The 288358-nt window shown below is 48.1% G+C and overlaps 1 protein-coding gene across 3 annotated transcripts; it reads right to left on the bottom strand.

The window, feature by feature from the left end:
• Positions 1 to 103059: 103059 nt before the first annotated feature.
• On the bottom strand, positions 103060 to 254653 carry Esrrb (estrogen related receptor beta). 3 transcript variants are annotated; one of them, XM_051196387.1, is made up of 7 exons: positions 254634 to 254653; positions 147147 to 147550; positions 130710 to 130826; positions 115894 to 116004; positions 115305 to 115466; positions 107760 to 108029; positions 103060 to 103671 (listed from the first exon to the last, which is right to left on the bottom strand). In XM_051196387.1, the coding sequence occupies exons 2-7, from the start codon at positions 147535 to 147537 to the stop codon at positions 103427 to 103429; spliced, it is 1296 nt and encodes a 431-aa protein (XP_051052344.1). In that variant the 5' UTR covers positions 147538 to 147550; positions 254634 to 254653; the 3' UTR covers positions 103060 to 103426. The 3 variants fall into 3 exon arrangements, with proteins under 3 accessions (XP_051052344.1, XP_051052343.1, XP_051052342.1); XM_051196386.1 differs by lacking the exon at positions 254634 to 254653 and adding an exon at positions 225593 to 225647; XM_051196385.1 differs by lacking the exon at positions 254634 to 254653 and adding an exon at positions 195870 to 196169.
• Positions 254654 to 288358: the final 33705 nt, after the last annotated feature.

The raw sequence follows: 288358 nt of genomic DNA, 5'->3' as shown, positions 1-288358 counted from the left end.
GATTGTGGACATCATTCTAGCCACCTAGGATCTCAAAACAAGTAAGGCAGGGTGGGGTGGGGGCTGGGACATTCCTGGTGTATGGAGCTTTATTCCAGATGGGGACACAGACAAGATGAATGCTGAAGGTGGCAGCTTGGTCATGTGGGACCCTCCCTATAACCCTGACTTTGCCTTTGTGATGAGTAATCTTGACTGTTAACTTGATGGAATTTAGAATCAACATGGAAACATGGGAACAAGAAAGGTTATTTAGATGAGCTTAGTTGAGGTGGGGAGATCCACCCTAAATGCGGTCCAGGACTACCTAAAAGAGAGAAATGTATGAGTACCAACGTTTTCCCTTCTCTGCTTCCTGGCTGCGGTTGTGGTGTGCCTGCCAGTCACTGTCTTCTCCACCATGCTTTCCATGCCAAGTTGGACAGAACATTCTAGAACTGTGAACTAAAGTAAACTGTCCCTCCCCCAGTCACTTTTGTCAGGTGTGTTTTGTCCCAGCAAGAAGACAAGATCATCAAGCCTCCACATGCTTTATTCACTAAGAGCCGGACAGGTTGTCTCCAGTGATGGTCAGAATTCTCTCCAGATGGCTGTATTCTCCGGCTCCCCCCTCCCCACTCCAGTGGGATCATTTCAAATTTGTTTACAGAGATTCTGGTGAAGGGGATACGGGTAACTATAGCAACGACAGCATAACCCAGCTTTCCCAAGGACTCCTTATAGAGCGAGGACTTTCAACAGGGGGCCTTTCAAGGCTGAAGAATTTGTTTCCCAATTGGGAGTTTGGGATATGTTTAGTGTAACTGAAGCTGCCAGAAAAGGCATTTAGAAAGAGGGATGCGGGTTTTGTGTTTCTAAGAACCGATCTGAAAAATGAGAAAGTATGTTGTCAGGGAAGGATGCTCAGTGTTAGGGCCCAGACACGGAAGAAGTGAGGGAGTGGGAAGAGAGGGTCCAGGTCAATGGGAGAATGAAGTTCCTGGCTGTCAAAAACCACTGACAGAGCTTTGGGGGGAAATACTAGAGCCAAATGACTCCTAAGAGTCTCTTGTCATCCTTAGAGTCTATGATTCCACTATTCACCCCAAGACTGAGAATGTATTTCTTAGGCTGAATGCAACATACTTGGGTGTCAAACAGTATACTGATGGGAGATGTCATTCTGTAAATATGTTTCTCATACTGGTTAATGAATAAAGCACTGTTGGCCAATAGGAAAGCAAGACTAGGAGACAAGGAGGATTCGAGGAAGTAGTAGGGAGGAGTGAGCATGGAGAGACTGGAGAGAACAGAACCGCCAGTCCCCTCTCTCCCGTAAGATAAGACCACGTGGAAATACTTAGATTAATAGAAATGGGTTAATAATTAAGACAGAGCTAGCCGATAAAAAACTAGTACCTGGCTAACAGCATTATATCAAATACAGCGTGTCTGTATGTTAAGTGGGGCTGGCACCACGGTGGGTCCAGGCCGGCAGGAAAAACCTTACTCGTTACAGTATAGTATTAAAATAGAGTCAGAATTGCTCAGAAAAGGTGGTAATAGAAAACTTGAGTACCTATAGCTTCTATAAAACTCATTGAGAACAAAACCACAAGTGTGGAAATCTCTAAATTTCTGCCTCAGGGAGGCAGAAACAAAATGAACCACATTTCTGTCCATCATGCATTAAGCCAAGAGATGATTGACATCCAAAAAAATCAAACAGTAGTGAGTAATGATTGTGCATTCAGAATCCCTGCTCATTCTACTCCCCTCATTCACTTCTGCGTTTGGATCCCCAGAAACTACTTAGTAAGAAGTAGCTTGATGTCTCTGGCCTTGCTTGACTGCTTTGGACCCTTGAGTTCCCAGGATCTTCCGTGAGAGTCTGTGGGCCTGTAATATATGAAGGTGGGAGTTTTCAGTGATGTCACCTGCCGTCAGCATTGAAGACAGAGGGGACTCGCTGGGGGGAAGGGGAGGAGAAAAAGAAAGGAAGAAAGATTGAGATGGGTGCAGAGAAGAGCTCGGGAACTGGAGGCAGAGAGTTCTCCGTGACCTTCCATTTGCTGACTCCGTCCCTTTAACAGCCTAACCCACATCCACGCCCTTGTGTGGGTCCTTACGCCTCATAGAACGGATCTCCCTCCTTATTTGCCTTGAAATCAGAGAATTCTAACCCATAAGTAAACAAAACCTCAAAGGATTTGAAAGAGTGGAGATTCCTCCTTAGAGAACTAATTTAGAATTAGTGAAATCTTAAAACATTTATATAATTACAATCAAATAAACACAAACTGCAAACTGTAGGTACAGATAAAGCTACTCTGAGAGGAAATTCTAAGAGGGGATGGTAAGCAAAAAAAAAAAAAACTGCTTGTTGTGCAAGCCTGACAAACCCGGGTTGGAGCCCCAGAAGCCAGGTGTGACTTAGGGTTTCTATTGCTGTGAGGAAACACCATGACCAAACGAAGTGGGGAGGAAAGGCTTTATTTGGCTTACACTTCAACATTGTAGCTTATTACTGAAGAAAGTCAGGGCAGGAACTCAAGCAGGGCAGGAACCTGGAGGCAGGAGCTGATGCAGAGGCATGGAGGGGTGGTGCTTACTGGCTTGTTTCCCATGGCTTGCTCAGCCTGCTTTCTTATAGCACCCAGGACCACCAGCCCAGGGATGGCACCACCCACAATGGACTGTCCCTCCCCCATCAGTCACTAATACAGAAAATGCCCTGCAGGGTTGCCTACAGCTTGATTTCATGGAGACATTTTCTTAATTGAGGTTCCCCTCTCTCAGATGACTTTGGCTTGTGTCTCGTTGACATAAAAACTATCCAGCTCACCAGGTGAAGGGGAGGGAACAAATTCCACAAAGTTTTCTAATCTAAACACACACACACACACACCCCTCATATACATACATGATAATAAATAAAATTTAACACAATAGTAACAAAACAAAAACCCCACTAAGAACATGGAACTGTGGGAACACATGGACTGGGTTAAAATTCCTTTTTATTTTGTGTTTATTTGTATGGAGATGTTTTGTCTTCATGTATGTCTGTGCTGGTGACAGAGTGAATGATGACCAGCAGCCTCCCGGAAAAGACTGCAAGCGTGCCTTGATGCAGCTTGAGCTTTCCTATGCTCTGCCCTGTGTTCCTGCCAGTTGGTCTCACATCTAGGGAATTGGAAAGGGCAGAGGGGCATGTGACAGAACAGTGTTCCAGGTCTTACAGATTGTACGAGGCTAAGAATCTGTTTACTCTCAAGACTGCCTTGCCATATCAAAGACCAAGTTGCCGAATTTCTTCCTGAGTCTCAGGGCATTCTCCTGGGTCGCCTGTCACCTGGTATATTTTGTTCCTGACAACTGTCAATTGTTTCAGAATATTTGTTTCACTATGCAAAGACGACATGTTGCTGTTTTACCTTTCCTGCCTAAGACACCTGATTGGTCTCTGGCTGGCCAGTAGCTAGGGAGGAGGTATATGCAGGACTTCTGGGCAGGGAGAGTAAGTAGGAGGAGGAATTTAGGATGGGGGAAGAAAGAAAAGAAATACCACAGAGATGCCAGAGGCCAGCCAGTCAGACACTTAAGAAACAGGAGAGTAGGACATGCAGAATGAAAGAAAGGTAAAAAGCCCTAAGGCAAAATGTAGATGACTAGAAACAGGCTAAATTAAAAGAGCTAGTGGGACAAACCTAACCTAAGGATGAGCATTCATAATTAATAATGAGTCTCTGTGTCTTTATTTGGGAGCTGGTTGTTGGCCCAAATAAAATTCCAACTACAGTCTATCAGTGGTGTATTAATAGCAAACACTCGAGTAATTCGTTCATCACCCACCAAGTAACAGACACCAGGGATACAGCGTTGAACAAGGCAAAGCCATGACCTCTGTGCAGGAACAAGCTGATGACATTTCTACAAGGGCTTTATGCAGTTGGGTGAGGATGTAGAACGTGATAGGAGAAGGAACAGTTTTGGTTAAGTTGGGGACACTTGAGCAGAGACCACATCTGGTGCCAGGGGTCAAGAGGCACAGAGGCCACAGCTCAGAACTGGCTTTGCACAGTGGGAAGACATGTGAAGGTCAGAGGGGCATGTGACAGAACAACGGCGAAAGGCCAGGGAACGGGCTTTTATGCCTCACTGACCTACTTTGTCCTCACTAAACCTGAAGCATCCTGGGATGCCTGTGGGATGGAGAGTCAAAGAGCTGAGTTGGTAAAGCTCAGCCACGCATTTGCTGTGGGCCCTAGGCAAGTCCCTTCACTTCTCTGGGCCTCTGTCCCTCATCATCTACAGTGTTAGAGAAGCAGTTCTCCATCTGTGGAGAATACAGCCAGGTGGCCATATTTAAATTGCAGAAAAGGGGGCTGTTACTGAGAGAGAAATAGAAGAGAAAGGAAGAGGGGTAAGAAAGAAAGGCGGGGAAGGCAGTGGCTTTGCCAGACTCTAACTTCCTCGCCTCTGTGGACACTCATTTGCCAGGACACTGACGGGATTGTCACAAGGAAGAGATGAGCTTGTGCTCTGTTGTGGATCATGGGGCCATACAGCTGTGCCAACAAACCATTGGGATAATGAGGGGTTTGTAGCCCACTTCATCCAGACAACAGACAGGGATACACAGGGAATGATCCCCAAACCAACCTGAAGCTTTTGAGCATGCCCAGGAAGGACACTCTTGAAATGACATGTCTTCTTGGGCGCGATGAAAGAGGGACAGAGTCAATGACAACATTGTCTCCATGCTCACTGGGCTGTGCTGGGGAAACTCACTTTGCAGGCCCTGGGGCCCAGGGCAAGCCTCTATAAGACTGAAAGAATACTCTCCTGCTGGAAGCTGGCACAGTGGCTCTCCAGTGAGGCCTACGGGACAGGACAGGGTTGAGTCTTTTTTGTGGGGGTAGAAAACACGTACAACCTTATTCTTAACTCCCCTGTGTGACCATGGGTCAGTCGTTTAATCTACAATAAAAGTAAATGGATAATATAAGTCACGTCTAGAGATGGGGTTACCAATTGTTCTAAGGTCATATAGGGGTGGGAAGAAAATAGCTCTTCTTCCTTAACTGGTTCCTGAAGAAGATGAGAGAGTCAGCCTATGACCCCAAATCATTTTCCTTACTGAAGGCCAGTCAGTCATGTGGGGCTTTATCTCCAGGCCAGAGGATTTTCTGACAGTTTCCTGGAGTTGACATTTCTATCTGTGCCCTCAAATCCATGACTTCACAACCCAGGCAAAGCTCCTCTGCCCCACAAGCCAGGCCCATGGAGGTGCTTGCCCCAAAGGAAGGGCAGAATGAAGGGAAGAGGCTGCACCATGTAGGTCCCATTTCTCCTAGCTCACCAGTTAGGTGAGCCCCTCCCAGAAGGAGGGAGGTGGTGGAGGCCGATCCACATCTCAGCAGATAGAAGGAACCCCCAGAAGTAGGAAATAGTCTAAACAGACGAAAGAAGAACCTGTCTGGTAAGGGCTCCTTGAATAGCAGCTGAGCGCTTCCAGCTTGCCTCGGCCTACACACTCATCATACAAATGTTCAGGGTTCATGGTCCAGAGGTGACCTGAGAGCACTGGTCTGTTCTGCTGCTAGTGTTTACTCCAGGTTGACATATATTAAGTGGATAAATAGATACCACGCACAAGGAGCTCGTGTCTCCTTCTGCTGGGAGATATCTCACCTAAGCCACAAAACCATGATGGGGAGGCATTATTGCTACAACTTTGCACATGCTCATGGTCTCTGACTTAAAAAGTTGAAGCTCCTGCTTGCAGGCAAGTGGAAGGTAAGAGCTAAGCCAGTCACTGAGGGCTGAGGTAGGAAAACACATAACTTCGAGTGTTGGGGACTTTGTCTATGAAGGTATACAGAAGCGTTCATCCCACCCTGACAGGATATCAACAGACCAAAGAAATGATTCTATCCACTTCTGGCCTGGTGAGCTAATGAGTTTATTGAAATTGCTTAGAAGAGTGTGAATGAGGAGTTACAGGAGTATGGGTGACTCTGGGACAGCTGCAGCATGGGTGACAACTCATGAAAGCTACATCACTAGGTGGCATCCTCAGTTAACCTTCCACCCCTACATTCTCTAGCACCCCTTCCAAAACCACATGCAGCTAGTGAGAGATGGGCAGGAGCCAGGGACCTGGAATCTTAGGTCAATGCCTCCCTCTCTGTCCTGCCACAAGGGTGTGACAATTGCCACTGATCTTGTGAGGGTCTCTTGTAATTGTAGCTATTCTGATTCCCAGACAGGGACAGCTGTGCCCTGCCCAGAGGACAGACTTCATTACAGTGAGATGAGCAGAACTTGTGCCTCAGGCATTACCTTAAGTGGTTTGTTGCAAGTTGCAGGCATCAAGGACCAAGGAGTCTTCAGAGCTGTGTCTGCTCTTGTAGCCTTTCTCTGAGCAGGAAGACCATGCAGGGGAGGTGGCAAACATGAAGCTCTCTGGGACATTTTCCAAGCCATTTGGATGTGACTTCAGTTCCTCCATAAAGGACGTAGAGTAGGAAGAAATAGGTCAGCTCCCATTGTGGGAATGAGTTGGATGCAGATAGCCAGCTCAATAAGTAGCTGCTTTAGCCATCTTCTGCTTGACGGTCTGAGCTCCCGGAACTGGTGGCTTGGGGACTGTACTGCTGCATGCTCGTCCCTTCAGCCAGGAGCTTGCTTCTATTTCATCTTGCCCCATAATCTGCTTCTGGGGTTCAGGAGGAGCTGTTAGGCCGACAGTGTTCCACTGTTACTCTGATAGCAGACGGTTCTCTCCAAAGAGCACCTTTTAATGTTGTCCTTCAAGGATCCCCACGTTCCCCTGCAAGCAGAGGGCAGAGGGCAGAGAGCAGAGGTGGGGACTGTCATTCCCAAAGCAGAAAGAGTAGTACTCATGATGCCTGGGAAAGAACTATTGCTTTTTTTGTGAGGTTTCATGGGCCACCCTCCCTACGCAATTTTCAGTGGTATTGCTGATGACCTAGAGAGAGGAACGAACATCGTTCACTTCCTATAGTTACAGGTAGTGAGCTACAGCTACATGAAGACACTCATCCCTTCCAGTCAGGGGCATTCACAAGAGTGCTGGAGTGGAGATGAACATGTGACAGTGTACTGTGTCTTGTTTGGGGTTTCCCAAGAAACAAACTGGAGACGGCATTTGAGAGTCATTGGGTTAGCTAGAAGGTGGTCCCAGAAAGTGCTGGAAGGTGCATGGGGGGCAATGAGACAGGAAGGAAAGGCAACTGGCCCTCACTGCAGGGGAAGGGACTTTAGTCCTCCTGGTGACCGAGCGGAGGGCAGATAAGAGTCCGGGTGTATTCCTTCAAGAGAGGCAGCTGCTCCTCTGGTTGCTGGCTGAGGACCTCACACACCCCGGGCTTGCCTGTGTGTGAATGAGACCAGTGCGATTCATGACTGGAAGAAGCTGTTGGAAGAGCCAGTGAGTGGAGATGAGTCTGGCTGCTGGTGAATAGCAGCAGGGTGCAGCTGGCGGCACCTTGACTGCTGTATGTTGTGGGATCCTGGCCTTCCAGATGGTGTTCTGTTTAATCCCCATTCCTTGTTAGTGTAGGTGACATTCATATTGTACAGGTAAGGCACTGTGCCCCAAGCTCCAATGACATTCACCCGGGGTCGTGTTTAGTATCCTCGGTCCCGATCTTCTGGCCATTGTGACTTTAGCCATCACCAAATCCCATGGGTGGGGAGGTGTCCCCCACTCATGCACATGTACTGGGTGGGAAGGATCTCTTGCAATGAAAGTATTCTTTTAATCCCCTTCACACTCTACCCTAGGGTCATATGCATCACTCAGGCTGGGAATGGGTTGGTCTGAAGTACCGCAATTCCTGGGGCATCTTCTCTCTTTCTGTAAATTGGGGTTCTCAAGCCAAGCTCTTAGGGGGTGAGGTGATTAGCATGGTCCAGGTGAAGGCATTCTCAGAAAACATGAGCCGGTGTTAATTGTAGAGGAAGCTCTCTACTTTCCCGGAGATGTTCCTTACTTCTTCCTTAGTCTACTTTCCCCTGGCCATTCTGTGGCACTCTGCCCCACCCAACTGTCCTGAGGGCACAGGACAAAGTGGATGTTTGGCTGTCTCCCTCATATTTGTCCAGTCACAGTCATCTCTAAACTGAGGCACGGGACAATCACCATCCTGGTCTGGGATTCTGCTCAGGTGTCACAGAGGTGTTATGTGAGTGCAATGCACACACACACACACACACACACACACACACACACACACCAGGTTATCCTCTGCAGTTCATTGACAGCCTCCCCTATGTGAATACAGCATTCATGAGCCTTGCTCAGACTTCAGATTCTCTGCTGCAGAAGTGAATCTTTTTCCCAACATTTATCAGTGTTTGGCATCTCCTGTAATCCCTGCTGTGCCCCTGCCAGATGCTGCTGTGTGAGCAGCCTCCAGCTCTGATTCTCCTCTCCCTCACTGATGAGTTTGGATCAAAAGGAAGAGGACACCTAGGGGCACATGGAGGGAGAGCTTCATGCTGGGACACAGTGTCTAGAGTGGCAGAAGGCCATCAAGGATAGTGACTTGACTTTATCTTCCTTCTTATAATCCCGATGGTTCCCCTGCCCCATAACATATTGTTAGTGACTGCATGATCTGTGGTTGTTGGGACACTCGGTCTGGCTAATGTGTGCTTGGGTCAGGCCTGGAGTACATGGCAAGGACGGTGTCTGAACGGATGAGCTGATGGTAAATAGAGGAGTTTCAGCTTTAATGTGAGTGACAGGCTAAGGGTCACCCCCTTCTGTGTCCTTGACATAGATGAAGGAGGTGGGAGACCTGTATTGACAGTTCGGCTTTTGTGTGTGGGACTGGGGAGCCGGAGTGAGTGGCTTTGGCTTCTTCAAAGGGGCACGAATCAAGCTTCATAAACACGATTTGCTCTCGGTGATTATCTCCAAAGATGAGGCTTTATTTGGGTTATGTGCTGTCAAGTGAAGGTAATGACTAATGAGAAATGTAGGATGAGCATGGGCCACAGCTGCAATCAAGCATTCCAAGACTCGAGAACCATGAATCAAAATAAAATTCTTTTCTAAACTACCCAGTCTCTGGTGTTTTGTTCTAGCAACAGAAAATGGCCCAGGACAGTATCGTAAGAACTAATATTTTGAATATCCACCAGATGGCAGTGTTTTCTCCAGGAAGGAATATATTCCAAAGCCAGCCAACCTGAGTGCATCTGAGTGGCTGGGTTGGATGTGACTAAAGCTTTCGAGTTGGAAATGGTTTTTAGTCTCTCTCTCTCTCTCTCTCTCTCTCTCTCACTCACACACACACACAAACACACCTCATATTCAGAATCTTACTGAGCCTTTCAGACATTATGGGAATTGTTGTTACCAGGCATTATAATGCATAAACAATATTTGTCTTCTAATTCTGACCTCTGCCATCACCCAGAGTCACTTGGAATCAGGATCTGTTTCCATGAATGTCCAGGTGAATCTAGTGTGCTCCGCCCACCGGACAGTATCAGGAAATCACTTGCTTTGAGCATTCCTCTCCCTTAACCCCATCCTGAGTATAAAAGACACTATATGGTTCCTAAGGCTGCTGAAAAGAATGTAACCTTGAACTTTCTGGCTTCAAACAGCAGAAATTTACTTCCCTGTTTGATGGTACAGAGGCCCCTAAGCAAGGTGTTGGAAGGTTGGCTCTTCTGGGCACACTGAGGGACATCCATCCATGCCTCATTTGTAGCTTCTGGAATGATTCAAATTGCTGTTTAGTGTGGTCTTCCTGTGTGGTCTCACTTTTGTCTATTCTAAGGGCAGTTGTCATTGGGCTTAAGACTTGCCCAGGTAATCCACAATGATCTCATCTTAAGATTCTTGATCTAATTACATCTTCAAACAACTTTTTTTTTCCTCCCCCAAATAAGAGCATGTTAGAGCCTGTTACCATTCACTTCAGGGCTCTGTGTTTACTAACACTCAGCTGAATTTTCTGCCTAATGTCACTGGACAGCCACAAGCAGTCTTTGAGAGCCAGAGACCACAAGGGGTCAGCCAAGCCTCACTTTTCTGGTGCTCTATCCCTTTGGCTTCTAAGAACCCATTTGAGGTTGGGAAATCTGGTTTCACTGTCCTGGGTCAACCAACCAAGGCAACTCCTGGGCTGGAATCCTGGACAATAGAGCCAATTCCCTTCTGGTTATTCTACAAAAATTAGAGGGCTGGTTTGTGAAGACAACGTGTTCTTCCAGCTGTACATCTAGCTCTGTCAAACCAGGGAGGGGTCTTGCTGGTGTTCTGACAGCCTCAGCTGCATCCGGGGTTCATATGTGGATGGCATTCCCCACTGTAGATGTCGGGCTTCATGTCTGAAATGCCCAGGGTTGAAGGATCCCGGAAAGATGTCTGTATGTAATCTAATGGAAATAGGTGGGGTCACTTAGGCCATCTCATGAGTGCTTATTTTCATAACCTTTGTAACAATAGATAGTTCATTAAACAGGACACCTCACTGCTAATGGACACATCTTGAATGGTAAGGATGTCCCCTCAACAATTACTTTTCACTTAAGTTACTCCTTTACTTTCCAAATAATACTCCAGCGTCTTCAGTGAGATGTTATATTGGTCTTGCTTTGTTTGGGGACCATGGAAAAAGACATACTATTTTCTCTGTGTGATTTACTGCCCAGGACCAGAGTTGTTCCTGTTCCCTGACACCCCTGAAGCCATACCATGGAAAACCAGCAGTTTCTTTATGGTGTGACTACAGAGGGGTCCATGGAAGGACATCTGCGTGACAAGACTTTGTCTTGGGAAAACTCACAGCAGGGGGCAGGATTGCAGAGCAGAGTGGGCATGTCTAACCGTGGCCATCAAGGCCTCGGTGGTCAGCTGTGTAGTTACCATATCCCATGCAGTCAACCTCTACCTCCCGTTCATGGCATTTAGTGTGACTTCAGTTCACGGCTGACCGGAGGTTACAGTATTTAACAGGACATTTTCCCTCCTGATTGCAGGCTCCCTGAGGGTGGGAACCTTGCTTGGTGTCCCCTCTGCTGGCCCCCTGGTGCCTGGCATATGGCTACCTTGAGCTGATCTCTGACCAATAAGCACTCTCAGAATGCAGTCTTGGTTGTGAGTGGAGCTTCAGAGAGGTGTGTTTTCCGGGCTGCAGTCTCGTACAGAATCTATTCCCCCCTGGCAGAGGGGCCGTTCTGCTAAAGCTGCCTTTTGATTGGTGATACCCCATCTTCTTGCGCCTCTTTTCCACTTCTTTTTCATTGTGTTTTTAACTTTATTACGTTATTTATTTATGTGCTTTTTATGGTGTGTGTGTGTGCGCGTGTGCGTGCGTGTTTGCAGCAACGAGGCGCATATGTGGAAGTCAGGGGACAACTTGCATCAGCAGGCTTGAAGATGCAAGCTGTGTAGAGGACACCAGACTCCTACCCTGTCTAACCCAGTGCTTGCACCTGTGTAATTTACAGAGAACAGCGATTTATGTTTTACAGCTCTGGAGGCCAAAATGTCCAAGGAAGGACCCAGGAGAGACTTACATCTTGCGAGGGCTTCCTGCTGCCGTGGGCCGGGAGGCAGAATGACAGGACAAGGTGTGTGTGTGTCGGAGGGAGAGACAGGGCACTGGCACCTTTCATCAGCTGTCACTAATCTTCCCTGTGATAGCAGCGTGCATCTACTCATGAAGACAAAGCCCTCATGACCATGTCACCTTGTAAAGGACCCCCCCTCAATCTTGCACTGGAGATTAAGTTTAAAAACAGGAACTTTGGGGGAACAGCCAATCCCCAGCAGAGGAATCACCAAGGGCATTTAAGAGCCCACAACAGGAGAATTTGACCTTGTAAAGTGGAGACATGTCACAAAGGCCATCTCAGAGGTAAGTGGGGCAGAGGAGGAAGAAAAGTGCAGCCCCAGCCCAGGACCCAAGGGAGGTTCAGGTGGTCAAAGCCATTGTGGTAGAGGGGGCGGAGCTTACGGAAGATGGTTGGAACAGAGGGTGAGGAGAAGTGCATGCCAAGCCGGTGCAGAGGATGTGAGCAGACCCTGCAGGAGCTGTGTGTGTGTGTGTGTGAGAGAGAGAGAGAGAGTGTGTGTGTGTGATGTGTGTGTATTGTGGTATGTGGGGAGTGGGGGGGGGGAGGTGTTGGGGAGATAGCAACTTACTCTGAGCTCTTTGGGAGGCCATTGATGTGACTGAAGTGTGTGAGTGCTGGTGTGAGTAATACCAAGCAGACACGCCAAACAGAAAGCACAGGAATGCATGGAAACTAGACCCAAGTGGACAGCTATGGGCAGATAGGAGGCCACCGTAATCAGAGAGGGCATCCATCAGTCTTGGAGACCCAGTCCAGGAATGTTTGCTGAGTATCTACTATGTGCAGGGCACTTTGAGCTCGCAAGGCAAGCCGAAAACACTAATCTTGCAGAGCTTAACGTTTGGTGAGAAGGTAGATACAGTAAGTGCCTCAGGAAGACCAGTGTTCAGCAAAGCCTTCCAGGAATGAGTTGCATTCAGCAATTGAGAGTGGAGTAGATCTCCCCAGGAGATAAAATGACGGAGGGCCAAGTTGAGGGCATGGTGTGGTCAAGGTCAACTCCTGGGGTTCAGAGTTGTACAGCCAAGCAGTGCCGTTTCTTTTGTTTGTTTTTGTTCTTTTGAGACACGGCTTCTCTGTGTCACAGCCCTGGCTGTCCTGCAGCTCACTCTGTAGACAAGGCTGGCCTTGAATGAATGTCAAGTGGTTTTAAAGTAAAACTGCAGTGGATCAAACATGACTCCCTTTCGAATCTGTCACCTTAGCTGCTGGGGGTGGGGTTTGTAATCTGGTCCCCACAATCACAGAGGACTTCTGCTTGAGAAAAACCCCATCCTGAGTAACCGCACATGAATGTGCCACATGTCCCTGTGCAGGACAGGCCCAGGCTGTGGCAGTCGCTGCTCCTCTGCAGTTCAACCAAGCTTTTCTGCTAAAGTGTGAGAGAGCATGCGTAGTGATCTGTGAGCTTGCTGCTTCTGGCTGCTCCTCCCAGGGCCCAGCCCTTTGCCATATCCTCCATTGTTGACTCCTTGTCCACACCTTCCTTTCTGGAGACTGGGAAACAGGCGCTTGGGGTTAGTGTCCTAATTTGGGCTATGAGTTGGGGGTTACCCCACTTTAGGAGCCAAATTCCTGCATCTCAGTGGGTGGGTCCAGGCCTTTTGTTTCCAGGTTACTGCTAGGATCCCAGCATCAAAAGCAAAGGAGTTGGCTGACCTTAGTGTTTGAGTGTGAATTGTCCCTGCCCCTGCCTCAGTTCAGAAGGACCAAGGCCTTCCTTCCTGTCAGGCTCCTTTTGGGCAAAAGCCTGGCATATGGACAGAGGCAGCAGAGGACACTAGAGCTGAAATTAACATGTATCAAATGCTTCCTTAGTGCCCAGGACTTCCGGGGCTCATCCCATTTAAGCCTGAGGACAGCTCTGTTGAGGTCAGTGCTATGGGATCAGATTTCTCATTTTAGAGATGATGTCATGAGGCTTGGAAAGCTTGGGTGTAGCATACAAGGTCATGGAGCCAGCCAAGTACAGGGCTGGATTCTCACCCAGGCCAGCCTCTGCCTGAAGCACCGTGGCTGTGACAGTTACTTGAAGGGGAACCCTGGGATTTGCGCTCAGCCTTGACTTCATGCTGCAGTTTGGACTACGTCCACGCATTCTCTCATCGATTCCCTGACTAAGTATCTCCTCAAACATCCTGTGAATGCTGGGACTGTAGCACAGACCAGTGATGTCATCTCCGAAGAGCTCATGGTCTGGCTCTTCCTTCCATTAGCCATGCTTTAAAAAAAAAAAAAAAAAAAAAAAAGAAACAAAACACACACAACTCACTCTACGTTCAAGGACAACCTTGAACTTTAGGTCCTCTTGCCTCCACCTCCCAAGTGCTGCAAGTTCATGTGTGTGCCACCCACCCCCTTTCCTGGTGCCGGGGTGGACTCCAGGGCTGCATGTGTGCTAGCAAACACTCTACCAGCTGAGCCTCGCCTCTAGCCTTTTCTGCTTTTGAGACAGTCTCACCATGTAGCACAGGCTAGCCTCTCATTTGTGACCCTTCCAGCCTCTACATCCCCATTGCTGGAATTGCTGATGTCCTGACACACTGGGCTTCTTCTGTTTGATTTTAAAGCCACCCCTGTTCCACTTTCCATAAAAGAATACTGACTGGAAACACACGAGACCGTTGCTCACCTTTCCTCTCTCTCAGGTGCCGCCTCTGGGAAATGAGGGGACTGAAATACATAGTTGAGTATCCAGCGTGTTTGCCAGGAGGTTCTGCTCGGTCCAGAAGGATGTTAGGTCCCGCCATTCCCCCTCTGGAACTCTATAGTGTAAAGCTCGCCACAGTCATCATGAGACATGCTCATGATTGATACCGACATAGCTCCTGGGATTGAAGAGGACAGGCTAGACTTGGCCTTAAGGAAGAATTCACTGGTGACATTGAGCCTGTTCTTGAAAAGTGTGTGGGGCTTTTCCCTCACAGGGAAAGCAAGGGAGGACAACATGAACAAAGACCCACGTTAAGAAAGTCCAGGCTGTACCTGGGAGAGAGAGGCCATTACACTCCAAGCTCCATATGTGAGGGTGAGTGGGCTTCAAACCAGAGAGTGGGCGAGTCCTTATTATCATGGCCTTGGGGGGTTGCTCTGGGGTTTTCCCTCTGTCTCTTCCAGGAACTGTGATGATCACACTCACATTGAGAAAGCTCACACTCCTCAGCAGGAAGATAGATTGTCAGAGTGTCAGGCTGAAGGCAGAGGGACCTGCTGGGAAGTCACTGCCCTTGTTGCATTGAAAATTGGCAAGCATGTATTCAAGAGTGATCTGTAAAGCATGATGCAAAGGAGATATTGAATGATGGGTGCTCAAGTCCTACCTGTGGGGTGAACGTCTGGGAGGAGTTGCAGCACACTAAGGGGAGGGTAGACTGTTCATCTGAAGGTATAAAAATGCTGATGGGGGGAGGGGAGGGCTCAAGAAAGGGCTTGATGGAGGTAGCACAGCCTGAAGAGTCCAGATTAGGGTGGCAATGGCATCCAAAAGAGCAATGGTGGTTGAGTGGCAGTGTTGGAGTCTATTGCACTTAGTGATACAGGCAGCCAATACAATGGCTTCTTGAAGAGGCTTGGAGCTAAGCAAAGGAGAGGGCAGTGGCTAGAAGGAGGTGGAATGACAGACCTACTCGTTGTCTCTCAAGACTCTGTTCCCTCACTTCTTATCTCTAAAAGAACCCCAGTTTTGTGGGGATAGGATATGCACACATATGGAGCAATGAATCTGTATCGGGTGTCTTCCTCAACCACTTTCCACCTTATCATTTGAGACAAGCTCTACAATCATTATTTGTCTTACTGCTATGACAAACACTTGACAAAAAGCAAGCCTACAAGAGGAAGGATTCATTTTGGCTCGCACTTGGAAGGCTTAGTCCATCATGGTGGGGAAGGCATGGTGGCAGGAGCTTGAGGCAGCCAGTCACCTTGCAGCCACAGTCAGAAAGCAGAGGGCCCTGGAGAGGGCCCACTCTCCAGTTTCTTGTTAGTGTGGGCTAATCATTCGAGGCTTCATCTTGGTTGGGCTTGTGTTAAATGCAGCTGGAGGCATCACTGATGGACATCAATGAACTTATCTTACTCTAGGGATAAAGGGTGCCCAGGATTAAGGGGATAAAGTTGAAAGGAGAAAAGGATTAACAATGTAAGATGAAGAAAGGAGAGAGCCAGTGGACAGAGCAGCCTAACTTGAAATGATTATACTCAGGGCCATCGCTGGAGGGTGTGGCTTAGGAACAAGAGAAGTAGAACATCCCCTTATGCAGCAGGTGGAGGGAGACTTCCCTAGTGATCTCCAGGCCCCCAGAACTCTCCTGCTGCAACCCTTTCCTCTGGTCAAGGTGAATGACACCAGGTAGCAAAGTCACACACAGCAGGTGACAAATGCAGAAAAGGATCCTTCCCCAAGGAACCAAAGGCATCTTCATGGGACAGCACACAGCCCAGCCAAGGCAGCAAAGGATCAGTAGGGTCAGGTGGAAGACTATGGTGTCAGGCACCTTATTTCCTTACCTGGTATCTCACTGAAATGCTACATATCTATGACATGTTTTGGAGGGACAAGGAGCTCTATTTGGCTACAGCAGAAAGTGCAACACAGGGGAAAAAGTCAGATTGGGATGGGCTCCTGGAGGGTCACATGTATCAGCCTAGGTTTTTTAACTTTATCAAGTTTGGGTCAGTGGATTAGTAGGCTTACTGCTGCTGTAACAAAATATCAGCGGCTAAGTGATGCTCAAAGAAAAGATGCTTATTTGGCTCATGTGTTTGGAGGTTCGGGGTATGGCTCCTGTTCTGTTTGGGTTTTGATGGTAGATACATCACTTTGGTAGATATTCAGGTAGGAGGAAATGGCACAGGAAACCAGAGACTAGAGAGGGACCAGCCTTCGCTTTTGCAGTGATCCATTGTTGAGGGGCCTATTTAGGATTTCAGAGAACTACCTTAATTCCTTCCAACATTATCCCCATCATCAAAAGACTTCCCAGAAGACTTCACATTTTAAAGGGCCCACATATCTTAGTATTATACACAGGAAGGAAGCTTCAGACCCATGAACTCTTAGGGGTATACTCAAGCCATGTCCAGACCACAGCAACCAACATTTCTCAAATGTGAACAAATAAATAGAAAAGCCAAAACAGCCCCTTTCTCTTCATAAATTGACCATCCCAAGCATTTGCTACACTGACAGGCAGTGACTAGCACAGGAAACGTGAGTTCTTTTGACCCTTGAACAGAGACGTCTGCTATCTCGGACATGGGAGCTTCTGGCTCCTGGGCCTGGGTGTCTGACCAGTGCCCCACTTACTCTGCTTCTCGGGCTTCATTCCGATATGACTTACATCATCTGCTCCCCGTTGTCCAGGTCAGAGAGAGCTGACTGGGAAACTCTGAACCTCTATAATCACCCTAACCAATTCCCATGATTAGTCTCTCTGCAGATGTCTGTCTCCCGTTGGTTCTGCTTCTCTAGGGAATCCTAGAGAACAGACATTCCTTTTGCTGAAATCTTGTATGTGGATCATTCAACTAAACCCAATTTGCAAAGTAAACACACAAAAAAGCATCAAAGCAATAGAAGTCAGCATTAAGTTAATGGACTAACAGACGGCATTACGCTGAAAGCAAGTCCCCACACACGAAACAATCACGGCTGATAATGGGAAGAATATGCTGGCAACTTCGCTCTCCAGAAGAAACACGGAGTAGAGAGCCCCACTTCGCAGCCCTTGCTGGTGTCTGTGTGCGTGCACCCTCACCTCGGACCCACCGTACTGTTTGTGTTAAAAAGCCGAGTCTCAGAAAGCCTGAAATATTAATGACAGGCTCCTCCCACACATGGCTGCTTTACTGTTGAATCTGGGTACTCCTGAACTTGTCTAGTGCATTTTACAATGCGTGACACATTGGTGACTAAGTTGTCCAATCACTTTCCTTTTCCAGCTCCTATGAAATTTGTGATTGCAAGGGTCACAGGGATGAAATATGTATTATATCCTTCCCTGTTCCTTCGTCATCCTGAGACAAAGGACACTCATTAACCAAAGCCATTTGATTCTAAGATCCCCACCAGAAGCTTTAGTTTTTCTGTGATCTTTCTCAGAGCTCAACCACCTCAACCACAAAACCTGACCACATAGCCACCTCCAATTACTAGCAAGACTGAGACATAATGTGTGTGGTCTTCCAGCCTCTATTGTAGAAGGAGCAAGGGGACAGGAGAGGAGCGGTGGAACCTCAGGCTCTGTAGGACCTCTGTGCACTCTGTATGAAGGACCCCATGTCCGGAGACCAAGCTTGAGAATATAGACCAAACAGTAACGTACAGTTCCAATTTCTGATGAATGTGCCTTTCTGGTAATGTGTGCGGAGTGTGTGTGTGTGTGTGTGTGTGTGTGTGTGTGTGTGTGTATGTGTGTGTGTGTGTGTGTGTGTGTGTGTGTGTGTGTGTGTGATCCCAGGGCCTGTGAAACTGTAGGGACTGTTTCCCTATTCTTATGAGGCAGGTAGCAGGTCTGAGTTGTGAGGCCTAAGGCAGGATAGCTTACTTCTAAGAGCTTCAGGTGGGAGGGGACAGACTTCAGAGATAAATAACACTCCATATGACTCCAAGGACTCAGAAACTGGAGGGTCAAGGAGGCTGGCAGCCCCGGAAAAATATGGGAGTCAGGTATTAGCTAGCTGAGCTAAGCTAATGTCCTTGAAGGCGATCCCTCCATGCCTCCACGCACATCTCTCCACTGTCCCCAGCCCAAGCCGGACAGGCTTGTAATGCTGGCTCCCAGCCCTCCTCACCTCTGGCCTCACCACCCACCTGGCCTCTTGCTGTCACCGCTCCTGCTCAGTTCTGTCATCTGAGCCCCTAATTTAATAGGTTTGTCTCATTATTTTGATTAATCATATTAACTCATGTTAATTAAGAGAGAGATTTGAGCAATGACAGAGGTTAATGGAATCGGCCCGTGTTCTTCTCTGGCTTTTGTTGGGGGCCCTGACAGGCATGGGTGGGGGGTGGAAATAGGAAATGGAATCTCAGCATGAAAAGGCCAGGGAAACCCGGAGAGTCTGCAAAGAATGAGGGGAAAGGTATCAATGAAAAGATCTGCTACCAGTCGGAGTTTCCTTCTAATTGAACGTCTGATTTTATTAATGATGGGTTTATAAAGTCCTTAAGAAAAGAATTTAGTCAGCTCAGCATTAGCTGTGAAAATTAATGCAGAAGATATCACTTACATGATCACTTTATTTGTCATCTCTAAAGTTTGTCCCATTCCCGGACTCCCCAGATTTGAGGCGGAGAAGGACCCAGCACCTCAGCAGGCTGACTTGAAGAGCCTGCCCACTCCTCCTACACTCTTCAATTTTCAACTTCAATTCACCTGCCCATTTACTCTTGATGACAGCGTTGTGAAGCCCCTGGATGGGGGAGGAAGCTCAGAGATTGTTGGTCACTTATTCAAGATCTCGTGGTCTGCAAGCCACGAATCCAGGAGCCATCCAGGACCTGGCATCCACAGCAGCAATGCTGATAGCCGTGCGCCATGCACCCCTCCATTTGTTTCTACAGTGGAGGTCATGTCTGCCCGATCACAGGACCTATAGGAAAGGGCCTTCCACTGGGGAGGAAGGGGGCAGATGACCACTGCCCTTGCTAAATTAGGGTTTCTAGAACAGATTTGGCCCTAGCTGACAAGTTCTTTGCTTGTCTAAGTCCATTTTTTTTTCATTTTTATAACAAAATATCTGAGGTACTATGCCTACCTGAGGTACGCTTATTTTATAAAGAAAATTAGTTTGTTTAATTCACAATATTGGAGGCTGAAAGTCCAAATAGCATGGTTCAGGCTCTGGTGAAGACCCCATGGGCAAATGACAGGAACACAGGCCGGAGGGAAATTATATCTAGAAGTAGGAAGCAGGAGGAGTGGAGGTTGCATTTGGTTGAGACTGGGGGAGGGGTTCTCAGTCTCCCACAGGAGCTACTTCATTCCCTCCCAAGTACATACCTCCAGTGGTCTAAGGGCCTCCTGCTGGACCCCTTAGAGGTCCCACCACCCCCTGAGCCACCACCCTGAAGACTACACTTTTAACGCAGGAACTTCCGGGGGACACAGCCCCTGTCCCACTCCCCATCTTGGAAATGGCGTCATCCTGGAACTGGTGTTACCAGCTGAAGCCCTAACCCTGAGGACCTGTGAGGGTGATTTCACTTGGGAACGGAGACAGTCATACTGGACCGGTGATCCCTAATCTAAGGAGACTGTGGAGGCAGAGGTGTAGCCATAGAGAGATGACAGTGACATGAAGGGACAAGGGAAGGCGCGAGCTGTGCTGTTGTAAGCCAAGGGGCAACTGATGTTGCAAGAAACTGAAAGAGGCAAGGAAGGAGCCACCACCAGAGATTTCAGAGGGATGGCGGCCCGGCAGAGACCCCAGTCTCAGACTCCAGTCTTCTAGAACAGAAAGGGCAAAGCTTTATCGTTTTTAAGCTACTGCCATGGTTAGTGTCAACTGTCAATTTAGTGAGACTTAGAATCACCTGGGAGGCAGGCCTCCCAGAAGCTGGGAAGTCTAAGTTGCAATGGAAACCCCAAGATACTGGAATGTCAGAACTGCAGGATGCCCGCCAGGGAAAGCTGCCGGCCTGGAGTAGGGCTGGCCTATCTGAGAGGATTTCTGTGCTGCAGGCAGCAGCGCTAGGGGGCGCTGTCACCGCAGCCTTTTGGAGCCCCAAAGGCCAGACGTGGAGTTGCAGGATTTGGTGTTTTCCCTGCTGGGGTTGGGTCTTGTTTTGGTCTGATTCTTCCTTGCTAAGCCCAATTCTTCCATTTGGGAATGGAAATGTCTATTCTGTGCCACTGTATGTTGGATGTACGTAATTTGGGTTTGATTTTATGAGAACTCACTCTTAAGATGGGACATAGACTTTGGACTTTTAAACGGTTGAACTTATCAAGGACGATGGGGATGTTTGAAGTTGGTTTATATTCGTTGTATGAGATGAAGATGTGACTTTGAGCACAAAGGGTGGAAGGTCACATATAAAGTGATATGTTTGGGGTATCGTGGTGAAACTTCTATGGCTTATCTGGGTTGTGAACTTGATGAAATCTAGAATCACATTGGAGACGGGTCTCTGGGTGTGTGTGTGTGTGTGTGTGTGTGTGTGTGTGTGTGTGTGTGTGTGTGATCTTGATTGGTTAATTGAGATGGGAAGACTCAACCACTGTGGGTGGCGCCCCTGGACTAGGATCCATGCCTGTGTAAAAGGGAGGAAATGAGCTGACCTAAAGCATTGGTTGTTGCCCTCTGCTTCTTGACTGTGGATACAACATGATCACACTTCTGTCACTGTGATTTTTGTCACCGTCAAACTGGGAGCAAATAAGCTCCTCCTTCCTTGAAGTTTTAATTTTATGTTAATTGATGTTTTGCCTGCATGTGTGTCTGTGTGAGGTGTCAGTAGCCCCGGAACTGGAGTTACAGAAAGTTGTGAGCTGCCATGTGGGTGCTGGGAATTGAACCTGGATCCTTTGGAAGAGTAGCCAGTTCTCTTGACCACTGAGCCATCCCTTCAGTCTCTCTTGAGTTGTTTTTGCTGGAGTACTTTTATCACAACAACTGAAGTAACTAAGGCATATGCTTTCATGGTTCTCTGTCACGGCTGCCCTAGCACGCTACTACCCTTGTGTGTGTGTGAGTGTGTGTGTGTGAGTGTGTGAGTTTGTGTGTGTGTGAGTGTGTGAGTATGTGTGTGTGTGAGTGTGTGTGAGTGTGTGTGTGTGTGTGTGTGTGTGTGTGTGTGTGTGTGTGTGTGTGTGTAGGCCAGAGGTCAATCTTGGGTGTTGTTCCTCAGGAGCTGTCCATTTTTTTTTTTTTTTTTTTTTTTTTTTTTTTTGAGACACTGTCTCTTACTTTTACTTCGAACTGTCTGATGAGGCTAGGCTGGCTGACTTGTAGCCCCAGGAATCCCTGTAGCACCAGAATTATAAGAAGCATGCACCACCCCACCCCCAGCTCTTTTACATGGGCTTTAGGAACTGAATTCAGTCTTGTGCTTGCATAGCAAGAACTTTACCAGCTGAGCTATTTATTCCCTGAGCCCTGATAATACCTTTGAGACTGTTGTCTGTCCTTTAAAAATAATCACACAGGGGGGCTGAGTTGGCAGAAAGTTCCGAGGGGTCATACAAGGCAAAGGCAACCAATGCTTCAAGTACCAGCCTCCACCCAAGCTTGCATGTTGGAGCCCTCACCATGGGCTAGTGAGGTTTCTTCCTGTAATTCTAGGATGTTTTTCAGACCTTTGAGCCGTAAGGGGGCTCTGCAGCGGGCAAGCCCATTCTCATAAGGGCTTCGGTGGCTCTTAGGGTTTTCCATTTTCCATAGCTGCCCAGTATGGAATAAGCAGTATGCTGCTCCTATGGTATGTCACTAGTGGGTTTATCTACTTTCCTGCTGAGCCTGGGGTGGCCTCAGAATCTGCCAGTCTTACTGATCAGAGTTGATAATTTGAGGTTCATTTCTTCTTCAGTAAATGTTTCTGGTGTGCCTACTGGTGCCAGGTGCTTGATATACAGTACTGAACTCTTGCACTGTTGTTTACTATTTTAAAATTATTTATTTATGTACTGATTTTCACTAAATATGTGTATGTGGTATGTGTGAATGTGTATATGCATGTGCAAATGGGTATTGGCATACCTGTATGCATAGGTGTGTGTACATATATGTATTATGCATGTGTAGACTTGAAGTTGACATCAGAAAATTTCCTTCATCATTCTCTACTTTATTTATTGAACAAGGGTCTCTCATTGGAACCTAGACCTTGCTAATATAGCAGCTAGTCTTGCTAGCTAGCTTGCTCCAGGGGATCACCTGTCTCTGCTTCTCTGTGCTATAATTACAGGTGGTTGCCATATCTGCCCAACTTTTACACGGTTGCTGGAGATCCGAACTCTGGTCCATGTCTACTCAACAATCACTTTATCTACTGAGCCATCTCCCCAGCCCATAGACACAGTTCCATAAACTGTAATAAAGTTTTGGGACCATCCTTGACTGAGTGAGAACACCAGTTCCCTAGAATCACATGCTGATCAGACACTTGACTGGTGTAGCATCCTCATCTGCAAAAGAAAAAGGACTAGGAGACTTCTGCATTCTTTTTAGATTTAAGACTCTATACCTGAGGTTGGTGAATATCTTTTCCCATTCTGTGGGCTGCTGTTCTGTCTTGTTGATGGTGTCCTTTGCCTTGCAGAAGTTTTTCAATTTCAGGAGGGCTCATTGTTGATCTGTGCCTGTGCTATTGGTGTTATGTTCAGGAATCGGTCTCCTGTACCAATTCATTCAAGGGTACCTCCCACTTTCTCTTCTAACAGGTTCAGTGTGGCTAGATTTATGTTGAGGTCTTTGGTCCATTTGGACTTAAGTTTTGTGCATGGTAATAGATATGGAACTATCTGCAGTCTTCTACAAGTCAGCATCAAGTTATGCCAGCACCATTTGTCAAAGATGCTTTCTTTTTTCCATTGGGTTGCTGGGGCTCATTCCTGTAATTCTTTAGACAAACATATTATTATTAATATTTTGCATCATCACCTTACACATTCTGATATAATCCAAAGGCTAACCGATGGTCTGGGTTCTGTAATCTAAAGAAAATGTACTTAGCAACTAATATTTCATTCATTTGGATACAGTTTTTCTTTAGACTCTAGAATGTTGGGTAAAAGGGAGGGAATAACTGTGCAGGGCAGACTGCACAAAAGTAGCCACAGCTACAGAACCATATGGAAAGGGAGAGGTTGCATGGGGACAGGAAGCAGGCAGTAGAGAGGCTAGCCTTTTTCATATTTGTTTACCTGTTTACTTGTTTTCCTGTCCATTGTGGGGCAAGGTCTTGCATCTCTCAAGTTGGCCTCAAACTTGATTTGTGGCCAAACTCCTGATTCTCCTGCCTCCATCTCCCAAGTGACATGTGCACACCACCATGACTCTTTATGCAGTTCTGGGAGGTGGGTGTTGAATCCAGGGTTTTTCAAATGCTAGGTAAGCATCCTATCAAATGAGCTACCTCCCTAGCCCAAATCTTGTTCTTTTAAAGTAACTCTTCTCAGGGGAATCTAACTGGAGTCCCTCCAGAATTACTTTATGGCTTCCGAGGACAGTGTCCCAGTGACCTAATGATCTACCCATATCCTAAAGATTCTACCACCAGAGCATCACCTGACGGGACGGGGGCCAAAGCCCAGCCTATGAACCCCCATATGTTTGGGGATTGACTCAACCAGTGGTTCTAGCTTTGATTCTATAATAAATTCACCTGGATGATGTGTATAAAATACCGATGCCCCAGACATTCTGATCCAACTTGAAGCCTCAGCATCTATATTTTAAAAAGTACCCCAGGGGATTAGAAGTGGAGCCATTGTTGGGAGCTGGTGCACTCGAAAATAATGTGGTCTCTCTCATCACTGTGGGAAAATGTGGACTCATGGCGGCAGCAGAGAGATTTGCAGGTTAATAATGAGTGAAAGAAGGTGTCTTAATGGCCGGTCCACTTTAAGTCCCCATCAAATTCCTGGGTTTACATTTCAGCCTAAAAAGTAGTATTGGGGGAGGGGCTGGGCTAATGTTTCACCCTTTCCAGAGGCAGCTGTGCAGCCTGGACAAGTCACGAAGCCTCCCTGAGCTCCCCTTGCAGCATCAGAGCCGGTCTGAAGCAATAGCCTAGCTCAGGTGAGAGTCTAGGTCCTGCAGTGAGGCTCTGTGTCTTGGCAAGGCCATGTAACCTGGGCAGGCACTTTAATCTCCCAGAGAAGGCTTTCTCATTCAGAAAGTGGAGAGTTGAAGCCCTAAGGCTTGCTGTGAGGATTAAGTAGATTACTATAAGCAAAACACTTAGCCAGAACTGGCATTTACCCAGCATCTCCAGTCAGCCAAGACTCCTCTAATTCATGGAACTACCCCGGATACAACACCCTCCCTCCATGCCCCAGCACTCGGGTGGAGGGCATTTCCTGGCCGTGGATGCCAGCAATTTCTTTGCCAAACTGTTCAAATGGGAGACATGAAATATAAAGTAGTGACTATGAAAGGCCTGCTTCGGAATCTTGGTCTGTTTGCCTTGATAGCAGAGGTTTCAGACAACCTTTCTGAGCTGTGTGCTCCGGAATCCTGGGGCCTTTTGTAGGTGTCCCCTTAGGTCCAAATACAAGCTTTTCTCTGACTTCCCTTTTATGTATTTGAAGCTGGTGGGCAGTGGGTGTCAGGTGTAAAGGTCAGTGTGGAGGGTTATGCTCAGAGAACTGACCAATCCACTTTTAGAAAGGAGGAGCACTTAATCCCAGCACTCAGGAGGCAGAGGCAGGCAGACCTCTCTGAGTTTGAGGCCAGCCTGATCTACAGATTCAGTTCCAGGACAGCCAGGGCTACACAGAGAAACCCTGTCTCGACAAACAAAAAACAAAAAACGAAAAACAAACAAAAAAAAAAAAAAAAAAAAAAAAGGAAGGAAGGAAGGTAGAAAGGAAGGAAGAGGCAAGACAGAGGTGTGACCACAGGCTGGTAGCCTGTCCTCCCCTGCTGCTAACTTCTCCATTCTCCTAGTCAGTCCTCAGATTTTTCCATTCTCTGGTCCAGTCCCAGAGGAAAGAAGGAGCTGTGAGGGAGGTCATCTTTTTGTTGTTGTTGTTTGTTTGGTTGGTTGGTTTTTCGAGACAGGGTTTCTCTGTTTCTCTGTATTGCTTTGGAGCCTGTCCTGGAATATTCTCTGTAGACCAGGCTGTCCTCGAACTCACAGAGATCCGACAGCCTCTGCCTCCCAAGTGCTGGGATTAAAGGCGTGCGCCACTAATGCCCTGCTAGCAATCTTTTATAAAAGGCTTTTGGATTCTCCTTTGTCCCATTTGGAAGCTGAGCTCATCAAATACTTTAAAGTATTTTAGACAGAATGTTTAAGTGAAATATATTTTATTTCCTTCTTAAACATGGTATGCCAATATCTTGAATTAACACATAAAACCTTCCCAAATATGCAAACAATTCTCAAAAACCTATGTAGGGAAGTAACAATGTGAGCGTAAAGATTTCATCACCCTTCTATTTCTGCACAATGTAAAAACCTTGGGCTGAAATCAGTTCTTTCAGTTTCCATTTAAAGTTGGAATTGGGCTGGGTGGTGAGGTGTGGTAGTGAATGCCTTTAATTCCAGCACTCAGGAGGCAGAGGCAGGTGGATCTCTATAAGTTTGAGGCCAGTCTGGTCTACAGAGTGAGTTCCAGGACAGCCAGAATTGTTACACTGAGAAACCCTGTCTCAGAAAACAAAAGTTGGAGTTTGATGTTACTCTTTGCTTTTTGTTATTCCTTCTTTAGTGTTTTGAGACAGGGTTTCACTGTATAAATCTGGCAGCCTAGATTTCAATATTCAGACTAGGCTAGCCTTGAATTTGAAGCTATCTTCCTGCCTCAGGCTCTCAAATTCTGGGATTACAGGCATGCAAAACCACATCTAGTTGAAAATTCTTTCTCTCTCTCTCTCTCTCTCTCTCTCTCTCTCTCTCTCTCTCTCTCTCTGTGTGTGTGTGTGTGTGTGCATGCACACTTGTGCACACATGCACTTGGGTGGGAAGCTCTCATGCATGCATGTAGAGGCCAGAGGTCAAACTCAGGTGTCATCTTCAGGAGCCATCTGCCTTGTTTTATCTTTTTTTTTTTTTTTTTGTTTAATTTTATCTATTTATTTTGAGGCAAGGCCTCTCAGTGAAGCTTAGGGCTGAGTAATTAGGCTTAGGTATCTCATTTGGTTTTAATCGACCTCAAAGTTGTATTGTATGAGGTCCCTTTATAGACACAAGAAGGAAACTGAGGCGCAGAGAGTTTAAACATAGGGATCAAATCAGGACTTAATCAGCTAGCAGCAGCATCTTCTTTCTGTTTGTTGGAATTACTGAGGACTGAACCTAAGTCCTCACACTTGCCATTCGAGGGCTCCACCACTGAGCAATGGCCCTGTCCAACTGCTAGTGGTCTCTACGTCACATTTCAAATGACAGAAGGTAACTGTAGAGTTTCATGACTCTTTAAGTCACTGAAGCTTGTGCTGTGAATTAGGCTCTCACCATGGTGGTACCTACAGTCTGGGCAAATGATGTGGGCTGCTGCTCACGAGTAAGGGGAAGGCACTGTAGGGAGACAGAGAACTGGCCCTGTTAGGGAGTCATAAGGTTTCTTGAAATGATGGTTTGTGAGTTTTTGTTTTTCTTTTGTTTTTATGTATGAGTGTTTGTCGGAATGTATGCCTGTGTATTCCTCATGTGCTCACTGCTCTCAGAGGTCAGAGGTGGGCATCAGATCCCCTGACACTGGAGTTGCAGACAGTTGTGAGCCATCAAATGGGTGCTGGGAATAGAACCCAAATCATCTGGAAGGGCAGCCAGTGCTTTTAGCCAATTAGCTATCTCTCCAGCCCCATAAGAGTTAATTTTCAATTTGACAGTCTAGAATCACTTGAGATGAGCATCTCAACAAAGAATTGCCTACATCAGGTTGACTTGTGGGGATGTGTGTGTGGGATTGTCTAAACTGAGTTAACTGAAGTGGGAAGTTCCACTCTGAATGTGGGCAGCATCATTTCATAGGCTGCATGTCTTAGTTACTTCTCTATTGCTGTGAAGAAACACCATGACCAAGAACACGTATAGAAGAAAAGTTTATGGTGGGTTACAGCCTCAGAGGGTTAGAATCTGTGACCATCATGTCAGGGAGCATGCTAACAGATGGACAAGCCTGGCACTGGAACAGTAGCTGGGAGCCTACATTGGAAACCACAAGCATGAGGCAGAGAGAGCAAACTGACTTAGAATGGCCCGGGCTTTGGAAACTCAAATCCCACCCCAATGACACACCTCCTCCAAGAAGGCCACACCTCCTAATCCTTCCCAAACAGTTCCAGCAATTGGTGACCAAGAATTCAAATACATAAGCCAATGGGAGTCATTCTCATTCAGACCACCACACCAATTGAGGCCTGCTAAGCATGTGTACATGCATGCATGCATTGTTTCATGTTCCAGGTTATGGATATGATATGACCAACTCCCTCAAGCTCTTGCCACTGTTATTTTCCCACAATGATGGACTGTAACCTTGAACTGTTGATGAAACAAAGCCCTTTTTCCTAAGCCGATTTGTCGTAGTACTTTATCACAACAGAAGAGGAACTGGGACATCAAGGCTGGGCCTAAAGGAGGAAAACAGACTAGGATGAAGGGTGGGCCCTAACTCCTGTGGGAGTTCTGTTCTCAATAATACCACTACTCTGATGGAATATATGTGTCTTAATTAGGATTTCTATTGCTGTGAAGAGATACCACGACCACAGCAACTCTTACAAAGGAAAATATTTAATTGGAGGTGGCCTACAGTTGGGTGATTTAGTCCATTATCAGCATGACAGGAATCGTGGTGGCACACAGACACCTGGGGCTGGAAAGCCAGCCGAGAGTTCTACATCTGGATCAGCTGGCAGCGAGAAGAGTCCCACCAGGCCTGGGTTAAGCATTTTAGACCCCAAAGCCCATCTCCAGTTACAGACTTTCTCCAACAAGGCCACACCCACTCCGACAAGGCCGCACCTTCTAATAGTGCCATTCCTTCTGAGACTTGTAGGAGCCATTTTCATTCAAATCACCACATATTGGCACGATGAGGAAGCAAGAGAAGAAAGAGCTTGGAAACAGGGACAGAGAGCAGAGTCTAATAGCCAGGCATCAACATTGCAGCGCACCCCGGTGGTCACTCGTGTGGCCATGGGGCACAGTTGGTCTTTAGCCCCTCCCTTCTTCTCCTCTTCCCTTCTTCCTTCAGCTCATCACCCTTAGGCTTCCACATGCTCAACAATGAACTAGGTGTCACCCCAAATTTATCTCTGCTCACTAAGAGCCTAGGGCAAAACCTAGAGGGAATGGCCATAAAGGTGAGGGGCTGGCTGGTGAGACTCCTCAGTGGATATAAGAGCTTGCTGTCTTCAGTTCTGTACCCCATTTTTAAATAGGGTTGTTTGGTGTTTTGTTGACTAGTTTCTTGAGTTCTCTGTGTATTTTGGAGATCAGCCCTTTGTCGGCTATAGGATTGGTGAAAATCTTTTCCCAGTCTGTGGGCTGCCGTTTGGTCTTGTCCACTGTGTCCTTTGCCTTACAGAAGCTTCTAAGTTTGAGGAGGTCCCATTTATTAATTGTTGATCTCAGTGTCTGTGCCCCTGGAGTTATGTTCAGGAAGGGGTCTCCTATACCAATTTGTTCAAGGGTACCTCCTACTTTCTCTTCTAAGAGGTTTAGTGTGGCTGGATTGATGTTGAGGTCTTTGATCCATTTGGACTTGAGTTTTGAGCATGGCAACAGACATGGGTCTATCTAGAACTCTCAATAGAGGAAATCAAAAAGGCTGAAAGACACTTAAGAAAGTGCTCAACATCCTTAGCTATCAGGGAAATGCAAATCAAAACAACTTTGAGATACCATCTTACTCCTGCCAGAACAGCTATAATTAGAAACACCAATGACGACTCATGTTGGAGAGGATGTGGAGAGAGGGTAACACTCCTCCACTGCTGGTGGGAGTGCAAACTCATACAGCCATTTTGGAGATCAGTATGGTGGTTCCTCAGGAAAATGGGAATTAGTTTACCACAGGACCTGGCAATCCCTCTCTTAGGCATATACCCAAATGATCCACATCCATGCAACAAAGACATGTGCTCAACTATGTTCATAGCAGCATTATTTCTAATAGCAAGAATCTGGAAGCAACCTAGATGCCCCTCAATTGAAGAATGGTTAATGAAGATATGGCACATCTACACAATGGAATACTACTCTGCAGAAAAAAGTAATGGAATCTTGAAATTTGCAGGCAAGTGGATGGCACGTGAATAAACCACCCTGAATGAGGTAACCCAGTCACAAAAGAAGGAACATGGTATGTACTCGCTCATATATGGATTTTAGACCTAGAGCAAAGGATCGCCAGCCTATAATTTATACCACCAGAGGAACTAGGATACAAGGTGTATTCTAAGAGATTCATATAAAGTCCCTCACAAAATGGGGAAGGAACAAGTCCCCCAGAGCACATGGGAAGTGGCGGGGGGGGGGTGGGCAGTGAATGGAGAGAGAAGTAGGAGAAAGAGGAAATCACGTGCGACTAGGAAAATTGAGTCAGGGTAGGAATAGAAGACAGAAGAGAGAGAGAGAGAGAGAGAGAGAGAGAGAGAGAGAGAGAGAGAGGGAGAGAACATAAAAGAGGGAGCCCTTATTGGTTTGAAGAGAAAACTGAACCTAAAGAAAGGTCTAGTGACATACAAGACTGCCGCCAACTAACAATTTGAGCATCCATGGAAAGGCTACCATAAATGCCCTTCTCTGATAGTGAGATCAACAACTAACTTATCCACCATCATGAAGCCCTCATCTAGTACCTGTTGGAAACAGAAGCAAACACCCATACCTAAACACTGAGTCAAACTAGAATCCAGATGCAGAGGGAGAGGACAAGACCAGGTTGCAGAAACACATAGAGACAGCTGACCTGAATAAGGAGGAGCTAACAGCCCCCAGACTGATAGCTGGGAATCCAGCATGGCACTGACTCAGGCCCCCCTGAATATGGGTCTCAGCCAGAAGGACTGAGCAGTCTAAGGGACCTCAGACAGTGGAACCAGGATGTATTCCTGGTGCACAAAAGGACCTTGCTAACATCCCCCATTGAGGGATAACTGCCTTAAACTAGAGACAGGAGAGAAGTCCTAGTCCCTACTTCAAATGACTTGACAGATCTACATGACCCCACATGGATGGCATTGCCCTACATGTGGAATTGGGGTGGGGGAATGGGAGGGGAGGGTGGTCAGGGTGCATGTGAGGGGGCAGAGAGGATAAGAGGGAGGGAGGAAGGGAGAGGGAACTGGGTCGACATGTAAAATAAAAAAATCAATCAATCAAAAGAGCTTTCAAAAAAAAAAAAAAAGTGCTTGCTGTATGAGCCTGACACCTGAGTTTGATCCCTGGATCCTATGGTGGAAGGAGAGAATTGATTCCTAAAACTTGTCTCCTGACCTATACATGTTTATCATGGCATGCGCGCGCGCGCATGTGTGCGCGCACGCATACACACACACACATACACACACACACACCACTTAATTTTTTTAAAGGGGTGGGCGTAGTGGTATAAACCTTTAATCCCAACACTCAGGAGACAAGAGGCTGGTGGATCTCTGTGGGTTTGTGGCCAGCCTGGTCTATGTAGCCAAGGAGGGGAGAGGAAGGGTAGAGAAGAGGCTTAGCTCTTACAAGGATCCAGGTTCCCAGCAGCCATATGGTGGCTCACAACCATCTGTAACTCCAGTTCCAGGGATCCAGTACTCTGACCTTTGAGGGTGCTAAGCACACATGTGGTACACATCCATACATGCAGACAAACATTCATACACATAAAAAAACAAAATTAATATATTTTTTAATAAAAAGGATGAAGCATTGAAGAGGAGCGTTAAAAGGCCAAGGGATTTTGTTGTCTTATTGTTGTCTTTCCAGTAAACATGTGCATATAAAAAAACTTGTACCCCTTTGCTGCTTCTGAAGTGCCTCCTTGACCTAAAATACTCCTTAAGAAGTTTGTGCTTTTAAAGTTCTCGTGCATTATACCTTCTGGTTTTCAAGCCTCATTTGTCAGGCAGATAAACGCACACACAAGCATGACTGTATTCAAAAGGTTCCCACACGGAAAATAAACGAGGAAGAGATGTCAAGAGAGGCTTATCAACGGAGATCTCCCTATCTCTTGAGGGACCCAACCACTGACTGCAAAGAGATAAGCAAGGAGAGGAACGGTGATAAGAGAGAAAAGGGGACAATATTTTACTCTGTGTAAGGCTGGGGGGCATTAGGTGCCCAGGATCCTTTCTGTACACAATTCCTTTATTCCATTCTTAAGTCCCCTCCTCCCTGACTCAGGTGTGCCCATGTGTGCCAGATCTGTGTGTGGTGCCCTTGGACCTGGTACACACATGGCTGATCCTGTGGGCATGCAGCCTCGCATGGATGTGGGCAGCATCCATGATCCACCAAGCCCATCCATATGCATGTCTGTACCCTGGCCGATGTCGGCATCATTCATTTCCCAAACCAGCATGCATTCATTTTCATAACTTTTTGTTCCATTACAATATTAATGGGACTATCAATGGGAAAGGACAAGAGAAGCATTTTTAATGTTTATCTGACAGTTGCAAATTTCACTTGAGGTTGTTTACTGGGATCTGATTGTTGGCAGAGAGGAGCAGGAGAGGCTGCAAGATTAATGGGATCACAGGAAGAGGAGATGTATTTATGGGCCTTCTGAACACCATCTAAGAGTAATAAAAAGTCCTGCCGCACCCTTCCCCAAGTGAGACTTAAGAAGTTTGCAACACGAGCAATGAGGGATTGTTTTAATTAACTTCCATCCAATGGAGGTGGCCCACGCATAGTGAATCATGCTGCATTTCTGTCTCCGTCTATTGAAAATTAGATGCCTTCTCCCACCCCCCTCCTCTTAGACTACTCTCTTTCCCCTTACCCCCTTATTCTCTAGGCCTCTGTCATATTTTCCCCATCTTTCTTCAACTCCTATGTAGTCCTCAAGGAGTGAGAGGGTTGATGTGACCTTGGCCTGGAAGATAGAGCCCAGGAAAAGGGAACAAGAGGCTCCCAGAGGCCACTAATGTAGGAAAGGAAGGGGATGCTTGGTCTTGGATTAGAGAGAAGGGTTGGGCACCTCTCCTGAGGCCTTCACCTTGTTCATGGCTAATTAGACCTGAGCCGAGGGTCCTAGGATCCCAACAGCTCCACGCTGGAGTAAGAGGATTGAGGTATAAGAGAAGGGCCATCCATTAGCCTCCAGGAGGAGACTTTCCCAGGGCCAGAGCCCGAGACACTGGCCATGTTCAGGGTCTACAATTACCACCTGGGTCCCAATGCCCTCTTTTTTTCTGGAGTCCCCAAGAGGGTTGCCAGTCAAATGACAGGACCTAAGTTGAATCAGAGTTTCAGATGAGCAATGTATCACACTTCAGCGTAACTCCTAAGTAATAAACATGGCCTGCATTCGCCAGAGCTGATACTCATTGTCTGCCTGAACTTCAGATTTTACTGGATTGCTTCTAACTGCTAAATTTGACATCCTCCTGTGGAGCAAGAATCTCCACCAATCAGGATTCTGAGGATCCCCAGTGCTGCTGCTAAACTGCTGGCTTTTCCATCTGAGTCACTGTTTTCACACTCCCTGACCTCAGTTTCTGCACCCATTAAATGGGGATAATAGCATCACCTACTCCTAGAAATGTGCTTAATTACGTGAAAGGAATCACAGCAGGTGCCGCCACATTTCTCTGCAAAGGGCCCCGGTGGGTATTTTAAGGTCTGGGTGCCAGGTTTCTGTGTTGCAGCTATTTATCTCTGCCAGGCTACTCTGTAGGCAAATAGGCACGGTAGGGCTCCAGTAACACCACAGCCAGGTGCTCAACTTCCGGGGAATGTCGAGGAAACACTTCCCAGGGTAACTGGGAGTCCCCGGATCACAGCTCCGGGTTAGGTGATGCTTACTGAGCACACACAGAGGTCTTTTCTCATAAATTACTGCTTCTCTGTGTTTGCAAATGACAGCTGATGATCAGTCTTGTGTCCAAACAGCCCCGGAACAAGTCCCCGTGTCAGACCTCAGCCCTGAGTGCGAGGCAGCCATGTTTAGGGGCAGCTTCAGCTCTGATGGCCACGGGCAAGCAGAAGACCTTCTGAGCAACACTCGTCCTCACATCCAATGACCCAGGACACAGCCGGTGGTGACCATCAGTGTTTTACTCTTAAAGCTAGCAGGAGCTCCAGGGCTCAGTAGTCCAGTGGGGTGGGCAGAGCAGGGGGACTGTAAAGGACCAGAGAGATGAGGCCATGGGAAGAAAAGGGATCCTCTCAGACTCCAGAGAATTCCATCTTACTCCAGCTGCACCTTGCCTCACCCAGATTCCTTGAGTGGAGAAATGATTAGGACACTGCTCTCCACACTTACTTTCCCCCTTTCGGTGTTCCAGGAACCTGGGTCCATGCAGTGTCAGCTGCCAGGTTTCCTGGGGCCACAGAGCTAGTCCTGCCCCTCTAACTCACACCTGTCCACACAGGCTGCACATGGGAAATAGCAGGGCACGTCTGGAGTCCTGAGTCTTCGCCCGCTGCTGGCCACCTCATGCCCATGGTGCTCTTGAAATTACAAAAGACAGAGTCTGGTGCCACCTAGGACACAGCTCCAAAGGCAGACGGAGCTCCCAGAGCCTAAACCAGATGTTTGATTTTGGGTAGGCTGTTTCTTCACAGGTGAAATAGAATGAAGTTACATAATCCTAAGGTTTGGGAGGGCTCACCTACCTCCACCTCCACCCCGCTGAGTGCCTCAGTAGCCTTTTCTGTGAAATGGACATAAAAGCAGACCCAGGCTCTCAGAGGCATTATGAGGTGACTGATGTATACGACCCGATACAGATTCTAAGGGTAACCTAAACACGAATCAGCTGTTAACATTGGCTCATTCCCTATGTTGTAATTTGCGGAGCATTTAGCACCTGCCAACCCAGCCCATCAGCGGTGACGTCCAGCACTGAGGCTGCCTCTCCAGGAGAGGTCCCTCTGTGATGGCTGGTGACACCTCACTGCCAACATCACCCCAGCTTCCCTAGCTGGCCCTCCTTGTTCAAGTTCACCTCATACTCCATACCAGGAGATACCTTCTTTGGAACCAGCTCCCAGTCTCAAAAGATCCTTTTGGGGACAGTGAATTGAGGCCTCTGAAGTCAAGTCCCACTCAGGAGTCAGGAGGTCTCTGTTCACTGCTCCAGCATTGGTGCATTGGCCCCAGTAAACCTCTGGACCCCAACGTCATCCTCCCCCAGATACCTCCTCACTCTGTGTTGACCCTTAACACGTACCACAGAATGGCTCATCCAATGTGTTTGTACCATTTACGCACCCAGCGTCTCACAATGTGGCCAGATGCAGTCCAAAAATCAGTGGGTGTGCAATGTGTCTCCTTGCAATGGAGCCGCCTTCCACCCACAGCAACTGACCAGAAGATGTTTCTCATGCACTCGCGGCCTTTTCTGGTTCCCTTTAGTTTGTACATTTCTTTTTCGTGTCTTTTGCTCCTTTGATTGAGCTGTTTTTCTGTGATTCACAAACCTTCTTTCTATCCTCTGTATATTTGTTTTCTTTTAGCTACCTACGTTACAAACATCTTTTAGTTTGTGGCCTTTACCCCTACTCTGATACCTTTTCATGAACAAAAGAGCTCCATTTTCGTGTAGGGAAATGTATCCGTCATCGCCTTATGGTTTCTGTTCTCTGTGTATGGGAAAATCATTTCCTACCGTGCAAGTCACAGAGGGCTCCTTTCCCTGTCAGTTGTTCACTGAGACTGCTGTCTTCCTGGGGAGCCGTCCTCCAGGCCCTCAGCTACCCTTCCTCACCATCACTGAGTTCTAACTGCAGCTCCCACAGTGCCCGTATACAACACACCCCTTGCCTGGTGTACAACACTCCTCCCTCTCCCCTATGGCTTCCTCCCTTTTGGTCTTTTTATCCCTAGTTTCACGGCAATGCGTTCTCAAAGCCACCTGCACATCTTGTAGGGTGTTCTCTCTCATCTTACGCTTTCTGATTTAATCACCTTCCTGGAGCTCTGGCATGACTATTTTTTGTTTGTATGATTTTTAATTAATTAATTAGCTAATTAATTTGAGATATGGTCTCACTATATAGGCCTGGCTAGCTTGAGACTTTCAATGAAAACCAGGATGGCCTTGAACTTACAGAGATCCATCTGCCTCTGCCTTCTAAGTGCTGAGATTAAAGGCGTGCACTGCCCTGTGAGCCTACTACTGTTTTTAAAGATACATTTTAAATTAAGATATAATTACATCACTTCTCCGCCTTTCCTTTCCTCTCTGTAGCCCCTCCCATCTCCTTTCCATTCAGCCTCTCTCGTGCCTCTCTTGAATGGATAGCCTCTTTTTATTTGATTATTATTGTTACATATATAATAGGTATGTGCACAAAATATGTAAGTACAACCTTCTGAGCCTTTTTGCTGTTGTTTGTGTGTATATGGATTTTTAAAAGTTGCTCAGGTAACCTTGTTTGCCTCTGTGGACTGAGAACTCCCTGTCTGTAGTTTTGTGGCAAATGGCAGACTCCAGTGTGTTAGCCTTTGTGGGCTTACAGCTCAGCGTCCTATGGCCTCTTGCTTAAGATGGAAAGGCTGGAGTATAGAAGGGAAACCTCAGAAAATCCCCAGAAAGTGCCCTCCCCATCTTCATCACTGAGGGCGCCATATTGCTGCTCCTGAGAAGGGGAGGAGTAAGAGGTCATGAGGAGCTTCGGAAGGGACGAGGGGGGAGGGTGTGCGGCACCATCTGTGAGGAGGACAGAGGGATAGAGGGGACACTTTTTGGAAAGAGCCAAAGTTTTGACAGGAATCTGCCTCCTTCCCCCCTCCTTCTCCCATCTGTTTTGGAGGAATGTAAATGTATCGGTGTTCCCGGGTGACTGGCCTGCGGGGGCCTCTTTGGAATTCTATAAACTGGCCATCTGTCATCCTATAATAAATGATACCTATAAAAGAAAGTGATTATGGTGCTGATACGGGCAGAGGCATTTGTTTATATTCTTATAATATGTATCAGATTGAATAGAAAGTATCACTTACAATTGACAAATGGAGAGTGGAGTTCCTTGGGGAGGGCCTCGGGACACAATGGCAATGCTGGAGCCAGGTGCCTGAGACCAACTCAGCCTCATGGGTCTCAGCACCCCAGGCTCCTGAAGGTGGGCACCCCGCTTTTCACCTTTCCTGAAGGGCTTGGCTGTGCCTTGAGCCACTATGAAATGGCTCATATGTGAGAACAAGCACATGTCCCCCACAGCTAGGGTGTAAGTGGGGGGTGGCTCTGAGATCTGCACATAGGTGGACTGGCTCCACTATCCTGTGGTGGCTACTTGACCCCAAGGTGCCTATGTAGAGCCCCCACCACAGTCTAGTCTCCTTAGCTCTTAGTAGGGGTACATTTTCCAGGCCTCAGAACAATGGAACCTGGCATTTATAGAGTACTGGCCACTTTTGGAGTCACAGAACATCAGAAAGGAAAAGCTACACTTCAAGATCGCACGTTAGGGATCGAGAAGCCATATACTGTTCTTTCCCTGCCACACTCTTGGTTCATGCTCTCTGACCCTCAAGGGCACACTTAGCTTCTCCCTCCTGTTTTGGCCACTGACTGCATTCATACGTGCTTATATAAACACAGTATATTCATTTCTCAAACACATGTACAAACAGGCATGTCAGACATCCCTAATCCCAAACTCCCCACCTGACCGTGCATGACTTACACATGCCGCACTGAAGCGAGTGAAGTTACTTTTGGGCTGTGTGTAGAAGGCATATCTGCAATAGGTTTAGTGTATGAGGTGTGCACGAATGAGTTGTGTGTATAAGATGTTTGTGAAATGAAGATGAATTCCATGTCCAGACCCACCTGTAAAATATAGCATTGCATATCTACAAATATTCCAAAAACACTAAGATCAGAAATTCTAAATAACCATTCAGGCTAAAGAGTGCCCACTCTATAAATACAGGTACTTATTGCTTGGTGCTCAGTACAAGCCTTAGCATCGGTCACTCATCTCGATTGTTCAGTTCATCTCTGCTAGTTCCTCAGAGACCTCCTTGCATGATCAGGGGTTTTTCTGTAGCCCTCATGCCAGACTCAGTATGCCTGCACAAAATCCTCCATTCACTCTTTGCTCCCCAAATGACTTTAACTTATTGATTTTTAAGTTTTTGTTTGTGCATGAATATGATTCTTGAAAATTCTGGCAGCCACATCTTTCTCTTTCCCTCAGGTTGGTCATTCTGGGGGATTTGGCTGAAGCCCTTTTCCATGGTTCCTGCTCTAGTGACAGGTGAACTCTTGTCCTGGTGGCAGGGAACTATGGTCAGAGTGGCTTTCCTGGCTTTCTGTTCAAGACGTTGTCCATCTACAGTTTTCTTAATGGGATCAAAACTACCGCCTTTCTCTTTTAGAAATTGTGATTTGATTTTCCCCACCCCCCCTGTACTGTTACCTCTAGAATTGTCACATAAAACTTCACTGCCCTGCTGAACAGTCACCATACCTCAAAAGCCAGCTAGCCAAACCAGGCCCTATTAATGGTGCTAGAACAACCAAGGGCCCAAAATTTAAAGTGTAATTTTAGTGAATTAAAATTGATACTGGAGGGGAGTCTTGGGAGGTCTTCCCTGACACAGTTTTAAGGTTGTGTCTTGAACAAAGAATTAAGCAAAACATAGAAAAAGCAGCAGGAGAAGTATAGCTTTATGAAGGGAAAGTAAAAGCCAAGACGCCCTCAAGCAGGACTGGATGTAAGAAATGTGATTGACATTGCGGGTTATATAACATTATATTTGCTACATGTGCATCATCTCATGACACTGTTGGAATCGCATGCATGAGATGCCATTCAAATGCATCAGTCCTAGGTCACCTTGGGACAATCTTCTTCCTTAGTGCACATACATGTCTCTAGGGGAATCCTCTACTGGGTGTTTTTATTCCCTGATTGGGTTTTTGTCTTGCCCCTCCCTCCAAGAATGGAGGAGACAGACATCTGCAATACTGGCAGGTGGCAGCAGGAGGGTACCAACAGTGATTGAGCTCTACTGCGGCAGACAGAGCTGAAGGCTTTGGATGTAGAGGCAATCAGACCTTTACAGCCAAGCAAGCAAAAGCGTGAGTTGGAAAGTAGGAATTCTGAGACCTTTGGTGGCAGCAGGATGCCATCTGAGAGGTTGCGGCTCTGAGCTCTCTCAGCAGGCTTCTGGGTACCAGCTGAGCATCTCAGAATGACAACCAAGAGCAATCCATCCCAGAGCAAGGCTGCAGAGAGCAAGTCGCAGGAGAGAGAGCAGCAGAAGTGACGGGCCACTGGTCTCTGGCAGGTGTTAAAGGCTGGGGCAGGAAGGATGAATCTTGAGATGGAAGCAGTGGGGGAATTTGTAGGGAGAAATTTGTCCCTACAAAGCAAGTAGATGCAGCATCTCTTGGCATTCTGAAGGGAGCTCTGGGCAACTTTGGCTGCTGGTGGCTGGTCTCTGAGTGTCTCCTTCTGGCAGGTCTCAAGAGCAGTCTTCCTTTCTTGGAGCATCTAGGAGCTGGCTGACCTAAGGAGGGAGCTGGAGTCTGAAGTCCCTTTTCTCTTTTCCCTTAAAACATCTCAAGGTCCTGCTCATCCAGAGACTGCACATCCTGATATATAGAGATGGGTAGGCTTGATTGTGTATATGCAAATGAGGTGTAAAATGGAACCAATCAGGAGAGAGCTGTCAAATCCAGAAGGGAAAGAGAAAGCCTGTCAAAAGCCATGGGTATTCTCAATTAGCACCACTGCTCTGTTCCCTTTTCCACCTCCCCTCAGTGCTGCTGTGGAAGCAGGAGGAAAGTGGGGGCAACCTTGCTCCCCAGATCCACTGGGCTTATTGTGGTCTATAGTTTGGGCTTAGTTTTGGCTTCTGAGGTCTTCATACCAGGCTACTACAACAAAAGTTCCTGTCATCACCAACACAGGGGATCTGCTTCTGCAACTCCCTCCAGGGCTAATGCCATGAGAACACTGGTGCTGTTGGTACAAGTCCCCAAGTCCAAAGGCCAGAGAACCTAATTGTGATGATTTGAATAAGAAGGGCCCCTATATGCTCATATATCTGAATGCTTGATCACCAGGGAGTGCCACTGTTTGAAGGGATTAGAAGGATTAAGAGATATGGCCTTGTTGGAGGAAGTGTGTCACCAGGGATAAGCTTTGAGGTTTCAAATACCCATGCCAAGCCCAAAGTCTGTCTCTCCCTTCTTCTGTCTGTCTACAGATCAGGATGTAGCTCTCAGTTACTGCTCCAACACCATGCTCCCCACCATGATGATAATGGACTAATCCTCTGAAATTGCAAGGAAACCCTCAATTAAATGCTTTCTTTTATAAGAGTTGCCTTGGTCATGGCGTCTCTTCACAAAAATAGAACAGTGACTATAACACCAAGATGTCCAGAATCATAGGAAGAAGACCTTTTTGGCCCATTGGCCACATGTCCAACACTCCAAAGAAAAGGTCCACTTTTTGTTGTTATTTTTTTTTTTCTCGTAACGTTCCACAGCACCCATTGCACACATCAGTATTTATAGCATCTCCCATTGCGCGCTGTGTCGTTGGACAAGTTACTTAACCTCTCTACACCTCAAGCTATTTGTCTATAATAAGCAGAAAATAAATACCTCTCTCTGAGACTTATTACAAAGAATAGATGAGACAAGGGCCATTAAGCCTTTAGTACAGGAGCTGGCAGGCAGCACACACTAATAAAACTCAGCTCTGATTGGTGGTGGAGGCATCAGTCACCACAATAGGTGGGGACTGCAATCTAAGCACATGGAAAACAGAGGCAGAAGGACCACAAGTTCAAGGCCAGCCTGGTGCACATAGTAGAGCCCTGTTTAAAATATAAATATGGGCAGACAATGGCAGTACAGCCCCGGGGGAGCCCTGTTGAGAACCCATTGTTCATGGCACGACAGAGGAGAGAGGCCTTTCAACCAAACCCATTACTCATGGCAATGGACACTTGCAAGTGACGGTGAAGGGAATAAAGGGTGAGATGTGTGACTCCCGGCCACACCACAGCTTCCACACCAGATTCTTCTCCCTTCTTTTCTCTTTTCTTGCTTTGCTTTATTTTGCTTAGTTTGTTTGGTCTAGTTTTAGGTTTTTATTTTAAATTTTGTTTTGTTGTGGGGGGGGGAGTTTGCAAGGGCAGCAGGTAGATGTGGGGGTGGATAGAGAGACAGGTAGGATTTGAGATGCATGATGAGAAATCTGCAAAGAATCAATAAAAGTTAACTTTAAAAACATACACATGGGGGCATAAGAAAAAATGAACTACAACAGATACCTTGAAAGGGTGTGTTTCACTCACCATCTTGCCAGTGAGGAAGCTGATATTCAAAGAGTGATGGAGGCGGGTGATGTTAACCCAGCATGGGATGGTGCGGTGAACCTGGAACTACACCCACGCGGTGCATTCAAGGTGATGATTCATGAAGCACCTGGCCCAGCACAAGCTCTTACCAAGGGGAGTTGTCCGTCCTTGTTAAGTGTTAACCACCAGGGAGATGGGCCTTTGGGTGTGCTTGTTGGGATTATCTTGGTGGTATCAGTTGAGGAGGGGGAGACCTGCCCACTGTGGGTGTGTCCATTCCCTGGGCAGCGCTCCTGGACTATCTGGAGTAAAGAGAGGAGTCAAGCGCATGCACTCCTCGTTCTCTTCAGGCTCCTGCTGCCTTGACCTCCCCACCATGGATGAAGACTTGAAATGTGAGGCAAACAAAAACCCCTTCTTTTTTGTTTTTGTTTTTCAAGACAGGGTTTTTCTGTGTGGTCCTGATTGTTCTGGAACTCACTCTGTAGACCAATCTGACCTCAAACTCAGAGAGATCTGGAGATCTGCCTGTCTCTGCCTCCAGAGATTAAAGGCGGGGACCACCAGCACCCAACAAAAAACAAACAAACCAAAACCGCTTCTTACATTTTTTTCTTTTACTTTCGTAATATAATTAAATCTTTTCCCCCTTCCCTTTCCTCCCTCCAGCCCTTCCTTCCTTAAGTTGCTTTTGTGAGGCATTTCACCGCAAGAAAGTGAACGAAGACATCATTGTTTCTACTGCTGTAGCACATGTCTGCTTGTCCCATTAACTTTAACTGAATGCAGACAACATGTGGGTCAGGTCCTGTCAAGAGCCCAAAGAACACAAAGATGAAAGAGAGAGCCTGGGTCGAGGCCAGCCAGCTCCTGAGATTAGAATCTCTGAAAATTAATAATCACAGTGCAAAGAACCCACAGGTTAGGACTGGGGTGCAGTGGGGAGCAAGGACTCGTGTGATTCCTCCCTGGGGACTGCTGGTGCAGGCAGACTTTTCTGTCCTGCCAGCCCACTCCCAAATAACCATACAGAGACTTACTATTAATGTTGGTAACTTAGGCTTGTTACTAACTAGCTGTTACAACTTAAATTAAGCCATATTTCTTATCTGTGCCCTACCGTGTAGCGGTACCATTTTTTTTGCCCCCCAGCACAGCATGTTCATCTCTTGCTTCCTCTGAGGCTGGTTGGTGACTCCGCCCTCCTTCCTCCCTGCACTCTCTGGTTAGGCTCTCCCACCTAACCTCTTCCTGCCTAGCTATTGGCCAGTCAGCTCTCTATTAACAACACATATTCACAGTGTATAAAAAGGATTATTCCACAGCACACTGGGGCTACTTTTCATCTCATGCCCCCCCCCACAAGTCTTTCTCAAGGAGCCCAGGATTGCTATCCCTTTCCTAGAGTTTGTCCCTGCAAATCCCATCATCCTTCAGATCCACCCAGACCCAGATGCCACACCCTACCCGTTTTCCTCATGTGACTCAGTGGTCTTTCCAGGGTTACCATATGAGTCCTGGCTCATCAGTTTCATAGACCCTGACTTGTTAGGGGCTCCGCAGGGTTGGCTACCAGAACATGCCATAGACTCCAGATGTTGCTATCTTTTCTTTTTAATTGATTTATTTAATTTTATGTGCATTGGTGTGAAGGTGTCAGATTCCCTGGAACTCAGATGCAGACAAGTGTGAGCTGCCATTGTAGGTGCTGGGAATTAAACCTGGGTCCTCTAGAAGGACAGCCAGTGCTCTTAACCACTGAGCCATCTCTCCAGACCCTGTATGTTATCATCTTGCAGGTGGGCCTTGGTAAGTCTTCCATCATTTTGCTGGCTCTCTCTGTGTGACTACATTGGAAATTTCCTTGGGTTTCTCATAGCACCTGGCCTAGCCCTTGCATCATGAGTGCCTGTCAGGGATCCTCTCAGACAAAAACAACAGAATAATCAGCTGTCAGTGTTTCAGACCAACAGGGCTATTTTCCCTCAACACTAGGAGCTGATGTACAATGACTTCTGTGCTGAGGATTCAGCAGTACAGAACCAGTACTTCTGCGACTGTGGCTTTTCCCTCAGGCTCAAACACAGCAGCCCCAGCTCCACACTGAAGGAATGGAACAGTGTCACTCACTTCTATCCTGGACCCTGATCCCCCTACTTAATTGACCACTACTGTGTCCTGTGATATCCCTAGACTCTGGAGTTGGTGAGACGGATTAGCTATTCATGTTTCCTCAAGTCATGTGTCGATATTCTTACCAGCAAGGTGACAGTTGAGGAAGTTGGCCCTTGGGAGGTGATTGGATCCTGGGGACCAAGCCTTATGAAAGAGACCCTGGGGAGTCCCCTCGCCTCTTCTACCATGTGAAGTCACATGAAGAGACAATGGTCCAGGAAACTGGGTGCTACTGTCTTGCCTGCAGGCTGTCCAGCCTCTAGACCGTGAGGAAGACCTTCTGTTGTTTACAAGCTACCAAGAACGGGGCATTTTTGTCATAACAGCACAAATGAAATGGGGTATTTGTGGATTGAAAAATTCTCTCTTATGTTTCCAAGGTGAGGGCTGGCTTTAACTCAGCTGTTACTTCGACAGTGCAGACTGCTTGGCACCTACCATTCGTGGTTGTGTTCAAGCTCCACCATCAACTACTTACAAAGCATTTCCAAGGTGAAGGAGGCTGGGAATGGACATGGTGTTAGAGAGCCAGCTGACAGGGTCTATTGTACCAGAGCAGATCAATGCATCAATGCATCAATGTATCAATCAATCAATCAACCAATCAGAAGGAGGTGCAACCAAGACAGCACACAATAGAAAGGGCTCTAGGGGTCTGGTCAGAGCTAGCATGGCCCCTGGGTTAAGGCTTAATGAGAATTTGCCCCCAACTTTCCTCTGGCCCTTCTTCCCCTTCCTCATGCTCTTACGGGCTCCTTGAAAACGAGGTACAACACTTCATGACAGGAGCAAATGGGCAGGGGTCTGTCTCTTCCCGGTCCCTGCCCCCATCCTGTCCATATAAGATTGATAAATGAAACCGATACCTTTCAACAGCGTAATTTTCATATTTAATGAGCGTGACTCAAAAACTATTACATTAATTAGTCAAATCCCACAAACCGTTAATGGTGCACTCAGTAATTAATATTGTATTCAATTAAAAAATGACCTGTTTGGGGGTTGCTTCCAGGTTAGGGAGATAGGGGCATTGTGCCTTTACCTGGCCCGGTTCCCCTGCAGAGGATGGTCTTTCTTTTTTTTCTTGTGACTCATAATGGGAGAGATCCCCACGAGAGCCTGGTTCCCCCTCCCATCGTCCACCACCCTGGCCAGGGACCGGCATCCCTCTGTCTCAGGTTCTCCCCTCTGCCTTTCCCTCTCTGCAGTACCGACAGCTTACTCGCTGTGATTTATGGGAGGGCCAAGCACAAGGCTCACAGACTGGAAAATTTCCAGTTTACACAAGAATTCCCTGAAAAATGAGCTTGGTTAATTTATTTCTTTCATTAACGAGTTGGAACTATGAGATAATCTTCCTGTGTGCCCCTCCAGTACCCACCCCACATGTGCCCACCCCTCAGACAGCTGCCAAGCTTGACTTTTGCCTCTTCCTTGCCCACACAGCAAGCAAGCGCGGGGGGGGGGGAGGATGAGGGGCTGACCTCAATGGGTCTTTGCCTGGTGGCTCCTCTGTTGGGACTAGGAGCCTTTAGCCAATCAGGAAGGCCCATATCATCTACCCTAGGAGTGATCAGGTCTGGAACACAGATCCCAGCATGGTGTTGGTTCAACTTGTTTTCAGAGGGTGCACAGCTCTTTGTCAAGTGAGTGGCTACTGCCAATGGCCTTCTGTCTGCCTGATACCACGCTCTCCACCCTGTGGGCCCTGGGCAATCATGAGTCCCTTTGCAACCACGAGTCCCAAATTAAATGCCTTCTTTTATAGGTTGCCTTGGCAATGGTGTTTTATCACAGCAACAGAAAAGCAACCGAGGCAACTACTATAACATTAGAGTGGTCAGGACAGGTAAAGGAATGGTTCATCTCTGTTGTCATCATCTAGGAGACTCACCTAAGGGTGGGCCTGTGACGGTGTAAGCAGCGAGGCTTAGCTGAGACGGGGAAAACTCAAATGTGGACAGCACCATCCTACGGGCTGGCACCTTGAGCTGAAGAAAAAGGGGGAGAGGATGGAGTCAAGCAGACCCCAGAATTCATCTGTTTCCTGATTCACCAACATGTGAGCAAGCAGCCGCTCTCTCCTGTCAACACAGCCTCAAGCTGCTGTTGCCATGGCCATGACTTCACCAATATTATGGATTGGGCTGTCACAGTGAACCCTTCCACCTTTAAATTTTTGTTTTGTTTTGTTTCTTGTCATGTCACTAACAACGTCATGACAGTGATTTGGGGACACCCACACCACTCACGGTTGTAGACTCAGAAGACGGCTGGCTCTAAGGCTTACTTACTCAGGTTCTCAAGAGAGCCACACACTCTGTCTAATCTTAGGTGTTTCCACTTTCAAAGCAAAGATGGGAATAACCACCCTATAGCATGTTACTCACAGTTAAGGAACAAGGAACAAGGAGTCTACAGGCTGAGGCAAGTGCAGGACCTAAGAAGGGTCTGGGTTTTATGTGACATCTAGGATTTGGTTGGCACAGTCCTTGGCCCCCAAACAAATATCTCAGTGAACAATATTTTATAGTTCATTTGACAGTGAAATCCATAATCATATGGTATACTTGAATGAGCAGACACTGTTATATCCTAACTAAAGCATAAAGAAGAAACCGAGTGAACATAATACTGCTTTTTAAAAGCAAGATGTTAAGCATAATACATATTTTAAGAAGTAAAACCCAGGTCATTAATAATAAATAACCCATGTTTTAATCTGTGGATGATGGAGAGCTGGAGATGGTTGGTGACGTTGAGGAAAGTCTGCAGATACCTGAAGCTCTCTGTTTTGATCAGAGCTCCCATGTGAGATAGCTCCAGCAGGAAACCACACTGTGGGAACACAGCGCTTCTCTGTATTTTTTCCCCCAGCATCTTGTGAGGCTGAAATCACTTCAAAAGAAAAGTTTCAAGCTTGCAACTACTTGTTGATTCACTGTTTTTTTTTGTTTGTTTGTTTGTTTGTTTTTGTTTTTGTTTTTTTAATGAGAGAGTCTCATGTAGCCCAGGCTGGGCTCTAACTTAGCTATGTAGCCAAACTCTGCATCTTTCTGCCTCCACCTCCTGAGTGCTAAGACCACAGGAATGTACAACTACGCCCAGCTCACTGTTAATTTAACAGCTACAAATACAGGCAGACCCTGCCAAATAGACAAAATACCTTGGTGTTCCCATATGCAGCTTCATCATCTGAAACAATACTCAGTTCTTTTTTGTTGTTGTTGCTGTTTGTTTGTTTGTTTGTCTTTTGTTTTTGAGACAGTGTTTCTCTGTGTAATAGCTTTGGTGATCCTGAAACTTGCTTTGTAAACCAGGCTGGCCTCAAACTCACTGAGATCTGCCTGCCTCTGCCTCCCAAGTGCTGGAATTAAAGGCATGCACCACCATTGCCCTGCCAGTAACCAGTTCTTATCAATGTCCTCAACAACAAAATCCAGTTTCATCTTAATTTACAAGAGTTGAACTAATGGAAAATTTGGAAACATTAATATTAAAAACAAACAAACAAACAAAAAACCCCAAAAAACTCTTTGTAAACACAAAGTAATGTTTAAAACAGGAAGTTCTAGACTCTTTAGACTCTCCTAGATCGTTTTTCACCTATGTGACCAAAAGTCACAAGGTGGTCTTCCTTGTGCATCTTATGCTATATGTGTCCAAGAAGAGGTCTCCCTAGACAGACCAACTGATATCCACAGGTAGAGTGTCTACTATTCCTTCCCAGAAGGAAGAAACTTCCTCCAGAGCCACAGGCTCCTGCTAGACCTCTTTGCTCCCGACACTGTGGCCCCTTTCTTCACACTGATAGCCATGACTTTGGATCTGCAATGCCAGCCTCCCCGAGTCACCCCCTTGTTAGGAAGTAGCTCAATGTGCTCTTCTAAGATGTTTCTTTGGATCTGTATTCCATTAGTGTCTGAACACCAGTGTCCGTGGTGGTTAATTGACTGACCAGCTGACAGGATCCAGGATCACTAGAGACCAGCCTCTAGGCATGCCTACATAGGGCTGGTCTCGGGCACATGGGTGAGAGATTTTTCTTGGTTAGCTTAATTGAGATGGGAAGACCCATACTAAATAGGAGATCCAAGCAAAAGCCTGATGGGGGATGCCCTTCTGTATGCTATGAATATATGTTTCTCTTACTGGTTGATGAGTAAAGCTGTTTTGGCCAATGGACAGGCAGGATATAGCCAGGCAAAAAGTATATGAGGGACTACCAGACCAGGAGAATGCTGGGAAGAGAAATGCAGAGAGTCTTGAGGGAGAGGCCATGTAGCTGCTGAAGGAGTAACATTCTGGAGCATTACAGGTAAGCCACAGCCTCTTGGCAATGCCTAGTTTAATAGAAATGGGTTAATAATCAAGAGAGAGCTAGCCTTATTGAAGCCTGAGCCATCAGCCAAACAGTTTATAATTAATATAAGCCTCTCTGTGTTTATTTGGGACTAATCAGCTGTAGGACTGGGTGAGACAGAAACTCCATCTTCAAAAGCCTTTTACCTATTTGCCTTCATCTGCAGCTGAGAATGCTGCTGCCATCAGGATCCGGCTTCATCAACCTTCCAATGTGGAGTGAAGGCCACAGCAGCTGTACAGGAATCGTTTAGACCTTGGGTACCAGATTGGGACCACTAAGGCATCCAGCCTCATGGAGTGAGCAGGTACCTGGTTCTCAGCCTCTCTTGCATGCAGGCAGCCATGGTTTACATGATGTAAACCAATCATATATATATATCTCCAATGTCTCCTCGAAAGAACCCCGACTAACATAGCATCATTTTCAGGAATGAGCCATTCAAAGCCAGGCATCAGGACCTAATTTCCTGGATATAGCCATCATCTTCCAGGGAGAATTACTAAATTTGGAGAACATGAGACATGTGTGCTCTTCAAATCCAATCCAGTACCTAGATGAAGTTTGCAAATGATGGTTCACAACCTGTTGGAAAACTTGGCCAACAACCTGATTTGTCAATAGAGCTTTATGGAAACAGGGCTGAGCACATGTTTGAATACTATTTAGGTTTGCTGCTGACGGGAAATTTCTGTTCTCCTAAGCCTAAAGCTTTTATTTGATCCTTTCCAAAACAGTGTTTGCTAACTCCTGGTTCATACAGTCACAGAGGCTCTATATAAAGGAGGACACACTATGACATTTACCCTTCTGTGGTAGGATTTCACAGGGAGGCCAGCCAGGCCTGTCTTTTGTCCCTCTAATCTCCACCTTCTGCTCCAAACTTCCGGCTTTATCATTGGAAATCTCTTGATTCATCTCTCATTAGCACCTAAGGTTGCTTGGGCTGATGTGGCAGTTGAGCCCTGAACTCCTTTCCCAGCTCCCACTGGTCCTTTAAGTTACATCTCTGGAGCTCTCAACCTTTGTTCTGCAACAGGGACACTGGGTGGATGTCCACTGCCTCTTTGGGGGTGGGCATCACTCAGGAACTTGGCTCTGTGGTGAGTGAAGGCCAGCTACAAGCCTTCCAATCAGGAGGTAACAATAACCAAATCTCATTGTTGTTATTATCACCCCCTTTGGGTTCCATCAAGACCTAGAACACTCCAGGTTTTATAGAACCTTTGGACCTGTCATGAAGACCATAGAGAAGTCCCCTTCCTTCACTTTCTTCCTGTTCTCTATCCTGGAACACCGTGGTTAGCACTCTAGAGCAGGTGACACTGTAATTCTAAAGCTCTCTAATGAGTTCTTAGTTACACAGACACTTAATAGAATTTCCTGAGAAAGATGTTGAGTCTACATAACTCTAGACCTCCTACTGACTTGGACATACTTGCTGCCAATAGACAAAGATGTAATTGCGGTGTGGCCGGCCTTCCATCTGAAGCAAACAGCCATGCCACTGGAGAGCTGGGATGCTCTGTTGCTCACAGTTGTGCCTGGGCCTCTGTCCTCGAAAGGACCCTAAGGTGCCATCAGTCACATGTCTCTAGGTCTCTAACAGGAAAGGGGCATTGAGTAGTGGTTCTCAAAGCTGCCCATGCCCTTATCCTCTGAAGGGGATCGAAGGTCTCAGTGACATTTAGGTCACTCATCAACTGACCTTTACAGGAAGATCTGCTGGCTTGTCTGGTGGCCCCATAGAATCATGAGGGTCTTCAAAGATGGAAGAGGGAGGCAACAGAGGAGTCAGAAGGTTGTGACTTGGGAGGGACATCTGCCATTGCTGGCTTTGAAGCAGAGGGAGGAAATACGGAGCTGGGAATGTATTTCCTAGGTAGAGCATCTGCCTAGTGTGTGTGAAGCTCTGAGCTCCATGCTGGAAAAACAAAACATTGCAGAGTGATCTCTAGGAGCCAGAAAACAGCTAGGAGATGGCCCGAGGTGGAAGGGCTTGATGAACAAGCCTGGTACTCTGAGTCCAGGAACCACGTAAAGAACAGAGGTGCACATCCATAACCCCAGCACACCTATGGGACAGTGGGAGGCTGAAAAGGAAGAAATGGCTGGAAACCTATGGATCAGCTAGCCTGGAATGTGCTGCACAGCAAGAGAGAGCTTGTCTCCAAAGCCTAAGGCAAGAACTGACTCCCCAAAATTGTTCTCTGACCTCTACAGCCACACCAAAGCATCCATGTGTCCTACTCCCTCATGCAAGAACACATGCAAAGTTAAAATTCTATTTCTACAAACTAGAAAATGCAGGAGATGGGATCTTTCCAGAGCTATTAGGGAAAAAGAATCTTACAAATACGTTGGTTTTGATCCAGAGAAACCCATGCTGGGTGTTTATCTCCCAGAGCTATAAGGCAATAAATCTGTTTTTTGTTTTTCATGGCATTTTCCAAGTAGCAACTTGTTGCAGCAGCCAACTTGTTAGTCAGGCTACTCACCGGAGGAGCCCGATTCAGCAACCAAGGCTCCAGCTTAGGACCTGGCTGGTCCTGCACTGTAAGCATCATTATGGGAAAGGCTTCCAGGAGACAGAGCACAGCTGGTTTTCCCACAGCAGCCTCTGCATCAGCCAGTGCACCCCCCTGCACCTGGCAGAGGGTGAGGACCATAAACATTCTCTGGGGGAGGGGACAGTGAGCAGAGGGACCTCCTATGGACTCCATGAGGAACTGTGTGACCCCTATTATTTCTGCCCCACCCAGGCATCTCCTTTCTCCTCTGTCCCCCAGCAGCATCAGGTTTTCTCCTAAGAGCACAGCCTGGTCCCCTTTTGAAAGGACCAGCAGAGCACTGAATCTCTGCCCCACCTCTGGCCATAGACATTGATTCGGACACCTGCATATGGATCCCCTCTTCCAGTTCAGGCATCTGAATTTTGGACAAATCCCCTAGCATGTACCTAAGACTGTTCCAAGCTTGTTCCCATTTGGAGAAAATTCCTGGGGGTTGTTCATGCAGAACTCCACAAATGCCTTTCCTGGAGGCAGATTTTTAAACTCAGGAACTTATGAGAGCAAGAAAGGGATTGTTCCAGAACACAGGGACCTCTATGGTAATAGGCTATAGGTAGTTTGGGTAAACATATAAATATATTTGCTTAAACAACAACAACAACAACAACATTGGAGCAGGTTGGTGGTGGCACATACCTTTAATCCCAGCACTCAAGGGGGAGAGGCAGGCAGATCTCCATGAGTTCGAGGACAGCCTGGTCTACAGAGTGAGTTCCAGGACAGCCAACACTACACAGAAAACCCTGACTAGGAAAAACAGAAAACAAACAAACAACAACAAAACAGTAATGATAACAACATTATGGAGACAACCTACTTTATTTTTGGTCCGTTTCATGCAGGTACCAGTTCCTGAGAACCACAGGCCCAAGCCGCAGTACCGTCTGCTGTCCACTGCCAACCCTGAAGGCCAGAACACGTGAAGACTTCATTTTGCTTTGGAGGATCAGGGCCAAGAGGCTTTTGGGGCCCCCTGGGGACAGGTAGTCAGTGTCCCCAGTGGGAAAAGCTGAGTTGGAGCAGCTAGGCCTTTGCATGTTTGCTGGACTGTCCCTTGGAGAGAAGTCATTCTCTCTCCTGCTCCGGGGAGCACACGGGGAGCCACCTCCTCAGGCTGGAGCAGGCACTGTGATTGGCTCTTCTGGAGTCCAGTTGGGGAGCCAGCCATTCTCTCCCCTGCTCCAGGGAACTCACAGGGAGCTACCTCCTCAGGCTGGAGCAGGCACTGTGATTGGCTCTTCTGGAGTTGCTGGCAGGTGCAGCTGCAGTTGCTGATGCTGCCCATCCCCTCTGATAATGGAGCTCTCTGAAGTGAAAGAATGAGTGGGAGCAGAGGGGAGGAGGGGAGGGCAGTGAGAAAGAGGGGAGCCAGGTCTTTGCTTCCAGTTTCCTACCTGTAATCCACAGCATAATTAAGGCATGCCACACACAGAAACCAAGCCATGGAAACAGCCCCGAAGACACGAACACCTGTGGATAGATATTCAAAATGTGACAGACCCATGCAATGGAATACCGTGAGGCCATGAAAGGGGATGAAGGTCTCACACCGCCGCAACGTGGATAAACTTAAAGTGCCGATGGCCAGAAGGCAGCCTTCACCCTCCCCTTCTGCTCCTCAACTGGCCCGAACACCTCTGCTGGCCCTGCTGCCCAGCAGCCCTTCAGTCAGCAGCCAGACCTCAGCTGTCCCTTCCTTCTGTCTAAGCTGGTTTCTAGCCATCTAATTTGGCACAAACCCTGGGGGTTTGGGGACTGGTCCCTGTCCTGCTAGGGCCCTGGCAGGGTTGTCACCAGGATGGGGTTGAAGTCCTTAGTGTTCAGTTTTTCCTGACTGGCTGTCCATCATCCAATTCCACCTCAATGCCACTCCAGTCCACTAGGCTCTGAGTTGTTTCTTCTCTGAGGATTCAAAGTGATCTGAGGGGCTTCCTACTCCTGTCTCTGCAGCCTGCATCTCCAGGTCACTCTGAAGCAGGCCTCCATCTCTGCACGGTGGCCATTGTGAACTGCAGTTTCTCCCTCTCCATTCCCGCATGGCCTCCACCCTCTGAGGCTGCACACGTGTGTACAGAGGTAGACGGCCCGCACACGAAAGGCATAGGAGCTCATTGCAAAGCCTCCTGCTGCATGCAGCTGGACTCTAGACCCAACAGTGTCTCTGCTCCATGTCTAAAACATGAGCCCAGGGGGCAAGGGTATCTCTCTATATATATCCCAGCTGTCTCTAAAACTAGAGGTTAAGCACCAGCTTGTCTAACTTCAAAACCTATTTTGAAATAACTGCGCATCTGTGTTGTAGACTGAGTTTTATCTGACCATGGTCTTCCATCTGAAAACAAATCTTTGCAGATGCAGTCAAGCTAAGGTGAGGCCATGTTGGTGAAGTCTCAATGAGAGAGAAATTGGAGTACAGATACAGGGAGGTAGCCCCAGTCTGCCCACATGGCCAGAATCTGCAGCAGAACGAACAGTGTTCCTATCAAAATGACATGTCACACACAATAGCCATGGAAATATCCCAGATGTCATCATGGATGGATGGATAAACAAAATGAGGTAGTAATTAATTATAATCTCAAAAATAAAGTGAAATAAAACAAAAAAAGTGTAGTATAGTACTAATAGAATGTTATGAGACCATTAAAAAAAAAAAAACCCGAAGGTCTCATATATGCTACAATGAGGGTGGACTAGAAATGCTGTAAGACACAGAGGTTAAGCCACCAGGAGCCAAGCTGAAGCAGAGGAAACCAAGAGGGGCAAGGAAGGCCCCTGGTACAGGCCTTCTGTAGCCAGCAAGGCAGACTCTGGTTCCAACTTGTGGCCTCCAGGAGCCTGAGAGAATAAATATCTATCTTTGAGCCACCCGTTGGTGACACCTAGTTACAAAGACCCAAACACACCCTGTAGCACCACAGAGAAGCGTGTGTGAGCGTCTGGCTTTCAATGCTTCACGGAATTGCTGAGTATTGGAAAGGTAAAGCATGTGAGAGACGGGGTTTAGAATCAGCGAAGCACCAATCACACACGACTGGGAAATAATTCTACCACCACCACGGCAGGGCTGGTCAGCCATCAGGCAGCCCTGATTTGTACCTGATGAGGGTTCCTCCCATTCTCCTTTCTCTCCACCCCTCCTTTCATTCCCGGAGTGCTTCGCAGGAACCACGCCAAAGTCTAGTTAAGGGAAAGGGACTAGTTAACCTGGCTTCAAAGCCAGGCTAGCAATATAGAGTAAGCTTCACCCCCAGGAACCCAGAGACCCCAGTTTCCCTCCCAGGTGTGTGAGTGCACCCATGTGCACCCTAGGGCATAGGGAGAGAACCAGTGATATTTCACACAAATGAGAAATGTTATTCTGCAGATTAAAGCCTCGCCGAGCCTGGTTTTGTCCTTATTTATGCTTCTCCATTTCCCTCCACGCTGACATGGGTGCCCACGCCAGCGAGCACTGAAGGACGTAATTGGAGTGGTGAAGGATGGTGGAGGGGCCCAGAGGCTCCCTTCGAAGGCCTGCCCCTCTCTCTGCCCCCATCCGTCACCATCTAATGTGACAAAGTTTTTATCGGGCACTGAGGCACGAGAGATTAAAAGTAAATACTGCAATCAGCAAGCAGCTCAGTGGGGCAGGGCGGGGGCGGGGGGGGGGGGACACAGAGCTCTTCACAGTGAGCTGTGCCACCCACAGGGCAGCAGAGTGGAACCAGGCCAGCCAGATGGGGTTGGGGGCGGGGCTCCAGGCTGACAGGGCGTGAGGACACTGGCCCAAACAGAAGCACCTTTAATGACCCTAAGAGAAACAAGAGAGCATTTTACCGTGTACCAGGCTTACACATACAAATTTTCTAATTTAATCTTCAGGATAATAAAAGGAAACTGGAATAAACTCCTTCCTTAACGAGTGAACAATCTAGAGTCGGTGAAGTGGTTCAAGGAGTAAGGGCACTTGCTGCCCAGCCTGACAACCTGGGTTTGACCCCAGGGACCCGCAAGGGTAGAAGGAGAGATCAGGCTCCTGCTAGTTGTCCTCTGACCTTCACATGCACGTGCAAACGTGCAAACACACACACACACACACACACACACAGAGAGAGAGAGAGAGAGAGAGAGAGAGAGAGAGAGAGAGAGAGAGAGAACAAATGTAATTTTAAAAGGCTGGGATCTGGAGAGATGTCTCGGTGACGAAGAGCACTGACTACTCTTCCAGAGGACCTGGGTTCAGTTCCCAGCACCCACACGGCAGCTGCAACACCAGTTACAGGGAATCCTATGTCTCTCTTTTGGTCTCCATGAACACCAGGCACACACGCAGTGCACATACATATATTTGGGCACACACATGTGCATAACACAAAAATAAATAAACCTTAAAAAAAAAAAAACAACAGAAAAACAAACCTTGTGGGGCATTGGTGGCACACGCCTTTAATCCCAGCACTCGAGAGGCAGAGGCAGGCAGATCCTTGTGAGTTCGAGGTTAGCCTGGTCTACAGAGTGAGTGCCAGGACAGGCTCAAAAACAAAACAGAGAAATGCTGTCTCAAAAAACCAAAACCAAACCAAACCAAACAAAAAAAAAAAAAAAAAAAAAAAAAAAAACCTTTGTGGTCCACAGAAATCTAAAAATGTGGCTGTATCCACAGTGCTGGTCCACAGCCTACAGAGCCCTCTCTCCTCTCCTCCCTTTCTGTATTTTGGAGTTTGTAAGGTTCAGTTTTCCATAGAAGAAACTGTCCGTCCCATTTTCATATATTGTATGAAACCACAAACTTCTACCACATATTCATTCATTCATTCATTCATTCACTCACTCACTCATCAGCCAGTTTGTATATTTATTTAGCCATTGCGCTCCCAGTTGGTATCCCTATCATCTACAATACTACTTACTATACAGTATGTTCTCAGGAAATATTTGTCTTACTGGCTGAATGAAGTGTGTGTGTGAGTGAGTGTGTGTGTGTGTGTATGAGCACTTGCCCATGTGTGTGCATGTATTCCTGATCACTGTCCTCTTCTATTGCTCTCCATTTTTTAAGGTGGTTTTCTCAATGAATCTGGAGCTGGTAATTGGCTAGACAGGCTGTCCATTGAAACACAGGGATCCCCGCCCCCATCTCCCTCTGCCAGGGACCACCCCAGCCAGGTATGGGGGTCCCTGAGATGAGGGTTCTTGAAGACTAGGTAGGTAAGGATTCGGCACTGACAAATAGAAACAAACACAGAGGCAATTTGAATCTGAGTGTATTTTGCAGCTTTCAAGCAAGGCCTTTTACCCAGGATATAGAATCGCTTCTCAGAAATTGTGTTCATTGAAGCAAATCCTGATCGAACAAATGACATCATCATTGTTAGATACAGTAACCTACAACTTATTTAAAGCTAACAATAAATCAGAAAATCATTCAAGGCTAATCACAACTAACGCCTATTTTCTAAGATCAGGTTAATATTTTTTATGGTCAGTTATTGTTTAATATTTGTTGCCTAGCTCTTAAGAATCTTTAAAATATTGAGCTAATTTGACTTTTTCTTATCAAAAGCCTTTCTTTACAAAATGTTTAAACCTACTCTCACTTACACAAGTACAGCCATATGAAGTTTTATTGTTGGGAAAGTTTTCATCAATATTATTTGTACTTATGTGAATGATGTGAATGATTTGAAAAGTTCTGGTTTTCCTGGAGATGAGGTCATGGTCAGTGACCATGTCTCAGGGGGCAGTTTCTCATTTGTATCTTTTGTTTAAAATGTCAGCATAGACTCTCAGGAGCATGTTGATAATATGAGAGAAAGAATAGAGGAACAGAGATTGCCAAGAGAACTATGGCTCAATATTTTCCTCCGGCCAAGAGTTCCACAACCGTTTCCAGCAGACCTCCTTCCTTTGAAGTTATTGCTTCAGTCTGTGGAACTGGTCACACAGAATCAACTGGATTTTGTGTGGCACCCCTCCATTCCCCAGCACTAGAACTAAATGCCTGACTTTTTCCATGGGTGCTGGGGCTCTGAACTCAAGTCTTCACACTTGAGCAGTAAGCACTTTACACAGATGACATCTCCCTGAATGAGTGCTGGTCCAGTACCTGTCACGGAGTTGGTGCTAAAGTGTAATCCCTGGACCAACATCAGCATCAGCAGCACCTGAAGCTTAGTAGAGATGCAGGGTCTCAGGTGTTGCTGCAGACCCAGGGGCACTCAAAGGATGCAAATGTCAGGCCTATATATAAGGCTCTTTGTCCCTATGGCCCAGGATATCCTAGCTTATCACCACGGTTCAATGAGCCAGAACTGCACACCTGTTTCTGAGCAGTGTGTTTTGCCATCCATCAATTAGTCACTTTGTTAAATTTCCACCCAAGGACTGTGGATGACTGAATGCAGACTGGTCCCTTTGTGTGTCTCCTTCCCGCTCTCTTCCTTTCTGCTCTCCCTGTGGGGCTGACCTTGTTACCCCGGCTGATACTGAATTCTTGAAGTCTTCTGTGTGGGCTCTAGACCTGGTTGAAATGCCCTCTTGTGACTGCATAGGTCCCAGCTCCATTGCAGAGCACTCCCCTGTGTGGCCCTGAATGGGTCCTTTTCTCCCTGTAGTTAATAGTAACTATATTGCCATCACTGTAGTTGATAGGCACACTGCATAACGACAGGGAGGGACCACAAGCTTTGTTCCTCCGTCCTCTGGAAGCAAGATGCCCTCAAAGCTCAGCCCAGTGAGTTCTGTGACCCCCACAGTCCAACCTTCAGTGTCCCCCACTACAGTACAAGTGAACACAACTGCCTGGAACTTCACCTGCCCAGGAAGGCTTCCTCCTTGAGACTTCAGCTCAAAGCGGAACCTAGGAGTCTGCTGTGTCTTGCTGTCTGCCTTGGTGAAATGTGTGCCCATAGGCACTTTGCCCTCAGCTGGTCTGGGGAGTCTGTGGAACATTCACCCTCGATGGAGGAAGTGGGTGTCGACGAGACTCAGGTCTGGAGTTACAGCCTGGCTTCCTCCTGTCAAGGCTCTTTGCTTTCTTGGCCCAGTGAGATAGAATACACTGGGCCCAGATTCCTGATGCCACAGTCTGTGCCCCAGACACCAAGGCCTCCCTTACCCCCACCTCTAGCCCCACCCCCAAACAGACTTACCACTTTAATCCCTGAGCTGGAAGAACCTTTTCCCCCTTAGTTGATTTTGTAGTGTGTTTTGTTATGCTATGAGGACTGCAGCTAACATACCGACACTCTGTAAGCAGTAACCCTTTCCAAGGAACTTGCTCCATGCGAGGGTGGCTTGTCATCCTACTTGTCATCCACCTCGAAGTGTCTGAACTCCTCCATTCTTCAAGCAGCAGAATCCCCCTGGTGACTGGTTATTAGTCACCCTGCCTCACACTCAAGGGGACCCAAAGATGTGGAAAACAAAGACCACTCCATTCTTTCAAACTTGGAATGGTGTCACCTTTTCCTACTGGTGGCTCTTACTAGCTGGGTGTAGTTAGCTTTCTTGGACAGCCAGCCCTCGAATCATGTCTTATTACTAATTATGAATGCTCAGTCTTAGCTTAAGCTTGTTTCTAGCTAACTTTTGAAAACTTAAATTAATCTATTTCTATTAATCTACGCGCTGCCCCGAGGCTTGTGAGGCTCGTTTACCTCATCTATGTACTGTTCATCCTGCCTTCCTGCTTCCTCTGTGTCTGACTGGCTGGACCCGGCCAGCCCTGCCTATCCCTCTCCTGCCTAGCTATTGGCTGTTCAGCTCTTTATCAACCAATCATGTGCCTTAGGCAGGCAAGATGAAACAGCAACACATCTTTACATAAACAAATGCAGCATAAGCACATGCAACACTCTTTTACATAGTTAAACAAATATTCTATTCTACAACAGCTGGGGAATTGAAGCCTCAGAAGTGAAGGCCCAGGCAGGCTGATAGCACCAAACCTGAGTAGTTTTGTTCAGTGTCCAGCTAAGAAGCCTGTGGTTTGTCCCTCCATTTCTTCAGCAGACTTGTGGGTTCCACTGCCTGGAGACATTCAAGAATCTGATGCAGATCTCACCCTGTAGCCCCTAAGGTATCTTGGTGCTAATGGCTGGCCTGGACAGAAGTTGCAGGATGCAGAATCATAAAACCTTATGTTGGCTACTGACAGCATCCAAAATTCTACTGCCACAAGTAATTTTATCAGGTACCATAAGCTCAAGTGGATTTTTTCTCACTTAAATACTTCAAAAAATCAACCCACAATATAGAGAAACATTTTCTAGGCTGACTTGAGTTTTAAAGAGTCTTAAATTTATGATGTATGTGAGTTGATAGCATCTCAAAATATGGTATAAGGCTCTAATATAGTGGTCCTCAACCTTCCTAATTTCTCCTCATGTTGTGGCAACCCTAACTACAAAATTATTTTCATTGATACTCCATAACTATAATTTTTTTACTATTATGAATGGTAATCCAAATATCTGATATGCAACCCCTGTGAAAGGGTCATTTGACCCCCAAAGGGGTCACAACCCACAGGTTGAGAACCACTGTTCTGGTAGGATAGGGAAAAAAATCACAAATGACAAGCATCTAGGAAATGTACAAATGATGGGAATTTAAAAATGGGACATGGGGAAGTCAAAAAATTAAATATTCCTAGATTCTGGGTGCCACTAGCTTTTGAGGGATACTCTAGCCCAGATCACCAAATGAGAGAAACTGGAAGATGCAAACTTGATCCAGGAGGAAATAGAGGAACCAGAGGCCTGGCTCTGCCCTTACTTGTATCACACACACACACACACACACACACACACACACACACACACACACGAGAGAGAGAGAGAGAGAGAGAGAGAGAGAGAGAGAGAGAGAGAGAGGTTGGCAGAGAACCCTGTGTGGATGCCACTATACATGGCTGGGGACTGTGGTAAATGACTTGTGGCCTTCCATCCAAGGTCCTAGTGGCTGTGGGCAAAGCTTCCTCCTTCTGGCATGTAGCAATGATAAGGACCTCTTTGTTGTCTATGGTCTTTGTCTTGGCCTCCATTCTCCCTTCTTTCCATTCTCCCTTCTTTGAGTAATCACCCCCAGACTCTATTTTGGGAACTTAATTCCCTAGTCATGACATTTTACCCCCACAATCCAACACAGCTTTTGAATTAATGCAATCAACTGTTTGTTATCTTGAAGGTTGGTTCTACACAGAGGTGGATGGCGTTGGCTTTCCTGGGAGTGCAAGCCATCTATAGCGTGTTTTGACTGTCAGGTATCTAGGTGCCTGGTATTCTGGCTTGGGAAGTAGCTTAATTTAGGACACAGAGTGGAGATCAATCCAATGTTGCTAGAAGGCAAAAATCAATAGAAGTCAATGTTGATCACCCAAGAATGATGTGGAAAGGTGACACCCAGGCTGCAATCTCCAAGATGGGAGCTTGGAAAAGAGAGAGGCTGCCTGCCAAGACGAGGAGCACAGGCTGGCAACGCTAGAGGAGGAGGGGGGGAGACTGTTTTTGAACATGTTGACTGTTAATGGATCTTTCCAGAATTTGGTGGGGTGTCAAGATGGGCACACAGATCAGAAGCCCAGGCTAGAGGTATCTGAGGGGGTAGCCTCCTCCTGGGGAGTGAAGCTGTGTATGCAGGAAAGTGACAGAAAGAGATGCGATAGGGTGTGACACAGAGGACTCTGACCACTGAGGAGCACCGGCATTCTAGAAGCACAACAGAAGGAGGACTCCTAGCAGAGCCATCCCCAATCTTCACCAGGTAGGTGCCAGAGCCTGGCCTGGAGTCATCCTATCCTGACTCATGAACTGAAGCTACTTAGGAGGAGGGATTGACTATATATATACTGCTGAAATCAGTTGAACACTGGGCTTCTGCTCTCGGTGTGGGCTTCCTATTCCCCCTGCTCTGCCCTCCCTTTGCACACTCTTCTCCCCCTACACCTACCTCCCCAGCACCCCTCCCCCTTCACTCACTTCCCTTAGCATTTCTCTTACCACTCATGCACTCCAGACTTCTCTGTATCCCTCTCTGAACTTCCCTCCCTGCACTCACTGGGGAACCCTGACTCTGACACTGGGCTGGTTGGGACGCATGCTCAGTCTGCATAAAGGTTAGAATTCTTAAGAGCTAAAGCTTTGGGAGTAACTCTTAACTGATGTCCAAAGGCAGCTAAAGATCAGCACCTTCTCCCCGCAACTCTGTCACTGCTTCTAGGCACTTAGAGACTCCAGGTGCCTGCCATGGTCGGCAGCGTCTTCCCGAGTTGCCTTCCTTCCTTTCCCTGGCATTTCCTACTTTACTCATGGGTCCATGTCTGCCATTGGTCAAGGAGAATGGTGTCAATCGAGGTCATCAGGAGCCAAGCAATAAGTGTGTTCATCTGTACCCTGACACTGATGGAGAATGCTCACCCTAGTCAAGCTGAGAACTGCAGCAATTATCCACTCCAGCCACTGCAGGAGTCCCTGTCCCCTTAGAGATGGAGGTGGTTCCCAGTCTGCCCTCATCTGCCAAGGGAAGTGACCTCTACAGACACTCATATAAACAACGCCACAGAAACATCTTTGGGCCCAGGTACAACAGCATGAGAGTAGAAGAGGACTTCAGTGCCCCCAACAGTGACCATGGGTGTGCTCCTAAGGGCTCCATCTTCTTCCAGAAAATCCTATAGAATCAGTAGAATGCATGTTACAAAGGGGGTTTTATTAGATCCTCTTACACTACGTGGACTGGATGATCCAGTAGTGGTTGTCTGTACATTGTAGGAGCTTGAGAGCCTGGTAGTTGCTTGGCCCATGAGGTTGGATGCCTCGGCGGTCCCAACCTGTCAATGCAGGTTTGGAACATTCCTGGAGAGTAACTAGTCTTTAGTTCACTTAGGAAGGCTGATGAAGCTGGGTACTAATGTTAATAAAGGACAATAGCAACAGCAGTAGTAACAGAATAGATGCACTCACCACTAGGGGATCAAGGCAGGTAGGCAAAAGCAGTCATTTTCCCTCTCAGACCTCTTTGTATTTGGCCAGATGCTAAGGGTGCCTGGCACTTCGAGAAAGGGGATTTTCCAGGAAAGAACCTCACAGCCCTACCCATAGGTGGGCCTGTTAGTTGATCCCCCAATCAAGTTGACAATGGAGATTGAACGTCACCTGGCCTCCCAACTCTCTCTGTGCTAACGCACACACGAGTTTGAGCACATCTGTGTTTTTCTGCCTGAGTCTTTCCAGGGGTGTGAGTATGTTTGCTTGGTGTCTGTGTGTGCCTGTCTTTTGTGCTTTGCTGTGTTTGTGTGCACAGTGGCTGTCTGCCATGCCACTAATGGAAATACAGCCACGGATCACAACTCTCAATTAGCTCCCAGGGTGACTAGGGTGATTGCTCTGACAGCTAGTTACTGAACAGCAAACCCTACAGGAATGGATTAATTTGTAGTACAGGCAGTTTTAGTGACAAGGTTAGCAAGCAATAGGGCCCAACAGCCAGAGACCTGGGAAGAAACATTTGAGGCCAGCAGAATCTGTAGGACCGCTGAGGTCCTGACCCAGGGTCCTGATCTAGTACAGTGAGACCAGGGACCTTAGCTGATCTCAGGACCAGGTATTCTATCAGCCACTGGACAGGAAGTGGGGATGGTAGTTAGGATGCTAGGTTCTTGGCTGGGACAAAGCCAGACAATGGTTTAGGTACCAGGAGCTGGTAGGGGGCAGTATTCTCTCTCTCTCTTTCTCTCTCTGTTTCTCTCTCTCTGTTTCTCTCTCTGTGTGTTTCTCTGTCTCTGTCTCTCTCTCTCTTTCTCCCTTCCTCCCTCCTTCATCTGTAGTAGTATTACAGACAGAAACCATGACCAATGACAATAGAGACTTCTCCATATTTGGACAATGAGAAGGCCTAAGGGTAAAACTACACTCATACAATTAAGTAGTGGCTCCCATTTTTGGGGCTCCTGGGCCAGAGTGAGCTAGAAATGGGGTTGGGGTAGAATTGATCTTAGAACGCTGACGTGCCTACTCTCCCAAAGACCTACTGTACCCATCTTCTTAACGGAGTCTTTCTTTGCCCATTTCTTCAGAATCTCACACTGTAGACTGGGCTGGCTTCATGCCTACAGTTTCCTGCCTCAGACTCTCAAGTGAGGTTATAGAGGTGTGTGCAGCACATCTAACTAACTCTTAAGGAAAGTGTGTGTGTGTGTGTGTGTGTGTGTAGATTGGTTCCCACTATGTAGTATTGGCTAGTCTGGAATTCAGTATGTTGACCAGGCTATTCTCAAACTAAAGGGCCATACTCAAACTATCTGCTTGCCTCTGACTCTGCTAGGATTAAAGGCAAACATCACCTCAGGAGGAGAGATTTTAGTATACAGCTTGTCTGCTAGCCCAAAGGAAGGAGGAAGGTGTGGGGATTTTCCATCCTCCACCATCTCTGGCATTGAAACACTGAGTCTAGGTCTTTGTTGTCATCCCCCTTGACCCAGGATGTCCTTCAGTAACCTTGCATTTCTTGACCTGCACATTCTTTTCCTAGGAGAGCTTGCCAGCCCAGGCTGACCCTCCATCGGTGTTCTCTCTGTGGTGTTTGAGGGTCAGATTCCATCTGTGTGATTGGACAGGAGTTTCCCGGAAGGACACCATTGTTCTCTGCCCCTGTGTGTGTCAGGGGCCTGAGCTGCTGCTTGGACCCAGTGGTTGTGGTGCTCACTTGCATAGTTCGGAAAAGTGTTTCAGCTTGACTTCTCCATGGAAAGGCTGCTGTGCTCGCTCTGTAATGAATAAATATGTGAGATGTGCAGATAAGCATGTGAATATGTACTGTGTGTGTGTGTGTGTGTGTATGTGTGTGTGTGTGTGTGTCTAGGACTGAGTGTTGTGAGAAGATTCACATCAGACTTTGATCCCTCCCATATGTTTTCTAACTCCCAGCATCCCCTCCAAATTTGCTACTTGGCACTCTACTGAAAAACCACCCCAGGGCTGGAGATGTAGCTCAGGTGGTGGATGGCTTCTCTGGCATGCATGAAACCCCTGATTGCATTCTGAGCACTGGATAAACCTGAGAATGGTGGCACATGCCTGCAAGGCCACCACTGCTAAGTCTGAAAGAAGGGTAGCCTACAAGAGACCACATCTCAAAGAGAAACACATGTCTATTGCATAGTTGCCTGTTTATATTAGTGTGAATTTAGAGATTCCCATTATCTTCAATGAGTTATAACTCAATTACTGTTATATATATTGTTGCTCAGTTGTCTCAGGCTTGACTAGATGTATTACTTTTACTCCTTGTATGTGTGGAATGCACTTGCTTGTGTGTGAGGGTACATGTACATATGTGTGCACATGTATGTGGAGACCAGAGGGTAACCTTGGATGTGGTTGCTCAGGAGCTGTCAACCTTACGTTTTAAGACAATGTCTTTACTGCAACCTGGGATTCATCCATCAGCGAGGCTGGTTACCCAGCAAACCCTAGCGACCCGCTTCTCTCCGTCTCCACAGATCTGGGATTACAAGCATGTGTCCCCACACACAGCACTTACATAAGTACAGGGGATAAAACTCAGGCCCTCGGCTTACATACAAGCACTTTATTGAGTGCACTGTCTCCTCAGACCTGCTATCATTTGTTCCTTGTCCCAGACCTAGAAGCAGAACCAAATAAATTTGATTTCTCTGAAGTAAAGCAAAGACCCCAAAATGATCACAGGTCCCATAGTCATGGGCCCTAGTCATCATGGGGCTCAAGTTCTTTTCTCCAAGTCCATGAGGCTTTATAAAGTTACAGGAATAATGAATGACCCAATACAATATATTAGCCACAGTGTCTTCCTTTTCATCTCCTTGTATTTACTTCTTTTTGAAGTGAAATGATGATCCAACAATATGCATATGCATGGCAATAATGTGAAGGGAAACCAGGTCAATATCTGGAAGACTACACACCATAGCTCAGCCAAGGCTTTCTCCACAGAACCAGTGGAGAAATGGTGTGGAGTCCTCAATCTACAGACCACTCCTGCTTTGGTAGATATTTTTCTTAAAACATAGTGACACACATTGGATGTCTATTGCCCATGACTCATTTTACCCTACAATGGTAGAGGTGAACAGCTGTAACAGAAATAGTTGGCTCTTGAAACTTAAAATACATACCATGGGACTTGTACAGAAGCTTGTCAACCTTCCAGACTTATCTGGAAAGTTCTCTTGTTGGTCCAAAGCAGCCAGCCTTACCTGTATCTAGGAATCTGTGCTGGGCGTTCTTATCTGCCCACATGATGAGCAGAGTCGGCCTGGCATGGTAGCACACACCTGCAATCCCAGTAGAGACAAGGTAATCATGACTGCTAGACCTTGATGCGGCTACAGAGCATGTCTGAGGCAAGCCTGGGCTACATGAGACCCTGTCCAACACCAACTTACCACAGAAGTTTCATAGAGCAGCCACAGGCAGCAACATCAGCCTGGAGAAACAGCAGGCTCAAATCTGCTGTGTAATCAACTGCAATTCTGTGCCCAAACCACATGTGGGCTAGCAATGTGCACAGGGTGTCCATGATTAAAACCCTAAAGTAGCGCTCCCCAGCAGCAATCCCATTTGGAAAATGGCAAAAGAAAATGGAACTTAGAAACGTTTTGTCAACATGAAAGCTAACACACACACACACACACACACACACAAACTTCTGGTGAGTATTTGAGGAGAAACATACACGAAGCCCTCAGTTTTGAAAAAAAAATGTTGTTTTGAGACAGGAAGGAAGAAAAGAAGGAAGGGAGGAAGGGAGGAAAAAGGGATAGGAGGGTGAAAGGGAAGATTTTTCTTCATAAATGAAACTATAAGGCGGCTTATTAGAGGCATTATTCGGGTTTACAGAATTGAAAGAAATGCTGATAAGAGGGCATAGTCTAAAAATAAAATAAAACACCCTTCAGTGGCCAGTGGCATAGCTTAGTAGGTAATGGTGCCTGCTACCAAGTCTGATGACCTGAGTCCGATTCCCAGGGCCCACATGGAGACTCTTTCAGGCAATTAGACGTCTGTCTGTCTTCAGTTCTGCAACATCCTGTGATCTGAGCAGGCAACAGAGAGGTGTGGAAGAGGAGAGGAAGAAGCAGAGACAGACAGACAGACAGAGACAGAGAGTGGGGCCTGGGCCAAGTGGAGAGAGAAGAGACCCATAGTGTGCCTTACAGAGATGTGGGGTCCCCAGGACAAGAACCAGGCTGTGAGCGGAAGAGTTGAGCTGAGGCTGACTGGAGTATGGGGCTTCTCCCCCCACACAGCAGAGCCCCCTCACTTCCTGTCCTCAGGGCCCCTGCTGGTGTCTTACTCTGGGCACCATTCCCTGCACAAGGGCCACACAGTGAGATCACAGGTGCTGTGGCTTCACGGAAAGGGCTGCCTATCTGCCGTGACCCCGCAGCCGCCAGGGGTCAATCTTACCCCCTCCTCCATGCTGCCTCTGGCCTTGAGCGTGTGTTGACCCTCCTGCCTCAGCCTCCCAAGCACCGAGACGCCAGGAGTGTGCCGTGATGCCCTGTTTAATTTAGTGGCAACTGAAGCTGAGGATGTGGCTTAGTTAGTAGAGTGCTAACCTGGCATGCACAGAGGAGCCCTGGGTTCCAATCCCAGTATGACACAAACTCTGTGTGAGGCAGGAGGGTCAAAAGTTAAGGGTATCTCTGGATACATGAAACTCTTAAGAGCAAAACAAAACAGGCAATTACATAGTACACTACAGTAGAAGGTAGTAAGTACATCTGTGGGAACTCAGGCACAGAGGGGACAGTGAGTGCTGGCAGGTGTGTGTGTGAGAGAGAGACAGAGAGAGACAGAGAGAGAGACAGAGAGAGAGACACACACACAGAGAGAGAGAGAGAGAGAGAGCTCATGCACACGTGCATGCCTGCACATACATGTGCTTATGTGGGCAATGTGACTTCTGTTTTCTTTGCACAGATCTGCCACAGCTGTCTCAAGTCACATTTACATGGCTACGCACAGAAGACTGAGAGACTGTGAGAAAGAAATGGATAAGCAAATAAAATGGGGGGAAAGAACAAACGTGGGCTGGAGGGATAGCTCAGCAGCTAAGAGTATTGCTGCTCTTGTAGAGGACTCCAGTTTGGTTCCCAGCAGCTGGAATGGCTGTTCACACCTGTAAGGCCAGTTCCAGAGTATCTGATGCCCTCTTCTGGCTGCTGTGGGAACTGCATGAGCATTGCACCAAGGCATTTATGTATAAAAGAAAATGTGTCTTTTAATTGAATGAATAAATAAAAAAGAGGGCAGTGCCCTGATTGTCTTGTCCAGCGCAGTCACTGTCTTAGCTCAGACAGCCAGGTCCTCCCTCTCAGGGAAGGGAGAAACAGAAGGGCTTTGGGACATAGAGAAGCTTATCACAGGGTAGGGAAGTGCAGTAGGTAGGGTGAATGGAAAGAAGGGAGGGGGGAAGCCTGAGAAACCAGGAAGGCAGGAAACAAAAGATCAATAAGAACAGCCGGGCAGCGACAGCAGCCAGCCAGGGAGTGTTCCTCCTTAGATTAGAATTCATGAACTCCCCTCTTACATTAAGTCTTTATATGACACCTGGCCTTTAATGCAAAGCTGGCTGAGAGCATTAAAAATTAAACGCCGAAGGTAGGCCACATCCATCTCTGATAGCGCAGCTCCCCTCCTATCTGAGGCCTGCACAAAGCTATTACACATTGATAAATTATTTTGGGTAATAGCCGAGATATTACATTGTTTCTGAGTGAAGGTAAAATCTCTCCCTGACATGGGCATTTATCAGGAGTGCCTTTCATCTTATTTATTATGGGCCAGAGGACCAGGGGCTGAGGCTGGCCTCTGGGGTGCTGGGCTGGCCCCCCCCTCTCCAACCCCTCCCTTTTCCTCTGGTGCTCTCTAGATGGGACACTGATGAGGCATATGACAAGTTAATTATTAACTAATGATATGCAGTTCACCTTTAAAGGGCGGGGCTCCAGGGAGGAGGGGACTTTGGGGGTTGGGCCTTCAGACCCCATAAAGAAGATCCTACCTGGCCACTGGGAGGAAACCATGCAGTTGAGTCCAAGTTCCATCCTGCCCTCTCCACCCCTCTGCAAACTGGCAACCAATCAGAATTGTTCAGTGTGTCTTTAGCTAAGGGGTGAAGGGTGGATGTGGAGGGCCACACTGCCTTCTCCCAGCAACACACACAACACCCCAAAGGTGTGTCTTGAGTTTCATCTGCATCCATTGACTGCTGCTGCGGAGCTCCAAAGCAGTACTTCCCACTTGTCCTGCATCTGCTATCTTCCCCATCAGACAAGTCTTTCTATGTAGCCCAGACTGCACTGGAACTCAATATGTAGACCAGGCTAGCCTGGAACTAACAGAGATCCGCCTGCCTCTGCCTCCTGAGTGCTGGGATTAAAGGCGAGCACCATCTTTCTCCTTTTCCACAGCCCCATTCTGAACGCCTTGGTAGCGTCTTTGGGCTGACCACTCCCTGGAAGATGGCTCTGGTGGCCGCAAGCATTGGTAAGTTACCCAATTATGGTGGCATCATAGGCAGATAATAGTCTGGAGGGCACCCTTTGAGACTTTCAGGTTCTTGTGTCCCCTGCACAAAGGTTTAGACAGACACACAAATAAAGGTAAAGGATATTTCAGAAAGAAAGAAAGGGTTTCCCAGGGTAGAATTAAAGCCAGAGCAGAAGATAGGACCAAGGCTCAGTGTCACTGGGCCACCAAGTATTGTGACCCTCATGGATACTTTAGCCATTTTTCTGTCGCTGGGACAGAATACCCTAATGAAAGGCAACATGGGGAGAAAGAATTAATTTTGGTGATATAGTCCAACATGGTGAAAAGGGCGTGGCAGAAGGAGCACGTGACCAGCCTCAAAGTCAAGAGGCCAAGAAAGAACTGGGTGGTGGTGGTGCACACCTTTATCCAAGCATTCGAGAGACAGAGGCAGGCGGATCTCTGTGAGTTCAAGGCCAGCCTGGTCTACAGATCGAGTTCCAGGACAGGCTCCAAAGAAACCCTGTCTGGGAACACCAAATTAATCAATCAATTAATTAATTAATAAAAAAAAAACAAGAAAGAAAGATCAGGAAGTAGGGGCGGCTATAAAGCCAACCCCAGGGATGTACTTCCTTCAGCTCTGCCTTCTAAACACTCCATGACCTCCCCAAGCAGCATCAGCAAATGGGGACTGAGCATTCAAACACTAAGCCTAGGATGACATGGTATTCTGTCCACAATGATGAGTCATTTACACAGTGCCCGCCTTCTGTATTTGCTTATTGTGGGCGTTTCTTTCCCTGTGTTCGGTTCCTTGGCCAGGGGCTTCCGCCTCTTTTCCTATTGTTGGTTCTTCTCGTCTGCTAGTCTTGGGGATCTCCCCACTCTCTCTCTATCTGACTGCCCTCCTGCCTGGGAGGGGTGTGTGGACATCCTAGAAGGTGCAAGAGAGGTGAGGGTTGATGGTGTGCCCTGAGAAATTGCTGTGGAGTAGGGCCGGTTGTCAATACTGGCCAATGTTAGTTTGGAATAGTCAGTTCACCAACCCTCAACCCCTTTCAGAAGTATTCATTCCTTCCGGGCACGGTGCTAAATGACCAGAGCACGGTATTAAGTGATGAGTATTCGGTGCTGAGTACATAACAAAGAACATAAGACATCCAGTCCAATGGAACCAACCTACCATTGCCAGAGGAAAGAGCCAGGTGCTATGGTATTTCTATCCACCCAGGGGAGTTAACTCTCTGGCTTTCCCAACCCTGGGAGGAGTCAGCTCCAGCCAAGGCCAGAATATAACAGGTGTCCAATTCACACTGTTGGAACGGAGGGTGACTAGATTGCAGAATTCAAAAACCTAGGTCAATAGAATAGTGCTGAGTCTCACTGAGGCCCCGGGAATGACAGCCTGCTTTCTAGAAAGCAAGGGCTACCAGCTTAGTTCAGAGGACATGTCCTTTCCAAGAGCCAGTCCTGAAAGGTGACAACCCAGAAAAAAAAACCAGCAGCTATTGTAGTGTGATGTAAGCCAGGTAATAAGGCCTTCATTACTGTGGGCTGAGCCAAAGTGACTGCACTATTTCTAGCGTGTCTGCCTCATGGTCAGACACCCACAGAACCCCAGCCAGCAGGAGGAGGGCTGCCACTCAGGCACCCACTACACTGCCTAGGAGCTATCCAGAGTGAGCAGTAGGTAGGAATGAGAAGGCCCATGGGTGGGGGCCCAGGCTCCTGTGCCCAGGCTCCTGTGCACGGAGCTACACTGCTGGTGGGTCCCCTCTCCTCCCAGCACCCACGCCCCTGCACTTAAATCAAATCAATGACTGCCTCTCACTTTGGCTTTCAGTCTCTTGATCATCCTGGCCCTGCCTACACGTTTCTCTAAAGCCCAAATGGGAATTCTGGCCCCTGCTAAGTGATGGGGTCTGGGTACTCTGTAAGTGTTGATTGCTCATTGGCTGTGCTGCGGCTCACTCAGCTCCTTCCCAAGCTCTGCCTTGTTATAGGAGGCCCTCATCAAAAGGCTGTCCATTCCAGACTACTGTTCTTCCCCAAAGATCCCGAGGGATGGACAGCCATCATCAGCCTCCATGTGCTGATAGAAGATCTCTCTTAGCCAGTGTGAGAGGGCAGAATAAGGGCTTCAGCCGGGTGCTGTACTTCTTTCTGTTTGTGTAAAGCAAAATTAAAAGCCAACCTGAAAAGCCTTCCAGAATGAACTCATGATAAATGAGAGCAAGGGCAGCTGGCACTTCTTGAGTGTTCGCCTCGTGCCAGGTGCTTGAAAAGCATTTTGCTTTCTTCTCTCCCTCAACACTCCCAAGAATCCAGGAATCTGGGTTTACAGAGGTCCAGAGAGACCAGCAGAAAGCCTGCCTAGATTTGATCCAGGGTCTCAGTGGCAAGTCTCAGTGGCAGGCTTTTTACTTTTCACATGAGAAAACCCAGTTGCAGACAGGGCAATAATCCCTTTTCTAGCAACAGTGGCAGGCTGAGGACAGGATCCTGAGAGTTAATGTAAAGTTTTCCCCTTCTGTACATAGAACTCAGCTCCTTTCCTCTCTTGTCCCAGGGTCAGGGAGACCTCAGCAGTGGAGAGGGGCTCAGAGCACTAACACGCATGGCCAAACAATGCCCAGGCTGAGGCAGGTAAGGATGGGTGGAGAAGCTGATTTTAAAGATAGAGTCAGGCAGAAATCAGAATATGCAGGTAGCTGGGCAGGGTGGGTCCAGGAAGTAAGAGAAGACAACATCCAGGAGACCTTGGTTGGGATAGGGTGGTAGGGTGTTCAGAAAGAGATGCCAGCAGAGGCTAGGATCTGCTGAGGCAGAAGAAATCCCAGGAGGGTGGAGACAGTCCCCGCTCCCCACAATCGAGGAAGTCAAGGGGAAGCACCACCAGCAAACTCGTGCTGAGAGGCAGAGGCGGGCCCAGTGAGGAGGGCGGAAGGGTCCTCATGACTGATACGAGGAGGGAACCTGCCCATGCGCAGGATGGCATGCTCATGACCTAGAGTCACTGCTGGGATTGCCAGGGCTGCGCGGGCTCGGAGTTGACCACTGGGAAGAACACAGATACCAAGAGTATCTTAGAAGTGTTTACTCAATACTAGATGAATATCGTTGTTTGTTACTTGGACAAGTAAGTGCTATAATATTGTTTTAACCACTGTTTATTGTTAATTTTAAAATCAAGGCCTTATACAAGCTAGCGTTCTACCACTGAGTTATGCCTCAAAGCCCTTTTTGTTTTGAGACAGGGGTTTTCTATGGCCCCAAGGCTGGCCTCAAACTCATGATGTAGCCCAGGCTAGCCTTGAACACTCTGCCCTCTAATCGCAAGCCTCTTGAGTACTGGGAAATAGACACACACTATCATTCAATACTTTAATCACATCTTTCCAAAGCAGACTTATTTTAGTAGAAAGCTGTGCCAAACTTGGGCCATGGGAGAGCCTGAATTTTCAGCCAGTAAAGAAAGGCTTTTATTAGGGTAAAGAAATGCACACAGCAAGGCACACAGAGAGAGACCCTGTGCAAGCAGAGGCGGCACTTGGAGAGCTGAAGCCTAGTGAGATCTTGCATGTTGGAAGGCTGCATTTTTAAATAAAAGAAAGCTTAAAATAATCAAATTATATAATGCTTGCATACTCACACTGAGCCCAGAGATGGCCCCTACCTATACAATTAAAAGCTGATTTTATTTAGTTGTTTAGCTAAATAATGAGACATGATCTCATTATGTTGCTGTCCTGCTTAGGCTTTCCATTACTATGATGAAATACCATGACCAAAAAGTCAAGTTGGGGAGGGCAGGGTTTATTAGGGTCACACTTCAGCATTGCTGTTTATCACTGAAGGAAGTCAGGACAGGAACCCGAAAGCAGGAGCTGATGCAGAGGAGCAAACCATGGTTTGCTCTGCCTGCTTTCTTATAGAACTCAGGACCAGCAGCCGGGGGATGGCACCATTCACCATGGGCTGGTCCCTCCCCCATTGACCACTAAATGAGAAAATGCCTAACAGCTGGTTCCCAAGGATGCACTTCCTCAGCTGAGGCTCCTTCCTCTCTAATGACTCTAGCTATGTCAAGTTGATGTAAGACTAACCAGTACAATTGCCCTACCTGGAATCAACTACTATGTGGGCAAAGCTGTCCTCACACCTTTAATCCCAGTACTTGGAAGGCAGAGGCAGGAGAATCTTTGTGAGTTCAAGGCCAGCCTGGTCTACAAAGTGAGATGCAGGGCTGTTACACACAGAGAGCCTGTCTTGAAAAACCAAAAGCAAATGAACAAACAAATAAATAAATAAAATGTCGGCAAGGAAAGGGGGTGACAGTCACCCAGACTTTACCTCTCATTTGGATTTCCAGGTCATTAGAGGCCCCTCTACTTCTAAAGGAATGGTGCACTCACGTAGGAAGAAAGGGGTGTGTTTTCTCTATTCCATCCTGTTGACAGCTTACAAGCAAGCATTTGCACATTAGACAGGCAAAGGAATTGCAATCAGCTGGGGCTCATAAATAGGCTGGCCTTAACATCCAAAGCCTCCGCTAATTCCACAGCCTTAATCTCCGCAATATCTCAAAGGGCTAGGTTTTAACCTGGCTATTTATGAGTTAATGTTGCCATGGGGATGGTAGGGTCTGGGGGAAGCTAAGGAGGAGGGGTGGGTCTCTATAAACCCAGATTTTCTGCACTCAGAACCTACTGAGGGGACAGTGGTCAGAGGGAAACAGAGAGAGAGAAAGATATCAAGTGTAGTAATCAGAATGAAAAATGGAGCCCCAGTTACTTTAAACAAGAGCTAATTCATCACCGAGCCAGTGGATAAGTAGCTGAGTTTCAGGCGTTCAGTAAGTTCCCCGTTCTGCTCCAAAAATTAGTCCACCCCTGTCTGCATGCTCGCATAAATCATCCCTTCTTCACATCAGCTCCGATTACCAATTACTCCAGCCTGAGCTTTCTTCGCCCAATGCAGTTGGAAGGGCTTTGCCTTTTTATTTTACAAATGCTTTAACACCCCCCCCCACACACACACTCATACACCTTTGTCTTTCTTTTTCTTCTGGTTCCTCCCCTCCCCCCAACTTTCTGTCTGTCCCTCCTCTCTCTTCTGTCTACTCAGTCTCTTACTTGCTCTCTGCTCCCAGGCTCTGGCCAGCCTGATTATAGACAGTTGAGAGCTAGCAGAGCTCACAACGATTGCCCAGATGTGACACCCTGTTCCTTTGGAGTTAGTACCAACAATCATCCAAGCCCAGCTTAGTCTTGGGCTACAGATTCACTTAGACAGAGCTTTAGTCTGGGGTTCTCCTGAGCCGAGAAGCTTGTGAAGAGCTAGAAGGGGCTGGCTCTCCCTGAGAAGAGGCTGCCCCCTCCCCTGGGTTTTACATGGTGACATTAGACAGAGACTGTGATCTGATTTGGAGGCAGTGCTGAAGCTGCTTGTGGAGCTGTGGAGAGCTCCTGCTCCCTGATAGAACCACACAGATCGCAGCCACTAGTGCTTCACTCAGGGAGTATACCAACATCTCAGCTCCACGTGCACCCTGTTTTCTTTTATACAAAACTCACGTATATTTCAATAATTTCATTTTATTTCAGAGGTCAGAAGAGGGCATGGGATCCCCTGGAACTGGAGTTATGGATGGTCATGAACCACCATTCAGGTGCTGGGAATCAAACCTGGTCTTTTGCAGGAGCAACGAGCACTCACAACTGCTAAACCGACTCCAGCTTTGTCTCCGAGTTTCTTAAAAGTTAACTTTATACCGCTTCACTTTCAGAAGCTTAGTCTTGTCCTTAGCAAAAATTCACATTTTAGCCAAGAGGTGGTGGTGAATGACCTTAGTCCCAGCCCTTGGGAGGCAGAAGCAGGAAGCTCTCTGTGAGTTTGAGGCTAGCCTGGTCTACATAGCGAGTTCCAGGATAGCCAGGACTGTTACACAGAGAAACCCTGTCTCAAAAACAAACCAACAAACAAATTACATGTTTGAAGTGAATTCCCCCCCCCAATAGCTGTGAAAGCAATTCCTTAGCTATTGTACCCATAAATTCAACTTGCTACTCACTAAAACTGCCCTGGTCACATAAATCCCCATTCTAGCTCCTGCCTACATACCTACGAATATGGCAGAAAGGACACAAGCCCAGACAATAGAAACTCTGTATGTGGGGTGGGGGTGGGGGAATGTGTACACCTGTATACATATGCAGGCCAGAGGTCAATGTCCAGGTGACTTCTTCAATCACTTCCTATCTTAGTTTCTGAGACAAGGTCTCTTGGTGAACCTGGAGCTCCCTGAGTTGGCTAGACTAGCTGACCAGCAAGTCTGGCTCTGTCCCAGAGCTGGCGAGACATACTAGAGTAGCCTATGCAATAGATCTGTTCTACCATGCAACCTTAGGAAAAGCACTTATGTCTCCATTTCCTACTTGTCTCAACTGGGAGAACCCTAAGTGTCCATCCTCCCCAATGGAGGTCAGAGAAGGTCAGGGCCCAAGAGCTATGAAGATGAGAGTTTTGAGGATGGTTGTGCAAGTGAGAGGGGAGGTGTGGCCTGTTCCCCTCTGCATCTTCCCAGGGCAGAGATGGAATCCCACCATGGGCTTCTGTACACTGACCTTGCATCCAGGTAGCCCAAGGTTGCAACTAGACCTGAGAACTACTACGGATTCCTGGAAGTTTGAGAATCTTAATGGAGAGTCCACACAAACATACAGCTGCCACCTCAAAGTGAATAAGGGATAGTTTATTCTGGAGCCAAATATAAGCGACCATGACCCAGGAACACAAATTTGGTTACCCTAAATACCACATTCTAACTTGCTAACAGTTTCATGAAGTGGTTTTGAAATATATTTATTTTTATGTGTATGTGTCTGTATGAGTGTATGCATATGCACATGTGTACATACAAGGTGTGAGTATCCGTGTGTTTGTGGCAGCTAAACGAGGGCATTGGATGTTATGGAGCTAGAGTTAAAGGTGTTTTTTTGGTATCCAGCTTGTTATGTGGGTGCTGAGATTTGAACTCTGGTCCTCAAGTGGTATTAACTAAAGTCATCTCTCTAGCCCCACAGAAAAACTTATGTTAACATAACTTTTCAACTTACATGGGGTGGGGAGCCATCAAGTAGGAGGGTTATAGCAAAGCTCAGGGAGTCTTGTTATAGGCCCAAATGCTGACATTCTTAGCCTTTTTGTTGTGAAAGCTAGGGGTCTGTACACTACAAAAGGGTATCAGTCAGACACAGAGGGGGACAATGAATGGCTATTAAGGGCCTGACTGTAGCCTGGGCTAGTTTTGGCTCTCAATCTGTAGCATTCCAACTCTCTATGATCAGCCAATCTGTTTGTCAGAAGGTTTGACATAGATGTGGCTCCCTCCCACCCCAGGAGCCAAAAGTTCACAGTAGACTCCAGGACAGCTTCAAGGTTATCATTTACTATGGTTTTTGTCCCCTCCAAAATTCAGTTGAAACAACTCCAATGCAGCAGTATTGGGAGGTGTGGCCACTGGAAGATAACATCCTAAAGGCACTGTCCCCAGGAATGAAGTGAGCCCCCCCCCATGAAAGGGATTTGTCTCCTGCCCTTCTTCCTTCTGCCAGAACAGGACACAGCATGGCTCCCCTGGGTAGCACAGAGCAACTGCAGATCCACCTTGAAAGCAGAGGCCAGAGGGCGCTTGGGTACATACAGAATGCACCTGCTGGTGCCTTGACCTTTAACTTCCCAACTATGAGAAATATTTCTTTTCTTTCTCTCCCGCCCCCTTTTTGCTTTCTCTGTGTATCCCTGGCTGTCCTGGAACTCTATGTAGGCCAGGCTGTCCTCAAACTCAAGAGATCTGCCTGCCTCTGCCTCCTTAGTCCTGGGACTAAAGTTATGTGCCATCACTGCCTGACTATTTCTATTTTTATAAGTTATCTAGTCCTAGGTATGTTGTTACAGCAGCACAATGGATTCTGACACCCATTAAAATAAGGTTGGGGGTATATAGAAGCTACCATGGAAGTTTGAGTATGGACTACAATGTTACAAACAAGATTATCAAGATTAAAGAGGTTCTTAATCTCAGGGAGCATTTTCACAGCCCTGAGGGTGAGTGCCTCCTTAAATGCTGTGCCTTGACCTGAACATCTTGCTTGCCTTCTCTTAGTCCTGGATCTACAGAAGCCCCAGTGTGGTGCAGTGGACCTAAATCCGTATCCTGTCAGGATGAAGTCAAGAGAAAGAGCTAACAGAAGGATGTCCCTAGACAAACAGCAACCACACTCACAGAGACTTCAAGGTCCCACCAGGGAAACACCAACAGAGTGATAGTATACTTGAGGACAGTATGGCTTAAAGAGTTAAGAAACTTCTGGTGGGTGTGGGCTGGGCTGAGTTCTTTACTTTCTCACCAAGTGTTAATTAAATTAAAATTGAAGCCGGGATGGACACCAGTGCATAACTTCCTAGCATGTATAAATGATACCACTGCAGTGTGTGTGTGTGTGTGTGTGTGTGTGTGTGTGTGTGTGTGTGTGTACATATATATGTTGTGGGGTATCCACCAGAGAAAACCATTCAGACACAGGTTTAAGACAACAGAGAGTCTTCCTTAGCTAGACAGCAACTACACTTGGTGTTCAGGGCCTGAGTACAGTTCCAAGCCCTTTTCAGGGTGAGTTTTTAGCACAAAAACCACATCCTGGGTTGACATATCTCAGTTAACAAGAGCAGTTAGCCTGAAGCAGAACTTCAGAACCCCAAAACAAGGCTAGTACATTTAGGGAGTTTTCCAGACCTACAGACTTTTAATGATTGAGTCTTTCTTTTTGTTTTGGCAAGTGTAAGTGCCTACGTGCTGGGTTCCAAGGCTTGAATGGTACTTCCATCATGGTGTCAACTGTGCTAAGGTCTCAATCATTTTTCTATACACTTAATATTAATTACTTTGAAATTGCTGTTTGCCAAAGAATATTGCATATCTCTTGTGTTCATGTAGATCTCAAATCTCTCCCTGCAACTGTAGTAGAGCAGGCCACAAGCCAGACACAGCCGAGACTCGTCTGACTTTGTTGAAATCTTGGAAACGAATGGAGGTTCACGTACTGAGAATGAGTACCCGAGGGGACAAATCATCGTGAATAAAACTGGACAAGTTAAGGAAGGATCAGTTCTTATATAAACAAAAGGTAGGGATTTGTGTGCCAGAAAATGGGCTGGGGAGGATTGTCGAAACTTCCCAGTCCCAGAACTTCCCCAGTAAACATGGCAGCAGCTTCCCAGTGAGTAGGAGAGTGTCCTGGTGGGACCCAGTGAGCGCTGAGCACTGCTGGGAAACTACGCCTGGATACCACATCCTCACAGGACAGGCACTGGTGGCCGCACAGCGGAGAAGAGGGCCACCATACAGTATGATCCCAGCTGCCTCACACAGTTGGGTCAGGGGGACACTGCAGCGTTAATCTGCCCTCAGTTCATCTTTTCACTTGATTATTCAGGGTGGAAAGCCGAGGCTTGGCCACGTTCCCACAGTGTCTCTTCTAAGACCAAAGCTGTCAGTCCTAAGGTGAAGAACACTCCCTGCTGAATGGAGAATTAAATAAGGGACACATTCAAGTTAATTAACTACTTTCCCCTGGCTCTCTCGATTTATAACCAACCCTGTTTGTTTGGGGACAATTTTCCTAATGTCTATTTTATTGGACCCATCTCTTTCTTCATGGAATCCCTAGAGTTCTAGGGGAGGAGTTTCCAACTGGGGGTGGCATATGGGAAGAGGATTATTGCATCGCACACCTGCATGAGAAGGTGAGGCTCCCAGTAGAACTGTCAGAACAGCGCTTTGCTGGGAGGGCTCCAGCAACAGCAGCTAGGAACTAGCTTCCAGGTCTCTGAATTCCTCTACTGACAAGGGACAGCCTTCCTCACATCCTCCGTCATTCACACTCAGGAATGTCATGAATGGTCGGTCCCTTCTGGTGTTTCATGCATTTCCTAGACTTTGGCCAGAAGGCAGCCAGAGCCTGGTTGCTGTCCTTGGTGCTTAAACAGCAGCCCTGGAAACCGACTTTAATCTCAACCTTTTACAGATGTAAAAACACCTGTCCCCAGTGTCTCTAGTCCTAATTCCCTGTCTGATATCACCTCCCAACTTTGGGTGCCATAATCCTGAGCCTTCCAGATCAGAGTTCCAGGAGCAGAATGACAGTTTGGGCACCCATCACTCAGGGAATGGAGCTGGGTGGAAGTCTAAAGACCTCCCACCATCCAATCCAGAGCTTCTCCACTTTGGAGACACTTTTGGGAGTGTGCATGGAATTGGGTTCAGTGCTGTGTTCCTGGATATTTTATCCATCATGCTTACCAGGGGATGCTTTTTTCTCAAAAGGTTCATTCTGGGACTAGAGAGATGGCTCAGTGGTTAAGAGCACTGGCTGCTCTTCCAAAAGACCAGTTCGATCCTCAGCACCCACATGGTGGTTCACAACCTTCTGTAATTCCAGTTCTAAGGGGTATGACTATGACACCCTCTTCTGGCCTTTGCAGGCATCAAGCACACATGTAATACACAGACATAGATGTAGGCAAGAATCACATAATATATAAAATAAAAATAAAATTTTTTTATTTTATAAAAAATTTTTATAAAAGCTCGTTTATACTCCTCTTACCATCCTTCTCATGCCTAGATTAGAAATGGGCATAAGGTTAAAGATCAAGCCCCCTCTCTTCTTTGACAGAATGGTTGTTTTGGGACCTCTATGACAACTAGCTGCAGCCCTGGCTGCCCCCTTCCCGATCTGTGATTGAGGTTATCCATGGACAGGGCCTCTATCAGGAACTCAGGGGCCAGCTGGGTGTTCTCTCCCTGGTCAAGGCCTCTGTTCTCAGAGCGTCCTTCCATGATATGCTGCCTCACCAGCCTCTAAAACACCCAATGACTTGTCCTGTGGCTCTCGGGCTCAAGCTGCATCCTATCTACAGGAGCTGTGATCCAGCTCCCGGGACCCAGTCACCCTGTCCCATGCACTTTCTCTCCTCTTCTTCTCTGGATGTCTCAGGCACACAGCATGCCTTCCTCCTCATCTACTTCTCCCATGTTCTTCTAATATGTTCCCTACTATTCTCCAGTCTGCTCAAATACCACTTCTGCAGGGGCATGTCCACCCGGGTGTTAGCCCATGTCCTTGGGCATCCCAACACCCCTGCACAGATAGGTCACAGCAAACTGCAAGTAAGACTGCACTTCGAGTTGGAGAAAACTCACATGAATGTGGCAGGCACAGCTGACCACTGGGGAAGAATGGAGGAGACTTTGGGGAACACTATTTTCCCCAGAGATGACAGGGCAAACTAGACTAGGCAGGAAAGCTACAAGGTTCTGCCACTTCTGGGGATACTCCTATTGTGTGTTCAGGAGGCTGAGGCCATCAAAAGGGCCTCTTCTGAAACCTCCGATGCGCGTGGCTCAAACGCTTGATGAGGAGAGACAATGAGACAAGCTTTGTTTGCACCTTGGCCTCTTTGCCACAGGCTTAACTAAACATTTCCTCTGCCTCTCAGAGCCAGACCCTCCAACTCTGGGATGAGGAAATGGTAATAAGGAAAGGTGATCCATTCCTGGATGACTGGCAGCCTTGCAGAATTAATCAGAGTCCTTAAGTGGCTGAGAAATGAACTAGCTATTAAAACCTGTCTTTAATAAGAAAAATAAAGTTAGGAAATGGGTGCAATTAGTAAGTCATAATAAAAAACAGGTAAAGGGTCACTTAGAAAAATTAAACGCTAGAGAGATACATAAATCAGAGGGTCCCACGGCACACAAATGGAAAGGTCTGGCCAGAATTAGCTGATGAACTTAGAGAGCCCTTGACATCTACTTCCAGGGAACAAGGGTGGACATGAGAGATGGCTGGAGAGGAAAAACACGGGACTTGAAAAACAGGAGGAAGACTGATTCCAACAATTCCCCTACCCCCATTCACCCAGGGAAGCTATAAGTTCTGTTTGTAGGCAGGCCATAGAAAAAAATTTTACGATTAAAAATTTACGATAAATTTTATGAGTAGAAAATCCAGTAAGCAGCTGGGGGGCAGCAGAAGCCGAAGCCATCAACTCCACTGGCAGGTTTGCACAGAAGTCATGCCGGGAAGCCATGATGCCTTTTTATCCTAACTAATTTGTAACACTAGTGGGAAGAGGGGCCCTTGAAAATTTAGTGCTTTTTGATTTTAGAAAAGCCTTTGATTCAGTGTCTCGTGAAATCTGACTGGCAAAATTAATTTCAATTGGCACGGGCAGAGATCATCCCCAAGATGGAGCTCAGCTGAAAGTCTATAAACCTAGGTGTGATAAATGAGGGGCACAGACACGGGGTAAGGGGGAGGCCTGGGCTCCGGCTGGCGGGGTGGGATGGGTGAAGCAGACTCTTGATCACATGGAGTCTCCACAGATATGAGGTCCACGAGCCTGGAACTGGAGGTGGGGGGGGGGAGGCAAAAGGGGTAAGAAAGTTGCCACCATGGAGCCCTTGGGAAGACATGGCTCTGCCGTTCCAGAACCGTGGGAGAATGAGAAGTTCCTGTCCTGATATATCCCATTTGTAGGACCTTAGTCTGAGAGTCCTGGGGAGATCACCCAAGGCCTGCTGGGAAGTCCTGTACCTTCTGCACAGGAGCAGCTTTGTGGAAAGCTCAGATTAGACTGAAGAGGTTCCCAGAGCCCCCTTTGACTTCTAATTGGCTGACAAGAGCCCAGCCTTGTCCTGAACAGTCTCGAGAAAGATGGAAGCTGCTTTGCATATGGAGCAATAACCATGGATGGAGCACTCTAAAAGAAGTGAGGGCCCCATAGTCTGTGCCTCCCTATGAGTTAGGTTTTAAAAAATGCTCTCAAAGTCTGAATGTGTCGAGCAGCACCAAGGACTCAGGCACCAGGAGTCAGTGAGTAGCAGAGCATGCTCTAGACTCATTTATTAAGGAAGTTAGACCTGCATTTATACTCCCTCCCAACATCCTACTGGCTCAAGCGGCTGTTTCCCTGTCCTTTCTTCGTTGGCATCTCTGGATCAGGTGTCTCTCCATCGGCAGTCTCACGGGTTTGGCAGCTTGGCTTAGGGAGGAAGTGCCTGCTGAGCATGCGCATGGGCAGGGCGGGGTGGGCAGGGTAATTGCAGCCTGGGTAGGCTGGCCACAGTTTCTCCTGCAGGTGTCAAGGTCCTATTGACCCTATTGAGAGGGGATTGGATGAGGAGGGTGCTAACCTCATCAATGAGTTAATTTCAGAATGGGGGGGGGGGGTACAAACCGAATGGCTGTTAGGAGGTAGGGGCTGCTGAGGAAGTGCATGACTTCGAAGGTGTGTCTTGCCACTGCCGCTTCCTGCTATCTGCTCCCTCCTCATCTCTCTATCTCCCCTCCCCTCTCCTCCCCCCTCTTATTTCTGGCTTCTGTTCAGTGAGTAGCTTCCCTCCCCCACGATGTTTTGCTTTTACCACAAGCCCAGAAGGAAAAGAGCCTTGTATAGGACCGACACCTTTGAAACCGGGAGCCAATACGACCCTGCTGCCTTCCTTGGCTTTTCTGGAGTATTTTGTCAGAGCAATGGGAAACCTGACTAACAAAGATGGAGTGGAGCCTCCCCCCCTTCCCGCCCCCGCCCCCGCACCCGCACCCGCAGGACCCAGCCTGTGCCACCCCATGGGATCGATGGTCAAGCTCCCCAGGGAGATTAGGACAGCTCCTGCTTAACCACCGTGAATGCTGTGGTGCAGTGCTGTTCTCTCTGACTCATTCAGAGATTGTGTGGTCACATAGGACGGAAGACTGGATTCCGACAGGGGAAGGTAGGAGAGCATTTCCCAGCAGGCAGAGCTGCAAGGGGAAGAAAGGGCCACGTGTTAGGGAGGAGGAGGTAGCTGCACACATGGAAATGAGTGTTCGAATGTAAGAACAGGGCCCAGGAAGGGAGGGATGGAAGCTCCTGGGGACAGACCTTGGGTTTGGAAAGGAAGGAATAGAGGGTAGGTGGATGCCAAAACCCAGACAAGGGTGATGTTGTTAAAGAAGGGCGTGGGAATGCCCTTGTGGGGTTTGTCACCGGTCAAAAGTAGTGCAAGTGAGGTTTCCATTTACTGATATTCGTTATGTGCCAAGGGGCTCGCTGAGTGCTTTATCTTCATGTCCTCGTGGAAGGAGGAGCTACAACTCACCCAGCTACAACCTGGCCTGGGCCCTGGTGTGGAATACCTCTGCTCTGCCCCCAAGTCTTCCGCTGTACCCACACGCACGCAGCCAGTGTGTTGCTGTGAGCACTGGTGTTCCTATTTACTGTACTCACTAGGCTGCTGGTCCACTATGGAGGAGATGGCCCAGGGTTTGAGCCACAGGCTCACAGTTCAGTGGGGACAGTTGCTGTGATGAGGAGGGTATGCCTGTCCTTCAAGAGGGATCTTGCGGCCTTGTGTGGCTTTGTGTACAAGGCTACCTTGGGAGCATCACACCCAGTGAGATATGAAAACTCCAGGCATCCTTCGGTGAGTGCCACTCCCCTGGAGAGGCAATGCCCCATTTTACAGATGAGAGAACTGAGGCTCAGTGAGCTTACACAGCACAGCAAGGCTCTATTAGCTCTATCTAAATTCCTTTATAAAACCCATCACAGTGTACAATGAACATATTCTAATTTTAATAAATTAGACCCATTTTATTGATTTTTCCCAGTGACTGATGGAGCATTTCCCCCATTTTGCCCTCTTATACATGCACAAGACAGTGTTTCCAAATGTCCTGGGACACAGGACCTCTCCCGGCAGTTAACATCTGCTCTTCAGGGCTTTCATAGCAGTGAATGGTGTTCTGCCCTAAACCTTATCACCTGAAGCCCCAGGGAGCTTCCTAGCACTGCTCTTCAGGGCATAATGGGTCCTGGTTTCAGAAAAAGGAACTGCGAAGGAGTCCAGTCTCTCGAGTGCCTTTGCAGAGGGCAGAGGCTCTATCAGTGTGTGACTCCAAATCCAGGTATGAGCCCTGGCTATGATGCCTCTAGGAGTGAGATCTTGGGCAACAGTTAGTGCAAGAGGTTTGTTGGGGGAAGGGGAAAGGCTGTCTTGGAGTAGGGACATGAGAGAGGCAGGGAGACACAGAGAGAGAGAAGAGGCAAGAGAGAGGACTGTGACTGGTGGATTCCTTTAAGGGGTGTGCATGGCGCATGGCTGATGGTGATGACATAATGCTGCTGCCAGGGCAGGAACTGACAATTTTATCTCAACTCTGGACTGAGAGAAACAGAGCCACCAAAGAGGTTAAGTGTCTCGCTTGAGGCTACACAGCTATTACGTAGTCAGGGTTCACACCAGCTCTTGGCATCCAATTCCAGAACCCAACTCTTTAAACTGTGAACTAGCAACCGCAGAAAAGCAAATATCTATGCCTCCATTGGCAGCTGGCCTTATATGACCTGCTCTTGAATAATCACAAATCGAGCTGCCTGATTAGATGTCCGCTCTTGGCTGCCCTGAATATGCCCCACCCCGACCCCAAGGGCTGCCGGCATGGACACATGCACAGGAAAGGGGGAGACAGTAAGTTTTCTCTGAAGTTCTCAGGTGGGTGATCTGGACATGGTGGGGAGATCCGTGAGAAGGAAGGCAAACTTCAGCAAATTCTCAGTGTGCCAAACGCTGATTTGGGCTGACACCTCCTTATGTACCACACCCTGGTCTGACCTAGCTGCAGGGGGATGATACCTGGGGTACCAGAGTGGGTGCAGACTAGGCTGAGCTCCCATCAGACACCTGCTGCTGCTTTGCTTCCTCAGTGCCTGGTCCTTGAACCTCTCAGCCCCACCCAGGTAGCCCTCCTTAGCCTCTCCCAGCCCCCAGCCTCTGATCAGGATGCAGCATCACAATGAACCATTTCTTAATCCTTTCGGGATCTCTTATTTTTTTCCCCTTTTGCTTTCTGGGCTGTAATTTTTCCCTCTGTGTCATCCATCACAGACACAGCATTGCTTGTGCAAATTAAAATGCACCTCAGAATAATAAAAAAGGGGCTTTCTCTCTCCCCACCTCCTTTCCCTTCCCAGCAGCAATTCAACACAAAACATTTGTCTCCAGCAAGAACAGAAGTTTTAACCCTGTGCATGCCGTCTCCAGTCCCATATAACCCAGTAGCCACATACAGCTGGCACAAACATCCAGCTAGGAGTTCTTTTGGTCTATCTGGGTAGAAATTAGATGGCCAAAGAACAACCCTTTAGTGTTGATGGACTTAGGTTCCCAAATCCCAGAGACGTATGGTTTTAAGTCTGGAGAACTAGAAGCTTATAGCTCCAAGCCATCAAAGCCACAGGTATACTGCTCTAAGTGCTCAAGGCAGAGGCACGCTACTTTGGAGTATAGCTCTGAGCTCGGAGTGTCAACACCCAGCAGCTAGAGCTGTAGCCCTTGAGTCTCCTCTGTTTATCCCTTTATCCCCTGAATTGTGTATCAGTTTCCACTGAGATTGAAACATTTATTCCTACCTGAAGCGAGCTCCTTAAGCAGGAAGGTAAACAAGTCAAAATAGCTTCAGGAAGTTCCTGAAACTGAGAAGATTCACTAGGCCCCTCCCTCCCTGACAGAGTAAGCCATAAAAGATGACAGTCTTCTCACCCCTCCCCCATTGAAGAAAGCTGAGCTGCAAAGAAGACTCACTCCCACCTGTCTGAAAGAAACAGAAGTCAGCTGAGTTGCCTGAAAGAGGTTTAGACCACAATTACCTGGAAAGGACTTCTCGAACCTGTTGAGCTGCCTTGGGGTTGTAGGTTTGTGAGCTGTCACCCATGCTGGGATGGAATTTAGTGATGCAGCTGTCTTTGAGTAATTTCTGCTCCTGCAAGTAACTCCTCACTCATATTCCTGTGAGTAACACTGTTAGGAGTAGGTTTTCCGCCAGCCTGGTCACACTGCCACGCCAGCCCCAAATAACACACACAGAGACTCTGTATTTGATATAATTCTGTTGGCCAGTTACTAGTTTCTTATCGGCTAGCTCTGTCTTAAATATTAACCCACTTCTATTAATCTAAGTACTTCCACGTGGTCTTATCTTACCGGAGAGAGGGGCTGGCGTTCTCTCTCCGTCCTCCATCTTGAATCTCCCCCTACTACTTCCTCTCTTCTCCTTGTCTCCTAGTCCCGCCTATCTTGCTTTCCTATTGGCCAGCAGTGCTTTACTCATTAACCAATAAGAAAAACATATTTACAGAATGACATCTCCCATCATAACCCCAATAAAACTCATGGTTCACCAAGTTGGACTTTGGTGTTATCTGTGCTTTACTTGTGTGTGCTCCCTATCTGGGGTGAGAAGACGTGTTGCATCTCCTCGGGAAAAGTTTTGTCACACAATGCCCTGGTTCCTCTTTCTCCCTCTAACCTTTCTAGTGACCCAGGCTGTGAGTCCCTATAGTCTGGGTTCCTTCTGCTCTTTACAGACCTTGCTGCTATGACTGCAGTGTCTCCCATCTCTCACCTGACAATACTGTCGATATTCACGCTCTTCATGTCTTAGCTTCTACCCTTGGCCACTGTCCTTTGTCTTTTCCAGTTGCCATGATACAATACTTTGATAAAAGCAACTTAAGGCAGAAGGTTTTATTTTAGCTCACGGTTCAAGGCACAATCCATCGTGGCAGGAAAGGCAGGGCAATGGGAATTGAAGTATCTGGTCGTATTATACACACAGTCAGGAGAGTAATAAATGACTTCCTCTCCCTCTTCTCCCTCTCCCTTTTCCTCTTATTCAGTCCAGGACTCAACCCATGATATGGTACCTCCCACAACTCAGATATCTTTTGGAAGCAATTAATATAGTCAAGATAACCCCCTTACACAAACAGGAATGCTCAGAGATCCACCTTCCAAGTGATTATTAACTTGAAGTGAATAATGAAGTTGACAACGAACACGGGCATCACAGCCACTTTCTAGAACTGTTCAGCCTCTCCTAGTGTTGCATCCCTGAAATCTGGGTACCCAAACTCTTCAGCTGCAACCTCACTGCTGCCATCACTGGTGGCCTGGGATTTATCTACTCTCTGTGCAACCAGCTCAGCCTGCTAGATCCATGATAAAGACCAAAGCAGCCAAAAGACCGCTCAGGAGAAGCTGTTACTGGACCTAATATTTCAACATTGAGTGTTAATATGTGGGAGAGAGGAGCTTCTATGATGACTAAGCCTACGAGACTGAGGCGTGGCCTTCTTGCACATGGAAAGGAGATGTGTCATACACCTGCTCAGATTGCAGTTCTTCCACTCACAACCCCACATGCAAATAGCTTCTGATTCTACCAGTCACAAGAGTTTGCTGACTCACTCAGCAGGGTTAGCAGAGTCATCTAAAGTTCACCAAAGGGTGTTTGCCAGGAGGGGAGTCTTCCAAAGCAAATGCAAGCTCCCTGGAGCTGCTGTGACTGGAGCAAGTCAGGACCTTGGCTGCAGCTGGGGTTGCAGTGAGCCCTGCAACTGCAGTAGAGTCCCCTTAGAAACTAGAGAGTGTTTGAAACTCAAGGAGGAACTTGCAGGCTGAACAGCTTTCTGCCTGGATCAGTCAGATGTAAGAGAAGGGCCTGCTAGCTGTCATCAAGAGGGTTTAATCAACCTGGCCACACAACTTAATAGATTGGAAGGAAAATTAAGAATGAAAGGGTGCTTATTGCAAAGACAACATTCTTAACTGCTCACCAGGGCTCAGCTCCCAGACATATAATATACCCTTTGGGAGAGTTGGGTCCTTCACCTGTCTTAGAGTCAGTGGCTGAGGAGCCAACCACAGGAGAGGGCTGGCCTCTCTTTAGACTTTACTTGGGCTTCTCAAATGTTCTGCTTCTTCATCCCTTGCTGGAGGAAGCAGCATTCTCATTACTGTCACCATGACGACACATGACCTGTGGGTGGCTGGCAACTTGTTCCATTATTTGTCTGGAGTACTGACTCCAAAGCCCATACCTTACTTTCCTATTCAGTATGTGGGTCACAGACAGGTCACCCTATGGGCATAAAATAAAGAACTTTAAGGTTAGCACAATGAAAGGAATTCATACCATTGTTTACAGAAGATCCCTAAAGGGATCTGATACGTGGAGTGGGGATGGGGGAAGAAACTTCATCTACAAAGACTCAGGAAAGAATAATTTCTTGAGAGGAATACATGGGAACTGGAGTGATGGCTCAGAGATTAAGAGTGCTGGCTGCTTTTCTAGAGGTCCTGAGTTCAATTCCCAGCAACCACATGGTAGCTCATAACCATCTATAGTGAGATCTGGTGCCCTCTTCTGGCCTGGAGGAAAACATTCAGGCAGAACACAGTATACACAATAAATGAGAGGAATAAATGAACAAATGAGAACTAAGGAAAAGTCCAAAACGTGTTCAGGTTCATAATCCAGAAAACTCCTAAACTGATAAAGGTAGAAACCAACCAACCAACTAACAAACTAACAAATGGTATTAGAACCAATCAGGAAAAGAATTTTTAAAAAATCACAGGAATCAGCAAGCACCTCTCAATAATAACCCCAAATTTAAAAGTCTTAACACTTAAGAATCAATTTAGCAGATTGGATTTAAAAACCAAGGGCTGGAGAGATGGTTCAGCTGTTTTTCCAGAGGACCCAGGTTTGATTCCCAGCACCCACATGACAGATCATGTTGTGGAATGTTACAAGTAGGTTTTTCACGCTGGTCGGTCCCACAGCCGCGCCAGCCCAAATAACACACACAGAGACACTGTATTAGATATAATTCTGTTGGCCAGTTAGTAGTTTCTTGTCGGCTAGCTCTGTCTTAATTATTAACCCATTTCTATTAATCTAAGTACTTCCACGTGGTCTCATCTTACCGAAGAGTGGCCCGGACCTGTTGTCTCCAGTCTCTACATCCTGACTCCTCCTTACTACTTCCTTGAATCCTCCTTGTCTCCTAGTCCTGCCCATCTTGCTTTCCTATTGGCCAACAGTGCTTTATTCATTAACCAGTAAGAGAAACATATTTACACAATGACATCTCCCATCAGTGGAATGTTAATTTAAGATGTGTTACATTCATTTATGCTGTGGAGTATCTGTTTAATGATGCTGATGGGAGATGCCATTATGTATATATGTTTCTCATACTGGTTAATAATAAAGCACTGTTGGCCAATAGGAAAGGAAGATAGGAGGGACTAGGAGACAAGGAGGAAATAGGAAGTAGTAAGGAGGAGTCAAGATGGAGAGTCTGAAGAAAGCAGTATGCCGCCGGCTCCCCGGTAAGAGAAATACATAGATCAGCAGAAATGGGTTAATAATTAAGGTAGAGCTAGCCGATAAGAAACAAGTAACCGGGCCAACAGTATTGTATCAAATACAGAGTCTCAGTGTGTTATTTGGGGCTGGCTTGGTGGCGGAACAAGAGCAGGCGGCGGGCAGAAAAACCGAACGCCTTACATGATGCAAAGATGTTGCCTTCTTTTAGGTTGCATTTGTTTAACTCTGTGAAGCTGTGTTGTTTTGCCTGCCTAAAACACCTGATTAGACCTGATTGGTCTAATTAAAGAGCTGAATGGCCAGTAGCAAGGCAGGAGAAAGGATAGGCTGGACTGACAGGCAGAAAGGATAAATAGGAGGAAAAAAATCTAGGCTCAAGAGGAACAAGGAGGAGAGGAGAATGACAGAGGTCAGCAACATAGCCAGACATGGAATAAGAAGGAAAGAAAAGATGTACAGAAACAGAAAAAAAGTAAAAGCCCAGAGGCAAAACGGTAGTAAAGCTGACTAGAAATAAGCCAAGCTAAGGCCAGACATTCATGAGCAAGAACAAGACACCATGTGATTATGTGGGAGCTTGGTGGCCAGCCCCCAAAGAGTAAAGAGTAAAAAGAAAAACCAAAAAGCAAAGCGACAACAAAACCCACAACCAACTACAAGATCACTTGGACTGTGATTCCAGTCACAAAGAAACCAACACCCTGTTCTGACCTCCACGGATACCAGACACATACGGTGCACACAAACATTCACGCAGGAAGAACACTCAAATTTATAAAAAATAAGTAGAACAACAATATAAATAAGATCCATTTGTTTGTTGCCTGCAATAAATATGCCTCATTAGCAAAAACATTCAGCAACTGAGGTGAAAAGATGGGAACTAAAATCTAAGCAAGTGGACAGTGGAAAGGAGAATGAGAGAAAACAGTCGCCTCTGACAAGCAGTCAAGACAAAGTAATAAATGGAACAATTCATTTAGAAGATACAATGATAACAAATATGTACGCAGGGAATTTTGGTGCATCCAGTTTCACGAAACAAACACTCCTGGGCATAAAGTAACAGATAGGTATAGACCCAAAAAGAATGGGTGATGTCAGTACTCCACTTGGCCATAAAGAGATCATGCAGGCAAGAAATCAACCAAGGAACTTCAGAGATAAACTTCACTGTGGATTGGACCAACTTAAAAGGCATCTGCATAATATTCCATCTAAGAGCCTCTTCCTAAAACAAATCACATTGTATATCACAAAGCTAGGTTTTGTTTGTTTGTTTGTTTTATTGGTTTTTTGGGTTTTTGTTTGTTTGTTTTTTGTTTTTTCGAGACAGGGTCCACAAAGCTAATTTTAACAAACACCTTTAAAAATGTTTCCTATGTTATGGAGTATAGTGGAATAAAACTAGAAACCAACAAAGGAAATTATAAATTCATGAAAATTAAATGAGGTAATTATGAATGCTCAGTGGTTTGTTGAAGAAATCAGGAGAAAAAAAAAAAACCCAAAATTTTAAAAGTCCCAGAGTCGAATGAAAATGAAAACACAACTTCAACTTCTGTGAAACAGAGTCAGTTCTAAGAGCAAGACCGTGGGTACGTGTTATGCATTCAAATATCAGAGAGATGCACTACAAGGTCTTAGAGAAATAATAACAAGACAAGCCCAGATTTAAACGAGGAAAAGAAAAAAGAGAGGGAAAGAAAGAATAAAGATAATATATAAATTAATAAAATAGATACTAGGGGAAAATAAAATAACCAGTGAAACAAAGTGTTTGAAAAGATAAACAAGATTATCAGATACTTAGCTGAACTAATCAAATAAAGAACCCAAATTCATAAAATTAGAGGTGAAAAAAAGAGGCATTATAACAGACAGCAATGAAACCCATGGGACATTTAGCAAATACTGTGAAAATTTATGTTCCAATAAGCCAGATAGCTATAGGACATGGATAAATTCCTATACCCATATGACCTACTAAAATTAAAACAGACACATATAAACTTTTGGGAGAGCAATGGAAGCAGAGAATGAATGAGAACAGAGTATAATGACGTACATGTGTAAAAAAGTCAAAATGAAACCCATACTTCAAATGATAACTAAAAGATTAGTTTGAAAAGAGTTTATGGGAGGCTGAAGCCATACACACACACACACACACACACACACACACATACACACATATACATACACACACATACATATACACATACACACACATACATATATACACACACATACACATACATACATACACACATATGCACATACACACATACATACACACATATACACATACACACATATATGCATACATATACACACACATACATATACACATACACACATACACACATACATACACACATATACACATACACACATATATGTATACATATACACACACACATACATATACACATACACACATACACATATGGTTAGGTAGCTAAGACCACTCACTGGCTGTTCTTCCAGAGGACCCAGGTTCAATTCCTAGCTCCCACAAAGTGGCTCTCAGCTATATGTAACTCCAGCTGCATGGGGTCCAATCCTTTTCTGGTCTCTGCAGACACTGCACCCATACGGTGCACATACATACATACGAGCAAAACAGTCATATACACAAAATAAAATTAACATATTTATAATAAGCCACGAGATTGAAGCATTATTACGAAAGCTCCGGGCTTGGAGAGATGGTTCAGTCAGTAAAGATCTTGCCATGAAAGAGTGAGTATTTATATCAGAATCCCCACTACCCACATAGAAGTCAGGCATGGTGGCATGTCAGCCCAGTGCTGTGAAGACAGAGACTGGATGAGCAAGCTGGCCACTGTTTGTTGGCTGGTCATCCCAGCAAAACTGGTGAGTTCAAGATTCAGTGAGAAACTCTGCTCAATAATAATAATAATAATAATAGTAATAAAAGAGAGGAAAATGAAATAATGGGGAGCTTTAATCCCAACACTCCAGAGGCAAAAAGCAGGCAAATTCCTGGTCTACAGAGAGAGTTCCAGGACACCCAAATCAAAATCAAACCCCCAAAAGTATGGAGAGGGATCAAAGTAGACACCAAACACCAACCTCAGGTCTACACACACACACACACACACACACACACAGAGAGAGAGAGAGAGAGACAGACAGAGACAGAGGGAAAGAGGGAGAGAAAGGGAGGGAGGGGTGGACAGACTGACAGGTAGGCAGGCAGACAGACAGACCCAGAACAAACACAGGGCCAGGCAAATTCACATTGGAATCCTTTTAGGCATTTAAAGCAGAATTAATGGTGGGGCTGATGATGTGGGGGTAAGGGCCCTGGCTGAGGAGCCTGACTAATGATCTGAGTTTGATCCCCAGGATCCACATGGTAGAAGGACTGAACTGACACCCATAAGTTGTCCTGACCTCTGCACACCAACCAAGGTGCACACGTGTCCATACACAAAGGTACACACAGTAAATCAATAAATGTAATAAAAATTATTGTAAAAAATGATAACACCAATGACTCTGAAGTTCTTCCAGAAACAACAGAGAAGGGTAGGGAGATGGATCAGCAGGTAACCTGCTTGCTGTGTAATATAAGCACCACAGTTCAGATCAGCAGCACCCACATAAGTGCTGTGTGGGTGTGGTGCCCCCTCCCCTAACATTTGTAAGGCAGGGAATCCATAGAGCAGGCTGGCAGGACTAGACAAATGATGATCTCCAGGGTTCATTGAAGTGTGATCACGGAAGATTGTCAATGTCAGACTCAGGCCTATACACACACACTCAACATGTAAACACACACACTCACACACACACATACATACACATACACTCTCAGCATGTAAACACACACACAAACATACATACACACTTTCTCAACATGTAAATACACACATACACATACACACTCAACATGTAAACACACACACACACACACACATACATACACATACACTCTCAGCATGTAAACACACACACCCACAGACACACATACATACATACACACACACTCAACATGTAAACACATACACACACACTTGCAACAAATAAAATAATTTAATTTGTATTTTAAGATTGAAAGGGAAGAACTGTTACCAAAATCATTCTATGAACCCAGTCTTAGCTTGGTAATGAAAACACATAAGGACACTCAGCAGCAAGAGTAAGCATGGGCCAGTTTTGTTGATGAACACAGGCATAAAGATTCTAAATAAGATATTTGCAAATCAAACATAAAAATATTTTTAAAGGTCATACATCATGATCAAGTTAGTTTCGTTCCAGGAATGTAACATGTGCAAATTACTAAATACAATACAGCATGTAAATAGACTCGGGGACAGAACTTATATGAACAACTCAATCATTGCAGATGAAACCTATAGAAAAGTTCAATATCCTGAATGCTGTCCAAACTCTTTTAATCCTAGGACTCAGGAGGCAGAGGCAGTCAGATCTCAGAGTTTGAGGTCAGCCTGGTCTACAGAATGAGTTCCAGAACAGCCAGGGTTACACAGAAACCCTGTCTCAATAAATAAATAAATAAATAAACAAACAAACAAATAAATAAATAAATAAATTGAGCATCCCTTTGTAAGAGTCCCAAAGTAACTAAGAACAGAAGGAACATACCTCAGTATAATCAAGGTTATAAACCCTTCTGATAGCCAACACAAAGGGGAAAGTTTCCTCTAAAATAAAGGGTGACATGGGTGACACTAATGTCCCCTCTCTCTACTCTCACTTAAAATACGGTGTGAATGCTTCTCAAAAAAAAAAAAAAAAAAAAATCAAAGTACCCTATTTGCACATGTGATCCAATACTTAAAAGATTCTGAAGACTCTACTAGAAAACTCTTAGCTTTAATACTTTCATCTAAGTAACACAAAGCAAAGTTAGCTCAGTCAGTAAAATGACTTCCACACAAAAGTGAGGACCACAGTTCAGATGCCTGGCACCCATGTAAAAAGCCAGGGTCAGTGCCCATTTAAAACCCTAGCTCTGGGTTGGGTGGAGAGGGGCTCTAATGGCATTCTTCACAGAGTTATAAAACAAAAAATAATCAACCCGAAAACCCAATTAGAAACACAATGAGGTATCACAATACCTGACCTCAAAGTGTACTACAGAGCCATAGTAACAAAAGCAGCACAAAAACAGACATGCACACTGGCAGAGAAGGACAGAGACCCAGAGACAAACCCACACAATTAACCCTGCAGCCTCTTCACAAAGGTGCCTGTCTTAGGGCTTCTGTTGCTGCAAAGAGACACCATGACCACAGCAACTCTTATAAGGGAAAGCATTTAACTGAGGCGGCAGATTGCAGCTCGGAAGTTCAGTCCATTATCATTATGGTGGGGACTATGGCGGATTCTTGTTCCCTGGGCAGGTGAACTCCATTGTGGTGCTTCTTGAAGATTCCTCCCTTTAATAGTTCAGTCTTCTCTGTAGGAGGTAGGACAAAACCCCTCAACACCAATGACCCTCAGTCCCACCTGGCTGACCCCAGGCACAGAAGTGACCAGACGAGTCACACAAGATCACTGTTGTCCCAGGGAAAAGACACTGAAGACAGCTGGCTGAGATGGACTCGCCTTCCTCAACAACCCTGGGGTAGCCTTCCACCACAAGGAAGATGAATTGTGCTGGTACTCCAAGCAGAAGGGAGCCAAGAGATTTTCTCCTCCAAACTCAAGATGCTGCCTGGTGCCCAGGCTGGCAGCATGATGCTGGTGTCAGCATGAGGGATGCTTGGTTTTGTTCCCAACACTGTTATCATTTATCATCCTCTTGTAATACAGTATTGGCACCTCCTGCCAGTTCCTTCTTCTAGCTCCCTACCCCCACCTTCCAGCCAACCTCCCCCAACTATCTTGGGGAGACCATGGCTGGGAAGGCAAAGAAAGAGATGAAGTCACAGGGGAAAGAGAAGCTTTGTGTTTGAGTAGGTCAGAGGGGAGGGAGGAGGAGATCTGTGGTGCAGACGAGGCTGAAGGAACAAAAGAGGATGCAAATACAGCAAAGAAGACGAGAGAGAGTGCAATTCCTGAACAACTAGTCCCAAGGGCGGCTGGCTCGCTTTTCAAACGAACTTAGTTTTTAAGTTTTCATGCAAGTGTATGTTGTGTGACTATTTACCGACAGGCCCCACCCCCATGCCACCCCTCCCATCAGTCCCCTTTGTTCTTCAGAGCCTATTGTGCTTCTGCCTCCGTCACGTCACACATACATACTTGATTTTATGTCCCTGTATAAAGTCAAGGACCCACAATCCAGAGAAATCACCTGATATTGGCCTTCCTGAGACTGGCTTAATCGCTAAATCTGATTATCTCCAGGCGCATTCATGACTTTTTTTTTTTTTTCAAATGACACAATTTCGTTCTTCTTTGTAGATGACAATTTCCCACTATACATACAATTTCCTCGGCCATCCCTTCTAGCTGGACACTAGGGTTGGTGCTACAGTTCGCTGCTATGGGTATTGCTACGAACGGCACTGATGTGCAGTTATCCCTGTGACTGGTCATCTTGGAGTCCAGGGGGTGAATGCCTGTGTTGATGTCCATAGCTGGTGGACTGCTTTCCATTCCCATCAGCACCAGGCTTCGCTTTTCTCCACATTGTTTCCAGCACTTGTTGTTACTCATTTTCTTCAGAGCTGTTGTTCTAACTAGGGCAAGGTGGGATCTCAGGATAGTTTCAGTTTTCATTTTTTGTGTTATTTATGTGTATGTTTTCCTGAATGCATGTCTGTGCACTGTGTGGGTAGTGTGTACTGTGACCGTGGAGGCTAGAGGGGGCACTGGATCCCCTGGGACTGGAGCAACAGATGGTTGTGAGCCGCCATGTGCATACTGGAAACTGAACACAGGTCCTCTGGAAGAGCAGCAGTGCTCTTAACCGCTGAGTCATGTCTCCAGCCCTCCTGTATGTCATCTTTTGAGAATTATCTGTTCATTAGCCCATTTGTCGACTGGATCATTTGATTTCTTGGTGAGTTTTGTTATTGTTTTGGTTCTATGCATGTTCTACCTATTAATCCTACAAAAGAGACAGCTGAGACGGACCATTCGGGAGAGGCCTGGCTGGCTGTGCTCTATGGCAGAACAGATACATGAAATTGGAAGAAGGAGAGGGAAATGAGAGCCTTCCATGACTGCTCAGTTACACATGTGCAAAATTGAATGAGTATACTCCAGAGTCAGCAGCTAACATTACAGGCTAGTGAAACTTCGCTTTCAGATAAACAAAACATAAGCCTATACAGCATTAGAATACACTGGGAAAAATATAGTCCTCACCTGAAATGCAAGGTTAACTAGCCTCATCAGGTGTGGTGGCTCACACCTGCAGTCCTAGTTCTTGGGATGCTGAAACAGAAGAACAGCAAGTTCAAGGCTAATTTGTTGTGAAACCAGCAAGATGGCCCAGGGGGTAAAGGTGCTTGCTGCCAAGCCTGATTACCTAAATTTAATCCCTGGGTCCCATATGGTGGAAAGAGGGAATATACTCCCATAAGTTGTTCCCTGACCTCCACATGTATACTACTGCATGCATGTGCGTGCACATGCAAATACATTCAATTAGTTAATTAATTAATTACAGTGAGTTGCGGGTATCGTGGCAACAGCAAGAACCTGTCTATAAATCAAAACAGGGCTGGAGAGATGGTCGAGAAGTTAGCAGCATGCACTAGACTTGCGAGGACCCCAGTTTGGTTCCCGGGACCCACACTGGAGTGAGTGGTCACAACTACAGTTCAGGGGAAGCCAGTGCTTTCTTCTGGCCTCTAAGGTCACTGTACTCACATGGGTGTACCCCACTCCCCACAAACACGATAATTAGAAATAAATTCTCTTTAAAACAAAGTTAACTAGTCTCGTGCATTTCAGCTGGAGAGACTCCCAGACTAGTATATTCTTGTCTCTGATGGCTGTGGCCCAGGGACTGCCTGAGCTATCAGACAGTAGACTTACGAGGAAGTGCCCATTCACCACAGCCAGGTCCTCGAGTTCACCATTTCCCCTGGGCATGTGGTCAGGGAAGGGTCATCACCTATATTCCCAGGGATGGATTCTGACTCACTGCCCCAGGCGACAACAGCTTGTTAGGCCCCAACCTTTCAGTTACCTACAACATCAGTACCATTCTGTATCCAAGATCTGGAGGGCCCAGGGTTCAAGTGACCACTGGGCATAGATATGGATCTGCAGACCTGTCCACCCAGGATAAGCTCTGGCCCTTTTTGGCTCCTTATCTAGTCCTGAGTGCGGTAAGATGTTGCCTGCCCTGTGCTGTTCCTCGGGCACACTGCCGTCACCCACACACACCTGATTAGGGGAAATCAGTGACTTACAGGGGCTTCTCTTCCCTAGGGTTGGAATTTGCATAGGGTGATGGATGCTGAGATGTCTTCTGAACACAGTTGTACTTTGCATATTAAACAAAGCAATTTCCAGGGGAAGCTGGGGGAGCTTGGTCTCCTTCCAGGAATGTTTCCTCTGAGTCAAAGTCCCTGCCTTCCAGCCAACACTTTGCCCACTGGCCCTGGGGCCCTGTCATCTATTAGCCTCCCCCTCCTCCCCCACTGCAGGGACCCCAGTTTGGCTGCACAGGCACAGGATGAAGAAGGACACAGGTCCCTGGCCATGGCCAGGCCAGGATTATTCAGCTCTCCTCTGTGCCTGATGCCGATATCCCCTTCCCATACCCCACCTCACAGGAGATGGGTAACTAGAATAGGAGTAGAGTCTTAGGCAGTAACAGTTCCCAAGAGACCTGACTCAAGGATCACAAAATCCCTGTCACCTCCACCCCCACGCTGCATGCCCAAGGTTGCTCTCTTGATCCTTCTGGGATGTCTGGAGATACACACTCCTTCTTTCTGACCTCTAAGCTTAGACATTGCATAGTTGAGATCATGTTTGCTTTGACTGAGTCTAAGCCTTCCACCCAAGGACCTTTAGGATGATGTGGGGTTGGGGGGAGGGCACAGTATCAACTACAAGGTTAGACTTTCCAAAGACGAACAGCAAAAAATAAGGTTGGGAGTCTTGACATCTTTGACCCCATGAATGTGCTCTGAAGACCACAAGTGTTTGAACTTAGTTCCTCCAGTGGGGCAAGGCTTAGGGTCACTTAACCATCAAACAGGGGCAGCAATGCTTTCCTCCAGTGGCCCCACTGGTACATAGTCAGTGTGTAGCACCTAGGAATCCTCCAAGAAATCATATTTAGGACCTTCCTGGACATACCAGTCCTTATGAACATGTCTATGAGCTAGCCCTGGCAGGGTGGGAGCCAACACCTTTGGCTAGAGATGGCTTATATGGTTCCATCATAACCGAGGAAGGTGTGAAGATGGGCGGATTTGTTGAGTGGCTACTATACGCTCAATCCTCTCAGTGACTAGCCAGATTCGGGATGTATGGATTCAAAAAAAAAGAGACTTCCTTTGGACTTACACAGTTCTGGGTGTGAAACTGACGTGCGCAACATTAAACCTTGCTGAAATCTCACCCCTATAAAGAAAAAGCTGTGGTCACTGCACCGATCACATGTGGGATTGAGTGAGACTCCTGCCAACATTGGCCATGGGCCAGCGTGAGCCTCCATTACACAGGAGTAAGGGGAGAAGCTGTGCTGGCTCTTGGGTTCCTGCCATCCTTGAGCCACAGGTCTTGTAGCTAGTGGGATCGGACCCATCACTCCCTGCTTGGGGACTTGCCAAGAGTTGCCATTGTTCTTCCACACAGCTGAACAGCCTTAAGGCTGACAAAGCCAGGACTCCTCTCTTTCCCATCTTATCCTCTGTCATCAGTCAGCTGGATGGTTCAATGGGTAAAGGCAGTTGCTGGCCGATGATGAAGGCCTCATGGTCCGAGTTCGATACCCACAACCCATGTAATGGTGGGAAGAGAGAAATAAGTCCATAAAGTTGTCTTCTGATCTCCATGTGCATATCATAGCATGCGCGCGCGCACACACACACTGAAATTTTTAAAATTCCATGGCCAGCCTGGTTTATACCAGTGAGTTCCAGGACAGCCAGGGCTCTTTAGCGAGACCCTGTCTCAAAAAAAAAAAAAAAAAAAAAAAAAAAAAAGGAAGGAAGGAAGAAAGAAAGAAAGAAAGAAAGAAAAGTCTATTATGAAAAATCAGTCAAGTCTAGTGAGCTTCCTGGCACTCACACTGTCCCTGAGACTCCTGTGAAGGGACTTTCTTGGGCAACGGCTCTGGCTTTCCCACAAAAGAGCTTTAATAGAAAATTCCTTTGGGACTATCTCTTTTGCTGGCTAATAATGATCTACAAAGTGGCCACTAAGACCTTCCTGCTTCACAAAGCAGGGTTCAGAAGAGGAATTACCTTTACCATAGTCCTCTTGTAGCCAATGCAGGCATGTTCCTCAATACTGTTTTTCCTACACACACACACACACACACACACACACACACACACACACACACACAAATACACCTATGATAAAGGTACAAGTAGTACTAATGAGTACAACAATCATAAAAACAGTGTAATAAAAGTTGTTTAAAGTCAGGTGCATGCCTTTAGTCCCTGCGGAGACAGGTGGATCTGAGTTGAGGCTAGCCTGGGAAACTCTGTCTCCAAAATACAAAAAACAAAAAGAAGGAAGGGGGGGGGGTGAAGGAAGGAAGGAAGGAAGGAAGGGGGAGGGTGGGAAGGAGGGAGAAGTTATTTAAAACTTGCAAGCCGCCTACTTTAGGAATATTCCATGTACTGTTTTCAGATTGGTAGCTGGTAACTAACCCTGCATTAGGTGGGGTTGGCAGAGAGGGCCTGCCTCTGCACAGTAGAGGCTTCGAGTTGGGGGTGAAGAGAAACTCACAGCTGGCAAAGGCTTCCATGCTGAATCAGTTACTGAGGAAGCTCGTGCCATTTCCTAGTTAGCTGGCACACCACTGTTTGCCCTGATGGTGTCTCCCTAGACAAACAATAACATCTTAAGCTTCTCATGGATTCTCCTATCCGGCCCAGAACGCCTGTCAAGTCCTCCCCACCCCAACAGATGCCGGCCAGGCCCACTTTTCCAGCTTGTACTGTGAATTGTGGCCGATTCATCTTCCTCTCCCCTCTGCACCCTCCACCCCCCAGAAGCAGCATGGATATCCGCTGTGCGCATTATTCCAGTGTGCTGACATTAGAAGATAGACTGCAACAGGGACCCTGTTGGTGGCTTTCATAGTTTGCTGAAAGCTGGCCAGGATCCGAGCTGTCCACGGATGTAGGGTTTGTGGTCTGCTTATCGGGTCTCCAATCTGTTCCTTTCCAGTTGCTTAGCAGCATGCTATTGAATGGGGACCACTCACCCCTAGATGATTAGTGATTCCTCAAGGAAGAGTCCTCAAAACACCAGGACTCAGGATGCAGCCCAGGCACTCTCCACATTTGCAACGAGACTCTCCCCACACCTCCCAGGGTGTGAAATAAAAACCACCAGCCTCTTGCTACCATGAAAGACATTGAAGATGGAGATAGAACAGGATTGAGGTAGAAAGGCTGAGCCACTCCCCAGGGATTCTCTGGGTCACACCAGGGTGCTACTGATGAGGAACTCAGACTGTGGTCTGCAGAGCTAGTGTTCTAGGCTTCTGGTGACAGCCACTCTATCATGTGAGCCAATCTAATACGCCTTTTATTCTATTATTATATATTCTTAATGTGCATTAGTTTTGCCATAGGAAGTTTCAGGTCCCCTGAAACTGGAGTTACAGACAATTGTGAGCTGCCATGTGGGTGCTCAGACTTGAACCCTGATCCTCTGGAAGAGTAGTCAGTACTCTTAACTGCTGAGCCACCTCTCCAGCCCCTTTATTGTATTTTAAAACGTCGAACCAGAATTATATTGACTTTACAACTCTGGAACAAACCCAGTCTGAAGCTCTGTCCCTCCTATTTTGCACCCACACGAGCGAGCACGCGCGTGCGTGTGCACGCACGCACACACACACACACACACACACACCCTCTCCCTCCCTCTAGAGGTATAATTCCCCATAAGCCAATTAAGATGGAATGTCTTTTACTTGAAACAAAAGGCATCCTGTTATAATCCTTCCAGGTTCTCCCAGTCTTGGCAGGCAAGCACTGAGTAGTGTGGGACTCTGCTTGGCTCGAGCTATCCATATTCCCCTCTTCCAACAATGTATCTTAGCATCAAGCTGCAGATATACCCCATTTCAAACAATAGAGTAAGTTGCTCCTTCCTTAGCAACCCCTTAACTCCTTTTTATGGTCAGTTTCTATTCAAACATGTCCCAGGATGTATTTGGAAACTAGAAACAGAGCACCAATATAGGCTGGATCGGCTGTGAGTGCATACATCCTATTTACCATGTTATGTCTATGTATAGGTTGGGCATGCATATTATTAAAACCAGATGCATCAAGGGCATTTAAGCAGTGAGGAGTCTGTCATTGAAAACAGAGAACCACACATCTCATGTCCCTTAGCAACCATCTCTTCCTGCCCATAAAAGGAGGTCCTGAGCAGTAACCAGGGGCCTTTGAGGACTTGAGGAGCCTGCTGCAAAGCTTTGCTTCTGGATAAAGTCCCTTGTGATTGTGCATCTTGGGGACACTTCAGTTCTTTGAACAGATCCCAAGGACCTGGAAACAAGCAGTCCAGACGGTGACTTGAAGAAGCACAGGCAACTGCTGTGCCTCTGTGTGTGGCTGATACCCCATCTTTCTGATACCCACGAAAAGGAGTACCTTGCAGAGAGCTGTAATGGAGCTCCTCTGACTGACATCAGATGTCTCAAATCATAGTCCTGACTGCTGCTATTTTGTGCATGCCTTGCAACAGTAAGGATTGAACCTGGGGCCTCTTGCACACTAGGCAAAGCTCTAATATCCATGTAACCTGGCCCTAGGCCTCCTGGGCACAGGTGCTTCTTTACTGGGCCTCTCCAGGGACCAGCATGGGTCCTTAGGGTGAGACTGTCCAGAGGGCGGTGTATACTCCAACAGACAATGCATGAAAAACTCAACACACCTTTCCCTATTTATTAGATTCCAGATACATGGGACTGGATGGGAGAACCCCAGGGCATGTGTTTTACATGGGGACTGCGGGAGAACACATACAAGAATTACATACAGGAAGGTGAGGCGGCACGAAGGACTGCCGGTTAAAAAATATATACATCTTAAGCCATTCCAGCCTCGATATCATTATCAGAAAATAAAGCAATCTCTCCACATAGTGCTTCTCTTTGGTGCTGTTCCATGGGCTTGAACTCTGGGCCCTCCAGTCTTGTCATCCTCTCCTGCATCCTGGCCCATGGGTAGTGAAGCCTGGAGGTAAGGACCAGGCACATAGCACAGGCTCTGACCCTGCTGACTCCAAATGAGCCTCTTAGTCCTCAAGTTGTGGCCCTGGGAAATCATCAGTTTGTGTAAGCCAGAGGCATGACAAGACCATCCAGAATCTCCAAGAAAGCATAGGGCACAAAGCAATGAAATAAACCCCAGCCAGTACAGTACCTCCTCCAGGATTGGTTGCGTTTTATTTCTTGGCTTGAAATAACCTGTATCTGAGTATACAACTGTGAAGGGTGATCTCCTCTCCAACCATTCCGGAAATGGAGATAGCAGGTAGCTGAGTGTCCTGGCCTCACAAATGTCTTCTCATCTGGCTAGTCTCTCAATGAATTTGCTGTCCAGGCTACCCAGCTTTCCCACAGGGCATTCTGCTGTCACTAGTACATTCTCTTTGCTTGCAGAAGCAGCTTCTAACTAGGGACAGCAGGTCAGCAGACCCCCCCCCCATGGGCGAAAAGGGTTCTATCTGGGGGGTAGTTGCAGTAGAAGACCACAGAGATAAAGCTGCTCATTTAACTGCTCCAAAGCAGTGCCCACTCAGCTGCAGGAACTTGTCCTACCTACCCTTGCTGGTGTGGGCAGAGGGCTGAGGACTAGGTGGGACCATTTTTTAGGTAACACCCTCTTTCCACAACACTGGGACACAGCAGTGTGGATGGGGGTGGCTTTCAGAGGCCAAGATCTCCAAGCCAAGCCTAAGGATCAACCCAGTTCAATACAAAAATGACATCTACCTTGGGTCAGGAACAAGGAGTGTTCGCTCAGGGAGAGGCATGGTCAGGGAGAGGCATGGATGCCTTGACATCCACCCATCTAGTGGCTCCGAGATACAATTCCTTGCTGGAAGGGGACAGAGAGAGGGAGGCTCTCCTAAAAAGTTAAGCATTAACTATGGGAAGTGGCCAGCCTCTAATCTGGAGTCCCTGCAGCTCCTACAGATGTCACCAAGGAGGCACAGCCAGTCGCAGTTGCAGGTACCAGAAAGTCTGAAAGAGGGGACCCCTGCATTCCAGGAAGAGGTCAGCATAGATGTGACCTGAGGGATTTCCCAGAAAAGTGGTCCAAGAGCGTTGGCATGTCCTTTTCCAGAATGAACACCTTCATCTCCAGGGTATCCCCATCAACCCATAAACACCAGTTTCATCTCCAGGGTATCCCCATCAACCCATAAACACCAGCTTCATCTCCAGGGTATCCCCTTCAACCCATGAACACCAGTTTCATCTCCAGGGTATCCCCATCAACCCATAAACACCAGCTTCATCTCCAGGGTATCCCCATCAACCCATAAACACCAGCTTCATCTCCAGGGTATCCCCTTCAACCCATGAACACCAGTGAGAACTCAGCCCTGCCCCTTGAGTGGGTGAATCAGAGGGAAACTGCCCGTGTGCCTGAGGGGTTTAAGACAGAGCTTCTCAGGAAGCATGGGATGGGCTGGTGGACCACCCTAGACAACAACCAGATGGCCAGGTCTTGCCAGGCATTGACCCAGGAGGGCTGCATTCAACAACCCTGGTGCAAATGTCAAGAGGCTGCCCTCCTGTGGCACAGAGCCTTGCCTTTTACAAGAGGTAAGGGAAGAGCCAAGAGGGACTCATAGATGTCATAACACCTCCTCCCCTCTCCTCCTGGGCCTCTCCCTATCCTACACCCCAACCAAGGCTGCTGACCTTGAGTAAGAGCCCCCATGCACCTCTGATAAGCTGGGTCCTGAATTCTCCACAGGTCTCTGGGCTGGCCAGGACCAAAAGGAGGAGGAAGAGGCTACAGGGACCCAACTCTTTTCTGAGCTAGTGAGTACAAGCCCTGAAGTTACCTCGGCTGGCTGAGGTAGGAGCAGGAAGCAGGGAAGGGCTTCTTGGGGTGTGTGGGCTGGCAGGACCAATTGGACCCTGGGTGTAGTAGGACAAGAGGGAAGGAAGAAGGGCAGGGGACCTGCTGGACTGAGGAGGTACAGCCACAGATCTCTGCACAGGCAGGGCCTTTGGAGACACTGACACCAACACCTCCAGAAGAACCCAATCTGAGTCTTTTAGGTCTTGGACACTAAGCTCTGCCCATCTGAATAGGGAGGGGTCCAGAAATGGATGCACTGCCTCTTGGTTGCGGGGAGGGTGCTTCCTCTGGTGGTCTCTAGCCCTAAGGGGAGCCAGCCCTGGCCCAAGCCTTAGCACTGCCCATGGAGAAGGAAAAAATACCAAAGAAAATGCGGGTGACAGATGAGCCCCCCGCCCCCCGCCCTCCCATCCCTGTCTCCCCGTCTGCTGTCCCCCCAGGAGTCTGCACATGGCCAGGAAGCAGGAAACCTCTTCCTCTGGGACAGCTCAGAGCCCCGATGCAGGTTTGGAAAGTCGAGGCTGGTGGCTGTGGAGGTCTCCACATGGATCGTGTCCATCCATCTGTGTGCTGGGACATCACACCTTGGCTTCCAGCATCTCCAGGAAGAGTTTGTGCATGGGCACCTTGCCTTGCAGTTTCACGCTATAAAAATGCTGCACTGCTTTGGCTGCCGTCTGCCGAAGGAGGGGCAGTGTCAGCAGCAGCTTGCCCGTCCTCCGTGGCTCCTCGTGGCGCTGGCTCAGCTCGTAGTCCTGAAGCGCCTCGTGCAGCAGGTCCTGCAGCTTCTGCACAGCCTCTAGGTCCTCAATGTACATGGAATCTGCAGACACAGTGCCAGAAAGGGTCAGTGCTAGCACGGGTTGGAGGTCCCAGGGTGGAAGGCATGTCTGGAGTGAGGACAGACCAGCAGGCGGCGTGTCTGCTTTCAACGACTGACTACTGAAGAATGAGCGCTGGCCCCAGGCAGAGACTGGTGATGGGACTGAGCTCAGGACCCCCCCCCCCCAGACTCCACTAGGAGAGTCCTGAAAGGGCCTGAACACAGGCAGACACGCTGGATATCCTGGAGGAATCGAGGGGACCCTGGAACCTGGCCCCCAGAGCTAAAATCCTTTGTCCCTCACCTGCAGGCTGTATGAGACTTTGGGCCAGTTACTTAACTTCTCCGTCCCTCATGTTCCCAGCGATACCTACCTCCTAGGGTTAAGAGGGCTAAGGATACAGAACAGGCAAGTGCCCGTGTCACAGGAGCCTCACCACTATCACTACTGGCACCGTCATGTCTTCATGATCTACTATGCCATGGGTACCACCCATCTGCACCACAGCCAACCTTATCACTCTGGCTGCAGAAAGGACATACAGAGGCAGAAATCAATGTCTAGCTGCTGAGGGGTGAGGGGGTGCAAGGGGCATGGCGACAGAGGGAGCTGGTGGGAGCTCAGTGATGGGTGCCTGCCTCGCATGCACAAGGCCCTGGGTCTAGTCCCCAGCACTGCCAACAACAGAATCACTGGCTTAAAACGCAGCCCCTGACCTCACCGTTTGAAAAACTGGGCTGAAGCTGCGTCTGAGCGGGACAAAGGGAATCCCCTAGAACCTGCCCTGGAGGGGCGGGGAGCTACCCAGCTCTTCCTGTTAACATCTTGTGTGGGACCCCATGACCTGCAGCCCCAAAGCTTGCTGGGTGGACACTGGGAGCTGAGCCAACCTTGTGGATTCCTCAAAAGAGCAGCCGGGTCCAGAGCATGCTGGGTGGTCTGACACCAGACTTCTGAGGCACCTGCACCAGCTGGCTGGTCCCCTATGATGCTCTGGACTCCCCTGGGTCTCTTTCCAGTCTGTACTCTCCGGAGTCCCTGCAGGGCTGGACCCCAGCTACCTCTGACCCCATTTCCCATCTTGTCACCCTCCCCAAGGAGCCACAATTGGCAGGTGCTTTCAACCAAAGATGAAATAAAATAACATTGCAGGATCAATTCTTTTGCAATCCATCAGTGAGTCCGTATCGATGGCATTGATAAACTGTTAATTACAAAATCAATGGCTATGAATTTTTTTCTGCTGTCAAAGAGCCCTAGAGATGGCTGGGATGCAGGTGAGTGACAGCTGTCACACTCTCAAGGGGCCAGGTCAGCCTCTGATGAGCTCTGCTCTTCTGCCAGGTACCTGAGTCGCCCCATTCACTTAGCTACAGGGGCCCCTGTACCGCTGCCAGGGGCCTCAGTGGTTTCCTGGGTGACTGTCCTGCCTTGATGCTATGACTGCAGAGCCCACGTCCACCAGCTCTTCCTCCCGGGACCATAAGGCACTAGCTCTTTGAAACCCAGGTGGCAAACAAGGGCCACCGCCATGGGAGGGTGGCATACACCTGTAATTCCAATAGTTGGAAGCCTGAGGCAGGAGAATTGCCATGAGTCTAAGGCCAGCCTGGGCTATACGATCAGTCCCAGACTAGCCTGGACTACAGAGTGAAACAGTCTCAAAACCCAGAGAGGTGCCAATCACTATTGGCTTACTAATTGCAGCCAAGTGCCTCAATGCAAGATACTAACAGTGGAAAGAGTATGCTTAGGGGTGAGGAGGAGCAGGGACGACCCACGGAATCCCATGCACTGTCTGTTTCTAGAGCTACACCAAACAAAACAAAACAAAAACTAAAAACGACCTGGGTTAGGTCAGGTTCCTGGGGAGCAGAGCCTTAGGCAGGGCTTGGGTTTAATGACTGATGGGAAGGGTGTTTTCACAGGAAGAGGTGAGAAGGCAAGAGGCACAGAAAGGACACCACTGCACAAAGGCCTGCACCCACACACAGTTCTAAGGCAAACCGCTGGACTACATGAAGCCCCCATTGGCTGCCATCACTAAAAGCACCAGAGGGTACATCTGGCGACCTAAGAGCAACAAAACCCTGAAGATGTGGCCGAGGACGCCACGGTGTAGAGTGGTGGGTAGAGTAACGGTGGGTCTGAGCCATCAATTGTCCCTGTACATGCTTCAAAGTCACAGAGCGGCCAATGGTCCCAGTTTGTCAGGAAAAGTCAGAGACTTTCAGGGAAAGCCTAGAAGTATGCACAGAGAAATGGCTGTCCACCTGTGTGTGCCTCCACCCGGGAGCCAGCTTTCCCTCATCCGTGTGCTGGGAACACTATTTCCTCTGACACTGTAATAGCAGTGACAATAGTCAATATTTGCTGAGCTTTCCTCAAGGCCAGGCACTGGGCTGCATTATCCTCGGCTGATCTTTAATACTCACACAGGTGCTTGAAGTACCCAGAAGGCCTCCCACTCAAGGACAGAGCCAACCAAGGTCATGCTGTTGGTGTCAGGGAGAGCGTGTGTGTCAGCACTCAGTGTCAGGGATTGTGTGTGAGTGTGGGAATGTGTGTGTGAGTATGCCAGCACTGTTAAGTGCCAGGGATAGTGTGTGTGCGTGCGTGCCCGCGCGCACATGTGTGAGAGTACGCAGGCACTGTTAGTGTCAGGGATAGTGCGTGTGTGTGTTCATGTGCGCTCATGAGTGTGCATGTGTGCGTGTACCACATGTGCACAGTACCAGTGGAGGCCAGAAGAGGACATAGGATCCTTTATAGCTGGAACTATAAGTTTGTGAGCTGCCATGTGGATTCTGGAAATTAAACCCAGGTTCTCTGCAAGAGCAGCCGACGCTCTTAATTACTAAGCTATCTCTTCAGTACCAGAGACAAAATTTGAACTCAGATCCATCTGGCCAGGCCAGAGCAAGGAACTCTACCACACACTGCCCCGCAGCAGGGTGGCGTACCAATGCTCTCGCTTAGACCCTGTATTTCTCTACCCCTAGTACCCAGCAGACTACCTCCAGTAGGACAGACGCTCTTGAGTGTGGACAGATCCACCCATTACCAAATGCCTCACCCCAGATAATCTAGTCCAAGCTGTAATAAGTTTAGGAAAGGAGATTTTCTCCATCTCTTTTGGTCCCACAGGTGCTTAAGAAATAACCACTCTTGAGACTTAATATCAGTTGCAATTGTTTAGCCAATGGCTTAGGCTTCTTGCTGGCTAGCTCTCTCTTAATTATTAACCCATTATTATTAATCTGTGTATCTTCATGTAGCCAGGACATACTACCTCCCCAGTGGCTACATGGCATCAGTCTGACTCGAGGCCCCTCCTCTTCCTTATAAGGGATCATGTCAGCACACCAACGCCACACCCTAAGGCCATCACCTCAAGTCTTTTGGTAGAATAAGATGCCACTGTAAATTATGTGTAAATATACTGTGGAGTAAGCGCTTTATGGTTGCACAGGCTCAGAGAGAAGCAACCTGCTCAAGTGGTAGATGCAGACACAGCCCTTAGCAATGGATTCAGTCTCTGCAACCTTCGGTTTCTGCAAGTAAAAAACCAGGAAACACAAAACCAACACTGGCTTCCATGACTACCCTTTCAACTCCAGGCCACCCTTACAGCCTGTGGTGGTTTAAGTGAGAAATGTCCCCACAGGCGCATGCATTTGAACCTTCTGTCTCCAGCTGGTGGTGTATTGGGGAAGTGATGGAACCTTCAGGAAGTGGAACCTTGCTGGACGGCCAGCTTTGAGGTTTACAGCCTCATTCCACTTCCTGTTCACTCCCTGTGTGTGGACCAAAGACCATCCCTCCGCTTCCTGCTGCCACAACAAGCCTCCCCTCCTCACTCCGGTGACGGACTCTATCCCTCTGGAACCCTAAACCAAAAATAAACCCTTTCTTCTGTGAGTTGCTTTTCATCACAGGAAGAGAAAAGGAACGAGCAGACAGTGTCCGCTGATAACAGCAGCGTCTGCCACCCCACACCCATCCAAGTCAGCCCCGCCCACAGCCTGAGCTATGCTTGCTCCCACAAAGCCCTGGAAGGCCTTTGAGGGTCACACACCACCCTTACCTGAGTTGGCTAGAGCCAGGGCCTTCAGCGTCACAAACTCCTCCTTCTCTACCTTGAGCTTCTTGTACCTGCGTACCAGCTGCAGGATGGCTCGGTAAAGCTCCAGCAGCCCCGCCAGACGCGAATGCTCCTCATCCATGATGTAGTCCTCCGCGTACACCAGCTTATCATCATAGGGCAGCGAGCGGTACACAATGCCCAGGATGAGGATCTCCATCCAGGCACTCTGCAGCAGGCTCATCTGGTCCCCAAGCGACAGATTTGAGAAGCCTACAAAAGGAGATGAGGACAATGATCAGAAGTGGGTCCCTGGGGCTTACTAGACGGCAGACTGGGAGGGGGGAGGGCTGTGGCAGACTGGGAGGGGGGAGGGCTGTGTCCTTGCACCTTCAGACCCTGGTCGGGGAACCCCTTGGTAAACGAGTCACACCAGAATTCATGGGAAAGACTTACATAATAAGAGCTGGGTCAATGTTGACAGTTATTATCACTATGCTTGTTGGTTCTAGGTCTTTCCCAGTATCTGGGGAGGCATGCTGATTAATTAGGTGCATCTGTTACTGAAGGAGCTGCTGAATTAATAGCAAGATTTGGGAGTGGCAAAATGAGGTGTCTAACACTCTGCTCACTCAAGGGAGGCTCTCTGCTTTAAAACAATACCAGATCCTAATGTAGTTTCCAGCCAGGAAGGAGGAGTCAGTCGGTCGTCCATGGCCTGGGCAGAAGCTCCTGTGATCAAAGGCAGAGACTACTCCATAGACAGCCTGTCACTTTCCCTTAAGACGCAGCAGACATGCTCTGGAAGCTAGCAGTCATGGTGTACACTAGCAGCTCCCTCCAGTGAGGAGAAATGGGAGTTAAGAGGGCTCCAGAATCATGACACTGCCTTGTCCAATGTGCTAAGGGAGATTACCTGGGCTTGACTCTGACTGCCCACAAACTAGCTGTGGGCTGACCTGAGGAGGCCACGCAACTTCTACAAACCTTGACCTCTTCAACCTCCTGGTCCAGAGCAGAGCTGAACACAGGAGCCCTTACTAATATTGAGGTGAAGGTCTGTGTCTGCCAGATGAGGGTGACATGCTGGGATTGAACTGTATGTGAACTTGACTTAGGCAAAGTCAATTAACAGCCTGATTTATGGGAATGCAACAGAAGAGTAAATTTGTAAATTTGCTAATTTCAAACATCACCATAACCAATAAATAAACAGGAGGCAGCAACTTGTGTGTGTGGGGGGGGTTTCATCCAGAAATAAGATTAGTCTAACTCTAAGCAAGCTAGATTTACTGACAGGAGGAAATAGCTGGGCAGGATGATGCATGCCTAGTACTTGAGAGGAGGATCTGGAGTTCAAGGCCAGCCTTGGCTCCACGAGACTTTGTCTCAAAACAAATGAACAAAACAGGACTGGGAATACAGTGCAATTGCGGAGTGTCTGCCCAGCAAGCATCCTCAACTCGCAGTGCTTGCGGGAGAGGGGGCAGATATCCCACAAAGCCATTCAAACAATGTGCAACTGAAATTAAGGAATCTGTTTTGAGGGGACTTTGCTAATGAAATAATCTGTTAACTTAGGACGAAACCCTGCCTACTCACTGCTTGTGATATGCGCGTGTCGTGAGGATGAAAGGTCATGTATGAAGACCCCACAGCACTTGTGACACACAGCAGGCTACCATCCTAGTCATCACTGCTTCCTTCTCTTTGAACCTGCCCAGTTCCTTGATGGCCCGTCTCTGGTACGTCTGTCCTGGTACCCACCCAGGACAAGTGCCTTCCTTCTTGGGGGTACCCCTGAAACTGAAGGCCAACTGCCTTGCCTTTATTTTCTAAGTAAGTCCCATCATTATGGACCCTGAACTTGTCCATACAACCCATGTCTTGCATCACCACCTAGCTGCCAGACTATCTATGGCTGACCAATCCCAGGAGTGTGCCCACCAACTAGGGGGAACTTTGGTGACTGTGCCTCCTGGAGGGGGGACATGGTGGGACACAGGGGTTAAGTTGTGTGTCAGTTGCTGTCCACATTCCCAGTACCACAGGAGGGTATGTACCAGCCTGTGGGGGCCCAGGAAGCCTGAGGTAATAAAAGATAGATGGAAATGGACATCCAATTTCCCTTATCAGGTCCATGAGTAGGAGAGAGGCTTTGGTGACATTAATTAGCAGATACCAATCAGCCAGCATAGGAGGATGTGGGTGGGGAGGAAGCGGACTGCACAGGCGGGGTAGTCTGAGGGGAGAAAGACTGGGAGGGTGGAGGAGGCACGCAGGGGTGAATTAGCAGACAAATGAACTGGTAGACAGCACAAAGGTGGGTAAGAGGCAAAGCCAGGAGGCTCTGGGGATAAAAACAGGCTGGAAAGACTCATCCTCAGGCATCTCTGCAAGAATATCACAAACAGGCTTCTGTCCCTCTCAGTGCCCCATGGGGACCGATGGTTTACTCAAACCATAACTCCCAGTCTCTGCGGCACAAGGCTGAGAAGATGTCACGGGTGGGTCTCGTAACTGTCACCAACCAACCTGGTGGCACACAGCACCACTTAGGAGGCAGAGGCAGGTGGAGCTCTGAGTTTAAGGCCAGCCTGGTCTACAGAGTTCCAGGACAGCCAGGGCTACACAGAGAAATCCTGTCTTGAAAAGCAGGAAGGGAGGGAAGGAGGGAGGGAGAGGAGGAAGAAGGGAGAGAGAGATAGGAGGAGGAAGGGAGGGAGGGAGGAAGGAAAGGGAGAGAGGGAGAGAGGGAGAGAGGAAGAGAGGGAGGAAAAACTGGAAGGGTGGACTTTAATAACTAGAAGGTTCTGCGGACATACAATGGTAGTGTTGCTAAAGGACTGTCCAGGGAGACCCTGCACAAGTGACCTGGGGGCTGTATTCTAAAGGGGCAGTCCCTGGGGATACAGACATGCTCCTCCTGAACTCTAAGCTCCAAGCCTGTGGAAAGGGTAGACACCAGACATGGTGGCTCTTGTCTTCCGGCCCACCCTGCCTGGTAAGTAATCACAAGAGAGGGCAGGCAGACAGATGCCATGGCCAGACCCTGGGATGGCAGGAAAAGAACCTAAAACACTTGCTTAGAGTTTATATCCCATGTAAGGGTCATATAAGAGGGTGGTCTGCTCTGGGGATTAGGGGGAGACAGCCACTTGGAAAATTCTTTGCTGCTGTGGGAGAGAGCACTTGGGCCAGCTAGCTGTTGTGCGGTTGAAGAGCAGACTCATCCTCAGGGGACAGAGTGCCTTCTCTCCAACAGCTGGGAAGTCCTGGCAGAGTTCTGAAAACCCCAGCCCACCTGCAGTGTCTGCTGTCACTATCTGAAACCATTTTAATGCCTTTTAATACTTGAGAAAAACACTAGCAGGGAAAACAGGAGGAGACACAGTTAGCTGCAGGAGAGGACAGGGGTGGCGGTGAGGAGGGGTGTTGCTAGAACACATTCAGAAAATTAGGGCAAGGCAATGTGTGATGCATGTAGTACTTACTATGTAAACACACCCTAACCCTAACCCACAACAGTTAATTAACGAACCACCACAAAGTGTGAGGGAGCACTATTTGTGTGGATGTGCAGACACATGCCCGAAGACCAGAATCCAGACCCAACTGGTCACAATAGCCACTCTGCAGATCACTAGAGGTGACCCTAGGCACCTCTGCGCACACACAGAACATTTCTTGGACTCAGCAAACGGGGTGTGCAAATGCAATTAACATTATGACATGATATTGTATACAGAAGGGTAATACAGTGGTAAAATGTGAGCCCCTGGGGGGAGGGGATACATGGTGGCTGGCTGTTCGGGCTGTACATACACAGGGAATTCCCAGAAGGCTCTTACATGGGGGCCTTGGAGGCTTTCGTATTCACTTCTGGCATTTGCACTTTTTATCAACATGTTTATACATGTGCATGCTCTCTCTCTCTCTCTCTCTCTCTCTCTCTCTCTCACACACACACACACACACACACACACACAAACACACATGTTCCCAATTGGGCTGAGCCGCCATGGATTCATCTGGGATTGGATTTGAGCCATCCAGGCCCCAGAAGCAGCAAGCTGACCAGCCCTCCCTGCAGCTCATCCTGGGAGCACTGCCCAACCCCGGACCCCTGGCTCACAAATCTCCCTCCATACACCCTACGGCTCCAGGAAAACTGTTATCTGCACCAGTGGATCTAATAACAGTGGGCCCCATCCCCCCACGACACTATGCACTCCTAGAATTTAAAAAAAGCACGTAATTTGTGGCAAGTGGAGTTCATAATCTGCTAATTTATGATGGTCTCTGCCGACCTGGAGAGCCATTAGAGAGGTAATAAAGGGAGATGTAATTATAGGATCTGGGGCCACTTCAGACACAGCTGCTGTCACTCGGCAGCTCATCCTTCATCCAGCCAGACAGCGGTTCCCTGGGAGCAGGCTGTCCAAAGAGCCTTCCTGAAGAGGCCTCTGGGGATCCCCTGCATACAGCAGCCTGGGCTGGGCACTAGTGATGACTCCCCTGAAGGCTCTCCAGGCCAGGATGGAGTCCCAGCTGCCTGGGGGAAGGCAGGCAACTCATTGAAGCATGGAGCAGCAAGCAGCCAGAGCAAAGGCTGCTGCCAGTTTATGCTCTAATCTCTGGCTCACTGGGAGTCCTGCTGTCGCTGTGCTCATGAGGAGGGCTTGCCCTCCAAGAAGCCCAAAACTTGGGAAATGCAACTCAGGCCAAAACTGCATTTCCAGTAGTGCAACTTCGCAGTAACTAAACAAATTCTATTAGGATCAGCCCATGATCTCAGCACTGGAGAGGCGAGGCAGAGGGACCACTACAACTTTGAAAAGCCAGTCAAGCAGCTACATAGTAGCACCTTGTCTCCAAAAAAGAAAATCACAAGCAATAAGTCCTCTCCTCAGGTTTTTTTAGTTATCCAAGGTCAACTGGCATGAAAATAGGAAGTGGGAAATTCCAGAAATAAACTTTTGTAAGTTTATCAGTGGTTTGGGTTAAGTTTATCTGTGGTCTGGGTCACCCAACTCTACTCTGTTCTACACAAGTCAGGCTGTTCCCTGGTGTGTCCATGATGCATATGCTGCCCACCCATTTGTCACATGAAGCCACCTCAGTCTGACTGTCAGCACAGGTATGCTCAGGTGCTCCTCATTTTACTCACTAATGACCCGAGATACAAAGGAGAACCCAGGACATGAGACACGGGAGGACAAATAAACTCTTGTGCAGTGAGATCATGAAATGCAATATATATGGGTTTCAGACACAGGAACCTATTGGAGGATTCGGACTTCGTGGGGTGAAATCTTAGGTCATCTCTGGTTAATGGACAGGCACCCCTTAAGTCTGTCTCGGCCACATATTGGGAGACCCTCTGTTCAGTGCTTAACATGCAGGAGTATCCTCTGTGTGTCTGGTTGTAGACCACAGGCTGAAGACTCTGCAAGGCAATCCCCTGTCTAAAGAGCACCGCAGAGCTCTGGTCCTGGGTAGTCTGAAATCCTCCCTTCCACATACCCCTGATCAGAATCAACAAGACTCAATATGATATCAGTGTGGGCTCTAACATGTGAGCTCCCTAATTAATCTTCAAGTGCTTTCTCTCTCTGTAAGCCTGTCTTCCAATGAATTTTCCATGAGGAGTAGGATTAAACCAATAGTTTAAAAATATCCAACACAGTGGTAGACAGATGGTTCAGCATTCACTTGCTGCTCCTAGAGAGAGGGTTCAAGGTACATTCCCAGTACCCACACGGACGATCAACTATCATTTGTAACTCCAGTTCCAGGGGATCTGATGCCCTCTCCTGGCTTCCTTGGGCATTGGTATGAGCATGGTGCACAGGCCTACATGCAGGCAAAACACCTACATATTTAAAAACACAAACAAACAACAGACCAGAGAGAGAGAGAGAGAGAGACTTGGTCTGTCCTTGCCCTTAATGTGAGGTTTACAAATAGTGTCAGGAGACTCTTAACAAAATTATTCCACATGCAAATTTATGCAAATAGGCAACTCAATGTATAAGACAAACAATGGAACCCTTGCTTACTTCACTTCTTATTTATAGTTCCAGTTTCTTGAGTCAGAGTCTCTTTTGCTAGGTAACCTTGTCGGCCAAGAATTCGCTATGCATAACAGATTGGCCTTAAATTGACAGCAAGCCCAGTCCCTCTGAGATTACAGGCATGAACCATCACACCCACTTTGTTTATTATAATCCACAGGAATTATTCTTTGGAGATGAAATGTTGGCGCAAAAGAGGCTTATGCCACTACGGGTAACTGGGACAACTGTGGTAGCTGTGGCAGTTTTGAGTGACATCCTCCTAAGGGTTCGAGTGGGGGCTTCTGGGATTCCCATTTTACTGATGGGAACACAGAAGCTCAGAGAAACCTTACACAAGGCCTATAAAGGCATATCTGGGTCAGGAGCCCCAGCTGGTCTGGCTCCAAAGCCCAATAAGCACCCTTCTTGCCTGCCCCAATGGAAAGAAGATGTACTGATCCAGGAGACCGCCAGGCGCCACTCCTGAGCCACCATCCCTCTGACACTGTACCTATCTGACCCGGAATACTAGTCTGAGGACTGGGCTGGGCGGGGCTGGGGTGGCTGTGCCCAATTTGGCTTGGGGTCAGTGGAGCAATCCAGGCTGAGGTGTCTTAAGCATGGGGCTGACGCCACATCTGTGCTGAGGCAGCACAGGGCAGATTTAAAAACTACTGAGTGTGTAATCCCAGGAGACTGAGCTCCTTACGAAGGACGCACTACCCAGGTGCCTGGCAAACCCACCCAAGGCTCAGAGTGCCAAGGGACCACTTCAGAATCCTCCAGGCCTGCCAAAGGTTAGTGTGGGAAACAACATCTCCCTCCTGTGTCCACAGGCTGGTGCCTGCCCGTGGGGCACACGTGAGCCTCTCACACACAGGAATTGAATGGCTTGATCACGCGCTGCCACTCACAGGCGGGCACACCTCTGCTATGTTGCCATATGTACCATGCTCATCTTTTAGGGCCACAGCTGACCTCTCCTGCACCCCCCCCCCAATCTACAGACAAAAAGATAATGTGTCCCATTTCACAGGGCAAGTGATGGGCTCAGGTCCCATAGCTTCTGGGCCTAGAATCTGAACCTGACCCAATTCCCAAGGCCCTGCTTGTTCCTTTTCTCTGCCTGCAGCTAGTGTGAAAAGGGAGCTGCTTCCCACTGTGATTCCAGTGAACTCTTCAGGGAAAGCCCACTGTTTTGTCTTGTGGGCTCAAGGAACTTGTTCTTCAAATATTATCAATTGTCTACCCCTACTGTAGGTGCTAAGAAAATGAGAAGTAGTTCTGATGAGCCCCTGGCAGCTCATAGACATTACTGAACCTTCCAAATACTACTTCCTCCCCTCAACCCCATAGAAGAGAGAAGAAAGAGCCTTACACGGGGTGGCAAAGGTCGTGTAGGCTTCAACGGGCTGGGCACCAAACATTAAAGGCATAGCTACGGGAGAGGTGAGCCTAGAGCCCCTTTCCCATTCTTGCCCCCACTCACCTGGGATGTGTTTGGCCCAGCCAATGATGACCACAAGTTCCCGATCTGCCAAGTCACAGAGAGTGGTCAGGGCCTTGATATCTCCTTCAGGCATACCAGGGGGAGGCATGGCATACAGCTTGTCTGGTTCAGCCACCAGTAGATAGGAGACGATCTTAGTCACTGCAATGACCAAAGAGAGCAAACAGTAAATGCCTGGGAAGAGGCGAAGGGTCAGGGTGAAGCCCTGGGGGACAAACGTGGCTGACATCTGTCTGTCCTGACATCGCAGCAATGAGGGCACTGAGACACATGTCCCCTGCAATGGGAGGCTGCTCAGAGGGTTCCGGCATAGCAGTTCTAGGAGGGTGGCCATGGAGACAAGGTCTGGGTGCTGGGGCCCTGATTTCACATGGAGGTGAGTTCTGTGCCATCCCATAGAGACTTATGGGACTTCTGATGAAGCCAGGCAGTACCAGGCACTGCTGGCCATCTTTAGAACCACACTGCTCACCACCTACCGCCCAGTGGAGGGAAGACAGATGGCCCCAGGAAGATGCCAGGTATTCCAGGAGAGGAGAGTAGGGGGAGGGTGCTGCAAGGTACGCACTTGGCTTTTTAGCAGGTGGGGAAATCTGTAAGCTCAGGTAGGGGCCATTCTCGGAGTCCAGCCGTCGCTTGTACTTCTGGCGGCCTCCACGCACTCGGTCAAGGCGCACACCTGTCAGATAAGAAAGACGTTGGTCCAAATCTCCAGGGAAGGAGACACTGCCTTTGAACTGCAGCGCTGGCTACAAATTTTGTGGCCATCCAGCCTCATGCCAGGATGTGAGATGTCATCTGAAGTAACAGTCCATCCACTCCTTCCTGCCTGCCAGCCTGCCTCTCTAGGTGCAGCATCCTCCTAAAATCTCCCTGAGAATTCTAGCATCTGAGCCTTCATCTCTAAAAGTGAAGCCCAACAAAGCCCTCTGCCAAGAGTCCCTGTCTTGGTTCTGCTCTGTTTCCGGGGAAAGACTGAGTTCAGGAAGTTGGGAAAGAAGGTCAGCTGGTACAGGGCATGCCTAGTATACACAAAGTCCTGGGTTGGATCCCCAAGACTTGCATAAGCAAAACAAAACTAAACAAACAAAAACCGGGTGTAGTAGCATGTACCTGTAATCCCAGCACTAGGGTGAAGACAGAAGGATCAGAAGTCCATGGTCAGCAACACGGAAATTACGGCCAGCCTGGGCTACAGGAGACTGCCTCAAAAGTAAAAAGGCGGATGAAGACAGATCATGGAAAAGGAAGCGGGCTACTGCCTCAGCTTCTAAGTTCTTCTACAGTTCAGCTCCTGTTCTTTGCCCTAAAGGTAAGAGTACCCCAGCTTCTAAGTTCTACAGTTCAGCTCCTGTTCTTTGCCCTAAAGGTAAGAGTACCCCAGCTTCTAAGTTCTACAGTTCAGCTCCTGTTCTTTCCCCTAAAGGCGAGAGTACCCCAGCTCGAGTCCTGCCCTTCCTTTCAGGAAGGCTTGCAGATCAGAAGAATGAGACAAGAAGCCTTTGTCAGCAGTCTTAACCTGCCCAGGACAGCCTGCAGAAGAGAAAGCCAAAATGGCCACCTGATAGAAGGGTGATTTACATCCCATTCATGCCTCGGGCTACTTCTTCAATAGTATACACAAGTAGCTATACACAAACAGTCCAAGGGAAGAGAGAAGTTGCCTGGAGAATGAGAGCAATTGAATGATTGAGGGGTGGGACAATGCCTTGGGGCTAATGAGTTGGGAAAACACCCACACACCCACACCCAGTTTCAATAAAAGGCTGCAGCCCACATCCTCTGGGGAGGGGGAGAAGAGGTTAAGGAGGTGCTGGAGCTATGGAGGCAGGAGCCTAGCCAAGCAAGAGGGAACTGTTTCTTATGGAGCCAGTTACTCCTCAGCCACGCCTAGTCTCTGATGACCTCCAAAACTAGCCTTGAACTTTGGACTCCAGCTTTAGCCTCCCAAGGTAGATACTATAGGCCACCACCTTGGACATACACACACCATACTAGGCAAGCACTGGATGACACAGCTACATGCTCAGCTCATTAACAATTCTTTTAATATCACACGGGAACTTCTGTATCGGGTGCTACACAAGGCTGTAGTGAACACCACAGCGGGCAAGGGGGACTCAGCATCCTTCCGGACTTCCGCTTAATGGTAATTTGCATTTGGAGGGTCATCTTGTTGGCTGGCGTGCAGCACTGCACTCCCACTGGTCTGGGTTATCACCCCCAGAGATGAGAAGATGAGTCTGTGACACAGGCCTATTCAATGGGAAGGAAGAAGGATACAGAACACATGGGCAGCCCCACGACACAACATCCTGTTACACATTCCATGTTCCTGAGCACCCTGGGACCTGTTAACTTTCTAAGCCTGGTCCGTGGACAGGTCGGACAACCCCTGACCTCTGTTTAGATGGCCAAATGGTTGCAACAGAACACATCTGTGCCAATTTCTCTAGGAGCAAAACCTGAGCAGAGGACATGCATGCAGGAAGCTGTGGGGTGAGAGTGGAGGAAGGCAGGGTTTAAATTGCTGTTGGCTGTGTTAGCTCAATCTGCTGGCACTCTTCGGGCACTGGAGGCTTGGTCTGGGTAATCTACTTCCCAGTCAGCAGCAGAATGCTATGATGCTTTTGCTAGCCTCTCGGGTAGGCCAGGGCTGAGGCCCCTGGTGGTCAAAGCTCTGGGGCAGAACTGAGGTCATAGGATGTGACCAGCATTCACAGGACAGCTAGTGTTCACTGAAATGAGACAGGTGGTCTTCTCAAACTGTGGTCCACAGATCAGTAACATCATCATCACCTGGGGACTGTTAGACGAGCAAATTTCTCGGGCCCCAGGCAGAAGAAACAAATAAGCTTCTCCCTCACCCCTCCATCCCCACCCCAGACAGTCTCATGTACCTCCTCCGGCTTGCCTCCAAATTGCTGAGTAACCAAGCAAGTTCCTAAAGGTCTGATTCTCCTGCCTCTCCTTCTCCAGTGCTGGGATTATAGGCATGTGACACCATGAGCAGTTTATGCAATACCTGGGTTTGAACCCAGAGCTTTGTGCATGCCAGACAAGAACTCTACTAACCAAGCTGTACTCCCAGTCCCCAAATAAACATCTTACCAAGATGAGCTGAGATGCAGAGCCTGTGGGCACTGCTCCAGAAGTACTCTGCTAGACCTGCTCCAGATTCTACCTCCATCATCATCCTGGCCCTTAGGGGACACAGGAAACAGCTCAGCCTCTCCCTCCAGCATAGACCCAACCCTACATGTCTCCCCACCCCAGCACAGACCCAGCCCTACAAGTCCCCCACCCCAGCACAGACCAAACGCTACAGGTGCTGACTGCAGCTCACTTGTGTCTCACTCTTGAAATCCCCTCTAACAGAGGTACAGACAGAACTAGACAGGAAACCCCTGCTTACTGTTCTCCCACCTGAACTAAGCTCAGGCTGCCCCTTGAAGCCAACACAACCTAGAGTGGAACCCTACTGCATTCATGGAGGACAGTGATTCGCTCTCTCATTCTTGAGTCCAAAAGGGGGAGGGTAACCCCCTTTCCCCACCTCTTTTCTCCAGAAGCCACTCCAAGGGACTCTCCTCTTCCCCCGACCCACCTAACCCTAAGGTCAGCTAGAGCTGACACCTCTGCTGTTCCTTCTGGAATGTTCCCAGACTTGGCTGAAGACCTTGGTAGGTTTTCAAAAAAGACCCGATGAATAAGAACACTACCCCGAAACATACACCAGGTGTTTCTTCACAGCACCAGGTCCTTCCCTGCTGGCTATGTGTCCCTTAAGGCCAGGGGCTGTGTGTGGCCCACTTTGGGTTCTGGCATGGAGCCTGGTAGGCAGCAGGTGCTTAGGAAAACATTTCCTGGTAAGTCACATCAACAATGTTATCAGCATGGTTCACAGAAGGCTTTCTATATATATTACAGCGTTTAACCCACAGCATGAGGACTGGCAGCTATTCCCTCATTTAACAAATAAGGAAAACAGGTTGAGGGACTGGCTGTTTGCCAGGTCAGAGTCGGTACCCAAGCTCCTTCGCCATCCAAGGACTGACCTTCCAGGACACATCTCAAGTACTCAAACTCTCCTTTGCACTTCCCCTCCAGCTGTTCCATAGCCAGGCAGTCAGTGGCTCCAGAGGGTATCAACTGTCGCGCCAGCTTCTCTGGTTGGAACCAATTAAGGACTGCACACCAAAGAGCAGTGCCAAATGGGTCTGTCCTCATTGTATGTAAACTGTCATCTAACCCCAAACCTTTGAAGCCTGTGACCTGTAGCCCAGGAAACCCAGTAGTCATGTTCATGTTGATCTACACTTGGAGGAAGTCTTTCTATCTCCAGTGTCATCCTTGGGCTTGGGAGGAGGCAGTGGTCATACCCACTCTGCTGGAGTCCGGCTTCCCTGAAATTGCAAAGACCTTGAGGTGGGGGTGTTGCAAAGCAGATCCAACAGGCCAGGAGATGCACTTCACATGCCACACGCAGAGCCACCACAGGCTTACTCCCATCATGCATCTGGCTCCTCAGGGCAGTGTGCTCTATACTCCCTCCAGCTCTGCCTCACACTGGTCAGGATTTGCTAATGATCATTTGGAGTGGAGGACATGGGACTGTGCTTCCTCTCCATGGACCACCTTGCTGCCAGCCATGAAGCAGCTACCCAGGCCACTGAAAACATACAGAGAAACCCCAAGAGAATACCTGAAGCAATAGTTATCCCAGGCTTCTTGCTAGGAAGAGAAAGCCAGCACTTGGGAAGCAGAGGCAGGAGGACTAACAACAGTTCAACGTCATCCTCAGCTACATAACCAAGCTTGAGGCTAGTCTGGGCTACATGGGACAGAAAAGATAGAAAGCAACTTCATTTGCTGATGCTTTAAGCTACTGGCTACCAGAGGGTCCGGCAGTAAAAGTCATCTCCAATGACTGATACGAGGGACAGACAATTGCTGCTGAATTGGGATGTGACTTCCAAACACCAACTGGGGAGAGAGAGAGAAGGGAGTCTTGAAACAAGAATGCCTATTGTTTGTATACTCACATTAACAAAATACCCAAAAAGCACATTCAGGAAGTGCAATTAAAACACTAATTAACTTATAATCACTGTCTTGAGATTATCAGATCCTATCATTGAGACTTTTTAATACAACAAGGTATTAATAAAGCTAGTATGGAAATCACTGCAGATCTCCAAATACTAAATAACAAACACATGGCCCCTGTTTGAACTACTGATGGATACTGTTTAACCCATTCAGATGTACAGAGAAATTTAATGCTTAGACAGTATCTCATGAATGTAAAAAAGATCCAAAGTCAATGAAATTCATAGCCCTGGGCAGACAGGCTCCTTGAGTTTTGGCCAGTGCTAGATGCCTGGGTAAGTGTGATAACTCCCTAGCATAAGCAGAGGGGATGAGCACTAGGCTAGAGCAGAGCTGGGTACACCAAACTACACCCAGCTACCAGAGTGGCACTGGGTAAGGATCTTCACCTCTCTGAACCTCCACTTCTTGGGACTCTAAGATGGGGTGACAGTGCCTACTTCACAAAGCTAACAGCTCATTTAATTCTCTGTCTACTCAGGAAAAACCTCTGGTGGAAAAGAGTATGTGTAAAATAAATGCTAACACTACCACTAAAAACACCTTATCCTAACGGGTGCTTTGTCAGCGTCTTGGTTGTGATGGGGAAACTGGGGTAAGCGTCCATGGAATCCTCCTGTATTTTCTCACAACTGTAATTTAATGACCTCAAAATGAAAAGTTTAGGAACTGCTAGGAAATTCTGAGGGAGGTGTAGAATGCTGTATGTGTCAGTAACTCAAAAAACTACCCAGAATCACCAGAAATCCTATACTCCTCGGTTTTCACCCCAACGGAGAGCTGAAGATGAAAATACAACAGTGCTCACTACAGCACAGCTCATGGGAGCAACCTCCGAGGCCATGGGTGAACATATGTGGCCTGTACACGCCGTATGTTACTCAGTTACTCAGACTGAAATAAGTCAGACACAAAAAGGCAGCTATGCTCCAGCTAGTATGCGCTGGGTCCCATTTGTAGCAGGCAGAGGACTTTCACGCTTGCAATCCCAGCACTTGAAGGTCTCAGGCAGAAGGGTCAACCTGAGTTTCAGGTTAGCTTAGGCTATAGACTGAGTTTCAGGTCGGCCTTATCTACAGTGTGGGGCCCCATCTCAAAATAAAATAAATTTCAAACTGCCAGGCATGGCAGCAACAGAGCCCAGTAGCTACCTCTGTCCAGCCCAAGGACAGAGCCTTTGGCCTTGGCTAATTCACACCTGCTCCATCCTTCACCAGCCTTATCACATTGGACTGGCAGGCAGGGGCCTGCGGAGACCCTGCTTAGGGTCCAGGAGAAGGTACAGAGGCTTCATGGAGAAGAGGGGAGCATCTCAAAGCCATGCCCCCACCTGCTGGCCTCTGCTATCCACTGCAGGCACCTCTGAGCGCCTGGTCAGGCACTGAGTGAATGGACACCAATGACGCCATCCATTGGACCTCTGAGTCTTTATTCATAGAAAAGCAATACTTCCCATGTCTCAACATCTCCCCCCTTGCCTCTCATTTGCAATCCCCACCCCCAAGGCTGGATGGGATCCCAGTCTTTCAAAGCAAAAATAGCTGACTGTACTGGGGTGACAGCCAGTTTAAGTTTCCTTCATTTGCACTAAAAATAACTAGCTGAAGCAAGGTCTGTCCTGGTGCCGCCCTCCACTATCATGTGTCCCTCTGCCCAAGAGGTTTACCAAGGGCAAGGGGGAGGAAGAGCCTTGAGGCCAGACTCTTTCCCCCACTCCCGTCCTAGGCTAAGGCCAGGAAAGATCCCTGTTGACCTTGCTAAGGTATTCAGGATTGAGACACATACGTTAAGACAGGGAGGGATTCTTTGTGTAGTCTTGGCTGTCTAGAACCAGCTCTGTAGTCCAGGCTGGCCTAGAACTCAGAGATCCACCTGCCTCTTCCTCCCAAGCGCTGGAATTAAAGATGCATACCACCACCTAGTAAGTGAGTATCTTTTCAAAGCTCTTCGGTGGCTGTATGCTGGGTCTGGGTCTTGATGATATAGTTCTTTGTTCTGAGCATTCTTCCCAGGGGGGAAGTATGGGTTGAAGGTCACCCTGGAATCAGCTTGCTTTCTACTGCTGTGATAAGCACTATAACTAATATAGCATCTTAGGGAGGAAAGGGTTTATTTGGCTCACAGATGATAGTCCATCAAAGGCGGAGGCCAGGGAATGAAGTCAAGGCAGGGACTTGAAGCAGAGACCATGGAGGAATGCTGCTTACCGTCTTGCTCCTCATAGACTGCAGCCTGTTTCTTAGAGCACCCAGACCAGGGATGGCACCCCTCACAGGGGCCTGGGTGCTTCTGCGTAAATAATGAAACAATACACCCATAGACTTGCCTACAGATCAGTATGATGGAGACATTTTTCTCAATTAAGATTCCCGCTTCCCAGATATGTCTAGGCTTGTGTCAAGTTGACAAAAACCAACCAGTATGCCTAGTGATAGAGAGGGAAAGGTTGGGGGTTGGGGGGAGGAGCCACCTCCTGGTGGAAAACACACACATCTCCCCTCTACCTTATAACCCAGGTTCCTGCCAACTGTGTGTTACACGAGCTCTGGGTGTCTGAACCGCTAAGGGGAACCCCGTTTTCTGGCTACCGAAGCAGTGTCTACTGTCACTCTTCTCCCCCCTCCAGCCCCTCCTGGCCCATGGCACCACACTACTAAGGACACTGGCCAATGTCTAAAGCTACCTACACCCAACAGGGAAAAGTCAGTCCAGCCAGGCCCTACTCTACTCCATTCTTGCTGGGGAGGGACTGCCGGCTTCCCCCGGGCAAGGAACACATACTGAGCATAGGGCCATCCTCCCACAAGGAGCCTAGACTCCACCCAGCTGTCATGTCCTAGCTGTGTGGCCCTAGGAAGTCACCGAAGCACAGCTGGGCCAGATCAAGCATGGCAGGTCCCATCACCTGTGCACTCCTTTCCATTTCCTTGTCTTCCAGAGACACTGCTAATCAATCACGCCACCACAGCCTGCTGGTCTCAGCGACTCCACCGGGGCCTCTCAATCATGCGCATTGCCACACTACCATCCTGGAGCTGACAGTCCGACGCAAAGGAAATTTGCCACCCTGCTTCTTGAATTAAAAACGAGGGTGTGAGGAGATGGCAGAGTAAACAAAATAAGCCATGTGCATAAAGAAATAAACAAGGTCATTTCTTGAGTGGGAGAAGTTCGACGACAAGGTCTTGGGGGAGGGGTATAGCAAGTGATGGAGGAATTGTCATCTACATGGAGACTGAAAGGAGGAGTAGCTGCTCAGGAACACACTCGGAGAGAGAGCACTGGCTGGAATCCCTACCATACTTGGAGACCAAAGGCAAGCTGATGATGCTGGAGCTGGATGGAGAGGAGCACAGGAAGGACAGGGTGGAGATGATGCTGGAGCAGGATGGAGAGGAGCACAGGCAGGACAGGGTGGAGATGATGCTGGAGCTGGATGGAGAGGAGCACAGACAGGACAGGGTGGAGATGATGCTGGAGCAGGATGGAGAGGAGCACAGACAGGACAGGGTGGAGATGATGCTGGAACAGGATGGAGAGGAGCACAGGCAGGACAGGGTGGAGACGATGCTGGAGCTGGATGGAGAAGAGCACAGGCAGGACAGGGTGGAGATGATGCTGGAGCTGGATGGAGAGGAGCACAGATAGGACAGGGTGGAGATGATGCTGGAGCAGGATGGAGAGGAGCACAGGCAGGACAGGGTGGAGATGATGCTGGATGGAGAGGAGCACAGACAGGACAGGGTGGAGATGATGTTGGGATCTTAGAGCAGACTTAAACCCTGTGGTCAGATGTTTCAGCATTTCTCTAAGTGCCATGGAGAACTTCAAGAAGATAGAAAACAAAATGACAAGACTCTCGTTGTGGCTTTTAAAAGACTTCTCAGCTGGGTGAGGTGGCACATACCAATAAACCCAACACTTAGAAGGCAGGGACAGGTGGATATCTGAGTTCCAGGCCCGCCTGGTCTACATATAGAGTTTGGGGGCAGACAGTACTATAGTGAGATCCTCTGGCTGCAGAGGGGTCGCTGTCATGGTCCATAAATGATGATGCGTCCTTGGACCAGTGTTGTCTGTGGAGAGGAATATGGAGCAATGCTCAACAGTGAGACCCTGCCTCAAGAAAACAAAGAAAAAGGATGCAGGTGTGGTGATAGATGCTTAAAATTCCCAACTCTCACCAAGGACATGGTGCATGCCTTTAATCCCAGCACTCACTCAGATCTCTGTGAGTTCTAGGCCAGCCTGGTCTACAGAGTGAGGGCCAGGACAGCCAGGGCAACACAGTGAAACCCTGTCTCAAAAAACCAAAACAAAATAAACAAACAAAAACAGAGCACTCAGGGCTAACGAAGTAGGGAAGCCTCAAGTTTGAGGTCAGCCATCACTACGCAGCAAGAATCTATCTCAAGAAAAACAAAACAAAACCAACAAAAATCTAAAAAGGAAAGGAGAGTTCAACATAACCTCCTCCCCCCAGGGATCAGGCTGGAGGGAGATGGCTCTGCTGTCATGAGTGCTGACTCTTCCAAAGGTCCCAGGTTCAGTTCCCGGTAGCCACGTCATAGTGGCTCCTCCTTTAATTCTAGCTCCAGGGGATCTAATGTCACCTTCTGACCTCCATGGGCGACTGTGCTCACATGAACATACCCTGCCCCTCCTACATACATATAATTAAAACTAAAATAAATACTTGTTTTAAAAACTAAATCATTGAAATCTGCACACGTGAAGTCCTGGGCTTAACCACGGGGCCATCCATATACATTTGGGTGCTGAGACCGGAGTGACGGCTCAGTGGTCAGGAGCACTTAGCTGGTCCGATATGAGGGCCTGGGCTCAAAGAAGCTGAATATTCAGCATTCATGTCAAAAGCTTCTAACCCAGCACTGTATGGGGTAGACTGAAGACTTGCCTAGCGTGATGGAGCAGGATAGCCAGTCTCCTCTTCTAGCTTGGGCACTGATACCTATACACACACACACTACACACACACACACACACACACACACACACACACACACACCCTGGAGCTGAGGACACAAGATCCTGACCCTTCTCCTGGGATGCTAATAACTCTCCCGAATGCACATCTGGGAAACAAGCATAAGCATGGTTCTCCTATGACAGCAAGAGCCCAATGCCCAAATGCCACCCGGCACTGGTAGAAAGGGATTTAGTAGTCTCTAGTTCAAATGCCAACTCTCAGCCTCTTTCACTGAGCGTGGTGTCCGTGTGTTTAGGCTCTACCGAAAGCCTGTGAATGAAAAGACCCCTTGTCCCGGCTAACTGTGAACTGGGGTCCTGGGTCTAGTAGGTCACAGGCTAAGATGGTAGAGCTGCCGCCCTGTTCTGAACAGCCAGACACCTTTGAACTACTACATTCTGAATAAAGAGAAATCAAGAAACCACCACAAGGGACTGTAGCTGAGTTAAAACAAACAAACAAACAAACAAAAACAAAAAACACTTCCACGTGGGCCAGCCTGGTGGCATCTCTGCTATTTGGGAAGCTGGGACAGAGAGATTCAGAGTTGAAAGCCTGCTCAAGAGTCTTAGTGAGACCAAAGGACAGAAGGCTAGGGCTGTAGCTCAGATAGGTAGAGCACTTGTCTATTATCTGTGTGGCCCTGAGTTTGATCCCAGATCTACAACTAATTACCTGAAACTTCTCACTGTTACTGTTTTCATTTTCAAGAGAGTACGCAGGCAAGATCAGTAACTAAGTATAGACAGACAGGCTATGGGGGACCCCAGATGGCTGCTTTCCAGATCACAGAAGGAAAATCACCTTTAGGGGTTCAGGAAAGGGGAGCCCCATGAGCTGGGAAAGCTTAGTCTCCCCACCGTACTGCCTGGGCCCCCAGGGAGCACAATGATGCACTGTGGACGTCCAGACTGCTAATACAGAATTTTAATGTTCTCACCGCAGACAAAACAAATAAACTGGTGATATGATAAGTGTGTCCGTTAACTTGATTGACTTCCATAATATATAAAGCAAAGCATCGCACCGTGCCCCATAAATGCAGTTACCTACCAGCTAAAAACAAAACAAAATCAATGCTATTACATGAAGACTATCTCTAATCAATAATCAACATCAGACATCATGGTAGAAGTCCCAGAGACATCCCTGGAGATGGGGAACACAAGATGACAGTGACCATTACTATGATTCTCATTTTCCAGGAGGGAAGTGAAGTTTATGAAGGTTTAAGTAGCTTTCCGAGGGAGCTGCTAAATGGTCAAGCAAGGGTCTGACCAGATGGGCTGAACCTGTGATCCAATGCTCTTGCTGTCAAATGCCTGGAGTGAACCATAAAAAGAAGTCAACACAGCTGGAAGCAGTTGTCTGTATTCAATCACCACTTGTCCAGCCACAGGTCATTGCATCTGAGTGTCCAGGAGGCTTTGGGAAAGATCTTGTGAGCTATCAAGATGGGAGGGTAGGGCACACATGTGTAGACTAGAAAGCAGATCAGTGCTATTCTCTGACATGCTGGAGAGTTGGTTTGTTTCAAAACATTAATGTATTTTGGAAAAGCAAAAGAATTTCTCTTCCTTCATTCATAAAACCAGGAAAGTGGTATTTCTGGCATGGGCTAGAGGCAGAGCATTCTATAAATACAAACCCATTAGATCCCATGCAGCAGGAACCTGATCAGGGCCCCCTTTTAATTTCCTAATGTGTGCTGGCCACTAACCCAATTACCCAGAATCCCCAGAGAAGCTTTTTGCTTTTCCAACATGCTCGAAGGGAGTGAAAGCATATTGCATGGCCATCAGCCCAGCTCTCACTGAAATCAAATATCTTTCAGAAAACACTTGGGAAGAGAGGCAGGCAGGGCTGAGCATGAAGGGGCCAGCAGGAGTGGCTGGAGCGAGGGTGAGTCATGAGAGGAGGAGGTGAAGTGAGTCGGGACAAGCTGGCCAGAGAGAAGTGTTCAGGTCCCAGAGCTGAACTGAAAGGGGGGGTATACAGATGCAGCAGGCAGGCTTTCTAGTCTGGAAACTGAATCAGCCAGTCCACACCTGAGATGCCGGGGACTGTCTTAACCCATTCTGATTCCAGAACTCGGAGAGGATCAACCTAAGGTAACGCCATCCCCTTGAAGCCCCACCAGTAAATCCAGGAAGGAGATCAATGGGCCCAGACTGCCTCACTGGACTCAGTGGGCAGCTGTAGGAAAGATGAGTGTGAACCTGAGCAACACTAGCTGAATACTGTCAGAAGGCTGCTGAACACCAAGGTAATGTCACACTTATCCCACTGGATCCTCACATTAGCTGATGGCGGACAGCAGGTCTCAAGGGAGATGAAGAAAGGAGGTCCAGGGAGCATTAAGTATGAGGACCCATGTCAGGTCTTACATTCAATTTTGCACATAGGAAAAAGACGACTAAAATGTGAATTGTCATACAGTAGACCTGCATAAATAAAGATGCTGAGATATTGCCTTCAGTCACTGGTGGCTCTAGTCATCCCAAGATAGACAGGACAGAGGCAAAGGAAGCCACATGGAAAACGGGATCCAACTCCATCCACTCTGACAGGCTTTGATCATGAGACAGAGGACACCACACATCTGACTTCATACCCGTAGTAATGGCTGGAGCTCCTAAATCTTGGATCAGTGGCATAGACTATTTTACTAAGAGAAGGTTACTTGAGCAGCTGGGTAGAGGGGGGGAAGTGAGGTACTGACATGCAGATAGATGGTGGAGAGGAAAGGAGTGGCATTCACACCCCTTTTCCGTGTAACACTCAGGAACCCCTGTCGCCCAGCTGACTGCGAGACCCTAACACAGGAAGCACACAAAGAAGTGTGGCGTTTGTTTTCAGGATCAAGTCAGAGGCTAGAGTGTGTGTGTGTGTGGGGGGGTGGCTCTAGGGACCAAACATTGCACACAGGGCAAAGAGGGACACCCAAACAAAAGCAGGAGCCAGGACAGCTGCCAAGAGCTCTACCTGGCAGGGACCCAGACTCTTGCAGAAGGCCTGCTCCTCCCCGGAGGCTGGTCCCCACAGAGCTTCTGATGCCAGTACACAGAGCTCTATGGGGACGCCCACTGAGCCAGGAGCCCGGCTTCACCCACACTCGGGAGGTTTCCTGTAGGTTTCTCCTTTTCAGATACAGGCCTGCCAGCACTGGGGATGAGGTAAGATGTGCCCTGGTGATGTGGGAGAACTCACTCCTGGAGGTGAGGCAACTTTGGGGATCATCATGCAGAAGCTCCCACTTGGATGGCCTCAATTAAGAAAATGTCTCCATTAAATAGGGCTGTAGGCAAGCCTGTAGGGCATTTTCTTAATTAGTGATTGATGGGTGGACGGCTCAGCCCCTAGTAGGTGGTGCCATCCCTGAGCTGGTGGTCCTACGTTCTATAAGAAAGCAGGCTGAGCAAGCCACAGTGAGCAAGCAAGCCGCACCTCTCCGTGGCCTCAGCTAAGCTCCTGCTTCCAGGTTCTTGTCCTGACTTCCCTCAGTGATGAACAGTGATGTGAAAGTGTAGACTGAATAAATCCTTTCGTCCCCACATTGCCTTTGGTCATGATGTTTCATCACAGCAACAACCCTGTAACTAAGACAAGACTTTAAGGCCCAGTGTGCTACAGACCCAAAAGGTCCCTGGAAGCCGCCCTGAGAGCTGCTTCATAGGTGTGAATGCTAACTGAGCCCAGGTGAGGAGAGGAATTTTCCATAACACCAGAAGCTCCGTCCAAGCTCTCTCACAGGCAAACATCTCAGAGACAGACACTTCTCCAGTGAATACACAGGAGGGGCGGGGAAAGCCCCTGGGTAATGGGGATGTCCTTCTGTATATGTGTTTCTCTTATTGGTTGATGAATAAAATACTGATTGGACAGGCAGAAAAACAGGCAGGGCTAGGACAAGAGAAGAAGGCTGGGGAGAGACACCATGAGCTGCAAAAGGAGCAACAGGCCTGGGCATTCTCTAGTAAGCCAAGACCATATGGAAATACATAGATTTAAAGAAATGGGTTGATAATGAAGACAGAGCTAGCCAGTAAGTAGCCCTAGCCATCAGCCAACAGTTTTATAAATTAATGTATGTCTCTGTGTGCTTATTCGGGGCTGAAGATAGGCAGAACCTGGTGGGAAAGAAACTACACCAACACCTGGGCCTGCTGAAGGCTGAGCTGGGCTTGGGAGACCAGCAACTCCATCGTGCCCTTCCCAGGAAAGACTGCACCTCCTCTTTGCTCATCCTGCTCCTCATCCTCATAAACTCTTCCTATTTCCTTCCATGTTGGGGAGGATCAAAGCTCAGAAGCTGATCTGTAGGAATTTGCACTGGCTCTGAGGCATCATACATGCACACGCAGTGGTGTGTGTATACACAATCACAACACAGTCACGCATGCAGGCATCCCATTCCCAGAATGTTACTGAGTGAGATGCAAACCAGGCAGATCCACACAGAAGGTGAGGAAGGGCCCTACAGCAGCCTTCCACACAACGAGCCCCATCCTCTTAAAGTGAAAAAGACACATAAGATGCCACAATCTTAACATCACTCTGCTTTAGTTAACTCAATCTAGGACCCAAGTTCAGTTTCTGCACCACCTACAACTGCTTCCAGGGGACCAAATTCCCTCTTCTGCAGCCAAGGGCACCAGGTATGCACATATAAACATGCAGGAACTTACACATACACACAAAAAGAAACATAAAAATTAAATGCTAAATGGCTAGCCAATTTTTTAAAAAAGGGCACACCTTTTGGTGAAACTAAATACAGCTCAGTTGGCACTTGTGACTTCTGACTATTGCTCCGAATGGAAACCTAACGTACCAAATGACTACAGAGGAAAAAGCAACAGGAAGGAAGCCAGAAGCGAAGATGGAAGAGAAACAGGTGTGGGGAAACACCATGCAAGAGACATGTCCTGAACTCCACTAGAAGCAAGAAGTGTGCCATTACCCACCCACTGGGAGTTCTAGTCCACCTGCCAAGATGGGGGAGTGGGTGGGGGTCCTAGTCCAAATGAGAACTTCCCAGGGTGACAAGCTAATAGCTGACGCTCCAAATAGGATCTGGAGTCCCAAAGGATCCCTGGGACCTCCTGATTAACACCTTACTAGTCCACATCTTTTCAAGAAGAGAAGCCCAGCAGGCTACAGTGTGGCAGCCATGATACAAGGGCGCACGCACATACAGGCCCTAGGCCTGTAGGTATCTTTACACAGGCCTGACACTCCCCACCAAGACAAACCCTGGCAGCTGGCTGTGGGCCTCTTACCTTCCTTCAGCATCCCCACTTTGAGGCATTTCATGAAGCGACAGGCCTGACAGGACTTGCGTCTCCGTTTGGTGATCTCACACTCATTGGTGGCCGGACAGCTGTACTCGATGTTTCCTGAAACAGAGAGAGGATAGCCAGGGGCCTGTTGTCCATCCCGGACCCCAACCCATCAGACTGACTGGGCATTAAGTGGCTAGTGCTGAATTGTCCCACCCTGGGCGGCACAGGGAACAGCTACTAGAAGCAGGAACTCAAAGTGGCCGTCCCTGACACCTCAAACTCTCTCCCATGCCATTTCCAGCTTGTGAGCCAAGCAGCCACCTGTGGAGGAAAAAAAAAAAAAAAAAAAAAAAAAAAAAACACAATTCTTTTGAGCATGGTCACTCAGGGTTCTGGAACAGTCAGGATGGGGTGGGGGAGGATGATATCCAAATATGCTGAGGCAGCATTTTACTCCAGAACAGCTGGCTCGAGAAGCTAAACATCAACACAAACCACCCCAGCTCCTCCAGCCTCCAGCCTGCACTGTAACTAGAAGAGCCCAGGAAAACTATGGCTGGGCTTGGACTCTACTCCCACTGGAGGTTAAGCCATCTAGCTCCCCTGCCTTGAGGACATCTCTTTCCTGTCACCCAGCCTTACTTTCCTCATCTGCAAAAGGTTGTTGGATCCTAAGGGAAGGGTCAAACAAAACCTTATGTGGACAATCACTTTAAAAACTGTAGCCTAAGCTGGGTGTGGTGGTGCAAGCTTTTAATCCCTACAGAGGCAGGCAGCTCTCTTTTGAGTTTGAGGCCAGCTTATTGCACATAACGAGTTCCAGGACAGCCACCGCTTCACAATGAGACCTTACCTCAAAATAGAGACAGACAGGTATAAATTTAAGGAAAAAAAAAAGACACGTTGTAGCCCAGGTTAGGCATGGCAGTGTGTGTTCCTGACATTGTATTTTTATTACGACTATTTATTTATTTGTGTGTACATGCATTATATTAGTGGGAGTGAGGGAATTAATGAGTGCCAGTGTGTATGGAGGTCAGAGGACAACTTTCTAGGCAGAAGGCAGTTTCTCCATGAGGCTCATGGGACTGAATTTAGGTCATCAGGCTTGCCAGCAAACTGCCTTTACCCACTGAGGCATCTCACGGGCTCTGCAATCTTAGCACCTGGGAGGTTAGCTGGAGGCAGGAAGATCGGGAGTTAAGGTCATTTTTTGTCTACAAATAAAGTTCAAGTACACGTCTTAGAAACAAAATGGGGCTGGAATGTAGCTCGGTTGATTAGTGTTTGCTCAGTGTGCACAAAGTCTTGGGTGCTACCTACCCCCAGCAGCACGTAAACCAGACCTGGTGGTACACACGTGGGATCCTAGCACCTGGAGGTAGAGGCAGGGGGATTAGAAATTCAAGGTCATCTTTCCTACAGAACAAGAAGTTGAGGGCAGCCTGGGCCACAGGTGCACAGTCTGTCTCACAGGTCAGCAGTGAACAAAAATAAAGGAACTACTGCGCAAGTACAGCGGCCCATTCAATTAGTCCCAGCACCGGAGATGCTGAAGCAAGATACTCAACAGTTTGAGGGTAATGTGGGCTACATGGCCAGATCATCTCCAACTATTAAAACCAAACAATAAACCACTTCAGCACCTGCAGTATTTATTTTATAAAGCCATCTGCATTGTGAAAGCCGGGCTGCCTTCCTGAATCAGGGACAGTGTCTACCCTGAGTCCCCTGTCTTTTCAACCCCTATTTAACAAATGTGGGCTGTGTGCCTACAAGCCTGGTACCAGAAAAAAAGCAACAAAAGGCACCAGGCCTTCATCGCTTCCCAGAGGGCCAGGGAAAAGCTGGGGCCCTGCCCTTGCTCTGCTGCTACCCACTCAGTAATAACAGCCAGGGTCTATTGTAACCTACTATGTGCCGCCTCTGAATCAGCTCTCTTGACCCTTACCCTAACTCTGAGCTGACCTATCAGTGCTCAATTCACAGACCAAGAAACGGAGAGTTGGGAAGCCAAAATGAGCTACCCCAGGCCCAGAACCCCTATACCTGCTCCCCTGTACCTCAGAAGGAACTTGAAGAAATTAGAAAGTGCCTCTCCCACCAAGACAAGCTTCTGTTTCTAACCCAGCAGCTGAGGTGGCCTGGTGGCCAGAAGGGGAGGTCAATGTCCCAGGGCATCCCATGCCCCAGCCTCCTGGTGTGGGACATGGAAACACTCAGTGCTCCCATGGGCCACCAATGACAAAGGGCTCGGAAACACTGTCACTTTTGGGCCCAAGTTCCCATAGTGCGCATTCCCCAGAGCTCAAGCCAAGGGACCCCAGAGACCGCTCCTGTCATTACACCCCTCATTTCTTCTGATCAGTGCTATTCCTTCCTTCCTTCCTTCCTTCCTTCCTTCCTTTCTTTCTTTCTTTCTTTCTTTCTTTCTTTCTTTCTTTCTTTGTGTATGTAAGTGTGCACTGCGCATGTGTGGGTCTGGAGTGCCCATAGTGTTCGTTTGGAGACCGGAGGACATCTTCTTGGGAGTTGGTTCGCTCTTCTAACATGTAGATCCTAAGGCTCAAGCTCAGCTCATCAGGCATAGCAGCATCTTTCCCCACTGAGCCTTCTCGCCAGTCCCTCCAATGTCATTTCTTAGAAAACTCACTGGTGTAACCTCATAGGAAGTCAATTGGGGTCTGGCAATAATTGCAACGGTTTTTGTTTTTCTGGTCATTTTTAATTTTTGAGACAGGATCTCACTAAGTAGCCCAGGCTGGCCTCAAACTCAGGAGTCCTCCCTTGGCCTCCTCAGTCTTGGACTGCAGATATTGAGTCACTACACCTGATATTACCAAAGATAATAAACGAGAGAGGAAAACACTGGCCCAGCAAATGCATCTGTCCTGTGTGTGTTGTCCAAGAGGCTCTGCAGCCTGTTCCCTACCCCACCCAACCATCTTCACACCATCCACAGCCTGAGCCCTCCCGCTGCCAGCACTGGGCTTAACGACCAGTTCCTAGCGCTGACAAACGAGGCAAGTCCAGGTGCCCTCTGGCCCAGGCCTTCAGCCGCCAATCCAGATCCCACTGGGGAGGTGCTGCTTCTCTGCCGACCACCCCATGCTCCACCATCCATGTCCTGTCTATTTCCTCCATGCAGGCCCGTTCCTCTTGCCCAAACACCTGGCTCAAACACAGTAGGTTCCTAAAGCACACTTAACCACTAAATGACCAAGAATTCAGCGATGAACCTCGGGAGGCTGAGACTTTAGGAAAATCACAAAGTCCAGAATGAGATACGCTAGACAGTGAGAGTCTGGTTTGTATGTTTGTTTGTTCTAAGTTTTTACAAGGGAGAAGGGAGAGCACAACTCCAGCAGAAGCAGCCTGGGAATTGTACCCAGGTGACCTGCTCATGAGAGCTGTACGGTGCAGACGTCTAAGCTTGGTTCTCAGCTGTATTGCAGCCAGCCACCCTTGAGAGAGGGTGAGCCACAGGTTATTGCTCAGAATGGGGGCGGGGGCGGGGGTGGGGGGGAGTCAATAGCACATGTGGTTTTGGCCCTGCTGTCTTCCTAAGACATGATGACAGGACTAGAGAGCTTCCTAAGGCAAGAGTGCTAACAGCAAGTGTGGGACATCACTCCTGACCTTTCGGGGTGTGCATGTGCACATGCATGCAAACACACACAAGTGCCTGTGTGGATTTCTAATTTCACTTATTTATTTTGTTCCTTTCAATTTGTTTTATGGGCCTGGCGGCCAGCTGCCAGCAAAGCCAGGCTGATGGCCTCGCCTTGTAATTTCTCTAAGTGCCTCCTTGATGAAGTGATGAGATTAATTCATCATTGTTCTCAAGGGGAGAGACCAGGAGATCTCAGCACAGGAAGGGGGCACCAGTGAGCGTGCACAGTTGTGGGCAAGCACACTCCAACTCAGGTGTGACCAAGTTAGTGAGTAAGACATTATTAGACGGCAGCTAGCACAAGCTCAGGTCCCAACCTGGAAGTCTGTCCCCTGCAGACACAGGCAGACTCCACTTCTGACAAATTGAGTCACCTAACTTTCCTGAGTCTCAGTTCCCTCATCTACAACAGTATAGTTTCCATCTCAAAGTTGGATGAATCCAGCACACCAGGACTGAGTGGAGCATCTGGCACTCAGTCTGGCATCCAGGCAGGCTGGCAAACTCCAGGCAGATCTGCTGGAGTACATGTAGAGGACACTAGCTAGCCTCTAGCTTGTCAGTACCACATTGAGGCTGTCCACCCAAAGGCTATAATCTGTGGACGGCTGGGCCTCAGCTCACTTTTGTGCCTGAGGGACAGGAAGGCACGGTCGGAGCTGAGCTAGAATTCGGTGTGACCCTGAGGCAGAGAGGTAGTCTCTTTGATCCTAGGCCACCCTGAGAAGGGAATCCCGGGGGAAGCCACACCAGCTGTCCCCACAGCTGCAGGCAAGCCAGCAGCCCCATCTAGGCTCAGGCACAGGAGCTGTTAAGCTCAAATTGTCCCGAGGCTCCAGCTGACGTCAGAGGCCGTGGTGAGCAGCTGCCCTGAAGGACTGAGCTCTCATTCGTCTCAGTCCTGGAGGACAGAGACCTGCCCTTTCACTCTCTGAGGTTCAGTGTCCTCAACCTCAGCCACCGCTAGATGACTTCACTCCTATGTGTCCACATTACTCCATCACATAACTTGCAATGCCCTATCCTGAGACAAATGGTCTGGCCTGGGCCTGTGTGCTGCTGCAGCTTCCACGCCGAGGGCCTCCGGACTTCTCATCCTCACACGGCATGCTCCTCTATACTCCTTGTCATGCCAAGGAGACTGGTTTTCCAACCTGACACTTCATTCAAAAACTGAGGGAGCACCACCCGCATTCTTACACAATCGGCTCCCATGGCACTTTCCAAAGCAGGAGCCAGAGGAGGAAGACACACTTGTCCAGAAGAACCTCAGGAGGCTGGGGACACAGAAGAATGAAGATAATGCAAGAGATAGATAGAGGCATGGGCTAAAAATAGCTTTCCTGGAAGAGTATGCTGAGGGAGTGTTTCCCGATTGAAACCTGCTCTGCAGTCACCTGGCCACCAAGAATCCCTCCCAGGTCTGCACCAAGAGGAACCTGGCTGTCTGAAGAATGCTAGCAAACGCTGGGCTGAACAACAGATGGACAACGGATGAATGGACAGTGAGGAAGGAATGATGGCTCTGAAGGGACAGTATCAGCACAGACCAAGATAAGCAAGTGAACACCCTTTCATGCACGTTTGCATCCCCACCCCGCCCTTCCCTGCCCCGCCCCACTCAGCCCCCACACCACTCAAACTGCAACCTGCAAACTCTACCTGTACCTATTTCCAGGCTGAGCAAGAATTTACATAGGTGAAGCTGGGTGAGAAACACGTCCAACCTCGCTTACAGCTTCATGTGATCTGTAATTATCTCAAAACAAAATGATCAAAAATAAATCTCACAACACAGATTAAATAAGTCAACTGAGCTGGTCACTGCAGGAGGATTGGGAAGGAGTTCGTGGCCAGCACAGGCTACATAGTAAGCCCCAAACACGAGTACCTGAAGCATGCTTCCTATCCTTCATTTTCTACTGAACTGCAAGTGGGGCGGGGGATGGTTGTCAACTAGAATTGCACATACCTATAATTCAGGGCTGAGGAACGAGGCAAGAGTTCAGAACCAGCCTGGACTACAGAAGAATCTTAAAAAAAAAAAAAAAGTCAAAATTGCTAAATCCAGGTATGAAGTCATTAATATTAGCAACCAAGAATGTGCTGGATGGTTTGGGTTTTTTTTTTTGGGGGGGTGTTGTTTTTGTGTGTGTGTTTATGTGTATCTGTGTGGTGTTAACTTTGGACAAGGAAAATGGGTAGGGTCAGCTCTTACTTTTCCTTAGACATTTTGTATTTCTAAGGCCAGCAAGATAGCTCAGTGTGTAAAGGTGTTTGTGTCCAAGCCTGAGAACTTAAGTAGGGCCCCAGGCAGGACCCATGGTATTTCTAACCTCTACATGTGTGCTATGGTATAAGGGCTCATACACAATATTCAAAATTTCATATAAATGTTTACAAAGAAAACACACGTTTCTATTATAGTCTTTAAAATTAGCTAGGCAGTGGTAGCAAATGTCTTTAATCCCAGCAGAGGCAGGTGGATCTGAGTTCAAGGCCTACAGAGCAAGTTCCAGGACAGCCAAAGGAAACCCTGTGGGTGGGGGCAAAGACAACAAAAATTACTGAGATGATACCTTACTCAAATTTAAGAATTTCTGTGGGCCAAGGTATAGCTCTGTGATAGAGGCCTCACCTTGCAGGCCCAAGGTCCTACGTTTGACCCTCTCAGCAAACTCTTAGAAGAGAGGACAGCACCCTACCTTAAGTATAAAGAAAAAAATCTCAACCTCCAGGGCAGAGCCCTTTAGGTCTGGGGACTCTGGCTAGTATAGGGTCTACTCTGCCCTGGAGGCTCCAGTAAACCTGAATCACCAATACTGAACTCATGAAACCCAGAACCCTCAGCTCCTTCCACCCCAAACTCCACCATATCTTTTCCCAATTCTGGGTCTGTCTGTGTGGTTTTCTAGGGGATGCCTTCCTGCCTTTCCATCAGCAGCAACTGACAGTCTCTCAGTCAGAACTCTGCTGTGTTGTTCTCCATCTGAACTGTGTCCTTACTGTCAATAGACACCTCTCCATTATTTTGAGACAGCGTCTCATTTATTACAAACAAGCTGGCCTTAAACTTGCTGTGTGCTGATGACCTTGAACTTTTCACCCTCCCACCTCCACCTTCCAGATGCTGAAGTTACAAGTTTCACCACCACACACGGTATATGTGAATACTAGGGTTCAAACTCAGGGCTTCATGCAAGCTAGGTTGGCACGATAATGACTGGACTACATCCTTAACCCATCTCCTCCTGCGTTATCTTTAGCCAAAGTAGCCTCAAAGTCACTCCATAGCCCAGGCTGGCCTGTAAGGCAATGCTACCATCCTGCCTCCCAAGTACTACACACTTTCAAGTGTCAGTCACCACATCTGGCACTTCCTTCATTTACAAGAATAGTGCCCAGCACCTAACTCTCTGCTGAGTTAAGGATGAATGTAAATGAACTCAAAAGCTTGAGGAGGCCACAGAGAATTCCCAAAGGACAACAGTACCCAGCCAGTTGCCACAGGAGCTGTGGTACCCTTCTGGTCCTCCTCTGGGATCTTCCTGGGGGACCACATATACCCATCACCACCACTGGTCCATCTTCTGGGTTTCACCTGTGGGACCACATATTCATCACCACCCTCTGAGCTAAGAAAGACGACTGCATTTCATCTCCTTTTTCTCTGCAGAGGCTGTCACTCACTTCTACCTGGTAGGAACACTTCATCTCTAAGATAATAATATGCACTTTTAATGTGCCACCAAGAAAGGAAGAGAGGAGAACACCCCCAATTAAACTGCTACTTCAGGCAGTGTGGTGGAGCTCTCCTTTAATCCCAGAACTTTGGAGGCAGAGACAGGTGGATCTCGGTGAGTCTGCAGGCAGCCTATACTATGTAGCAAGTTCCAGGACAGCCAGGACTATGTAGAGACCCTGTCCTAAAAATAAATAAATGCTGTTTTAGTATAACCAGCGTTTTCACATTTTTTATTTAACACCACTTTTAGATCTATCTAGTTATAGACTTGATCACACGGGATTCTGAGGTATGCAGTGTACGTGTGTGTGTGCGCGCGCGCGTGTGCGTGTGCGTGTGTGTGCGCGTGTGACTATATAGAGTGCATATACACATATACACACACATATGTGCATATATATGTATGAAAAGGATTGGCTAAGAGACTGAATTTTTTTCCCTAGCCCAGGACCTGTCACTCTGCTTTCTTACATAAGGAGCCACTGCCACCTCAGCCATCCTCCTGGGCCACCCACCCTGTTTCTTGAAGTCTTCATGATATGCACACGAGGCTCTTGACACTGTGCCGGCACCAGGACAGGGATATGTGCCACACTTTTAACCAAGGCAAGTGCACTTCGGAACTGATGGGTGTCCCTGCTTCCTTCACCCTCTCCCCTCCAGCACTTTTCCTAGCCCTGCCGTAATCAGTGAGGCGCCGAGCTGGGCGAGGGGGCTGGGCGTGGCAACCCAGAGGGCCGAGCAACTGTCGGTCTTGTGTCTCTCATGTGATGTTCAGTCCGGGGGCAGGCCCCTAAATTTGCATTTCTAAGGAAACCAAGTGGGCCAGGGCACACACTTGGAGATCCACAGCCCTGGATCTCATCGTACCTAAAACTCAGAGCCAGGTCCTGGACTCCAGCATCTCTGAAATGATTCATTCGGTGTGTTCAAAAGTTCATCTATTTCAAACATTTCCTCTCTTCCCCACCCTGCTCCCACCATTCGGCCTCCCATGTTTCTTGCACACCCTTTCACCTCTCTCCAGCACTTTTTAACCCTCTGCCATTCTCCTCCCTTCTAGCCTAGCTCTAAGGAGCTGGTACCCGTTACCTCAGCCCACCCCACCTCTTTCCTCAGAAACCCTTGGCTTCCAGGTCCTTCCTTCCTATCATGCCAGAATTCTTCTGCTAAGAGGAGACCTACTTCCCAGCCCAGAAATCTTCAATGGCTTCCTCTGGTCAAGAATAATAACAGAAGGATTAACTGTTTATTTCGAGGCGCTTATATACGGGGCACTAAATTACACACACTGTGTGCATGGCTCAGTGGAAGGAACTATGTATGTATTAGCCACATTTTACTAAATGACTCAAAAGATAGCTACACCTATGAAACTGTCCAGATACGGTTCTGAGTCAGTTTAAACAGGCGTCTTGGACTCTGTCACTGAATCAGACCAACCACATTCTGACTTCACCAAACTCTGAGAGAGGATTCATGAGCTGTTCTGCCCATTCTCCAGTGGCTCGACTTTAACAGGATCTGCTGACAGGGAAATTGAGGACGGGGACTTGAGTCTGTCCAAGGTCAGCCAGCTGGCTTGTCACTGGCCTGCAAGCTGCTTCAGATCCTGACTTCTTCCTACTCCTAGGCTCTGTCCTTATACCAGCCCTGGGTCCCCCAGGATTCAACAAGCAGCCTCATTCTCCAAGATAAAAGATCTGGAGGTGGTCCCAGACAGAACAACCCATCAGTTATGCCTCTGCCCTGCTCCGTGGGGACTTTCCCCTCCGAGCCTGCAGCAGGCCCTCTGGTGAGCAGGAACCCCATGCCAGGACTCCTCACTTGCTCCCTGTCAGATCCAGGGAGGTGCTGGCAGGCTATCTCACACTCGGTCTCCTCTTCTAGGCTGGGATGCCACACTGCCTTTCTTTTCTGTGCTGGGGACTGAACACAGACCAGACCCATGCTAAATGTTTATTCTACCAGCAGGCTACACTCCAGTTCCCCAACTAACACTCCTTTAAAAAGAGTACAGGGCCGGTAGTGAACACCTTTGATGCTACCAGAACTTGGAAGGCAGAAGCAGGAAGACCTCCAAGTTTGAAGCTAGCCTGGTCTACACATCAAGTCCCAGGTCAACCAAGGCTTTATGTGGAGAACTTGACTCCAAAGCATGCATAAATTAATTAATTAATGAGGTAGGAGCAGCTGGAGAGACAACTCAGTGGGTAAAAGCACATACTGTTCTTGTAGAGGACCCAAGTTCAATTCCTAGCACCCACAAAGAACCCCAGCTCCCGAGGCTCTGAGGCCCTGTTCTGGCCTCCATAAGCACCAGGCATGCATGTGCACAACCCCCCCTCTCCAAGTACATAAATACAGTTTTGAAAGTGGGGGAGGGGGCTATCCTTGGTTTATAGGACACTCAAACTCCAAGGCAGCCTTGAACTCCCAAGTTCAAGCAATCCTTCTGCTTCCGCCTCTGGAGCAGCTGAGACTGTGTTTGGTGCCACACTTGGCATGGTTGCTTTCACTGGCTTGCAAAGCGACAGTTTTTTTTCCTAAAACACTTCATGTTTCCTCTGCATGGAATGCCGGTTCCCCAGAGTTCTTACCTGGGCCCCAACTTACCTTGAAAGCCACTTCTTCGCACAGCCTTCCCAGAGCCCCTCACCCTCTGTCCCCATTAGAGATCCTACTGTCACTCTTTACAACTGTTTCACTATCTCAGTTTGCTCCTTGGCTTCTTTGTAATGTGCAAGATGCTAGAACAGGGGCCTTGGGTTGGTCCCCAGTTCCCAGTACAATGACTGTACTCAACACAAACTCCCTGAAGAACTTAATGACCGGTTCACAGGCTCAAATGTAAGGCAGGGAGCTTCAGTCCTTTAGAAAAAGGAGTTGGTTAATAGTCAAGTAACTATTGTTACTTGACTATTAGAGATGATATTATGCCAGTCCCCTCCCTTTTTTTTAAATTTTGAGGCAGAGTCTTGTTGTCCTCCAACTCCCTAGAGACCAGACTGGCCTTGAACTCAAGAGATCCACCTGCCTCTGCCTCCTGAGTTCTGGGATTAAAGGCTGTCAATCACTTAAGATTTAACTAGGAAAAAAAAAAGAGAGAGAGATTTAACTAGAAATCAATGGCATTGTCTGAAGACTGCAATCAAAGCTGGCCACCTGCACACATCAACAAGCAAGCCAAGAAATTTAACCCAACTTTAGTGAATTTAAATTGAAACTGTTGGGGAGTCAAAAGCAACATATTACCTAGATAAGTTGAATACCTGGGGGGGTGGGGCGGGAAACAATGGTTAGGAAGAGTGGTCCACACACTCAACCGGACTGAAAAGGTAGGGCAGACAGTGAACACCTATGAAGCACCATCTACCATCTGTGTGGCTAGAAGGCTGCCAAAGGTCCAAGGTTAAGATACTGAGGGTAAACTCAGGAATACCTCTCAAAATTTACATAGAAAAGCTTAAAAAAAAAAAAAAAAAACAACAGTATTTTTCAGGCCCATGCCCATAATCCCAGAATTTGGGAAGTGGAGGAAAACCAGGGATGTGTGAGACCCTACCTCAAAACAAAAATAAGTTGAATACAGTGACTCACACCTGTAATGGAAGATCCTGAGAGGCTGAGGCAGACAAGCTGCAGAAATCCTGAGGTTGGCCTTGGCTTACACACACACACACACACACACACACACACACACACACACACACACGGGCTGCAGATGTAAAAGGCACCTTGCTGCCATGCTTGAGAATTTGTGCTGGTCCCTCAGGACCTACGAAGAGGACTGACTCCTACAGGTTTGTCCTCTGACCTCTGCACACAAACCATGGTGGCACACACAACAATAAACAGATGTAATAAAAGTACTAACAACAACAAAGAAGTCCATACATGATGACTCATGCCAGTAATCGCAGCCCTCAGGAGGTGGAGGCAGGAGGACTTCCACAAGTTTGAGGTTCTGGCTAAAATACTTATTGTCTTACATCATGAGATTTAAAATATGCATATGAAACTAAAATTAGTATACTGTCAGTAAACTTTATAGACGTAAGCTGGCCAGACTTCTTTGGCTGGTCCTTACTGGGAAAACGGGGGAGCATTTTTGTTTGGTGCCTGTCCCATGTTCAGATTCTCTGAACTTTCTGCATGCCAGGAGCTATGCAGGGTCTTGGGTCCAGGGAAAGAATGCTGGTCCCTTCCAAGCTCGCTGTCTTCCCAGGGAATGAGAGCTGTGCTTACAGTGTTGCTGATGTCAGAGGGGCTGGTATGGGGTGAAGACTTAGAGAGTCCACAAGAGGCAGCACTGATAACTGCACCACTACATCAGGATGAAAAACAAACTGAGTGGAGGGAGGCAAGCAGGGCCAGAGGCTGAGGGTTGAGGGGTTTTTGTTTGATGGAAGGGCCCACACCCAGTGGAAAGGTCCGTAGTCACAGTGGACAAGACCTGGAGTTTCTCCTCAGGAAACCTCATTCCTACGGCTTTGATTAGGGTGGAATCAGTATCACAGACTGTAAACTGACACTGGTCCCTAAGACCCCCTAAAAGCCAGATGTCGCTGGCCACCGAAAGATGCTGTCTTTGAGAGGGTAGACACCCTTTGTCCAAGTTTGATGCCGAAGCCCCAGAGAAATTAATGTGGACAGAAAGCCTGAAACCTAAGAAATTGATCTGTCTACCTAGCAAGTTCATAACTTAGCTGAGAGGTTATAATCAGAAAGATATTAATCAGATAGGCTGAATGTTTAATCACACCACACTGTCCTTAGCCTCAGGCTCTGTTTCCCTGGCCAGGTAGGCACCTTTGCCAGTATCTTGGCTGCCAAGGCATGCTAATCCTCCTGCATAGTCCTTTAAATATGCTAATAAATTCAATCAGACTGCTGCCTTCCCTTTGCCAGAGCCACCATGTCCGTCAATGAGATGCCTCTGTCTATCTCTGAGCTCATCTATTCTGGGGAATGCTGACCAGCCCCCAGCCCTGCAGACAATCTCCACTGATGATAGAGTCTGTCCTTGGTGCAGACATTCCACTTACACCACTGCAGTTGATTTTAAACTACAGAAGCTGGGAGACTGACTGTGTTTTGCTTTCTATGGGGCCAATATCAAGTCTGGGACTTTGTGGGCCTGGCTCAGTAGCATGTTGGGAGCTGCCACAGACAACAAGTAAATTTGTCTAGGTCCCAGTCCCAGTGTCGGTCGTGATGCCCTGGTATCTGCAAACTTCCTTCCGCATGGGATGGAGCAGACAGACTTTTTGTCAGGAAGGGACGAAAGAGTTGTAACAGCTATGGCGCTCAAAGCCTATGAAAGTTTACTTAGGAACTAAACATTTTCTGTGTAGTTCAGGCTGACCTTCTATGCACACCAGGCTGGCCTCCCCAGTTCTTCAATCAAAGGCTTGCACAACTCAGTGCAGTCACAAAACCAGACTTTTAAAGATGGCCTGGGGCTAAGGTATAGCTCAGTGGAACCCTAGCCTTGCATTTAAGAAAACCTTCCATTCCAGTCTGGCACAGTCGTTTCATCTCAGCTTTAATCCCAAGACACAGGAGGCAGAGGCCAGTGATGGGTGAATTTGAGGCCAGCCTGGACTATATCACAAAGTCCGGGCTAACCAGATCTCAAAATTTACACTGAAGGAGCCCACACAGTGCCTCAGTACTGGAAACACCCTCCCTGACTGTACACCCAAAGGAAAATGGCTCAATCTCCCTGGTTAGGAGAAACCTGCTCTGTCTGGTCTGGAGCCTGCTGCCTCGCCTGCAGACCCTGCACACAGTCAGGCACTCAGCACTGAATCCAGTTATTTTGGAGGCATGATCTATAACCCCACCTCTCCTGTATCCACTCTGCACCTTACACAGAGCAGGGACTGAAATGATCACACCATTCTTTTGCTGTTTGACAGCACTCAGAAACAACGAAAACCATGATGGAAAATTCCTGTCATCTCAGTACTTGAGGGGTAAAGACAGGACCTGCGAGCCTGCTAGGGCTACTCAGCGATTGCAATCTTTGTTAGACTGAAACCAAGGAGTTAATAAGGAGTGCATCCGGCCACCTTCAGGCCTCCAGCTAGCTTTGCCCTGCTCTGGAGACAAGACTCTCCCACCAGGTAATGAGCTCAGACCTGGGCTGGAGATAAGAGCCACAGCATTCAGCTCACTTCTAGGAAGAGATCTGTATCCTTTTCATGGTAGCACATAATTAATACCGTTTACAGATCTTCCCTAAGAGCGCTCCTAGCCACCTGGTGAGGGGGTGGCAGGGGCTCTGGGTCTGCACACACCAGACTCTAGAAAATCTGATCTAGAACAGTCCTGCTTCATTTAAAGACACCATCAAAAAGGAAAAAAAAAAAATATGCTGTCTTTTAAAATCCCATTTTCTTTCTTTCTTCTTTTTTGGGTTTATTTTTCGAGACAGAGTTTTTCTCTGTGTAACAGTTCTGGCTTTCCTGGAACTCAACTTTGTAGACCAGGCTGGCCTCAAACTCGCTGAGATCTGGCTGCCTGTGCCTCCCAAGTGTTGGGATTAAAGGTGTGCGCCACCACCACCCATCTTAAAATTCCAAGCAATGTCTAAAATGACAAGCCTGCAAGCCACTTCCCAATTTAGGAAGAAACCCTGGGGTTTCAGGAACACACGCGGATTTAAACATCTCACACATGGCAAGCATCCCCTGATATGTAAGACTTCACTGAGCTGCAAGTTCTCTGCCCTGTCTGCCACACAACAGATTTCATAGAGAGTTCGGGATCCTTCCACCCTGAGGAGGGATATAAAGCTGCTGTGCCCAGGATGCACCAGGCCCTGGGTTCCACACCCAGCACAAGGGGGAATACAGACAGGCAGGCCCAGAGGCATTCATCTGTCTCAGAGTCTGGTATACAAAACGTTCAATACACATCTGCAGGCTGGGGTCCCAAGAATATTCCAAGGGAGGTCAGGGAAGCAGGGGGGGGGGTAGGGCTTACAAAACTGGCTTTGACACTTTGAACATTCTAATTTTAACATTTGTTAAGGGTTTGCTTAAAGTTATTATTCACAGCCCGGTATATCAGTGTATGCTTTTATTTCTGGTGCTCCAGAGATAGAGGCAGGTGGATTTCTCAAGTTTTGGGCGAGTCAGGGATACACAGTAAGACCCTGCCACAAAATACCAATTACATATTATTCATAACTTCAACAGGCTGATTACAGTATATCTATTTTGTGTGTGTGAGTATGAGCATGAATGCCACAGTGCCCATATGGAGGTCAGAAGTCATCTACCATGTGGGTTACGGTGACTGAAAGGTCATTTGGCTTATTGGCAGGCTCTTTACCCTGCACAATCTCAGAGGCCCTAAAAGAGCTCTGTAATCTAAATTTTATGAGATCAAAGTAAGTATACCAGCTTATTTAAATATGTACTGGTTAAAAACCTTTTCCTATACGATCAAACACATGACTCTTGTCACTGTAGAAGTGTATAGTGAGTAATATTGCTAAAGTGAAAATAGCAACGGACACTAAGCTAGGGGGCAGCAAGATGACTCAGTGGCTAAACACACTTATTGCCAAGGCTAATGATCTGAGTTCCATCCCAGGGACCCACATGGTAGGTGAGAACCTACTCCAGCAAGTGTCTTGGCAAGCACACACCTACACAATCAGTTTCTAGGTTCAATTTCCAATCGTGTCTCAGAAAAAAAGAAAAGAAGGGAGGGAGACTAGGTGTGGTAGGGATAGAGCGTGCCTATAATCCCTGCATGTGGACATTTGGAAGGAAGAGGCAGGAGGATCTGGAGGTGAAGACCAGCTCTGGTTGCAGTGAATTGAGACTCCCGGGGGCTCTGTCAAACCCTAAAAAGAAAACTCGCTTTATAAATCACATAAGGAAACCGAGGCAGCACACCCAAGCTTGACCTCAAAAGAAAGGAAACAGTTCAAGTGTCTGAGCCAGGAGCTGGGTGAGCTAGGCTAGACTCTCAATGGACTAAAGTAGAATCGTAAACAAATCCAACACTGAATGCCCTCAATTGGCCTACTGGTCTGTTATCTGATGAGATTAACAAATAAAAATCTGTTGAATAAACAGAATCATCCCAGGGAAACTTGGCCAACTTCTTCCGAAGTGTTCGTGGGAGAACACTGGGACAGGGCCGGAAGGCAGGACACTAGGGGAGGAGCCAGCCTGGGAGACACAGGCAACACCCTTGGGTTCCCTCCAGATGAGGGGCAGTGTGTCCAGGAGGGACCTTACAGTTTCCTGTATAGATGGTGCTTCATAGGTGCTCGGGAGATAGCCGGACCGACTGAATGCAAATTAAGTGTTCTACACTGAATCTGAAGCATGATGCAGTTAGAACCACTCCTGGCCCCTCGGGGCTGTAAGTGGAACTGCCCAAGGAGGGCAGATCCACCATTATCTGCCACTTACCTACACAGAGGGAAGCAGCAGGACTCCTGAACACTTTAATCTAGATGAAAGAGGTGACTTCCCCAGGGCTACCAGCATGTGACCCAAGTGATATGCAAATGCACTGAGAAATAGCCTAAGGTCAACAAGTTTCTGGTCAGTTCCGGTCCACGTGGGGACAGACCTACTTTTCTACAATTAAGGTAAAAACAAAAGAGAGACCCCCTTATGTTTCACTAAGTCTGGAACAGTGGGAGGTAGATGATGCTAACACCTTGCCCCCCCAAAAAAATAAGCTTTTGGAGGGTGGGGTGGGTCATCTGACAGAATGCATGGTGATAGCTGTCCAGGACTAGGTATTGGCATGGTGTTTAAGGGAGGAGCACGGTGTATCTACAGCCTTGCAGTTAGAATCCTTGTCTAGAATCCCTGAGAGACACAAGACAGGAGCCCTCCGTTGAGCCTCTGCTCCCAGGGAACCCAGATTTGAATTTAAGAAAATAAACCATGCTAGACCTGCAGCCCAGGCTCCAGACCTGTAGCCCAGAGTCCCAACCCACAGCCTGAATCCAGGCCCTGCACTGCCCACCACGCACCTTGGATGGTTCTCTTGAAGAAAGCCTTGCAGGCCTCGCAGGAGGCCACACCATAGTGGTAGCCAGAGGCAATGTCCCCGCACACGAGGCACAGACGCTTGGGGATGGCATTAATCATGTACTCGCACTTGATGTCGTCCACGATACCACTAGCACAGTCCTCGTAGCTCTTGCGACACGGAGTGCCTCCCAGCCCCGCACCTGTGAACATAGGCGGCGAATCTAGACCGTTGGTGTGGGTGCCCAGGGCCATGCCAAAGCCACCGCTGGCGTCCGAGGAGCCGCTGGGACTGTGGTGGCTGAGGGCATCAATGCCCGAGGATGGGCTGGAGGGCTCTGTCTTGATGAAGGAGCCGCAGCTGGAGCTCAGGTGCCGATCTTCGGAGGACATTCGGTTCAGCAGCCTGCAGACACAAAACACGGGAGTCAGTAATAAGCAAGGTGACAGGGCGACTGGGGCTCTGGCGTAGTGGGCGGGCCACGTGGGCGTGTCTGCAGTTTAGGCTCTGGTGAGATGCGATGGTGGCCAGGCAGACCAGTAGCAGCCGCCCAGAACCAGTTTCTGTGACTTCAGAGTGCTCAGAAACTTTGGAATTAGTAAACCTGAAATCAGCCACCTGTGCTTTGCAAACTGCAGGCCTAAGAGTGACAAGATGCTAGCTGTCCTTCCTAACTATCTGGCCAACCTTCCTACCTTGACAGTAAGGGGAAGCTGTCTGTCGATAGACTTGTCCCAAGCATGGACCCTCACCTCAGGCACTCATAGGAAAGGGGCCTTCCAGCCCCTTTCACTTCCTCCAACCCCAATGAGTTGTGAAGTCCAAGCTTGGGACTTCCCTCCAGTTTCTCACCCTTACCAAGACTGCCAAGTCAGAGGGACAGTTTAACCAGAGTGACTGTTGTTGATTTTTACCTGTGCTCCAGGCTTGGTAAGGGAGGTCCTATCTAAAATTTGATTTTTTTGACCCTCTCTATTTTTCCTCTTTTTTTTTTTTTCTTTTTTATTTGGTTTGGATTTTAGAGACAGGGTTTCTCTATATAGCTCTGGCAGTCCTAGAACTCGCTTTGTAGACCACGCTGGCCTCGAACTCAAAAACTTGCTGAAGTCATGCACCATCACAGTCCATTTTCTGTTATCCATTTTCCCTTCTTAACCCCTAGGTAATCCAGCTTGCACCCAGACCCCCCTCCCCAGTCTCCCAAAGACAGTCAGTCTCCATTGGAACTCATGAAGGAATCAGTCAAACCCGATTCTACACGGCTCTCTCTTGCCTCCTACTCCCTCCCTCTCTTTTTGAGATGGAAGCTGTGAAAGTAGCCCAGGCTGGCCTAGAATTCATTAGGTAGTTAAGTCTGACCTGTAGCTCTACCCTACTGCCTCATCCAAGGAAGTACCGGCATCACAAGCCTACAGCCATGCAACTTTTCAGGGCCATAGCCGGGACTAGCCTAGAACTATGTAGACCAGGCTAGGCTCAAACTCACAGAAATCTGCTTGCCCCTCCCTCCTGTGTTCTGGGGATCAAAGGTATGTGCCAGTAAGCCTGGTATGCCACCGTGTAACTCTTAACCAGGGTTGTTTTTTTCTTTTAGAGATGCAACTCCAGCCTCAAGTAAGCTAGGCAAGCACTTTGTTTACCACCTACACTCCTTTCTCCCGAAGTTCTTTTTAGTCTGGAACCTCCTTGCCGGTATGGCAGACAGTTTGGTATCCCTGGCAACTGTGATAATACTGTATTTCTGCTTACTGGGAGCCCTGTCTCTCCAGCCAAGTTCAGGTGAAGGGAACTGGACTGAAAGAGTGTTCCAGGGAACCTACTTGTTCACCAGGTTGGGTTAGGATTTGGGTCTGAGGCTGGAGGCATAAGTGGATTGCCTCAAAAACTGTCTAGGGGTGACAGGCATGGTGGCACATGCCTTTAACCTCAGCAACTTCAGAGGCAGAGACAGGAAGATCTGTGAGTTTGAGGCTGACCTGGTCTATATAAAAGGTTCCAGGACAGCTAAGACTACAGAGAAACCTTGTCTCAAACGAACAAACAAACAAACAAAACCTGTCCAGAGGCATGATTCCCCAAAGTGGCCTCGCTCTCACACCTGCAGGGACAGAGTAGGAACCTTCTTGTGCACCCAGAACAAGTGAGAAAAGGCAAAGGGGGAAATCTTGGGAAAACAAGAGGAGCCGAGAGAGACTCCTGGGCAGGAAGGAAGATCTCAGAGCTGCAGGGCGCACTCCTCCATGATCCCTTGAAAGTAACTTGTTTGTCAACTCTTTCCCGTAAAGAGGGGTGGGGGCGCTGTCAGTACACCTATACCCACATAACAATCCCTGGCGCACACCGAGGCCACAGAGTTGTTAATGTGAACTACTGAAGGGGCTTTTGATCCCACTAGAGCATACTCACATTCCGGACACCTCCTGGGGTTGGCACTCATCTGCAGTCTAGAGACGGGGGGGGGGGGGGGGGGGGCTGGATGAAAGACCCATGCGGTGGTCTCAACCTTCCTGGCGCTGCAACCCTCCAATACAGTTCCTCATGCTGCAGTGACCCCCCCCCATATTTTACTGCTACTTCATAACTGCGATTTTGTTACTGAGGGGTGTCTCAGTTCCTAACACCATCAGAAATGTCTATTTTTTCTATGGCTGAGAACCTCTGCTAAAAGCTCTTGTTTTCCAGCTTCCTGGAATGTAGTCTGAAAAGCCTGGGCCTCCTGGCTCCACTATATTCCTTCAACCTGGAGATCCTCTCCTACAGGAGAGGGTCCCTGGTTAAAGGTCTCCTGCAGACCCTTTCTACATTCCTGGCTGGTGCCTTGTCATCTTCCTGTGCACTGCTACCCAACACCCCTCCTAACACCAGTGAGGCAGTCTGAGGAAATAGCTGGACATCAACTGGAGGGAGCCGGACCCAGCACATGGCCTCAGGCACTATGGGACTCCTCCCCCAAGTCCTTCCACACAGGGGCAGGGAAGGCAACTTCCGATTCTCTCCAGCTCTTGGGACCCATGTGAAGCCCAGAACTCCCAAATTCCCAGTCTCTGAGAGCACCAAAGCTTTCCCAAGAGACCCTTGACAGGGGCAGTGCTGACAGCTACTTCTGTTGAGCCTGTACTGTAGGCTGGCTCCCCGCCCCCCCCCCCAGTCTCTGGAAGCACAAGAAGCATTTACCCAGAGGGAGACAGAGGGAGGTAGAGGGAGGCAGGGGGAGGCAGAGGGAGGCAGAGGGAGACAGAGAGGCAGGGGGAGGCAGAGGGAGGCAGGGGAGGCAGAGGGAGGCAGAGGGAGGCAGAGAGGCAGGGAGAGGCAGGGGGAGGCAGAAGGAGACAGAGAGGCAGGGGGAGGCAGAGAGGCAGAGGGAGGCAGAAGGAGACAGAGAGGCAGGGGGAGGCAGAGAGGCAGGGGGAGGCAGGGGGAGGCAGAGGGGGGCAGGGGGAGGCAGGGGGAAGCAGGGGGAGGCTCCTGGGCGGGTATGGGCCCCAGTCTTGAAGCTCAGCCTACCCTGAAAGACACTGGAAGTGTCTGCTTGTAATCCTAAATCCTGGCTTCCTCTCCAGTCCTGAGTCTTGATTCAGAAGCCCCAAGGCATCCTTCAGTGTCTGGGACCCCCAAGGCTAAAAAACTGGATTCTGGTCTCAGTCAGAGATGGTGTAGAAGCAGCTAGTAATTTAGTATCTGAATCCCAACCCAGGGGCATTTTGGTTTAACGTGTTATTTCTTTATCTCCCCTTCCCTTCCTCCTCCTCCTCTTCCCTTCCTACCTCTCTTGCTCTTCTTTCCATTTCTCTTGCTTTTTTTTCTTTTATGAAGTCTTTTTTTTTTTTTTTTTTGAGAGAGAGAGAAAGGGGGATCTATTTAGTCATAGTCTTATCTGTAGACCAGGTTGGCCACAAACTCACAGAGATCCTGTTGCTACTGCTTCCTGAGTGCTGGCATTAAAGGGGGATACCACCCTAGCTGGCTGTCTTTGAGAGACAGAGACAGAGAGAGAGAGAGGGAGAGAGGGAGGGAGAGAGAAAGCGCTCATTCACACATGAGCACAGGTGCCCTTGGAGGCAGGGGTATGGGATCCCCTGGACCTGGAGTCACAGGCAGTGGTGAGCAACTGGACATGGGTTCTGGAATGAACTGAAATCCAAAGAAAGAGCAGTGAGTGCTCTTGACCTCTGAGCCCTCTGCAGGCTGGACACTAGCACACCATTCTCCTGCCTTTGCCTCCCACGCGCTGGGATTATAGGGCCATAGTGTTTACCCTTCACCACATCTGACTTCTCTTTCTCATCTCTGTGGTTATTCTAGCCCCACCAGGATGCTTTCCCATGGACAGCCAGCATGCTTGGGTCCCCACTTCCCACCGGCTGCTGGCACAACCCAGTCTCCAGGCCAGACCCCCTCATGAAAGAGGCTACGGACACCCCTGCTTCTGGTCTTCTTTGGCTGTAAAGATCCCTAAGAGGCCTTGCTTTGTTTCTTTTTCTTTTTTGCTCTCAGGCCCCAGCTGCCTGCCCCTACACTCCAAGGCTTCTTGACCCCAGCTGCCAGCCACCGCGATCCACCTGTCCTCTGGATCTTTGATTTTGTGTGTGTGTGTTGGTTTGACTTTTGGTATTTAGATGGGATCTTACTAGGTAACAGGGGGGCTTGGTACTCACTATAGAGTTCAAGCTAGCCTCGGACTGACACCAGCCCTCTCTCAGCCTTTGAGAGCTGAGATTATAGGCATAAACCACCACACCCGGCTTGGGAGCTTCTCCAGTACTGTTGCATTTAATCATCATAATCTAACTGCTAGAGACTGTTTCCCCTACGTTACAGAAGAGACAGCAAAGCTTATTCAATTTACCAGAGCAGCAGGAGAAGCCAGGAGCCCAGCTATCAATGTCTGCAGATCTGTGTCAAACCCCATCCATCCTCCTGATCCCAGGCCTGAGGAAACCCACTCCGTACAAAAACTTTGTCTTTACAGTCTCCCAAAACACAGATGGTGTCTTACTGTCCTTGTTGTCATTTCTTGACCCCTAGAGTAATGAGCAGAAAACTATTGGCAGGGCTACACTGTGAAACTGTCTCAAGCCCAGGAGGACAAAAAGAATGGAGAACTCTGAGGCAGGGAGAGCTGTCTTTTCTGATCAACCTGCTTTCATGTACCTTGTGGGACAAAGAAAGTCACTGAAGATGCCAGACTCCCTGGGGCACCTGGCCACAGTCTGTCTGTCCCTGACTTCAGGCGCTTATTCATAGCAAAATGTAATGGAAGGACAGTGGGAAAGGGGACAGCAGTGCATACCTGTAAACTTAGCAAATGGGAGGCAGAGGCAAGTTCAAGGTCTGCCTACACTATACAGTGAGACCCAAAAAAAAAGAAAGAGAAGGGAGGAAGGAAGGAGCGAGCTTCACTGACTGAGTGGCTCAGTCAGTAAACTGCTTGTCAGCAAGTGTGAAGACCTGAGTTCAGATCCCCAGAACCCATGTAAAAAGCCGGACATGGTAGCATCCTTGCAATTGGCAGCACTGGAAAGGCCTACAGACTGAAGGGTCCCAGGGATTCCTTTGCCAGGTAGTCTTGTTAAGCAGTGAACTTCAGATTCACTGAGACACCCTGTCAAAAACAAAACAAAACAAAATGTGGTATAGCACGGCAGTGCACAGGAGTGTCAAGAAAAATAAGGTTAGGGTATGGCCTATGGATACCTTTAGTTCCAACACTGGGAGGCACAGACGGGTTGGCTTCTATGAACTTCAGGCAAGCCTGGTATATGTACAGAATTCCAGGCTGGACAGTCTTGCACAGTGAAACAGTGAGACAGTCAGACAGACAGACAGACAAACACACACACTCACACACTCTCTCCTCTCCTCCCCTCCCAGTCCCCTCTCTCTCCTCTTCCCTCCACCCCTGCCCCCTTGAGGCAGACAGAGTTTCTTTGTGTATAGCCCTGGCTGTCCTGGAACTTTCTATGTAAACCAGGCTGGCCTCGAAATTCAAGAGATTTGCCTGCTTCTGTTTCTCAAGTGCTGGGATTAAAGGCGTACACCCAGCTGAGACCCTGCCCCCAGCCATATACATGCAGACACCCCTCATACACGTGAATATGTACATACACAAACACATGCACACTTAATTAATTGAGGAGGAAACTGAAGTGAGTTGAGGAATTTGGGGAGGGAATAAAAAGAGGCTGTCACAAATGTGATGATGAGAGCCATCACAAGGGAGGTGGACGGCAGACTCAACGCAGCCACAAAGTCACATGAAGCAAGAAGAGGCCAGTGTGGGCTGGCTGTGCTCAGTCCCAGAACAGGACCACGTTTACGGTGGGAATGGATGCGATGCTGCAATGCCTGCCGGGGAGGTGAAGTGGGGAAGTTTAGTTGCCTGAGGAAGAGGTGGGGAAGAAGGTGTCTCGCCCACCACCTGCTGTGAGTCAGCACCTTCTACTACGGCAGGCTGGCTCCCCTGGACTCAAGGATGCAGGTATGGGGAAGGGACACACTTTCCGCTGTTGGTGGTCACATTAGAATATCTTTGATGAGACAGAATCATTGAGAATGGAAGGAATGTAAGGTATTTAAAAGCAACCATCCAAACTTTCCAATTTGCTCAGCAACTCAGTCGCACCTGGACCTATCCTCACCACCAACAGCTCTCTCCCCTTCTCTCCCCAACACGAGAATTGCAAATTACAGATTGTGTAGCCTTCAATTGTAATGCCACAGACCAAAGGCAGTTTGGATTTGAATATTTTTTCCAGATTTTGGAATATTTTTGTCTACACATAATAAGATCATGGAGATGGGACCCAACTCTAAACATGAAATGCATTTGTTTTTCCCAAATGTTGCTGCTCTACGAACCAAAAGGTAATTTTACACACACACACACACACACACACACACACACGTTTATGCATTTTTTTTTTTCCAGTGCTGAGGATCAAACCCAGGATCAGCCCCCAAACCCAGAACTTTTGGAAAACCACTCTGCCACTACAAATTTGATGGTTTAATAAATTCTTAAATTATTAGAGATATTTGCCTAGTAGTGGCAGGTGAAAAGCATACATGATACCTTGGATTCGATCCCAGCACCGAACCAAACCAAACCAAAAGCTCAGATTTTGGAGCGAATTCTGGATCTCAGATGTTCAGAGTAGAGCACTGCACTTTATGTCAGTCTCTCGTGGCGGTTTTGTATGGAGGGGAATTGTAGCATAGGCTGGCAATCCCCGCTATTTAGAATTCGGAGCGCGGAGAACCACAAATTCCACTCTATGCTCCGGGCTACACAGTGGAACTCTGTTTCAAAAACCAGCAAACACATCACAAAGTGTAATGATGAAAAGAGAAGGACTGTGGTTCAAACTTGTACAGGCCCTGGGTTCAAGCCCCATGATCGCCAGACACTAAAATCCCAAAGAACAAAGTCAGGCCGGGAAGGCAGGGCCGGTATGATGACTCAGCAGGCAAAAGCTTGAGGATGTGCTTCCAATCCTAGAACCCAGGTGAACTTCAGAAAGCTGTCCTCTGATGTCTACATACTCCTTAACCCTTCAAATACAAGAAAGGAAGGCAGACGTGGGGGGGGGGCATACCTCAGTTAGAAGAATGCTTGCCCAGCTTGTACAAGGCCCTGGGTTTGATTCCCCCATACTACATAAACACATTCCTGGTTGTGCATGCAAATACCTCCAGTACTCAGGAGGTGGAGACAGGAGGATTCAGAGCTCAAGACTAGCCTCAGGTACACAGTACAACAGTTGAGTTGGAGGCTAGCTAGGGTCAGGTGCAACTCTGCCACAAAAAGGTAGGGCACACCTTTAATTCTAGCACTTGGGAGACAGAGGCAGGTGGATCTCTGAGAGTTAAAGGCCAGCCTAGTCTACAAGTGAGTACCAGACCAGCAAAGGCTACACAGTGAAATCCTTTCTCAAAAATAAAATAAAATAAAATAAATAAAACAAAGAAAAATTAAAAGTGGAAAGATTTTGGAGAAGGCCACAGATAGGGTACCAAGTAGAGTCCAGGAAGGATACAGTCTCAGGATGAGAGTAGCCAACACATGCTCTGGAAGGGGGCTCAGGCCAGCCATCACTGGGGCTGGCTGAATCGATAACTATTGACTCTTTGTGGGAAGGGAACAGACATTCCATCCCAGGGCCTTTGCAAGAGTAATCATCGGTGGTCGAAGCCCCTTGGGGCATCATTTCTCTTTGATCTGTCTGGTAACTGGAGCTCAACAAACCACCTTGGCCTCAATGTCAGCACCATCTGATTAAATGTGGCCTCAGACTTGCTTCCACACAGCCCTTCCTGCCCCAGCTGGACATCACTCCACTGGGCTGAAGACTCTTCAAATACGGAGACTGGGAGAAACTCAAAAGTTCTGAATGAAGCCCAGTTTTTCCCCAAACTCTAGGGGGAAAGAATTCCTTGTGTTTCATAAATTCAATAGGTACAGGTCCCCTTGAGGTGAACTGTTAGCAGGTGGGGAGGTGAAAGGAGGTGTAGAACTGGCCCCGCCTACTTTATAAGGTGCAGTGGGGTCTTCTCACCACCGAAAAGGACGTGGGTCACACACACACACACACAAAAAAAAAAAAAAAAAAAAAAACAAAAAAAAAAAAAAAAAAAAAAAAACAACTGTTTCTCTAGCTACAGCCATCTGGCTTTCTGTGCAGGCCATGCACCTGAGGGCGGGGACAAAAATCTATGCTGAACATGCCAGTTCTGCCTCACGATATGGTAGGTTCTGAGTAGCCAGGTCATGCCTGCTCTAGAGCTTATCAGTGGAGTGGGCTCAACCATAGCTTCTGCTTCCCTAGGCTGTCTAGGTGATGGTGCTGAGGAGGGGACCAGCTCCAAACAGTGCTGGTCCCGAGTCATCTCTTCGTGGGTGCTATTTTCATAATTCCCACGGACAGCTTCTGGAAATCCAATTGCTACATGCCCTGGGGTTAACTGACAAACACCAGCCTCATCCAAAATTGAGGATACAATGCAAGGAATTTGCCAAACACTGGGAGGGGAAGGGGTTGATAAATACAGGAAGAGGACAGGCATGTCTGAACTGGGAACCCACTAAAGGGGGAAAAGCATGGAATATGGACTCAGATTTCTACAGTCAGTGAGCTAACTGGAAACTAGGGACCGCTAGGTATGGCAGACAGAGAGATGGGTCCTTAGACCCTCAGGCACCTGAGAGGAACACACCTAAACTTCCAGGCAACCAACACACTTGGGACATACTAAACATGGAGTACTTGACCAGCCTCTACAACATGAGACCCCTCCTTAAGAAACAAAACAAAGAAGTTTGGACTTGGTGGTGTGTGCCTAAAATGCCAGCACTAGGAAGATGGATGAATCAAAAATGCAGGGGCAGCCTCGGCAACCAAGAAAATTCAAGACCATGAGACCCTGTCCAAAAAAAAAAAAAGCACAATTTACCACTGCACAAGACAGGGGTAAGCCTGTGGCTAGACTCTCCAAGCTTTCCTGGTGCCTACCATGGTAGAGAAAGGGGAGGAGGGAGCAGAAGGAGAAGAAGAAGAGAGGTGTGGGCCAATGACGAGACATGTTAGGATTATGATAAATCAGGCTCCGTGGACTGAGGTCCATGAATTATAGATGCATTTATTTTGCTTAAACTCAGAAGTTTCATTAATTCAAACCTATCCCCTAGTATTGCCCATTTTAATAGGAAACATCTTATCATTCCTGTGGGATTGACATCTTGCATACTTCTATGTTTCAACTTTCACAACCAGATACACCTGCCCAGCTGAAGTCACTGACCCTCTGATTCTCAGTGGACCGCTGCCTAACTTTGCAACTTTTAGATTAGGGAACCTGGAAACTGATTTGCCCAAGTCACTAGAGAACCAGGCTGGTTGGTGGACAGACGGCACCCAAACAGCACAGGATTTAAACCCTGAGCTGAGGGGGACCTGTTTGGCAGACCACACTGATGGAGAAAGCCACCCACCTGCCACCATCCCAGGGCACATTGCTCCTCGGGCACTTTCCTTGGTGATGCCTGGGTTTTTATTTGTCTCCCTGGGGAATGTCTTCGCTGGAAGCCAGGACAAATGAGTGCTCAACAGTGTCACAGCCTCAGTGACAGCCTTCCTCCTTCTGCATGCTCCAGAGCTCAGGCAGAAATCTGTAATTAAGCACCATGTCGCCTGAAAGATTAGTCAAAACCAGGCTGATCCCAGACAACTGATGGAAATCTCATTGCACGCAAATTACGGCATGGAAAATAATGATAGGTAATTAGTGTCTTTCAATTGGGGCTTTTTATCCATCAGTTTCAGGCTGCATACATCAGAATGGGGAGCGTGCTGAAGCTGGAAGTTACTACTGACAAGAGTGGCTGTCTCAGGACAGCCACGAAGTCCCATAAATGGCCACCACTAGCGTCATGAAACTTCAGCCCTGACCTAGAACTTCCTCAGTGAAGTGCCCTCGTTCCAGGGACATTTAGTACTAAGGGCTCTCATTTTAGTCCACTCTGCCAGCTCTGGGCTCCCCAAATTCCAAAAAAAGGGTCAGGAAAACTGTCAGAGTCGGTGTGAAGTGGGTGTGGTGGTCCAGGCCTATAATCCCATGACTTGGGAGGCTGAGGTAGGGGGATGACTGTGAGCTCAGAACAGCTTGTACTATATAGCGACCTTGGCTCAAAAACAAAACCAAGAAAAAAAAAAAAAAAAAAAAAAAAAAAGCAACAACAAAATGAACACGGGTAGAAAGATGGTTCAGAAGTTAAGAGCACTGGCTACGTTCCCAAAGGAGCAGGGTTTGATCCTCAACACCCATATGGCCGCTCACATGAGCTGTAATTCTAGTTCCACAGAGATCTGATGCCCTCCTTGACCTCTGGGGGTAGCAGGCACACATTTGGTGCACAGACAGACACACATGCAGGCAAAACCCTCAAACACAGACATAAAAATAAATGAGCAGAAAGAGTTGAAGGGGCCAGCCGGCTGAGTGGGCCAAAGTCCCTGCTTGTGAGTCTGATGGCCTGAGTTGCATAAGAAATTTAAAACCTCAGAAATTGTCTCTACCCCATCTCTTATGTCCTACTAAAGGTGGCATGACATTTGTGAATTATCACAGCTGGTCCTGAATCTGTTTATGTTTTCATTCTGTATCAGTCAGTGATGTGGCAAAAACGTCCCACAGATTGGTGCTGAACAAACTCAGATGTCTGCAGATGGCACCATGTTCTCACATGAGCCACGCTCAGCGACTCAACGCTTAGTCTGAATGTGAACCCTGGCTCTGCCACTCATGACCTGGGCTATTCAGACCTCTAGATGCCTCAATTTCCCTGTCTGTGGTATGGAGATGGGAACCAGAGTGTGCATCTAACCGGGCAGTCTTGAGAATGAACACCTCTATGGTGAAATGACCCTATCACATGTAAGTACTCATCCATATGTAATTGTTCTATCTTCCTTGTCTGACAATACGGGAACAGCCTCTACTTACCCTCCACCCATGCATCTGTCCATCCAGCCATTCAATCATAACCTGATACTTCCACTAAGAGCTAGCAAAAGGTACCCTCCTCTGGGTACTTCTCCTGGGAACTGACATCCAAACCTCTTCCTCCTTCTCTTCCACAGGGGTGGGCACCTAATCTAAGACATGTCACCAAGTCTCTCCCAGAAGAGCTCTGGTGTTGAAGATGCCTCTCCTGGGCCAGGAACTGCAAGTTGCAGAGATCCACTGTTGAACAAGGCCATGCATCTCTCCACTGTGCAACGGAAAAGAAGAATACTGAAGCTGGCAGGGACAAAGAATGAGGGTCAGAGGTAGAGCATTCTGGGAGGCTCTGCTGCGGCTGTGGCCAGCGGCATCTCTGCTCAAGCCACTGAGTATGCCTGCTTCCCTGGTGCCTGTGCCCACACAGAGGGCTTCAGGCACTTGACTCAAGCACCATCTCCATCATGCCCTCACCCATTCATTCACTTGCTGTTTGAATATCTACAGTATCATCTATTCTTCCCCTAGTCAAAAATGTGGAAGCCCCCCCCGCCCGCCCGCAGGCCCTCAAGGACAGAGAGAACCATACTGTATTCTAGGAAGCATACCTTTTCCTCCACATTTTGTCATCTGTATAATCCAAATGCATCTGAATGATCACAAGTTGAAGTTTAAATGGTGGTTTAGGAATGGGGCCTGAACTCAAAGATACCATGAGTGCCATGAATCATCACCAGGAAGTAGAGTTGAGACGGCTATGGGTTCACCAGAAGCCATTGCTTTCCAGTTGCCCTTGCGGTCCGGAGTGACCACGTGACTAGTGTTAGGTCCAAAGGAAACTCCAATTCCTCAAACTCCAAAAGGCAGTCCAAATATCCAGAAATGAGCTCAACCTGGACTGCAAAGAGGATTTCTGGCAGTTAGATAAAAGCCAGCACTCTCAGGAATGTGTAGCCGGTTCCCCTCTACCAAAAGGAATTACTTTCCTTACCTCTGCCAGAAGGGACATATGGCCCCTACTAGCATATTAAAGCCCATGCTGGCCTTCAGGATCCTTCTACATCACAAGTACCTGTTACACATTCCAAAGTCCATGTTAGCATCCCAGCCTTTCCCACCTCCTCCCCCTAAACTCCTTCCAGCTAATGCGCTTCCCTCCTGCAGCTATTCTTATAACCCTGCTGTTCTCACTGTTTTCTCTATGCTCTCTGCTCCTGCTTCCCTCGCTAGCGTTCTCTATTCTTTGTCCTCTACTATTCTCCCCTCTCTTGCAGACAGCCCTGGCTATATCCATGCTGCTGGCTATACTCAGTCTATTCTTTCTCTCTCTGCTCTGGACTCTTCTAGATGCCTCTGGCTGTTCTCTCTCTCTCTCTCTCTCTCTCTCTCTCTCTCTCTCTCTCTCTCATATCTACAATAAAAACCACACCATGGAAAGGTCATGCCATCAGTTTACATCATCAGCCAATGGAATAAGGACAAGTAGATGTAAGCCATTCTCCTACTGACTCACACAAAAAATCTCCCATAGCATTCCTTTCTTCACTGCCTCCTCCCTGTATCACCTTTCACCATGATCTACCTGCAGGCCATCCAGAAGAGAACTCAGTAGACATAAGAGTCACAATGTGGAAGGAGCCTGGGACTCAGATCACCTGGATAAGCCCCCCTGTCAAACACCCTCACCACGGTGTTAAAGGGACAACATCAACTTCTTGCGGGTTTAGCACAACCCTGTGACTGTAGGAAGTAAAAGCCAATGTTGCCCCCTAACCAGGAGCAAGGCACAGGCAAATTCAGTCAGTGAAGATCCTAAAGAGTAGGGGAGAATAAGAGGCAGTGGATGGGTATGTCCTAATAGGAGACTTTCAGATGAGGTCTCATTCAGGGAAAGCTTTGCTGGAGGAGGAGCGGGGAGGCCTGTGCCTGCGAAAGAGGTAAAATGGGAGAGCTCTCCTCATTAGCTCTGACCAGTGCTGAGCAAAGTAGCAGTGAGTGGCATAAATCCTGGGCACTGTGCTTCTTTCTATTTGTGCCTCCCAGGAAGAAATAGCATTTAAGATGCTTGGTACGCATTGCTGACCTTTACTCCTCTCTCACCCCTGCTTCCCCGCCCCCATCACAAGCCCAGTTCTCCATGTGTGTTGCTACCACCAGCTACGCGTGCAAAGCCAGTAAGAGGATACGTGCGTCCTACCACTTGCCGGTCATGGAAGGGTCCCTTCCCGTGTGGCCTTATGCACGCACACCTCAGGTGACACAGGCTGTTTATGGCACTCAGCAACCTTTTCTTACCCTTACTCAACTTTCCAGCTTTGCGTTTCTAGGTAGGTGACGGAGCCACCTTTACTCACTGAGACAGATGGGGGCCAGGCTCTGCAGTCTACTGGCAGTCCAGGTCTGATCTGAGTAGCGGCACCGACAGCGTTACAGAGGGTTTGTTCTATGCCAGGCATGGGACACACATGAATGAGGTCCCTGACTCACTAAAACTTGCTGAGATGGGCACTACTGTTCCTGTCCCCCCCTTCTATAACTTTAAGACAAGATCTTACTCTATAGCCCAGGCTGGCCTAGAACTCACTTTAATGTTGACCAAGTTGGTCTGAAATTCATAGCAATCCTCTAGTCTCAGCCCTACCAACTACTGGAGTTATCAGCCTGTGCCACCGCACCGAGCTCTTGTTTCACTATTTTTCAGATGTGGGCATTGAGGCCCAGAAGGGAAAAGAGTCAGTATCTCAGCAAGGGTCGCATAGTTGGAAAATGCTATCTGTTCAAAGGGTATGGTCCCACACCCAGAAAGCTGGGATTTTACCTCACTTGGGGCCTTCCAGGATCAGCCCACCACCCCTGCTACTTCCTGTCCACTTTCCTCCAGAGTTGCACCATCTTGGCCTACTGACGGCCTACTGTGAGACAAAGCTTTTCCTGGGGAGACACAGCATGTCTTCTGACCCCAGATAGGGATTCCCAACAGACCAATGTGTAGTTACTACCTCGGTCCAACTTGGTACCAATAGTAGTTTTTATCTGAGCTACTTACAGGCACAGGAAAAACTAAAAGACAGCTGGGTCACCAAGGCCCACCCCAGCATGGGTGACAGCTTACAGGAGCATGCTCAACAGCCTGCAGGCAGCTCAATAGGCTGGAGAGTGTCCCTTCTGGGTGCCTCAGTTGGTCTAAACGTCTTCCTGTCAGGTGGGCTGGTCTTGGAGTCCTCTTGGCAGCTTGTCTCCTGGGAGAGTTTTCTTGGCTTCCCAGTTCGTCCGAGACTCTTCCTTGCAGCTTAGCTTTCGCTTTCTCTTGTGCAACTCCCAGCTTTTATTGTTTACTCTGGCAGGGAGGAGCCTAGTCAATCTGGTCAGTTTCAGGGAGTTCCTGGAGCTACTCTTTTGTTGTTTACCTCCCTGCTTAAGCAGTTCTCCCGCAGGATGGGATGTTTTTATGTCAGAGAAAACTAGCACACAACACCTCCTACCTTACCTGTGCTGGGAGTTGGGGTCAAAAGCCTGCAGTCTGCCAGTTCCCGGCTTCAGCACCTCCTGCTGCCCTGTCCTGACAGTTCCTTCACTAGGCTGATACTCCATGATTCCAGGAATTCCAGTTGGCTTCTCTCTTGCTTTCTACCAGCTCCCAGAACACTCGAAGGCGGTGCTGGCTAGTTTTGTATCAATTTGAGACAAAGTGTCCTGTGCTTTTGCAAGCCTCTGGTGCCTTTTTAAAATTGGTTTCCTTCCCAAGTTGATTTGGGTCATGATGGTTTTTATTGTTTTGTTTTTAATTTATTTTATATCCCCGTTGAAATTTCCCCTCCCTCCTTTGCTCTCCTCCCTTCCCTCCTCTCTACCTCCCCCTTACCCCTCCCATCCACGCCTCTTCATTTCTGTTTTTAAAAATGGTGGGTTAAGTCTCAATGGATATCAACAAAACATGGCTTATCAAGTGCAGTGGGACTAAGCACCTCCCCTTGTCTTGAGGCTGGGCAAGGTAACCAAGTATGAGCAAAGGGTCCCAAAAGCCAGCAAAAGAGTCAAAGACAGCCCCTGCTCCCACTGTTAGGAGTCCCACAAGAAAGCCAAGCCACACAACTGTCCCATATATGCAGAGGGCCTAGGTAAGTCCCATGCAGGCTCCCTACTTATTGTGAGCTCCTATGAGCCCAGGTTAGTTGATTCTGTGGGTTTTCCTGTGATGTCCTTGACCTTTCTGGCTCCTACAATCCATCCTCCCTCTCTTCAAAAGGGTTCCTCAAGCTCAGCCTAATGTTTGGCTGTGGGTCTCTGCATCTATTTCAGTTGCTGGATGAAGCCTCTCTGATAACAGTTGGGCTAGTCACCAATCTATGAGTAGAGGAGAATATTGTTAAATATCATAACACTGACAATTTTTTTTCTCTCCAGTCATGTTTGGTTCTCTCCTAGGTCTCTGGATCATCCATCCAGCCTCTGAGTCCTAGTGCTCCAGGCAGAGTGGGCTCCACTCATGGTTCGGTCTCAGGCCGAACCAGTCATTGGTTGGCCACTCTTATTCCAGCACATCCCATAGGCAGGACAGACTGTAGGACAGGCTATGTGGCTGAGTTGGTGTCCCAATCCCTCTACTGCAAATCTTGCCTGTTCACAGGAGATGATCAGTTCAGGCTATATATTCACTATTGCTAGGAGTCTTAGTTGGAGTCAACCTTGTAGATTCCTAGGAGTTTCCCTTACACCAGGTTTCTACCTGGCCCCCCAAATGCCTCTCTAATCTGTGCTACTGTGGGATGGGCTGGAGCAATAAAGGTTGCCCTTGGCCATGCTGTCACTCATCACTCTCACCACTGATTAACCCCAGTGTTTGACAGTTGATCTGATAAATTAACAGCTGGTTGGCTCCATCAAAATGCTATTCAGCAATTCAATTACTGCTCAGAACTTCAGCCCTTCATACAACCAGGATGCTGCTGCCCTGAAGCTAGGGAGGTAGAGCTATCCTCTGTTAGCACTGAAGGAACTGTGACTCTGTTTCCGGGGAGTCAGCATGATAGAGGGGAAGCATCATTCCAGCCACGCCAGAAGGTTAGGATCTGAGCTCCAGGGAGCTGGGGGTCCAGCCTCAGCTCCCAACTTTGCAGAGAGACTTCAGACACCATCACACCACTGAGCCTTGGTTGCTGCACCTATAAAGTGGGTTCCAAGAAACAACGTGATGGCATTGGGCTGTTGAAAGAACATCAGAAAGGCAAACAAACAAACAGACCAGAAGATCTCAAGAGGAGAAAAGAGGCTGGAGAGGATTACCAAGCTTCCTCTGTGAGCACCCCCAACCTGCCCAGCGCTCTATGTCTGAGCTTCTCATCTTCAGAAGGACACTGGGGGGGGGGGTGGAGAGAGTCTCAACAGTTAAGAGGACACGGGTTTGGTTCCCAGAACCCACAACCATCCCTAAACTCCACTTCCTATGTAGGGTTAAAAAGTCCAAGCTCACTTTAGGGCTTTGAAAACCCACAAATCCCTGAGTTCAAAAACCCCACCAATCCCTCAGCTCCACCCAAGCTCAGGACTTGAAATCCCACCAATCCCCATTCTGGAAATCTCCACCATGGAAAACTCCATCCTCCAAGAAACCCTATGTAAGCCTGCCCTTCTTCTCAGTTCTTCACTGTTCCTCTTCTGACCAGAGGCAGCCACCCTTTTTGTATCTTTTCCAATAAATCTCTTTGTGTGAAGTTTGTCATGCAGCCTGACTCTGTGGTATTCCTTGGCTCCTGCCTTTCCCTTCAGAGCTGCAATACTGGTGTTGGGGAAATCTTTTCCCTCAGAGCTATAACATTTACATGCAATGCCCTCTTCTGAACTCCAGGGACCCAAGGCACACTTGTGGTGTACATAATACATGTAGGCAAAATATTCACCTACATAAGATAAATCCATATAAAACGAAAACATCTGAACAAATCCTCTGCTGTTTTTCTACCTGGCACTTGCCTTAGAGCCAGCTCTAGAGAAGCATGCAGAAGGTCAGGCTGGAAGGAGCTAGGTAAAAAAGACAGATCTCTGTCTGCTGGTATATCCAGGAAGAAGAGATGTCACTTAGTACCAATTAGTATTCTAGGTGGCCTGCAGGTCTTGAAGTTAGAGCCCAATGTGAGAACTTACAGTGTCAGGGTCATGTCTAGTCTGGCTTGGTGGTGTATTTTCAGTTCCTAGGCTGCCCAAGGCAGGGGGATCTCAAATTCCAGGGCTGTCTGGTCCACAGAAGACTGGGCAGCCTCAGGCACCAGGAGCCTCCAACCCAAACCCATGTGGCTTGGCTGATTTAGGCACGTTTTTTGGCTATTTGGCCTGAGTCCAAAATTACTGTGTTGTCTTCATAATTTGTTGACCTAATCTCACTCCTCTCATCTCCTTCCCTTTCCCTCCCACCCCTCCCTCCTTCTTTCCTCACACACTTAGAATGGTAGCCTCCTGGCATCCATCATCCTTAAGCCTTACAGCTCAGGCTTGAAGAATCATTAACAGCATGGATTACCTCTGAGCCCGGCGGGAAGAGCCCGCATGCTGACCTGGCTTCTCTTGGCTCCAAGATTCTGTGTCTTGACATGGTTGTTCAACTTGCCTGCCCTGCCATTCTATATCCCTTTCTAGAAAAGGGAGGCAACCCTGGCCATCTGCTAGTGGGGGCTGAAGGATGCAGACAGCAGGGAGTGAGATGCTCCACTCTGGAAGAGAGCTAGACCCCTGGACCTAGAGCTAACCTCAGAGGCTGAGTCTAGGTAGGAGCTTTTGCTTATTGTCTCATGATAATTTCACTGGCGATGTCAGGGTGAAAAAAATGAAATCATGTAGTGAAAGTCCACATGACAGAATGAAACACTGGCTGAATACAATGGTTGGAGATCAGTATGGCAAACAGAGACTGGAAATACATATTTATTGTCTTCTACCCCTTGCATCTGGCCAGCCAGACATCCTGCACCCAGGAGCGAGGAACCATGGGCTAGGAACCAAAGGTTGGGCTTCCAGAATCACAACACCAAGGAATCGTCTAGGCACAGGAAGGGAGGAGCATCTGAGTTCATCAGTCAGGTTCAAACCCCACCCTCCCTTCTCCCTATGTGACCTCCAGAAAGTTCTTGACCTTGTCCAAGCCCCAGCTTTTCATTTTAAGCAGGAATAGTTCATTTACTTAGAATGGGATCAGTATTGTGAGGACTGAGTTGGGATGTTATCTTCAAAAGCCATGCAAAGTGTCAGCTTCGCTTAAAGTTGCTCCACCCTCCCTCTCCTCCTCCCTCTGCATTGCATAACCCCAGCTCCTGGGAGAGCTTCAACGATTGCTCCAGGGACCCACACAAGACACCCTGTCTTACCCCAGCTCAGCCCCAGCAGACCCCCAGTGAGGCAGAGAAGGCACCCTAATTTGTGTGGCTTAGTGACAGAGGGGTAGCTGAAGGCAGCCTCTAAGCGCCTCCTTTATGAGTTCTGAACTCAGCTTGGACAACTCACAGCCTTTCAGCATCACAACTCCAAAAGAGAGTTTAAAGGGAGCCTGGTTTGTGTCTCTCAAAACTATTAATGTCACAAAGACTAAGGAACTCGTGAGAGAATGTCACAGATAGGGTGACTCAAGAGATGTTACAACTAGACATGGAATGGGGCTTGAAGGAAGGACATCAGCAGAAAACCCAACTAAATTTGAAAAGGGTAAGAAGTGTACACAGATGGCAATGATGGAGCAAGGTCAGTTTCATAGCTGTGACAAGTGTGATGTTTACCATGGTGACTCAAGGCATAGAGAAAACCTATGATGGGCACGCAGGGGTTCGGTGCTATTGTGAGAACTGGTATGTAATGCAAAACCTATTCCAATAGGCTTTAAAAGAAATTATAAAGACCAGGAGGGATAGTACCCATCTGTAATGACAGCACTTGAGAGGTAGACCCAAGAGGGTCAGGAGTTCAAAGCCAGCCTGAGTTATATGAGACTTTATTGAAATAAAGAAAGTGAAATAAGTAAGTAAATAAGAAAGGAAGGAAGAAGGAAAGGAAGGAAGGAAGGAAGGAAGAAGGAAGAAAGAGAGAGAGAGGAAGGAAGGAAGAAAGAAAGAGAGAGAGAGAGAGAGGAAGGAAGGAAGGAAGGAAGGAAGAAAGGAAGGAAGGAAGGAAGCTAGCTCTGGTAGCCTAGGCCTGTGATCTCATGACTCAGGAGACTGAGGCTAGAAGATAGAAGGATGGAAAGTGAAAGGCCAGCCTGGGCTACACACTGAGTTAAAAGTCAGCCTGGACAACTTAGCGAGACCCTATCTCCAAATAAAACAAAAGTGAGAGATGCAGCCTTGTAGTAGGGCGCTTTTCTTGTTTAGCATGTTTAACACTCTGGGTTTGATTCCGATAATGGGGGCGGGGGTAGACTAAAACAAAAACAAGAAAAGTTACATATTATTGTATGCCTTGGTGCTCAGAGTGCAAGCATGCCCCACCCCTTCTGGCTCTTTGTTCAGGGTTGTTTTGGACTGGACTCAGATGCCCCCATCCAATTTTGGAACCATCTGCCTTCACCCTCCAAACTGGCTTGTAGAAGACATGATTCTTGCTCGTTTCGCATTTGGACTCCACAGACCTGAGCCAAGCCTAGGGCCTGGGTGGATTGATTGTCACTGGTACAAAGATGCAGGCACAAGCCAGGTGGTGGTAGAAGGAGTGTGACTCCAGTATATTGGGGCAAACTCAGGTTCCCAGAGGGTAGAGGACAGGTCTCGGGGCAGTAAGCTAAGGGGACCTGCACTTGGCTCCCAACCCACACAGTCCACAGTGTACCCCAGATCCCTGGGTGTGACATGAGGGGCAGACAGGCTGGCACAGTGTTTCTCAACCTTTAATACGGGTTCTCACGCTGTGGTGACCCCCACCCACAAAATTATGTTGCTGCTACTTCACAACTGTAATTTTGCCACTGTTGTTAATGGCAATGTAAACATCTGAGGTACAGGCTATCAGATGTGCAACCCCTGGGAAAGGGTCATTTGACCCCCTCTAAAGGGGTCACCACTCACTCACAGGCTGAGAACCCTTGGGCTACAGGAGGCCGGGCTTACACCAAAGCTGGCACTGCTCAGCATGTGTTGACCGATCAGCTCAGTTCAGTCGGGAAAGCTGTGAGAGGGGGCCAAACGAGAAACAGAGCAGCAGAAAACAATGGGGAATGATCAAGTTCCTTAGACTGTGAATGAGCCGCCCAAGTCAGGTGGGTGGGGAAGCACGACGTTCAGTAGTGTGAAGGGAATCCAGCCCCACTTCTGAAAACAGCCAGATGCTAAGAGGTGTGAATACCGCTAGTGGCTTTGGAGATGGGGAAACTCAGGGACGACGGGATTTCCTAGGGATCACTTGGCCTTATGGGAGCCAAAACAAGGCTCTCCACCAGTATGCCTCGTGCTTCCTAGGGGGCAGGGTGCCCCTTATGCCTATGGGGAAACACATTACCCTCCTGCAAACAATAGATACTGTACATGTGTTTGATTTGATGAACCACACACTACTGAGTCAAACATCAGACTAAAGATATTCAGGGCAGCCAGGCGTGGAGCCTCACAACTGTAATCCTACCACATAGCTACCTAGTTAGACCCTAGCTTCAAAAAACCTACCAGGTAATTAGTGGTAATACAGCCACTGTCTTAAAGTGGCTGAAGTATCCGATTGGGTCACAAATGCAGTCTTATTCACAGAGAAGCATGGCCTTGCACTCCTGAGAAGTGGGTCTGGGTCGGGGGAGGCTTCCTGGAGGAGGCGAGGCCAGCCTTGAAGGATAAGAAGGCATCCTTAGGTAGTAGGCCTAGCCAGTGTTGCTGGCTTCCCTACTGAGACCTATGTCTGCTTCACAGCCTCCTGCTCTGCAGGCCCCCCTTTTCTCTCCAGTCCTATCTTTCCCCTCCCACACCAATGCTTCAGTAAAGCTAGCTATTTAAAGGAACCCGGAGCTAATCCTCATGCAAAGGGAACATCTTTAAGTAAAGCTAATAATCGCCCCATAATGCAGCTGTTACATAATTCTGGATTTTACAGTACAGGTGTTCTGGTCCCTACAAATCTTTCTTGGGGGTGGGGGGTCGAGGAGGATGGGTTCTGAGTAAAGGATGAGAAAATGTACAGTTTGGGAGGCTGTGGGTCACAGTAAGGTAGGGGCGGAGTGGGAAGCTTGTGTTCACTCAGGTCTGTAAGCAAGTCAGAGCCTACAGGCTCACGGGAGGGGGGGTAGCAGGAGGGGATGGGGGGTTGGTTCTACTTGGTTGTAGGTGAGATGAACACCGGCTCAGTGGTTTCTGCCCCCACAAGACAGAAATTTTATCAGCCTAACAGGTCCACAACTTCCAAATACAAGGAGCAAGAAAAAGACTTGGCTCCTCTTCTCAGAACAGAAAGCTGAGATGCACCGCACAGAGCAGCAGGGAAGCAGACAGATGTAGATGAAGCTGGAAACCTCGCCCGGTTCACTGCCCTGATGGACACTCTCCTCAAAAGCAGCCCCCTAAAAGGAGACCCTGCGAAAGAAGCCCTCGAAAGTTTCCATCCTGCCATTGGGAAGCCTGACACAAATCAACAAAATGATAGCAAACAGGAGGACAGGAAGATCCAAGACGTGACAGCCAGGAGCCTCCTGCTGCATACACCAGAGGGGACAGACATTACATCACAGGAAGATACCAGGACCCGAAGCCAGACCATCAACAGTTTGGCTTCTGGCCCTGCCACTCAGCAGTGGCCACCTAACCAACTTCAGTCTCCACTCTTCCCATCTGCAAAATGGGTACAGCCAAGGTTCCCCTAGAAGTTTACTTGGGAGACATTTTAAAATTATTTTATTTTAAAAAGTATTTGTGTGTGTGTGTGTGTGTGTGTGTGTGTGTGTGTGTGTGTGTGTGTGGTGTGTGTTCGTGCATGCTTGCACATGTATGCAGGCGCCTGCAGAGGCCAGAAGAGAGTATTGGATCCACTGGATCTGGAGTTACCAGTGTTTGTGAGACACCCAACATGGATGCTGGGAATCAAACTCGGTTCCTTTAGAAGAGCAGTGTTGTACTTTGCTTCTCTGCTGCTGTGATAAAATACTGGCCAAAAGCAACTTGAGGAGCAACTGGTTTATTTTCTCTTACAGTTCCCAGGTCACAAGCCAGCACCTAGGGAAATCAGGGCAGGAACTAAGGCCAGGAATCTGGAGGTGATAACTAATCAAGACTGGACTGAGGCTGCTTGGTCTCTTTTACAACTCCCTAGGGGTGGCGCTGCCCATAGTGGGCTGAACCTTCCTAATCAACCTTTAATCAAGATATTGCCCCTACAGACAAGCCTCCAGGCCAATCTTATGGAGCCTATTCCTCAAATGAGCTTCCCTTTTCTGGGTGACTTCACTTTGGGTCAAGTTGACAAACACTGACCAGCACAAGCAGCTAAAGCTCTTAACTTCTGAGCCATCTCTCCAGCCCATATTGGAGAGATTTACAGTGAATGCCTTCACCTCCTGAGTACTGAAGGAATTGTGGGTGCATGCCCAATTTTATGGGATGTTGGGTACTGAACACAGGGCATTATGGCAGCTAAGCATGTACCTTATCAACTGAACCACACTCCCAGCCCTGTATTACTTTTGGGTGGGGCTTCTCTGTGTAGCCCTGGAATTCACTCTGTAGACCAGGCTGGCCTCGAACTCACAGAGATTGCCTAGCTCTGCCTCCTGAGCGCTGTTATTAAAGGCGTGTGCCACCACAGCCCAGCAAAAAGATTTTATTTTAATGTTAGGTGTATGAGTATTTTGTTTGTGTGTACCTCTGTTCACCACGTCCATTCAGAGCCTTTGGAGGCCTGAAGAGGGCATTGGTACATATGTTTGTGGGTTGTGTAGGAACTGGGAGCTGAACCCAGATATTACGTAATTATTTTTTTAAATGGAAAATGACAAAAAGGAGACTACAAAATTCAGCTCAATAAATGAGGAGCAATGAGCAAAAACCTCCTGGTAGGATTGTTTTGTTTTTCTGAACTGGTCCAATCATCAGAAATACAGCTGGGGCCATGTTGGGCAGTCTGACCCTGAAGACTAGAGCAATAGTACTTCTCTCCTTCAGGGCCCAGGAGCTTTGTTCCCATGCTCCAAAAGACCACCCCTTAAGGAGCACCCTCAACTTCCTTAGCTAATATATTCACAAACCAAATTATGGGGGCCCTGGCTCCAGGGAGGCCCCCAGTCCTGTTGCTCCATGCAGGGAATTAGATACCATCTAGTGCTCAAATGTGATTAGGCCCAATGTCTCCACCCCACATGCAAAAGCCCACTGTCTAATGAGTTTTATCAAGGGCCGCTGCAGATAGACACTAATGGTATTGAGCTGAGATCTTTGCAGTGAGCTTGCCGGAGTGAACCCTGTGGAGATAAACCGTCCATACTGGATTAAGGCAAAAGCCTGTGGCCAGCCTAGTGTCCTTCCTCTTGCTATCCCAAATCCAGGGACAACAGGTGAGCCTTCTCTTCCTCCTTCACACCTCACCCTGACCTAACTCCTCCCCACCCTGCCTCTGGTCACTGTTACCCACCAGAGACCCAGCAAGTGAGCCCAGTACCCCGAACGTTCTTTCCTCCAAATCTTTTTTGGTCTCACAATTATACCTGATGACTATTTGCTGCCCGTGTGGCCTCAGACAAGACCTTAATCTTTTGCTGGGCGTTGGTGGCACACACCTTTAATCCCAGTACTCGGGAGGCAGAGACAGGTGGCTCTCTGTGAGTTCAAGGCCAGCCTGGTCTACAGAGTGAGTTCCAGGACAGGCACCAAAGCTACAGACAAACCCTGTTTCGAAAACCAAAACCAACCAAACAAAGAAAAAAAAACTTGATTTTTCTGGCCTTAAAGCGGCGTAGCTGGAAACTTGGGGATATGGGCAACAGTGTAAGGAGACGGAATGTGCTGGAACAACCCTTCTCAGCCTAAGTTGTCTCCCTCCTCTCCCCTACACAGCAGGTTACACCCAACTCCTTCTCACTCCCTGATGGCTCCTCCAAGCGGTCTAGTGACTGGGACGCAGGCACTCTGGCACAGCTGCAGTCTGATGCTGCACCGTTGAAGATGGGCCCTGTCATTGATGATGATTGACACGGCCTGAGCATCAGGGGCTGTGTTAGCACCTGTCTGAGAACTGGACTGCCAGGAGCCAGTGGCCCTGCACCCACATGCTGTGGCTAGACCAGAGGAAGATGTAGATTGCTTACAAAGGCTAAGGAGCTTCCAGGAGCCTATTGCCTCTGATGCCTGCTTGCAAGCTTATCAGGAGATCAAGGGCCCTTCTAGAAGCCCCACTTCCAGAACAGCACAGTCCCCAGTCATGTCAACTGCGAGGCTTTCTGACCAAATGTGAACCAGTGCCATGGCCCTACTGGCCCAGCAGGACCCAGCGTCTGTGCTGAGCAGCCTATGTGACTGGAAGGAAGTTCATGGAATAACAAACAAGGCAGGGTGTGCTCCACTCTCCGAACCTGCTTGTCTGTAGAACATTAATGTCTTCTTTTTTGTTGTTCTCCATCTGAGTGTCCTATAGGCCAGGATAACTTTAAACTTGCTTTATAGCTGAAGGTGACCTTGAACTCCTAGTTCTCCTGTCTCAGTTTCCCAAGTGTCCTAGGATTACAGGTATGTCACTACATCAAGCTCCCCGTCCCCCAAACAAGGGCTAAGATACCCTAGGGTAAATTTAAGCTCGATGTGAAGGCTAATCTTGAACTTCTGATCCTCTGCCTTACCTACCTCCCAAGTTCAAGCTGAGTCACCACATTCAACTTAACACTGCATTTAAAAACATGTAGATACATTCATGTCTACATAGATGGGTCCCAAAGAGACCAGTGGTATCAGACCTCCTGGAGCAGGAGTTACAGGCAGTTGTGAGTTGCCAGACATGGGGGCTGGGAACAGACCATGGGTTCTTTGCAAGAGCAGTAAGTGCTTGCTCTTAACCTCTCTCCCATCCAAGCTGCATCTCGTGCCAGAGAAGGCAGGGTATGGTAGGTGTCCCTGGAGAAGGGTTTTGAATAAGACAGGCAGCTATATGAGGCCATGTGAGGTTGGGAGAGGCACTGGAGGCATCAGGAATGAAATTCAAAGCTTTCCATGAATTAAGTGAACTGAATATCAGAGAGCAGCGTGAACTTAGTCCAGCTGCCGGCCCCCGGCCTCTCTGGCCACTTAGGTAGAGACTCTAGGCTTTTCTGCCAATCTTCCCTTGGGTTCCCCACTTCCGGTCCTGCGCCTCCCCCAGGGAGAAGCGAGTGCAGTTTGTATGCTCTGCCCTCCCAGCCCAGAGCCTCTGGCCTGGGGATTTCTCAAAGGACTATGACATGCTGGAAACATACAACAAAATATACTTAATCTTTAGATATGAAAAGAAAAAAAATGTAAAATCCATTTTTTCCCTTTCTTTTTCTTTTGTTTTTTGAGATAGGGTTTCATCTCATTCTGCAGCTCCAGTTAGTTCCAAACTCACAGCAATTCTGCTGCCTCAGCCTCCAAAGGTGCTGGGATTATGTAGGTGGGTACAACCTCTGGCCTCTGAGATTCTTCCTAAGAAAATTTAAGCCACAAGTGGCACTCTGGTATAAGGAGATATTTATATCTGTGTCATCATCCAAAACCTATCTCAAAACAAAACAAAGCAAAACACCCAAAATCAACAACAAAACCAAAAATCAAACAAACAAAAACAGTCTTGGAGGAGGAGCTCAGAAAGCCCCACCCTCCATGAATGAGGTTAACAGCTAATGGTTTCCAGGGAGGGAGAAGCATTTTCTTCATTAGTAGTCATTAGTAAGGGGCCATGCTGTTGTAAATAGCCCCCAACCCATGTTCCTGTAAGCAACTCTAATAAAACTGAAATAATAAATAAATCCAGTCTTGGGGAGGTAGAGGAAGGAGCATCAGGAATTTAAGATCATCCTCTGCTACTCAGTGAATTCAAGGCCAGCCTGATTTATGGGACTCTACCTTTAAAGTCCATTAAAAGAGGGAAAAGAAGGCTTGGGATGTCCAAGGAGACATGAAAAAGCCAGAGAGAGGGATAGGTAGGGAAGACAGCTAAATTCTATACATAGCCTACATCCTGGCTACAATAGGCCTCCTGTACACTCTGGGATTTCTATTCTCTGTCATATGAGTATGCTGCTCATAGAGGCCATGTAACTCCTTGTTTTATTACATTTATTTGTTTATTTTTATTTTTAATTATGCATAGGGGGAGGAGTACAAGCCCATGAGTTGGGTGCTGGCAGGGGCCTGGAGGCTTTGGGTTCCTGGAACTGGAGCCAACAGACAGACATTGGTGCTGATGACCAAACTCGGTTCTCTTCTAGGGCAATGTGTGCTTTTAGCCTCTGAGCCAGCTCTCCAGACCCATATACCTCTTTTGGTCAACGCATAGACTCACAGGCCCAAGGTAGAGTCCCATTACTGCCTCAAGAGGAGATTGTCATGAGACACCCCTTACTCCTGACCTGACCTGACCCTACCAATTCTGAAAATTCCCTTCCCCCTCCCACTGCCAGACAACTTAAGTTCTCCTTAATGTTTTCCTCACTCAGCTTGTTTTGGAGAACAGTGCCCCTGAGTGTCCATATCTGTTGGTATGTTCTCCTAATGGCTTTCCCGGGCCCCCTTCTGCCCTCACACTGGGTCATACATGTACACACACAAGATGGCTACACATGTTCACACACATAGGCTCACATACTCACACACACATGGTTTACACACACATAATCCATGCACACAGGATTGCACACATTCATGTGCACATGCATGCTCACACACATACATGCTCCCATGCACACCTGTACACACATGATGAAATGTCCTTATGCAAATCAGAGTGTTCAGCATACAAGCAGAGAACATGCTGGACACAAGAGAGTAGCCAGACTTCTCCAAGATACATCCAAGATCAAAAGTTCCTGCTCCTAATTAGCTGGTCTTTCTGCTTGTAGGCCATGTCCACCTGGCTGATACCTCACCTTCAAGAGCACTGAGCCCTCAGAGGGCTAATGAAACCAGGACACAGAGGAGAACTTTCACCAGCAAGGCAGATGACAGCTCAGCTCGGCCATTCTGTGCCTGTGTGCTTCTGACAATCCCCCTGGATGTGTAAACACTGGGCCAGCACACAGCCTCTCCTCCCCAGCAGCCCTGGGCTCACAGAGCCCTGCTGGCCTCACCTCTACCGTCTTCCTTCTGCTACCAAAGTACTTGCTGTCAACAAAGGACTTTCAGATGAACTGAGCCACCCAAACTGTATGGCTGTGGAGGTGCCCTGCTCTGCAGGGCTGCCCTTACACCAGGGCAAGGTCTGGTTCTGATCACTGCTCTGAACGCATAAGGGTCGGGATCCAAAGACTGACTTGCTACTAAACCCCACAGCCATTCCGGGCCTGTTTATCTGTCTAAGGGGACATTCCTTCTGACCTCAAATGGTGATTGGAAAGATGAAAGAGATTGTGTGCTCCAGGCTGAGAACTCCGCCCTGAGTGAGTCCCTGGCAAGTGCCAGTCCGGGCTTCTCCTTGAGATCCAGCTGCTGGGAGATGGAGGTGGGAGGCTGGGGGAGCAGCTGCAAGTTCTAGGCCAGCCTGGACTACATACATTGAGACTTTGTTACAAAAACCTAAAACAACTTCTAGAAGTTCTGAGTCCTTTCACTTCTCAGTGCCCTTTGTGGGTAGGGTACCTGGAGGCCTCAGATGAACAGTGGCCTTGATCATGGATTGACAGCAGAGCAGAAATCATAGAGGAGAGAGGCCAGAGGTCAAAGCCCAAAGCCAAGTATTACAGGCAGAGAGGCTCCAAGGAACACCTAGCACACACATTGCCAGAGTTGATGGTCCCAGTATATTGTTCCTTAGACCCAGCTCCATGGAAATGTAACATTCCCCTTTACCCCAAATGCACTATGGTCAAATAAATAAACAATTTGGAGTGAATCAGTCAAATAATTTTCTTTACTGCAGAGTTTTTCAAATACTTCACTATACTACTGGGGCCTGGAAGACACAAGGCAGAGCTGTGGTGCATGGTCTATGGTGTTTTCCAAATTCATTTAACTGCTGATATCTTTATTTTATGCATCTATTCAACTAGTCCACAGGGTGCCAAAATATTTGTCCAGACATTGTTTGAGAAATTTCTTTGAAGGTTTTATTGGAGGAGATTAAAATTATTATTATTATTATTATTATTATTATTACTATTACTATTACTATTTTGGTTTTTCAAGACAGGTTTTGTCTGTGTAGCTTTGTAGACCAGGCTGGCCTTGAACTCACAGAGATCTGCCTGATTCTGCCTCCCAAGTGCTGGGATTAAAGGCATGCACCAACACCGCCCAGCTTAAAATTTAAATTGTCAAATGAAAACAGGCTGTCTTCTCTAGTGTTGGTGGGCCTTGTCCAGTTAGTGAAGGTCGGGCACAGAACGGCAGATCCCAGTCGAGAGAACACTACCAGATAGGCCAGAGCCCTGCCAAAAGATCTGGGCCTCCAAGGACACCAGACACAGATACGTATTCCCACATCTTTGCTTTCTGTCCCAGGATCCCCACAGAGCCTGGACATCTGGCTTGCAACTAACTACCTAGCATGGGGTTGCTGGGCTTGGGTCAGGGGATTCCCCTGCCCCTATACACACACCTTTCAATCTTAAAGGACATGACCTACTCCATCCAATGTCAACCAACTTGGCCTCTAATACAGGGATGACACTGTGTCAAGTAGCAACATTAAAGGTGAAAAGGTGTCCATTCTTCATGAAAGAAAAGGCCGTTTACATGTACAAATAAGGAAGATGCTTGCTCAGTTAGCTTTAATTGCCAATTTGACGTAGCCTAGAGCCGTCAGAGAGTAAAACCTCAAATGAGGACTCGCCTAGATCAGGTTGGCCCACTGGCATGTCTGTGGAGGATTGTTTTGATGGTCAATTGATGCAAGAGGGCCCAGCCCACTGTGGGTCATACCATACCAAGTTATCTTCCAGGTTCCTACCTTGAGTTCCAGCCCTGACTTCCCTTAGTGGTGTGATTAGGAAGTATCGTATCCATAAGGGAAGTATAAGCCAAATAAAACCCTGTCCTTCCCAGGTTGTTTTTGACCAGCGTTTCATCACATCAACGGGATGAAACCAGAACAGTGGTCATCCCAGTTGAAGTGAATGCTGGAATATTCATTGACTTCAACATTCTCCCTCTGTTCTCAAGTCTACAGGCCAGTATTCGAGGTCACCTCTAGGCTTGCTACCTTCTTATTCCAAACTCTACATCTCCAAACAACTTTTCTAGGTTTCCCAGAAGGTCAATGCCAGCATATGGTAGCACAAGAAAAAGGGAGAAAGATGCCCACTCAGGGCTTGCACTGCTAGGCTGATTCTCAAGGGCAGAGGATGGGTCTGGAGCAGGAGAGGCTACATGTGCCTCCTTCCCTCCATCTTCAGCAAGGTTCTTGCATGCTCTGGCTTATTTGGTCCTCCAGGCCAAAGCAGCATGGGTTCTCTGTTGGGCAATTTGCAGTTTGGCTGCTACAGTGAGAAAGTTATACACATCTTGCTGGGACCATCACTTCCTCTGCTTGGAACTGCATGGGACCTGACCAGTGGCTGCCACAATTACTCAAGTCCCCACGGAGGCTTACATGGACTCCCACAGACTTCACAACAGGAAGCAGGGACTGGGGCTGTGACTGTGAAGTCAGGAGACCCATTGTGACCAGTGATATTTATATACCTGGATAGTGCGGTCCCCTTCAAAATGGTCACCTTGGGCATCTCTGTGCCCAGCAATGCTGCTTTTGGTCATATTCTTGACGCTTCTTTTGGGAACTATCCTTGAGGTCAAATCCTCTGAGAAAGAGTTGCAGCCTTACTTTCTTTGTCATCTACAATCACTTTGCTCAGCTTTGTCACCCACCGAATTCCCTAGCCTCCCTTCTAAATGACCTCGGCCGCATCAATACCCCCCAATGCCCCACCCCCAACAAGAAAGAATTCACCATTAGTGGAGCAATGCTGACTGTGGATGGAATAAACAGGGAGCATGGTGGGAATGAGGAAGAAAGGTGCTGTGACGACCCAAGTCCTGGGGCTAAGGACACCTTCCATGCCATGCTTTGTCTCCTTGGTTCTTTTTCGTTTTGGTTTTTTTCGAGTCAGGGTCTCTCTGTGTAGCTTCGGAGCCTGTCCTGACACTCACTCTGTAGACCAGGCTGGCCTCAAACTCACAGATGTCCACCTGCCTCTGCCTCTGCCTCTGCCTCCTGAGGGCTGGGATTAAAGGTGTGTGCCACCGTTGCCCAGCTGTCTCCTTGGCTCTTGTAAGAGCTGGCTGCTATACCCATTCTGCGGATGAGGTCAAAGTGGTCAGAGTGAAGGCCTGTCTAAGAGCCCTGAGCTTCCAGCAGGCCTTGTTCCCCATGACAGAGCGCTTTCTTTGCATTGCCCATAGCCAGTCAGCCACTTGTTTAAACATAGGTTTCACACTGAATTGAAGAACCACCAAGCCAGGCATGATGGTACATGCCTGTCATTCTAACACTGGGAAGCGAAGGCAGGAGGATTGCCTAGAGTTCAGTGCCAGCCTGGGCTATATAGCAAGACTCTTGTTTCAAAAAAAAAAAAAAAAAAAAACCAACAAAAGTATCAACCAATCCACTCATAAACTGTCCCATCCTGTACCTTTAAACACCACCACGATGACTAGTCCCTTCCATGGCATTGGTACCTGCCATTTAGGCACACCCGGGAAGAGGCCAGCTGAGGCCAGAGGCCTGAACAAAAGACAGAAACATCTAGTGAACCAGATTCAAGCTTGAGTCTCAACCCTGGGCCAGTCGCAGAACCTCTCCAGGCTTTAGGCACAACAGGCTCTCGAAACAAAGAGCAGAGGACTTTCTGTCTCATGGGGTTGTTGCAAGGGCCGTATGTGTGCATTTATCTGGCGCCTATAGCGGCTGCCGTGGAGGTGATGTCCAAGGCTGTCATTCCCTGGACCTTGCTGGAAAAGGCAAGTGCCCTGGCTAGGGAGACAAGAGTGAAAAGGTCACAGGCTGTAAGCAGCAAAACAGAGACCTCCCAATCTCTGGCTGGCCTCTGAACTCCTGTGGGGAAAATGTCAACAAAAAGAGGTGAGAGGCAGCTCAGGTGTCAGCGCGCAGGAAGGTGCAAAGCACACACCAGGAGCTCATAAACTGGGTGTGGTGGCACAAGACTATAATCCCAGTGCTTGGGAGGTGGAAGCAGGGGGATCCAAGGTCAAAGGCAACCTAGGTTACACAGGGTGTTTGAGGAGAGCCTGGGATATACAAAACCCTGGCTAAAAAAGAAAGAGTAAGGACTATTGAGATGGCTCAGTCCATGAGCACCCTTTGTTTGCTACCAGATATGTAGCATGTGCACCCTACATACAAATAAATGACTATAATAAAAAAATTGGGGGGTGGGGTACAAGGCGTCATTTGTCATCCACAGGTATACCCAGCATGGCAGGCTATAGACTGGTTCAGAACCTTGCTTTGACATAAAACAAACAACTTAAGACATTACTTTTACTTTGTGTGTGTGTGTGTGTGTGTGTGTGTGTGTGTGTGTGTTGTACACTCGAGTGTGCATGCTTGACTAAGGAAACCAGAAGTGAGTATTTGATCCCTTGAAGCTGGCAGTTGTGAACAACCAGCGCAAAACTCAGGTCCCTGGAAGAGCAACAAGCATTTCTCCAGTCCCATCCTTGCCGTGATTTTTGTGAGCTCTGTGCCTTTGGGGCCACTGTTGCATCTCTCAACCCTTCTTCTCAATGGAAAAACAAAACAAAACAAAACATATGCACACAGCAGAGGAAGTCAGGGCAGAAAACGAGTGACAAAATGTGCTGTGGTGTGCCTGGCACAGAGCAGAGTGCAGACCTGTGCTGGCTCCCAGGGTTACAGAGACGATTTTCCAACAAGTTCAGGCTGGCCAAGGAGATGCTGCCCACATTCAAGGATGAGGACTGTGAGAAAAGGTGCCATGGTCAAATGAGCCTGCTCAACAGTCCCAACTGACCTGAATGAAGAGGCTACTCACAAGGTAAAGTGCACAGGCTGGAGCTGTTCCTTCATTCATTTATTTCTCCTTTGAGACAGCATCTCACATACCCCAGGGTATCCTCCAAGCTGTTAGGTAGCAAAGGATGACCTTGAACTTCTAATCCTTTTGTCTGAACTTGCCAAGCTTTGGGGTTTAAGGCACATGTTACCTTGCCTAGTTTGGAGGTCCTTTTCCGAACACCAAGCATCCAACTGAGTCAAAGATCCTTTATTTGGCCTCCAGTTACTTTCTTTCATTTTCCCCCACGGTTTTTCCCAGTGACTATTTTGGGATCATCCTAAGGCTAGCAAACCATCATGGGTTTTGATTGTTTGTTTTCAAGGCAAGGTCCTACTTGTTAATCCCGGCTGGCTTTGAACTCTCATCAGTACTCCTACCACTGGGTGCTGAGTGCTAGGATTGTGGGAACACATCATGCCCAGATGACTTCTGCTCTCTTAACATGAAGAAAACAGAGAGCCCAGACTACAGCTAAGATGTTCATGGTCTGATTCCATCTCTCTGGTACTGGGTCAATCTCAAGGGGAAGGATGAGCTGAACTAGGAAACCTAGAGTTTAGGAGATTAGAACCCCTGCTGCCCAGTGTGCAAACCGGCAGCAGATGCAGTAAGTCTTGGGCTCTAGGTCACTCTCTACCACACACAGTTCTGGAGGTGCCTATATAGCCACGACCTTAACGCCAAGGTCTTGTCAAGGACATAACAATGGAATCTCACCACCAAGACTCTCCTTGATGCATCCTCACCTGGGGTATTGACGTCAGAAGACACAGAAGACGCAGATGGTATTTTCCAGGGTCCTGGCCTACCATGGAGAGGCATCCACGGCCTCATTCATGTCCTTCCCTGCCACATTTGATACCAGGAGGCTAGCATAGGACAACAAGAGCCCTCAGAGACACAAGATTAATGGCATTTGAGGCAGGCGACCTGCTGTGCCTTGCCAGCTCCCATGGCTGGCCAGGCTCTGTAAGGCATTTAGTGTAACAAGAGCCTGGCAGGGAGGCTATCCCTCACCAAGCAGGCAGAGATAGTCCTCACATCCATCCATCCACTGTCAATGCACCGCACCAAGACCTGAGCCTTTGACTCAGCCCCCAACCTGCCAGGCTTCGTCATGGGGCAAGCAGAAGGTGAGGAGAGCAGCGGGGAGCAAGGACAGGCAGCACTTTAGCTTCTCTCCTCTCCCAATCCCGGCCACATGGACCACACTGAGATGTGCCTGTGACAGTTCCAGATGCCCCAATCCTCTGAATAGCACAGGCCTTCTCAGGGCCTTCACATCCCCTTCCTGTGCAGTCTGTTCATACGCAGGGAGCATGTGAGGACTAGCCCATGCTGGACCACCATGAGATGAGATAGACCTGGTGGCTTCCAGGACTTCAGAGCCATTGCAGGAAATGGCTTGGTTTGGGACCTGATTCCATGGATCCTATGTCACCTGGGCAAGCCCTTCCTCCTTGGTACTCCATAAAGCAGGGCAGAGTTTCCCATTTAGAGTCACTCTCAAGATTTAAGAGCAAATTCTACTTCACATGGCAGTTTCCTCCCCTCCAGCGCCCTCACAGAGTGCCTGCACTCAGGCATGTCCCCAGACCTGCTCAAGACCTCAGAGCCTGAACATTCCAACACCTCTCCAGAAAGATTTTTCTTTTCTTCCAGTGCCAGCAAATACCCAACTCAGGGCCCCAGCATGGTTCTTAACTCTCAGCACTGGGATTCCCAGTGGTAAGAGCGTGCCAGGGCACCCTTCTCTTCCCCTCCCGATAGACTGACAACTGCAGGGACCCTTTAGTACAAGAGCAGAAAGCACACCACACTCTGAATGGCAGGGAGGCACCTGCAGACACTGCAGCTTTTGGGGAATCTGGGTACACACTTGTGACGGGGCTGCTCTCCATCGAATAGGCCTCGGTTCCTCAGCCTCTCAACACCCTCAAGTCCTCAGATGCTCACCCCCTCTTCTCCCTGTTATACCTGCCTCGTGACTGAGGAGAAACAAGCCTTGGATCTCAGCCATTCTCTTGATCAGGTCCTCATGGTCAGTGAACAACCTATACAGCTATACGGTAGACCACGAGCAGTTCAGCCTATCGAAACATCTGTAAATGTACCCTCCAACCCTGGCCTGGTGCTTTGATTCACATATAATTCAGACCTGGGAGGCCCCAGAGTTGCTCAGGGAAGACAAGGCTCCTATGAGGAGTGGGAAGTTGGGATGGACTTTTCAAGATTGTCCATTCTAGACACAGTCACTTCCAAGGGCGTTGGTCTATGAGTTCAGAGTTAAAAACAAAATGTGATCATAGCAAGCAAGATGCTTCAGGTCTGTGCATAGAGGTAGCTGGAACCATTACTAGGAGTCCATAGGCTTCCAGTTAGCTTACAATTGGAAGTGGACTGGGCTGAGGCTGGGTAGGGACTATCTGGGAGTGACATAGCAATGTCAAATAATTTCAGAGAAATACCCTTTAGGGCTAGAGCTGGCTGAGGCCCGAGGAGCCCAGTGACCAAGAGCCAGAGGTCCCTGGCCCATTTAACCTCTGCTCAGCTTCTGCTGCCTGAGTGACAGCAGCCTTGGCCTTTCAATTTCCCACTCTGCTGTTATATCCCAAGAAATAAGAGCATGCACGGTCAACCTAGTCCAGCCCAGGGACACAGAGCACATACGGCACTGGGATCTTCTCTTCTCAATACCAGGAGAGCCCCTGCCTGCTGGGACACGGCTTCTGTGTCCCACACTCACAAAGGAGACACGGGTCTTTGCAGAGCTTCAGTGTGCCCACAGCCATCTGCCGACCTCCCCTGCTCACACAGATTGGCTATGCTCACCATCAGCTCACTCAACTCCCATCTCATCTGTGCCTTCTCACCTGCTCCACAATCTGTTGTAGCCCTAACCTCAAAGCCTCACAGGCCCCGGGGCACGATCCTCTGGTCCACTGGGGCTGCTCCCCTGGGTCACTCAGTAGTTTCTGCTTCCTGCTCAGAGCTACTCAACTTCAACACCATGCACAGGGGGGCAGGAGGGAAAAGGCAATGGACCGTGGATCCCAGACACATTCCTCTATCTGGGAAGTTTTCTGTTGTTATGGGATTTGGATATGTCCAGAACAATGAGGAGCATGAGTAAGATCCGTCAACGCTTATTGAGCCCCTACTGTGTACCAGTCTCTGCTTAAGCTCCTTACGTTTGCCAGGTTTCAGTTGTGCCAGCATTACAAGGAGGCTCACTGCAGACAAAGCATCCGCGGTTCAGAGAGGTTAAGCCATTTATCCGGAGCCACAGAGCAGGATGCAAGGGAACTGGATAGTGTAATGGTAGCCAATGCTGAAAACATGTAAGAAGAAGGGGAAACAATGACTGGCTTACAGGATTTTCCAGTTTCCATGGTGTTCCATGTCAAGCTATCATTGCGACAATCCTGAGGAATTGAGAGGGGTGGGCCACAAGTTGCCACGGTATGTCCCCTGGCTACCTGCTTCGAAGTGTCGTCCCACAGCCTCGGGAAATGATGAGCTTTGGTGTATTATGAGCTTTGGTTTTATTTTGATGTATTGAGCTACACATTTATATTACTTCATGTTCAATAGTGATTATGTTTAATAATAAGCTAGGAAGGAAGGAAGGAAGGAAGGAAGGAAGGAAGGAAGGAAGGAAGGAAGGAAGCCCAAACTGAAAATGTAACAATGTGCTCTCCTCAGTACCTGGAGCTCAGTCTCCTCCCAGCCACAATGCTAGCTGCTTCCCAGAGGATGGACATACTCCCGCCATGCCCTCTGGCTAGGCTGCTCCTTGCTCAGCTTGGGCAGCAGGTGTGGAGCAGCAGTCCTGGTCAGCACTATCTGCATGGCCCTCTTCCTCCCTTGTGTGTCTCCGAGGCTCCTCTTTCCTCACTTCCCACCTCCCCACCATCCTCAAACAGCTCTTATTAAGCACCTATGCTACACCAGGATGGCAACCCAGGGCCAGAGGGCAGCTCCAAGGAGAGAGATTCAGCCCCCTAGGGGAGTAAGAGTTGGCATCACAAAGGTGGAGGGGGGATACCTAGGCAGGGTTCCACAGGATACGACGATGACACTCTCAAGAATGGGGGAAGGCACTCGTAAAAGGAATAGATCTCAAGAGTGTTTTTGGATAAGTGTTTTTAGGTGTCGGTGGGCATTAGACAATGAATGGAGATAGAAATGAACGGGAGATGGTCTCGGTGTCCTGGTGGGAATGAATCCCTGGGTTCCTGGACAGAGTGAGGGAAGGTGCGCGTACACACACACACACACACACACACACAGACACACACACACACACACACACACACACACACACACGGCAAGGTGGAGCGTGCCATTGCTGCACGCTGGGTCTGTGCACTCCTGGGAGGCACAGCAGATTCAAATCAGGCTCCGGGACTGCACAGAGATTCTGATCTGGGAGCTGATTGAGAAAGAGTGAAGCGGAAACAAATAGGAGAAACACAGGCCTCCAAGAGAGGAACCTGTCCAGAATGCCCTTATGAAGCTGAGGAAGGGCAGTGTGCAAGGCTTGAAACAGTGACTTAATGCCCATTTATCTATCTGTGAAATAAGATTCTTGGGGGCCGTTATGAGGAGGCAGTGAGTTACCATGTGAAATATTTTTAGGAAAATGCTGTCACATAGTGAGCACCCCGTAAATGTCAGGTATTGAGACTGTTACTATTATTATTAAGATCGTCCACAGAGACTCTGAATGCAACCATCAGGCTCTGCACCTGGCTGTGATGCTTCTGCATATTCAGCAGCCAGCGGGCATTCCTCAGAATAAGTGGGGCTGGAACACTTGCCAGCCTGTCTGAAGGTCAGGCAAGCCGCAGAGGCAGTGAGTGTGTCCTGCGGGTGTGTGTGTGTGTGTGTGCGCGTGCGCGCGTGTGCGTTTGTGCGCGTGTGTGCGCGTGTGTGCTAGGGGAAGGCACTTCACAGCTGTAATGCTACAAAGCCTGCACCGCGTCTCAAAAAGAGAACTAGAAACTAGCCCTGTACTGTGATCCTGGCTTCTGAGGTGTGTCCCTGTGCCCCTCCTTTCAGCTCTAGAAAGGCCCCGTGGTCCACGAGCTGCAGAGTCGGAGAAGGCCTGTAGGGGGCTCTAGAGCCCTTTCATTCCCGGTATCCAGGCGGCAAGGAGACCCCATGTAAAACAATGGGAGGTGAGTGAGGAGCAGCTGGGGCTTGAAAGTGTCCTACTAGTGGGTCCTAGTTTATCTGTACACCTCCCCCAGCTGGCCCTGTTCAGATTTGATCCCTGGTCCCCTCAGCACCCAATGTGACGCTAATGTGAGCGGGTTTCCCACAGCCTCTTACCAGTGTTCTCCAAATAGGTTGAACAAGGGGGTCTTCTCTTTGCCTGATCGTCAGGTTCTTGTCCAACATATTTGGGGGTGGGGAACAGACACCAAGCAAATGGGGTTACCCAAAAGGATTTTTGCCTCGGCTTCTCCCTGTAGCAAAACTCAACAGCTGTGGGGGCTACCTGTCCCATGGACTGACTTACGCAATCGCAATTCCATTGACACAAATCTTAAGAGGAGAGTTCACTTCTACCCACTAACCTCTGGGGCTATGACCAGCCTAACAAGTCAATATTGGCAAAATACTGGAGGTGGCCACTTAATATTTTGAGGGGCTGGAAAGATAGCTCAGCCATTAAGAGTGCCTGCCGTCAAACCAATGGACCTGAGTTTGATTCCCGGAGTCCCAAAGGGCAGGAGAGAGCTGACTCTCACACGCTATCTTCTGATACACAGGCCCGCACATACACACATACACACTGAAACACAAAATAAATGAATAAAGATGTAATAAAAATAATTTGATCTGAGTGTGTTCCAAGCCTATAATCCAGGCACTTAGGAGATGGAGGCAGGAGGCTGAGGAGTTCAAAGTCATTATTGGCTATGTAGTGAGTTCCAAGCCAACCTGGGCTACATGAGACTACCAAAAATAAATTAAACAAATCAATAAATAAAAAAAAAAAAAAGAGGAACCTCTTCCTCCAACAACTCCCTCTTTGTTCCCCAAATCCTAAACATATGCCTGCTCTTTGGGGCTTTGCCAAAGCAACAATGACAATAACAATAATGATAAGGAGAATGTAACAATGAGTTACTTAATTAAGCAAGTTTAAGATTTAGCAAATATTATAGGGGATTTACACTAAAAAGAAAATATCATTGTTTTATCTAAAATTACACTTAACTCGGCATCCTCTATTTCGTCAAGCTGAGAATATACACGCTCATTCAGAGGAAAATTTCCTATTCATCATCCCCACCCCCTTTAGTAATCCCTCTTTTAATCCTCTGTTACACATACAGAAATCCAAGCCACAGTGATTACATTAAGCTGCCTCTAGTTCAGGCACCCTGCTTTCATTAACACCGAGCATTTGTGGCACGCCTACTACATGCCTGCTAAATGCCTGGCAATTGTCAATGACTTGGTTGATTGCCACAGCAACTTAAAGAGAGGTAGATACGATTTGTGGAAAGAACGAATAAAATTTTTTGCAAAACTCTATGAGTCATGCGTGTGGTCCCCGCACTCTGAAAGCAGAAGCAGATAGATCTCTGTGAGTCTGAGGCTAGCCTGGTCTACATAGCAGGTAGGTCCCAGGCTAACTAGTGAGACTTGTCTCAAAGGAAACAAATAAAAGCAAACACGTGGAAACCCACAGAAATCCATGAATCTGATTCTGAAAGGCACATACATTTGTAGTTAGTTACTTCCTGGGGAAAAGAGGAGAGAGACCAGAAAGACTCTATATCATCACTAAACAAGCAATGCCCCACAGCCTTGGCTGTGTGTGTATGTGCTGTTTATGTGGGAAAATATCTTCATTTCAACCAGTTGCCTCTGGAATCTGCATGGGATTGTGGCATATGAAGAGAGGAAGCCCCAAGAGTCAACAATAAGTTGGCCTTATACCTGTGGAAGACAATGTTACACTTCTCTATAATGAACAGCTAACTCATTCGCTAAGAAGGCAGGCAGGCACTCTCAGGCTATTCCTGAACACTCAGTGAGAACGACACAAGATTCCAAATGTTCTTTGGAAGAAAAACAAAACACCCTTTTCCCTAATCCTTCTTAAACTCAATACGACTGATTGATTTTTATTATTCATGAATTAATTAAAAAAAAACAAACAAACCTCTGAGTCCAACAAGGGAATTGCAGCTATAGAATGTCTCACTGATTGAGTGAGAAGTGGATTTAAACCTAAATGGCACACACAGCTACCCTGGCTTGCATTTCCAGAGGGGAATGTTTTGTTTGCTAAATCGGTTACTAATCAATTCGTAATCCAAAGATTCGATTTTAATTTCTTTGGGGGCGGGAGGGGGGGAATCGGTTGAGTAAGAAGCTGAGTAATAACGATGTTAAAGATATCCATCAAAGATACACGCATCGGGGTCCCTGGCACAAGAGGGGAGGTAGATCTGCTGCGTCTTATTTTCCAAAGTGCTTGCCCGCGCTCACACAAAAGTGAATGAGAGAGAACATAACCGTGGCATTGATGGATACAGGAGTAACTCAGCGGCACCTAGAGAGATCGGCTCCCTGATAGCTGGGACAAGAGCCTGTCAGAAATGGATTGGCCCGTAAGGTGACCCAGGCTAGAGAGGTGACTCTGCTCACTTCATGACATTTTCCAAGATACTCCATATGACAGCATCACCCCCTTGTCCTCCAAAAGCCCCTACCCTGCAAACATCTGAGAATGTATCCAGAAGGACTGCAGCGTGAGAGGGAATCACACAGGAGCTGCCGATATGGTGACGTCACTGAAACATCCTTATCGAGAGATACTTCTCCCTTATATATCTCTCTGGAATTGGGTAATACCAGATTCTCCTCTCCACCTGCCTCTTCATATCTGGACCCTGGGCTGTTTTTGCTCCTGGATAAATTCAAATACGCAAGCCTGGGGTCTTTCAGTATTTACCTGTCCACAGATAATATTTATGTTTCAAGGCAAAAATTGTGATCACCCTTATCCAGGTGCTGTGAGAAAACTGGTCGTGAGAATTGCTTGGCACTCTGGGGGAAGAGAAAGGTGAAAGCTTTTCTTACCATTCTCATAGTCACGACAACCGCCACTTCATTGCTCTTATTTCTGGAAAAGCAGTGTTCTTTCTGACAGAGCTTGTTATCTTACTGTTTAGGTAGACGGCCGTCAACAGACTCGGGAGACGGCTGACAAAGAGTCAAGCAGAAAGGAGAAGGCTAACTACTGTTGCATGCATGCTGAAGGGCCGGTTTGCTACTAAAGATGTTCTCTGCGGATGGCTTAGGAAAGCAGAGACAAGAGAGTGGACAAGCTTGCTTACACTGCATCACCAGGGTCCCACACGAAGGCACCCAGGGCCAGGCAGTGAGAGGGGGGAAGATTTGAAAACTGAAGGTTTTTCCCCCCCCAAAGAGTTTGCCGTTTCCTGCTACCTCCATTCATACCCAGTCACCTGGTATCCCAGGTAATGGACCCAGCCAGCTTGAAGGAAATACGAATACTGGATCTTTTTTTACTCTTCTTGCTGTTTCTACCAAAGCAGGGCAGGTGGATGACAGTGGATAAAGGGATGGATGGCTGACTAAGAGCGGAGTGGCTGATGAGACTTTGGATTGCACTTTACCTGTTCAACCCCTGGACGACTCAAACACGCTCTTGTATGCACTGAGATGTGCGTGCATCGTCAGATCCCACATACCTACCTACAGTCTCCCTCCAAAACATGAAATTGAAACAGGATAGCAGACAAGGACACGCTGTACCAAGTTGGAATGAAAACAGACAGAGATGATGAGTGAAGGCAGAAGATGAGGCTAAATTGTATAAGGTATGAGAAAGAGGCCATCTGGGACACCTGCCTTCACCTCACTCCTCCCCAGAACGTGTCCTTGGGACCCTGTAACCTTGTTCTCTGCCCTTCGGGAGCCAGAAGCTCAAAACCACCTTTCCAGGTCTTCCTTCCCTTTCATTCTCTTTCTTTTTAACATAGATCTCATTCTCTCTCCTTTTAATGTGGAACTCACATAGCCCAGGCTAGCCTCCAACTCAATATATAGCTGAGGATAACCTTGAACCCCTGATCCTCCTTCCACCCCAAGTGTTGGGACTGCAGGTGCAGGCATGCACTTGTTGTGGCCAGCTTTAAGCACATTAAGAAAACAAAAAACCTCAAATCAGAAACTTAAGTAAATTAGCAAAAGAAGGATAACTCTAAAAACTCTAAAAAACAATGTGTAAAGTCTGGTTAATTTGGGCAACTGAAAATTAAAGAACCGAGTGAAAAGAACACTTTGCATTTCAGATCTGAAACTCTGAGATGGTAGTGCCTAGTCTAATTTTGATGTACCACCTTCGCTCTGTTTTAAACACTGTGCTTTATTAAACATTGGTCATTGGGCAGCCAGCTAGCTAGCGGCTGCTATAATTGGCCAGAGAGGAACATGCTATACTGCTATACAGAAAAATTGATTTCATTTGAAGCCAGATGATAAAAACTAAACCCGGTGAGAATCTGTGCAACTACCCTTTGATCCTTAAATAAGATGATGTTGAAGAATAAAATAACATTTTCTAGAAAACCATTGCCCAAAATTGCTCCATGCTAGGCAATGTGGAATGGCAGCAGGGAAAAGAAAGACCCCCATGCTGGACAAAGCTGAACGACAGCATGGAATAGAAAATTTGGGGGTCTTCAGAACAAAGGAGAGAAATTTATTTTTTAAAGAAAAGATCTATACAGATTTAAAAACACAACAAGATGAAAACTATACACACCTTTAGAAAAACTTTAGATTTAACCAATTTTAATTCACATTGGAACAATCCTAGTTTTAAGATGCTCAGATGACACCCCCACACACACCTTATCAGATCCCATATAGAAAGGGCAGATGAACCACACTTATTTTTCTCAACTTAAGAAACCATCTGACGCTTTAATTTCCAGCTTGATGATGTGGCTATCCAGGGACAGTGGAGGACACGGGAAGCCTGGAGCAGAATGGCCCAAGTACTCAAGTGTTTCTCCAAATGTGGCCATCTGTTAGAGGGGAAGGCCTGCCTTCACTCTCTCTCCCGGGTCTGCCCCAGTCCAGCCCAGGCTGAAGATGGAAAAGATGCCTTTGAGGAAAAGCTAGCATCCTTTGTACCACAGAAATTCAAGCCAGTGGGTCCCTCTGTGATCCCTTCCCTACTCTGGATCGACTTCAAGGTGAGAGTTTCTACTGGAATGTCGCCAAGCCTGATCTCAGCTCAGGCAAGAGACAGCCTTTTGTACACTGTCACTCATTTTAAGGTGTGTGTGTGGGGGGGGGGGTGCCCATGGCCCAGGCTTGCATACACACTGGCACACACAGTCTCTCCAGAGCACAATGACCCAGAGCTGGATGTAGCTCCTGATGGTATCATAAAAAGGTTTGACACTTCTTTACCCCAAATACTTATAAATTAAAATCCACTGAAGATCTGCTCTGCTCTGATTTTCATCCTGACCAAGGCAGAAAGGAAGAAAAGAAAGGAAGGAAGGAAGGAAAGAAGGAAGGAAGGGGGGCATTCATAGGAGGGAGAAAAAAGCCTGGGTTCCTACATGTGTCCACACTTGTATCATGTTTGCCGTCTATTTTTGGATGATGAACCGGGGTCCAGGATCTCCACAAATCTCCAAGCAGGGCAGCCAGAAGCTGGGCTGCCTTGCGGAGCACACACTCACTCAGAGCTCAGGCTCCAGGGAAACACTCACTTCCTGTAAGCTGGCGGCAGAACAGGCTGATGAGATGGGTGAATGAATACAAGCCCCTGCCCCTGAGCCCCCAGTGCTTTTGGGCAGAAGTCATCGTGAGCTCCTTTTAGACCTTCGCTTTCTCCACCAAGACTCCCAGACCTGCAGGACCAACCGGCCTGCAGTCAAAAGTGCCCGTCACACCATCCCAGTGTGACTCAGGAGATGAGGAATGCCCCGGCAGACAAGAGTTGAGGGTCACTAACCCAGTGTTCTAGAGAAAAATCTCCAAGTACCAACCTCTGCTATTTATTCATTGCCTTGATGCCTCTCCAGAGGAAGGGGTCTGGTCCCAGCACAGCTCTGCTGTTGTCAGTGAAAGATCAGTGGACCTCACTGGTGGCAAGAGACAGGCTGGTCCTTCAAGGGTTAATCTGCTGGGCCAGCTTATCACAGGGGTCACCAAGATGGGCAGAGACCAGTTGAGCATCCCAGTCCCCATGGCTGGTCTGTTAATTACATTTGCAATTATAAGCACCACCACCTCCCTACACAGGAACCAGACCACACTGGGCCAATGGGACAACCCAGCCCCAGGCCACTCTGGTTCCACCAGGACCACTAGGGCCAGCTGAAGTCTGTGGGCCCCACCTCTAAGGAATGGTCCTCTCTGAGAGCAGGCATTCCACAGAGATACATGAATGTGTTGGGACAGAGATGGCTTGCATGAAGGAGGCTCTGTCAGGGGTCACAGATGTATACCATCAAAAAAAATTTTTTTTTCTTCAGCGCTAGAAGCAGCAGGGAGTCTCAAGGACACACAAGCAGAATGTTCAGGATGCTTCCCAATTGGCTGACTGGTTTGGCTCCAGCCCATCCTTAATTCCACCCTCCCAGCTTTCCAAGAGCAATCCACAGACCCTGCATTCACAGCTCACTCTTGTATCTTTGCGGGACTATAGGGACTGGGAAGGACATGAGAAGCTGAGCATTTCAGCCAAGCTGGAAGATTGCAGTAACACTGGGTCAAGAGGATCCGAGACAGGATCCGAGACAGACATCCTCAGAGGCCATCAGCAGTGCAGGCAGATGCTGAGCACAGCTCCTATCCAAGTGGGAAGAACACTCTGAGGGGTCTCCTGCTGAGAGAGGTGGGCAGACCTGACTAACGCTAGCAGGCGAGGCAGGGCATCAGAATTAGGGCGATGGGGCATGGCTCAGGCTTTATTTGAAAGGGTAAATCGTGGCCTAAATATTACCACTCTTTCCTTTAAATTTGGACCAAGGATTAATCATCTTGAGATAACAAGTTCTAGGGAGCCAGGTCAATAGTGCCCTGCCTCTGGTCTGTCAAACGCCCCACTCCCCTTCCCCTCTTGCAGCCTGCCTGCTCCCCAGCCTTCCCCAGCCACATCCTCAGCCACCACCAGAGCCTGGAAATTATAGAGACCTCTACTCCAAAGAAGCAAGGCATTTTGTAGAGGACCAAGGGACAGGAGAGACTTTTCAATGACTCTTAGCTCTCTTCAACAACCATTTGACAAAATGTCCAGTTACGGGAACATGAATGAAGCACAAAGCACAAAGTCACGAGAGCTTGACAGAGGGACAGGGCACTCTGAGAGGGCCGAGTGAGACAGCAAGTCACTGTCACAGTGTCTACCCCTCCCACACACACTGCTTTCCCCCAAAGTCCCCTCTGTCCCTTTTCTCTTGGACTAAATGGGATATTTATTGATTACTCCAAATCAATAGAATGAAAATGTTCCTGTTTGGGGGATCAAGTTGTTTCTCTTGTGTATTCTCTTATAAAAGAAAAACTGTCTTTTCATATACTGTAATTATTGGCAAAATAGAAGATTGTTCCTAAGGAAAAGGAATTGGTAAACTAACCAGCCCCAAGAGGAAATTTCCAAGGATATAGAGCTGCCACAGACCAGGAAGGGCCTTACCCCTGTAACACTGGCCTAATGCTTTTTCTATTCATTGCCCCAGGGCTGAACAACTTGGGCTAGCTATCCCACCATCCTCCACCACCTAGCTACATCTTCAAGGGAGTGGCCGACAGATAAAGGCTTCTTTTCTGGAGCCCCTCCCCTGGAAAACCACAACTAACGCCTTCACTCTGATTTATTTTTGAATGTACCATTAAAAATTAATTTCCCCCTTTGTTTTTCTCCAGGTCACTGACTTTGAATTACCATGTGGCATTTTTCCTACGTGTGAACCCACATATTTTTCCTTCGGGACAGTTTGTTCTTTATTTCTTTAACAGCAGCATAGTGGTCCCCCTCCTCAGAAGGTGGCAACCCTCCCCCCCCACCCCACCCCAGACACAGGCATTGGGTTTTGTGCCCCAGGGTCACCAGTGGAGTGGAGTGCGTCATTGACTCATTCACACACAGGCTCCTAAAGGAGAGTACATTCGCCCTGGCTTCTGCCGCTCATACATGTACATAAAACACTGATCAGGGCGGGCAAGGGAGTCACCTCCAGGACGGACTACGGGGAAAATGAAAACGAAGGGCAGAAAGGTAGGAAGGTGCATGTGCGTGTTGATTTCTCAGCTGAGACAGTGAGGATGACACAGAGAGACTGACGAATGTTCTCTGTGTGTTAGGAGGCAAGCTGCAGGCATCTCTGCCTCTGAACTCACACTCCCTGTGCCCTTGGGCTTTCTCAAGTCTGGGAATGTCAATTACCACATGGGGGTAAAAACCGTATGTACAGAGCACATGGTTCCCCCCACCACACTCCACCTCAGATGCTCTGAGGAAGTCAGCCTGTGGTAAATGGGTTCATGCCACCATCCTTCCAACAAACCAACGTGTGCAGCCTCCTGTTTTGTTACTTGGCTAGAGGTGGCCCCAGAGCCACATCCTTGCCATGCTCACCCTGGTGCTCCTGCACCTCTGCATGGAGGCCAATGAGAGCCCTAGCTTCTGCACACGCCCGTGTGTGAACTGAGCTGCTGGTTATAGCTTGGAGCTGTGGCCTGGAAGGTCCTCGGCTTTAAAAAAAAAAAAAAAAATACAGCATTTCAAAGCTGTTTGAGTCCTCAGTACCAGCAGTCACACTTTTGACTTTTGGTATGGCCGAAGGAAGGAGAAGCTACTTGTGTTGTTGTTGTTATTATTTTGAGAAAGAAAAGAGCCAGAAAGTACAGAGAAGCCACACCATGGACAGGCTCAGTATAAACAATTTCCACTTTAAACATTCCCCAGACCTCCAAGACCCTTGGCTCCATGGTCCTGTTTGTGGCCTCCCTGACATTCCCCTCTTGGTCCACATTTATCCCCAAACTGAAATTAGACTCTTTGCCGGTTCTGGGAAGAGCCCAGCTCTTTGCCCTGCAGCTGTCCCAGCTTGCTTGGTCAACACTACCAAAGCATACATTCGGGCCCCTACACACACACACACACACACACACACACACACACACACACACACACACTTTCATATTGATTGATGATTACTTGAGCATAGGGACAAACATGGAGACATTTCGAGCTCAAGGGAAGAAGTCACCTCCGGAGAAAGGGAGCCTAAATAATTTAAATATCCAATATTTGTCGTACTTGGTAATTTTATGTGAGGAAATGCCCAACAAGCATCACACTGTCCATACCCTCAACCCATTCTTTCCCCGGGGTTCTCCTGGCTTTTATATTCCCTTGGGGAGGAGCCTGAAAGCCAGGACCCCCCTACTCCCACCCGGCAGCCCCGGGAGCTGCAAGCAGCATAACCTTGAAAGGGGATGAAAAGCCACTTTTCAAGCTGATGGAAATCAGAATCCATTATAATTAAGGACCCGCTTTCCTCTCCCTGCTCAACGCCTCCTTCTAACCCCCTTTTAAAATCCTGCAGGTATCTCTAAAGGACCCACGGCCCTGGGGATAATCCTAAAAACCAGAAGCGAAATGGTCAGCGTGGGGTGCCCAGGACAGCCCTGCTGTCAACACAGCGGTGCTGCAAAGTTGCCCCCCCGCCCCCCGCCCCTGCCGGTGGCAAGTAGAGCGGCTTCCGAGGTGAGGTGGAGGGTTCGAAACTTCACAGAACTAGACGCGGTCCATAGCCTTTATCTTATAGCTGCGCCCCCCCCCCCCCCCCGAGTTCTCTAGTGGGATGGTGCTGGGAAAAAATGAGTGGTGTGAAAAAGGAAAGGACCGTGATAGGAAAGAAAACCTGTCCCGGTAAGTTTCTTTCAGAAGAAAAAGGGCAGTGGGGGTGGGAAGAAAAGCACAAAGTTACTTAGGAAAGCTGCCCGTGAGAAGCTAGAGTTTTCCTTTGATTCGTTTTCTCTTTATTAGTAAGCTGCGGAGGACCATTTTCAGGCCGGCACAACGGGTCCGAACGCTCCGGGTCCCACCCCAGCGCGGTGGGACACAGAACGCTAGACGGGAGACACTGGCAGGTGCTGGCGCAGGCGGCACGGCCACCTTGGAGAGCGCGGGTGGCACTGGTTGATCCATGATAGCCCGGGGCAGTCACTGGCAGTTTAGGGTCAGTTCTCCCCTTCCTACCCAGAATGCTCGGAGAACTGTCCCAAGACCCCGGAGCTACCAAGAGTCCCATCCAGCCATCTCAGACACAACCACCCAGGTCGCTCGCATAACGCACGTTCTGGCGCTACTCAGTAGCACCCGACACGTTGCCCAGAATCTACAACTGACTTCTCCACCGCAGCGCACAGCGGGACACCCGGATCCCGGCGGGACACCGGCTCCCCAAGCAAGGCGTGTGGAGCGCAGCGGTCGCGGCCCCGCCGCACCCCAGGGGCTCTTGGGGTTGCCACGCCGAGAGCGTCCCGCTGGGACCCCGGTGCCCGCGCGACACTGGCCGCCTGCAGTTCCCGACTAGACCCAGCACGCTTGATTTTCTACCCCTGGCTGAAATCATTTTGGGTACCCAGGATGGAAATCAAAGCACCCGCGGGGAGGGTTCCTAGGACGGGGCAGAACACCCTTGCAGCCACGTTCCCGCACCTGTTCCGGGCTTCCGCCTTCCCATCACGGAAATGGAGATATTTTGTCACCGCGGAGCAAAATCAGAGTGAATGAGAACGCGCCACTGTTGCCTAAAAGTGAGGGTTCATGAAAGAGGATGCAGGAAAAGTTAAGAGGGGGTTTCAATCCCGAGAAAGAAACCCAGCAAGTGTGCGGCTTCCCTTCTACTAAGTCCCCGAGTGCCCCCCACCCCAAGTCCGTGCCACTTCAGGAATGTGTAGAAGAGGAACTGCGACATCCAGGACAGAGACACTTGGATGGGCAGAAGGACGGACTGACGGACAGACGGACAGAGACAGTCGGGAAAGTAAGGCACCTACTGGTTGTGGTAGCCGAGGGGGTCCGGGATGCAGAGTTCGGACACGTCCATCAGTCCAGTTTTAGCATTCCCAGTTGGAGGAGACCGGCAGCGGGGAAATCACGAGGAAGACGAGTGAAGGGCACAGGCGAGGTGCGAGTCCCGGCAGGGCACGGTGAACGCGAGAAGGCGGAGCGGGAGGACGCGGACGCGGCGGGGGAGCCGGAGGCAGAGAGTCGCGTGCAGCCCCGCGCTCCCACTCATCCGCGCGCTCAGCGAACGGGCAGAGGGGACGCGAAGCCGAGGAGGAGGCTGGGGCGCCCGACACTAGGAGCCCACTAACCCTACTGTAGCTTTAAGGCTGAGAGACTGATGTATGATTTGGCTCCTATTGGCTATCTCTCAGGGGCTGGACTTAAAGTGACAGAATCGAGCTGGGGTGGGGGGAGGGGGCCCAGCCCAAGAGACTTCAATGGAACAGGACACTCCCGCGGACAAGCAAGGTCTCCATCTCCTGTGAAGTAGGAAGGCTGGGTTTTTAGAGTCCTAAAGCTTGCATTCTTGCTCTTGCAGCTGAAAAGCGGGAGGAGGGGTTGTCCAACTGCCTGTGGGACTGTTGGGGGAGGGTGCTAATATATGCGCCCCTACCCACCCAACCGGTACACAGCTCTAGGAACCAGCAGGTTTGAAAACCCCTTCTCAGCCTCTCAGAATGGGTTTGTTTTCCAAATTAAAAAATAGTCACATTCCACACCATCACCACCATGGAGCAGCAGCCAGGGGCTTAGAAATTCGTGTTTAGTGGCCAAAAAGGGTCAGGCCAGCAGGTGAGGTGCAGCCAGCCAGAGGAGAGAAACAGATTCCCTCCCCTGCTCTTATCACCTGGGTTTGCTCTGACCCGCTGGCATGTGGCTAGATGCAGGGTGTGTATCCATAAAATGCCTCTAGACTACAAAGTCAGGCTTTGCCCGTTGGCAAATCTCAATAGTGTACCCAGGACACAGGCCCTGGGCATAATTCCCTGTCTGCTTGGGAAATACAACTGTGCTTTTAAACATCTAACTTAACTTGTCACAGCTTCTCCGAGGTACAAGTTGACACTTTCAAAGGCACACCTGAATTCCCAGCTACCAACACACCTGCATCCCTGTTTGCCTCTCCCTTTTGTGAACCAGAATATTATGGGCTGACAATGTACCAAAATAAGCCATAAGTCAAGTCCCAACTCTTCTTGTGGGCTTTTTGTCTTTGGGGAAGTGCCTGCCACGGGGATAATAATCAATTTGATGACTGAAATGAGTATGCGTGCTGGTGTGGATATAGAATTATTTAAAAGGGGGAGAAAAAGCCCTCCGGAGAGACTATTACTCTATTCTCTCCTCTTCTACAGAAGACAATGAACAGAGTGGGGGGGGGATAGTTTTATTACCAAAATAATGTCTAAGTGGAGTGTACCTACAGGCAATGCTGTGTTTTTAGGGTAAAGCAGGGAGGATGGGTCAGCCACTCTGGAGGAGTCTGGGGACTAGGTACTGGCTTCAAGGGTGACATTTGACTTGGATTAAATGTACTAGTCAGGGTTGGGGAGGGCAGCTGATAGGGTTCACATGTGCTGAAGTGGAGGAAAGTGTGGGGTGATATCAAGAAATGGGTGGGGATGTTTGCGCTATCAACAGCCCCCCAGCAGGCCTGCATCTTTTTTGTTTGTTTTTAAGCCAATAGGTATTTTATTAGTGATAAAGGAATCCAGAGATGCTGTTCTTGACTTTGGTTTCTATATGACCCCCATCTCTTGGGGAGGCCTCAGTGCCCAGCTTCTCTGAATTCCTTCTCTCCCCAGTCCATTCTCCAAGCACACACAAAGGCTTGACAGTGGTTTGAAAATGCACAATTAATGACTCTTGTTACAGTGAGGAACGGAGCCTGATCTTTGACCTATGTGGACATCTTCATGTGACAGGATTCTGTGGGTCCCTCTGTAGCCTTCCACAGCCCAATCGCTCTACCTGACATCTACCTCCCAGTCAGCACCTGAACCTTCAGCCCTTCGCACTGTTTCAAGTTGCTTAACATAGTTAGCAGTTACATGTATACTGGTATGAGAGATACTGCCTCCACCTCACTAGATTGGAAGTCCCATGAGAGGACTGTGCTGCCCACTGGAGAATCCCAGCATCTGGCACCCAATAGTACCTGGTGCAGGCAGCTGATGGAGAAAGGGTACATAGTAAAACACATTTAAAACCCCTTTCCCAGGACACAGATGTGTGCCATACTGCCTTGATGTGCCAGGCAGTGACAGCTACAGCCTTCACTCAGCCCTGAATCATGGGAAGTCCACAATGTGTTATGGAGGTAGGCTATGAAGTTCACTAGGTTGGATATAACCAACTTACATGATCATTTCAATTCATGATGGGTTGATGGGGATATAGCCCCATCCTGGGCTGAGGAGCACCTGCATTTAGAACTCTCATCAGGTTTGATGAATGGAGAGATTTGTACATTTCCATGTGTGCTAAAATGTCCTTCCCCGGGTCACACAACAAAGACTGGCAAAGCATGTCAGCTGAGGTCTGAATTTCTGCTCCAACCTCTCCTTAATGTACGCAGACAGGCCTCTGTCTTTGCCCTGCCTCCATCCCTGAATGGGAGTTCTTCCAGGGGCTGTGGGGTCAGTAGCATGAGCCTCTGGATGTAGTCTACACAGAGGTCCACTGGGGGTACGGGCATCTGTGTCCACCTCTTACAGCTTGTTAGACTCCTAGGAGGGCAAAGGAATTGCTAGTTGGTGGTGGCCAACTTCATGACCCTCTGTCCCACCCTAAGCCAGGGTCTGGTGACAGATTATCTACAAACATGGCCATTCAATAGTCTACTCTGCTCTAAAGTACCATGCTTCCCTCGGGACAAAAAAAAAAAAAAAAAAAAATACCAATCGGGCCATCCACACTGACCCACCCCCTCTGCTATGTTCCATCATAGCCGGCCTCAGTCCTTAATGTTGTCATAATGTCTGCACCTGAGTCTTGAAGTTACTCAAATGCAGCACAGCAGTCCTCCTCTGTGGTTTGGTTTGGTGCGAATCAAACAGTTATTCCTCGAGGGCCTGGTCATGATTTTATCCTCCCTCCCTTGAGACAGACTCCCCATACCAGTGTTATTTTTTCCATAAATAAGGTGATAGTTAAGAAATGCGTCTCAAGTTCCATAATTTCCTCCTTCTACATGCTCAACCACAAGAGACAGCTATCTGCATCTCTCAAGTCATGAAACTCAACAGAACTGGCGAACCTAGTTTGGTTCCCCAAGAGGATTTGACCCCCGGCTTCATCACTAAATAAGACCCACCAGGCAATTAGAGCATCTACCCCTCTGGTCCCTAAGTCCAGCAGGTGTGAGAGCTCATAGTTTGGTTATGCCATCTCTGTGCCTCATCCATTCCCACAGCTTCTGAAGTCAAGGGTGTGGGCGAGATCAAGACCATGGGAAAACACCCAAAGTGTAGATAGATGCACTTCTTACCACCAGACCAGGAGGCTGATCCCATGGAGTTGTTTGAATCATAAGCCAAACCTGATTCTGCTCCAGCTCACAGTGAGGACCGGGGAAGGCCGGTCCAGGAAGGGCATCCATTGACAGTCCACAGTGACTAAGACAGGCTTGACCAAGTTAGTGACCTTAAGCTGAGCATCTCTTAGGACGGTGTGTCATGGGCTCCAGGCCAGGGGAAGGTGCCCAGCCACACACCTCTGCAGATCTGCTGCCTTCTCACTTGCTTGAATCTAGGTATGGAGTTATATCTCCCAGTGGGGGCCAGCAGACTGGCAGCCCATTGGCTGGCACTTGTGCCAAGGATCATAAGGAACTGATAACACTAATACAATGTGAGTTTGTGCTCTGTAATAGTCTCCTGCTGACAGATAAATGCTACAGAAATATGACGGCTTTTCCTGAAGCTCTAATGGGTCGTTACTGGGGCTAGAAAACTTGCGTTCTATTAGCACTCCCACCAAAGCACCAAGAACTATGAAGGGAACATCTTGAGTGCATAAATGCTAGTGTTCTTGATCAGCACTACCATCTGAAATCCTTATCAGGGGTCTTGAAAAACTGTCCAGACACTCCAAAACCCTGTTGCCCACCCCCTCGTCACACATCCCAAAGATCCCATGCTCCCCAACACAGCTGAACAGTATATTAAGGCTGCCTGTTTAGCCACACAGATTGGTTCTTCCTGTAGGTCCTGTGCAGAAGACAACTAAAGCCCGCAGGGAGAATGAAGGGCCAGGAAAGGGGGAAACAAAGGGTTCCCTTCTTCCCTAGCACTGGGAGAACCAGAGGGCATCATGGCTGTGAAAGCATTGTTGACAAAGTTCTGGGGGATGGAAAGAGATGTTGATGGGACACAAAAAGAGGAGAGAAATAGGAGTGAGGGAGAGGAGAAGAACAAGAAAGAAAATCATGCCTTGACAGGGCCTAAGCTAAGAGGCACTGGGCAACGAGCTATTGACCAGATGAATGATCTAATTAAATATTTTCCATTACAGTGCATTGTGGGGGTTTTTCTTATAACAAAGAAACTTGACCTTATTTTTGTCTGTGTCACATATTAATTTATCATCCAATTTCTTGTGACTCTGGCATCAATTTAAGCATAAAACATACTTGACTTGAAATGATAGTATAAGCAGTCCCACCATCAAATCCCTCTGGCCACAAAAAAAAAAAAAAAAAAAAAAAAAAAAAAAGCTTTAATACTTACAGATTAGACTGGCATTTACATTTCTTTTTAAATTTCATGTGTGTGCATGTACGCACATGTGCGCCATGGGGGAATGTTTGGAGGTCAGTGGAGTTGTAGGAGTCAATTTTTTGTCTTTTACCATGTGGGGCCTAGGAATCGAACTCATGTTACCCCATTTATATTTCTAGTCTCGACTACTATAGGGGAAACATAAAATACATGAGACTTTGGGGAAATTAATTCTCTAACACTTAGGTATTATTATTAAGTGGGAACAAAGGATCAAGTCTGTTGAGCCTGTCTTAGCACTGACACCAGATTCAAAACGGGGTAGTGACTTCCAGGCCAGGGAGGGCTACATACCAAGAACAAAAATCAAAACTGGAGACACTGAGCTAGGTATAGTAGTACTTGTTTACAGTCCCAGCAAGGGGCAACCGAGGCAAGAGGATTGTGAATTTTGAGCCAAACAAATCAACAAGACAAAAAGAAAACACAAACCAGCAAAATCACCACGATCAGCTAGGGATCTCCTAACATGTTTTGATTTCCTAATGATGCAGTTAAATAAAATGCATTTTACTTTTGCTCTCATAGAATGTTTTGTAGAGAGTGACATAGAGTGACAGCTTCCAGGCTTTAGGGAGAAGAAAAAAAAAATCAAATGGAAGGGTTTTGTGAAGTGTAACGTACTACAACTATGCAAGACATGATAAAGACGATGGCTTCAATTGAGCTCTTACAGGAGCAAACCCAGGCCCACCACAGCCTTCACAGATGTATGATGTAATTAAACCGATCCCCTCGGTGAGCTCCCCCACTGCTCTGGATGATGCAGTTATGAATGGGTCAGTAGCAACTCCAGATGAAGGCTGGGGCTTTGTAGCAGGGCCATCCACGGCATCTTTATTCTTCATAAGCAACTGCAAACATGAGGCCACAATAGATTCCTGACTTAGGAAGAAAAGACAAACTGGAAGGCAAGGCGAGGCTGCAGGAGAATCAAAGCGAGTTTAGAAAAATGGGTAAAAGGCAGTCACTGGTCCGAGATTTAATATGGATAAACACCAGTAATACACTTGTCAGGGATGACCCTCCAAGCCACAGACTGTAGGATGACTGTGGGGAGAGCAGCGAAGCAGAGAGACACCTGGGGTCAGAGTAGATAGCACATTAAACATGGGCACAAGGTTCAATGGCATGATAAACACGGCTTTGGGGTAATTCCAGCAGGCCCGGCAGAGCAGGGAGCAGCAGTAATTTCTCTTTACACCTGCCGACTGAAGGCTCTGGTGAGGTTTATACTCAGCCCCGGGGACTTGCTTTGAAAGACAACAGCAAGGGTGGCAGGGAAGGGACTGGGAGAAAGGAGGTGTCAGCAGCCTTCTGGAGGGACAAACACAGGACAGGGAAGGGTGGACTCTCTGGCCTACTGAAGGACAGATGTTTGGGTCTCAGACTCCCTGCCTGACCCCTGCTTTTTCTCACCTGCCGCTGTCTCTGGAGCGCCCCACATTCTGTCCCTTTCTAGTCCCTTATTGGATTGTTTTGAAGTAGGGTTTATTTTCTTTTGTTCTAGTTTGTCTATCTGCATAATTCCAACTGGCCAGGACATTGATTGCTGTGTAGACCTGGTTGGTCTTCAAGCTTGTGACAATCCTCCTGCTCCTGAGTGCTGGAAGTATGAACCACCACCTAGGGAGCCAAGACCAAAACAACAAAGCAAAGCAAAGCAAAACAAAACAAAACAACCCTGCCCAGTCCGGGACTTCTCACTGAACTCTCCTATTATTCATTAGCCCTCTCTGGGCTGGGAGGGACTATAGGTGAATGGTGGGTCCTTTGGTCCTGAGTCATTTCCTTGCCCAGCAGTGTGGAACCTAAGGAAGGACTGTGTGTGTGTGTGTGTGTGTGTGTGTAAAATGATACCCCTTGTTGCTCTAGTTTACTTTGCTTGGTTTGACTTGCATTTGGTCCAGAGGAAAATCTTTCCCAGGCATTCTCCATTCCTACCCCCAGAAGATTTATCTTCCTGTTTGTTTTTCAGGTGATGGAACTCAGGGTCTTGCACAAAGACGAGCATTCCATCACCGTGGTTTACTTTCAACTCTTATCCTTTTGAAACAGGGTATTTTTATGTAGCCCCGGCTGGCCCAAAACTATTTGTCTACCATCTCTTTTTTAGTGCCTGGATTACAAACATATGCTACCACACCTGTGTGCTCTCTTCTTAGTGGCCAGAATTCAGTCACATGCTCGCCCCCATCAATCACTGTCAAAAGAGAACTAGCCCATTGTGACTGCCTTAAATGTGTTTACTCACAGGAGGCTTGGTTTTCTTGAACACATGAATGTTTAAAACGAAGGTATTCAGTTCTGTTAAAGAAAGGAGAGGTAGCCTTGGGTGGGCAACCAGCTGAATCTCTCACAGGTGTATCATGGACAGGAGATGGTGTCAGACTACCATGTCAATAAGCATAGATAGGGCCCTAGTTTATGTGGGATATAGAAAAAAAAAGTCAGTTTTGAAAGTTGGTTTGTTTGTTTTTCTTTTTTAGCATCTTGTTCTAGCAAATCAAAACTGTCAATAAAAAAATGCGCCTCCCAGAAGGTCTTTTGCTGGCCAAAGTCCTGAGCAATTGCTGCAGTGGCTGGTGCATGCACACGCCACATCTTGCATGCAGAGGTCGAAGAACAGCTTTGGGGAGTTGTTTTTTTCTTTAACCATGTGGGTTCCAGGGATTGAAGTAGCATTTCTAGATACTCTGGCAAGTGTCTCTAGCAGCTGAGCCATTTGCCTGACTCTCACCTTAAACTCCTGCTTGTCCTGCCTCCACCTCCAAGTACTGGGATTCCACCAGGAGCTACCCTAGGGAGTTCTGCGGACACGTTCCCATTGATAAATACCAGCCTCCTCCAGGGCACTGAAAGCGTCCAGATGTGCTCTCAGAACTGTCGTGGTCTGCCGCTATAACCCTGTTTTCCTAACTGAATAATACTGCCTTTTGTCATATAGCACCAGTGAAGACATTCTACTTCCTTCCCTCTCCTCCCTCCCTCTCTCCCTTCTTTGACTCCTCGGCTACACAACTGGTCTTGTGGCCTAAACTGGCCTTGAACCCCTTAGCTAGCTAAAGATGACCTTGAATTCCTGATCCTTCTACTTCTACCCTGCCAAGTGATTGATTTAAGACAGCCTATTTCTTATTTAATCCTATGGTGCACTTTCTGTTTTGGCCAGTGTCTTAGTTACTGTTCTATTGCTGTGAAGAGACACCATGACCAAGGCAACTCTTACAAAGAAAGGCATTTAATTGGGGCTTGTTTATAGTTTTCAGCAGGTTAGATCATTATCATCATGGTGGGAAGCAGACAGGCATGGTGGCTGAGGCAGCAGGTGAGAGCTTTACATCCTGATCCACAGGCAGCAAGCAGAGAGGGAGAGGTAGAGGTAGAGAGAGAGGGAAGGAGGCACCGGCTTTGGAAACTTCAAAACCCACCCTCAATGACACGCCTACTTCAACAAGGCCACCTAATCTTTCCCAAACAGTTCCACCAACTGGTGGCCAAGCAATCAAATATGTGTTTACTCATTCAAGCTACTGCAGTACACCATTAAAATCAAATCATCCAGCCAGGTGTGGTGACGCCTTTAATCCCAGCACTCAGGAGGCAGAGGCAGGTGGATCTCTGTGAGTTTGAGGTCAGCCTGGCTACAGAGTGAGTTTCAGGGCAGCCAGGGCTATTACACACAGAAACACTGTTTTGAAAAACCAAACCAAAAAGAAGAGAAAAAAAATAAGCAGCATTTTGATGTTCAAGCCATACAAGTAATGTACTAATTATCCTGTGTTTTCAGGCTCAGTGAGCTGGAAGCCGTGCAAGCCAGCATTTCGGCGCACCCACTCAGTGTTGCCCCCTAGACTCTGTTCTGCTGTTTATCCTCACCATGGGGTAAGCAAGGCACCCCACAGCTGGGGCGCATGCCACTGCCCTCATCTTACTGCATGATAGGGACATGAAAAGTCTGAGGGCACCTTGCTCAGGCCGGAAGAAAATCTGGACTTAAAAACCAAGTCAAATTCATCCTCAATTTACTCTCTGTTCGTTCTACTTTGTTACCTTTAACAGAGTCAATGTCAGTGGCATTTGGGGGGCAGCCTGGTAATCTAATCACAATAGATAATAGAAGAAATCTATGCTTAGTACAGCCAAAGAATTTATGTTGGAGCTTAGAAAAATCGCCTGTTGGGAGGCCATTGTGGGCCAGAGCTAGCCCCATGGCACATGGGTTTCTCAAAACACGACCAGTTCTAAGAGAATATTCTCTCACATTGGAATGAGGTATGCTATCAGCAGGGAAGGGGGGAAATCTGAAAAGGAATGTGATGTTGGGGAAGAAACTAGCCAGTTATGGACAGAAGCCAGAGGGTATATTTTAACTTTCTATGATTTGGAGAAAGTGAAGGGTCGCCGGAAGAAGAAGAAGGTGATGAAAAGGAAGACTGTCTACTGCCAAGAAGAATCTCCCCAGTAGGGCCAATTTGCTCTGTTGGGGCAGGCTCGCATGGGCAGCACTTCTGAAGCCAGCTGGATACAGCTTTCTGTATAGACACCCAGGAATTGGGGAGCCCCCTGAAGCTAGAATAGGTTTTCTGATAACATAAGCAAGCGTGTGACCTCATGTTTCTTTCCCAACTTGAAGGGCTAGTTAAGCACAAACAAGCAGCTTTATTTTCCTGTTCCTTCCAACACCAACCAACGCAATTTCCCCCCTTAGTTCTGTGGATCTTGGCTAATTTAGCGTTGCCAGTATCAAAGGATGGTCTAGAGTATAGAGTTTTATGGTGGCTCGATTCCTTCACAGCTCTTGATCTCTTCAGTTATGGAAGATAGACTCATCTCTAGCAGGCATGTTTTTGCCTATGGGACTGAAGAAGCACCATTTGAACACACTGGTTTTCAGACTTTAAAAGAAAGCCTAAGACAGCTACCTCCCACTGAAACTGAACCTCAGACTCTGAGTTCAGACAAGAGGGAAGGATGATCACCCCATTTACTCCATCCCTCCATGTCTGAAAACATCCTCACTGTGATCTTTGCCATCTATTCAGCATCCAACTAATACCCTCTTGGTGGCTGTGCTCAAAGCACATTCATGGCAAGTACCAGGCTCCTGTCAATGGGTACTGAGACTTGGTTGTACTTTACTAGTGTCACGATGTCCACACGGATTCAAGCCAGGCATCGAGTCTGTTGCTGGGACATAATGATTGACAAGGAACGCTGGCTTGCGAAGGTGAGTTCAAGTTTTGGCTGTGTCCTTTGTTAACAATGTGATTCTGGACAATACACATCTCTATGATGTGACCTCAGTGTTTAAGGTGGTTTGTCAAAGTCTGGGCTTATGCCTTCAATTCCAGCGTTCAGGAGGCAAAGGCAGAAGTAGATGCAGGCAAATCTCTGTGTCCATGGCTAGCTCAGACTGTTTGGGGTTCTTGGCCATCTGGGACTAGGTAGTGAGAGCGTACTTCAGAATTAATAAGTAGATAACATAGTGACTTGCTGCAGGGTGGGTATGCCAACAGCAGTTTGCATATGCCTAGCATACATGTTAACAGTGGCTGGTTTTACCCCTTCCTTTCCTAAATGGAGGTTCTGACCTCAATTCTGGGGGCAGCGAGCCTGGTCTCCTACTATAATATGCCCAGTGTCCACATTGCATTTTAGCCCAACCAAGGCATTAGCTAGTACCTGCTCTTACTAATAATGTGTAACTATTAGATGCTTCTGACTGTCCCAACCTATCTTCAACCCTCAAAGAGTCTAATTTATTTCCAAGGTGGACCTGGAGCACGTTCATCCCACTGTTCAACTTCTTATGAGCATCCAACACAATAACCCAATGCCTGGCTCATCACAGGGAGCCACAAACTCCAACACATAGGCGAAACCATCTTGAGAGACGCTGTGGGTCTATTTTGAGTCTTTAATGTGATTTATGACAACTCATCCCCCACAAGTACCTAGTCGTTTAACAGGTATAAAAAGAACTGCCATTTTTGAAGGGTGTGTGTGTGTGTGTGTGTGTGTGTGTGTGAGTGTGTGTGTGTGTGTGGTTTTTCTGAGATAGGACGTCTCTGTGTAACAGCTCTGGCTATCCCAAAACTCACTTTGTAGACCAGGCTGGCCTCGAACTCACTGAGATCCACCTGCTTCTGGCTCCCAAGTGCTGGGATTAAAGGCATGCCCACCATGCCCAGATACTCTCAGCTCTTACTCTTGGAAGAAGCATCATCAATATGCAAAAGACTAAGCTTTTAGCATTTTTGCTGCCAAGGAACCTGGGAGAGAACAACTACAGCAGATGGAAGCTGACTGCACTTCAGCCTCCCATGTCAATGGACCACCTAGTGCATTCCCCACGAGTGGGTCAGACAATAGTGATTGAGTGGATCAGACAACAGCTGAGATGGTTGGGGCTTGTTAACGTCACTTGTCTGGACACCGGGTAAGCTAAATCGTGCTGCCTCTTCCAACTGCTTCTTAGTGTGTTCTAGGCCACCCATAATGTGAGACAACCCCCTGCCCAACTTCTGCAGGGGGAACTGAGAAGGAACACCTCCGGGCACGGTGGGGGCCAAGCATGAGGTGTGTGCTAACTTTTCTATTGCTGTGATCAAACACCATGACCAAGGCAACTTAAAGATGAAAACCGGTGGTGAGTAGTGTGTGCTGGGACAGGATGGAGTAACCTAGAAAGATAACCAGGTGTGTACAGAGCCAAGGCCAGTGGGGCAGAGCCATGGCACATTTTCCTCATCTAAGTGTTAGTCCAAAGACTAACAGCAGCCTACTTACAAGGTCAGGACCCTGGGAGGTACTGCAACAAATGCAATGAGCGCTAAGCAGAGAGGCGGAGACTCAGCACCCCCCCCCCCATTACCTCCCCTGGCCACTCTAGCCGGAAGAACTGTTTGGTCTGATGGATCAGCACTGAGGACCTTCTTAGGGCCACGTTCCACTGGGGCTCAGGCCACTGTGTATTATTTAAAGACCGTACATCTGCTTTCTCCTGCTGGTTTGATCTGCAGGGCTTCCAGGAGCCGCCTCCAAGGCCAGTATTTTGCTTTGTCTCTAGCATGGTTCGAAAGCGTCCCTCCAAGTTCATGTATGGAAAACGTAATCCTCGTTGCAATGGTGTTGAGAGGGGCGATGGGAGTCACCAGGTCATGTCCTCTTGCTCCTCTGCTTTCTTCCGTTGGACGACACAGCTGGAAGACCCTTGCCTTATGCAAATTTTTGACCTTGGACTTTCCACCTCACAAAACACATCTCTGTTCTTTTTGAAGAGCTCAGTCTCTATTTTCTCTGCCTCCTCACTCTGCAGCTGAGACACCAGGCTCTGCTCCGGAGACCTAGGGAGTGTGCTGCCCAAGACAGGGTGATGAACCCAGACAAGAACAGGGTGCCATGAAAATGCTTTCAGAACCAAGCCTTCCATGTGTCACCTTCACCCAGGGAAGGGAGAATGCAAAGTCATACCCATCCCCAACTGCAGGCCTAGAAGCACCTCAGCTGTGTCCCCTCCCCAGGTGGTTGAAGACTGGGACCTGGGAGCCTGACATTAGCTTTCTCATCTTTCCCTTCGTTTTCAATTGTATCCCTTTAGGAAAGGCAGCGCTGGGCAGTGGTAGCCCACGCCTTTAATCCCAGCACTCAGGAGGCAGAGGCAGGGACATAGATCTCGGAATTTGAGGTCAATCTGGTCTACAAAGTGAGTTCAGGACACTCAGGGCTTATATATAGAGACACCCTGTTTCAACAAAACAAACAAAAAAAAAAAAAAAAAAAAAAAAAAAAAAAAAGGAAGGAAGGAAGGAAGGAAGGAAGGAAGGAAAAGAAAAGAAAAGGCATGTCGTGAACAGCAGAGTCCTGATGGCGATGGCTCAGGGATCCACCTGTTCCTGATGGTAGAGGCTACCTTAGACAATGCAGTAGTTTGAATGTAATTGGCCCTATTAACTCATAGGGAATGGCACTATTAAGGGGTGTGGCCTTATTGAAAGAAGTGTGCTACTGTGGGAATGGACTTCGAGGTTTCTTATGCTCAAGCTATGCCTAGTTTAGTTGACTTCCTGTTGCCTTCAGATCAAGATGTAGGACTCTCAGATCCTTCTCCAGCAGCTCGTCTGCCTGCATGCTGCCATGTCCTGCCATGATGACAACAGACTAAACCTCTGAAACTGTGAGCCAACCCCAGTTAATTGTGGATATATATCCATATCTACACACACACACACACACACACACACACACACACACATAATATTGCTGTGGTCATGGTGTGTTTTTACAGCAAAAGAAACCCTAACTAAGACAGACATAGAAGAAGCATGACCTTTAAGGATGTTTGTCCTGGAACTTGAGATCTTTTACTCCCAAGAGTCCTGGCAAATACGGGCCACACCCTGGCACATTGTCTGGATTTTTCCTTCATTTTGTTTACCCCTTCATCATGCCTGCCTTCCCTAGACCTTGCACCAAACAATTGCTCAACAAAAGTTTATCTTTTCACTCGAAAAAGACACACTTGTGTTCAAACACACAACTCTAACAATTTAACTGTGTGCATCATCCTGTCTTTAAACATGTGTGCCTCCATGTCTTTTGCATATCTGGCAATTCCAACACAAGTGTAGATCTCTTACTAGCAATTCTTGTGACCAGAGCTGTCTTAGATTTCTGATTGGGGCATTATCTGCATACAGAAAAGGAGATGGTGAAGGGATGAGACCCACATCTATGTGTGAAATTCATGTATATCTCATAGTCACCTCATGCACATAACCTGAAGGTAATTCTACACAACTTTTAGCCTGACTCTTTTTCCACAATGGATGACACTTGCAGTGTTACATTGGTGTCTGAAATTTTTTCAGGTTTGGAGATGAAGGATCATCTAGCTCAGGCTAGAGCTTTTGGAAAGCATGCATAAATAAGACCATTTAAAATAAATAATCCTACACTGAGCATACCCAAGATGATCATGAGCACAGCTCTGCTGGCGTCTTTTTGTTTGTTTATTTTGCATCGGAGTCTTAATGCATAGCTCAGGCTGTCCTGGAACTCGATGTGTAGAGCAGGCTAGCCTCAAATTCATAGAGATGCTCCTGCCTCTGCCTCTGAGTTCTGGAATCAAGGGCATGCACCACCACACCCAGCCATTGGTAACTTCTTGAATAGTGTGGACATTCCTGTCACCAAGACCTGGTAGCAGTTCTGGTCTTGCAGGAGGAGGAATGTGCCTTGATATCCTCCCCACCATGGATGCTAGATGGTTAGGGTGGTGTCTTCTCTCATACTCTTTTTAACTCCTTCTGCTTTTTGAGACACAGTCTCATCTACCCCAGGCTGACCTCACACCCACTATGTAGCAGAGGATAAACTTGAACTTCTGATCCCTCTGCAGGTAGTGATTCTTAAGAGGATTCTGTAGAGATGGACTTGGTGATCTAAGCTTGTAATCCAAGCACTCAGGCAAAGGCAGGTGGACCTCTGAGTTCGAGACCAGCCTGATCTACAAGGTGAGTTCCAGGATGTCCAGGGCGACACAGAAAACCCCTGTCTCAAAAAGAGAGGGTTCTGTAGGCACAGCAGTTCAATGTTACCAGGTCCACAGCTGCCAGGTGAACCCTACCATCTGGATTTGAACCAACCTTAAAGTTGTCTGAATTTCTTCATTGTTGGAACCACTAACCTAATTTTCAGAAAGACTAAGTCCTTAAAGTCCTTAAGTCTGGTTTCTTATAGTCAATGCTGATGCCTTCAGATTCAAAGAACCCTGGAGAAAATATCTTTTTGCAACAGCCATTGCCAAATTATTAAAACAAAAACAAACAAACAAACAAAAACATTTCAGGCAGGTTCTTACTAGGTAGCCCAGGCTAGCCCCAAATCCATACTCTTTCTGCCTCAGCTTCTTAAATGGTGAGATTAAAGGTGCACATCACACACCTAGATCATTGCTAATTTTTAAATTTATATTATTATCATTATTGTTATTGTGTGTAAGTAGTTTCATATCATGTATTTTAGAGGTTAAAAAGAAACTTTATAGAATTGGTTCTTTCCTCTAACTTTCCATGGATTCCAGGTATCAAAATAGTCATCAGGCTCATGCAGTAAGCATTTTACCCTAGTAGCCACCTCAGTTGTTTACCTCAGTAGCAACCAATAGTTGTTTACCTATTTATCTTCCTAGATTTATTTCTTTAAGATTTATCTGTGTGGGTATGTGCATGTGAGTGCAGGTGCCTTTGATGGCCAGAAGAGGGTGTTAGAATCCCCAGAATTACAGGTGTTTGTGTTTAGTCGAACATGGGTGCTAGAAATTGAACTCTGGGTCCTCTGAAAGAGTCATACACACTCATTATTTAACTCTCTTTTCTTTCTTTTTTGATACAAAGCCTCATGTAACACAGACTAGCCTCAAACAAATCTGGCTCCTCATCCTCCTGCCTCTGCTCTCCAAGTGCAGGGACCCCCGTGTGTACACCACCATGATTAGATTGTTCCCTAACTTCTTATTTAAGAACAACTTACATTCAGAAATGTCCATCTATCCTAGGAACGCAATGGACTCACTTTCCATGAATCAACCACAACTGTAGACCTTAAGAAATCATATATTGCTAGCATCCCTAGTGTTTCCCAACAGTGGGCCCAGCAGCCAGAGGATAGAACTGGCCTGAGCTTAGGAGAGGCACTGTGTACTGCAGAGAGCAGAGCCAGAGAGGTAGCCCAGACACCCTAGAGTTACAGGGTAACTGCAGAGAAGTGGCCTAGGCTCTTTCAAGCTCAGAGCATCATGAGTGGTCCCAGACCTCAGCCACTGAACCTTTGCATGGTTGGTCTTTGGTTTTGCTTTGATTTGATTATGATTGTGCCCTGGTTTTTCCCTCTTAGAGTAAGAAAAGTTGGAATTTTGCAGATATTTTTTTTATTTTAGATAGACTTGAAACTTTGAAAAAGAGTTTGAATGTTTTAAAGAGAATACATTTTTTTTCAAGACAGAGTGTCTCTGTATTGCTTTGATGCCTGTCCTGGAACTAGCTCTGTAGACCAGGCTGGACTGGAACTCACAGAGATCCACCTGCCTCTGCCTCCGTAGTGCTGGGATTAAAAGTGTGTGCCACCATCACTTGGCCTACATTTTTTTTTTTTAATTCAAAGACTATGTGGATAATACTCTGGAGGTTTTCTGGTCTCCTAGCACCCCAGATTTTAGGTGTACATACTTTGGCCTAATTGTCTTATGAATTTATAAAAATATTTTTGGGAACATTGGAAAGGGATGGGAGATACTAGATAAGAATCAGTGCGACGGACCCCAGGCAGAAGCCCAGACAACCCTGGTGCTGGTGTACCTGGTGGGTAAGCTGGCTCAAGCAGAGAAGACTAGTGCAGACTGTGGTGGTTGAGTCTCAGTGAGGGACTGTGTGGCCCAGGTTGGGGGTGTGACCATATCTGTGGGGTGCGGCCATGTCTGTGGGGTGAGGCCATATCTGTGGGGTGCGGCCATGTCTGTGGGGTGAGGCCATATCTGTGGGTTGTGGCCATGTCTGTGGGGGGCCCCATGTCTGTGGGTTGTGGCCATGTCTGTGGGGGGCGTGACCGTGCCTGTGGGGTGTGGCCATGTCTGTGGGGGGCGTGACCATGTCTGTGGGGTATGGCCATGTCTGTGGGGTTGTCTTAATTATGTTGATCCATACAGGAAGATTCAGGAAGATACATTATTACCTGGGTTTGGGTCCTGAAGTGTGTAAGAGTAGAGAAAGATATCTGAGCAGGGAGTTTGCGTGTAGGCCTTTCTCCCTGCTCTTGACTGTGGTGGTGATATGACTAACTGTAGCTCCCAAACTTCTGAAAGAAAGGTTGCAGCCCCTGGATATCCCAGGGTCTCACCTATTCGGTTAGATGACATGGCTTCTATTTGTATGCTGCTTGCTCTCTGTCCCTGGGGAAGTTTCCTCTCACCCTTTCAAGGGAAGCAATGCCCAGAATAACCTAAAGTGGAAGGTCTACATGGGGCCAACAGAAACAGGCTGGCCGAGACAGGCTGGCCCACACAGGACTGTGCCAAAAAGGCAGGCTCTAACAAGAAATCAGTCTGCAGAATTTAAATTATAGTATCAGCCAGGAGACAGCATAGCATAGTGCTGACTACCCCAGCCTCAGAGTGAGTACTTGCATTAACCGAGCATGTCCCTTAGCATCTCCGTGGTTCAGTTTCTCTACCCGTCAGAAGTAGCATCTGCTCTCTAGGATGAGGGTGAGGAAGCATTGATGAAACTGTCCCTGCACAGGCCAGGAGGAGCCAGAGTCTTATATGACACAGTGGGCAGAGAAAGTATAAGAGGGGTGATCTCATGCCCCCTGCATAGCAACCACTAACCCCACCCAGGCATTGCTATCCAGGTAGGAGGTGGTAAGGGGCCCCGGAGCAGGTCAGGCCAGACACAGCTACTGTTAAATTTCTACCTTAAGCTTCTGCTGGGTATTGTGGGAAACAAGCAAGCCCCGCCTCCATTATGGAGCTCAATGAGCCCCCTGCTCCTTTCCTCCACGCCATACTCAGTCCTTGAGATGGAGAGGCTGTGAGAAAGACTGAAGAACCTCAGTCACCAGGGACCCGTGGAGGGCCAGAGAGATTCCTTCCCTGATGGGAGAGGAACTTCCGGGTTCAACAGGAAATGAGTAGTGGGAAAGATGGACATAAGCATGGAACAACTTCCTGCTGCGTGCTGGGTGCAAAGAATGGCAATAGCTTTGGTTGCTGGCAACTTCAGCATCCCACAGCAAAAGTGGGAGAGTCACAAAGAACAGACTCCTGCAGAGATTGCGAGGATGGAGATGGAATTGGGGGTATGGGGTTTGAGAGGATGGGGAGGCGGGAAAAGTGCCCCTCAGGCTAGTTAAGCAGGGCAGTCATTCTAGATAGACGAGTAACATCTGCAGGGATGATGAGCAGGAGGAAGCCCAGGACTGTTTGGTATGGAGGCTGCAAGACATGGGGCTGACATCAGCCTAGAGTCCGACTGTCTGAATAAAATTTTCCACCTGTGTGGTCTTGAACACGCCCCTAATTTCTGTGCCTAGGATTCGCTGTAGGTGCTACTGTACCTATAGGTCTCACTGTTTCAGATAAAACGAGCTACATATGCAGTACCTGGCCCAGAGATGATCATAGTGAAAGCATGGGGCTGGGTGCTCTCAACAGATCTAGGCAATAGCTGCGTGTCCATTTCCCTGTCCCAGGGAATCAAAACGGCAGGTTTAGCACACAAGAGCAGATTTGCAGAAGCCAGGTCCTTTTGACCTCACAGTAAAGGGAAGAAGGCGAGGTGTTTGGGGCCCTCAAGAGAGCCACCCTCAGCTGTGCTTGCTCTTTCATGCTGAAGGTCCCGGAGGTGAGGATGAAGGGTATTGCCCTCCTTCCTTCAACTCTTTCCCGCCCGGGTCCCACTCGCTTGCAGTGGAGACAGAGCGAGGGAGGTTTTCCACCCAAGGCGGAAATCCAAGGTTAAGGTTGCCTGGCCTTGGGAAGCAGGAAGCATCCCAGTCAGACCACCGGGTGACAAGCAGAGCTGCGGGAATGCGCGACGGGCCTTGCAGCGCCGGTCCCAGACTGTGCGCCACCAGAGGGCGCACTGGATCTCAGAGTGCGCGCAAGGTCGGCGGAGGCTCCGCTTGGGAGCCTGGGACGAGAGGTGAGAGGCTACAGTGGGGTTGATGGTCAGTGCTTTCTTTGATCTAGCTCCGAGCTGCCCTGGCATAAGACACAGAAAACTGATGCTAAGAAAACAAAACTAACTGGCCACACGTGTCAGATCCTGTGGTCCAAACCCCAAAGTGACATTACTTTTGTTTCTTAGCTATAGTTAAGACAGCCCAGCCAGTCCCCGAAGCAAAGAAAGTGAGTCCCAACTCCTTGGGCTGGTACTCCCCAACCCCACCCCTGTCCCTTGCCCCGCCCCCAGGCTACCTAAGGACCCAGCACACTCAGGGGCTCCAGCAGAATCTGACTGAGCACTTTCCGTGTCCCAGCATCACAGTAACGCACATCCGTGGGTTGAATATGGGCGAATACTTCACCGATGATGCATACATGGCGTGTCTCTTTCGTTTTTCATACGAGATCTTGCTATGCAGCCTTCTCTTGATCTGGAACTCATTATGTAGCTCAGCTTGACTTCAAACTCAAGATCCTCCTGCCTCAGCCTCCCAAGTGCTGGCGCTGAGGACTTGAGCCGCTATGCTGTGTGTTCACTTTTATCTCCATTTTACAAGGGAGGAAGCAACATCAGGGAAGTGAGTGGTTTTCTTTGTGACACAGGGTTGAACCTCCGTTACTCTCTGGAAGAGAGTAACCATTTATTATCCCCTCAACAAACACCGAGTGCCCTCCCTCTGTCCCGGCACTGCTTAGGTGGCAGAGACTCCACAGGGAGCAGGACCCATAAAACACCTGCTTTCCTGGAGTTTCCCACCTAACACAAGCCAGTGATGTTATCCGGCTTTGTGTTTCTTAAAGGTTCCTGAATCAGGAAGGACATATGCAGTGAACAGAAAAGAAACTAGCCTTTTGCTCACAGTGACATTTATGACACAATGTTACTGACCTTTCCCCAGGAGGTAGAGGGTTGATTGACAGCTGTTCTAAGTTCCTGTTCCCCCAAGGCATACACAGACATCTTAACCCCTGGTACCTGAAGATGGCACCTTATTTGGAAACATGGAAGCTGCCGTGTAATCGAGTGAGGACTAGCCGTGTGGGAACAGGAGTCCTAATCTAATAGTAGGGTCCTTGGAAGGGGAGAAGAGGCTAGACCAATTGCTTGTCAGAAACTGGAGTGTGGCTGCAGCCACCAAAGAATGCCATTGACCACCAGCAATTGGCAAAAGTGAAAGAACCCCCTCTCTAGTTTCAGAGGAAGTGAGGCCTTCCCACACCTTTGTTTGGGATGTCTCATCTCTAATTCTAAGGTCTCTGGCCACAATGGCCTTCAGCTGAAGCCAGTGACCTCAGGGTCACTGTCCCTTGTCTTCTCTCTGACAGAACAGCTCCAAGCCTGGCTGACAAAGGTGTATTCAGCTGGCACAGGCAGGGTAGACAGCAGGCAGGTGCGCTCAGGGCCCCTACACCTCACCTGCCACAACCTTAGCTCTGCCAGCATCCCTGAACATTGCCAAAGCCTCATGTCAGTGATGTATTGCCTATTTGGTTCCTGGAGAAGGATGAGGACAAAGGGAGAGAGAATGTCATGCCAGTCCACCCAGCTGTGTCCAGGTGGCCTGTGCCTAACTGTGTCTCTCACTCAGTAGTGTCCTCAAAGGGAGCCATGATAGAGCTATCACTGTAGCTGGATCAACTGAGGGCTCCAGACTTAGTGAGGCAGGGTGCTGCCTGGCTGAGGACATTCTGGCTGGGAAGGAACCAAGTGTCAAATCTGAAGGCTAGGGAAGCACCCAGACCTTCTTGTGGAACTGCCAACTGGATAGATAGAGTGGCTCCTGCCATCTGAGCGGACATCCCAAGATGCCTGCTCTCTATCTCAGAGACAGCACTACGTCACTTGTCTGGCCCTTCTGCCCAACATTCCACTGCATACAAAGATGGCTCATGCGTTCTTCTCCCCCCAGAAGTCAGAAAACTTCACCAGGCAGGGCTGTTCTGAGCCATCCTGTGTCTAACCCCACATCTTCAACTCTCAGAGGCAGCACCAGCCCCTCCCACGGAACCTGCTGACTGGAGAAGGATGAATTTGGGGAAGCCATAGAGGCCTCCTGAAATGCCTTGCCTTGCTTGTTATGTGGGGGTAAGTGAGCAGAGATTCAGGAAGGACCCTGTGTAGGGCAGGAGAGAGCTGTTGGCTGGGACATTGGACATGTGGGGTGGACACTTCCAAGGTGAGTGGGCTTAGGGTGTGGAGAAAGAGAAGAATTGTGTAACATTCTCTAGGATTTGTCTCCCATAGCAACGGGTACCCAAAAGATGGGATGAGACATGACATAAAAGATGCTGTTACTGGTGCCAAGATTTCTCTAAGTTCTATTAGACTCACCCTGATCCATAGGCCCCTGTCTCCCTAGATGTACAACAGTATTCTCCTAGATGCCAAGCCACTTCTCTTTCCCAATACTGTCTACTTTTCTTTCTTTCCTTCTTTCCTCCCTTCCTTCTGCCCTCCCTCCTTCCTTCTCTTCCCACTCATTAACAAACAAACCTTTCATGAACATCTACACAGAGCTGAGCATTGTTTTAGAGCCAGGTACACTGATTTTTTTGACATTGCAATATGACATTGTCCTTTGCAAAGTTCACACTCGAGAACCCTGCAAACACCACAAAATGATCATAATGTCTTAAGTAAGTTTCCAATTTTGTGTTAAGTGGCATGCATAGCTGTCCTCATCTATGTGTGACTACATGTGGCCCATGGGCTGTGGGTTGGATCCACCTGTAGACACCAGGGGCCTTAGCAGTAAGTATCCAAGACACCCCATCAATTCATTTTTTTAAAAATCCATTTCCCCCATTGTCACCAATCAAGCTGCTAGTAGCTCAACTACACATCAGTTTAAGGATCTACACCCATTCATTCATTCTACAGCTGCCTACCAAGTACCACTGGGCGCCATTCCACAGCAGGGCAGCTTGGACATCTATTATCCATAGCTGACACCTTCTTGGGTTAACAGCATTCTTCCCTCCTCCCTTGTATCTCCCTTGGTCCCCTCCAGGCACAGAGAAACCCCAGGAAACTCCTGGTTATTCTTAGATATTGCAACTGGAATCCTAAGGAAGCAGTAAGAGCTGCAATTAGCCATTGTATGGAGCAATTTTGGAGCATCACAGAGGAGACCCTGACCTCCGCTCATCATTTCCTCTGCAGACACTGGTTACTCCTTTTTGTGACATTGACTTCCTCTGTGCTTTTGGAGACTAGCAGACCATAGATGGGGTCCTGTTTCTAAAAGAATGATCCCTACCTTGCATAAGAGCCATCCTGCCTCAAACAGAAGCCATCCCTGTTTTGCACGGGAGCCAGCCCTGCCTTGCAGCAGACCACTCCATTCCCAACAGGACCCGTCCCTGCCTCTAGGCTCAGTGCTGTAGACTCCAGCTGCCCTGCCAGCCCTCACTGCTTTAATTAACTCTGCCCGGATGCGCTGACTCACTCACTGGCTCTGTGACCCGCCTGGTTGCAAAGGACACCTCCTCAGACACAATTACATTTGAGGATGAAGCATTTCCTCTGGGCAGAGAACAAGGCTGTGAAAGGGCCCACAAGGCTGTGGGAGAGGGGATGCTGTGTGTGTGTGTGTGTGTGTGTGTGTGTGTGTGTGTGTGTGTGTGTTGGGGGGGTGGCTGTCTCTTTGGAGATGACTCATGGGACAAACCTGGAGGTTAGTGGCTTCCCACCAGCCTTGTATAGTTCTATTGGCCAAATTCTCTCTTTGAGGGGAAAGAAGAAAATGTGTCTACTTCCTAGGCAAGTGGGATTAATGTATTCATCACCGTAGGGTGATCCAGACCCTGGCAGAAACAACTACACTGCACTCAGAATCCTTTAGGCCTCAGCGTCGCCTCAAAGCTCCACAATCCATCACTTGTATTTATTAGAGACCATCAATGTCCCTGGCCAGATGCGGAAGTGTGAAGTGTGATCTTCCACTGTGGGTTTGAGCACACAATCAGTGGCTCCTCTATGGCGCCCCTGTGATACAGGGACTTTCTGTTCCTTTGATGCATCTGCAAGTTAATGTTTAGAGACTGGATGCTGCTCTCCTAGAGGACTCAGGTTCAATCCCCAGCACCCACATGGCAGCTTGAAACCATTTGTAATTCTAGAACCCAGAGATCCAGTGCCAACTCCCGGCTTTCAGGGCCACCAGGTACACCAGTGATGTACGGACAAACATGGAGGCAGAACACACATATACATACTTTTTTTTTTTTTAATTTTAAAGAAAGAAAAAAAATATGATTGAGCCAGGGCAGCTCAAGTGCAGCACAAATGACTAGCAGGGGGAATAGCCCAGAGTAATGGAATCCTTTCATTGACTTACAATCTAAAGACACAAGAGAAAAAAGGAAAATATGTCTGTTGTGTTTATGATGGAAATGGGCTTCAAGTATGGCGATATCCTTCATCCTTTAACTGTGGCCTTCTGCCAGCTCATGGGCTGACAGTGTCAATCTCAAGAGGCTGGGTCCACCCTGAGCTTGAGAGAAAGGCTAGCTATGTTTCCTTTGCTTATATGAAAGCAATGGCACCAGCATTTTAATGACAGCTGTCCCAGGTTTGGGACAACTTATTAAGGGATATTGAACAAGATAGAGATGGTGGGAGACATGGCAGGTGTTTACTTTAAAACCACACCTATGACATATAGGAACACCATCCATCCATCCATTCATCCATCCATCCATTCATCCATCCATCCATCACCCATCCATCCATCCATCTATCACCCACCCAGCTACCATATATCCAAATACTTCTGGAAAGATGTAGGGACAACAGTGGACCAGACATGTATGGTCTACACCTGCACCAAACTCACATACAAGTCTATAGGTCTAATGCATATGACATAAGAGATAAGAGTCTTCAAACAGCCACTTTGCTAGACCAGCATAATTCCTTACTATATTCTAAATCTTATCCTTAATACCCACAGGTAAGTGTAGCTATTACCCCTCATCAAAGACATTGCTCTCTTCATCCAATGGAGACCATTACAGAAACCACAGCTGGGCACAATGCAGAGAGCAATGGCTTGTGGTGAGCCCAGCCTCAGTGGCTACATCTACAGTCAACTCCCACATGTTCAGATCAGGGGACATCTTGGAAGAGGAGACAGAAAGTCTGTAGGAGCCAGAATACCAGGAAGTCTGCTGTGAATCCATTTCTCCTAGAAAAGGCTACAAACTGGATGGGCGCAATGGCAATAGCAAAAGACATGGTAAGGTGAAGGAGGGAAATTTCATGGGCCTCACCCCTACACAAAGAACTACAGGCAACGAATGACTCGTGGGAGAGGGAGAGTTAGCATTCTCCAGAGATGAGCCTGTTTATTGACTATTCAATGCAAAAATGATCACCTCTGAGACCATATACACACAAACAACAGCAACAGACTCAGCAGGCTATACTTGTGTGTTGTCATACATATACACACATATGTATGTATGTGGCAATGATAATCAAATAAAAGGAGGTTATCAATTTGTGATGGGGCATGGAGGGGTTGGAGGGAGAAAAGCAAAGGAAGAAAGTGATGTGATTCCATTTTAATTAAAACGCATTGAAAAATTTAAAGAGTCTCCAGATGAAGCAAGTATCTAATATGTCCTAGATTTCAGAAAGAGAATAAAAATCTATCCTTGAAGCTTCTACATGGGCTAGGAATTGTTTGCCTAGAATCTTTGACTTTTGGATAAGCTTGATCTCAGGGTTCTGGACTGTGAGGCCAAGCAGAGCTGACTCTGAGTTCTTGCCTCATCATACACTACACGTACAGAAGGTGTTGGATAAAGTGTTTACTCTTCTGAGCCTTGAGCTGGTTCTTTATATACAAAATGGGATGACACAAAATGGAAATAGTTCAGTCTGCACAGTATTTGTTGAGCAAGCCTGAAGACCTGAAGCTCCTAGCAGCCATACTGGCATGTATCTCTAATCCCAGTGCTAGGGAGGCAGAGACAGACAGACCACCTGACCTGGTCCAGTTCAGACCCTGTCTCAAAAAATAAGGTGAGAGCAACCGAGAAAGACATCTGATTTTGACCTCTGGCTTGCAATTGCAGGGGCACCTACCCACATGAACACATGTGCTTGAGCATGTGCGCGCGCGCGCACACACACACACACACACACACAGAGAGAGAGAGAGAGAGAAAGAGAGAGAGAGAGAGAGAAAGAGAGAGAGAGAGAAATATCCATTTGGAAGCATTATTGGGCAAGTTGAGAGAGTTAGTTCAACACGCTAGCTGTCTGTCACTATAACAACTACATGATATGAATCAACTTACTAATTGAAATGGCCGATTTTAGCCTACAGTTTTGGAGGCTTCACCCCATGACACACTGGTCCATTAGCTCTGGGCCTGGAGTGAAGTAGCACATCCTGGAAGAATAAAAGTACAAACTTCATGGGCAGGAAGCAAAAGAGCAAGAGACAGGAAGGCCATAAACCCTTCAAGTGCATACTCAAGTGATTTGAAGACCCCACCAGGCCCCACCTCTTAAGGTCCCAGCACCATACATTAGCCCTAACCCCAGGACCAAACCTTAGCCTGAGAATCACTGGAAGACATTTCAGACCCAAAGATAATACACAGTGCACACACTATACTGTGGGCTGGCTGCTGTTTCTGCCTGGGCCTGCAAGCAGTGCCTAGTGTTTCACCTCAATTTACATTTTATGCCTTCTCTTTCTCCGCCCTGCTTCTCCAAATTAATATTATTATCATCCCATTTTATAGATGTGGAAACTAAGTCCTAAAGGATATATAGCCAGCAGAGGCTTGTATGGGTAGTAAGGCCTCCCTGGGACTTGACTACAACATACGACTCAATTCTCACTGCCCACTTCCGCTGGCAGTGGTCTAGTTTAGGCGGGGCCTGTACTTCTCCCTAAGTTCACAGAAGCCACCCTAAGTTTGATGGGAATAGGATGGAGCAGTCCAACCACGGGGCAAGGCTGTGGTGCAGTGACCAGCCCCTTGCAGGGAGTCTCCTCTCAGCCCCGTGGAGGTGTCTGGGAGCTGGCTGCCTAGGTGGTGTCCTTGTGAGTGTGTGCCTGTGAGCATGTGCTGGGACCGGGTTATTCACGCACAGATGCCGGCCACAGTAAATAAGCCAGTGGGGCTTGATTCATGAGCTCTGACAGGAAATCTATAGCGAGTGGTGTCTATAATCCACACGCTGCGTCGTAGCGAAATGAAAGAACAACAGTCCAATTACGGGTCCCCGTTGATCCCAGGCATCCTCCTCAGCCCTTCAAGGCCTCAGCTCAGCTGGGCGGGTCAGAGCCAGCCATCAGGGTTAGCCCCGGAGTGCCCCCCGCCCCCCGTGGGCACAGTCCCCAGCTCAACCACCAAAGGACGTGCCTAGGACGTGCCGAGGTCCCACAGTCTGAGAGACAGAAAGGAGGGCATGGGGCTCTCCACACTCGCAGCTCCATCAACCTCCTGCCAACTTCTCCAGCTCTGAGCTCTGGGTCCCTGAATGCCCAGTCTCAGGAAGACAGAAGACATGTGTGAACCCCCCATTCTGTACATCTTGTTTTCTTTTAAAACAAGAGTGCTGCCCCTGGACAGTCGGGGAAAGTCACCCTGGCTTTGTGCTTTTGGCCGAGGTTCTAGTTGACTTAGTGAGTAGGGATGTCAATGGCCCCTGCTCTTGAATCTCAGAAGCCCCATTCCAGATAGTTTGTGAATTATCGGGGCTGGGGGGTGGGTCTTCATACTATTCCTGTTAGTTCTGATAACAGCCTGATCATGTTAAAAAGTACCCTAAGGAACTCATGTCCACTCTGTGTGTGCCATCACTAGAACCAGTCTTTGCAGATTTTGTCACCGAGTCCATGATGGATTTGAGAGGGTCCTCTGTCTTGTAAGAAGAGGACATTTTTTTCCCTTCATTTTTGAGACTGGAGTTTTAGTCCATACCTCAGAGCCCAGGCTGCTCTGGAATGATGTAGCTCAGGCTGGCCTCAAACTCCCAGTAACCCCCTACTCTACCGCTCTGGTCAGAGGCACATGCCACTCACTACACACAGCTGGAAGAGGAGACTTTGGACAGAGACGCAGGCACTGGGGAGAAGGGAAGTGAAGACAGGCGCATAGACTGGAGAGAGAGACAGCTCTAAACAGGCACCTCCAAGAACTGCCAGAAACTGCCAGAAGCAGGAGGGAACCTTTCTCACAGAGCCTTCCAGAGCTTTGAGAAAATATACCCCTCAGGGTTGAAGCAACCCAGTTTGTGGCTGCTTGTGGCTTGCTAGTATCAATCAACAACTTGATGGGATGGACAATGACCCGGTAGCTAGACCTCTAGGCACATGTATGAGAGAGTTTCTAGACTGGGCTAGATGAGGTAAGAAGATCCACCCTCAGTGTGGGTAGCATCATTCTGTGAGCCGTATTTAAAGTACACACCTGCCACCATGCCTTTCCTGCCATGATGGACTGTCCTCTCAAACTGAGAGCCAAAATAAACCCGTAAGTTGCTTTTGTCAGGTATTTTACAGAAAAAAAAATTGTCACAACAAAGCAAGTATACACTGTTATAACGGCACACAGCAACAGGTAGCAGAACAATGTGAATTGAGTGGATGGGGCCTGACCTCAGATTTTTGGCTCCGTCAGCTAAGCCTCCCTGATCCTGTTCAAGTCACTCTTCACCGTGGCTATGACAACGGTTTAAACGCAGATCTTTAGGGCTGGCACAGTGGGTAAGGCATTTGCTTAGAAGTATGAGGGCTTGAGTGCAAATGTCCACAAGTCATGTACAGCCAGACATGGTAGCACATATGCCCACAAGTCATGTACAGCCAGACATGGTAGCACATATGCCCACAAGTCATGTAAAGCCAGACATGGTAGCACATATGCCCACAAGTCATGTAAAGCCAGACATGGTAGCACATATGCCCACAAGTCATGTAAAGCCAGACATGGTAGCACATATGCCCACAAGTCATGTAAAGCCAGACATGGTAGCACATATGCCCACAAGTCATGTAAAGCCAGACATGGTAGCACATATGCCCACAAGTCATGTAAAGCCAGACATGGTAGCACATATGCCCACAAGTCATGTAAAGCCAGACATGGTAGCACATATGCCCACAAGTCATGTAAAGCCAGACATGGTAGCACATATGCCCACAAGTCATGTAAAGCCAGACATGGTAGCACATATGCCCACAAGTCATGTAAAGCCAGACATGGTAGCACATATGCCCACAAGTCATGTAAAGCCAGACATGGTAGCACATGTCTGTTATCTCAGCACTCTGTGGTGAGATGGAATGTGGAGATAGATGACTTCCTGGAATCTCATGGGCGTCACCAGTTAGCATCAAATATACAAACAACAAGAGACCCTGTGTCAGACAAGGAGGAAGCAGAGGCCTGGCACCTGGGATTGTCCTTTGATCTGCTTTCATGGCATGTGTTCTCTCTCTCTCTCTCTCTCTCTCTCTCTCTCTCTCTCTCTCATACACACACACACACACACACACACACACAACCACACACACACCACACCAATAAATAAATGCAAACCTTTAACCACAGTGAACTTCTGAACATGTAAGGTACTGCTATGTCCTTCACAAAAATTGAGTAAGCCTCATCTTTAGACCAAAACCTGTGAGGTAGGTCCTGTTACCAATCCAGTTTTACAGATAGGGAAACTGAGCTCAGAAAAGTTGGGGAACATGTCTATGTCCAAACCCACACTGCTAGTGAGCAGTGTAGGCGCCATTCGGATCTCAGACATTGAATCCCAAAACCCATTCCATTTTGAACCTCAAGCCATTACAGCAGCTGGGAGGGGAGGTGCATGCCTGCAATCCCACTACTCGGGAGGCAGAGGCAGGAAGATTGCTGTGAGTTTAAGGCCGGCCTATTCTACACTGTGAGATACAGGCTAGTCAGACTGTAATGAGGGGACCTGTTTAAACAAAACAACCCCCCCACCAAAACCCCAAACACTAAAGACCCATTGATGACTTCTCATGGACCATCTAAGTCCACAGGCCATGTACAATCATATGAATGCATCTTAACATACAATAATACACTACGAGCTAGATATGATGGTGCACACCTTTAATCCCAGCACTTGGGAGACAGAGGCCAGAGGATCTTTGTGAGTTCAAGACCAGTCTGATCTACAGAGTGACTTCCAGGACAGCCAGAGCTACATAGAGTGTCCAGAAAAACCAAACAAAAACCAAACCAAACAAAAATACCCCACCACTAACAAAAAACATACAGTTTAAACATGATGAGACTTTTTTGGATGCCTTTTTAAAGTAATTTGATTATGTCATTCTTGAGAGTGTATGACAACGTCATGTCACAATGTCAAAAGGTTGAGCATTCCTGTAAGTGCACAGCTGCACTTACATACTTTTATGGAGAAACCGTGTAATTCCTGTTTCTTTGCATGCGGACTAAGCTTAGTGGCCAGCTCAGTCAGCTGAATCAGGAGAAGCCCTGCATACAATCTCCGAGGTCCAGTCAGAAGAAATCATGCAGATAACACCAGATGCTGGAACCACCTCCATGGAGAGGCCCAGGTGGAGAACAGGGGCGGGGGGGGGGGCGGCTCCTGGGTGAGTCCCCTCACCAGAGCCTCTGGTCCATGATTAGCATCACGAGGGAGCACTGAGCTAGCCCCGATCAAGCCACCCTGACTAGCAGTTGAAACTGACTCTCACAGAACCCGTTGGTATTTGTTTTATTGGAGACGGTTTCTCTGGGTAAGAGTTCTGGCTGTCCTGGAACTCACTTTGTAGACCAGGCTGGCCTTGAACTCACAGAGATTCACCTGCTTTTGCCTTCCAAATTTTGAGATTAAGGGTGTGTGCCACCACTGCCCAGCTTGATATTTCCATTTTTAATAAGTGATTTTTGCTGTTTTAAGCTATTACATTTTGGGGGGAATTGGTTATATTTGTTGGGTTAGAATCCAGACAGCCTGGCTTCATCCACTTTGCAATGACCTTATGGCCTCATCCTTGGTTTACTCAGTCACTGCCTGCTGGAATAAATAAATCAATAACCAGTTACTGTTTGGGAAGATTCCATCAGGAATCATATCAGGAAATAGGCTGGAGCGATAGACACACACCCAACACTCTGGACATGATAGCGATCCCATTTCACAGACAAGAAAAGCAAGGCTTACGTGGACAGAATCCAGGTTCCACTCCAGCTTCACAGATCACATGCCCCATGCAGCTTCCCTTCCCCTGCCTCTGCTCATCTGAAGGCCCCATCTGGATCAGAGGAACTGAGCCCACAGCAGCTTCCAGGGAAGGTCTTATATGTGACAAGTGAGGGGCCACTCTCACTGACCACCTGTATTCCCCTTGTCTGGGCGTGGTCAGGGACTCAGCAGCCATTGCTCACGGGCTTTCTCAGGGCTCTTGTTGAGTCTATGTTGACCTCTGACCATCATGTTATTCCTGCTTCCCAAACAATCGTCATCTCTCCAGAAAGCTGTGTCTGGTTGAAACAGCCAAAGGGGAGAGGGCGGCCCCTTCCAGGAAGGCCGACCGACCCTAGGGCCTGGTGTTGCTCCTGCCTTCTTGTAAACACTCCCTGATGGAGTCCTTCACTGTCTCTAGTAAGGCCTGTGTGACAGCTTTATGTCCATATATACACCAGACGTCTCTGAGGTGGGACAGCTCCTCGTCAACACTCCATAGTCTCCCCGTGGGGCTGGCCTTCTGAAACTCTACCTAGGGGTTGCCATCACTCCAAGTGCAGACTCCCCTGGGAAATCTCCCAGACACACCACATACCACTTCTTGGCTTGAAGAGTTACCCTGAAAGCTTCAACTGTTTGAGCACGGAATGCAAGCATCCATTTCTCGCAGAAAGACTCAGCCTTCCAAAGCTGTCAAAATGTCTGAGAATTCTCCCCTGGGTGTCCCTCAGTGCATGGTGCCCAGCTTTACTCTCTTCTCTGTCTGGTAGCCAATCCCCAATGATGTTAACCCTCCTCAACACCACCCTGATCTGGGTTCTAATACTGGCTCTAGTATAGCATTTCAATTGTTCTACATAAGGAGTTCTCTGTCCATTGCATGAAGAGCCAGAGTTGAGTCTTGCTTCTCCCCACAGAGAGCCACACAGCCCACTAGTACAAGACCCTGGAGGGCAGTGTACTGAGGACTAGCAAGGCAGTACTCAAGAAAAGATTTGGTACCTGAGAACAAGGACTCAGGGTGTCAGGAAAGCCAGGCAGACCAGGTGGGCCTCAGAGAGGACAGGAACAATTAGGGGTATGTGGCAACTATTTACTGGAGGCCCAGGAAGAGGCAAGCGAATTTTTGTTTGGTTTCTGTTTTTTGAGGAAGAGACTACTGTAGTTCAGGCTAGCCTCAACTCCTGATTCTCCTGCCTGGATTTGCAGGATTGAGTCACTTTGAAGGTGACTGGAATGTGGTAGCTTGAGGGAGTTGGGAGGAGACACAGCCCCAGGCTAAGAATTAGAGTGACTAACCTCTAACCACCGTTCCTGAGAATGCCCTAAGGACCATTCCAGCTTCTTTTCTGAGGGCCACCAGGTCTCAGAACTGGGGGGGGGGGGAGACAGCAGGAGGCACTGTCCCCTTAGGGAGAAGAGAACAAGGAGAAACCACACACTTAGGGGGCTAGGCTAGTGAGAGCCATGCAGCCTGTCTTGATGAGCCTCCAGGGCAGCAACCGGGGCAGGCCTGAGCCTAGGTAGTTCATGTGTCTGCTGTGCAGGCCTGAGGAGGACCTGATATACTCACTCTGTTCTTGAAGAGCCTAAGACTAAGAGAACAGGCAACCGACCTCTGTTCTGAAACATGAGGACAGGTATCCTAACTCAGACCACTGCAGAGAGAGAACACATGCTAAGGGGCCTCGACCCAAGACAGTGAGCCCACCTGCTGCTCTGGGTCTGGCCTGTGCCCCCCAGTCCTGTGGCTACTAGTCCCTTGTCAATACTATAGAGAAGAGTCACCCAGAAAGGTAGGAGATGCCCTGGATGGTTTATTTGAATGGCTCTTCTCTCCCTAACACTAGTCTTAACCAACCAGATACACACTCTCGCACATATGTAATTTTTTTCATGGATATATGTATGTACATGTGTGTATGCATACATATGCATGCACGTGCACACCACACACACACACACACACACACACAGGCATGCTCAAGGACGTGCGCATAGAAGCCAGAGATCAACTTCAGCTGTAGTCCATCTTGTCTTTTTAAGCAAGATCTCTTTCTGGGATGGAGGCTTACTAATTAGGCTGGGGGACGTGGCTAACAAGCTCCAGGGATCTTCTTGTCTCCACATCCCCAGTGCTGGGATTACAGGTGTGTGCTTAACGGCTGACCTTTCGCATGACTTCTGGGGATCAAATTCAGACTCTCATGCTTGTGTGGCAAACACTTTACTAACGGACTGACCTAACCAACCCACATATGTCATTGTCACATACAGCCAAAGAAATCGTTCAGTAGATGGGACCATTCCATTTGATGGAGAAGGCAGTTGAGCGCAGGCGTTAGGACACTTGTCTGAGGTCACACAAGCTGGTTGATGTGGATGTGTGGATGTGTGTGTATGTATATATATATGTGTGTGTGTGTGTGTATGTATATATGTGTGTCTATGATATATATATATCATATATATGATTTCATATATACATATGAAATCATACACACACACATATGAAAGCTATATGTGTCATGCCGGGGCATAGTTGAAGACTGGGGACATGCTCCTCATATCTGCTTAGATGCCAGCCTGGCCATTCTCCACATTTGTCCCTGCAATCACTCTGAAGAGTGTTATCTAAGGCCACATCCCTGTCCCTGGGCATTTGGGTCCAGGTTGTCTTGGAAGGCCATTCTCCTTGGGCAAATGGCCATCTCCAGCCTTGCTGTCCTTTCTCTGCCTCCCGCATCCCCCACCCTCTGCATGCTCCCCAATTGTTATCTGTCAGTACACAGTAATTAGAGATGTGGCATGCTTGATAAAGATTGCCGCCTGCCCGAGATGGAACTGCCCTCTCGGACGTGTCTAATTAAAGTCCTGATTGATAAGATGAAGAAATCCCACCCGGATGGATGAGTGCCGGCCTCCCCCACCTCTGTGCCTCAGCCTCCTCATTACTGGTGACGAGGGAGAGAGATATAAAAGACCCCAGGAAATGCTTCTACGAAACAATCAATATGTCCTTTTGTACAACGTGACAGGGCACGTGGCTCAGTCTTTTGAACCGTTCCAGGAGCCACAGAGGCAGTACAGCTGGGATGGCCCCTTGCCCCAGGCTGGCAGGGTGGGGGCCACACTTTTGCTCTAGTTAGTGTCTGCTCATGGGATGATGGCCTCAAGCAAGGCTTGCCTCTTTCATGGGCCACTCATTCTGAGTAGTGGTCTGCAAAATTCCAGAGTGTGCAGAACAGCTACATGGCCACAGCTGATGCTCGTTGAGACACCATGAACCATGCTTCCCTAAGCAGCTGAAGCAGGGTACCCAGGGGTGCCCAATCAAGGTGGTGCTGGGGACCACAGGGCCCCCTAGAAGACTACTATATGCCTTATAAACCTGACACTATTTCCTATTTCATTCTGTGAAGGAAGAAAGACTTGCCTGAGATGTTGCCCTCTGGCTGAACACACAGTTGAGTTCAAAGACTCCTCTTCCTTGAGCAGCTGGTGAGTGTGACTTGGGTATTCTGGAAGCTCATCCTAGCTCTCCTGATAACCCACCTTAGTGCCAACAGGGTCAGTAGGTGGTCCATTTAGTGCTGGCCATCTTCAGAAGCCAAGGGGTCAAAGTGCCAGGTGCTCAGTGCATGCCCACCCTGCTGGAGCCAGGGGTTTGCTGGAATGCCACATTGCTGTACCAGCTAATAAATAGAAGTAATTTGATTAGCTTTCTCTAACTGGTGATAAGATCCTGACAAACCCTTTTTAATGCATTTCTGGAGCAGGATGAAATTGCTTCAATCTAAGAGCAGGGCCCCCCGGGAGTTGCCTTGAAGCTCCTTTAGTGAGAGGTAAAAATATGCCAATCATTAATGAGGGGAGAATTACGGAGACTTTAATGCAATCAGAAAGAGGAGCCCCGAGGCAGCTTGGGAATAAAACCTGCCCTTAAATCAGAGAGAGGCAGTGGTAGGAAGGCAGGAGGAGACAACAGAAGCTTGTTCAGAAAGCTGAGACTGCAGGCTATGGCCTTTGCTATATGGCTTATGTCTTCACAAGATCCTACTCACAGCAGGGACTCCCACCACACAGGAACAAGAAGACTGGGCCAAATGAGGCAATGTCTGTTGAGCGTGCCCTCCCCTTACAGTTCCCCTCAGAACAATGACCAGGCCTTCATAAGTTCCTAGGAAAGTCAATGACTGGTTTGCCTCCTTCCTGGGACAACCTTGGAAACGAGCACCAAAAAGCTTGTTTCTGGAGCCAAGAAAGATCATGTTGCTTGGCTGTGGTGACACACACCTGCAAGCCCAACACTCAACATGAAGGTTGAGGCAAAAGGATCACCAGTTCAAGGCTAACCTGGGTTGCATAGTGAGGTCATGTCTAAAATAATGAAAGAAAGGAAAGAAGGAAGGAAGGAAGGAGAGAGGGAGGGAGACATCCCAATGACAGTTTCAGTAGATAATCTAATACCTTCTTCCATCCACCACTCCTCATTGGCCCCATTCTCTAGAAAGTTCTGCAGTTTCAGCCCATAGTACTACAAAAGGAAAGAGAGCAACTGGACTCCTATGCTTAGGAGTTGGATGTATAGCAGGAAGATGAGTAGCAAAAATACAAACACCTATCACTGAATGGCCTTCATGCCTTGTCTATAACACTAGTAGACCCTAAACTGACCAGGGCAGCTGGAGAGTTCCCTATTCTACAGTTAGATGTCCACTCTGGCTTCCCCTCTTTGTGATGAGGTCAGGAGGTGTCACTGCCACCCATACCTGTCCCTCCACGCTCACACAGTGCCCACCGTACTGCCACCGCTTGCCTCCACGCTTTGTCTTCGCGCAATGGGCTCGTTCCCAATTTGGGGCCTTGGCACCTTCTTTGTCTTCCTACTTCCCAAGGTGCTCAGATTTGGGGTGACTCCCACCTCTCCCTCGGGGACAGTGAAGCAGAGTGAGTGACTTCTTGACCCCCCAGCTTTCCCTCCTATCTATTGTACTTACCCACACTAGATACACCCACCAACTTGGTGCCCCCCAGGTTAATAGAAGGCACATGGTAATGGGGATGCGGGTCTGTCCACTGTGGAAGCCTCCACACCTGTTGGACTGAGTGAGGGAGTAGAGGCCTAGAGGAGCCCGGAGGCCAACCTTCTCCTCCACTGCCTGCTGTATTCTGTCACTCTGAGGCATGGGGGTGGTGGTGGCTCTGACACAGAAGGGATGGGGATGTGCCACATGTGAAGAGGCGGCAGGAACCCCAGGCTGAGAACCCTGGAACAAGGTGCAGAGTCAAGGTCATAGGCTTCTTTGTGTGGCCATCTAAGGTCAGTCACTTGCCATCCATGTCTGCTGAGCCTTGGAGAATGGTACTTGGGAGCTACCCAGAGGAGGGGTGGCCATGAGCCTGCAAGCCAGGCCCTTCCTTCTGCTGATCCATAAGAGAAGAGTAAGGGAAAAAAAAAAAAACTCAAAAAACAAACTCTTTCTGGCCTGTTTTCCATATGATTAAGAGACGGCCACCAAATGACACAGGGTCACAGAGCACACATCATAGGACCAGCCTGTCTAGGTTTATACCCCAGCTTTGCTCACGATTCGCTGTGCCACCTTGGAGTAAGTGACTTAACATCTCCTGTCTCCTTTTTTTCTCTTTGATAAAGTGGGCTGAGCAATAAAAACAAATGAATGGGGGTGGCTGAAGTTAATATTGTACTATTGGTGTCAGTCAGCTGCCTAGTGCATGACGTACCGTGAGCATTTATAATGCTCGCCGCTAAGGTGATTAAGTTATGATGAGTCAGGACAAGATACACCTCAGCAGGAAGCTGGTAAAGGCCTAACTTTGGGGTCAGTCTCGCAATTGCAAGCCAGGGTGTGTGGGGCAGTCAAAGAACAGTCACCAGGGAACCAACAACCGGTGAACAATCACTGAACACTCACGCTGTACAGGGTACAGGGTGGCTGTGATGGGACAGGCGGCCCCAACTGAGAGCTCTGGGAAGACAGAGATCCTGCTTGTCCATTTCTTTGTCTTTTCACCCACAATCCCTGATGCCCAGCACATAGTAGGTCGTTCACAAATATTGGATGAGTAGAGGACAAATACATTAATAACTACCAGCCCTTTTCTCTGGACACCTCCTCCAGCTCTTCCCTTCGCTGAGACAGTTTCTGAACACTGCCTGCTAGTCTTCACTAGACTGAGCTGGCTAGTCCCCGCCTAACATAGGCAGCTCCAGTCAGGCCACCCCGAAGGCTCTGGTATGTTCAGACCCAGGAGGTAGGGAGATGAACCCTGGCTTCATAAGATGCTGGGGTAGAGTCTGGTGCAACCTCCTTGCTCACAGGCCCCTCCTCGCCCCTGGATTGCAGGCCTGCTGGTAATGGGACACCCTAAAGATCTGGTTGGAGTTCTGCACCCTAGTGACCACCATCCCCATCTGATGGCACTCAGGTTTTCTTTTTTCCCAACCCAGAAAGGAGGTACAGCTCCAGGAAAAAAAAGTCTTGCTCCAGCAGAGGCAGGGAGAGACAGACAGAGACATAGAGGCAGAGAGACAGGGAGAGACAGAACAGAAAGACAGAGCCACAGGGAGGCTGGTGCAGCATTGTACTGCCCCATGCTGGAGGGCCAGCTACCCCTCTCACAAGCAGACCCTCCAGGGGGGCCAGCCAGCAGGGGCTGCCTTGCTGCAAATGACTCCCTTTGTCATTCTGTTTTGTTATGATTAAAAATGCATGTCGCAGTCGAGGCCCTGGAGTGGAACCCGGTTGAAAATTGAATCATTAATATTCCCCTGCAGCTGATGCCCGGTGCTTCCCATGCAGCTGGGAGCCAGAGGCTCGCATGCAACAGTTTCAAGTCCTGGCAAGTGGGGGAGACACAGTGTGCACCAGCCCCTCCCCCAGGGCTCCTGCCCCATCTTTGGGATGGGAACAGGTGTCAGGCAAAGGCTTTCTGAACTTTTCTTGATCTCTGGCTCTGTTCAGAGCTAGAGAGGAAGTCAAGGTCTTGGGGGGGGCAGGCTAGAAGTGCTCAGCCTGATATCTTTGCCCTCCAGACCCCCAACCTAGCCCTCTGACCTTCCCCCCTGACCTTCGCCTCCCCCTCCTCTGTGGTTTTCTGCCTTGACTGTTTTTCCTTCAAGGAGATAGTAGTATTTTTATTTTTTAAACTTATTAATTAGACAATGATCTTTGCCTGCCAGTTGCTATTTGAGCACCTTTATGTCTGTGGACTGAGGCAATTCTCTCAAGACAGCAGGGTGAGGGTGTGTGCCCTTCTATTAAAGTTCCATTTTACAGCTAGGAAAGGGGAGACACTGAGAACTTCGATGACTTGGCCAATGCTCCGCAGCCATAAAGTGGCTCCAGAGTTTGTGCTTCTCATCTCCGGACTCTTAGGTTGTTGCTAGTCTGCAGAGAGAGTGGCCAGAGCATCAGGTGCAGAGCAGATTGCAAAGACTGGGTCAACAGAAAGAGGGGAGAGCAGTTCAGTGGAAGGTTCTAGTCTTATAGGTTAGATGTGGGAATGACCTCCTTTTGATCTGTTGGGTTAAATAAGATATATGGTGAAGAGGCCTGGCTGCTCTAGGTTGAGAATCACCCCCGCTGCCCTTCTGGTGGCTTGTGTGGTGTGTATGTGTGTGTGTTATGTGTGTGTGTGTGTGTGTGCGTGGGTGTGTGTGTGCGCGCATGGGTGTGTGTGGTGTGTGTGTGTGTGGTATGTGTGTGTGTGTGTGTGTTGTGTGTGTGGGGGGTTGCGTGGGTGTGTGTGTGTGGTGTGTGTGCGCATGTGTGTGTTGTGTGTGTGTATGTGTATGTGTGTGTGGGTGTGTGTGGGTGTGTGTGTTGTGTGTGTTGTGTGTGTGGGTGTGTGGGTTGTGTGTGTGTGTGTGTGTGTGTGTGTGGGTGGGTATGTGTGTGTGTGTGTGGTGTGTGTGTGTGTGTGGTGTGTGTGTGTGTGTGTGTCTCCACAGCGCTGGTCTCACCCATTGCAGTCTTGACTTGTGTTTTTGCCTTGCCTCTCGGCTTGAAACTTCAATGTCACTCCTCAGAGACGCCTTCTCCAGCCCCAGAAAAGCCCTCTGTCACTGCCCCATGTGGGGTGGATGAGTGCACAGGCTTCTGCAGTCTGACCTTTGAGCAGGGGTAGACCTGGGAAGGGAGCTGGCTCTTACGAGTCCCTCACTCTTGTCTGTCTTGTTCTGTTTTTCCAGACAGGGTTTCTCCGTGTAGCCCTGGCTGTCCTGGAAACTGAATCTGTAGACCAGGCTGGCCTTGAACTCAGAGATCCTCCTGCTTCTGCCTCCCGAGTGCTGTGTTTAAAGGTGTGGGCTGCCACTGCCCTGCTTGGATCTCCATACTCTTCAGCTAAGATGACAGCTACTCACCATCACTACAATATCCAGAGAAGATGACCACTGAAAGAGGTCGGCCCCAAACTCGTGTATGAAACAGACCAAGTCCAGAGCACAGCATGGGATTATAGAGCTGGGCATGTGCCGGGGTCCAGGGCCTGGTGCAAGGCCTCCCTCGCAGACCAAATAGGAAAAGGGTGGGCTAAAGAGAAGCCCTACTGACTTCCCCACTGGGGAGAAGACGTGTTTCAAGACAAATTCTCCAAGGTAGCCCCCTGCACATGCCAGGCTGCTGCTCACCTCAACACCCAGTACTGTGCAACAGAAAAGGGTTCCAGTAGCCAGGTGTGCTGATGTACTCACATACACCTAGCATCCAACACTCCTCGGAATGTGGAGGCAGGAGGATCAGACATCCAAGGCCGTCCATGGCTGCATCACTATCTGAGACCAGCTTGGGGTTACAAAAGACCCTGTCTCACAAAACAAACAAGCAGACAAATACCACCACAAACATCAACAACAAAGACCAAGGGGGATCACTCTGTGAAGTCCTCATCCTGCAAGCATGAGGACCTGAGTTCAGATCCCCAGCACCCACGTTTAAAAAAGAAAGAAAGAAAGCCATGATCAGTGCTTTATGTCTGTAACCTCAGTGCTGGGGAGGCAGAGATAGAGAAGTCTTGGCCAGCCAATCTAGCCAATCAGTGAGAGCTCCAAGGTCAGTGAGAGCTCCTGTCTCAAAAAGTCAAATGGATGATAATTAAGAAAGATGCCCTTTATGCGTGCGCGTGTGTGCGCGCGCGCACACACACACACACACACACACACAAACAGAGAGAGAGAGAGAGGAGGATTTAGTTTCCTTGTTCCCCTTTTCTTTACAGGTGGGGAGTACAGGTAAAGGAGGAGACTCTCTGGCACTCCCTCGCCTCTCTACTCTCCCTCTCCCGTATCTCTTCCTTTTTGCGGTGCTGAGGCTGTGCCCAGGACCCTGTGCATGCCAAGCAACTGCTCCGCCATGAGCTGCACTCACATCATGAAACATGAGGATTAGCACAGGTAGAAGCTCACCATGAACCAGCCTGTGCCGTGCACGTCACAGGTGTGATCTCATGGAGGCAGCTACCCTCACTGAGCCCACGTGACAGATAAGGAAACTGAGGCACAAAGTGAAGATCACGAAAAGAGTCAAGTTTTGTCCGCAGGTCTTCTGACCTCTAAGCTACCGTCTGAAGCACCAGCTGATCCCCATCCAACAAGGCAGCCACGATGGGACCGCCGCGGTGGCCACCCTTCTGCTTTGGCTGTCCTATAGGCACCGGTGCTGAAGTCTGTGCTAGCAAGGCCTGGCTGACTGACCCCCCAAATTGAAGACTGACCTGGGACCAAGGCAGGCTAGCAGGGGCTGCTGTTGCTAGTTTTGGGGGTGGGGGTAGAAGCGATGTGGACAGAGCCTCAGCCTGGCTCCTGGGCTCTGAAGCAGTCTCAATCTGCAGTCCCAGCTGCCCCTGTGGCTATCAGCTTGTTCTTCTTATGTCCTTGTCACCAGGTCACCTTGGGGCTTGGCACATGCTTCTTCTTCCACACCACCCTGCCTTCCTTCCCCTGCACCTAAGCCTTGGCTCCCAGAGCCCTCACAGGGCCACCCGATCACTTAGCCCACAGCTGTCTTCCCTGCTTGGGGTCAGTCACTAGTACTTCAATAGTGGGGAGTGGGGTGGGGGTCCCAAACCTCCCACACAGGAAGCCTTGCTCTCTGTGAGACAAAGAGTAGTGCAGATCAAGGGGTGGCAGGAACCACAATTACCATGTCCCCTTTTAGGGATGCTCAAAACCACCTTGGAAATTCCTGATTCCAGGCGAGGGATCTTAAGAGTTGTTTCCAAATACTTCATGTAGGCAGCATGGAGGGATCACTCTCTGCCACTAGGGTGAGAAAGCAAGGCCTAGGAGATCTAGTTCGTGGGACTTAGCCCTTGGAAAACCAGCATCCAGAGACCTCAGTCTCAACCCTAAGACTTCTTCCAGGGCCACCTGCAGCCTGGAAGCCAGCTCCCAGCACACTCTGCGCCTTCCTCAGTATAAGAGAATCCCCAGGCTACAGAAGCTGAACTTCCTGTCACTGCAGAGGGCAGCATTGGCACTTGGCCCTACAGTAGGGAGCAGGCGCTGAACCAGAGGGCACACCCGGAAGAAAGGTCAGAGGTTGAGAGGTCATCAAGGACAGGAGTGGGCACTATTCGATTGCTCTTCTATCTACCACCCTTTGCCCCAGACCTCCATCCACCCCACCCTCAGCCCCTCTCATCCCTTCCTCCTTCCCCTGCTTCCCTCCCCCACTCGCACCTCCCCAAGGACAAGCAAAGTTATTACAATAATGAATTAGCCAGCCCGCTTACTGCCGCCACTGGCGAAGACAATTATCCCCCCCTCGCATCCCTAGCCGCTGCTCGGCTCCCTCATAAAGACGGGCTTTTGGGGCCGCTTTGTGCTTTGATTGGAAATGAAGAGATTGCTAATTAGGGAACACCTGCTGGGACCCGGGCTGGCAGGAAAAGAGGCAGGGCCAGGATGGACCGAGCGAGCGAGCGGCCATTGCAGATGGGACGAATGTGCACGGAGTGTGTATGTGCAAGCGGCATGGTGCATGCGCCTGGTCATGTGTGCCCACGGGGTGCTGGGGGAAGGTGAGAGGAAGAGTCTGCAAGGAGCAGACACCTCGGTGATTTAATCCAGCCCCTGGCCACCGCCCCTGGAAGCCATAAACAAAACCCAGACAGTTTATGGTGCTTTTCACCTTTTAAAGGATGCTAATTTGTTTATGGGTGGCTGTAATTCTACCCATGTTTGCATAGGTCAGCTCTGACTGGGGTGTGCTGTCCACAGCCATTTCCAGCTGGGCTCACCAACATCAGTGGTGAGGTGCGCAGAGCCTGCCAGCTCTCTGTGGAGAGAGGAGGTGGGAAATAGGCACGGGAAGGTATCCTGCTTGCCCAGTCATGCTGACAAGGACATGAGCTCAAAGGGCAGTTAAACCCGAGATTGAGTTCATTCAGTAGTTCTCCGTACCTTCCTTCTCTTTGTAAACTTTATTTATCACCACCATGAGTGTGTATGATGTGTGTTTGGGGATGCACATGCTATGGCATATGTATGGAGGTCAGAGGACAACTCTGTGTTTGGTTCTCTCCTTCCGCCTTTACATTGGTTTTGGGGATTGAACGCAGGTTATTCAGCTTGTGTGGACTCCTGAGCTGACTTTATCTAGTTGCTTCCTTTCTCCTCTATCTCCCTACATTAAAGTGGACTAAAACACATGATGGTACACAGACCCCTACCTCCATGGAGTAATAATGACTAAACCACACTCTCAGCACCCAGCACCCTGCAGCTTATCCCCATGAAGACATAAGGGTCCTCAGATTCCTCTCTTAACATGAACACTACTAGATTGAGGCTGCTCTGACCCTGGCCTCAACTTTCCCACCTATAAAATGGGAAGACTTTACTTATCTCAAAGGTCGAGTGTTCTGATTCCATAGTGTTGCTCAGGATAGGGGTTCATTATGCCAGAGAGTAGCCATAAGCATAGGATTCTAGGGATGCAGTTCAGGAGCCACTCCAGCCTTAGGCTGGTCAATGAACTCTCTCGGGCCTTGTCTAGCTCATCTGCCACGCAGGAGGGGGAAGGACCAGCAAAAGAGCTTGTGTGTTGCTAGTGTGTGCTCAGGGTAGGGGCTGCCTTCTCCCTCTTGCTTGTCATCACCATCATCACCCACAACTGCATCATCACAGCTGCACACGGCTCCACAGAGGCAGCTGGAAAACTCACTTCCCATATCCTCTCAGTGCAGTCCAGCAAGGCCTGCTTCCTGAGCTCCTGTCCATTCCCCCCTTGACTTGTGTGAGCATAGGCATCTCTTGAGATGTTTCCAGATGGTTCTGTGGGAAATGCAAAAGCTGGTGGAGACCTAGGAAGCAGAGGTTAGGTTCACCTCTCTTCCACATGGCAAGGAGGGGCAGCGCTCTCATAATCCCGGAATTTGAGCCATGAAGCTATAGGAAGAGCAGAGCTCTGAGCCAACCCAGAGCTAGAGCCTCCTCATGCCTCATGTCCAATCATCCTGAAAGCACCCATGGGACTGGCTCTGACAATTCATGGGCAGATGAGAAAGCCAACACAAGGGGGTGGATGACAGCAGCTCTCCAGTGACCATAGACTAGCAAGCATCTGAGCCACCCCAATCTGCCCAAGTCTCAAGTCTGGACTTTTCCCATCCATTGTATGGGCAGTGACCACAGGTTCCCATGGACCACAGGCTCCATCAGCATGGACTCACTGTGTCTTGAATTTCCTTGCTAGTTTTGGCAGTGGGAATACAGGACAGGTAAGAGAGACACCTGTGTGTGACATTGAGTGGGTAAGGGGCTGCTGAGCAGGTCTCTGGCTGGCACACAGAGTGAACACATGTGCCCCGCCCCCCGAGTGTGGATTTGAGCAATTGTGAACAGAAGCATGGGTACATGTGGGCTACTGGGTACATGAAGTAAATGTACTTTCTTCTCGGGCTCTTTTTCCATCCCCCTCCAGAGAAGGGTGAGATGGGGTATATCTTAATGCAATAGAGAGGTTTGGTTTGGGACAGGGCAGGAAGTGGGACTCCAGCCTGAGGATGGTGAGAGAGATTGAGGATTCAGGCAAGAAGAAGTTTCAAGTCCCTGGGGGACTGAGATGAGCTGGACCACTTTGGGTCACTGAGCCAGCATGTCCTCATGGACCCACCCCCACCCCTCTCCACTGTATCCCAAGAACTGGGTCTCCACAGCCACGGTTCACGAATGAATGCATTGCTACAGGGGGAACTAAGCTTGAGTTTGAAACTTGTCTTTGCTACTTCCTGGGTCTGTCGTCCTCTTTGTTGGGCAGATTAGGGGAAACTCTGTGCCCTAGGTAGTACATGGGAGGTGCCACCCATTTCAAGGGACTGCCTGGAGATGGGAGTCAGGAATACACAGGAACCCCGCCAACATAGTCCCTTGCCATTTGAGGTCCCCTGCCTGTGCGTTTGCCTTCCATACACCTTTTCCACCTTGTCCCTGGAGGCAGCCGGACAGGCTACAGACAGCTGAAGCAAGCCTGACCTCTCCCCTCACAGTTCATTTTCTATCTCAAAGGCCAGGCTTGTGACCATTGACACCCCAGATCTTCATGAAGTGGGAACATGAGGAGGTGAGTGACTGCCTCTTACACAGGAACCATGAGGGTTCTGTACTGGGCCACCCTGGAGAGGGACAGAAATTCAGATTCTAAAGGGGCCCATATGGATGCAAAAGGAAAGAGGCTGTGCTAGGTGCCTCTCATCCTCAGTCCCAGCGGGCGCTGATACGGTTGGAGCTCCACTCATCTCCTTTCCTCCACAGTGCTCTCTCTCCATCCGAAATCAGAGTGTCTGCTTGGTCCAGATGAGTCTCCTGGGCAACTGCATCTGATGATGGCTGATTAGGGGGTAGAACTAGCAGATGTCCACTCCTCAAGACGGGGAATTCCTTAAAGAGGTCCAGGAGGACAGGCCGAACCACAGCTAAGTCTGTGAGTTTGCTTAGTGGTTGACTGGCCTCCTTCTTCCTACCCTACCCCTCCCAGGTTCCTTCTTGTCAGAACCCCCACCAATCCCTGCTCTGGGGAGCCTGACCTAAGACCCTGATCTCCCTGAGCTTCTTAGAACCTTCCCCAAATAGCAGCAACAGCAGAACCCACCAAGGTGAATTTGTTCAAACCCATCTGACAGAGATCCTGATACAGCTGGCAGATGAAAGGAAGCAAGTAGGCAAGGCTCCCTCTGTCCAAGGAAAGTCCTTGGAGCCCACAATTTGTCCAGAATCTAGGAGAATTCTAGGCTGGGGATCCAGGCTGGGGATCCAGAGCCCACAGCCAGGCCCACACTGGAGAAGCTGTAGAAGCCCAGAGCCACTTTGGTAACCTGTTGCTCTACAGGTTGGCATTGGCAGGCATCATGGGCAAGACACGCTGGTGTCACCGTGTCCCATACTCCCCTGAAGGAGCATTTTTATAAAGCAATCTCCCTACAGGATTGGGGGCCAGAGAAAGTATCCCTATGGAGAGGGGATACAAAGTCTCCAGGTATCCTCATTGATCTTTTTGAAGTTTCCAACAGTGACACTGCAGCTTAGAGAGAAGGGGGAGGTAGCAAATCAGATTTGTCCCTGTGTCCACGCATGGCCCCCGCCCCGGCACTGCCCAGGAGGAAGGGTTGATAGGCTGTGAGTACTTCTGGAGAGAAAAGGGAGACAGAACAATAGGAACCCAGTGGATTCTCATCTGTGGAAGGTCAGACACAGAGGATAAACACTTTGTCCCAAATGGTGAGCACATGTTGGACTCCATCCAAGGTGGGAAGATAGAATGTGATTAGCATCTTGAGAGGCAAGGTAGGCGGATCAAGAGGAGATCAAGGTCATGGGAGACTGGGTAAGGAGTCCAGCTGCAGGTGCTGTGGGCTTGGCAAGAGACTCCCCCACCTCCCTGTATGAAAACCTGGCTAAAGCAGAGGCTGCCCACGGAGGGAAAAGAGCCAGTTCCCAGAGAAGGAAGGGAGAGCGCCCCCGTGGAAGAAGGTCTCAGAGGGAGGCATGCTGGTACTCATACCAGGAAAGGTAACGAACAGGAGACACGAAGGGGAGAGTGTTGCCTGTGGATGGCTGAAGGAGGTGTGAGGTCTCCCATGGGAATGAGGAGGAGGAAGGCAGGCAGGGACATCACAGAGCACTCGATGCTGGGCATGTGCAGTATGACACTGGCACTTGCTAAGTCCTCCAGTACAACCCACAGACTAGGTCTGCATTCCCCCTGTATGCTCTTACGTGTAGGCATTGCAAATTCTTTTCAGTGGTGGGGAGATGGCCCCGTCAGTAAAATGCTTGCAAACACAAGGTCTTGACCTTGATTCCCAGACTCATCTAAAGAAGCTGGGTGTGGTGGCTTGCACCTATCATCCCAGCACCAGGGAGGCAGAGACAGGCTGGCTTGCTGGCTATCCGGTCTAGCCTATTTGGAGATCGCTAGGCCAGACAGAGACTGTCTAAAATAATAAACAAATATGCACATATGCACGAACACATGCATGCATATACAAACACACAAAATGAGCTATGGAAAAGTGAGGCTCTGAGAGTGACAGACAGAGCCAAGGAGGAGTAAGGGGACTTGCTTAATGGTAATGCCTGTGATGTAACACGTAGAGAATAAGTAACAGCTGGAGTTTCAGGTTGACGCTCATGTGCGACTGTGAAGGGGAACATAGGATACATTTCAAATAAAATACATATGAAAATCTGAAACTGTTAGATCAAATTATGTGTCTATGTCAAAGGTACAAAATGGTAGGTTGAGGCAGAAGGATCAAAAATCCAAGGCTTGCCTGGGCTACAGAGTGACTTCAAGGCTAGCCTAGGCAACTTAGCAAGAGCTTATCTCAAAATAAAATAAAAGCAGGCTGGCAAGATGGCTCATGGGTAGAGAGGAGGCTTGCTGACAAGTCTAACTGCTTAAGTTTGATCCCTAGGACTCAAGGCTAGAACTGACTCCTGTAAGTTGCCCTCTGACCTCCACATGTTCACCTTGGCATGCATGGGGGCAACACCATCCTGTGGCCTAGGATCCCAGACTAAATAAATAAGGAATAAAAGGGGCGAAGTGATCCCAGCACCAGCGTTCGCCTTTCATGGCTTCCTAACTGATGGTGACGTATGACCAGCTGCCTTATGTTCTTGCTGACATTCCTTCTCCATCATGAGCCTTAAACAAGATCATTAACTTCAATGCCTCAGTTTCCCCATCTGTAAGATGGGAATAATGATGACACCTCTATCTTCCAGTCCTTACAAATACGACAAACCAAGGAAAGTTTCCATTACATACCAGCTCCTTAAAAATGCTTTTCCCTGGGAGGCAGAGGCAGGCAGATCTCTGTGAGTTCAAGGCCAGCCTGGCCTTACAGAGTGAGTTCCAGGACAGCCAGGGCTGTTACACAGAGAAACCCTGTCTTGAAACAAACAAAACAAAATGCCTTTCCCTCCCGGGACACTGAGAAGAATCATTGAAGAAAAGGATGCATGGGGATGTCAAGAAATCAGGCAAGCACTGAACATCGAATAGTAGAGATATCCCCAGGAAATGTCATGGTTGGGTCTCAAGTAACAGCACAGCTAAAGCTAGGAGAGTTTGGGGAAGGGTAAAGGAGAGGATGGGGGTGGGGCAAAAGCTCACAAAGTGAAGCAAAAAGAAGAGACATTTTCAAACTTTAAATTTATGATGTGGTTCACCCCCCAGCGTGAAAATGGCAGGTTCAAGAAAAGATGAGGTTTCAGGGGCTAGAGAACAAAGCGTGTCCCCAGGCCCTGTATGGAAATGACAGAGATCCAGGACCACCTGAACTGTAGAAGTAGGAACGCAAGAGCAGCTCTTCTGGGAAATATAGTGGAGAAAGACAGAAGCTGGGAGAGCAAGGGCCCAACATATGAAGGGACCTCTTGATGAGACTTCTAAAATGGCGTAGAAGGGGGGAGCGGGGTGCATGGAGACCAGTAAAAGTAGACTGCGGGACCCAAGGGAGAATATTTGAGAAATAAGTTAGGCATGGAAAAAGGAATTATCACTCAGCGATTAATGATAAAAATCAAGGCCATTTAGTAAAAACTGAGAGACAATCTTTATGAAGGGGCACATAGGGACAGAGAAAATGGATGAGGCACACTCTCTACTCCGAGGATTCTTTATTTAGCGTGTCTGCAAGTGTAATGCCTTAATAGAGTAAGACAGAGAGGAGACAGGAAGGGATGAGGGCACAGCTGCGTGGACTAGACGTGGCAAGTAGGAGCTAGCCTCCCTAAACAGGGTGTGCAGCAGGCCCATTGACTTGCCTGTTCAACTATTTTTAAATTATAATGTATTACTGTTGTTACTGCGTGTGTGAATGTTTGCACACAATCGGGGATGGGCACACATGTGCCACAGCATACACGCGGAAGTTTGAGGGCATCTCAGTTGCCCTCAGTTTGAACTCAGTTTGCCAGGCTTTGGTGGCAAGGGCCTTTAGCCATTGAGCTATCTCATTTTTTTTAAAACCCAGCTCAATTTTCTTATTATTACTGTAGGATGTTCCTGTTTAAACCATGAAAGCAAGAACCTCCATCCCTGACCTGAAGGTCTGGAGGGAAGAAACCAAAGGCATGTAGCGCTTGGGGTTGATCCAAGTGAAATTGGGGTGGGGAGCTGGTATCGTTTATTCCACGGACACTTTTTTTTTCTTCTAGACAAGGTCTCACTCCATGCTTCCAGGCTGGACTCAAATTCACAAAGTCCTTTCTTAGCCTCCCAACGGCTAGAATCACCCATCTGTGGTGCCATAATGACTTTATCAGTGCATGCCAAGTATGTTGGGTGCCTGTCACATCCAGAGACTGCTGGGAGGTAGGACTCTTAGCCCTGTGACAGAATCCCTGACCCTGGAGTACAGCTGTGATCCAAGAGGTTCCCTCCTCAGAGAGACAGAGACATTCAGAGCAGGGTGCAGAGAAGTCCTTTGGGGGGGTCGTCCATCCATCCACTCACCCTTTCTATAGACAAAGACACAGAGGCAGAGAGAGAGAGAGATGGGCTTGTGCAAGCCACCAGACGCTAACTTTCAGAAGCTAACGTAGGTGATTGCTCAATACGGTGATCTAAAACTCAGTTTTATTTCCGTACACAGTTTGGTTGCCTCCACAACAGTGCCCAGCTACAGCAGTGGAGTGTCATATTTCAAGGTAATATTTCTGATATTTTTAGCAAACAGATTCCGTGGGTTTAATTATAATGCATTCACTTGTTCTCTCTCTCTCTCTCTCTCTCTCTCTCTCTCTCTCTCTCTCTCTCTCTCTCTTTCTCTCTGCCCACATCCCCTACCTTAAATGATTGGAAAATTCTTCCCAAAATAAGCCAGGAATGCATGCAAAAGAGGTGTCCGGGGAAGCCAAAACTGATGGAGCCACTAAGAACTGGATAAAAAATGCCCCAAGATGTTGGCCCTGCTCGCCCATGGATGGTGTTTTTCACTCCTGTGCTCATCTTTTGCCTCATCCCTATGTGATGAACAACCTCTTTTGCACTTTTCTTAACTTTGTATAAATGATATCTGCTTGTCTCTAAGACATTGTTTCTAAAAAACTATGATTCTCTGCTCAGTATAACTGACTGCCCAACAGAGCCCGTTAGTCACGGCTGGCCTTACTGTGAAAGGCTCATGCCCAACAACAGAGATATGAGTTAAGAGTCTGCCAAGAAAGATGCCGTCTGTGTACATCTGTGGCCAAGAGCTCACAGGAGCTAGTTTCCCTCTCCAGACCCCTTCCTCTGAGCTAAAAGTGGTACTTCCTCCTGGCTTCCCAAGGAGCCACAGCAGATGGGCGGCTGAAGGTGGAATTAGCGAGAGTCATTACATGAGGGTGTTCTCAATTGAGTGCCCCAGAGTAAATAGTAATTACACGTTCCTTCTAGATTACTCTCAGCCTGAGATGTGGAAGAAGAGTCATGGATGGCTGACCACAATACCCTGAACGTGCACACGTGCTCACAGACACACAGGCTGGTCACAAGTCTGGCTTTGGAATTTTCCCTTAAGAGCATGATGGCAGTTCTACAGTTCCTTGGAAACGAAATCCCACACCCCACACCCCCCAGGCACTAGAAATTGCCCTTCTCTGTTCGTATTTTTCTTTCCTTGTTGAGTGCTCCCAGAAGATGTCCTATCAAACGTGGGAAACAAGCAACCCCCCCTTAGTTACTCTTTACAGGGAAGAATAGGCCTTTCACAGAAAACGCACTATGGGGACTTAGACTCACAGACATCCAAGGCAACTTATGCGAATGGTTTTCTGCCTTCACGTCTATGTACCAGCAGCCATATATACTGGCTATGGAAGAACACACATTTGCCTGATCAGCCCAAGCCCCAGACAGTAATATGCTCACTGTGTTAATCAGACCTTTAGTCCTTGTGACAAAACAAAACAGAACAAAACCCTGACAAAATGATTCGAGGAAGGAATGGCTTTCTTTGGCTTATGGATGTAGAGGTTTCAGCCAACCCTTGGCTGGCTCTGCTGTTTCTGAGCTGTGCAGAGGCAGAGCCTCATAGCAGAAGGGTGAGGATTGCAAAGCTGCTCCCCATATGGTAGCCAGGAAGCAGAGATGTCACAGAAAGGGGTCGGAGATAAAGAAACCTTTAAAGGCACTCCTCTATCCATCCAACTTCCCAACACTTTATTCAGATTTTGATTCTCTCAGTGGATTAAGCCATTGATTAGGTCAAAGCCTCCATGATCTGGTGTCTTTGGAAATGCCCACAGAGATGTACCTTTAGTAATCCAGGTAGCTCTCTGTCCAATCCAGATCAACCCCCATGCATATTTCCATATTTAAGGGTCCATCCAAAACCAAGTGAAATCATACAGGTAACATTACACAGACTGAACAGGTTGTATGTATATGTTTAGGAACATATATGTATATGTGTATGTGCATAACAACAATCAAAGAAAAGGAGCCATGAATTTGAAAGAAAGCAAATTGGGGGGTGGGTACTGGGAAGGATTGGAGAAAGGAAAAAGAAGGGAGAAATGATGTAAGCATAATTTCAAAAACACAAGAAAAGTTATTATAAAAAAAGAGATAACTGCACATGCACATAGCTTCAGTGCACACTGCCACGCCAGTCCTTCGGTGCACACTGCCACACACATTGCCACGCAAGTCCTTCAGTGCACACTGCCATGCACAACCCTTCAGCACACGCTGCCATGCATAACCCCTCAGTTCACCCTGTCATGCGCAGTGCAGAACCAGGTATGTCTTGAAACCGTCTCAACATTAGCACTTTTCCTGATCTTTGTAAAGTGACCAGGAAGATTCTGGAAGGAAAGTAGGGATTTTGAAAGCCTCTTTTCCTCCTGACCTTTCTGGCAAGGGTCCCTGGAAAATGATTAGAGCAGCCAATGTGTCATCTCCTTCCCCACCACAATAACTCGGAGAACTTATTGCCCAGTGAGCACTGCCCAGGGGACTTTCATGTGTCTCCTGTGGTCCTTGGTGCTCCACTAAGGAAGTGCTCTCATCCCTGTTTGTGGGCTGGGGTGAGGGAGAATGGCAACTCCTTTGTCCATCATCACAGCTGGTAGGAAAGGAGTAAGGCCCTCATCCTTGTTTGCTTTCTGTTGCTGTGATAAAACTTGGATGGAAAACAACCTGGGGAAGGAAAGGGTTTATTTGGCTTACACTTCCAGGGCACTGCTGGATTATACTTCCAGGTCACAGAGCACCACTGAGTCAGGGCAGGAACTTTCAGCAGAAACCACAGGGGAGCCCTGCTTATCGTCTTGCTCTGCTAGCTTGCTTACACAGTCCAGGAGTTGGGGGGGCCACCTGCCTGAGGATGGTGACACCCATTATACATCAATCAGGAAGACATGGTAACAGGCAATTTGTTCTAGGCAATTGTTTAGTTGAGGTTCCCTCTTCCCCGGGACACTTTAGCTTGTGTCAAGTTGATGATAAAATCTACCTTTAGCAGCTTTGTGTGGCTCCGAAGGCTGCTTTTGCCCAAATATCATCTCAGAGGTTACGGTATAGGGAGATAAGTTAATCCAAAGCTGTTACGTGCTTCCATTTTTAGGGGCTGTTTTTTCTCTGATTTTTTTTTTTAAATTTTTAGTTTTTCACCATTCTTAGAAGATTCAGAGCAGAGACCATCCCCAATCGGCAGGCAAGGAAAACATACTGTGGAGAAGCTAAGCCTTGCAGAAGTCCCCAAGGAAGGGGACAAACTTCCCTCCTGAACCCCACTGTATTCCCTCATTCAGCTGTTGCCCAAGGATGGCTAATAGCAGGGTAGCTGGTGCTTTTTCAGGTGTGAGGAAACATGGGTGTTATTGGAGAGAGGGGTTAGGCCCATCAAGCTACAGATCTGTAGCCTCTGCAAATTGAAAACAAATATTAAAACTTTTGGACCTGTGTGTTTGGACAGGTAGTTCTGACCAGTTTTGCCAGCAGTTCTCCAGTGTGCTTAATGAGAGTAGGGTATGAGAGGAGCCAGAAGCAAAACAATCCAAGGGAAATTATAGTAAATCCACAAAGCTCGGACAAAGCCACATCTGTGTCCTCGACTTTGGATGATAGGGACATGGGCTAACTGACTTACGTAACAGGTTATGCTATAGGCACAGGTTCAGCAGGACCATCACTTCTCAGCATGAACTACTTAAAGCTAGAGAGCCCAAGAGACCTCCTGTCAGCAATCCTGTCACAACCAAGGAAGCCACATTCTGAAATCAGTAAGAACCTATGTTCCTACAGACTGACTGACCCCTTGACATCGATCCCCTCCTTCAGGACCTGGACATGGAAGAGAGCTCCCTCAACCTAGGGCCTCTCTCCAACTGACATCAGTGTTCATCAGTGCTGTGAACATGCATGTGTGCATGTGAGTGTGTGTGTGTGAGTGTGTGTGTGTGTGAGTGCATGTGAGTGAGTGTGTGAGTATGTATGTGTGTGTATATGTGTGCAGGTGTGCATGTGAGTATGTGTGTGTGTGAGTATGTATGTGTGATGTGTGTGTGCATGTGAGTGTATGTGTATGTATGTGTGTATATGTGCATGTGAGTGTGTGTGCATGTGTGTGAGTATGTATGTGTGCATGTGAGTGTGTGTGTATGCATGTGTGTAATATGTGCATGTAAGTGTGTGTGCATGTGTGTGAGTATGTATGTGTGCATGTGAGTGTGTGAGTGTGTGTATGTGAGTGTGTGTGTATGTGAGTGTGTGCATGTGAGTGAGTGTGTGTGTGAGTGTGTGTGAGTATGTATGTGTGCATGTGAGTGTGTGTGTGCATGTTTGTGCGTGTATGTATGTGTGTGTATGTGTGCATTGAGTGTGTGTGCATGTGTGTGTGTGTGTGTGTTTATGTTTATGGAGAATGGAGACAGTTCCTCATTAGCCTGGGACTCACTGATTAGGTTAGGCTAGCTGGCCCACAAGCCCCAGGGATCTCTTGTCTCCATCTTTGTAGTTCTGGAAATATGAATGACATCACTATGCTAAGTCCCCTCCCCACATCCACAAACACATACACTCCACATCATTTTAGTCCTTCGGTGTCCTTTGAATATCAAAATATCCATAATTTCCCAGGAGGACACAAAGAGAAGGTAAAAAACAACAACAAGTTCCCTGCACCTCTTCTGTGTGCTTCTGCAAACTGCGTTGTGTGCACACAAAGCACTCAGTTGTTACCTGACCTCACAAGCACAAGGGACAGTAAGGCCCTACCTGAGACTGGCACAGATGCATCCTACCCATAGCAGTTCTCTCTGCTGTCTTATCCTGCCCCTTCATCGTCGGAAACCCTGCCACACTCACACATCCACGTGCAGAGCCTAATCGGCAAGAATTTTACTCCTGGATATTGCTAGAGATCACTAAGCCAAACTAATCAATTGTCTCAGCCAGCCACCAGTCCCCAAGAGATGCTCAGACTTTTCATTGCTATCATTTAACCCTCTGTGGCCCAGGGTTCTGCATTCCATCTTCCTCCACAGTTGCAGTGATGCCTTTCTGGGCTGGGTGCAGGGATGCAGTACCTGGAATGATGCTCATGGCCCACTACCTTTCAAAAGCCTTGTCTGCACTAATGGAAGCAGACATTCTCAAGGCTTCAGAGAGAAGGGTTCCCTCTTATGTGCACCCCTGGGACCAGGACGGGTCTGACAAAGTCTGAATAGCCAGAGGAGGCAGGAACTGCAGAGAAAGGGGAGAGGAGAGAGCCTGATAAAGGAGAGGAATGGGTGTAAGAGAGGCACCAGTCAAGCAATTAAATCTGACGTCAAGTTAGGCAAACTTCTTTACTGAAAACGATATAAAATTCCTGGGGAAAATCTGCTTCTCTCTCTCTCTCTCTCTCCCTCTCCCTCTCCTTCTCCCTCTCCCTCTCTCTGAAGTGGGACTGGCAGAGGGGGAAAGGGGCCAGTACCATGGTCAGTGGCTCATGAGCCACTGCAGCTGGCCATGTACATAAGCAGTTCTCAACTGTGGGTCATGACCCTACAGGGGTCACATATCAGATATTTGCATTACGATTCCTAACAGTCTCAAAACTGCAGGTATGAAGTAGCAAGGAAATAATTTTGTGGTTGGGGAGGGGGTTACCACAACCTGTGGCATTATGTTAAAGGGTCATGGCCTGAGGAAGGTTGAGGACCGCTGATTTAGATGGACAATCAGAGAGTCACTTCACCCCTCCTGTGATTAAGGGATTGGACAGGCCCCCTGAGGGAAGAGATTCTGTAATCATTTGAATGCATCCATTGAGCACTTAACTGTATGCTGGGCACTGTACCAGGTACTAGGGTCTTCAATAGGGAGGCTGAAAGGGGGGGGCATGACAATTCTTGTGTTTCCTGGAAGTCCCTCTGTTGCTAGGACAGGCAGCAGAGGAGGAGTCACATTGCAAGGCTGTGTGGCACTGTGGTTCCTACTCAAGATTCCCCACTTTAACCAGCAAGTGAAGGGCTTTTCAATGGGGAAGAAGAACAGAGCCCGCTGCTCTGTGGCACAGTGAGTCCTCACACAGAGACCACACAGGCCTCTGGGGATGGGAGCATCACACAAGAGGATAAATGACCCTTGCGGAAACCAGAGTGGTACCCAGTTGTCTGTAGAGTCTATCTGTTAAGGCAGTCCTAAGAGAACTGGGGGACCGAGCAGTCATCTCTGGCCCTGTGGTCGCAGGAGTGCTGGCTTTACCCACCCAGACTTCTCTGCCCTGCTCTGTATGCAACACGGGAAACTGGCCCCTGAGAAGGAGGAACAGAGCAGGATACAGGAGGGTCTTGAGACCCAAGGACCAAACTTCTCAAGGGAATATGAACCAGAGACCGGAGGGAGGACAGCGTTGATTTCTGAAGCATCAGACCTGTCCCTGACGGAGCGATGTAGACCCAGGTCTCCCTGCCCTCACAGTGGCTTAAGAGCCCGGGTTCTTTTCAGGCCCAAGGGTCCTGGACACCCTGAGCTCTGCTCCCAGTGGGGTGTCGACTGACTCAGGACGCTATTTAACAACACATCGGGGAAAGCAACCCTCTGTGGAAGTGTACAACCAGTTCCTGGAGCTAAATCCCAAGCCGTGTGGAAGCCAGCGCTCTGGACTGAGCTCAGAAAGAGACGTATACACTGCTTGGACAGGGCTTTTGCAGTTCATCTTCCCTGGAAGGCAGGTTCTATCCTGAGCCAAGGGGATAAGTGAGACCCTGTGGGTCCAATAGCTCTCTTGTCGCACTGAGAAAGGGGTTGGTAGTATTGGAGTCCTAGCTGTCTGAGTCAGGGTGTGTGCTGTTAACTGCAGCTCCAAAGTGTTAGCAGAGGCACTTAGGGCATGTCTGACCAGCAATGGACTGAGCCAACATGGGAATGAGCACAGAGGTTCCAGGTCTAGTGATGTGGTCATAGTGATAATCATCCCACCGGAAGTGAATGCAGCACAGAGGCAGGTCATGGAGAGTGGCATCCCCCAAAAGAGGAGGATGTCACAGGAAAGGTGCTTCGGGCGGGTCTGTGAAGACCACTCGAACAAGACTCAGGGGTCACCCGCCACACATGAAGCATTAAGAGGAAGCGGTGCCCAGTACCCTGGAGACAGCTGCTCCAAGATCCTACGGGAAACAAGTCAGCTAATCTCAGAAAAGAGGGTGGCAGGGAATCCAAGTTAAAGAAACAGAAGCTGCCCACCTGGTTGGCGACAGAGGAAAAGACAATGTCATAGAATGCCATATCTGGGACTTGAGAAGGAAACCCCAGAGCGGCGACCCAGGGTTTGTTCAGCAGTCACATGGCTCTGCCTTCTTCCTTTACTGAACTCCAGAGAAGCAGCAGAGAGGCGAAGGAGGCTTGCCTGGACTTGGACGCCAGATCTCAGCTTGACCTTGACCTGACTCAACCTTGGCCAACCTAGCTTTCTCATGCTGCAGGCAGAGAGTTCTCTACCTGCCTTCACCTGGCACAGTGAGCCTGGAGGACCTGGTGGGAGGCGACAGAATGGGAGAATCAAGCAAAGGAACCCAGTGGAAGACCGCAGGCACTGGCTGATATGAAAGTTCCTGTTCGGGCGACAGGGACAGATGCTGATCCTCTGCTACGCTGATGCCTAGGCAACAAGAGGGACCCTGTAGTTGTTGGCAAATTGAGCCATCCTCCTGTCTCTTAATCTCACCTCCAGGCTGGAGAAAGAGATTTATTGAGGAATCAATTGGAGGTGCTCAACTCCTCCAAGCCTCGGGAGGACCGAGCAGTCCAGCCTGCTGTGGGTTCTGCCTGCTGTGGGTTCTGCCTGCTGTGGGTTCTGCCTGCTGTGGGTTCTGTCAGAACCCTTCAGCTGGCTCTGGTCCCAGTTCCCGTTTTCACTCTCCCTACAACCCCACCCACCTTTCACTTTGAAGAGCCCAGAAGTTCTGCCTGGAAATGCTGATGACTTAACTGGTTTAATTTTTTTTTTTTTTTTTTTTTCCCCAGCAGCCCTGAGGGGTTTTAACTCTTTCCTCCCACAGAAACCCAGCTTTTGGAGTTGAAAGTTTAAACTCTCACTGGGAGATTCATAAATATTCGGAATCACTCTCTCCCTCTCTGTTTGATTAGGAAATGAGGCTTTAACTCAATGTAATCCCCAAGCCATTAACAAAAAAGCCCTCAACAGCTCTACTATTAGAATTTCACTCCTAACCCTTGGAGGATTGAATTAGATTAACATAACTACCCACAATCTGAGTTTATTTTCTGTGCCAGATAGAAATGTGTTTTCAGGAAAGGCAAGGGGTGGGGGGATGGAGGATGGAAAAAGAAAAAAAGAAAAAAAAAGAGATGGATAATGATATGTAAAAATAGAGATAAGAAAGAGATGGACAGAGATTCCGTGGAGCTGCAGCGAAGGGGAAAAGAGCTCTTCCATGGTCTTTGGTTTGAAGTCCCCACCAGCTGCCATTTTTATTCATGGGGTATTTGGAGAGACCTCAACTACCTAAATTGTGTGTGTCAGGGGAGAACTTCCTGGCATTTGCCATCCCTTCTTCCTGGAGATTGATGGAGCTGCACCTGAGCCTGCAGCATTCCAAAGCACCTGCTCGTTGGCCCCATTGTCCCCAGTTTGGGAAGAGGTCGGAATGGATTCCTGCATGCTCCAGGGACGGAGGGCACATAAAACCGCAGTGCATGCACATGGGCGACAGCTTGTTGACACGCACAAGGATGAGCAACAATGCCAAGGATGGTGTTAGGTTCTGCCCACATGAAGTCACAGACAGCTCCGTGACCAATTGCATTTAAGAAATCAGTTAGGGGGAAAAAATGAGTCTGATGGGAGCTCAGACCACATAAAATTAATGGTTATTGAAGCAGAAAGTAAGTAATCAGAGGTTGTGTACAAATGCCCTGAAGTTTCCCCCAACTGCATCCCCTGAGGAAAGCCAGTGGGGGAGAAACCACATCTTAAACATGAGGACCAGAGCCACGGCCTCCATCACGCTACCCAGCAAGCCCCCAGCCAGTCTGAACATATCTGCAGGGCAAGGGAAAGGGTGGCTTGTTTTAAGTGTTTCAACAAACTCTCTCCTCTCTGGACCGTGAATGCTAACAAGAACACAAGATTCCCCCCCCCCCATTGCTTTAGTCAGGAATCCCTACCAGACAGGCCTCGGTGTGCACATGGGGGAGGGGGTTATTGGGGAGGGAAGGACTGGCTCCTGATAGTTTAAATAACTATCAGACTTCCTTTTAAAAGCCACCAAGCTCAGAAAGTCCGGGAAGCTCAGCTTTGCAAACACTGGACCGCTCCAATTTCTATGCACAGTGTCTCAGTCACTGGATTCACATGAGCCTTAATTAACAACAACACACAAAATCCCACCCCAGCATATTGTGGGGAAAGCCTAGCAGGATTGGTTTGTCAAGCAGAGACCTTGGGATAGGAAATTACAATAACCTGACATGTGCAATATACCCAGTTTCCTCTTCCTTGGATTCTAGGACACTATTTTGATACGAGACCTTAAACAGTAACATTCCCCATCTTTACTCTTTTTTCTTTTCTTTTTTCTTCTTCTCACTTTTTTGGGATAGAGTCTGTCCTGGATGTCCCAGAAAACACTCTGTAGACCAGGCTGTCCTTGAACCCACAGAGATCTACCTGCCTCTGTCTCCCAAGTGCTGGGATTAATGGCATGCACCATCACACCTGGCCACCTCCTTTTATTCTGTGTTTTTCCGATAGTGAACATGTGGAATTCACCTTTTCCTTTCTTCTGCTTTCTTGATCCCATTCCTCCCCCAACAACAGTGAATTAAAGATATTAATAACCCTACATAAAATGCAGGTAGAAATACGAAACCAAGAAAAAGGAAAGTTAAAATGAAAATGAGATCAAATTGCTCCTGGAAGCATATGTGTGCATCCATGTTATTTAACTTTCATCAACTATTTTGCTGACAAACCTATTCTGCTTGTAATCAAAAACAATTCAGGCTGATTTGCTTTGTTTAATGCTTTTAAATTGATGTAAAGATTGTTTCTTTGTTCGGATACTGTTTTCCTAAACAAATCTAGAAGTAGTCTTTAGCAATATAGCATCTGGTAACCAATGCATAAGTAAACAGAAACTCATTGTAAAAAGAATGAAGTCTATTTACAAAGTTGTACATTGTGTACATTAAATACCAACACATAGTTTTTTGTTATTGTTTTTGTTGTCGTGTATCTTCTTAAGTTTAAGGCCTTCTCTTCTAGAAATGCTGTAAAGCCAATCTCCCCAAATGCAGGATTTCTGGTTAATATGACCCATTATCTGGAAACTAAAGTCCCAGAGTTTCACGTGAAGTTCGTGGCAGGCTGATAAGACCCAGAACAGTGATGGGTGGGGGTGGGGTTGGGAAGAGGAGGGTGTATGTGCTCCAGAAACACCTGATGTGCAGGGTCGACCCACCTTGTGTGCACTGAGCTCAGCTTTGACAAAACTGGTAACTTTTTCTCCCCAATGAAGAGTGGGAGGGTCCCCACACCCGGCTTACTGCTTTTCTGATACTTTTTCCTCCTAACCCAAGTTTCCTAACTCCTTCTGGGAGTTGAGAACACACACCCAGCAATGGCGCCAGCCAAGCCAGCAAGGAAAGGGTGGGCAGCTTTCATCTCCACTTTGCAAAGTGGAATCATTGGTGACCCTGGCTGGAGTAAGGGGTGAGAGGGTGGGGAGATGTCCCCTTTCCTTAGAGGTGCAGGAAATAAGATGGTTATTAGAACTGTCATCACTCTGGCTGAACCCGAAAGCTCCCAGGGTGCCCCCCGGCCTGTCAGCACCCCTCCATCATCACCCTGAAAACCCCTGAGAAGCTAGTCTTCCCCCCTTGTTACCTCTCTCACTCACCAAAAGCTGGAGCTGCCAAGAAATCAAAGTTTTCACGCTGGGAGACATAACCACCCCACTGAGCCGCGTGTGAACTTTGCTTTGCCCTTTTAATTTACTTCCCCTCTCTCCATGAAAACAAATAAAAAACCAAAGGGAACCCACCGATTCCAAATGAGCTTGTATAACCATCTCACCCAGCCACAGGGAGCCCCTCTGACCTTCTCATGACAGTCTGAGAGAGGCAGCGTTTACCTCTCTGCCAGGCGGGCGTGGATGCTTCGGTGCACGGGAATCGGGATGAAAGAAGAGGCGTGGGGAGATATTTTTATCCATTAAAAAGAGAGAGCAAATGCACGGGAGAGAAGGAGGGTGGTAGGGAGGGCGGCGGCACAGGGCAGTCTGAGGAGGAGCGAGAGAAGTTAGCTTACTTACATGGTGGGGCTGGCTAGAGGACTAGAGGACGGGCTGCCGAGGAACCAGGAATGTAAGTTACCCTCAGGTGTTCCAGTGGCTGATGACTCGTTGCTTGGCTTCTCCGACACCAGCTGACAGTCCCCTGTCTGTGTCTCTTTGTGACTAAGGACACAGTACTCCCAACCTATAAATAGATTCCGACTCCGTGATTGATATAACAGGCAGCTGACAGGGGAAAAAAAAAAAAAGATCCCACAACCATAACCAGGTCTTAATCAAAACAGCAAAAACCTCTGGACTTTCAACTCCACAGAGCCCCGTAGTCACCTATGGGGCACAGGAAAGGGGGCCCGGGCATGCATTGGCAAATGGGGCGGACTAGGGTTGTTGAGTACTGTAGGAATGTGGAAGACAATGGCTTCTTGAGTGGTGCAGCTCGCTCCTCACTCGGGTCACACAGAGCTGGTGAGTGTGGGTCTGTGGAAAGGGAGGGAGGAGCCTGAAGGAGGTCCTGACCCTGTGAAGGAGAGCTCCTCCACCCCCTCCCCCAACCCTGAGCCCTGGTCATCAGGGCCTGAGTAGTCAACATTCTGACTTGGGAGCATTCGTCAGCTCAAGTGCTTTCCACGAAAGTTTCCATTCCCCCTGCCAGATCAGGAGGCAGGGAGGGTGTGCGGCTCCCCTAGCTGGAGGGCCAGAGGGACTGTTGGGCTAAGCAGAAGGCCCCTGGAGGGTAGAGAGAATGTGTCCATGAGGCAGAGAGTTCTTGCAAAGGCAGGTGGCATTCTTCATGAAAGAAGGTCCCACAGTGGGGGATGCTGATACCTGTTTTTTTCTGGAAATATCTCCTAGGAGGCCAAGCTCTGCAAAGGTTTCTTCCGGAAAATGGACCTCACTCTTTGGGATACCAAAAGGTCTTGAAAGAACACCCCTGCTCTGGTTTCTACAAAGTTGACACAGCCTCTTTTGGGCAGGCCAGTCCACATCCAGAAGCTAAACAAGGGGATGAAGTTTCCAGAAAATGATAGCATCGTGGAGAAGGACAGTAATATGGCTTGACCATACAGGTCTCGGCTTTTAAGTTACTTGTGCATGCTTAGTTGGGCACAGTGACGTATACTTACAAGGTTCTCCTTGAGCCAGCCTTTGCTGGTATGAAGGGACATGATAAAAACCATTAAAACTTCCTGATCATGATTTTGTTTTTAAAGGAAAAAGTTAATCCATCTCTCCCTGTTAGATCCAATTCTTCCCGCCCTAGGCTAGCAGGAACCACAGGATATGTGGCACCCAAGCTATTAAAGTCAAAGGCCTGGGCCAGTGGTGGTGGCGCACATCTTTAATCCCAGCACTTGGAGGCAGAGGCAGGCAGATCTCTGTGAGTCGAGGTCAGCCTGCTCTACAGAGCAAATTCCAAGACAGGCTCCGAAGCTAGACAGAGAAACCCTGTCTCAAAAAACGAAAACCAAACAACCAATCAACAAAAAAAAAAGGAAGAAAGAAAGAAAAAAGAAAGAAAGAAAGAAAGGAAAAGAAAAGAAAAGAAAAAGAAAAAAATGCAAAGGCCTGTTTAACCTGTAGGACCTCAAATACCCTTGTTGCAGCCTTCCAGTGGAGCAAAAGCTTCATGAAGATAAAGACAGTGCTTGTCTTATTCACCTTGTGACCCAGGGTTACCATGGTAATTGATAGCAAGACTTCCTGATTGTGGACTTTCTGGCTGACTAACTGGATGAATGAGTATAGGAGTGAAGGAGTGAATGAACAAGTGAGTGGCACTCAAGACGCTGGGAGTCATTCTTCTGGGATGTCCAAAGTATGTGTTTCATGAGGATGCCCCTGGAAAGTGGAGAATTGGGACAGGGACTTTGGGAGAATCAGTCTGATGTGTCTATCACGTATGCATGGTTCTGTCCCAGGACTCAGTACTCCTGGGTGCCAGGCCAGTGTGGCTAGTAGCCACCAATTTGCATCCCTCTAACCAGCCTGGCCCTATGCAGAGTAGCTTCCAATGTTGCTGCTGGGAAGGCAGAGAGCCCTGCAGAGGTGGGCGTTGGGAGGGGTCCCTGCCCATGACCGGATTCAGAGGCACTTGGCACACATTCCCCACCAGGCGCCTTCCTGGGGAAAACCCCTCTTCTGATGCAGACCGAGGCCTTCCCTTCATAATGGCCTTTCCCTATACAGTGTCCAGCAGCTGTCTGGCTTCTTACTGACCCCTCAGTGCTTCCTGTGTGTGTGTGGGGGGGGTGTTTCTCTCTGGGGTCACAGTTTTTTCTCCCAGGCTTCCTCAGACCCCAGTGTAGTGCCTGCTCTGACCCAAATACACAATAAAGTTGAACGTGTACCTCCAGGAAGCATTTGCTTAGAAAGCCCCCATGAAATCCTGGGTTTGACTGTTATCTCCAGTTTGATTTCTAAACTGGTCCAGTCTCAGTCTCAACTCTTCTAACCAAACCCAGCCTCGGAGCTGTCCCATGTGTATGTGTGTGGCAGTGATAGCATACAGCTTTCTTTTGGATGCTGGCCATCATCATGGGGAGACAGACCACTGACCACGGGGCTCTGCTCTCAAGAGGCTTCACTGTCCCATCATGAAGCCTGTCCCCCTGCCTCCTGCAGGGCACATATTCCCACACACCCACACACCAGCCCATCAACTGACTAGTTAGACTCAATTCTTTCCTCCTCTATCTATTACTAGGACACTCAAGTCATTACCCTTACTTCTCTTGTTTTCCTTATTTGCCACTGGAAACCCCGAATGTCTAACTCACAAAATTATCACGAGAATAAAACAACTCAGCCCAAGGGGATGCACAGGACAGTGCCTGGAACATGGAGGTAGATACGTTGCCCACGAGCATCATCCCTGCATTCCTTCTGGATATGGCCCCTGCCCATCTCCAGCGCCTCTCTTGTCCTTTCTTCAGTAGCGTCCGTAGGATAGGCTGATGACAAGCGCTCTGTCCACGTAGCCCCTGACCAGAGGTCAGAGGTCACGTAGAGAAGACTGGGGACTTTTAGAGTGTTAGTGTGAACACCCACAGGCAGGGGAAAAGAAACACAAAACCCAGAAGACCCTGAATCTTTCCCTGTGACTTCACCTGCCACCCCAACAGCTGGGTTCATTGCATACCCACCCCTCTGGACACCCCACTCTGAGCAGCCTAGGCTCCCTAGGCTGAGTTGAGACTCTTCGAATTCCTTGAACTTCCCATCCAGAAGTCAGTCACAGCATTGCTTTAAAACATGTGATGCCGGTGCCAGAAAGACGGCTTAGAGATACATGTGTTTTGTGTGATTTCTCTGGATGGCTGTCTCCTGCCACCGCAGTTCTTACCCTTGTCTGGGGTGAGCCTCCCAGACTTAACCTTCAATAACTGAGCTCCTGTTCTATCACAGCTGCAGTATGGGGCTCTCCTTGCAGCTTTCTCCCCCCCCCCCCCACCTGTAGGAAGGACTACTGCTCTGAATTGGTTTGCAAAGGCTGGCTAATAAAGTGTGCCGAACTACATGGCTTAGAACAATAGAGATTTACTGACTCGTTGTTCTAGAAACCCAAGACCAATGCAGGGTTGCCTCCTTTGAAGGCTGAGGGCCCCTGTTCCACGCCCTCCCCTGAATTTTAGAGGCTGTTGGCCATCTTCGGTGTCCTTGGCTTGTAAAGGCAGCCGTTCATGTGTGCCTCTCCGTGTCTAAATTGCTCCCTTCTGTAAAGGAAGACTGTGGTCACTGGACTTCATCTTAACGTGATCATTGTCAAAGACCCTATCCCCTAAAAAAGCCATAGCCACATGTATCAGGATTTCGGATTTCATCATCATTTAGGGGATAGGTTGGGCACACAATGTCACTGGGAGACAGAGCAGAGGGTGTCACTGTGGGGAGAGGACACAGGCAGAGAGAAGAGCACCCCCCTCCTCCGGTGGCTCTTTCTGCCTTAGGGATGCGTGGCCCTATACTGGCTGTGTGCCACCCAACTCCAGCGTCATTAGTCCTGGCACATCAAGGTGACTTTACATTGTTTACAAGAGCCACTGCAGATACAGCCTGTTCCCTGCCCCCACTGCCTTATCAATTCATTTACCTTTCAGAGTTCCCTGTAGCGGGCTGCCAACCCAGAGGGAGGAGTGGGCCAGGAGCCACAGCCCAGGGAGGGCCCAGGAGCCACTTTATCTGCAGAGACAATCTATCTGCTTGGGGACAGACTTAAGTACAACACAGGGATGCAGCTATGCCATTAATCATCTCCTTCTGGGACATGGAAGACTGGGAGCGGCCACAGTGGGCACACTGGCTTTGAACACAAGGACAAGTTTCCCTGGAGCGAGGGGATGCTGCTGGCCTCTTTCCAGGAGTCATTCCAGACAACTTGGGATAGCGTGGCATTATGGGCAGGGGTCAAAAATCTCCATGCTGGTCACAGCAGGCATGGGAGAAGAATTGTGGAGGGCACTGGGAATCCTTCTACAGGGTACCCTGAGAAGGGGTGTTCTTAATGATACAGATGTCCATTCTGGGCATCACTTGACCAGAAGTCCCCTTTTCAGGGGACTCTCTGTCATACCTGTCATCCATCGGGATGCCACAGTCTTCGTAGAGGAAGAAGAAAGCACCAGACCATAAAGTCAAGGGACATAACACAACTTAGTAGCAAAATCAATTCATGGGCTGCTTTGGACCAGAGCCGGCCTCTCTCAGCTTCTTTCAGTTGATCAACATTGAAGACTCACCTGTTGTCTAACAGTCAATCAACATCCCACAGGCAAGCTATCCTCATTGGGTGCAATCCCAGCTGCACTCTCCCTCACCCTTAACCAGCTTCTAGTTATTCTCCACAGCCCAGCTCAAGTGGGGGCATCCTCCCTGCCTAGTCTCTGCCTCAGGATCCTAACCACCAATACCTGCTCCCACCAACAGGGCATCTCAACCCAAGCTGCTCACCTGGTGCCGAGTTGCTGAGTGCATGCAGACTTCTAGGGTCCACTGACTCGGGTTACAAGGAAGCAATCAGTATGGAATCGATGGCTTTTGTGTCCAGAGATCTCTGGGAGTCATCTGATCTATAGTGTCCTATTTAATCGTACAGTTGCCTTGATGAGCTGATGAAGAGATTCTTTTCTATGGCTCATAATCCAGGAGGACACCAAGCCAGAGTGACAAAAATACGGGCTCAGTGATCTGGTGGGCTTTGAGTGTTACCTCCCGGCCTTCAGGTCACTTCCAGAGGGTTATGTCTTCTGTTCTGGTGAGCAGAGTAAGATCTTAGAAGCCAGTGACTTCTGAGAGATTTCTCAGTGTTGGGCGGAATCCAGAGGGGACGGTTAGGATCCCCAGCCTGTTCTCCAGAATAGGGTCTAGCACACAAATGGAGGAGAGGACGCAAGAGAGCAAGCATGGAGAGGCCCAGGGGAAGCCCAGGGCTCAAGCTGGACACAGACTCTGTCAAGCTGTCCCAGCCTGCTCTGTAAAATGGGAAGACTGAAGACACCTCTGCAGTTCTAGAAAATTCTGTTATTCTAAAATATGTCATAGTAATCATTCATGTACTTGCATGAAAACCAGCAGAAACTGGCTGTGGCTAACTGAATTGAAATAAGGATTGAAATGACCTTGGTGGTCTAGGCTTGAAGAACAGAATCGTATAGGTAAAATTTTATGATCCAGACACAGGATGAAGGAATGAACACTCAACTGCTTAACCCTGCTTGCTCTGCCCAAAGGCCGAAGGCCCTGGCAGACACTAATTGGCTCAGCCTGGGTCATGTGACCATTCTGTAGGTGCTGAGGGGAGGCTGACAGCCCACCAAGGCTATAATGGGAGAGGTTACTTTCCCAAGCAAAGGAGAGTGCTGAACATGCTAAGACTCCACTAAGAGTCAGACCTTAGAAGTAAAAATTGTCCAGGACTCCTAGGAATATGGATTTTCCATATCCAAAAAGAAATCTGTGGGGGAGCGTGAGCCTTTTGGGGAAGCAAGATTAATGGCGACCCTCTTCTCCTATCTCAGATTAATTACTGCTCTTCTGCCTGCCCCCAGCTAGCAGCGCCATCTGGGCCCTGCTTCTCGCCCCGCCAGGACTCTCCTTCCCTCTCGCCCATCATCAATCCTCCCACAGCTCCTTCGCTGAACACATCAAACACTTTAAAGTCTCCTCTGCTAAACCAGAACAAAGCACACTGCCTCTGTGGGGGCCTGCCTGCTCCTCGGCCTCCCTTCCCGGCTACGCCATCCCCTGGGCCTTCAGAGTCGGGTGTTATCAAGTTGGGAGCCAAGCTACTGCATTTGACTCAATGTGCTGAAGCCCATGCTTGTCCTCTCCTTCAGGGACACACTCCTTCCCTCGGTCACCAAGGCACCACCATCGACTCCAAGTTACTGCCACTTCATCTTTTCCCTCCAACCCCAACCTTAGTCATCTCACTAGCCATCCAGTCTGATCGGCAGGATACATCCAACTTGAACCCAGCCTCTCAGGCCCAGACCTTGGTCTGGCTTTAACTCAAGTTCTTACCAGCTTTTACTTGAATCACGTGGCCCATCTTCTTGGTGGTTACTCTGGCTTAAGTCTCTGCCAAACCACTTCTATACAAGTACCTGTGGTGCCATGTTTGGGCTTTTATGATGGTGAGGACACGGAGTGGAGTCCATGCTCTAGCCAGCTGTCCCAGTACACAACATCCTAGAACACAGTCTACCTGCAAAAAATGAAACTTTATTGATCACCGAACAGCAGCTCCCAGGCAAGTAGCATTGTACTGATTCCGTGACTTCGAATTTGACTTTGATACATCCTGTTAGGAGGGTCATGCAATTTGTGTCCTTCTGACAGTAGCTTACATCACTTACCATAATGTCTTCTAGATTTGTCCATGTTGTTACATACGACAGAATCTCCTCTTAAGGGTAACATTTCATCGTGTGTGTGTGTGTGTGTGTGTGTGTGTGTGTGTGTGTGTGTGTGTGTCACATGATGAAAGGATTGAAATTGTTCTCGTAGTTTGGCTATTACGGATTATACTACAATAAGGTGTGTGTATCTTTCTGAGACTCTGATATGTGTGTGTATACATAAATGTATGTGTGTGTGTGTGTGTGTGTGTGTGTGTGTGTGTGTATAGCCAAATAAATGTAGCTACACACACACACACACACTTTAGACACAAGATTGTTACAGCATGCAGCAATTCTCTTTAATTTTGAGGAGGCATTGTGTTTCTACAGTGGTATTACTTTTCACTCTTAACAATAACACACAACTGTTCTAATTTATCTACGTGGTCGTCGACACTTTTTGTTGTTGTTGATTTTGTTGTCACTTGTTTTAGCAATTGTCACTCTCACAAACATGAGATGATGGCCCGGTGTAGCTTTGATTGGCATTCCTCTGATGGTATCCGGCACCTTTTCATACATCCACTGGCTATATGTGTATCTTCTCTGGAAAAAATTCTTTCTAAGGCCTTTATCTCCTTTCCCCTTTTATTTTTGAGATAGGGTCTCACCATGGTCAGCCTTCAACTCAGGCTCCTCCTGCTTCAGTTTCCTTAGGATTACAGGCTGTGCCACCAACTCTGCCTTACAGTTTGTGTGGGGAGTGGAGTGCCAGGGTGTGTGAATGAGCACACGGGCAGGCCAGAGAGGAAGGCATCAATGTCTTCCTCAGTCACTCTCCACCTTATTGTTTGAGAGAGTCACTCACCGAGCCCGAAGCTCACTGATTTCGCTGGTCTAGCTGACCATAAAAGCCCAGGGGTCCCCCCCATCTCTGCTGAGATTACAGTCATGTGCCACCATACCTGCCCTTTACAGGTACTGGAGTTTCAAACTCTTGTCTGAATGACCTTGCAGCCAGCACTGTCAGGGCCGAGCTGATTCCCAGCCCTAGCTTACTGTTTCTCATCAGGCTGTTTAGTCTGGGGATTCCTCTGTGCTGTTGTTACCAATTCCCTGTCTAGTACCTGTCTGTTTTGCCAATACTCTCCCGCACTCTGCCGGATGCCTTATCCTCCTGCTGTTTTCTCTGCTGCACAGATACGCATTTGGATGCAGCCTCTTGGTCTCCTTTGCTTTTGTAGCTGGTGTTTTTGGTGTCAAATCCAGACTCGGGCTCTCCCAAATGTTCTCGTCTGCAACCTTTATAATTTTCCAGGTAAGGGCATCCACCGGATCTATTTAATTCTTGTATGTGGTGTAAGGTCCAATTTCATCCTTTTTGCATGTGGATATCCACTTTCCCAATGGCATTTGTTGCAGAGGCCATCCTTTCCCTCTTGTAAATTCCTGGCACTCTTGTCATAGATCACATGTCCCTATATGCATGGTTTTATTGCCAAGCAAATAGCTGAATGGTCTGCTCTGTGCTCTGCGGCCTATTTCATCACTCTGCATGTTTCTTGTAATACCATAAATGTCCTATGTTACTTTCCTTAGACTTGTACTATACAGTTTCACCAGGAAGGAGGAGCCTCTAGCGTTCTTGCATGATTTCATATGAATTTGTTGTTTGGTTTTGTTTTTTGAGGCAGGATCTCACTATGTAGCCCAGGCTGAGCTCACAGGTAAATCCGTGTGCCTTTGCCTTCTGAATTCTGGGTTTCATATGAATTTTGACATTTTCTATTTCCATAAAATATGCCATTGGTATTTTTTATATGGTTTGCACCTACTTTGTAGATTGCTTTGGAAACACACATGTTTAAATGGCATTTAGTCTTCCAGTCTGTGAGCACAGATTATCTTCACACTCCTTTGTGTTTCCTCTGATTTCCTTCATCACCGATGTGCTTTCTTTTTCCTGTGTGAGTCTTTTTTACCTCCTCGGTTAAGTTTATTCCTCAGTATTTTATTCTCATTGAAGCTATTGTAAGTGGATTGGTTTCCTAACCTCCCTTTCATATAGTTGTGATTGGCTGTTGAGGTGCAATACACTTGTGCTAATTGGAATGAGAATGACCCCCATAGGCTCATAGACTTGAATGCTTAGCCACCAGGAAATGGCACTGTTTGGAAGGGTTGGGGGTGTGGCCTTTTTAGAGGAAGTGCATCATTGTGGGGAGGAGCTTTGTGGTTTTCAAAAGCCCAAGCCAGGATCTCTCTTCCTGCTGCCTGTGGATCCAATGGAGAAACTCTCAGTTACCTCTGCAACAGCATGCCTGCCTGCGTACCATCATGCTCCCCTCCATGATGATAATGGCTGAAGATGTGAACTGTAAGCCAGCCCCAGTTAAATGCCTTCTTTTCTAAGAGTTGCTGTGGTCATGGTGTCTCTTCACAGCAACTGAACACTGATGAACACAGAACCCCTTTCACTTAGATCTTGTCTCCTACAACTTTACCAATCATGAGGATCAGAGGGTTCCATGTGGGAGACTGTTATCTTCGAACATCCCATCTTATGTCCTCCGTTCTGATTCTGATTTTTTAAAATTTCTTTCACTTGCTAATGGCTCTGACTAGGCCTTCCAGTTCTATGTCTGATAGAGGGATTTGAATCGGTGTCCCCTCAGCGAAAGGCTGCTTGGTCCCCATTTCTGCTGCTTTTGTTTGAGGCCCCAAGCCTTTCTGTTGACTGATGTTCAATAGATTCTTTGAACCCACTCCATCAACCTTCCCCTGGGATGCCCAGGTATTTGCACTCCACATAGATTCAGGGGTTAAAGGCCACACCAGCCTGTAGGTCCTCCCAAAGTCTAGTCTTGCTAATTCAGGGAAGCAGAGAGCCCGTGGGGAAAGCCAAGAGATACCTTTTCATATCCCTAGCCCTTCCAGTAAATCACAGTGAATACTAATAGCAGCCAAATGAGGCTCTTGCTGCGTCTGTGTGAATGAATAAATAAAGCTAATCTAATTAGCATATCCTTGTATACAAATATCTCCCCTTAATTCTCTGGAAAGCTTGTTGTTTGAAGGTTAGACATTCATTCATGCATCTGACAGGCCCGGAGAATCGTTATTGAAGAACCACTATGTCCCACTATATACTGCTCTCTGCCCGAAGCCGAGGACAAAGACACAGACAAGATTCAATAGCTGAGAGGCTCTGCAGACTAGCAGAAGGTAGACAAACAGACAACGGTGCAGTGTGTTAGTGCATCTTAGAAGTACACTCTCAGGGTGCTGGGGAGGCACTCAGAGGGCAAGAGCACTTGCTGCACAAGCACGAGGACCTGAGTTCGAATCCCCAGCACCCACATAAAATCCAGATCCATGTGTGTGGCTTCTGATACCAGTGCTGCGAAGCACTGAGACAATCTCAGGGGTACAAGGAGAATAATAGATCAGGACACGTGCCATCCTCCTCTGGCTTCCATGCATGTATACCATACATACATGCACTACAACACACACACACACATACACACACACACACACACTTGGAAAAAGAAGACACCAATAGTACTTATCCTGCCCTTGCTACCTCTTCTGACAGCTCTTTCCCTGACTGCCCTCCCCAGAGCCCACCCCTCCTCACTTTCCCCACAGCATCTCCCACAGTGTGAGGTTACCTTGTTGAGTTGCTGATGCATTTCCACTTTAAGGACCTCTCCAGGAGAGAGACCATTCTGCTTCCCATGGTTCCTCCATACCCTCTGCATGTTACATGCCCAATAAACATCTGTAGAAGGAAGGAGATGAAGGAGGGAGTGGGCAGGGAAGAAGTGTGGCTTGGAGGTAAGAGCAAGGGGAAATTGAATTCCCAGCATAGGGCCCCAGCAAGAGGAGTGGTCATTTGTTTGAATCCCAAAAACAATTCTGATGAGCAAGACTCTGGAAGGCTAGGCAGGCTCTGGCTGGTAGGACCCTTGCCTTATCAATGGCTGCTACTCCTAGGGACTCCACACACAGTGGGGCACCAGATGGGGGTTCCCAGGTGTGCCTGGTGGGCTTAAAACTTCTAGAGTAGGCTCCAACGGCAAGTAACAAAGGCTCAAAGACCTCATCAGCCAAAGCAGAGCAGAGGTGGCCGTGACAGGCTACGATGCTGGGAATGGCATACTGTAGTCAAGGAAACCAAGCAAGGTGAAACTGTTTTAGGCAAATAAAAGAAACTGACATTCAGGAAGGTGACGAGTTATACATTAAACCATGGAATGAGAAAGGGCAGAGGCCACCCTGTGCTGTAATGTAGCCCTTAAGACCGTCTTTGAGTCCAGTAGGTGGAAGGATGTGTATCTGTTTCAGTTGTTAAAACTCCCCTTCCTCAAACTCCGAGGAGGCTTTGGTGTGGAAGGGCTTGGTAGAAAGTCACTGGACAACAGGGACTGACCCTGAATGTTTTCTTGACGGCCCCCCTCCTTGGCCAACCCACTAGCATCATCCATTCTACAAAGCTTATTGAACACCTTCAACCAGCCACGTGTTGGACACAGAGATGAACAACCCGCCACCAGTGTTCTTAAGAAGATAAATATATTAAAAGTCAAAATATAGCAAGGAGCAATCATGGATGGCTGAGCACCTGGGATGCTCAGAAAAATCACTGTGACTTGAAAAGTGGTTATGAGGTACTGAGGACTTTAAGCTGGGCTCCGGAGGCTTAGATTGTTATACAGATGGGCATCATATTCCAGCTGACAAATCAAAAGGGCCCTGAGGTCTCCAGAGAAGAGGGGAAACAAGAAGTGACAAAAAGCAGTGTGTCTGTGTCTAAACCCTCCTGGAATGCCTCCTTGACTAGTGGGCTGCTTCTTGTCATCGAGAGCTCAGTTTCATGGCCACCTCCAGCAGGCAGTACCATACAGCCACATGTTTCCTTTGCTTTACATTTTCCGTGTGTGTGTGTGTGTGTGTGTGTGTGTGTGTGTGTGTGTGTGTGCGGGCGTGTGCACGCGCGTGCACTGAGGGTAGGGTAAAAGCTTGCAGCTACTAGTGTGTTCTGTGTTCTGGGTAGTTTTATGTCAACCAGACACAAGCTAAGAGTATTTGGGACAAGGGAACCTCAGCAGAGAAAATGCCCCCACCAGATTGGTCAGTGGGCAAGCCTGGGGTATGTATGTCTCCTTGATTGATGATTGATGTGGGAGGGCCCGGCTGGCTGTGGGTGGTGCCACCCCCTGGGCAAGTGGTCTCAAGCGCTATAAGAAATAAGGCTGAGCAAGCCATAAGGAGCATTGTACCACAGCATCCGCTTCGGTCCCTGCCCCCAGGTTCCTGCCCTGGTTGGGCTCCTGTCCTGACTTCTTCAGTGATGGACCGTTACCTGGAAGTGTAAGATGAAATAAACCCTTCCCTCCCGAAGTTGCCTTTGGTCATGGTGCTCATCACAACAGTAAAGCATGGTCTCTCTGTGAAGAAAGGACAGCACAGGCAAGGTGGCAGCAGGAGGCCCACCGGGACACATGGTGATGTCAGAAGTGGCCTGTGGACATCCCTTTCGTGTTAGAAGTGGGTGCTCCTATGCTGGGTATGATGGCACACACTTTTAATCCCAGCATTTGGGAGGCAAACTCCGTGAGTTTGAGGCCAGCCTGGTCTACAGAATGAGTCCCAGGACAGCCAGGACTACACAGAGAAACCCTGTCTGGAAAAAAAACAAAACAAAACAACAACAACAACAAAACAAAAACAAGAAAAGAGCACTCACTCTTAGCTATTGGGCCACCTTTCCAGGCAGAATGCTTCATTTTTAAAAATTGCTACTTGAGTTGAAGATTTGAGTTTTACAAAAATTCATTAAAGGAATCTTGGCTTGGGATTAGGAGAGACTTTTTAACAATTTCTAAAGCCCTAATCATATCGATGCCATTTTGTGTGTGTGTGTGTGTGTGTGTGTGTGTGTGTGTGTGTGTGTGTGTGTGTGTGCCATGTACTTAAGCAAAGTGGTCATTTCTTTGTGCTTTTAAAATGATACTTTTATTTATTTACTTTGGGAGTGTGGCATGGCAGTCATGTGGAGGTCAGAGGGCAGCTTGCAGGAATCCCTTCTCTGATTCCATGACTTGAGTCCCAGAGATCAGTTTGTCATCAGACTTGGCAGTAGGCACCCTTACTTGCTGATCTATCTTGCTGATCCCAGGCTTTATTTCACTGTGAAAGAAATGAATAAGCTCATCCATTTCAACAGTCTGCAGATTTGTTTTTATCCATAAAAAATGGTAAAATTATATATACACCAAAGAATTTTCTTCTTAATTTCTTGACTTTTTCCCATGTGTATGGGTATTTTTTGCCTGCATGTCTGTCTGTCTGTCTGTCTGTCTGTCTGTCTGTACACCATGTGTGTGCAGTGTCCATGGAGGCCAGAACAGAGCATTGGGTCTCCAGGAACTGAGGTTATAGATAGTTGTGAGCGGCCACGTGGGTGCTAAGAATGGAACCTGGGTCCTCTGCAGAAACAGTCAGTCCTCTTAACTGCTGAGCCATCGCTCCAGTCCCAAAAGAACTATGATTTGCTACCAATAAATGTTTGATTGTATGCTTATTTTACATACCTGTGTTCCTGGGGTTGCATAAAAATTTCTTGAACATAAAGATATTTTGAGTGGGAAAGAACACACACACACACACACACACACACACACACACACACACACACACTGCGTATGAGAGTTTGTCTGTGTCCGTGTATCCCTGTGTGTGCACCATGTGTGTGCCTGGTGCCTGTGGAGGGATTCCTTGGAACTGCAGTTACAGATGGTTATAGTCAATACACAGCTGCTAAGAACTGAACCTAGGTCCTCTGCAAAAGCAGCCAGTGCTCTTAACCTCTGGGCCATCTATCCAGCCTCCACTGGGTGAAACGGTTTAAGGAGCCTGCTTTAAGTCACATTTCTCAATGGGAAGACATCTGTGAGGCTGGGAGCTGCTGTTGTTACTGTGGTTGTTGCTGCTGCTGCTGGAGAGTAAGTTAAGAAAAAAACCAAACAAAAACAACCCTGTGCCTGGAATCCCCGTGCTTGCCTCAGCAAGCTCTTCAAGCAAGGCTTCTCTTGGGGGCATCTGACATCACAGAACGCTTGAACTCCCTCAAGCCTGCAGAGCTGCTTGTTAGTTGACTTGGATATTGCTACTGGTAGAGGCTGAGCTCCTGGAAGTCTCGAAGGACATAATTTGGTCAGTGATTTGCATCTCACATTAAGTGGTTATGAAAGGCTTGGGGGAGGGATGGTGTGTGCAGCCATCGCTCGTGCTCTTCGAAGCTCTTGAACTCCCATCTGTGAGATTTCTGGATGGAGACTCTGGACAATGAGGACAATCTCATGATCACATTTCCAAGTGTGTTCCAAAGCTGAGCTTTTGCCAACCCCATTCTGGCCTCTCCAGACCTCATCTTAGTAAATGGATATTCCATTCTTCCAATTCCTGGGGCCCAAGCCCCCAGCCTATCTTTGACTCCCCGCTTGCCCCCCCCCCCATTGTGGTCCTTCTGGCTCAGCTGTAGCTCTTTTTTTTTTTTTTTTTTTTTTTTTTTTTTTTACAACTGCTCTTTCTACCTAGATGATTTTTGGGCAGCTTATAAATCTTGTTGCCCCCACCGCTGTCCTCGTGTTTACCACGTAGAGACTCAGAATAAAAGTCACTCCTGGACTGTACTCTCCGAAGACCACCCCTCTCCCTCCAACCCCATCCTCCTCCACATGTCTCATCCCCTACCTGCTCCAGCCTCGCTGGCCTCGCACTGAGTCCCTGCTTGTGACTTTTGCTCTCACAGCCCCGTGTCCCTGGTGCACTCCTCCCCATACCTACAAGACTGGCTCCCTGACCCCACACCACACCCTGCCTTTATTTGTCACCGTCCCAGGAGATTTTACTGCCCTACATAAAATTACATCTCATTCCCCCAAAATGTTTGCATTCTCCTTCATGATGTCTTTTCCTTAATGGGTTTCATTATTTAACACTCTATATATTGTGCTCAACCTTTACTGATTGTCTATCTCTTCCAGTAAAATATAAATAACCATGGGCATCCTTTCTTTCTTTCTTTCTTTCTTTCTTTCTTTCTTTCTTTCTTTCTGCTCATTGCCTGTTGCTGTGCTCCCTGCTCTGGAACAGTGCCTAAAACAGAGCAGATATCCAATTATGATTGTTGAGAAAATGTATGAATGCTAGTCCTGGGCCAGCACCTACATGATAGTTCTAGAGAGTATGAAAAAGAGCCTGTCTGTATTCCCCTTTTCCTGGGCTTTGTATCAGACTTGTGTTCCCACTGAGAAGAACTAGGAATGCTGGATAAAATGCAATACTACAAGGCTTTGGAGACCTGCCAAGACAGATGAACACTGATGATGGGTGAGGCTTGAAGGCATCTCAAGCTTCCTGTTAGAAGCTTTGAGGAGCTATATCCTGAGTAAGGGGCGTACTTTGTGTCGTCTTCCGCCACTAAATCTGTGGCAATTTGTTTCAGTGTTAACAAGAATCAAATACAGACATCATTAAGAAAATGAAAATTCAAGCCACAGACTGAGGAGAAATCAATCTCTCTCTCTCTCTCTCTCTCTCTCTCTCTCTCTCTCTCTCTCTCTCTGTGTGTGTGTGTGTGTGTGTGTGTGTGTGTATCAAGAATATATAAAAAAATCTTACAACCCAATAAGGCAAACAATGCATCTGAAAATACACAAAGGACTTGAACCGTGAAAGGAGATAAACAAATGACCCACACGGACACAAATGAAGTGTGTTATCAATCATCGGGAAAATGCTAATTAAAACCATGAAATACTATCACTTGCCGCTAGAGTGGCTCACATGGAAAAGACTGCCACTGCTAAGTTCCGATGACTGTAGAACTCTGGAACTTGCTTCCATTGTTGGTGGGGCTACAGAGCGATCAGCCATCTTGGAAACAGTTGGCCTATTAAATTAACACACAGTTCTTTTAAGGCAAACATTGTGCAAAGTTCTGTATATAAACATTTGCAGTAACTTGATTTGCAGTATCTAAAAACTAGAAACCATCCCCAGTGTACACTAACCACCGAGTGAATTGTGAAGTAAGTAAATTGCGACACACACCACTGAGCAATAAAAAGGAATAAGTTACAGGCACACACAAGATGGATGACGCTCCAAAACATGACGCTGGATGGATTAAGTCAAGCTCAGAAAGAGCGTGCTCTGAGACTGCATTTTATGAAATTCCAGGAGAAGCATGGCTGAGCCAGAATGTCACAAGGCAGAGCTGTGGTTGTTGGAACCAGGAGTGGAGCGGGCAGAGGGCAGGAAGCGGCATTTTCAGGGTGATGGAATATTCCACTTGTGGCAAGTTAGAGGAGCAAGCCCTTTTCTATGAAGAGACCTATAGTAGCGACTTTAGGCATGGAGGACCATATGAAGTCACTCACTAACTAGTACTTAGCTTTGCCACTGTAGCATGAGAGCAACCATAAGCAACTGGCATGCCAATGGCCATGGCTGAGTTCAACCCAAAGACCAGAGTTTACCGAACCTGGTTTACAGTCATTCAGCTGGACTATTAGAATGGGTATGCTTCTTCATATATAAATTAAACCTTAATAAAGTTGATGAAAGAACACAGATTTAAAGTAACAATATTACTTTTGAAGGTTCCCCCCCAAAAAAAATTATGTGTGGAAAACAGAGTGCAATGGATGAGTCTCATCCACTTGGCTTGAACAGTTTTAATTGGACTATTTAATTTGTTGCTGAGTTTTAGAGCTTTTCTATATGTTCTGGTATATGTTCTGGATATAATACATTTGCAAATGTATAGTTTGCAGATAATTTTGCTTTCTTTTCCTTTCTGCTTACACACACACACACACACACACACACACACACAAGCACACATATGCATATAAAACACACATATATAACAGGTGGTTGCTGTGTACCTCAGGCTGGCCTGATATCTGGAATTCACAATCCTCCACTTCCCCAGGCCCCCATACCCAGAAGGTTTTGCATTTTTTTTTTTTAGACTCATCATCATTGTCTATGGTACTTTTAAAAGTAATAATAAAAGGAAAAGATAGCTATGTATAATAGTCACATTTTTTTCTGCTGTAATTAAGTAACCATGACCAAAGGAAACTTAAGGAAGAGTTTCTGTAGGTTTAAGGTTCCAGGGGGCTAGATGACCATAATGACAGGGAGGTGTGGCATCAGGTGCCCAGAGCAGGAAGGGAGAGATCAAATCTTTTTTCTTTTTCTTTTTTTTTTCTGAGACAGGGTTTCTCTGTAGCTTTGTAGACCAGGCCTCTGCCTCCCGAGTGCTGGGAGTAAAGGCGTGCTTTAGGCGAGAGATCACGTTAGGCACTCACAGGAAGCATCAAGTGAAGTGGATGTGGACGAGGCTATAAGCCCTTGAAGCCCACCCCCAAAGACATACTTCCTCCAGCAAGGCCACACCTGCACACTCAATGATCACACCAAACAGCAGCCCCAACGGGGACAATGTGCTCACACACCTGAGCCTTTGGGGACATTTCTCACTCGGGCCACTACACTATGGTACCTGAGCCCCAGTGCTGTCCTGGAAACCTACCTGTCACCCAGTGTCGACACTCTGAGAATCAAGGGTTCTTACTGTTCTTAGCTTTACAGATGAGCCCTTGTGTAAGTTTCCTGGGGCCAGTGTCAGTGAGGGGTGGGGCAGATTTACATCTGGAACTTCGGGACTAGAATCCTTCCCTTCAAAACCAAACCAAACCAAACCAAACCAAACCAAACCAAATCCCACTCTGGTTCCTTGCACTGGTTCCCATGGTTTCCTCCGGTCCTGGTCTCACTTGACTCTAGATGACATTTGCTAGGCACCCACTGTGTGTTTGGCCCTGGGACAGGCGACTTCTGTATGGGACTTCATCTTTAGTGAGGGAGACACACACCCACATATGTGTGTGTGCCTGCTTGTATACACACACACACACACACACACACACACACACACACACACACACACTTCTCAGTGGAAGTCCCCATGGTGGCTAGGTCAGCGTCGGTCCACCGTCAAGCACCGCCGAAGGCAGGTGCAGCAGGGAGCCCCAGCCCTCCCACAGCTATAGCCCAGGCCTCTGAATCAGAGGCACCTGGTTCTTTCAGCTTACCTGCTTGGCTGCTCTTGGAGGGGCTGCAAACGTCCATCTCGGGGTGGATGCGCTGACCCCCCCCCCCCCCCCCCGCCTCTCCATAGTGTTCAGTCTGGCAAAGAGAATCCCAGATGGAAGGCAGAGGACCCATCCTTCACCATGGGAAAGCAGCGCTGCTATTTTTAGGTAACCCACTTGCTCTGTTATCCCACCCGTCTGTGCTCAGGCAGGGCTGCTCTGAGCAAGCAGGTTTTCGGGACACGCTTTCATTCCCAGCCACTCTGGTGAACGGCAACCTTGCCGTCCTCATCCCCGGAACTCAGCCCTGGGCCTGGCTTCTAAAGTTCAGAGGCCATAGGACAGCGCCATGGACCCATCTCTACCTGCTAAAAGCAGCTCCTTCCAGAACGTGGCTTGCACTCATTCTGTGTGGGAACACACACAGGGGTAAGGTAAGCTCTCACATTCAGCATTAGATATTTAGATGCCTAGTATCCATGAAGCATTAGGTGGCAACCAAGAAGACATTTAGCAGCAGGCCGGACAAGATCAAGAGGTCTTACTTACAAGCCAGTCATAGTGGAGCACACACACTTTTAATCCCAGCATTCAGGAGGCAGAGACAGGAAAGACTTGTGAGTTCGAGGCCAGCCTGGTCAATAAAGCGAGTTCTAAGACAGCCAGGGCTACACAGAGAAACCCCGTGTTAGTGGTGGTGGTGGGGAGTTCTTAATCTGATCTCAAAAACATCCATGGGACAGTCATTACCCAGAATCCTGGTACAATTTAAGAGCAGGGAACACAAAACTTTATGATATATGACCCACAGTCCTTGGCCTTAAGTGATACATGCTGATACACACGCTGCTTGGGCCATAAGGGAGCCTTATAACCGAAAGGAGGGTGTTGCCAAGGAGAATTCTATGGGTAAGGGAAAAAACCCACCACTAAATCAGGACTCCCTAAAGGGGATGCTCACCCTGGGCAATGACCTCTCAGTGGGCTCTGTGCACAGAGGAAGCTGAGAGGTGGAAAGTGCTAGAGACCCACTGCACACACACCAGCTCAGTCACCTGCCTGGTCTCCAGCCAAGACGGCACGGAGGAGACCAGCGTCACCTGGCTGGATGAAGATGGCCCCATGCTATCAGCAGGAGGCCACAATGCACCAGTCAGTCCTCTGTTGGGTCCCTGAAGATAACAGTGTTTGTGAGCACACACTATAGAACGGAGAGCAGATAGGACTGGGCTTGGGCAGACCTTGGATTCACAGACAAGTTAATCGACATTTCTATAAAAGCAAAAAAACGGCTAAACTGCTTTACCCATAGTTGGGGAAACAGCTGAGGCCGATAGACACCAGTTTTCTGACCTTTCACATACTTGGGAGAACGAATGAATGAATGAAGAGCTTTGGAAGATGGCTCCTCTTAAAATTGTGATTTCACTTTATTGTAGGTGTGCATGGCATGGACGACATGTGGAGGTTGGAGGTCAACTCTTAGGAGTTGGTTCTCGTCTATCATGCGGGTCTGGGGGATCCAGCTCTGGTCATCAGGCTTGATGGCAAGCGCCTTCACCTACTGAGCCATCTCGCCAGCCCAGGACACAGTTCCTAATGGATGATCAGATGAATAGATGAACAGACCTGCTATTATTATTAGCATCATCCAGATCCTAACCCCTATCAATGCCTGTCCTCTCCGGTGATGGAGATTTGTGGAGAACAGCGAGGCACACTCAGGACAGCAGATCTCAGTCCACTCGGTCAGTCAGCACTGAACCCTGCCCCCTCCTCCTGGTGCCTTGGACCCATTTCTCTGCAATCCCAGGCTACCAGTTTCTGAAAGGCATCAAGAAGACCCTGCTCTGCTCCTCCAGCTCTGCCTCAGCTCCGCTCCCCTCCTCCCCTTTTATTTTGGTCCAGGAACATGTCCCCAGCATGTCAACAGCAGTGGGAAGTAACCTAATTAGTAGCTATTTGATAGACTGCCCACCCTCGAGTCCCACTGGCAATCCAGCAGCCTTTCTCTGCAGACAGGAAAATATTTCCTTGCTAATTAATCTGAGCACAGGGACTTGCGTTTGGGCCGAGGCAGGGAAACCCACCTCCAGGAGCCTTGCTCAATTGCATCTGTTTCTTCTCCAGCAGTCATTTCCTTCCGGCAGACCCCCCCCCCCCCGCTTTAGCACAGCCTCCCCAGCTTGTCTGACTGCATTAAGGCTGGGTACCCCGGGAGCTCTCTGTGTACCCACACAATTCCTCTTAGGAAGAGCCCCCTCACCTTATTTAGTGCTGATAGTCCTTTAGCTCCCAGCACGGCCCCGGGATGGGGAGATTCAGCTCCTCAGCTTGTGGTACATGCCATGCAATGACTTCTCTGCTCTAGGCCCTATGGGGACAGCACACATCTCACTAAGTGCCCCCTGCCCCTGCACAAAGTGCTCCAAACAAATGCAGGGCTCTCTGCCATGCTTTAAATAAGGTTCACGGTCTGTCCCTGGGCCCTGCCCTGGTGCTCTGTAGATGCACCCAGCTGCATCCAGAGGGTCCCTGGAAGGAGGCAACTATACACGGTACTCCACAGCCATTTCCTCCTAAGACCAAGTTTTCAGATTTAAGGGATTTATTTATTTATTTATTATTTTATACATGTGTTTTGTCTGCATGTATGGATGATAGCGTATGTGTGCAGTGCCCACAAAGGCCACAAGAGGGCACTGTATCCTCCTGGAACTGGAGTTAAGAGACAGTTGTGAGATAGAGCTAGGAACCCAACTCTGGTCCCATGCAAGAAGAGTAAGTGCTCTTAACTGTTGAACTCTCCAGCCCCGGATTTTTTTTTTAATTCAGGGGTTAGTGACTTTGAAATGAAAAGTGGAGAGTTAACATTCTCTCCTCATCACATCCTCATCTTTCCTTAGACTAGTTCCAGAAACTCCCCACACCCACTGGGAGCCCCCCAACACCTATCACTGACTGCCATCCTCACAGAATGCTTCCCATCTGATCCACTCACTCTGGAGTAGTGGACTCCTTGAGATCTGCCTCCCGGCCAAGCAGAGTCGCCCCCTCAGGGCTGGAGAACCTTGTTGACCACAGACTCCAGTGGTGCCATACTGACCGTAAATGACAAGAGCTGACCCAGATTCACCTGTGTGCTCTTTAAATAGTGGGACTCTGCTCCTCAGGATGTAAGGCACCAATGTGTCATCAGGGTATGGTTCCCTCCATTCTTCCCGTCAGCTCCTCAGAGGGAGACTGGAACTTCAGAGCTTAGCAGAGGGGTTAAGTGGGAGACCCACTTGCCATGGAAATTTACGGTCCTGAGTTCAGATCCTCAGAACCCAGCAAAGCTAAGCATGGCGGGACACGTCTGTAATGCCAGTCCTTCTACAGTGGAAGGCAGAGATCTGAGAGCCTCCAGAAATCATGGGCCAGCTAGCCTGGCATATGATATGGGGAACAAGAGACCCTGACTAGGAAGGACAGACTGGAAGGTGAGGACAGACATCCCAGAATTCCTGTGACCTCCATAAGTGTGCTGTGGTACATGTACATTCTCACCACACACACACACACACACACACACACACACACACACACACACACATTTTAAAAATTGCTTTGAAAACATTTCACCAGATCCAGGGCCCATCCATGAGTAACAAAGGACCTCGTGAATGCAGGCGTGGTGTAACAGGCTTCCAGACTTAGCACAACTGACTCCATGATGGAGTTACCATTCAGGCCTTGGAACCCAGCACTTAGGCAGCAGTATCTTACAAAAAGAGAACAAAGACGTAACCCATCCGAGTCCATGTGATGTCCATGAGCAAAGGCTCAAGTGGACCCAGGTGGGCTGTGTGCGTAGAGGTCAGAGGACAACTTGTAGGAATTGGTCTGTTCTCCTTTCTCTATATGAATTCCTGCTATGGACCCCAGGTCATCAGGCTTGGTGGCAAGTGCCTTTATCCACTGGGCCATCTCACCAGGCCAAGAGTACTGTTCTGATGCATGTTGATAGCTACACACACACACACACACACACACACACACACACACACACACACACACACTTTCTCCTTCTGCCAAATAAGAGCACAACAAAGGCATTCATAGGAAGCCCACCATGCTGTCACTGAACACCATCCCTGAATCTGTGAGCAATAGACGCTTCTGTCTACACTGCAGCCTACAGCAATGCTCTGGCAGCCTGAGCTGATGAACTGGGGTTTTTCCAGGGGTCTAACTCCACTGCGGGAGTCATAGCTCACTCTTTAGATGTCCTACTGTTGACACATTCTCCTGCCACATGCCTTCCAAAGTCACCTTCCCTCTCCAGTTTCACCTTAAACCTGATTATCCTCATCCGGCTCTTACTCCAAAACTGGCCTCACTGACCCCCAATTCGTCCAACATCACAGAGACCCTCCCTTCTCTCAAGCATTCCTTCCAGTTCTGGGTCCTATGCCTCCACACTGCCCCCAGAGACAGGTCCCTTGCCCTGAATTTACCCTGCTCCATCGCCAGCCTGGAAGAGAAGGCCAAACACTCAAAGAGAAAAGAGAATGACGGAAATCGAGGTGCAGAAGCGAGGGGAGATGGCGGGCTCCAGGGGGCTATAAATTCCCCTCTAATTCCAAATAATTCCGATTACACGGATGAGTAGTTTTCAATCAGGAAGATAATCTCAGAGATAGATGGCGGGATAATTGTTCGTAGCGCCGACGTAAATATTGTGTCATTTCTATTAATCTCTGCGAATCGGCTGTCAGAGGTGCCACTCATTCATCACAACAAATTAAAAATAAAATTTTAAGAGAGAAAGTCATGCCTGGGGGGTGGGGCAGAAGAGGCTGGGGGTGCTGTGAATAAGAGGGAGAGGTGTCGCCAGCAAGCTGTTACCAGAAATAAATTCAGCTTACCGATTTAATGTATTTATTTATGGAAGCAAAGGGGAATGAGGGCTGTAGATCTCTATTAACTTCCCCATGGGTGTGTGCACACGTGTGAGCATGTCTGTGCACATGCACCCGTGCAGAATAACCTCAAGCACAGCCAACAAAGGCTGTACTGGTGCCACAAGCCTATGAAACCAGTTTCAGAGCCATGTGGGTCTAGATCAGACACCTACGTTGTATACACCCCAGACCCTGGTGACAGGGAGCAAATCAGAACAGTAAGACCCACATAGCAGAGCTTGGCCACCAATAGAAGTCACAGCTGGCTCACAGGAATGTGTCTGGGACCAGCTGGAGGTGGTCTGCCATGCTATGGTCTTGCAGGTCCCACCCAAGGAGCTGGAGGGCAGAGTCAAGTCTCTTCAGAGATGCCTGTAGCTATGTGGCATGTGTGCCCAGGGTCTGTAAGGCCAGCATTTGGGAAACTACAGTTGAAGATTGAGAGTTTGAGGCCAGCATGGTCTATGAAGCAAAAACCTGTGCATCTGGAGAGGGAGGAGAGAGAGAAAGAGAATACAAACTCTCACTTAGTGTAGGTATAAAAGCTTACTCCTCTGCATCTTACTTCAGTTCCTTAAGGCAAGATCCATGCCCAGTCTTCAGTCTCTATATCCCTAAGTCATTTCCCAGAATCCTTTCTTCCCTTTGAGGGCCCATTGAGGCAGGTTCTGCATACTTTCTAGCCGCACAATGGATGATCACGTCCATTTGTTCTCTGTACACAGTAACTTACACATGTGTCCCATCCTCTAGGAATCGGTTACAAGCCCTTTAGTGGACATTTGAACCCCTGGCTTCCACTGTGGCTCTCAAGAAGAAGAGCAGCTGAGGGGGAGTGGTACTCAAGAGACTACATTTCCCAGGCTCCCTTGCAGCTAGGCTGGAGCTGCCAGTTAATTCAGCTTGCAAGCTCTCCACCCCAGTCTCATCATCTAGAAGGGAGAGAAAAACTCAGTTGCACCAATTTTCCTGCTTGGAAAAAAAAAATCCATCTTTACACATTTTCATTATCCATTCCTCTGTTGTTGGACACCTAGGTTAGACCCATAAATCAGCTGTTGTGAGTAGTTACAGCTGCTTTTTATAGCATACTTCAGTTAAAGCCAAAGACACGTTTTCCAAAGACAGGTAGAAAGTGGGGTAAAAGCCACACAGCCAAGCACACTGCTCTTGGGCAGTCCCTCCTTGACCCTGCGGTACACTGGGCACCAGTTAGAGGAACTATCCAACCGTAAATGCTCCCTATAGTCTTCCTTGAGAATTACTTTTAGAAATGCAAATGTTTATGAGTAGGCTGGGAAAGACTCCGGGGTTATTTTCCTTAGTAGGAATTTGTAATGCAGATATTATGTTGTGCTTCCATTAAGCTTGAGACCTACGCCTTGACAGTGGGCCAGGTGAGAAATGGGATTAACATTCTCTTAGCAAAATGAAGTTGCTAACCATTTCTCTGCTTGAATAGAAGGGCAATTTTGAGGGCTCTGGTCTGAGGAATTGTGCCAAGCAGGGACAAGGTACTCCATAACCACTGGCTGGTACTAGAAGGGTAAAGGTCAAAAGACAAAGATATAATCAGAAACTGAGGAGATGGCTCAGTCAGTAATGTGCTTGTCTCAAAAATGAGTTCAATTCCCAGCACCTACTTAGGAGGAGGGAGAGAGGGAGGGAGGAATGGGGAAAGGGAGGGGGGAGGGAGGAATAAAATAATCCCAGTCAATGCTGGGAAGCAGAAACCGGAGGGTCCTGGAACGGTACTCATCAGACACTTTCCACGAGTCTTCATGGATGTGGACTGCATTCCTGAGGATGACACCTGACATTGTCCCCTGGCCTCCATACACATGGCACACATGTGCACCACCTGCATACCACATAAAAAAGATAGGTGGTAGATGTCATATGGGCATTCCCTTTGCCTGGGGAAGAATCCCTAGTTTCCATCTGCAGGATTTCTTTTCCTTCTCTTTCTGTCAATGGGAGTGAAGTGTGACTGACCTATGCTCCCCAGACATGTGACCTGTCATTGGCCAATCATTACCCTGCATTCCTTTGACTGGAGTAACAGGTTGAATGGGAATAAAACGGAGGACTTTTGTGAAATAACTGGAAAGAACTGTGTTTCCCCTAGAGTTGGGGATGCCAAAAACCCTGGTGTCACCCAGCAGGAGCACTTTCCTGGGAATGAGGCCTCCCCCCATAGGAGTAGAACAGGAAGAAGATGGGGTAACTTAATGAGATCCCATTCTCAAATAACAACAAAAACACAAATACAAAAAGGGCTGCAGTGCAGAGGGGGTACACTGCAGGAGGGGGTACACTGCAGGAGGGGGGCTGCAGTGCAGAGGGGGTGAGTGCAGAGGGCGTGCAGTGCAGAGGGCGTGCAGTGCAGACCGGGTGCCGCGCAGACCGGGTGCGGTGCAGAGGACCCATGCCTTTGTCTCTCAGGCTGAGTGTCAGCCTCTCAGGGGCCTTCCCAGACCTCACCTCAGCTACTGGGTTTCCTCCTTTACTTCCCAGCAGGACACCGACCCCAGATGATCAGTGCCCTTACACCTGGAACGCTTGAGCTCCTGTCACTCACTCCTTGGGTCTCACCATGGTGGAGAACAGCCACTGTCTTGTCTTCCCCCACCACTTTTTAATAAGCACATGTCACACCGAGCAGCGGCTCTGAGTGTTTATCACATGTTGGTGAGTGAACAGAACCAGTAAAAACAATTCAAAGTTTCTCTTTGCTTGGGCCTCAGCATCCAGACTGCAGCACAGCCCGGTGGGGAGCAGTGAGCTGCCCAAGTGTTTCCACAAACGCTGGACTTGCAGGACTTCATTCCTGGTTGGAACCCAGCGATCAATTAGCATCTAACAAAAGCATGGTTTTTCATCCAAATAACTTGTTTCTGTCAGTGCCGTATGTCCATAACAGAATCTTTCTCCTTTAAGAAAAACCCAACAAATCATTCCCGACATCTTTAATGGAGAGTAAATTAAATTAATAAACCAGCTTTTATTGTTATGCAGTTCACATTTTCAGCATTTGTTTTAAAAGTAGCTCAAATTCTGTAAAAACTCGGGGTCTTTGAAATGGTCTAGAGTTTCAGGGTTGATTTCTATATTAACTTAAGCTATAAACATGATTAGGTAGTAAATCTCTGCCATACATATACATATATATATTCTGAAACCAAAGGTCCATTTGGGATTATCAATGGATATGGATTTCCACACGAAAGGAGCACTCAACTAATGTGGGCTGCTGTAAAATCACTGTATTTTTGCTAGTTTTTTTTTTTTTCTTTCAAAGGTCAGCTATTGAAGTCCCATGCACCTTGTTAATTAGCAATTTGCCTTCCTTAAAACCATCCCTGGTGACTCATTTCTTTGTGGATGCTTTTACTAAGCCCTCTTCAAGAAGTGCAACTCCTAACCTGCCCATTCCACCAACGCTCACCTCGGGATACCTGCTCCAAATCCAGTCTGTAGAACAAAAAAATAAACAGGCGCACCTCTGCCCACCAGGGTTTTTTTTAAGGCTCAGCAGCACTGTCCAGCCATTCTTCTCAAGGTGGTGTCGAGGAAACATAGCTGCAGGGACAGGGAGAGATAGATTCCATGGTACCGACTCAGAAAGATGCATCCCCAGGGCCTCCCCCTGCAGGATGGAGAGCTGATGAAGGCCTCGGTTCCAGATCTCTATGAGTAGCAGGAAGGCTGTGGAGGCTTTTGAAGTTAGGTTTACATATTCACTAAGCATCTGTTATATATGCTACTGTCTCTGTACCTCCCCAGAAGCCTCTATTTCCACCTGGTTAGTCATTTTGTTTGTTTTGTCAACCTAACATAAGCTAGGGTCATTTGAGAAAAGGGAACCTCAGCTGAGGAAAAATGCCTCCATTAAATTGGCCTGTAGGCAAGTCTATGGGACATTTTCTTGATTAATGATTAATGGTGGCGGGGGTGAGGTGTGGGGGTGGGTTGTCCCAGGCCACGGTGAATGGTGCCACTCCTGGGCAGGTGGGCCTGGGGTATATGAGAATTGAAAGTGGCCAAACCACGAGTTCTGAAGGAAGAGACTGCTGCTTCCCCTCACTTGCCGTCACTTCCCACTGGCATGGCTACTCCATTATTGCCCCTGTTCCCACTTCAGCCATCAGAGCTCAGCTCCATCAGCCGTCCAGTGTGAGCGGAAGACACGCTGCTCCCCACGAATCCTCCCGGCCTTCGGTGCCAACCTGGGACTGTGGAGGCACCCAGTCTCGTGAACTGAGCTGATTATGGGGTTCTCATCCTCTCTAGAGTGCACCCAGCCCATAGCACCTAAGCCAATCTAATGAATCCCCCTTGGTGATACGTATTCATCCTTGGGGTTCTGGTCCTCTAGAGAGCCCTGACTAATACAGCACATAAAACCATAAAACTTCCCCAAAGCATGAGAGAGAGAGAGAGAGAGAGAGAGAGAGAGAGAGAGAGAGAGAGAGAGAGAGAGAGAGAGAGAGAGCAGGAGGCTTAAGTGAGTGATCCTAAAAGGAAGATTCCAAAAGTCAACAGAGATGAAAATGCCGGCCTCCCTCCTACTGGGAGACACACACGAGGGTCAGAAGGAGTTGCCAGGATCCTATATCCTTTCAACCTTCTTACACCTCAGCCAGCTGGTGGATGCAGAAGAAGAAAGCCATTGGGTTGCCATTCCCTTTCTTCTGCTGGAGTCCTAGAAGCTCTGGCCACTTGTTCTCAACATTCTGCTCAGAATCAGGCTGGAGGACCTCCTAAGGCTCAAGTTCTCTGAAGGTCCCTGTGGCCTGTACAGGTAATGTGTTTGTTAACGGACAGAAAATAAATGAGAAGGAGAAGGGTCAGCAGCAGGTAGAAAACTTTTCCTGACAGCTATAGAGAGAAAGCAAGGAGCAACAGCTTCCTCCCTTTCTCTTTATGGCCCAGTCTTGGCTTTTCCCTATCCTGGTCCAGCCCAAACCCACCAGAGAGGTCATACTGCGATCGGCTGAGCCTCCTAGGGCTCCTACAGCAGTGGGAGGGAGTTGCTATTTATCTTTGTTACTGCTGCAAGTGTCCAGGAGAAAACAGCTTCAAAGAGCCAGCCTGTTGGGATAACCTATTGATTTGTGTCACATTTCTCCCAATCCCTGTTTTATTGTTGTTCGAGACAGGGTCAGGGGAGGTCAGAAATCACTCCACTGGAGGCAACAGAGTGAGGGCTTCTAGGAAGGATTCTAAATTCTGTGTGGGCTGCGAGAGTAATGGAGGACCTCACTGTCCTGATGATGCCCAGTTAGAGACTGGGGGAAGGGACGGGGCTCCGAATGAAGCCTATGATACGCCAACTTAGGGCGAAAAGAAAAAAGTTAAGAAGGCTAGAATGGGTTTTGACTTATCATCAACACCCAGGGTAAATTTTAGCAGAGTTTGGAAGTTACCTTTTTCATCTTGGCCAAATCAGTTGGTTGACTATGTCTAAGTATTTGTCAACTGTTCTATGATTGGTGGCAGAGCTGTCCTCAAACTCAGAGATCCATCTGCCTCTGCCTCACAGGTTCCGAGACTAAATGCTTTTACCACCATGATCTAATTACATTTAATTATTTGGGGAGAGGCCAAGCACATGGCATGGACATATGTAGAAGTCAGGACAACCAGGAAGAGCCAGTTCTCTCCTACCACCAGGCAGGTACCAGGGACTGAACTGAGGTTTTCAGGCTTAGGCGCGCCTTTTCCCACAGAGCCACTTCAATGGGGGTAGCGTTTCCTGCTTATGAATGGCAGATCGCTTTCCAGAAAATTCATCTACAGCAGACTTTGTCACACTTCAACCACATCCACCCACTGCTGTTTTTAATCAATCGAGCTTCCTTGGAGCACACTGGTGCCCAGCCACCGAAGTGCTTGGCCACTGCTGTTTTATTACAGTGCCAGTCGAGTGTGGTAAGAGAGATGGTGTGGGCTGGACAGCCTCAGATGTGTGCAATCTGGTTTGTTACGGAAAATGGTTGCCCACCATGTCCTACAGAGCCTTAATTTTTAAATCCCCGCTTTAAGGAAGATTTGATTATAAGGGCTCATAACCTTCCCAGGTTCAGATTCAAAGGTGTTGCAATCTAAATACAATCTGCTACTGTAAAACTAGATACAGTTCCAAGATTGTGCTATTTCCAAAGTGGACATTATGACCATACTTACTAAGAGTCTCTAAGCATCTATACAAATCAAACCTCTATCTGCAAGCCGGATTTAATCTAGGCAGTGTCGAATCTGTTTCACTAAAGAAGTGGTCCAGTTAAGTCTTTTTTTTAAATGATTATTTTATGTGTATGACTGTTTAGTCTGCATGTATATGTTTACCACATGTGTGCCTAGTGCCCACAGAGGCCAGAAGAGAGTGCCAGTTCCCCTGGGACTAGAGTTACAGATAGTTATGAACCATTATGTGGATAATTGGCATCCAACCCAGATTCCCTCCCCCTCCCCCGGAAAAGCAGCCAGTGCTCTTAACCGCTAGGCCATCACTCAGGCCCAGATAATCAGTGGGTTATTTATTTGATTAAGATGGGGGTCCCTCTGTACAGCCTCGGCTGGCCTGGAACTCTTCATGTTGTCCAGGCTGACATCAAACTCAGAGGTCCTCCTACCTCTGACTCCAAATGCTGGAATGAGGGTGTGCCATTTAAGTCGTTTCTGAAGTTGAGTGAGATATCTTACATGTAGACGTCTTTTGCTTCTACTGAAACTTCACATTAAAGTTATTTGCCACAGAGTTAACTTGACTTCATTCCATGTTGGTGGCATCGACTGCCTCCTTGGTCTTGACCACACCCTACCAATTGGTTGAGGAAGCCAATATGAATTTTCCTGTACAGAATGATATTGTCATGGTCCCAGGCTCCTGTGCTTGAACGTTCTGTCCACATTTGGTGTTGCTGGTTAGGGAGGTTTTGGAAGCTTTGGGACTTGGGCTTAGCTGGAGGATGTAGGTCACTTGTGGTGGCCTAGCTCTGCTTCCTGATCTTCCAAGACATGGAAGCATTGCTTCATCTTCCTGAGGTCACAGACCTGCTCTACCAGTCCTTCTCACCATGATGGTCCCCTACATTCATGAGTTAAAAGTGTAATGGTCAAATTTACATCTTGGTCAATATTAGGAAGGCTTTGAGAAGCAAGTAGGATTAGATAAGGTCATCAAGTGGGGGAGGGGCTCCATTAACAAAACTGGTAGCTGTGTAAGCAGAGAAAGGGAACTGAAGCAAGGTGGCCCCATCTTACCTTACAACAGGCCCTCTACCAGGCAGAGGATTCTCAATGGACAGATGCTGCACCATGCTCCGGCCTCCAGATCCTGTAACTAAGCCTCTCTTCATTGAACTACATGGTCTCCAGTATTTTTTTTTTTATTTATTTATTTTGATGACCACAGAAAAAGACTTCAGGTTATAATCTGTAGTGGTTTAGGAACAAAACCCAAGTACTCTGTGTCTCTTTTCTTCTTCACACCCTTTCCTGGTGACAGAGTTCTCCTGGGGACACTGGGTATGCCTGACACAGAATTCAGGTGGATTAGGAGGTGGATTAGGAAAGTGGGAATTTTTGGAATACTGAGAATGTTGTGCTTCCCATACACTACTTCTGTCTGTAAGGCAGGAGGGAAATTCACCACGGTCAGAATAAAAAGAGGAAATAGGCTGTTTTTGGATTCTAAGGTTAAACAGTGACTGGGTGGGGTGAGGTTGGCCAGTACAGAGGGGCTTGGAAGAGCACAACACCTTGGTGTCTCAACAGAGAGATTTTTAAGGGTAGTTAGGGAGATGATTCCCACAAATGTGAACATTGGATAGCTCCTAGTTCCTGCGGGCTCATGTAAGACCTGTTTCCTGGAGCCTGGTGGCTCTGTGACTTTGAAACAACATTCCATGTTACAAGTAGGTTGGCAGGAACATAGCCCTGAGGCTTGGGGAGAAAGTGCATAGAAACAGGAAGGCTCTCAGGAAAGAGAGAAAGAGCAGCTATAGAATCTGTTGGATAACGTGGGAAAAAATTTACCCACAAAGTGATGTCTTCCTTCCCAACTCTACCAATTCTAATAAGACAATTTCAGGAACGAGATGGTTCAGTCAACCTGGGGTCCCAGGAGGCATCATGAACTTTGTCTGCCTTTGGAACAAGATGCTCCAGGTAAAGCCAGTTCTTTCAGAGATCCACATTTGACCCATATTTCCAGGCTTCCTTCTCACTATTTGATCCCTTCCCTTCAGTGACTCTGGAATTCAGGGTCCCATCCATCCATCCATCCATCCATCCCCTAAGCAGATTAACCCGGCTGCATGATCTGACCATGCCCCAGCCTTCAGGCTGTCCCACACAGATGCCCTTGCTGCGGAGTGAAGGCCAGTCCTCGGACCACCCTGTCCCTACAGAGACTCCAGGGAGGCTTGGCTCCAGTGACAGAGACATGAGAAGGCCTAAACACAAAGCACAGACACCGATGAACACACACACAGAGAAAAGAGATGAAACAGTAAAAACTACCACAGCAGAAATAACCTCAATTTATTTTGTTTCTGCAAACTTCTGACCTTACTACTAAAGGGGAGCAGAGGTTGGGGAAGGCAAATAAACAATAGCAAAGATGGAAAATGATGTGTCCTGACCATCACCCCGATGCTGTTTTCCTCCCTCCTGGGGCAGCCCTTCTGTGGGTGGTTGGGTACCCAAGGAGCAGAGCTGGCCTCAGGTGAGGCGCATCAGGAGTTAAGCTGGTATTTATTCACAGGTTAAGGAGGCAAGCTCCAGAGTAAAGGCGGGACCTGGGCGAAGCTGTGAACAGCTAACAAGCAGCTCTGTCAGGCAGCATTCAGGGCGATTACTCCCGAGCACCCAGCCATACCAAAATCAATAAACAATTTCAGCGCAGCCCAGGAAACTTTGCCACACTTAATAAAAGTCTCCAGCTGTGGTTATGGCTTCATTTCACCTTAACGTCTTCTTTAACTGTCCCTTCTTTTCAAGATCAATTAGAGGGACATGCAAAGAGAATAAAGAAATACACAAGCACTTGCAGGGGCGTATGGGCCAAGAAATGCCCCCTAAGCAAACAAGGTCAAAACTAGTTACCTGTATGGAGCCCCCACCCCCGAAATTCATGACTCCACTTTGAATGAACCCATGGGGAGTAAGTCTGGGGACAGGGCTACAGGACAGGAACTGAGTATTAGGGAGAGGGAGTGACCTCAGTTCCTAAATGTGGATAAGGAATTCTAGTGTGAAATGCACCCTTATTTTCTTCATGGGTTTCCTGGGGCCTTTTCCTGTCTGCAAACCATGCATATTTAAGGATGAACCAAAAGAGAAAAATGGAAGGCTGGAGAGATTACTCGCTTGCTAAAGTACTTGCCACAGAAGCCTGAGGACCTGAGTTCGGATCCCCGGCACCCATGCAAATATCTAGTGTGGCAGCAATGCCTGTAATCCTAGGATGGGGAGATGGAGATCCCTAGGAGTGGGGTGGTAGTGGTGCACTCCTTTAACCCCAGCACTCGGGAGGCAGAGGCAGGCAGATCTCTGTGAGTTCAAGTCCAGCCTGCTCTACAAAGAGAGTTCCAGTTCCAGGGCAGGCTTCAAAGCTACACAGACAAACCCTGTCTTGAAAAACAAAGCAAAAAGAGAGAATTCCTAGGGCTTGCTGGCCAGCAAGTTTAGCCAGTCAGCGAACTCTAGACTCAAAAAGGGGGGAGAGGGGAGTTTGAAAAAACAGAACAGAAAGGGACTGAGGAAGGTGTAAGACATTGACCTATGGCCAGCATACACAATTGCACACACTTGCACAAACACACACATATACACACCTATGCTGCACATTAAAAAGAAAAAAGAAAAAGAAGAGAGAGAGGGAGATGTATAAAAGTCACTGTTAAAGTCTTCATAAAACAGCTGAGGGATGCTACCTGCTACTTGCATTGGGCAGGTCCTCCATCCGTCAGCTAGCTTGGATGGTTCGTGTGTGTACGATTCGCCTACCATGATGTTGGTTCCAGAGCTGAGACCAGCACTTGCCAGGCACTTGTCAGCAACAGAACTCAATAAAAGCTGCTGAATTTTCTCAAACATGGTGAAGCTGTATTCTATACATCTGCAAGTTCGTGTCTCTGTAGGGCCAAACCCTTCCCTCCCATCATTGAAAATGATCAGGCTCTGTGAGATGAACTGCTCAGAGTTCGGGACGTCAACATCACTAACTAACTCATCATCTTCCCTGGCTTCACAGCCACTCAAGTGCATGGGTAGGAAAACCCATCTGTGGAGGGCAGAGAGGTGATAACTCCCCATGAAAACACATCACAGAAACAAACGGCGTCTCTGAGACAGCAGAGATGGAGAGCATTCTGGGGGAGCGTGAGAACGGTGATCCTGGTCCCCGTCCTTCCTTCCTTCCAATGGAAACACCTCAGATGAAACAACAAACTCCAAGAAGGAACCAAGCAGGCATCTTCCCTCCAAAAAAGTTCTTACTT

This window comes from Phodopus roborovskii, unplaced genomic scaffold (assembly GCF_943737965.1).
Source record: "Phodopus roborovskii unplaced genomic scaffold, PHOROB, whole genome shotgun sequence".
Lineage (NCBI taxonomy): Eukaryota > Metazoa > Chordata > Mammalia > Rodentia > Cricetidae > Phodopus > Phodopus roborovskii.
Note: the sequence above shows the minus strand (reverse complement) of the source record. Positions and strands in the feature narration are given on the sequence as shown.

Coding starts and splice junctions, on each gene's coding strand:
- Esrrb (XM_051196385.1), bottom strand. CDS start 195,919: ATGGACGTGTCCGAACTCTGCATCCCGGACCCCCTCGGCTACCACAAC. Junction 147,551..195,869: donor CCCCTCGGCTACCACAACCA/GTAGGTGCCTTA, acceptor TTGTGTCTGCAG/GCTGCTGAACCGAATGTCCT. Junction 108,030..115,304: donor CTGGGCCAAACACATCCCAG/GTGAGTGGGGGC, acceptor CTCCTTTTGTAG/GCTTCTCAAATCTGTCGCTT.